This window comes from Apostichopus japonicus, chromosome 14, assembly GCF_037975245.1.
Source record: "Apostichopus japonicus isolate 1M-3 chromosome 14, ASM3797524v1, whole genome shotgun sequence".
In the NCBI taxonomy this organism is placed as follows: Eukaryota; Metazoa; Echinodermata; class Holothuroidea; order Aspidochirotida; family Stichopodidae; genus Apostichopus; species Apostichopus japonicus.
In genome coordinates, this window is record NC_092574.1 from 10,715,268 (window position 1) to 10,947,263 (window position 231,996).

The 231,996-nt window shown below is 37.7% G+C and overlaps 3 protein-coding genes and 3 long non-coding RNA genes across 14 annotated transcripts; 2 read left to right on the forward strand and 4 right to left on the reverse strand.

Moving 5' to 3' along the window:
* Positions 1-9,516: 9,516 nt before the first annotated feature.
* Positions 9,517-48,438, reverse strand: LOC139979957 (uncharacterized). 2 transcript variants are annotated; one of them, XM_071991227.1, is made up of 5 exons: positions 46,885-48,438; positions 11,916-12,203; positions 11,167-11,238; positions 10,945-11,037; positions 9,517-9,925 (listed from the first exon to the last, which is right to left on the reverse strand). In XM_071991227.1, the coding sequence occupies exons 2-5, from the start codon at positions 12,058-12,060 to the stop codon at positions 9,780-9,782; spliced, it is 456 nt and encodes a 151-aa protein (XP_071847328.1). In that variant the 5' UTR covers positions 12,061-12,203; positions 46,885-48,438; the 3' UTR covers positions 9,517-9,779. The 2 variants fall into 2 exon arrangements, with proteins under 2 accessions (XP_071847328.1, XP_071847329.1); XM_071991228.1 differs by lacking the exon at positions 46,885-48,438 and having other exon boundaries at positions 11,916-12,975.
* Positions 48,439-52,932: 4,494 nt separating this feature from the next.
* Positions 52,933-60,892, reverse strand: LOC139980392 (uncharacterized). Its single transcript, XR_011797558.1, has 3 exons — positions 60,717-60,892; positions 57,248-57,299; positions 52,933-56,175 (listed from the first exon to the last, which is right to left on the reverse strand). It is a non-coding gene; the product is annotated as an uncharacterized lncRNA (long non-coding RNA).
* A 3,296-nt stretch (positions 60,893-64,188) lies between these two features.
* LOC139980393 (uncharacterized) lies at positions 64,189-71,648 on the reverse strand. Its single transcript, XR_011797559.1, has 2 exons — positions 66,168-71,648; positions 64,189-64,974 (listed from the first exon to the last, which is right to left on the reverse strand). It is a non-coding gene; the product is annotated as an uncharacterized lncRNA (long non-coding RNA).
* A 1,484-nt stretch (positions 71,649-73,132) lies between these two features.
* On the reverse strand, positions 73,133-191,327 carry LOC139980366 (calcium uptake protein 3, mitochondrial-like). 7 transcript variants are annotated; one of them, XM_071991995.1, is made up of 15 exons: positions 190,925-191,327; positions 138,709-138,835; positions 99,437-99,547; positions 98,538-98,585; positions 95,908-95,990; positions 91,990-92,049; positions 89,727-89,741; positions 83,741-83,776; positions 80,678-80,763; positions 79,779-79,818; positions 79,173-79,310; positions 78,594-78,702; positions 77,994-78,083; positions 75,271-75,338; positions 73,133-74,337 (listed from the first exon to the last, which is right to left on the reverse strand). In XM_071991995.1, exons 1-15 carry the CDS (start codon positions 191,300-191,302, stop codon positions 74,263-74,265), a joined length of 1,464 nt encoding a protein of 487 aa, XP_071848096.1. In that variant the 5' UTR covers positions 191,303-191,327; the 3' UTR covers positions 73,133-74,262. The 7 variants fall into 7 exon arrangements, with proteins under 7 accessions (XP_071848096.1, XP_071848093.1, XP_071848098.1 ...); XM_071991992.1 differs by having other exon boundaries at positions 91,951-92,049; XM_071991997.1 differs by lacking the exon at positions 83,741-83,776.
* On the forward strand, positions 95,913-111,034 carry LOC139980368 (uncharacterized). The gene is made up of 2 exons (XR_011797549.1): positions 95,913-96,034; positions 107,784-111,034. It is a non-coding gene; the product is annotated as an uncharacterized lncRNA (long non-coding RNA).
* On the forward strand, positions 146,531-226,088 carry LOC139980367 (uncharacterized). Of its 2 annotated transcripts, XM_071992000.1 has the most exons (4): positions 146,531-146,876; positions 195,817-197,293; positions 219,358-219,464; positions 220,463-226,088. In XM_071992000.1, the coding sequence occupies exons 2-4, from the start codon at positions 196,561-196,563 to the stop codon at positions 220,676-220,678; spliced, it is 1,056 nt and encodes a 351-aa protein (XP_071848101.1). In that variant the 5' UTR covers positions 146,531-146,876; positions 195,817-196,560; the 3' UTR covers positions 220,679-226,088. The 2 variants fall into 2 exon arrangements, with proteins under 2 accessions (XP_071848101.1, XP_071848100.1); XM_071991999.1 differs by lacking the exon at positions 146,531-146,876 and having other exon boundaries at positions 195,614-197,293.
* The last annotated feature ends 5,908 nt before the right edge of the window (positions 226,089-231,996 follow it).

Genomic DNA, 231,996 nt, shown 5'->3' on the forward strand with positions numbered 1-231,996 from the left:
GACATTTTGGCGGGGCATAATTTCCACCCATTAAATTTGGCAAATTAGATCGTTGGGAATGGTTGTGTTTGTAATGCGGAATATGAAATCGAATATCCAGAAAATAATTACCTCAGCCCATGCTCCCCCCTCCTCCACCGGTGAATATTTTTTATCCAACTGTTGAAAGTGATTTTCCCTCAACCGACCAGTGTTGGGGCCAAGGCCTCACTGCCTCCTTTATAATCACAATCCCCATTTATTGGGCCACTTCTAATAGGGCTCCTGGTATCAGTGGTTCCAGAATTCACGTTTGGAAAAGACCAAAATGAAGTGATAGTGATCAGGTACTGGTAGAGGGGCATAGGGGCAGGAACCGCCCCCCCCCCCGAACTGTTTAAGAAATAATTTTCAGGGTTCCTACATGCAAACTGGTAATATGTTAAGTCCAAAATCAAAATTCTTTTTAAGTTATTTTGATTGCCCTCGGGAGGGCGGGGGTGGGGGGTATCTACCTGTGGTCCTGAAGAGGGGTCTCAGAGAAGGGGACAATCCTTCCCCCTTGGAAAGTTGCTGCATTTAAGAGAGTTTTGAATTTTCTATAAATTTGGTAGTTTTTTAGTATGCTAAGCCCCCTCGTGGCCCCCAGGATCCACCAGTATTAACAATTTCATCTGAAAGTAGCTATGGGAATAAATAGTGAGAGTTAATAACTAGAAATGTGCTTAAAAATTGCATGTAAAACAAGCCTATCAACAGTATCCACAGTGGTACTGGGGGTGATGAGTTCTTCACAACGATACTGCATTCTTCTTATTTCATGAATCCCCTGTTCTCATTTGTTTGCCCTGTACATGCTTACCAAGGAAGGACCAATCAGAGATCCTATAGAACTTATGGCATTCAAAAGCTTGAGCTGAAAGAGTCACAAAGTTACAATCAAATTTGTGGCTTAACTCAGTTTGTTGATATTGCACATATAGAAGGTAGCAATGTCCTCACATAAGGACACACAGCAATTAAAGCTGCCTTAGGGGAAGTAATTGACCCTTTCATGGTGGATTAGCTTTCTGCCAAGGTCTTTTATTAGTTGAAACACAAAGACTTCAGTCCTTTATTTCAGTAGGCAAGGGGATTCAAATTAACTACACATGGCCTACCTTGATTGGCAGAAGGGTGAGGGTGGGAGTAGGGAGCTGCTGTTAGAGTAGCAGCTCCCTAATGGGAGGGTATCATGTTTTACTTTATTAGGTATTACTGTGTGGCAGTGGACAGTACTTGTGTCAGGGAGCTGCTACTAGCAGCTCCCTGCTTGTGTCAAACAACTTTTCTCTGGGAATTAATTTTACTGAACAGTATTATCTATCTACATGCCTATCGTATTTCAATTCAGGCTTACAATTGGTAATATCAAATTAAAGTCCAATTCACAGTTTGCTTATGAATTTCTGAAAACAAACTTCCGAAGTAGATTCAATGTTTGTTAACCTAAATTCACTCTGACCAGGTGGGTATATGGAGAAAAGCTGTCACAATCGAAAGAAATATTTCTGTTGCCCTTATGGCGGTATCGATTTACCCTAATATCACTGCGACTGCCTATTTTAGTAAGGTTCATTACACAAATGTAAACAAAATAGTCTTCAATGCAGTCCCATTCGTATCGAACACTATTTAAAATTCCACGGAGGAAACGTCTGAAATCACCTGCGTATTCATTGCAATGGAAGCAAATTACACAATTTGCAAGCTACATCGGTAAAACCGATAGAAAGATACCTTTCAAGAGAAGGAACAGCTTAAACATGAAAGTGATAGTAAAGGCCTAGGTTTATAACGGTCATAAACAACACAGAGAGATTTGATTGGCGGGTGATCTGTTTGGCGGGACTTGCATATATTGATCGAAGTTTGTAGAATCTACACCCTCCTTAAAAATTATGGCAGCATTTATTCAGTTCAGCATTTTTAACGACAGATAACTCAATAAAGCTAATGACTATTGATATGAAAAATGCACAGAAATGTGTTATTTTCACTGACATTTCAGTGCAATAAACTGGGATGGTCAAAGTTTAAATTTGGCAAACCCTGAATGGGACTGTGAAACAATTTATGGAAACATAGTAGCAATTGCTGCAGATTCTCAATATTCTATAATACAAAATCACTGAACGTTATTTATCATCAGTCTCATGTTGTGCTGTAAATGTAATTGTCTTCTTGAAAAGCTTTGTTCACTTCAGTCTTGTTATCATTTATGAGACATTAAATTCCTGCAAATGTTTCTCCATTACTAGTTTGGACAGTATTTCAGAATGGGAAAGTTATTACACCTAATTATGTCTTGAACTTAAGTATTGTGTTGCCAATTTTAAAGAAACGAGGTCTAATTTTCTAACCATACTAGAAGATATGTAAACAAGCTTCTTTTCTTCTAAGACGTATTTCTGTGTGACTGATCAATTTTCAAAAAATTTTATGTGTATATAGGCTAATGAACAAGTGGATCAGTTGCTCATTAAGTAATTGCATATATGCAAGAAAAGAGTTCGGGCATTTCGTCAGCAGACAAATGTTCTTTGTGGGATTGCACAGCCAAATGTGGGAATTGCAAACACTGCATTGCCCTGATGAATTATTTAGGGGTTGGGGCAAAAAATATAAGCACACTTTTAAAAAATAGCCCATATGATGAAATGTTTCAATTTATACTGTCAGTCCACTTCGTTTTAACATTTTGTACACTAACTTGGTTGAAATATTACGAGGTTGAGCTTTGACACCGGTTGCATGATACAAATGCGTCAGCTATCCCAGAAAGCAATTTGAGGAATTCACAGATAATCCATGTGTACAGATTTCCTGTAGACATTTGTTTCAGTTGTTCATGTGATCTGATTGGGCAACTGAAGTCTAGCAGGTAAACATGTGTTTGAGTAACCATAGAAATGAAGTTACACATATTGTTCATGAAGACTGTGTTTGAGCCCGATTTGGGCCATTTGATCCCTAAAACCGTGTAAGAGTCATAGAAAAGAACAGATTTATCAACTCCAAATAGTAACTTCTTTTTGCTTCATCATAAATACATAGTACTAGTTTCAGAATAAAAGGTTCAGAAATGGAGCGGCTGCAAAATTGTTTTAGACTCAGAAAACCACACAGAAATAATAACAGTTAACTTTGTTACATTAAACACTTTTACAGTGTTGCAAACACAGTGTTGCAAAGTGAATCTTGAATTAGCATAAATAGCTTAGCAGCTCAACACATTTGAGAGATAGAAAGATGACAACAAAGCATTAAAGAAGTGGTAACTACTTTGCACACATGTTAAATATATTTCAATTATATATTCAATTATGTTCAATAAAAACCAAAATAACTGATAATAGCAAATACAAACAATTGATAACTAATAATAACCATAATAACAAATGTGAAAAACATTGTACTCTTTGTGTTACAGGGGAAAATGAAGCAAAATACAGCAATACCTGTGTTTTCTATAAGTGAAGCTGGCATTGCCAATGTAGGAAAATACTCTGGACTTTGTTATTTTGTACAAAAATAATGGAAAGCATATGCTTATGTTCAATGCCGAACTGTGTATTCTCCTATAATGCTCATTTCCCCCACCCCCCACCCCCACATCACCCATTATCAGACACGATTTTGATCTTTTCTGCCAAAAAATTGTAGCAGAAAGTGTACTCAGTGAATACCTAACTGTGTATTCTCGGATAATGCTAGTGAAGCTGGCATTGTCACTCTAGGAAACTACTTTGGACTTTGTTATTTTGTACAAAAATAATGGAAAGCATATATGCTTATGTTCAATACAGAACTGTGTATTTTCTATAATGCTCGTGTCCCCCACCCTCCTCCCCAAAGATAGTGGAATATGCTCAATGCAAAATTATAATCTCCAATAATGCAAATGCACAATGATGATGGAATGCATATAAGCTTAATGCATTACTGTATATTCTCCTATAATGATCGTGCCCCCACCTACGCACAATTAGATACACTTTTGGACTTTTTTTCCAAAAAAATTATATTCTCCAATAATGGTAGTGCAGCTGGCATTGTCACTCTAGAAAAATACTTTGGAATTTTGTCATTTTGTACAAAGATGGTGGAATATGCTCAATGCATAACTGTTTATTCTCCTATAATGATCGTGCCCCCACCTATGCACAATTAGATACACTTTTGGACTTTTTTTCCAAAAAAATTATATTCTCCAATAATGGTAGTGCAGCTGGCATTGTCACTCTAGAAAAATACTTTGGAATTTTGTCATTTTGTACAAAGATGGTGGAATATGCTCAATGCATAACTGTTTATTCTCCTATAATGCTCGTGCCCCCACCTACGCACAATTAGATACACTTTTGGACTTTTTTCCAAAAAAAATTATATTCTCCAATAATGGTAGTGCAGCTGGCATTGTCACTCTAGGAAAATACTTTGGAATTTTGTCATTTTGTACAAAGATGGTGAAATATGCTCAATGCATAACTGTTTATTCTCCTATAATGATCGTGCCCCCACCTACGCACAATTAGATACACTTTTGGACTTTTTTTCCAAAAAAAATTATATTCTCCAATAATGGTAGTGCAGCTGGCATTGTCACTCTAGGAAAATACTTTGGAATTTTGTCATTTTGTACAAAGATGGTGAAATATGCTCAATGCATAACTGTTTATTCTCCTATAATGATCGTGCCCCCACCTACGCACAATTAGATACACTTTTGGACTTTTTTTCCAAAAAAAATTATATTCTCCAATAATGGTAGTGCAGCTGGCATTGTCACTCTAGGAAAATACTTTGGAATTTTGTCATTTTGTACAAAGATGGTGGAATATGCTCAATGCATAACTGTTTATTCTCCTGTAATGCTCGTGCCCCCACCTACGCACAATTAGATACACTTTTGGACTTTTTTTCTGAATTAAAAATATATTCTCCATTATTGCCAGTGCAGCTGGAATTGCCACTCTAGGATTATACTCTGGGACTTTGTCATTTGGTACAAAGATGGTGGAATATGCTCAATGCATAACTGTTTATTCTCCTATACTGATCGTGCCCCCACCTACGCACAATTAGATACACTTTTGGACTTTTTTTCCAAAAAAATTATATTCTCCAATAATGGTAGTGCAGCTGGCATTGTCACTCTAGGAAAATACGTTGGAATTTTGTCATTTTGTACAAAGATGGTGGAATATGCTCAATGCATTACTGTTTATTCTCCTATAATGCTCGTGCCCCCACCTACGCACAATTAGATACACTTTTGGACTTTTTTTCTGAATTAAAATTATATTCTCCATTATTGCCAGTGCAATGGGTATTGCCACTCTAGGAAAATACTCTGGACTTTGTCATTTTGTACAAAGATGGTGGAATATGCTCAATGCATAACTGTTTATTCTCCTATAATGCTCGTGCCCCACCTACGCACAATTAGATACACTTTTGGACTTTTTTTCTGAATTAAAATTATATTCTCCATTATTGCCAGTGCAACTGGTATTGCCACTCTAGGAAAATACTCTGGGACTTTGTCATTTTGTACAAAGATGGTGAAATATGCTCAATGCATAACTGTTTATTCTCCTATAATGATCGTGCCCCCACCTACGCACAATTAGATACACTTTTGGACTTTTTTTCCAAAAAAAATTATATTCTCCAATAATGGTAGTGCAGCTGGCATTATCACTCTAGGAAAATACTTTGGAATTTTGTCATTTTGTACAAAGATGGTGGAATATGCTCAATGCATTACTGTTTATTCTCCTATAATGCTCGTGCCCCTACCTACGCACAATTAGATACACTTTTGGACTTTTTTTCTGAATTAAAATTATATTCTCCATTATTGCCAGTGCAATGGGTATTGCCACTCTAAGAAAATACTCTGGACTTTGTCATTTTGTACAAAGATGGTGGAATATGCTCAATGCATAACTGTTTATTCTCCTATAATGCACGTGCCCCCACCTACGCACAATTAGATACACTTTTGGACTTTTTTTCCAAAAAAAATTATATTCTCCAATAATGGTAGTGCAGCTGGCATTGTCACTCTAGGAAAATACTTTGGAATTTTGTACAAAGATGGTGGAATATGCTCAATGCATAACTGTTTATTCTCCTATAATGCTCGTGCCCCACCTACGCACAATTAGATACACTTTTGGACTTTTTTTCTGAATTAAAAATATATGCTCCATTATTGCCAGTGCAGCTGGCATTGTCACTCTAGGAAAATACTTTGGAATTTTGTCATTTTGTACAAAGATGGTGGAATATGCTCAATGCATAACTGTTTATTCTCCTATAATGCTCGTGCCCCACCTACGCACAATTAGATACACTTTTGGACTTTGTTTCTGAATTAAAATTATATTCTCCATTATTGCCAGTGCAGCTGGTATTGCCACTCTAGGAAAATACTCTGGGACTTTGTCATTTTGTACAAAGATGGTGAAATATGCTCAATGCATAACTGTTTATTCTCCTATAATGATCGTGCCCCCACCTACGCACAATTAGATACACTTTTGGACTTTTTTTCCAAAAAAAATTATATTCTCCAATAATGGTAGTGCAGCTGGCATTGTCACTCTAGGAATATACTTTGGAATTTTGTCATTTTGTACAAAGATGGTGGAATATGCTCAATGCATAACTGTTTATTCTCCTATAATGCTCGTGCCCCCACCTACGCACAATTAGATACACTTTTGGACTTTTTTTCTGAATTAAAATTATATTCTCCATTATTGCCAGTGCAGCTGGTATTGCCACTCTAGGAAAATACTCTGGACTTTGTCATTTTGTACAAAGATGGTGGAATATGCTCAATGCATAACTGTTTATTCTCCTATAATGCTCGTGCTCCCACCTACACACAATCAGATACACTTTTGGACTTTATTTCTGAAGAAATTTTTTTTTATAATATCCATTATTGCCAATGCACAATGATGATGGAATGCAAATAAGCTTAATGCATTACTGTATATTCTCCTATAATGATCGTGCCCCCACCTACGCACAATTAGATACACTTTTGGACTTTTTTTCCAAAAAAATTACATTCTCCAATAATGGTAGTGCAGCTGGCATTGTCACTCTAGGAAAATACTTTGGAATTTTGTCATTTTGTACAAAGATGGTGGAATATGCTCAATGCATAACTGTTTATTCTCCTATAATGCTCGTGCCCCACCTACGAACAATTAGATACACTTTTGGACTTTTTTTCTGAATTAAAATTATATTCTCCATTATTGCCAGTGCAGCTGGTATTGCCACTCTAGGAAAATACTCTGGGACTTTGTCATTTTGTACACAGATGGTGGAATATGCTCAATGCATAACTGTTTATTCTCCTATAATGCTCGAGCCCCCACCCACACACAATCACATACACTTTTGGACTTTGTTTCTGAAAAAAACTATATTCTCCAATAATGCCAATGCAGTTGGCATTGCCACTCTAGGAAAATACTCTGGACTTTATCATTTGTACAAAGATGGTGGAATATGCTCAATGCATAACTGTATATTCTCCTATAATGCTCGTGCCCCCACCTACGCACAATTAGATACACTTTTGGACTTTTATTCTGAAAACAAAAAATCATATTCTCCAATAATGGTAGTGCAGCTGGCATTGTCACTCTAGAAAAATACTTTGGAATTTTGTCATTTTGTACAAAGATGGTGGAATATGCTCAATGCATAACTGTTTATTCTCCTATAATGATTGTGCCCCCACCCACACACAATCAGATACAATTTTGGACTTTTTTTCCAAAAAAATTATATTCTCCAATAATGGTAATGCAGCTGGCATTGTCACTCTAGAAAAATACTCTGGACTTTATCATTTGTACAAAGATGGTGGAATATGCTCAATGCATAACTGTATATTCTCCTATAATGCTCGTGCCCCCACCTACGCACAATTAGATACACTTTTGGACTTTTATTCTGAAAACAAAAAATCATATTCTCCAATAATGGTAGTGCAGCTGGCATTGCCACTCTAGGAAAATACTTTGGAATTTTGTCATTTTGTACAAAGATGGTGGAATATGCTCAATGCATAACTGTTTATTCTCCTATCATAAAGTTAGTGCCCCCACCTACACACAATCAGATACACTTTTGGACTTTATTTCTGAGAAAAAAAAAATTATAATCTCCAATAATGCCAATGCACAATGATGATGGAATGCATATGGAATGTATTACTGGATATTCTCCTATAATGATCGTGCCCCCACCCACACACAATCAGATACACTTTTGGACTTTGTTTCTGAAAAAATTATATTCTCCAATAATGCCAATGCAGCTAGCATTGCCACTCCAGGAAAATACTTTAGACTTTGTCATTTGTACAAAAATAATGGAAAGCGTATATGCTCTTGTTTATGTTAAATAGTTTAGTTTAGAGACCCAAAGATGAAGAAGCCTGACATTAGCTTATTTGAGGCCATATATACGTGTTAGATCGTGGACGAACACCGGCTTATTTCAAGCCTTCTCTTTACGATAAGTGTTCAAAGGATAACGAGGCAGGTGTGTGATTTTGCTCCCATTCCTGCTACCGGGACCGCCATTTAATGTCCCCGTCCTACGGACTACAGTGTATACCCCAGCATCTGACCACTGTCTCAAATACTGAGGTAGGCAAAGGCACCCCATTTGACATCAATGCAGTGCAGCCATGACAAACAAAGTTGTTTCAAAACCAAATGCACAACTGTGTATTGTTCTATATAATGCTCATGACCCCCCCCCCCTCACTCCCCACAACCTGCTATCAGATACAATTCTGGCCATTTTTTCCCTGCAAAAACAAAAGTGCAGCAGAAAGTGTACTCAGTGAATACCTAACTGTGTATTCTCTAATGATTTATCAATCTATCAGACACACTTCTGGACTTTTTTTCTGAACAAAAAATTGTAGCAGAAAGTGTACTCAGAATATGCACTCAGTATTCTCTAATAATGCCAGTGCAGCTGGCATTGCCACTTTATGAAAATATGCTGGACTTTTGTCATTTTGTAAAATGATGGTGGAATGTGTATATGCCTAATGCATTAAACTGTATATTCTCCTATAATGCTTGTGTTTTCTATAAGTGAAGCTGGCATAGCCAGTCTAGGTACATACTTCAGATTAGACACACTTTTGGACTTTTTTTCTGCAGCAAAAAATGGAACAGAAAGTGTACTCAGTAAAAAACCTTACTGTGTATTCTATAATAATGCCAGAGAAGCTGGCATTGCCAATCTAGGAAATTACTCTGGACTTTGTCATTTTGTACAAATATGGTGGAATGTGTATATGCTTAATGCATAACTGTATATTCTCTGTACTCAGTATTCTCTAATAATGCCAGTGCAGCTGGCATTGCCACTTTATGAAAATACACTGGACTTTTGTCATTTTGTAATAATGCTTGTCCCCAATTTTGTATAATACTTGTCCCCAATGTCCCCGCCCCCCCCCCCTCCACAAACTCTCAGACACAATTCTGGACTATTTTCTCAACAGAAAAAATGTAGCAGAAAGATAGCAGATATTGTACTCAAAAAGTGTACTCAGTATTCTCTAATAAACCATTGCCACTCTAGGAAAATACTTATACTTTGGCATCTACACAAAGCCAAAAAATTAAAAAATGTCGCGTCTAAATGCTTGGCAGTTTTAATGATGACGAAATGTTTCTAATGCAATCCTTAATGTTTTTCTAGGTCCTTCCTGAAAAATTGGCTGGATAATTTTCCATGCATACTAAAATCTTATCCTTTCCAGGAAGGGTCCCTCTCTTGATGTATTTCTTGAAGTGTTTAGTTAAAATATCCTTGTCTTCTTCTGGCCACTTTCTTGGAATGCCTTTTAAAGAGAGAAATGCAAAAATACAGGAAAACTAAGTCACTTCATTTATCAATATAATTGTTATTTTCAAAATTAGACAGTGACTCAAGGTCGAAAATTTTTGTGGCATTGCAAAAAACATAAATGGATAACTTCTATCAGTCATGCAACATACCAAAATAAATTCCTTGACTCTTTGAGATATTAATATTTTCATACTGTATACTCATCAATTTCAGAAGGTGGAATTCATAGTTTATGACACATTCCTGTCAGAAACAACACATGAAGTGGCTAGGACGCATATGATAGACTATTCTCTTATCAAAGGACAAGATAACAATTTAAACTTAACAAGGACATGTCTTAGTAAGTATGCAGTATCTATATAATACTTGAAGACAAGAAATATATCAATATTTAGGTAATAGAAGTTTGCAACTTTCTGCATCCTTTTGTATGATTTTCACAACCTCATTGACCTCACAATGCCATAACGTCATACAAAAGAAGAAATCTAACTTCAAATGGTGAAATTAAAGGAAAAAAGTTAGAACTTTCAACATTGTCTCAAAGAAATTTTCTGAAAAAGAATTGCTGAATATCTTAGTTTGCTTTTTTGTGATTGATACATGTAGAAAACTTGATGGACATGTCACAAGGGTGGAAAATGGCGACAAAATGCAAAAAGCTGCTTAAAGTTTGCTACAAAGGAGCTAACCACTCTTCAAAAAGCAGGACATATATAGAAAAATAAATGTACTTAAAATAAGTTTGTTTCAATCGACTATCACCAACCATAGCAAATTTTATGCCTCAAGTTTAAGTATTTTGTTATGAAACTAGGCTTTGCTAGTGCTTCTCAATTTGTGTTTCCAAGATGAGCATTTGGAAAGTTAGTTAGTTATTCTCATTTTTTCTCCATCACCAGGTGAGAAAGAAATCCATAAACATACAAAGTACGCAGACAGTCCATCTGTCTACTCAGTAGCCTTCATCACTCAATATACATCAAAGCCACAACTAACATTTCTTACCGGAAGTGTTTTTTGGTTTCCTTTCTGTTTTTGAGGTACTTGGCTGAGCATCCTTAGCTCTATAACACATCTGTTCAGAATGTTCAGGAATTTCTGTAAAACAGAAATAAAATTATGCATTACATTTACAGCAGCACACATAAAACTAATACACATCAAAACTTTGATTCATTCAATGAAGTAGGTCTTTAGATCAAAGCCACAACAAGTGACATTTCTCACCTGAAGTCATTTTATCCATCTTTTCATTCTGCTCAATTGTTTCACCTTCCTCCTCCAAGACCTGAGTAAGTTCTGTAGAGGAAAAAGTTTTTTCTATGAAATTAGCTCAGCAACCTACATAACACTCAGAAAGTAACATGATTTCTCATAAAATGTAAGGATTGTTTTATACAAGATTTGGAAGACCCTAACTAATGTTATAAGAGTTGTTAAGTATGTCATACTTAGTAGACTAATTGGTTCACTGCCCTCATTCTTTAAAATTTACCCAGCTTTCATATTAGCAAACTTTGAATCCAGTAGTACATCAACAGTAATTGATCCAAACATAAATGTTAGGCAAACTTAAGATGCACTTATGAACATGCTTTTTTTTTATATATAAATTTTCCACACAAACAACAAATTCAACCCGCAGCTACCATCTATATTGCAGTTTAGTGACTTGAATCTAGAGAATGAAGGATATGTCTTTAAAAACTAATGACCCAAGGTACAGACTAGTATCAGAAATACATTCTTAAATAGGTGGTGTCATCTTCAAAGATCTGTAGTACAAAATGCCCCAGCATTGTCAGCAGACTTTGCATGATGTCACTTTTATTTCATTTTTTGTTTTAGTGCGTTTCATCTGCGAGTCAAAATCTACACATATACGATAGTTGTGCAGTAGTTCTGCTCTCCTACGTGCGGTGATTTATTTATACAGCCCAGCCATCTCATTGCAGTTTTAACTTCTGTAAACATACCTATTTCGTCCAACGAGATCTCGTCTAAGGTCCTCCCAACAAAATTTGAAGACTTGCCCGAGTCGACTGCCATGAGTAGTTTTGCTACTTTTGCCTTTTCTAGGGTGCTGCTTGGAAGCCTATAATGTTGATGGTGAACAGCCATAGAATGGCCCAAGTGCTCAGCAAGCCATTGAGCTTGGTGCTCCCCCAGGGCAAACACTTGTACCTCACTTCAAAGCCTTCCTTATCGCACTTTAGTTCAACATGATGGAAGCAGTCCTGTTGTGGGGTGATCCTTTTATGAAACTACACAAAAAGAGATAACATCACAAAACATATAACATCAAGAAAACACATGCAGTGACTTTGAAAGCAGTTAAAAGCAGAAGCAAAATGATGTTTTAGACATCCTAACCTGAAATAAACCTATACATACGTCACCCGATACTGGCTCCATGTAGTTCCAAGTAGCTAGCTCATCTTTTAAGTGAGAAGTACTGAAATAATGTAAGAAATGCCACTTCAACTAAAATTACAGAAATGTCCAATGGGCATTTCCATGAAAAAGTGGACATGGGCTCAAAATATAAAATCTGCAATCACATTTTGTCATTGGTTAAACGTTGTTGCAAACATATCCAAGTTTGTGGAATCAATATGATACCTTCCTAAATATTGATTGAATTTTAGAAATTTGCATATGAAGTGAAAGGATGCTGTAATGCAAATTTTGTGCACAAATTATTAACAGATTTGTTTTTGTTCTCCTAAGAAATTAAATGGTAATACTCAACTGATTTGTTTATTTATTGCTTACATAGTGCACTAACTTCAGATATCACTACCAACCTTTTGAATATATAATCAAAAATAATATATTTTTTGCTTTATTCAAACCTCTATGTACTGTAGCTGATGTAACATGAGTTATTGAAATTATTATTTTTTCCCCATACATCAAATATGACACTATTAAAAATCTCATAATTGGATTTTGGTTTCTACTCATCATCTCAAATGTGAAACAAGTAAAGAAATGTTGTGCACCCCACTATGTTTAAGTCGGGTAGGTGATGCAAATGGTAACGTGAGTTACCATGTTACGTAAGTTATCATACAGTATTATCATGCTTATAATGTCAGTGTAGTAGACAATTATGGAATAACAATTAGTTAAAAACCACTTGCGATTATTACTATTTTTTAGTTATCCCGTCTATAATCCATTAATAACATCTGGTAAATGTCAGTCTTTCCATTTATGAAATAAATGAATGAAAAAATAATAATTGTAAAAATTCTTTCAATTTCTTCCACATGGTAGCCTAACACCTCACTAAGTCAATCGGGTAATCTAGCCTAACCATCTGTTTATTTGCTGAAATTGTGACACAGTTATAAGATATCTATGGAATACTTATATTATTGCTATTATCTTTGACCACATGGTAGCCTAACACCACACTAAGTCAATGGGAAAATCTTGCATAACCATCGGTATGCAAAAAAAAATGTCACACTTTGCATAGGATTCGGGTAATAAGTTAGGAACCGGGTAGTATCACGACGGGTGGGTACCCGGATACCCCTTGCAAACACTAGTTAATGTGCGTGTAAATGTCTTACAATTTAACCCTTTCGTATGCTAAAAGGAATTTTGATTTTGGTACATTAAGCTAGGCCAGATATAAGAAACGGGGGCTGCTAATGCTGTTAGACAGTGTTAGACATAGTAACCCATAACCATATAGATACATCCAACATGAAATATTCCTCAATACTATCACAGGGCCTATTTAACCTCGCCACTTACAATTTAACAAACTTTATCATTGATGTCAATTGTTTTGGCCATTTCCTCCACTGTTCATTGGCTCTACTGTTGAATGATATGGAGCACTGCAGTGATTCCTACATAATATGAAACTGCAAATAAGTTAATAACAGTTACACCGTGTTACAAAGTGAACACAAGAAGTAATTTTATTAAAGCTTGAAACTGTTACATAAAAATTAGTAAGATTGAATTGTGTCAGCAACTTATTTTTTATTAACTGTTATGCGTGGACAAATTGTAACGTGAGTTACCGTGTCTTGCATCATTTTTATGCAACTGGACAATGATATAGGAATTTTTTGGCAACCTATATGTTTACTATAGTAGGTAAGGTATAACTACCAAATTTCACTTGTCTTAGAGTTCACTTAGTATGAGGACACTTTTTAAGTAAAATTTGTTTACCAGTTTTGGCGCTTTTAGATATGTACGTGAGTTACCGACTCAATTTTCCCTATACAATCTACATGAAGCAAATTTTTGATTTTTTTTTTTTTTTTTTACTTAGGTATGCCGTCAGCATTGTGGTAACTACTATAGAAGAAGTAATGTTGTGTTAGTAAAATATATGGTACAAAGAGAAGACGAAAAACATCAAAAATTAATGTGAGTTACCGTGGAAATGCAAAACTTGACAAAAAATGTTAGTTTATGACTAACTCAAAAAACAAGTAAGATAAAACAACAAGAGCAGCAATATCTCAAAGACAACGGTACTTAGCCGTGTGTTAAAGGTTAATAACCACTGTGGTTTCTCAAGTTCTGTAATAGTAATATGCATGATACCAAGTTTAATATAACCATCATGTAATGTACCTGTTAAAATCTAACTTAAATTTGCAGTTCTACAATTTGCATATTAACACATTTGACCCTGTGACCCTGTTAATAAATATGATATACAAGGAACCAAAACATTTAAGGTCTGATACAATGCTACCAGTGAAATAAACTTCTCTTCTTTAGACTGTACTGAGAGTTTCACATTTTAATCAGATAACTTGACTATCTATAAAGCAGACTGTATGTGCTAATACCATGGAAGCGCTACAGTAATACAATGTACCTGGCAGTTAACAAACCTTTGAAGTCAAAACTAAAAGAAACCCCCCCCCCAACATGACCCCCCAAAAAAGTAAATGGTTTATTCATAAAGTGCCCATTTGTTGTGAATAAAATGAGACTAATGGTCTAACCAGGGAGTTGTCCATAACAACTCCCTGGACAGAGCATGAATTTTCTCTATGCAGACTCTTTCCAAATGCATAAGCTTTATCACTGTGCAAATGGGTTACAGTACATGCTTGTAGTGATACCATATGCATTCCTCCTCTCTAGTGACTGTTCCCAGTAGCAAGACATATGATCCCATCCAGCTCTCACATAGGCCTATGGTCTTCTTGTAATGACTATACACAGTGAATTCATGAGAGTTCAATCTGGCTGTAAGGCATGTTTATAAATGAAATCTGATACATTCCTTTCGAAGTTGCAAAGAAAACAAGTGCACTATTTCAATGGTTTCTTCCTTATAAGATGGGAGTATACTGTTGTCTACATAATAACTACCAAATGGGAAAATTTCCTGTTCATCCTAGAATTGCCTTTCCCATGGATAGTTTGAATGCACCAAGTAACTTCACTGACACAAACTACTTGTAAGGCCTGTAATGATAAATATTTTCTGTAAGTTAAGTCCAATTATGCATTTTATTGTAAAATAACCTCACAAGGAAACCAAATTGTCTTTTATTTCTTTGCAATGTCACACCTTCACATTGATGAAATTTTGAAATAACAATTAAACCCAAATAGGCCAAAAGCCTGTCCCATATGATTTCACCCCATTTAGCCCAGAAGGTTTGACCCCTTAAAGTTACTTAGACCATCTAGGCCATTCACAAAAAAATTGTCAGCTCAACCCCAGTGGTCGGGTTCGGACCCCAGACCCCCTGAAAAAGACCCCCCGGGCGGGTTAATTTCACCCCATCTAGCCCATGGACCAAACTTTGTCAGAAGGAAGTAGTATGGTTGTACATTACAAAACAGGCAAAACTGACAAAATTCCTGGTCGGGAAGGGGTTGTCAGACCCCCCACTAAGTCACCCCCAGTCGGGTTGATTTCACCCCATCTAGCCCATGGACCAAACTTTGGCAAAAGGAAGTAGCATGGTAGTATGTTACAAAAATGGAAAAACTGACAAACTTGTTGATCGGGAAGGTGATGTCAGACCCCCACAAAGTTTACCCTGACCCACCCCCCAAAAGGCGGGTTGATTTCACCCCATCTAGCCCATGGACCAAACTTTGTCAGAAGGAAGTAGTATGGCTGTACATTACAAAAAAGGCAAAACTGACAAAATTCCTGGTTGGGAAAGGGTTGTCAGACCCCCCACTAAGTCACCCCCAGTCGGGTTAATTTCACCCTATCTAGCCCATGGACCAAACTTTGTCAGAAGGAAGTAGTATGGCTGTACATTACAAAAAAGGCAAAACTGACAAAATTCCTGGTCGGGAAGGGGTTGTCAGACCCCCCACTAGGTCACCCCAGTCGGGTTGATTTCACCCCATCTAGCCCATGGACCAAACTTTGGCAAAACCAAACTTTGTCAAAAGTTAGTAGTATGGATGTACATTACAAAAAGTAAAACTGACAAAATTCCCAGTCGGGGAGGTGTTGTCAGACCCCAACAAATGTCACCCTCACCCACTCCAAAAGGCGGGTTGATTTCACCCCATCTTAGCCCACAGACTTAACTTTGTCGAAAGGAATTAGTATGTCTGTACATTAAAATAAAGGAAAATCTGACAAAATTGCTGGTCGGGAAGGGGTTTTCGGACCCCCCAAAAGGTGCCCCCACCCAGCCAATTCAATTCACGCAATCTAATCATAGACCAGAATTTTGTTTAAAGAAAGTATTCAAGACATTGTATTATAAAACATGGAAAAACTTACCAAATGGTCTGAAAGCAAAGATGTACCCATTCTGGTCACATGGGCCACTTTTGTATTTGTGTAACATAATATATACCGTAAAAGCAAGAAATGGATACATGTACAACCAGGAACAAATGTTAAATATGAAAAGTTTTTACACTTGTAAAGCAGATTCCTTTGCATAAAAAATGTAGAAAATAACAACATGCTTTCAACAGGACCAGCCCCAGTTCATGTTGGTAGAATAAGTTTGCTTGTTCAACATGGTTGTTTGGACTGGAAATTACCATACTTGTGTCTTCAATATGACAAACAGTCATGGAAAACTATAATAATTATTATTTAACAAGATAATTTAATTTAGGAAATACCATCCACAAAAGAGGAAATAGTTACAGCTAGAACCCCACCAAACATTGCATTTGAACAAACATGGCGAATGTGGCCTCACTCAGTTTTAAGGCCCTTCTGTTATTGGGCACAATGCGATTTAAAGGTTTTAAAATACAAATGGTTATTCTTAAAAGTCTATGTCTTTTTGATTAGTTCCTATGATACAGTACGTCTCTGTCATTGTTCACCATCAGGTCACTTGCATAATTCTGTTGTGTCCATCTTATCAATCCACCTCTTCTGCAAATATTTTAAGTAAAGTGTGATTTGTAAACAAATTGCTAAGGTAAAGCTTACCAGTTACAGGATTTTCGACAGATAAACCGCAGATATGAAGCCCCGATCAAGATTGATTTGCCAAATTTGGGTTCAAAATGTGAAAATTATTAGATATAAAAATAAAGGGAAATCCAGATATCTGATTTTTCTGACAAGTAGTGTCTGCACGATTTGAATAATGCACTTATTTTCCAGCATTCTTGTCTGGAACACAACTTTTTTGGGGTGGTCTGAAAGGGGAAGGGTACACCCGCCACAACACCCCCTAAATCAGACACTAAATACAGATCAAATAGTTGAAATATGCTCTTGGTTTTTTTTTTTTTTTTTTTTTTGGGGGGGGGGGGAATACTGCCTTTTCACCTATGATGTAAATCAAATTAAACTTCCAGATTTTGTAAATATTCCTTGATTTCAACCAAATAATCTTTATACTGGCATATGTTACCAATTGTAGGTTTAAAAAGAAACAATATGAGTACTTAATTATTGGTTGCAATAGTACAATGTGAGCTACTATAGAAATCTAACCCATAGGATACATATATATTTAAGGAAATGCCAAAAATGAAATGAAAACAATTGCACAAGGAAAGTATGCATTCGTAACACAAAAACAGCTGAAGCAGGGGAGGGGGGCAGCTTCAATAATATAATTGAGTGGTCAAGCCTCCCCCCCCCAAATAAACTTCTTTGATTAACCAATTATATACCTGTCATATCTATAACTATTTGAAAGGCTTCAGAAATTAGAAGAATGTTCCAATAACGATATCTAATATGCCAAAGGGTCCCCAATATTTTTTGGTTCCACCTCTGCTGTAACACCATATATTATGGGACCAAGCAGATAACTGGGTTGCAGGCCATTAACTATAGCAGGTCTTATTTTTTACATGAATAAAACATGGGAATAGAGCAATTTGGTGAAAGTGGAGGACCAACTATGGTCACATAACAGGATGTGGGCAAGGTTGTACAGTAATACAGACATAAGACAAAGAGGGTCAATGTATTGTCTTATGAATTAAAACATTTCCAGCAAAAGGCAGGAGAAACTCCTCCCACAAGATTCTCATCTATATCAGTATGTTTATTAGGCCAGGGATGCCTACCCATAATTTTTACTTAGGTGCTATAGTAAAAAAAAATCAAAATGTTTTAAACTGACCAAAAACAGGAGCATCATTGTGTTTCAGTCACTTCCTTGCCTAGCAACTTTGGACCGCTTGTCACCAAAAAAGATGAAGCAATTAAGAAAGGCAAGCCATAATGGACATTGAAGGCTCTTTTGAATTACATAGAATATCTCCTCTCATAAATATAATCATTAAATATTTATTTTTGTAATAATTATGTTTATATTTTTATCATCTCAGTTCATGGGTAAAAGACACTGGGTAGGGGCTCTTTGTAGGGGTCTGACAACCCCTTCCGAACAGCAATTTTGTCAGATATTCCTTTTTTTTAACGTACAGACATACTACCTTCTTTTGACAAAATTTGGTCTATGGGCTAGAAGGGGTGAAATCAACTCGCCTTTTGGGGTTGGGTGAGGGTGACCTTTGTGGGGGTCTGACAACACCTTCCCAACTAGGAATTTTGCCAGTTTTACACTTTTTGTAATGTACATCAATACTACTTCCTTTTGACAAAGTTTGGTCCATGGGCTAGATGGGATGAAATCAACCCTACTGGGGGTGACTTAGTGAGGGGTCTGACAACCCCTTCCCGACCAGGAATTTTGTCAGTTTTACACTTTTTGTAATGTACATCCATACTACTACCTTTTGACAAAGTTTGGTATTGCAAAAGTTTGGTCCATGGGCTAGATGGGGTGAAATCAACCCGACTGGGGTGACCTAGTGGGGGGTCTGACAACCCTTTCCCGACCAGGAATTTTGTCAGTTTTGCCTTTTTTGTAATGTACAGCCATACTACTTCCTTCTGACAAAGTTTGGTCCATGGGCTAGATGGGGTGAAATCAACCCGACTGGGGGTGACTTAGTGGGGGGTCTGACAACCCCTTCCCAACCAGGAAATTTGTCAGTTTTGCCTTTTTTGTAATGTACAGCCATACTACTTCCTTCTGACAAAGTTTGGTCCATGGGCTAGATGGGGTGAAATTAACCCGTCCGGGGGGTTATTTTTCAGGGGGTCTGGGGTCCGAACCCGACCACTGGGGTTAAGCTGACAATTTTTTTGTGAATGACCTAGATGGTGTAAGTAACTTTAAGGGGTCAAACTTTCTGGGCTAAATGGGGTGAAATCATATGGGACAGGCTCTCAGACTAAGTGTAAGTACGTACAATCATACATATGATCCACATCGATATGGGTTCACTGGGTTTTCATTTGGCCTGTTTCCTACAAGACTTCTAACTGCAGGTGCGTAGCCAAGGGAGGGGGGGGGGATGAAGGGTGGAGACCGCCCTCCCCATGGAGCATATTTTTTTTTGATATTTTTAAGATATCGAAGTTTTATAGTAACAGTTATAAGAGGTTTTAATATTTGTACACCAATAATTTAACTGTGTCTGAATTTTCAAAAATTCCTTCACCAACATTCTTCATCATACTTCCCTCTACTCGTGCAATTGACCGGTCTATTAGGGGTTGAGGGGGGGTTTCTAAATTGGTTGTCCATAGATGAAATTTTGTGCAACATTATGGGTATGTTTTGAAGTAAAATTTATTATTCAAATTCTGAACAAATAATGGGCTTAAAACCTTGAAAAGTGGGGCGGACGGGTATTGTGAGGCGTTACATAGAATTACCTACAAAGGCAATGATCCACAGGAGATGCAATGACGTCGAACATGATGTGTGACTGGTGACAATCTTGAAAAAAAGGTTATGAATGAAAAAAAAAACCTATTAGGAAAACTTGGTTCTCAGGCAAAAGTGTACATCTGGTTGGTCATTTCCAAGCCCGAGAAGTGCCATTTCCGGTGATTTGGGGGGCTATCAAAACCAGAAATTTTCTTGTACGCTGCGCGCCAACCAATGGTGGTGCTCCGCTTTGATAGTAATTTGCCTGCATCCAAGCAAATGTCCCCCCCAATATTTGAAACAGATCGCCGCCCCTGTTCACAATGATTATTAAACAGTGAAAACCACCAATTCAATTTTGAGTTCTCAAATATTGACTCTGATAAAAACTAACTGAACTTCAATAACATATTTAGTTTTAAGCCATAATTCATTGTGAATGAATTATTGTCCATATCTCAACAACACCGTAGAAAACTTGAAATGACCATGTTCATTCACCACATTTGGTGCTTCAAGTTTGACTTAAGTTATACCTTGGTAGCATAATTGTCTACATTATAAGCATGATTATACTGTATGATAACTCACGTAACATGGTAACTCACGTTACCATTTGCATCACCTACCCTACTTAACATAGTGGGGTGCACATCATTTCTTTACTTGTTTCACATTTCGGGGTGATGAGTAGAAACCCAAATCCAATTATGAGATTTTTAGTAGTGTCATATTTGATGTATGGGGAAAAATATTAATTTTGGTTACTCACGTTACATCAGCTGATAGAGGTTTGAATAAAGCAAATATTGATTATTTTTGATTATATATTCAAAAGGTTGGTAGTGATATCTGAAGTTAGTGCACTATGTAAGCAATAAATAAACAAATCAGTTGAGTATTACCATTTAATTTCTTAGGAGAACAAAAACAAATCTTTTAATAATTTGTGCACAAAATTTGCATTACAGCATCCTTTCACTTCATATGCAAAATTCTACAACAAAAAAATCAATATTTAGGAAGGTATCATATTGATTCCACAAACTTGGATATGTTTACAACAACATTTAACCAATGACAAGATGTGATTGCAGAATTTATATTTTGAGCCCATGTCCACTTTTTCATGGAAATGCCCTCCTGCTTTAATTCTTTTTTTGAAGAGGGCAAATTTCATCTATTAAGCTCTGGCATCTGGTTCTATCAACGTTGCCTTCAAGTAAAGTGTACTGTATACACCTATACTGCGTTTGTTTTCCCTGAGTGTGGTTTTCACTGCGCTGTGGAGATTGCAACGATCACAGATTTTACCCTTCTGTGTTTTATAATTATTCAAGTGCTCAATAGTGTTATGCAATACTTACTTCCTGCTCATTGGCTGATTGAAATTCTAACGAATTACCAACTAGGCTGATGGACATTGTGTGGAAATTTACATATGAAAATGCTACAGAATTAGTAAATATGCATGAGAAACTGGACAAATAAGTATTTGCTGACAGAGTAGTGATCTAATGAATGCCAGGAATTGCCCTGATAGCATTAAACACTGAATCCTACTGTAATATACCGGAGCTTGCAGCAGATAACTGGAATTTTTCCTTATAATAGGGGTAGGAACCGGAAGGGACGAGGTGGCCCTTGCACTGTAGGTCCAAATCTGGGGCTCCACCTTAAGGTTTGGAGGACTACTTTGAAGGATTACTTGTGCCTAAACTTTCACTCGTCAGCTTAAAAAAAACAGTTTAACCCCACTTATGGGCCCGATAAAGGCAATCCCTGTTTTTTTATTTTTCAGTTGGTAAAGATTGCCCGATACCCCCCTTCCCCCACCCCTATGTATAATGCTCTGGCAACATCCCTGTGAACCAACTACCAAGTACTACTGTAAACAAAATAACACTATAGAGATCATTTGTTGGACAATAGCCTACTTATTGACTGGTCAAGCGGTAACGGAGGGACATTTGACTGTATTACTGACACATTTTGTTTCTCTCTGCATTAGCTTGGGTGATTATTTTGCAATTTCTTGTGTGGTTATCTAGACACATAGGCGTAGGAGGCGGGGGGGGGAAGGGGGCTGTAGCCCCCCAACCAAAATTTTTGGTGAAAATTCGGGCAAAACGCTGAGAATTTTCAGGCACCTACTGAAAAAAGAATAATTTGCAGTGTAATTTCATTTTTTGGGGTGAAAATTCGGCAATATGCTGAGGATTTTTCGGGCACCTACTGAAAGAAGCATATTTTGCAATGTGTTTTTCAATGGTTAAACTTATATTCTTATGATCATTGTTGTTGTAACAAATTCCCCAATAATTTTAACAAATATGGAAAGGTAATAAGATGAAAAATGAATGTATGTTATTGGCATGTGATGTTATAACCGATGAATGCCCATATGATATGCACAATAACATGTTGAACGTGCGGAGCGCACGAACATTTATTTTATTTTTTATTTTATTTTATTTTTCGGGCAAGTCTTTACAGCCCCCCAAATCGAATTAGGCTACTACGCCTATGTCTTGAACAGCTAGTAACTTGCTTCATACCCATATATTTAATTCTTGTGGCTGTTACTGTAGGAAAAATATGGCATGAAAAACATCACGGTAACGGAGGGACAGAAATGAATATGTGTTTCACACTTTCTTTTGAAGATGTCAAATTCACTGTTCTTAAGTTACACTGACAGTGGCGGAGCATCCATACAGTCAGAGGGGGCAGATCCCCCCCCCCCTCTTCCACCTGACGGACTCAAATGGACTGCTGGCGCCCTTTTCGGCTTTTTACCACTTTTTACTTATTCGTGATTATTGACTTTATTGCGCTCTCAAATACCAATCACAAGAAAAAAAATTTGTTGGTGGCGATGACACCTATTTATTCTTCGTTTATCTGCAAATTAGCAAGGCCCCCTGGGAAGGGTCAGTTCCGGCGATCTAGGGAGTATCTTTACTCAAAACATTTCTGTACGATCCGCGCCAACCTGTGGTAGCGCTCGCTTAGATAGTGCTGAAAGCACCCCTACAGACCATTCTCGCCCCCTGACCAATACCCCTAGCTTCGCCACTGTGCACTGACCATGTAACTGATATCTTGTGTTGGCTGGTGCATTGCTTCACATATACCAAGGGAAAATTAGATGAACAGGCATCAACTGTCAAATCTACATTTGATCTTCTACAGTAATGGAGGGACAATTCTGATGGTAACGAAGGGTCACAAAATATTCGGTGCTGTTTAGTGTGGTCTTTTGCCTGTTTTGCTGCTATAGATTCAATATTTTCATTGCTATTAGACTAACAGTTATATTACTTAGCGAAACAAGGATAAGAGTATTAAACCAATAGCTTTATTCACCAAACCATTAGCATATGTGGTTACTAAAAGATTTAAGAAAAAAGTAAAAAATAATAAGAAATTGGTTTAAAGGACAAGTTTAAGCAGAGCACTTTTCATCATTTAACACTCTCTAACTGCATTATGAGAAACTGAGGGGGGGGGGGGGCTTGTACAGTTCAAAACAAGTCAATTAATCACGTGTATTTACAGTAGACAGTTCACAGGTACTGCACTGTACCATGTTCACAAATTTGTTTCTGTTTCTTGCCAAGATGCCTACTGACTTCACATTCTGAGGAATCATTTTATGCAAGCCATCGTTCTCTTCACATAAACAGGAAGTCAAGGAATCTATTCAAAGAACACAACAATTAAGTAGCAACTTAACTCCCAGGAATCTGTGCACAAGAGCATGTGGTAAACAACTGTCCCTCTGTTACTGGTACGGAGGGACACTAGTTCACTTGTTCTTTACTCTAGCATAAAAATTAGCTAAATCCATGGTTTAACATTTCTTGACTGGTTAATTCTAAGAAAGTGTTTTATACAAATTATGAAATTTTCCCAACATTTAATGACTAGGAAATAATATAAAAAAATGTATTTTTTGGGTAACGGAGGGACATGTAACGGAGGGTCAAATCAGGTAATTAGCAATTACTGCTAATTGTCAAGTTATAAACATTGAAGGGGAATTATTCCTGTGGTACGCATAATAATGACCATGACAGATATTGTATATAGATTGTGTACTAGGAAAAATCTGGTTTTAAAAATATCCCTATAATTCAATAATGTGGGGCACAACACAAGTGAAATTGGCATGTATTATATATGTCTATAACTTTTTATTAAATTAGTATATTATTATTATATTTTTGTTATGCAAGCACAGTGGTAAAATATAATTCATTAACTATATTAACTATCTTAGCCATACCACATTTGACCAAGTTCTGTACATTTCAACCCAAATGTTACATTTCCCTTGACCCTGCCTAGCAGGCAATACAGAAAAGGTAAGAAAGAAAACCTAACGTTTAATTTTAATATTATGAGTTTTAATAGGCTGAGGAATGAAAGATAAAGGATAGTGGGGGTTTTAGTAACAAAAGGAGGCTGTATGAGCCTACTACTGGGCGGGATTGCTTGTCTCATAAGCTGGACATGCAGGGGGGACTCTTGCAGCTTGCTACATACAAGGCATTGGTAAACATAGTTCACCTCCTCCTGCACCTCACCAATAACTCATCCCGCCCTCCTATAAATACATTAATTAATACACTCCTTTCCAGTAATTGTAGGATTGCCTCCCCTGCAAATTAGGCAATAATGCCACCCCCTTACAAAACAAGTTCATTAAAAATTTGGTATCTACATGGAAAGAATTCAATTTCCTCATTTAGAGATTAATTTGTTAATGACGCCATTGATATTAACAAACCAATCCAGTTTTTGATTGATATAAACACTTAAATACTAGATCAACACGATCGACTCAACAGTTATTAATGTCCGGTGAGGGTCTTATGACGACGAAAGTCTAACAAAGTCCCAATAAAAATACACCTTATAATTAAGTACAAGAATTAGAGAAAAATATAGGGTGAAACAAGTATAAAATCTAACTTTCTTTTCATTTACTGAAATGACCAAGGAGGTGAAGATCTTTAGGGTGGTTTTGCAATATGCCCCATTCTCAAACAATGGAAACTTTGGTTTGGCATAGTCCCAGGCATCATGAATGGCTGCTGCCAGACATGTTAAGTGATGGGAATGCTCATCAGACTCGACCCCCAAATGCCCCCCATCTCCAAATATTTGGTCGGCTGGAAATATTTGGTCTGGCTGGAGAACCTACTGGAAAATGTTTGGCATACAGTTTAAAGTATGTTTATTGTCAACAAATTCCCAATTTCTGGTGGACTTTATTAATTCTGACAATAAATTCACTATATTTGGGTCAAATTTTCCTAACTAATTTGGAATAATTATGGCATTTTCTCAACTCCTGATAAGAGATAGGGTGACATATTTGAGTTGATTTCAACTGCAACTTTTTTTTGGGGGGTCTATTGATACTTTTTCATGGGGGGGGGGTAAAATGATGGTTTCAACACGATTATATTGTTTTGTGGGTGACCACCCCACTCCCCCTTGACACCTATGAATTGCATTGCTGAGATTGGTCACCCATTCATAGATGCTCTACCACTTCCTTAGATCTGACATGGTAGAGCTCAGTATACCTAACACATGTTAGGTCTCAAGTTGTTGTGTTTTGAAGTGAATCCTTGATCCTAAATGGTTCCATGAAAGACATCAGTTAACTCCGATTATGCATTAACTTCAACCGTAAACTGGCTTTAACATAAATAAAGATTAAAATGCATTTTAAATCTGTGCTCCGATGTTGCAGGCTTTTCAAGTGAACCTATGTGAAAAAGTGGGGTACAATTAAGATCCAAAGTCTCAATAAAACAGGACAGAAACTCAGTCCCTCTTCTTTAAATGCCTTTTTATAAGGTAAAAAATAATTTGTCAAAGGTATAAATATGGTCAACATGGATGTGTAGAGGCTTGAACTGGGGGCTTAAATGAACATAAATAAAGGATACCATTTTAGATGCCATACATACAGTCATGTAGCCTATGGAAGAGCGATAACAAGTGTTACCAAAACTGGATACGGTACTTGTGAAAAAAAATATCTTTCTATGCAGTTTCCATCCACATCATATATTATTGCCTCCTCCTTCATTGAAAACTGCCTCAAGTTTTAACTTTTTTTTTTAATCTTAGTAACAGAGCAATTAAGGTATGGATATGGGAGTTGGCCATTGTTTTCTAATCTTGATAATTTTAAAACTTGTGCCTGCAGCTCATGGGGGGAATTCCCCGAGACCGAAGGTCCGCGAGACCGAAATTAAAAAAAGGTCCGCGAGACCGAAATTAAAGAAAGGTCCGCGAGACCGAAATTTAAAAAAGGTCCGCGAGACCGAAATTAAAAAAAGGTCCGCGAGACCGAAGGTCCGCGAGACCGAAACTATTACTAATAATACTAATAATAATACACAGTTCTTATAAAGCGCAAATACACACTTAAGTCTCAGTGCGCTGATAATTATTAATCCCTGGTCATTGGTAACTTGTCACACCCACACACCAAAGTGTGCACAATTCAATCAATCTCTCCTGGGGCACCACAGTGCACCACAACCACGTGTCCCCCGGGAACTTCCCATAGGGTGCAGCCACAAACCGGCGCACGCAACTATATTTACAAGTTACCTCGCAGGTCCCCATTTATACACCTGGGTGAAGAGAGGCAATGGAGATAAAGCGCCTTGACCAAGGACACAAAGCAATGATCTGGCCAGGGCTCGAACCTGTAATCCTTAGATCACAAGTCCACTGCCTTAACCACTTGACCACACGGCCCTACTAGGCCCCACGACATCGTCGTAGCCAGAAATTTAAAGCGGGGCACATTTTGAGATTGATATGGGGGGGAGGGTCTCTGTTGAGATTTTTGTGAACAATTGAAGGTCCTTAGATGCGATCTGGTGCAATGTTTTTCCAGTTTCATCATTATCATATGATATCATATTATCAGCAGATTTTTTTCCTGTTTGAATTCTTTTACATGTTCTTTTACATATTATATCAGAAAGACAAACATAGTTGTCTTTATAATTTCTCCAGTAGGATGACTCTTGTTTATTGTCCAATGTCTGGACTTTAAAGCAGCATTTTGCGTCTTTTTTTTCTCTCAACCTCAATGAATCCACAATGATAACGACATACATAACTAGCTTATCTATTCAAATCTTACTTCAAATGGTGGCATTAAAGTCGAAAAATTTAAAACTTTCAACTGTTTTGTTTTTCTCGAAGATATTTTTTCGTTGGGATCCAAATAAACCTCGCCCATAATATGAATATTTAAAAGCTTCAAACGTCATTGGCCAATACGTAATACAACACTATGCTTGATTTGTGTATGATTGTCTATGGCAGTTGTTCCAGGGAGTTGTTAGAGTCCAGCTCGGTTGTACCAAGTTACCAACTCGACGTTCATTGCCAACAGCCTATTGTTGATAGTTGTTAACATTGGCGGCGATATCATCAACATTTTAGGGGGGACGAGCAAACCCATGTCTGATTAATATTCTCAACATGCGAAAAATGTTGATCGGCGTCCCGGGGAGAGTAGTGGTGTATACAGGGTCTTGAGACATGGTGGGGGTGGATGGGTAGGAGGGGGACTCATAAGCCTATGGAAGAATTTCACTTTAGGAAGGGGGGCATGACGTTCTTTGCCCAAAATTTCCAAAACCTTGCCCGAAAAATGGAAGCGTCACCATAGGTTGATGCTACGGGTATTTCTTGAAAAAAATACCTGTCACATTACCGAAAACCAGAAGCATTTTTGTGTGTTTGTGCTACAAAATGTACAAAAAGTTCGGAAGTTAAATTATTTTAAAATTTATTATGAGGAAATTGTGTCAAATGTTACGGGCTGGAGGTTAAAAGTTGACCCTAATTAACTTCGGTCTCGCGGAACTTCGGTCTAGCGGAACTTCTGTCTCGCGGAACTTCGGTCTCGCGGGCCTTTTTTTTAATTTCGGTCTCGCGGACCTTCGGTCTCGCGGACCTTTTTATTTTCGGTCTCGCGGACCTTCGGTCTTATGGGCTGTAATCAGCTCATGCACCTTCAAGTAGGAGTCATTGGAAGCCTGCTGCTGGTTACACCAATGGGTTTAGGAATATGTTTAGATCATATTTCAAATTACCATGTGTGAGCAATTCCTTACACGATACAATTGCTGAACTGATCAAATTTGACTGGCATTTGAAGAGAGTGAAGGACTCTTATAAATATTACACATCTGTAATTTTCTGGTATCGTAACATCACTTTAGGGTAACGTGAATTCATGTTTTGAGACTGTTCCCTTTTGACTTTGAATAACAACATAACCCCTCTTAAGGGTCAGAGAAAGAACTTGGAGAGGGGCAAAAAAGAAAGAAGGAGAGGAGGAGAGGAGACCACACATTTTATTCAAAAATTGATTTGAATCTAAACTATGATTCTCTGTCCCCGCCCCCCCCCCACCCCCTTTGTTTCTTTGAAATAAAATACTTAATTTTCCAATGTCAATGCAAATATGGAGACTGTAATTTCATTCACAATACAACACTCAATAAAGACCCATTGTATCCTACGCAAACACCTGTTTCTTGTGTTCATGAATGACAAAAAGTCTGTTCTCCTTTCCACTAAAAAACAACAGCTCTGGTGTTCTAGTATTTATGAATGGATGAACTAGAGCCTTGTTTCCATGAAACAGTTGCATTTTGTACAACATTCAAATTTATTTATTTTTTTATGATATACTTTCAGAAGTTTTCTGCTCAATCTTTCGAGATAGTTGAAACTGCCTTCAGCATTTACACTTATTTGTAACAATACATCCAGCTGGTTGAGTTGCACAAATTTTGGGGTAAAATTTTACGGATTGGGCGTGATTTAAAAGGGTTTAAGTTTATTATTGTCACCTTTTGGATTGGGCTAGTCACTGTCCATCTCTAGGGCCCCTTGTATGTTTTAGGGGCATCAGGCTCATGGGACCTCCTAAATTTATTTATTTTGTTATTTCGATCACTGCCTGTAGGGTAGTGTATAACAGTGAAAGCCAGTAGAAATAAAAAATAAAACAAACTAAATGCAAAATATGCCTTTAATTATTCAGTACACACCCAGTACCTATAAAAGTGATGATATTTACCCGTGTACCATTGCTGAATCTAGGTGTGGGGGTGAGAACCCTCACACGCCCCTCTATGTTTTTAATTTATTTATTATTTTTATTCATTCTTCCTTGGAGCCCCAACATTTCCACCCATGGTCAAATCTTGTAACAACTAGGTTTTTCTAACAGGAAGCTTTATTAAGGTTAAATAAAGTGTATTTGGATTGTTTTGGTCAATTTGGCCAGTTTAATTCTTCAGAAAAGTGTAACTGATGTAACCTTTGCAAATAATGTGTATGTGAGCATGGTAAGAAGGGTAAACTTGAAACAAATGTGTTGTATTGAAAGACCAGTAATGACCATGTAATTAACATGGTCCATCAGTGAAACTTCAGCTGATTGGATGAAATTAGACCATTTTAAGCCTTAAGGGGCAGCTAATCCATATAGCTTCCAGGGCCTGCAGGGGGTCCCTGGATCCCATAAAGTGTTCAAAGCGAAAGTAATAAAAACCTTAGGGCTTTTAAACATACTCACTAGTGTAAATAATAATAATACTCTGTACAAATGATTTATACCTTAACTTCCCATATGGCTTTTTCCCTAGGCAGTATGCTATGTACCCCCATCCTGCCCTAGTGTGCCTTATATGTCTGGTTATTGATGTAACAATTGTAACCAAAAGTAAAAAATATAAAAGCTTATTAAACTTTTATTTTATGGATGTCTAAATATTTAAAACATGAGATGATGTCAAAATACAGAGGGTTTAGCTGCAACTGACAATGCATGGGAAGTGCTGTTTCTGGCAGTCTGGAAGGCATTTTTGGCAAAATATTTCTTTGTTATATGCTAAAGGCCAACCGATGAAGGTGTTCCACTTAGTTAGTACCACAATGATGGTCAGGGCCTTTTTTGAGAAATTCTAAGTGGGGGGGGTGGCCATTTCACAAAAGGGACCATCTAAGCGAAGGGCCACAATCAGTTGGCGAATATAGTGTACCAAGAAAATCTATGCCAAAATGCCCTCAGGTGGTGACAGCCCGATATTCATTAGGTTCTATATCCATGAGGTTCATTGTTCATAAGGTTCGCTATTCATAATGAGCCAAAAGGTTCATTGTTCATAAGGTTTGTTATTCATAATGAAAAAAAAAGGTTCGTTGTTCACAATTGGTAAAAGGGTTCGATATACATAATGATTAAAAAAGGCTCGTTATTCATAATAGGACGAAGGGTTCGATATTCATAATAGAGCAAAGGGTTCGTAATCCATAAACAGATATATATAGATTCATAATGGAAGAAAGGGTCCGTTATTCATAATAGGCATAGCCGAAAAGGTTCAGTATCATTCACAATGAGGAAAAGGACCCCCTTTAGGAAACGTACAAGTTTATGCCGTTAATATGTCGAAAATGTAGGTTTTGCTGCAGGGGGTATAGGGTGAAGCATGGTCTTGATAGTGTGTGGCTCATATTCTCTGCAAAATTATGCATCCGCCCAGCATCTGATGGTGCCCCCCATAGGACAGTTGTGCCCCCTGCGTCCCCCCTCTATGAATAAAAAGTATGTTGAGGCCAGTGGTTGAACACTATAGGCGTCTGCGAAAATAGAGGACGTCTTTTGCACTTGTATGATGCACTTCTCTCCTATGATGAATAACGAATCTTTTTTCACATCATGAACCCTTTGTTCAATTATGAATATCGGACCCTTTCTCCTTTTATGAATAACGAACCTTTTTTCCCATTTTGAATAACGGACCCTTCGCTCCATTATGAATATCAGACCTTTCTTTCCATTATGAATAACGAAACCTTTTGTCTATTATGGATTACGAACCCTTTGTCCCATTATGAATAACGAACCTTTTTGCCCATTATGAATACTGGACCTTATGAATTATGATCCCTTTTTATTTTGAATAACGAACTTTATTTCCATTATGAATAGCGAACCTTTTTATAAAAATAATGCTTGTTATGAATAACGAACCTTATGAACAATGAACCTTATGAATAGCGGACCTTATGGATATAGGGCAGACCCCCTCCCCCCCCCCCAGGTTGCCTGTAATGGTGCTACATGGTACTTCCCAGGCATTGCAAATTGCATCAAAACTTTTTTTGAGATGACATGTTTTATGAGAATTTTTGGGATTTTAGAAAGCTCCTAGATGAAATGTGGTGCAATATTCATAGGATATTCCTTAGTACTATGGTTGTGTGTGGGGAGGGGTGTCCTCTGAGAAATTTTTTGATTTTAGAAACCTAGATGAAATATGGTGCAATATTTATAGGTAATTTCCCAGTATTTGTTGTGTGGAGAAAAGTTGGGGGAGGGGTGCAAGGGGATTAATGGGTGTCCCCCTCCCTCTTTGAGAATTTTTGGATTTTAGAAAGCTCCTAGATGAGATATGGTGCAATAAAATAGGTTATAAGACAGTACTGGTTAGGTGTAGGAAACGTGGGGAGGAGTATAAGGGGAGGGATTCCCCTTTAGCACCCCATTTTGAAAATGTTATTTACTAGTACACTATGGTTGTGTGTGGGGAGGGGTGTCTATTGAGAATTTTTTGGATTTTAGAAACCTCCTTGTATTTTGGTGCAATATGTATATGTTATTTCCCAGGCCAGTAGTACTTGTTTATTTGAAAATGCCGACTCAATTGTTAAAAAAAACATCAACTTACAATACTCGCATTTTTATAGTAGTAGTAAAAGCATGCTAGGCGGCCTAGTAATTTTTTTGTTGCGAAACTGAAGGTGGCACTGGAGTGTCATAGTATCATACCGATCTGGAGGTCGATGAGGTTTAGTCATTGTTATGGCAACAACGAAATATTAAAGTTTGCTATGGCATTCTGATGGTAGACATAGCTTATAAATGCCATAAGATGTCATGTGTAAATTAATTCTTAGGTTTGTGTTATCTTTTAAATTTTCTTTTAAATGCCGAAATAGGGACCTTTATTAGGGGTGGGGCCAAATGAGCTGACTGGGGGCCATGTAGGGGACTGGGGGGCCCTGATGATGGTCCCTTTTGTTAATATCTGAGTTTGTGGTGCATGGTAACTGGTTGTTTCCAAACCCCACCAGCTGTCATTAGCACGGGACCTCTTGCAGGAAAGCCCAACTTTAGTATTTTCTTCGTCTGCACTATACCCAGCAAATAATTTATCCAGTATCCCTTCTCATTTTGCTACACAATCTGGTCAAATTCCTACACCAATGGAAAAATTGTGTAGCAGTTTTTTGCATGCATAACCCTAGTGTTTTCAACTATTTTAAGCTAAAGAAATGAAAAACCTCAGAACTGCTACGCAAAATTTGAGCACTAAATTATTCCCTGGTACCCCCATTCTCCATGCTCTAAATATCAAAGCTGTAGTCTGGACCTGAGTCCTGACTCGGGTCCACTTTTGCTGGACTGGGACTCGGGGGGCCTTGGACTCAGCAGTCCACTAAATGAAATGCAAGTACTCAGATATAATTAATTAATTGTAACAATAATGTTATATCTGCACATCCCACATCAGCACTATAGTAAGCCTATCAGTTCTTCACCAAAGGTATATATAAGGATCTGCATCCATTTATATTACTACTGTTAATGAGGTTACATCTCTATGTTCTGACATCTCTATGTTCTGACATCTCTATGTTCTGACATCTCTATGTTCTGACATCTCTATGTTCCGACGTCTCTATGTTCCGACAATTTTTTTGGACTCAATTTTTTTTACCCAAATTTTTTAGGACTTAACTTTTTTTGGACCCAAATTTTTGACCAACATGTTTTGGGACCAACTTTTTTCGGACGAAAACAAACTCATAACAAACTTTGGGCCCTTCTTTTTCATGAAAAAAATTGTTGTGCGTCCAAAAAATTGTGTCCCCCAAAAAAAGGTAGGTCAGAAAAAATGTTGGTCCAAAAAAATTGAGTCCCCCAAAAAAAATTGGGTCCCCAAAAATTTGGGGCCCAAAAAATTAAGTCCACCCAAAAATTTGGTCCTAAAAATGGGGGACCAAAAAGATTGAGTCTCCCCCAAAAAATTGGGTCAGAAAAAATTTTGGTCAAAAAAAATTAAGAGTCCAAACAAATTGTTGGAACATAGAGACATCGGAACATAGAGACGTTGGAACATAGGGATGTCACCGTTAATGAGGATAAAATGAACATGCTATGAATTTATCTATGTTTTTCTAGCTCTGCACAGGTTCACTACACTCTTTTAAAAATTAATCACTATATACAATTGCTACCATGCAGTACCAGTTAATCTCTTTAAAAATAGGCCTCTGATTCCACTTAAGTCATATATGTACTGTAGTTAACAGAAAGTAATAGCAAGGAACTGAAAAGTCTGTATAGGCGCCAAAGTAAAGCACTCTATAATTGCTAGAAGTTTCCAAAGAGTACATTCCTGGAGGTCTTTACTTGCCAAATTGTTCTCAGATATTTGAAATGAACACATAAGAAGACTGAATGTCCCAGTGAGGTACATTTCCTCCAAGGTGGTAATAAAACAGTTTAAGAATTTTGATCAAATGTGACCATATTTGAATATCTGGCATATTTGGGGCCAATACAGCATAACATTAAGAATTTAGAAGATTGGGTTCTGAGAAGATTCTGTGCATCCCAAATGAACACTATAGTAAGCCTATCATTTCTCTGTAATAGGTATATGGATCTGTTTTCAGTGATATAAGTTGGGAAAAGTAAAACATTTCGACAAATATTTTCAAATTATAACACGTCTTAATTCTTCCAAATATTTTAGGCACCATAATACACGATTGTTTGCTTTGAATTTATCTACAGTAAAATCTAGCACTGTACACTATTTAACAAATTATACACTAAACACTTGCTAACATGCAGTACTAGTTAGTTTATCTCTTTAAATATAGGCTCTCACTTTAGTTTTATTGTTGACAGAAAGTTAGCCAGAACTTAAGAAGCTTAGCAGATTAGTTGTCTGTGAGCCACACTAAATTCAGTAGGGCTAACAGTGGGTTCTTTGTTATGCCTGAATAGTTTAGGACAGGCAATCAATGTACCTATCCATAGGAGCCAGATGAACCTGTAACAATGGAACTTGAACTAGTAAATGGTTGTGATTTACCAGGCTACTTAAAGGTAGTCTGTATAGTCCCCAATTATAGCACTCTACTTACTGTAGGGTGATCAATGTAGTAGTAATGTTGCTTTAAATGTTGCCTTTATTGCATAGGCGTACAGGACCATTTCAGTTTGGGGGTGGGGGGCAAAAATTGTTTTGCCCGAAAGTTATATATATATATATAAATATATATATATATATATATATAATATATAACGAAAATCCACGTTTACTCCAAAAGAAAATATTATTAGAGAAAACCAGAGAAATAAGATATGACTCATAATTGACAAATAAGGAGTAAGTTTTAGAAAATATATCGGAATTTTCGGTCCCCCTGGGACCTTCGTCAGCAATACTTGGCAGTCGAATGAGAAGTACAAAATGTGACACAATGAAAGTATGACGCTAGATAAGTGTAAGTTGCAATGATGGAATTAAAACCAAATAAACCATGACTATACAGGAAGCGGAGAATTTTTGTTAGATTCTCTTTAAGAGAATCCTACTCCACACACTTGAACATTAGAACCGAAACAGTACCTCTTACTCATCAATTTTTAGAGCAAACTTTAGGTAAATTGTTTTTTTTACCCCGCTTGACTATATATGAAAAATGCATCAGTAGGGTCCACGGCCCGCTGAGCCCCTAGCATCATCTATATAGACTTAACCTTTTATGAGAGCTTCTGCCGGGTCTCTTGACCCTTATTTGTATACATGCCTTTTCATTTATTTGAAAAGATATAATTAAAATTAGGCTTAATTGGTATTCCGCCTGGAACAAGGCAGACATTTTGGGATTATGACAATTACACATTTTATGCTCACCTAGTTCTAACAATATAGTTTGTAGAAGACACTTTCAAGGTCTGTATTCCTTTAGAATAATCTCTTTCATGTTTAAGAAGCATAGATGCAACATGGTGCTATTTTTGGCATCAAGGGCTGATTTTTCCCACTTATTGCTAATCATTTGAATATTGGTAAATGCATTTTGGGAAATGCATCTTGGGAATTCCCCCTCCCCCTCCCCCTTCCCCCACAAAATCAAACAAAAGGTACCACAAATGTTGTGATCTGATATTTAACTTTAATCAAAGGCATATTGTTTACTTAAAAATATCCTGGAACACAAAGATTTTGGCATTGGAAATTGCCACAGAAGCAATCTAATTTATAAAATCTAGGGCTTTGTGCCTTTGACACTCAATGTGATAATGACATTATGTCGCCAGCATAAGTCAAAACATTTTTTATTTAACCTTGGAAATGTGTTTGCCCCTGCCATGCAAGCTTTCTGCAGATGCCCATGGATATACCACCCTTTTAGTGAAAGGTTTTGCCTTGTGACAATCAAAAATTCTGTTTCCCCCTCCCTTCCCCCTCCCCCCCCTTCACAGCACAGAGAAGCACAGTACAGTACATGCCCACATAGCTGGAATCCATCTTTCAATGAGGTAGACACTCAGCTTGTATACACAGAGAAACATGCTTGGATTGTTTTAGTCTGGGAGCCTGTCCCATATGATTTCACCCCATTTAGCCCAGAAGGTTTGACCCCTTAAAGTTACTTAGACCATCTAGGTCATTCACAAAAAAATTGTCAGCTCAACCCCAGTGGTCGGGTTCGGACCCCAGACCCCCTGAAAAATAACCCCCCGGACGGGGTAATTTCACCCCATCTAGCCCATGGACCAAACTTTGTCAGAAGGAAGTAGTATGGCTGTACATTACAAAAAAGGCAAAACTGACAAATTTCCTGGTTGGGAAGGGGTTGTCAGACCCCCCACTAGGTCACCCCAGTCGGGTTGATTTCACCCCATCTAGCCCATGGACCAAACTTTGTCAAAAGGAAGTAGTATTGATGTACATTACAAAAAGTGTAAAACTGACAAAATTCCTGGTCGGGAAGGGGTTGTCAGACCCCCCCACTAAGTCACCCCCAGTAGGGTTGATTTCATCCCATCTAGCCCATGGACCAAACTTTGTCAAAAGGAAGTAGTATTGATGTACATTACAAAAAGTGTAAAACTGGCAAAATTCCTAGTCGGGAAGGTGTTGTCAGACCCCCACAAAGGTCACCCTCACCCAACCCCAAAAGGCGAGTTGATTTCACCCCTTCTAGCCCATAGACCAAATTTTGTCAAAAGAAGGTAATATGTCTGTACGTTAAAAAAAAGGAATATCTGACAAAATTGCTGTTCGGAAGGGGTTGTCAGACCCCTACAAAGAGCCCCTACCCAGTGTCTTTTACCCATGAACTGAGATGATAAAAATATAAACATAATTATTACAAAAATAAATATTTAATGATTATATTTATGAGAGGAGATATTCTATGTAATTCAAAAGAGCCTTCAATATGGCCTGCCTTTCTTAATTGCTTCATCTTTTTTGGTGACAAGCGGTCCAAAGTTGCTAGGCAAGGAAGTGACTGAAACACAATGATGCTCCTGTTTTTGGTCAGTTTAAAACATTTTGATTTTTTTTTACTATAGCACCTAAGTAAAAATTATGGGTAGGCATCCCTGGCCTAATAAACATACTGATATAGATGAGAATCTTGTGGGAGGAGTTTCTCCTGCCTTTTGCTGGAAATGTTTTAATTCATAAGACAATACATTGACCCTCTTTGTCTTATGTCTGTATTACTGTACAACCTTGCCCACATCCTGTTATGTGACCATAGTTGGTCCTCCACTTTCACCAAATTGCTCTATTCCCATGTTTTATTCATGTAAAAAATAAGACCTGCTATAGTTAATGGCCTGCAACCCAGTTATCTGCTTGGTCCCATAATATATGGTGTTACAGCAGAGGTGGAACAAAAAAATATTGGGGACCCTTTGGCATATTAGATATCGTTATTGGAACATTCTTCTAATTTCTGAAGCCCTTTTCAAATAGTTATAGATATGACAGGTATATAATTGGTTAATCAAAGAAGTTTATTTGGGGGGGGGGGGAGGCTTGACCACTCAATTATATTATCGAAGCTGCCCCCCCCCTTCCCCTGCTTCAGCTGTTTTTGTGTTACGAATGCATACTTTCCTTGTGCAATTGTTTTCATTTCATTTTTGGCATTTCCTTAAATATATATGTATCCTATGGGTTAGATTTCTATAGTAGCTCACATTGTACTATTGCAACCAATAATTAAGTACTCATATTGTTTCTTTTTAAACCTACAATTGGTAACATATGCCAGTATAAAGATTATTTGGTTGAAATCAAGGAATATTTACAAAATCTGGAAGTTTAATTTGATTTACATCATAGGTGAAAAGGCAGTATTCCCCCCCCCCCCCAAAAAAAAAAATAAAAAAAAACCAAGAGCATATTTCAACTATTTGATCTGTATTTAGTGTCTGATTTAGGGGGTGTTGTGGCGGGTGTACCCTTCCCCTTTCAGACCACCCCAAAAAAGTTGTGTTCCAGACAAGAATGCTGGAAAATAAGTGCATTATTCAAATCGTGCAGACACTACTTGTCTGAAAAATCAGATATCTGGATTTCCCTTTATTTTTATATCTAATAATTTTCACATTTTGAACCCAAATTTGGCAAATCAATCTTGATCGGGGCTTCATAACTGCGGTTTATCTGTCAAAAATCCTGTAACTGGTAAGCTTTACCTTAGCAATTTGTTTACAAATCACACTTTACTTAAAATATTTGCAGAAGAGGTGGATTGATAAGATGGACACAACAGAATTATGCAAGTGACCTGATGGTGAACAATGACAGAGACGTACTGTATCATAGGAACTAATCAAAAAGACATAGACTTTTAAGAATAACCATTTGTATTTTAAAACCTTTAAATCGCATTGTGCCCAATAACAGAAGGGCCTTAAAACTGAGTGAGGCCACATTCGCCATGTTTGTTCAAATGCAATGTTTGGTGGGGTTCTAGCTGTAACTATTTCCTCTTTTGTGGATGGTATTTCCTAAATTAAATTATCTTGTTAAATAATAATTATTATAGTTTTCCATGACTGTTTGTCATATTGAAGACACAAGTATGGTAATTTCCAGTCCAAACAACCATGTTGAACAAGCAAACTTATTCTACCAACATGAACTGGGACTGGTCCTGTTGAAAGCATGTTGTTATTTTCTACATTTTTCATGCAAAGGAATCTGCTTTACAAGTGTAAAAACTTTTCATATTTAACATTTGTTCCTGGTTCTACATGTATCCATTTCTTGCTTTTACGGTATATATTATGTTACACAAATACAAAAGTGGCCCATGTGACCAGAATGGGTACATCTTTGCTTTCAGACCATTTGGTAAGTTTTTCCATGTTTTATAATACAATGTCTTGAATACTTTCTTTAAACAAAATTCTGGTCTATGATTAGATTGCGTGAATTGAATTGGCTGGGTGGGGGCACCTTTTGGGGGGTCCAAAAACCCCTTCCCGACCAGCAATTTTGTCAGATTTTCCTTTATTTTAATGTACAGACATACTAATTCCTTTCGACAAAGTTAAGTCTGTGGGCTAAGATGGGGTGAAATCAACCCGCCTTTTGGAGTGGGTGAGGGTGACATTTGTTAGGGTCTGACAACACCTCCCCGACTGGGAATTTTGTCAGTTTTACTTTTTGTAATGTACATCCATACTACTAACTTTTGACAAAGTTTGGTTTTGCCAAAGTTTGGTCCATGGGCTAGATGGGGTGAAATCAACCCGACTGGGGGTGACCTAGTGGGGGGTCTGACAACCCCTTCCCGACCAGGAATTTTGTCAGTTTTGCCTTTTTTGTAATGTACAGCCATACTACTTCCTTCTGACAAAGTTTGGTCCATGGGCTAGATAGGGTGAAATTAACCCGACTGGGGGTGACTTAGTGGGGGGTCTGACAACCCTTTCCCAACCAGGAATTTTGTCAGTTTTGCCTTTTTTGTAATGTACAGCCATACTACTTCCTTCTGACAAAGTTTGGTCCATGGGCTAGATGGGGTGAAATCAAATCTTTTGGGGGGTGGGTCAGGATAAACTTTGTGGGGGTCTGACATCACCTTCCCGACCAACAAGTTTGTCAGTTTTTCCATTTTTGTAACATACTACCATGCTACTTCCTTTTGCCAAAGTTTGGTCCATGGGCTAGATGGGGTGAAATCAACCCGACTGGGGGTGACTTAGTGGGGGGTCTGACAACCCCTTCCCGACCAACAAGTTTGTCAGTTTTGCCTTTTTTGTAATGTACAACCATACTACTTCCTTCTGACAAAGTTTGGTCCATGGGCTAGATGGGGTGAAATTAACCCGCCCGGGGGGTCTTTTTCAGGGGGTCTGGGGTCCGAACCCGACCACTGGGGTTGAGCTGACAATTTTTTTGTGAATGACCTAGATGGTCTAAGTAACTTTAAGGGGTCAAACCTTCTGGGCTAAATGGGGTGAAATCATATGGGACAGGCTCTTGGCTTAACTCATACACAAGATGCAAACCAAATTTCATTACGGATGCAGTCCGTCTAGCTATTCATTTCGAGAGAAAAAAGTAAAAACTACTTTCGGTCATATATAGTAACAAATTGTGACATGGTTAGACAGGCGCCTTGCGACGAATTTGCCAAGGGAGGGGCAAAGCTTGTTCCCAAACTTTCTAATTGTAGCGCCACCATAAGTTGGCTCGAAGCGCAAAAGAAAATTTTGGCCGAAAATGCCCCCCAGATCGCTGGAAATGGCACTTCCAAGGCCTTGTAAGTTGCATCTAAGCATTTTCTATTCTGAAATTACTTCGATATCATAAAAAAATACAAAACATATGCTTAAAAAAAACTATGCCATCAAATATTGGGGGGGGTATTAGATACTATATCCCCCACCTAAAATATCGGGGGGACATGTCCCCCCCCGTCCCCCCCATGATCGCCGCCCATGATTGTTAATATTAGTGTTTACAAGGGTCCAAAAATCAGGAACCGAGTACCCGAGAGCTATTACCCATCGGGTATCTGGGTATCCGGGTACCCGGGGAAAAAATTACCCTTGTGTATCGCGATTTACAAGAAACTACATATTGGGTGCTATACTAAATGAATTATATTCTCCTCTGACAATGTTTTCATGTCCAAATAGGTGTAAGATAAGGTATGAAACCTTCCTCAACAATTTATATTTACTTTTGTTTCTGTCATTAACTTGTTAATAAATTAACATCACTACTAACATCGCAATGCAGCCGCTACTTATGCTTGCTCTCCCATATAAATATCCAATTTAGCTCTTAAACAGTTTGAAATACTACTATCTATTATGCAAGCCCAGGGTTTGCACAGTTAGCCACACAATTGCGTGATTCCCACAATATGATCACATTTGGAATAAACGTTTAGTTAAAAACCACTTGCAATTATTATTTTTTAGTTATCCTGTTTATACCCGTGCAAACACTATAAGGAGATATTGCCACACTGGCCAGAGTCCTTAGTACATAAGATGTTTGGCGATATTGCTTTGTATTCCCTCCTAATTTCAATTTGATTGAGTTGCACTATCGAGGACAATGCCTTTGGATAATGGTACTGGGGGGAAGTGGTGTTCTGGGTAGGCCTATAATTAATCCTACCCAGATGTGGCAGGGACTCTCTCTAGGAGGGCATATTGAGGGACACTTTACCATTACAGAAGGTATTGTGCCTGAGCGAAAAGAGACTCCAAAGTCTTTAAAGGAGCATTTTGTGTTGGTTTTCAATATTTGGTACTCCTTTTTTATCCCATAACAATGTTGCTTATTAGCTTGACTTGTCCTGTTTCAGGTCCAATAATATTACAACAAACATTGTCAATTTTACATTTTTGGAACTTTGACTTTGACCCAAATCACATCAAGTTTTCATATCAAATTCTTGCAATCTGTGCGATCCAATCCATTGCATGTATTGTTAGCACTTACTGTAAGGCTCAAAACCTAAGTACTTCGAACTATCATGATCGATCAACCAAAACTCATTAAAATATGTCCTCAAACTTTGCATGTTGCACTAAATAGATTAACATGTAACAAGACTCTAGTTTCTGGGTTCTTTCATTACAGCTCAAAGTCATATGGTGTTGCTTATTTGTGTTAATTAATTTTTAATAACAAATAACTAGTGCAAGGTATCCCAGGGATTCCATAGGGCTTGTAACTCAAAATGTAAATGAACTGTACAATAGAGAGGGCTATTTCCAGTTGTTATGTAATCATTTTAAAGATCAATAGCACAATTACATTATGCAAGGTTTACCATTAGTATGGTGAAATTTATATCTTCTAGTTCAATATAAGGGGAGGGAGGGAGGAATACCTTAAAAAATATATGTTTAATCTATGTTGCATATTTATAGCTGATTTGGAGGTATACTGTACAGAAAGTCCAAATGTATCTCTCAACTACCTATCCTCCTTTAAAGCTAAATTTAGGTCACAATGAGGCCACATGTTCTGTGAAAAAAACATAATACATGCAGGGGAGGGGGGGGGTATGCTCTGTGACAAAAAAACATAATACATGCAGGGGAGGGGGGAGGAGGATAATACATGGACAACTTTTATAAATGTTTAACATGTTGCTCTTGCAATTCAGGAGAGTACAAAAATAAAGGGTCACTGAAGGACAGTATACAGGAAAAATGAGGTAATGAGACCATAATTCCTTTATGTTAATTCTGTGACAACAGACAAAAACAGAATACTGCAGTGTTCTCTTTTTATGGTACTTTAGAATGTAGTCAGGGTTGAGGATCCAGACTTGGGGAAAGACCCATTTTTTCACTTGTTCTTTTGTAAATTAATTTACTTTCTTTGTAAAGCGCTTTGAGCAGTAACTTTTGTTTACTGATTTGGCGCTATATAAGTCTCATTATTATTATTATTACTAAAGGGGAGCTCATTAGAGCCTTAACATGAGAGCAGTGAAGGTTAATCAACAGTTGGGGTGATCAATACAAAACATGTTTGGAGATACTCTCACACTAGTGTCTCAATACATAAAATGTAAAGTGATATTGTCACACCGGTATGTGTCTCAATGAATTACTATTCATGATCACAATTTGGCCATGTTCTCAATACATGACTTGCATGAGGATATTGTACAAATTTAATGATCACACTGGCTTTTGTCTCTCTTTACTGTCAGTCTACAGAACATGTTTGAAGATACCGGGACAATGAACTGTGTTCAAAACATGAATAAAAATATTGTCACACTGGCCCGTGTCAATACATTTAACTTCAGTGTTGTCATTCTGGCCTTTGTCTTTAAGAACAACATGTGAGGAGATATCATCATAATGGTCATTGTCTAAATACATGGATGGAGATATTGTCACATTTGCCAATTCTCAACACTGGCATGTGTCTCAACACATTAAAATTATAATGACATTCTATTATCTCAATACACTCACATGTATCAGAGATAAATTGTCACAATGGTTTAATTGTCTCTATACACTAACATGCATATTGATACTGCCACACTGGCCAGTGTTTGAATACAACATGTATGGAGGTATTTTAACACTGACCTGTAACTCAATGCGCGTCTCTACAATACTGTCACAATGGCCATTGTATCTAACATGTATCCATCCTTGGGTATGTTGTCACACTGAGCTTTGTCTCTAAACATAACCTGTACAGAGGTGCTGTCACACCGGCCAGTGTCTCAACACATGCATAGCAGGTACAGCAATAGGACCATTATCACAAGTGTTGTTTTTTTGTTATTTCTCATTTCCTAATTTTTGTTAAGGTTGCTAGCTTTGTTAAACATTTATTATTTGTCTTTCTAGTACCCTGTGTATATATGCTTAATTATACTTAACTATGTATTTGTACTTGCATGCATACACAAAATAAATCAAATCAAATCAGTGCCTAAATAGGTAGAATGTAAGAAGATATTGCCACACTGGCCAGAGTCCTTAGTACATAAGATGTTTGGCGATATTGCTTTGTATTCCCTCCTAATTTCAATTTGATTGAATTGCACTATCAAGGAAAATGCATTCAGATAATGGTACTGGGGGAAGTGGTGTTCTGGGTAGGCCTATAATTTGTCCTACCCAGATGTGGCAGGGACTCTCTCTAGGAGGGCAGATTGAGGGACACTTTACCATTACAGAAGTATTGTGCCTGGAAAATTCTTGGTAATTTGACAATCAACCTCAAAAAGCTGCTTTAACATATTTCAGTGATGGACTTTGCTCCTTCACATGATATTTATGCAGTGTAAGAAAATGAAAAGTTGATGACCAGTGCAATGTACAAGTCCTAACAGAAATTGGAAAAGCAAATGTACTTAAATGCCTATTATTCTTAATTTTCTTGCAATGATAAAATATCTGGTAAAACTTCATTTGATTTCAAGAATTAACATGACATTTATTGGGAGGATTAACAGTAAAAGGACTGCTAAGCATTGACAAGTTATAATTAACCTTCATCTCAATTAAGTCTTAATCCATAGTAAACAAAGCAATAATGGAGGACCATTCAAGTTACTTCCTGTTTGATTCAGTCTTAGACAGCAGATTTACACCATATAGTTTAAAGTGGTCCATTGTAGTGTGAACTAATATCCCGCCACACCCACTCACCCCCTAGCTGGATCCGCCCTGATATAGTGACAATGTTTATGCATTAAATGGAAACTTAACAATTTCAGGCATTATACTGTATGCAACTGTCATTAGACATATATCAGAGACATGTAAATCAAGTCAAGGATCCTATACAACTGATAATTTGGTGAGGAACTGAATTTAGTAAACATACACATTAGCAAAGTGGCAGAAGATATACTTCAGTATGCTATAGGCCTCTACCAAATTTATTTCTTGCTTTCCCTATTGTTCAAGTGTTTATATTTTCAAGCACTCAAAAAAAATATGTTACAAACATTCAAATGCTAAAATCCACAAGTTAGACTAACAACTTACATTTAATGATTAGAATATCACATAGGTTTGCTATGTCTTGTTTTTTGCATAAAAGGCAAAAAATAACCAGTTAGCAGCTTTTAATGAAACCCTTCCATACAGTACTTGCAAATATAAAATATAGCTCAAAGCATTCCCTAAATTATCGGGGTACTAATTATGGCTAACCTCAAAGTAGAACTAAGTTTAAGCTGGGAGGCACTTTATTGCAAAACACAGAATGGAATATTTTAACCATACTGAAGTACATTTAAAGCGATTTGAAAGAACAAAATGTAAAACGTGGAAAGTTTCTTATATACTTATTCAGTTAATTTTCATTTATTTGCTTTTCATTGTTTTAATTGCTATTTTTATTTATTATTATTATTTTATTTATTTAATTAATTATTTGTTATTTATTTATTACTATTTTTTTTGGGGGGGGGGGCAGGTTGTCTGAACCCCAAGAATCCCCTGTTTGTACAGGTATGTTATGTACTGTCTCATGTAGTATTTTGAAACAACTGAATAATAACAATGATTAAACACTACTCCAATCCTTGAAGAAACTTTATCAATTAAGAAGGAATTGGATCAATGAATCAATTTGTTGTTGATACTACCTTTACCAAATCCTGCACCCATAGTTCTGAAGGTTATTTTTCCATTTTGAAGAAGATTACTGATAGCTTTACAAATGATTTGTAAATTATTAACTACAGGAAAAAAGTTAAAAACTCATACAGTTGTAATTCTTCCCTCCTATAAGGATAACACTATTGATACTGCTTTGCAGTTCACATAGACCCTGTATACTTTCCAACTGATTTAATCCAAAATACTGTGCCCCCCCCCCCCCCAAGGTCCACATCTCTGCAAATACTAAATTCAAATGATTCAATTAGCACTGGGAAATGACCAATAAACATTGCAACATCTTACATCAAGGGCCTTATAAAATCCAAAACATTCCAAAAGGGGAGGTGGACACCCTACCCCCCCCCCCCTTGGACCACTCCCCCAAGTTTCCCTACCTGCAGATATTAACTTCAAATATGCAATGACTTGTACTGAGAGAGAACCAGTAAATATTGCATCTAATTGCTACAAAAATTCCAAACATTTCTTAAAGGGGAAAGGGGGAACCCTTTGTCCACTACCCCCCCCCCCTGGCCCCACTCTCAGACACCAAATTTTACTACCAACAGCTTCCCAAATGACCCACTTAAGCAACAAAGACATCTCTTCAACCCTTTCCATGTAATTTACCATGAAGTTTTCCCATTTCTAGTTACTAAATCAACTGTAATTATAATTTTTCTACAGTAGGGTGTGATTATATAACTTCTCTGTATGTGTGGATATATTATGACTTTTACCTCTCCCTGACTTCTGTAGCTCTCACCTCCCCCATTTATTTTGGTTTCTAACTAGGCCATACACAACAGTCAGTCTCATCATCTATAGCGTCCCCCCCCCCCACCTGGAAAAATATGTACGCCCCAGTAGGAAAACTACATGAAAAAATTGTAAGCATTGCTTGACAGAGCTGGGAATTAAACTGATACCTCATTTTCTACTTCCCTTACCAATATTTTTAAATTCAGTTTGTCATACAATTTTGTTGCTATAAAATAATGTACAGATTTACTACATGCTAGTGAGTTCATTCTAAAATCCTGCATATTGGTGAAATGTGAAACCTATAACACCAACATCTATCTTGATCACATTTTCTATTGCATAAATATTTGTACTTTGTCAATCAATTTCAACATATCCACTCTGGGACATGTTGAAAAAGTGTAATTAAATTCTACAAGTTGCATATGAAATTGTGTGAGTAGATTAATAAATTGTAAAGGTCCATTCCCAAATGTTGTTTATGACAAATAGCACTCAGTTATTCAGCAGAATGTACTAAGACACTTTTAATTTTAAGCTGATGTTTTGCTTTGATATGTCACAATAATAGAGCATTTTTGTGCAATTCAGAATACTCAATCTTCTAGCCTTTATAGGTATGTTCATTTAAGCTATGCTCAATGTCATGAATGCATTTTTAATGAATTAAGTGCTGAAGTCAACTCCTCAGTGTAGTTCTCATTGGTAATGTTACCTTCTTTATTATAAACTTCTTTACACTGCCCAAAATCTTTTGCCTTCATATCAACACTAAATCAACCTAGTATTAAATGCAGCCTTTTTCCTTCACAGATTTTGTGTGACCTTGCAAACTGGAGGCAATACAGTCATATTATGAATTTTATTCAATTAGTCAATGTATAGATAAACTTAGACATCCAAAAGTTGAAAGCTTGAAAAATCCATAGATATGGTATGTATAGCTTTCTGAATATAGCACAATGTTACTTATGAGCAATTGTTTCAAAACCCATTTTACAAGGTGTTAAATGGTTGAGAAATGCACCTAAAATCTGAACACACAAAGTCCCTGTAACCTCCCGCAAAAGCCTTTCAAATGGTTTGACTATACACCACTCAAATGCCACCACTCTTGGCAAAACATTTTCAGGTGAATTCATGTCCATACTACTTGATTATTTGTGCATGCATCAATAACAATTAAAGGTGACTTACCAGAGTATATCTATAGCCAATTGTGGGTAGTCAGCCATTCATAATTGATGACCAATGGAATTCTCAGTTTGTAACAAATTTCTGCCACGGCTGTGTAATACAAACAAACATTTTTCAATGCAATATCCATAACTATATTCTCAGTGATGTACATACAAAATTATATTCCAATGATGCATACAGTTTTTGTAATAATGCAAGACCCCTAAATGTTAAGTCCTTTGCCTACTGTAACAAATTACTGAAGTATTATACTAAATAAACAATAATAGTTTGCTGTTACTGGCTTGGTGATCAATGGTTTTCCCTGCTCAATGAAACATACTTGAGTTAATAAAGCAAACTATTGTTTTATGCAATATTGTGCTCTGTACTTCTGCAAACAAAATATTCAAGTTAAGTAGCCAGACATATGAAAAAGAATTGGTAATTACTTGATGAAGAGATTCTTGGCCCCACAAAATTAACCATTTGGAGGTAAGAAAATATGAATTACTTAAAATGATAAATTGATGAATCTCTGCAAATCATTGGAGCTCCCTATTAATCAAAGTGCCTACTTCGCCAAAGTGTTCAATAGGCCTTATTACATACTTAATAAAGATAAGAGGAACACTCACCATCACAGATTCAAAATGATCCCATACTTTCTTGTATATTTTTCGTGGCAGTTCCATGCAATTAGTGTACAAATTACACTAATCTTTTCCTCAATTACCAGTGCCCGAGGTTTTCGAGTTACGATTTGTATTGAAGAACCGATGTATTTATAAATGCCTTAGTTAAAGCCTACATTCTGGAAATTTAATTGATTATATTTGCAAGCTATGTTACTAGTTACAAATAAATCATGACCAGTTGTATCATTGTTGAATGTGTATCATTCGTTTACCAACCTAAGCCAAGTGCAGACATGATGCAGGCCTATATATGGCGAGGACAAAAAAGTGTTGAAAATACCACACTAGTGTCTAGGATATACATCAAATGTAACATGTTACAGTAATGACATTACTTCTATCTCTTTACTGCACACCAATGCCAGTTCTCACCAATTACCGATTCAGGATAAACATTTTTTCTCTGCTGTATGGATCTATCAAACAATGACTTTTGGAAAGCACTTGATATAAAGTTGCTAAAGAAGTTATAACACTTTGCGTTGTAACTTGAAAATTTACCAGATCACTCTAGGCATGGTAGAGCATAGGTGCTAAGGTTGTGGGGAGACAGGTAAGCAAGGATGCAGAGTAAATACATCCTTTTCCCTCTGTCATTATTCCAACAGCACAATTTCTACACTGCATTGAAAGCAATAGTTTGGGGCAGATTAGAACTGCACAAGGCAAAATGGTGGCAGTAATTAAGAACCTGCCCAAGTTCAGTCAAGCGTGAAGGTCAATTGTATGGAGGTGTGTGAACAGGCATTAACAAAGAGGGGTTGTCAGAGAGATGTTTCAGCCTGATAGTTGCATTGAAAATGTACAGTGTCCTTACGGGGTACTGAATTTGTTCCCCGTAAGGAATGTGTACCCTGTAAGTAATGCTGATACTCGTATAGTACCCCATAAGGTATCAAACTTGAACACACCCATGCACACGCACACACACACGCCATCACCATCACATAGATTCCTTCGGCCTTTGGCAAGGAATCAATAAATTGTTAAATATCCTACCTGTAGTGAAGGATTTGTGTAATCTCTTCAATTGGTTTTCCCAAGACTCTGTATCAGATTCCATATCACTTTCACAGTCCTCCTCATATGGATCAACTGGAACAAAAAAAATTATAAATGCTATGAATGGTATCTGTTGCAGAATTAGGCATAAACCCAAGAGGTAATTGAATTGCCACTGGTAGTAGTTTTACTTAAGTGTAATCTTTTTTGGCAAACTGGTATTGAAAAATCCCAATCTGCTCTTCTCTAGCTATGGTGGTTCACACAATATAGCTATCTCTAGTTGATCTTAGCATCATATGACCAATTCTTCAGCATCAATTTAAGACACAGTACGGTACTTTACTGAGTATTTGCTAGTGTGACTACAACTATGACTTGAGCAGAAGGAAAAGAAACAGGTCTATGCAGTCATGCTTGTGTGTATGGATGTATATGTGTATAAGTAAGTGACATGCATGTGATGCCACTTGTAAACATAATAACTTGATACTTAAGGCAAACTTCAGTAGAGCTCATACTAGTTAGGTAGAATACCTTTTGTGAGTACATGGTCCCTATTGCTTTTGGTTGAGGTCAAAGTTCATCTGAGGTAATAAACTGTTAACCTTTAATCATCTTAATTTGAGACAAACTTCAATGAAATTCATGCTTGAAATGTAGATTATTCATAGTGAGTACATACTACATGGTCCCTATTATTTTTCTCAAAGGTCAACAGATGTCAAACACTGACAACCTTGTAAACACCTTATCTTGACAAGACACACTTCAATTGAGCTCATACTTAGTATGTGTATTCTTTCGAGTGTTTATATGACCCATATTGTTTTATATGGAGGTTAACAGAGGTCAAACATAGAAACCTTGTAAACAATATATATCTTAATGAGGTAAAATTCAATTGAGCTTATACAGTACTTGGTGGGTAGGTTACCCATAGTGAGAAGGTAGGTAGGTTTTCTTCTGTGCCAGATGGCTCATAAGGTTGGTGCTTAAACCTGGTTTCCATGATGCAAGTAAAATTAGAGTGAAACACTCCCCCAATCCATCAATCCCTTGCTAACTAGCCCCTAGCCGAAGCTAGCGCCCATTTTAGAGATGGGTGGACTGAAGCAAATGGAGTAAAGTGTCTTGCACAAGGATTCAACGTATTGACTATGCCACCTGTGGGACTCAGACTCACAACCTGTGTGTTAAATGCAAAAGGCACTAAGCCACCATGACCCATAGTGAGTGAATTATTTCTATTAGTTTTTTCGGCAGTCAAAGGTCATGTGCGGTCAACAGAGGTCCAGCAATGTGTGGGACTGTGTGCGTGCCATAATGCAAAAGTGGACCTTTTCCAGATTGGACTTTGTTTGGGGACCCCTGCATATGTCACTGGCTTAAGGATAACAATTTTCCTTACCAGGCAACAATGCTTTTTGCCTTGTTGGACAAACTCTCTTTGGGGTTGACCTGGAAGAACATGCTTGGTCAAGATTGCTACTTTCACTATCTTCATCCAGGGTACCTGCAAACCAAAATAAAAGAACCATGTACAATTTAATTAATTGTAAGTATGAAATTAATTCTTTCAACAAGAAATTGATAGGTAGATATTGATGGTTTGGCATATAAGAATTTCAGGTATCCTTTGACTCCATATTCAAGAACATCATATTCACTACAAATATTGTATTCTCATAATTAATTTACAACAGTGTGATTTCTTCTGACTAGTAGCCGTAATGGTAGACTTACATGGACTGTACTGTATGTTAATCAGTCCATGTACAATATTCAGCCCATAGTCATGTACTGTTGGACACCTCACTAAAGTATGTCATTCAACACATGTGTTGTTTAGAATGATTTAGTACTTAAGCACACTTTTATAACTACCCTTTATTTTTTGCAGTGGCATAGTGAGGGGAGCAAGGGAACTTTCCCCAAGGCACAGGGTATAGGCCCCCCTGCCCCTCGGTGCTGATAATGCTCACTATGCCACTGATCGTACTTGGAGTTTTTGCATGCAAGAAATAATCAAAATTTGCAATATATTGAAGAAAATACAGCAATTACAACAAAATGAATGTTGTACATATGACACCCAGCATGTAGCCATCCATGCATGTGCATACTGTAGTAGGACACTTGTCACTGGTCCATCTTATTCCAGGGAGTTCATAAAGTTATGGATTTACCACCAGAGAGAAGACATGTACATGAATAAATAGGAGGTGGTGCACATGTGATTTCCTCTATCTCAAACAATATTTTGTGTCACCTTTACATATAAGTAACATTGCCATATGAGTAACATATTTAATGAGTAACATTAGGATATTCAAAATTTCCAATACCTCAAAATGTTGAAATTATACAGATCAATGAATGGTAAGTAGGACAATCAGCATACAACCATTCACGCATGAGGGTGAGACACTTGTTACTGGTCCATCTTATTTCGGGAAATTATTAGGTAAAGATGATAAACCTGTCTACAGTAGCTCCTATTGAGGCACTACACTTGTAACCATTGAATGTTTTGTTACATCTTCCATACACTACTTCATATATAGACTAAAGCATTCCTGCTATATATAGAATGAACATAGACTTGTGTGTGTCATGAACACATGTGGCCTCCACTTCTGAATATTATAAATAGGAAACATTAGGGGGACATCTTAAATCCATATTCCTTATATGTTAAAGACATACAGCTAAATGAATACTGTAGTAGGTAGGCCATTCAGCAAGCAGCCATGTACTGTAAGACAAAGTTTGTTACTGGTCCATCTTTTGTCAGGGAATTTATAGTTGAGTATGCAAAACGTTTGCCTACATCACTGTAGCCTATATGCCCATGACCTTTGAATACATATTTCATACACTACATTCTTTACCCCACAATGTACAATGAACATGGATTTGTGTGTTTGGAAGGGGGGGGGCTACTAAGTAGGAGAGACCCATTGAAGACGAGTGTACTTGATTTAGGGATTTTCTTGTACACACATTGCTTTCCACCGTCTTATGTCAAATTAAACATTTTGTGTCAACTTCAACATAGGCAACATTAGGGGGACATATTCATATATGTTGAAGACATGTACAGCTAAATGAACAGTACAGTTAAGACAAAGTTTGTCATTGGACTAGTGTTCAAACGATTATGCATAACAGAAAATACCGATTACCGATTATTTTCTTCAAAATCGTACCGATTCCGATTCCATTTAATTTGAAAATGAGAAAATATCCCGTTTATACGAAATCGGCAGTAAAGTTTGTGATAGAAACAATTATTGTTGTGATTTTCCTCTGTTTCCTTTTGCTTCTTGTAATACAAGGCTCTTAGATATCCTTTTGTATGTACCAAGTAACCTCTGGAGTTTCTCGGAAAGAAAAAAAAAGATGCAATAATCGTACCGATTCCGATTAGGTTAATCGTTTGAACACTACATTGGACCATTTTATTTCAGGGAATGTATAGTTGAAGATGATAAATATTGGCCTAGCTGGCTCTCACTGTAGCCCTTCATGACCTTCGAATACATATTCCATACTACATACCTCACAATGTGCAATGGACATGGATTTGTGTGTGTGGAGGGAGAGGGGGCTACTAGGTAGGAAAGACCCATTGAAGACATGGGAACATGTTTTAAGGATTGCCATAAACACTATATGTGGCTTTAATGTCTTACAAATTAAATATTTTGTGTCAACTTACACATAGGCAACATTAGGGGACATATATTCATATGTTGAAGACGTGCTATTAGCCACTGTGCCCCTGCTTATCTTGAACCCTGGTCCATCTTATTTCAAGGAATTTATAGTTGAGGTTGCTAAACATTTGCCTAGCTCACTGTATCCCTACATGACCTTTGGATAAATATTCCATACTACTTAGCTCACAGTGTCCAATGGGCATATAAGTGGAGGGGGGGGGGGTACTAAGTAGGATAGACCTGCATTGGAATCATGTGTAACTAGGCTATACCAAAGTTCAAACACAAGCGTTAAAATGCCTCAGAACTCAATTTTTTTATAAGTAAATATTATATGTACTTGCCCAATGTTAAATGAATGGTGGTTATGACATTCAGCACACAGCCAAGTACAGTAACACAAAGTTTGTCACTGGACCTGTATTGGGGTACACTTCAATCCAAACATCACAAAAGACATTTTTTGTATATGTACGCAGTTGTCAAACTCATTATCAATCACTACATGAAATATCAAACCTTTCTTACCTGTCAAGGTTTTGTGTGTTGTTTCAGGAGATGACTACTGTCACAGGAGCTTGTTTCAGATTCTGTAAAATTTTCACAACTTTCCTCATCTTGTGGAACTGAAAGATATGTGCAAAAGGTCATGAAGAATTTGTAGCTACAGAGTATACAGTTCATAATTATTTAAGAATGAAACAGATTCAACAGTAAGCTAATGGGGTCTTACTTTACCAAGTGCTGTAACGTTAGCTAGGTGTTTTGGACTAGTCACTGACCATAACTGTGTGTTATGGTTTATCAAAGGTGGAAGCTGTTTAACCGATCGTCAGCCAAATATATACCCAGAATTTGTAGCAAAGTACTGTACCTGTAAAATATATTGTCATATTTTCCGAAAGTATTTTTAACTCATAGAGACAGATATTTTGACTATTTATTTCTTCAATGTTGTTTACATATTAGACTGTTGAACAGTGGCTTAATAAATTGGACAGATCATTAAATGTTTTGTTTAGTGTATTTTCAATAAAATACTGTTTTTTTGCGTGCTTTGGGCGCTGTTATTAGACCTCCTAATCAAAGGTTTATTCTATACTAATGAGGTTATATTAATTGTTGCGGTTGGATTAACTAAATCCTTTTGTCTCGATGATTTGTGTTTCAAGGGTTTTAAGTTTTGTTCTGCTTGAACCTTTTATTTATTTACCATTTTATTAAATAATTACTATACATAATAATTTATGTTTCATGGTGTTGCTTCATATTTCTTATTTGTGTCGATGGCCACCAATACTAATGAATGGGTGATCGTGATCTGGTAAATAAGTGAAGTTCCTTATCTGACCGAAATTCGGGTAAATATCCACGTTTACTAAAACCTCCACAACACAGTCACTGCTGTTTGCACGATTCTTACCCACTTTTACTAGTTTTAACAATAATTTTTTTCTTACTTAACTGTGTGTAGCACATCTTCATCATGGACAATATCTTGTGATTATATTGTAAAAATGAATTCAGTGATAAAAGACAACAAATTTTGCCAAAACTTTACACACACAATACGACAGGACAGACTTCTAAGTAACCATGCTGTTACCAGGACATTTGTACTCAACCCTCCGTATCAGCCAGTGAAAACAAACGATAGATACATTCACTAAGTACTATGGTCTAGGTTGATCGCCAGAGCTAAAATACTCTTATTCAGAAGTTTAAACTTCAAGTAATTTCAAATAATTGTGTAGTTGTTATTTGCTACTAAACACTAATCGTTCAAGTCAAGAAACCTTTTTTTTACTTAGCTATAGAGCCATTATCTGTATGTTATCTACACTATTCAAGAGTAGAACAACACATTGACATAAACATGATGCAGCTCAGATTTGCGACCCTTATAACGTCTCAGACCAAGATAAAAAAGAAAAAAATTCAAAGGAAGGCAGCACATTTTGTAACTCGTGATTTCCGTAGGCAATCCAGGGTCACTGAGATCTTAAAGACTTTGAAATGGGAACCCCTCATAGAAAGACAGAAAAGGGCCAGACTCATGCTTTTTTTATCAAATTATAAATGGCCTAGTTGCAGTCCCAAACGAGAATAATCCCTTCTTGAAACCAGGGAGACAAATTCCTTGCTTTTCATGATAGTTTCTATCCTAGGACTATTAAAGTCTGGAATACGCAATCCTTGGCCAATAAGGAGAGCCATATTCTTTGAGGTGCTTAAAACTAGATTGCCCACGTATGGTTGTTAGTGTTACTAGCACTGCTGCCCTGAGTAACAACATCCTCGTTGTGATGTACCCGAGAGGGGTTTTAACAAGTACGTAACAGAAACAGAAATACAATGTAGATTGGTGTGTGCTCACTGGCAAAAATCTGGTGACTGCTGAAAAGTGACTTCAGCCTGCGCTGCCCATAGACGTTAACTCTAATTAGGCAAGTCTGATGTAATTCACATATATACCTTAGGCCTAGCCTAATCGTGCATCGTTTTATTGTACATCAACCATGGACTCTAGTGTGGAGGTTTGCGAAAAGTTCCCATTTTCATGCAGAAGAGGTTATAGCTCTTACACAGGTTAAATCTCTGACCAAGGTGGCTAAATCCTGACTAGTCCAAAATCACAACGTTGCACCATGGTGCACACACACAGAAATATTTTCTGAGTTCTCCGTACGCATTGATTTTGCACAGGAATGAGATCTCAAAATAAAATATAGTTCGTTATATACAGTAGATACAGTCAACCATCTCCGTGAGGCGTTGCAAATGTTCAAAGCCCCCAGTCCCAAGCCCCCCACGGTATGGTACTCATACTTCATGAACACCTAGCTTGTACATACGAAATTTGGGTCAGGACTTAGTTTGGGTCAAATCCCTATTTTCCTTGGCGCACAGGGCCCGAATCACATGCCAGATATGCCAATTTTGTTTTTGACTTATAAAAAAAATGAAACAGCTCCCGTTGACTTTGTGTTAGCTCCGTGGGTGGGGTGTTGCAAATGTTCAAAGCCCCCAGTACCAAGCCCCCCACGGTATGGTACTCATACTTCATGAACACCTAGCTGGTACATACGAAATTTGGGTCAGGACTTAGTTTGGATCAAATCCCTATTTTCCTTGGCGCAGAGGGCCCGAATCACATGCCAGATATGCCAATTTTGTTTTTGACTTATAAAAAAAATGAAACAGCTCCCATTGACTTTGTGTTAGCTCCGTGCGTGGGGTGTTGCAAATGTTCAAAGCCCCCAGTCCCAAGCCCCCCACGGTATGGTACTCAAACTTCATGAACACCTAGCTGGTACATACGAAATTTGGGTCAGGACTTAGTTTGGGTCAAATCCCTATTTTCCTTGGCGCAGAGGGCCCGAATCACATGCCAGATATGGGAATTTTGTTTTTATCTACAGATGTCTGTACTAAGTAATAATGTAGCATGACAATGTTACTTTTTTGGTCATTGGAAAAGAGTAGACTTTGGAACACATATCATGAGTCACTAACATAGCAAATTCTTTAACTTTAAGACTCGCGCAAAACGAAACGTTAAATCTGACCTAGTTTCAAAAGAGGTGTAACAAAAGTCTTGGACACCATCATCAACCCAGAAAATACGCACACAGCTTGCTACTGTACCTTTGGTAATTAGAGACTAGTGTACAGTCAGTACATACAGCTGTGGTCAATACCTACAGCACAGTGTACAAACGATGCAGCGATGGACATATCTCAGGTCCAGCTAAAGATAACAAGGTATCACTTTCATTACTGTGTTCATTTTGTAGCTCAACAAGCAGAAAATTTCACTTGCAAGCAACAGAAAGTTTCCTTTTTTAGAGGGGCGAGTCTTCAATGCCTTTAATTGCCAAAATCTGATGATTAAATCAAAAGATATTTTAATCTCATATAAATACTACTAGACTGGATAAGAGGAGCTTAATTAGGCGTTAGGTGAGACATTTCTTCAGGTATTTAGGCTTCATTTTGTTTCCTTTAATACTGATGCTACAACAAAAATTGGGGGTTGGGGGCCGGGGGGGGGCAGAGTAAGACTCAAAACTTATTTTAGATTCAGAATCAATTTACCCCCTTGAGTATTTAAGTTGCAGAAAAGGCAGCTTTTCATCAATGGCATCAAAGGCAGCTTTACATTATGTCTCATGCTTTACTTATATCTAATGATTGCTGTGTAATGAGATCCCTTTTGCGAATATGATTTGAGGTAATTCTAAAAAATAAGTATGTGGAAGCTTGGGGTATAGGAGCACAAGGCCTAGTTTTACTAAGACAATGGTCTCCATACAGGAGAGCAGTGGCAAAATTGTATTCCACGTCATACATTATTTTGTCAATCTGGTTATATGTGAAATTTAAAGGTCTTGTTCATATGAAATCTTGAACAATAAAAATTGTAATCTTTGCAGTCATGCTGGCATGTGTACCTGGGTGTGTTTATGTGGTCATGCTTAGCAGCTTGTAAACACAATATCTCAAGAATGGAAACTTTGACAGTCCCCATGTTTGATATGTAGGTGGGCTACATTGAATAAAAGAACCTGATTGTCTTTAAAGATCAAGGTTTGGGGTCAAAGGATTTACAGAAATCCTTGTAAAAGCAATATCTCAAGAAGAAAAGCTTTCAGAGATTACAGGTTACCTGTGCTGATGTATTACACTGTTGTACTAAATAGAAGACTAAGACCGTTTTGGTCATCAATCACTCTTTGTAAATGTCTTTGTCTTTGTAAATATTCTTAATGCCACATCTCTTCCTCAATGCTTTTTGCTAAAATACTTAAATCAAGTGTGTTGTTCATCCTGGCTATAACTTTTTATAACATTGAAACCACAATGCAATTTTGCATTCTGGTTATACATCTTTCTTAGGACTGTTGTATATATTCCTGTTTCACATGCTGTTATGATGTTTAATTAAAGGTTCACCTTTATTGGTATCTTCAATTCCTGTGTCTCTTATCTGTGACAGTGTCGGATTCTGTAATTTAAAATTGTCCAAGAAAGCATGGAAAACGATATTCATAGAATTTGAAAATATAATAACCTGGTTCTGTTTTTATATGCATACTTCTACTGCATGTTTCAAAGGATTTGGTACTCACGTCACCCTAAGTGCATTTTGCACATTACATTGTTTTCAAGCACTAAGTATGACAAACTATAAAGTGTTATGCTCTCAGTACACTTGGTAAAGCATTTTACTACTATTACATGTAGGTCATCATTCAAACACTTGATATGAAATAATGTACTGAGTGTTCGCTATATATGCAGTGCAAATGTCCCTTTACCAAAAGACCCTGTTTAATAAAAAGAAATTGCTCTGCTGTGAATGGAACCCTAATTATAAACCTATTAGCTTAAACCTATAATCCGAAACCAAAATGTCTCCGCCTTGAAGCAGCCAAACAGGCACCATGAACAGCTTCGGCGCTGCAATGCAACATCAAACAAACAGTCAAAGCATTGTAGAAGAAAATATGTCAGTAAGACATCTCAAATTCTAGCAGGCCTATGTAGTTTTTCACAAAGGTAGTATGCTATTTTAATATTCTACAGCTCAGTTATTTTCTGTAGTATTTCACACCAAGATAGCAGTCCAAACACTAGGTTGAACTGGTTTTGCCCACCATGGTTATTCAGACACTTGATATTCCATTCTGGGTGTCACTTACCACATCAAAGACACAGTGGTTCAAACACTTGGTACAAAACACTGAGTGTTTCGTGTACCATCTTAACCAGACAGTGGGGTTGAGGCTAGTGTCAAGGTGTTTCGGCAACGCAGCTAGTTGAGACTAGTTTCAAGGTGTTTCGACAACGCCAGCTAGTTGAGACTAGTTTCAAGGTGTTTAGACAACAAAACTTGGTATTGCTTTCTGAGGGTTCAACTGAGATTAGAGTCAAGGTGTTTCTACACACAGCTAGTTGAGGCTAGTGTCAAGGTGTTTCGACAACAAGACTAATTGGTATTGCATTCTGAGGGTTTCACTGAGATTAGTGTCAAGGTGTTTCGACAACGCAGCTAGTTGAGGTTAGTTTCAAGGTGTTTCCACAACGCCAGCTAGTTGAGACTAGTTTCAAGGTGTTTCGACAACAAAACTTGGTATTGCTTTCTGAGGGTTCCACTGAGATTAGTGTCAAAGTGTTTCGACAACACAGCTAGTTGAGGCTAGTGTCAAGGTGTTTCGACAACAAGACTAATTGGTATTGCATTCTGAGGGTTTCACTGAGATTAGTGTCAAGGTGTTTCAACAACTCAGCTAGTTGAGGCTAGTTTCAAGGTGTTTTGACAACAAAACATGGTATTGCTTTTTGAGGGTTCCACTGAGATTAGTGTCACTTGAGGTGTTTTGACAACACAGCTAGTTGAGGCTAGTTTCAAGGTGTTTCGACAACAAAACTTGGTATTGCTTTCTGAGGGTTCAACTAAGATTAGAGTCAAGGTGTTTCGACACACAGCTAGTTGAGGCTAGTGTCAAGGTCTTTCGACAACAAGATTAATTGGTATTGCATTCTGAGGGTTTCACTGAGATTAGTGTCGAGGTGTTTCGACAACGCAGCTAGTTGAGGTTAGTTTCAAGGTGTTTCAACAACGCAGCTAGTTGAGGCTAGTTTCAAGGTGTTTTGACAACAAAACATGGTATTGCTTTTTGAGGGTTCCACTGAGATTAGTGTCACTTGAGGTGTTTTGACAACACAGCTAGTTGAGGCTAGTTTCAAGTTGTTTTGACAACAAGACTTATTGGTATTGCATTCTGAGGGTTTCACTGAGATTAGTGTCCAGGTGTTTCGACAACAAGCCTAATTGGTATTGCATTCTGAGGGTTTCCCTGAGATTAGTGTCAAGGTGTTTCGACAACACAGCTAGTTGAGGCTAGTGTCAAGGTGTTTCGACAACAAGACTAATTGGTATTGCATTCTGAGGGTTTCCCTGAGATTAGTGTCAAGGTGTTTCGACAACACCAGCTAGTTGAGACTTATTTCAAGGTGTTTTGACAACAAAACATGGTATTGCTTTCTGAGGGTTCCCCTGAGATTAGTGTCAAGTTGTTTCGACAACACAGCTAGTTGAGGCTAGTGTCAAGGTGTTTCGACAACAAGACTAATTGGTATTGCATTCTGAGGGTTTCACTGAGATTAGTGTCAAGGTGTTTCGACAACACAGCCAGTTGAGACTAGTTTCAAGGTGTTTCGACAACACAGCTATATAGTTAAGGCTAGTGTCAAGGTGTTTCGACTACAAGACTAATTGGTATTGCATTTTTGGGGTTTCACTGAGATAATTGTCACAGAGGTGTTTCGACAACGCAGCTAGTTGAGGCTATTTCCAAGGTGTTTCGACAACGCCAGCGAGACTAGTTTCAAGGTGTTTAGACAACAAAACTTGGTATTGCATTCTGAGGGTTCCACTGAGATAATATCAAGGTGTTTCGACAACACAGCTAGTTGAGGCTAGTGTCAAGGTGTTTCGACAACAAGACTTAGTATTGCATTCTGAGGTTTTCACTGAGATTAGTGTCAAGGTGTTCGACAACGCAGCTAGTTGAGGCTAGTTTCAAGGTGTTTCGACAACACCAGCTAGTTCAGACTAGTTTCAAGGTGTTTCGACAACAAAACTTGGTATTGCATTCTGAGGGTTCCACTGAGATATGTGTCAAGGTGTTTCGACAACACAGCTAGTTGAGGCTAATGTCAAGGTGTTTCGACAACAAAACTAATTGGTATTGCATTCTGAGGGTTTCACTTACTGTACCAGGGCAAAGTGATTCAAACACTTGGAATGCCATGCAGGGTGTTTCGATTACAAGACTTGGTATTGCTTTCTGAGGGTTCCACTGTGATAAGTGTCAAGGTGTTTCGACAACACAGCTAGTTGAGGCTAGTGTCAAGGTGTTTCGACAACAAAACTTGGTATTGCATTCTGAGGGTTTCACTGAGATTAGTGTCAAGGTTTTTCGACAACACAGCTAGTTGAGGCTAGTTTCAAGGTGTTTCGACAACAAAACTTGGTATTGCTTTCTGAGGGTTCTGCTGAGATTAGTGTCAAGGTGTTTCGACAACACAGCTAGTTTAGGCTAGTGTCAAGGTGTTTCGACAACAAAACTTGGTATTGCATTCTGAGGGTTTCACTGAGATTAGTGTCAAGGTGTTTCGACAACGCAGCTATACAGTAGTTGAGGCTAGTTTCAAGGTGTTTCGACAACAAAACTTGGTATTGCATTCTGAGGGTTCACTTACTGTATCAGGACAAAGTGATTCAAACACTTGGAATGCCATGCAGGGTGTTTCAATTACGGCATCACAGACACAGTGATTCAAACACCTGTTACAGCAAACTGAGTGTTTCGTGTACCAACTTTACCTAGGGCCTAGATCTGAGGGTTTCGCTTACCTTAGTGATGCAAACAGTTAGTACCGCAAACTCAGTGTTTCGTTTCCATCATTTCTTGACTTGATTTTATGCATTTCGATTTAACAATGCTCTAAAAGTAACTAACAACTTCATCTCTATCCCCAACGCATCCCAAAACTCCATAATACGATCAGCGAACTCTAAACGGAAGTGACGTTAGAGGTCAACTAGCTGTGTTGTCGAAACACCTTGGAACTAACCTCAGCCGGTAAAATAGGTCCACTTGAAAACTTTATAGCAGGCGACACGCATACTCACAGTGTATAGACTATCGTTTGTGTACACCAAAAAAGTACGAAATTATGAAAGAAATGGTGCTGGGGATGCTGCAATCGGTCAGAACATGGATATTGTTGTTTGATTTTCCGACTGACCATAAAAGAAGAGGATTTTTTTGGAAGTAGAAAGAACAAGATGGAGATCTAATGAAAAAAAGTCTGTGTAGCCTAGGCCCATACTAGGCCATAGGCCCTAGTGTAATGCGAGTAATGTACAAGCAATGCGAGAATTTTACGTTCAGACTGGTTTCTGTAATTACATGCATGGCTATTCTCTCTCGTTTTACGATCCACAAATTCGATTTCATTATGCCAGCTCTCCTAATCATAGGCATGGCAGTTTCAGTCGCACATAAAGTTATCCTAATTCCTAGTTATTGTATGCCTAGGCTATGCCTAGCCTAAAAAAGTATCACTTTTAGTTTAATGTAAAAGGGTGGGCTAGCCTCTAGGCATCACGTAATGCCCTAATCCTTAGTAAAGCCCGAAGCATAAGTTAAGCCTGGGCTTAGTTAGACCTGGACCATTCTTGCTATTACTACAACTGTTATAGCACATTACATAGTATGGCACAGTATAAGGCGGTCACACTAATTAGCGTCAACAGGCCGATTTCACGACAACTCACGACAACTCAAGACAACAAGTTTAAAATACCATCAAATACAATTGATGTTATCAGAGTATATCTGGAAACACGTTTAAAACTGACTGGAACCAGCGTGCATACATATTTTTCACGGGAAAAAATGTTTTTGTCGTAAAAATCGCCAACTTTTTCCTAACGTTGAATTGGACGACGTGATGCTATTGCGCTTGCGCAATGACATCGGACCGAACCGTTATAATATGGGTGGGTTTGTGCTAGGTTTGGGAACTGCCTTGTGTACAGTGTCGGTAAGGTGGGTTGACATAGTAATAAAGCACCAAAGTATGGTGAATGAACTCCAAATCAAATTATTTAATGTTTTAAAAGTAATGAATATTTCTTATTGTTTTTCCATTGTAATTTACATATGTGATTATCAACTTTACATATGTGATTATCAACTTTACAGAGTCTTGCTTACTATCATTTTGCCTGGTTTTATTATTCTCTCCGTCAAATCATTGAATGTTTTTAAAATAATGAATATTTCTTTTTGTTTTTCTATTGTAATTTACATATGTTATTATTAATTTTACAGTCTTGCTAACTATCATTTTGCCTGGTTTTATTATTCTCTTCGTCAAATCATTGAATGTTTTTAAAATAATGAATATTTCTTTTTGTTTTTCTATTGTAATTTACATATGTTATTATTAATTTTACAGTCTTGCTAACTATCATTTTGCCTGGTTTTATTATTCTCTTCGTCAAATCATTGAATGTTTTTAAAATAATGAATATTTCTTATTGTTTTTCCATTGTAATTTACATATGTTATTATCAACTTTACAGAGTCTTGCTAACTATTATTTTGTCTGGTTTTATGATTCTCTCTGTGTATTTTATTCTGTATAAGTGTTTGCTTATTTTACATTTGACGTCTTGTAAAGACATTGACACGAGTGTTTGAGCACCATTCTCGACTTAACAATTGCGCTTATCTGTAGTGTAATGGTGCGGTCCAATGTCATTGCGCAAGCGCACTAGCATCACGTCGTCCAATTCAACGTTAGGAAAAAGTTGGTGATTTTTACGACAAAAACATTTTTTTCCCGTGAAAAATATGTATGCACGCTGGTTCCAGTCAGTTTTAAACGTGTTTCCAGATATACTCTGATAACATCAATTGTATTTGATGGTATTTTTAACTTGTTGTCTTGAGTTGTCGTGAGTTGTCGTGAAATCGGCCTGTTGACGCTAATTAGTGTGACCCGTATAAGGCCCAATTAAACTAGGTCTAAGGAAAACAAAGTAGCCTAGGCCTAAACCAGTTAGGCTAGGTCTATACTCATTGGCAACTTGTGGGTTGTGTACACATACAGGCCTAATTATATAGACCCTTTTAGTATGCCATAAACAAGTGCCCAAATGTTTAAATGATCTTGGTTTGTGTTAATTGTCAGCATTGGCCTAGCCTTTTTAGGCTAACATGAATTCAGCCTAATTTTTTCTTCTTCAAAAGTATAGCCTAGGCCTTGGTTTAATTTGGATGCAGTCAACTATCATTTATCAAAGTTGCATCAGTACCTCTTTATTCCCTTAATTGACACCCACATTGACGATTGAAGTTAAAAAAAATCTTTTTAAATTATCTTTAGACATTAAATTTTAACTCCCTGAATTTCAGGACTTTTTTTACAAATCAAAGGTGGCATGTGCTCTGAAGAAAAACTCCTAACATAAAAAGCCACAGTTAGCAGACTGTGATAAAGACGAACCTGGTGAGTGACTACTAGACTGAAATCCAGTTCCTGCAACCACAGCAATAAAGTCTTTGTTTTAATCAATACACTTGTGTGTTTGAAACTTTCAAATGGACACTCAATGGCAGTTGGTTAAGATATAAGGTTTTACCTTCATCATGGAGAGTTGAAGGGAATCTGCCTCATCATCTGAATAATGGACTCAAGGATAGCAACAAATCATGATTGGATAATGATTTTGAGCAAGTAAATATCTGGCAATTGAAAGTTTGTATTATTTTTTTACATATTATTTAAGCTGTTTAGCTCACACACAAGCAAATGATCAAGTGACAACAACCGATGCAGTATATTTAAAGGTATTGAAGACTTGCCCTAAACCGCATGCCGCGCTCTGAAAAAGTTTACTTTCCGTTGCTTGCAAGTGGAGTTTTTTTTTGTGTCGCTACAAAATGCAGACAGTAATGAAACCTGATACCTTGTTATCTTTTATCTAGACCTGAGATGTCCACGCTGCTATGTGCACTGTGTTGTGGGTATTGACTGTGATGTTTGTATTGACTGTACACTAATGTCTATTTACAGATGGTAGCAAGCTGTGTGTGTATTTTCTGGGATCAATGGTGGTGTCTAACACTTCTGTTACACCGCATTCGAAACTAGGTCAGATAACCGGCATGAGACGTTTCTTTGTGCGGGAGTCTCCACACCCTTTAAGGAGAAGTATTTATATCCCATTAATAGAGAAAGAATTATGTTTCAATTGGTAGCATGCAACTTAAAATTTTGCAAACATTAGATACAATCAAACAATAACAAGGTTCATTTACAAGGTAATCTACTGCCCTTTATTTCACATTAGTCTGTCACATCAGAAGGTCACAGCTTTCAATAATTATACAAACAAATTCCCTTGATGGGTGCTTCGTTAGATTCCTGCAATTTTCAAGTTTATCAATGTAATAAGTTCTGAATGTGGCAATGTGGAGAAGCTTTGGGATAATCTGTGAATAAGACTGCCAGACTATCAACAAGATTCCACATCCATGCAACTCCAACTGCTTCCTTCACCTCCTTGCAAATGTACCACATGTCCAAAAAAAAGTCAGCATTGGTTAATGTAATTAAAATCTGGCTTCCTCCTGAGCTGGCAAATACACATGAATTGTCAAGTACAGAGGTCAGTGTGAAACCACTGAAAGATCTTCTCAGCTTTCAAGAAAACAAAGACTTGAAGCCAAATTGACAGAGGCCACACTGATACCATTCCACTCTCATAAGATGAAGGTATCACACACACTTCATTTTGCTTCTGCAATGCAGTGCCTGGTAGACTGTGAGGGTCACCCAATGGATGTTTTAACAACTGCCTGGTTTATAGAACTCTGCAACAGATAATTCATCCTAATGTCAAGTCGTCATCCTGTCATGGCCTTGAGCAAGTTGAACCCACTTCAACACAAAGCAGCTATTGAATTCTTGTCTAGGTACTGTCAAATCCACATCACCATCATTGCTGGTTCCAGCTACGGTGACCATGATAAAAGAGTACAATGAGGGTTTTTTAATTCACCCAACAGAGCTTGCATTCCAGTACCTTTGGGCAGCTGAAAAGATATTCAGAAATTGTTATATATGAGTGTGTTTGTAATGCATGCATATGTGTGATTTTCTTGCTTTACAGAACAGCTCCATTTTGATAAGCTATGTAACGTGGAAACCTGCCAATCATATGTTTGAAATAGGACAGGCTGAAACGATTCTTAAATGAAAAGCTTAACGACTTCTTGCATTTTTATACATCACTGTTCAGGTAAGGCCAGTAAGGGCAGTATGAAGAATAAGTAACAATTAATAATTATCATTATGGCCATTTGCTGTCTGCATAATAACAAACTGAATGATGTCATCAGCCCTGTGCTCAGTTGACAACACTGACAAGTAGGCACACTATGTCAGTGTGATCCATGAAACCTTATTAAGGACATGACCATATAGTATATATGGTAATGGAAAATACATAAGCTACAACATGCACCAGTATTCAGTTGTTGCAGGGTTTTTTTTTTCTCGACAGACCCATTCAATCTGTTGCAACTACTATAGCCTAGTACTACATTCCTGAGAAATTAACACCACAATATCAGTCTTAGGTTTGTCCACAGACTCCCAACTATTGCTACACTCAAGTATATAGTTTAGTTTAGTAGAAAAAAAGACCAGGAGAGACATTCAAGTCCCCATTAAGGACCCTAAGGCTATATGAGAGGAATAAAACTGAGGACATCAAATGTCATACCCAATTACAATGCTTAATGTACTCATCCAAAGTATTCTTAAACCCATTCACACTACTTGCAATTCAACCTTCTCAGGCAAACCATTCCATCCATTCACAACCCTTGTATAAGTTGTATTAGACTTTAGAGAAAAAGTTATGCCGAATATTAATCCTACTATGTAACTTCTGGAGTTAAATACAATGACCTCTGGTACAACTACTTTTTGGCAAACCTGAAAAGATCAGTGAAGCATAAATTGTCATTTTATGTGTAGGCCTACTTTATTTATGGATCGAAGGATCTATTAATGTAGGCCTGATGCTATAGTTGTGCGTCTGTAATCTAGCCTAGCCAGGACTGTGATGTGTGCTTTTCGTTTGTATGACTAAAGTAGGACTAGTAGTATGAGGCGTAAAATAAAACAAGTGTAATGACAGGTTTTCAGCTAGTTTTCTGTGCATTTCAGGTGTGAAGATAAACGTAAATGTCATTAACTAACGCATACTCTAATTCATTACCTGATATCCATTTTGTTCCTCGTATACCTGTCAAAATCTGACATTCTGAGTCGCTTCGTTTGTTCGCAACGAGCACAGTGTGCAAAGCTGCTATATATTGTGTGTGGTGTTTTTCGTGTTTCGCGCAACTGGTAACGACAACTGGACCTATTTTGATGCCCATGGTTTGCGTGTGACGTCACAAATCGCCAGTTGGCCAAACTCTCTCTATATACGGCTCTGCTATTTACCACTTTTTACTTCTTCGCGATTATTGACTTTTTTATTGCGCTCTCATCTACATATTGACATTTGTCACATTTTGTTGGCGATGACACCTATTTATTGTTCGTTTATCTGCAAATTAGCAAGGCCCGGAAAGGTTCATTTCCGGCGATCTAGGGAGTATCTTTACTCAAAAACATTCTGTACGCTACGCACCAACCTGTGGTGGCACTCCGCTTAGATAATATCGAAAGCGCCCATACAGACCAATCTCGCCCCCTCTGACCAATACCCCTAGCTCCGCCACTGCAAGAATAGGGTTCGTTAACACAACAACGTGAAGAATACCAGTCAGATATCATCACTGTCACAGTATACACCTCGTCTAAGGTTCAAACCCTAGAAGGTGAAATCTTAATATTCTGCCTTTCCTCCTTCCAATCTCCACCAGAGATATCATTTTGATTTTCTGCTCTTTTCCTTCCACTCCTTGAACAACACCCTGCGTTCCATTTTTGAAGAAAAACTTACCATTAAGACATTGAACACTACTATCGCTTAGCATGCAACTTCCGAGCAGTGGCGGAGATTTCTTGTCAGAAGTGGGGGGGTTGCAGGCCATTGATGAAATAAAAAGTCATAACTACTGGCTCACTATCTAAGTGGAGCGCCACCATAAGTTGGCGCAAAGTGCACAAGAATTTTTTGGCAAATATTGCCTCCCAGATTGCAGTAAATGGCACTGCCCAGGCCTTGAAAAGCTGCATTTAACCAGGGGCGTATGCAGGATTTTCTAACCCGGGGGCGCGTATTACTATCTAAGCGGAGCGCCACCATTGGTTGCAGCGCAGCGTACAAGCAAATTTCTGGTTTTGGTACCCCCAGATCACCGGAAATGGCACTTCTCGGGCTTGAAACTGACCAACCATATGTACACTTTTGCCTGAGAACCAAGTTTTTTCCAAAAACTTTTTTTTCTCATCTATAACCTTTTTGAAGATTGTCACCAGTCACACATCATGTTCGACTTCATCACATATCCTGTGGATCATTGCTTTTGTAGGTGATTCTTCATCGCGGCCCACAATATCCGTCAGCCCCACTGTTCAGAATTTGAAAATTCACAATTCTCGTGAATAAAATCACTTCAAAACATACCCATAATGTTGCACAAAATATCATCTATGGACAACCGATATAGATAAACCTCCTTCAAACCCTAACAGACGGGTCAAAATTGCACGAATATGAAGAAGTATGATGAAGAATGTTGGTTAGGGAATTTTCGAAAATTCAGACGGCTACTAAAAAAATTCGTTGAAGGAAATAAAAATATACCAGATATTTCCGAAACCGAACACTTCACACATGGACAGTTTTGAGCATGGGCGCAGATCAGTCTTGGATAATGGTGGGGACGTGTGTCTGTTCTATGACACTATCTAAGCGGAGCGCGACCATGGGTTCGCGAGTAGCGTACGATTTTTTGGGCAAATATACCTCCCAGATCGCCGGAAATAACACTTCCCAGACCTAATGATGCTCCTAAACCTCCTTAAGTTTTAGATCTCATGGCTTAGAAATTTAGTTTGGAGAAATTTATGGGCGTCTGCAGAAAGAAAATCAGGGGACAAATAATCCAAGTAGACTTTTGTATATACGATGGGTCTGGGGTCCTCTCCCAGAAAACAAATATAGACTGCACAAATGCGATTTCCGTCCTATATTTAACAACTGTGGATAAAATACAATAAAATGAGAACTGCTGCATGTCATTTGCACAATGCTGGATCAAACTGCGCCAAAGTTCAATACAGGGGAACTTGAAATGCGGCTATTGGTCAAGACAAATTGGTGGGGACACGGTATATCATGTCCCCACTACTGAAAAGGTTGGCGGGGACGCGTCCCGCTGTCCTCACCAGGATCTGCGCCCATGGTTTGGAGGCTGTTTATCGTGGAACGCCATTTTCATGCTCACTGATATGATGTGATATCTGCTGTATGCTTTACAAATTCGAATAATTTTGTCACTGTTCCTCTTTCTCTTCCTGTTTTCTTGCCGTATTTTCTACTCCATCCTTTTCTCTCTTTCTTCTTTTTCTTTTCCTTCCTTCAGCTCGTTGAAGTTGGCAAGTGTATACAGTTCCAAAGCTATTGTGGGGTGAAGTTAGCGCTATGAGCTACAAGTTCCAATGTGCAAGGTGGGAGAAAGGGGCTAGAAATAATGTGTGGGTCAATTCTAACTCGGTTTTCGGTCGTTAATTGTTGATGTAGCCTACCAGGTAAAAGGTTGAAATGACTTTAACAATTTCAAATTTAATAATTTGATTTATTATGCCATTTGGAGCACATAACATAGGCTATAACAGAACATTACTGGCAAAAACTAGGGGGGGTTGATTGTGTGGGCCAACCCCCCTCTTCAAAAAGTGGGGGGTTAAACCCCCCCCCCCAACCCCCCCCCCTGTTTCTCCGCCACTGCTTCCGAGGAACAACACAAAACCGGAAAACATGAATAACAAAGGTTTCATTTGACTGCTTTGAAATCACGTATCACTGGCAACATGCGTCGAGCGCCCTCTTTAATCGCTGCTATTGCTTGAAATACAACTTCCGAGGAACAATAGAGAGCGAAAAACTTTTTGGAAGATCAAAAGTTTGAGACTGCTTTGTTCTTCCAAAAAGTTTGCCAGTGATACGTGATTTCAAAACAGTCAAATCCGTAGCAATTACGTAGCACAGATTGTATCTTTCTTCACAGAAAGTATTGATGTTGTAGATCTGTACTATGGAGACTTCGACAGCAATCATAGTTCTAGTGGCGAGTGAAATTTGACTAGTAGATTTTTAGTCACGGTCGCCAAATAGCGAGTACTTTAATAAAATATTTGTAGCGGCATGAAAACCGCTAAGACATCATTTCTCATGGTAGAAAGCATGGATACTTTTTTTACATGGTATATGGAGTTGTCATATTGAGTACAAGAATCTGTTGCTTGTGAGGTCAAATCTCATTTGAGGTCACCAGAGGTCAAACTCTAAAACCCTTTACGCTTGGAATCGTGGATACTTCTCGTACTTGCTTTTGGTGGAGATGTGTATTGCCACGTACAGTATACTGACCTGTGTTTATCATGCCATTGTGTAATTGTACATCCAAATAGTGGTTCGGGCAATTTATATTGTAACAGCTACTTCTGGTTAACAAGCAGAAGTGTATTGCATTGAAGTCATCGAAACCTCAATACATTTTGCATTCTGTTTACTAGTAATTTCCATTCTTTATTTCACTATATTTTATGCATCAAATGGAGCTTAAAATTACAAAGAATTCCACTCTAAACTTGAGGAAGTCCACCATTGAGCCTTAGGAATCCTTATAAAGGGAGTTTCCCAAAATTTTATTTTCAGTCAAAATTCTACAATTTTGTCGGGGTATAGCCTGATGATTTTTCAAATTTTGGCCAAAAATCGTGACTTTTTTAGTTATCCTAAAAATGATGTAAATGGGGCAGACAGCTCTACCTTGTTTATATCAGACAAAATTATGTGCCAATTCACTCACATTTGAAAGAAAAGGCCATGTTTACTATTAATTTCTATTCTTTATTTTGACTATATTAATGCAGAAATATAACTTAAAATTACAAAGAATTCCACTCTAAACTTGAGGAAATCCACCATTGAGCCCTAGGAATTATTATTAAGTATCCTTAAAGAGTTACCGGAAATTTCATTTTCAGTCAAAATTTTACAATTTTGTAAGAGTATAGCCTTATGATTTTTCATATTCTGGCCAAAAATCGTGACTTTTTCAGTCATTCAATAAATGATGTAAATGGGGCAGACAGCTCTACCTTGTATATATCAGACAAAATTATGTGCTAATTAATTCACATTTGAAGGAAAAGGCCATGTTTACTATTAATTTCCATTCTTTATTTCACAAAATTTATGCATGAAATGGAGCTTAAAATTACAAGGAATCCACTTTAAGAAAATCCATTCTTGAGCTTCAGAAATCCATAACCAGCATCCTTACAGAGATCAAAAGAGATTTAAAAAAAAATGACAATATTGGTAAGCTAAGTATGAATCTTTGTATTACAGCTTCTGCTACACACAAGCATAAGTAGTTTTACTATTAGTTGGGACAATTTTCTAAACTGTCCTCCCATGTCATGCTTCAAAGCACTCGTACTGGCAGTATTCGACAGTTCCTAACCTTTATCTGAGTCTAATGCTACTACCTCTCTAAACTGTCCTCCCATATCATGCTTCAAAGCACTCGTGATAACAGTGTAAACAGTTTCTCACCTTAACTTGGTAGAAACATGATATTCATACTGCTCATACTGACAAATACATGATGTGCAAGTTTCCAGCAGGACATGGACAGTACAGAATAGAAATAAATTGTCTCACCTGTTTTAAGCAATTAACTGAATATTCATGACAAGTTAAAGAAACCTATTATATTGGAGACAGTTTGTCTCGCATGTGATTACAAGTATTAAAGCCACACATTAAAATGACTAGTCTACAATGAAACTTGAGTATGCTTAACCATAATTGAACACTAACTCTCTGATTATGCTTGATATGAATATGATAAGATAATATGAATATTCGTTTTGGCTAATGAATATGCAGTTTCCACACCTCATTTTTATACATATGACATTTTATACAGCGTAGCTCCTTTTAATTACAACTTATAATCTTACCGAATGTTCTCATATTTGCATATATTTAGCCTAACCTTGCATCTTCATAAGTGAAATACCAGAAGTGAAAAACAGTATTCACATACATGTTTATGATTCATTGACGTATATTGAATACTGTAATGTAATCCTGACACCTTGAGACTTGCCGTTGTCTCAGGGACTAAAGAAAGATCTTGATGGTACAAATGTGTCCCTTTAATACTAAAGTAACAAACAGTATACTTTAATTGTACATAAATTTCGATTCACGGTCACCGTCACTGCAACATAACCTTAAAATTTAAAAAGGTATTGTAATATATTATTATTCAATTGACATACATTAAGCTATACAGTTTTTGTCTCCCTCTGTTACAACTATAGTAATTAGTTTCCAAAGACTTGTTTTCTGCTTGCACCCACTCTCTACTTGCACCCACTCTCTACTTGCACCCACTCTCTACTTTCGCCCACTCTCTACTTTCGCCCACTCTCTACTTTCGCCCACTCTCTACTTTCGCCCACTCTCTACTTTCGCCCACTCTCTACTTTCGCCCACTCTCTACTTTCGCCCACTCTCTACTTTCGCCCACTCTCTACTTTCGCCCACTCTCTACTTTCGCCCACTCTCTACTTTCGCCCACTCTCTACTTTCGCCCACTCTCTACTTTCGCCCACTCTCTACTTTCGCCCACTCTCTACTTTCGCCCACTCTCTACTTTCGCCCACTCTCTACTTTCGCCCCCTCTCTACTTTTGCCCACTCTCTACTTTTGCCCACTCTCTACTTTCGCCCACTCTACTTTCGCCCACTCTCTACTTTCGCCCACTCTCTACTTTCGCCCACTCTCTACTTTCGCCCACTCTCTACTTTCGCCCACTCTCTACTTTTGCCCACTCTCTACTTTTGCCCACTCTCTACTTTCGCCCACTCTCTACTTTTGCCCACTCTCTACTTTCGCCCCCTCTACTTTCACCCACTCTCTACTTTCACCCACTCTCTACTTTCGCCCCCTCTACTTTCACCCACTCTCTACTTTCACCCACTCTCTACTTTTGCCCACTCTCTACTTTTGCCCACTCTCTACTTTTGCCCACTCTCTACTTTTGCCCACTCTCTACTTTCACCCCCTCTACTTTCACCCACTCTCTACTTTCACCCACTCTCTACTTTCACCCCCTCTCTACTTGCACACACTCTCTACTTTCACTCACTTTATACTTTCACGCACTCAGTTCTTTCGCCTCCTCCTTCAGGTGGGATCCAAACGGAACTGCAGAGATGATGTTCTCCCTTCAGCAAATTCAAAACCAAGGCTAAAAGAAAATGTCAACAGACCTCTACACAACTCCAACCAAGTGATCTTTATAGTGCAACATAAGCTGAAAACTAAAATACTGGACATGTGTCCAGTGCTATGATCGTTATTCCTTTAATGTAGCGTAGCATTACATGGTGTTCTGGGAACTGGGTAGCTTCAAATTAAAATTGGGACAGTGTCGTCACACTTATTTATCCATGTTCTTCAAAAAAAAATCACAAAAAAAATCCGCAACAATGGTTTATCATGTTTCTAAAAACACTCCAGTAATCTCTGAAACATTAAATCCTACAAGTAGAATATTCGCTCTTTTTGAAACATTAAATCCTACAAGTTGAATATTTGCTCTTTTTGAAAAAAATTTATATATATATTTTGAATAAAAAACAATTAACTTTTCAACTTAACCAATTTCACACTAAGCAGTAAAGATAAGAAGACAGAAGAAGAAGAAGAAAGGCTTTATACAAACACATATACATACTACATACGTACTGGACTGCTAATGTTTCACGTTGAATCCCATGTATGTATGCACATTCACCTATCTTTAGATATAAAACAAAGTACAAACTGTGGTACATTGATAGTCCTCTGGCAACAAACTAATTAACCATGGTAACGGAATCTCCTACCATCCATGCAATCCCCCCATCCCCAAATACTTCAAACTCCAATGCCTACCTAGAACCCTACCTCCAAACCACCAACTCCCTCCCCCCCCCCCCTCACCTCACCCTAAACTCCTAACCATTCCATTATCGTGATGCCATTCCCAAATTGATAAATTCTCTATCAAATTTGTCCTGAAGCACACAACATACTAATGTCAGCAAATTGTCACAAATAGCTTAGAGCATTTCCTCACCCCATAACTTAATTTTGGAAGTTCTTTCCCAGCATCCCATCCCATCCTCCCTCCCTCCCCCTCCAATCACTGACACATTTCTTCAGCTAGCTCCAACTATTGCAGGTACTTACTGCTCGGACACTAACATCCTTAGAAACATTGCATTATGAAAATTAAAAATAAATTTATCATATTAGAAATAACAGTTAAGAAAACACTTGGGGAGTATTTCACTTTTTTCTTTTACAAAGAAATCCTTCAAACTTGACAGGCAGCTTTTAAAAGTCCTGATTAGGAAGTAAAGTTGTTACCAAGACGGGCTCGAATATCTGACTCCCATGACATCGTTTAATGATTTCATTGTCTATTCACGTTTACGACACAGCTTATCACACACATGGTACGGATTCTATTTCTGAGATATAGTTGTTTGTTCTCTGTGCATGTACAACACCAAGACTGTGGTTCATGATGTAACCTCTTCTCATAATTTAAAATAAAAACTACCCATGGCATGATTCCTCCCACCATCCCCCCCCCCCCCCCTTGTTTGATCGAATAACAGATTTCCGTTTTCGGGTTGTTAGGTTCTTTTTTAGGATGATGGCTAAAAGTGGGGCGGACAACAATATTTGTGGAGTATCAAGACATTTTAAAATAGTACCTGCTAGTCACATACATAGACACATACATTTTTAATGTGAGGGCGGGGAAGAGGGATTCAAAATACTCATTCTGTCAGTTCTACACTAAACAATGTAAAACTCCCCCAACTGTTGTAGGGCAGGTAGGCCGTGTTTCCACCCCAATTACCCCAGGCCTGTCTGCGCTTGCCGCTGGTAGCAAATTAAACTTATTTTTTCTGAAGTCAACCTGTAGAGTTATTTAACGTGCAGCACCACCCCTCCACCACCCACCACCGTATGCTTGAGGGGGTGATTGGGTCGGTGGATGAAGAAAACACATTATCCAATCAGAACGAGTAGCTCCTCCTGCACTGTACCAGGTCTACTGAGACTGCTTGAGTTCGTGCTTGACACAGGTCTTGAATCCAGCCCAACCCACCGGCTGCTTCAGGTGTTCCTGAGTAATAAAAAAGACAAAGATTTTTATTAAAATTAAAATTTTAACCAAAATTAAAGCATCTGGTCCCCATGTCTGAGGTCCCCACCCCTCCCCCATCTCACCCACCCACTTCAGATAATTAATTCAGTTGTGCTTTACCAGTAACAATTGTAGCAATTGCCCCAAATCGAAAGTGACACCATTTTCAAGACAACGATTCCATGATGTATTTTCTTCAGTACAAGAATGACCTTTAGCCCAGATAAAGCTAGACCTAGGTGTTACAGTATCAGATAAATATGTCAGAAAACACAGCAGAATGAAAATACAGAATAGATAATATTTGCAAGCAGGTAACTTGATTCTTCATTTTGTTTCGCAGAGTGAAATAAACAAAATTCTGATGGGTTTCAAACATCTGTTGGTGATTCAACTATTAAATTTAACAAAATATACCATGTTAATCAATTAATTGATTGGTTGATGGATTGACATGCCTAGATATGTTGCAAGACCAACATATGTGACACAAACCAAACCGTTGGGTGAATTGTCTACCGTATGTTACTGGATTAATCGCTACAAATGTTTTTTTTGGGGGGTGTGGGGGACAGGGGGTGGGGACAGGACCTGGTGATAGACCCCTTCACTACAATTTGGGCAGTTTTGACAAAGTGAACCTGTGATATCACAACTATGCCCAAACTGTTTAACATTTTGGAGGATTTGGGGTATTTTCCAAATTTCCTTCTACCCAAAAGTCAGATGAATTTATGCTTGAATGTATTTGTATTCTAATTTTAGCCTTTCTTGATTTTAAATTTTCTGGTTATTAACAATAATAAAAAAAACGTCTGAAGCATTGCTTTAATAAATAAAAGAACCAACCATCTATGCACCCTACCCACCCACCCCCCTCCCCCACCCCTGCCCTAATTATGGCTACGTTACCCGGAATCCTCGGTGAGCTCTGTTTTTCATTGCACCCATAAACTCTCTCTGTAGTAATTTACCGTCACCTGAGTAGTAATAAAAGAAATCTCATTTCCTAACACATGGTTCTACATGCTCAGGCACACAAACAGACAGACTAACTATGAAATAATAAACACGTATATCTTATTCATCAAACATTGATGTCAAATAAAAGAGGTGCCTTTTTCTTTTTTTTTCTCTTTATTCTTGAAAAGGATAAATGGCAACTCCAAATTCTTACATGTAGAAGTCTGATGTTAGTCTGTGGTGTAGTATTTCCCACCAAGACACTTGTTTTGACATACACAGAGATACAGTTATTGCAATGACATCACTAGTTATCTTCTAGTCTGTATCATCTTCCCAAACCTAGAATCTCATAATTATAGCCACTTGCTCAACAACAAAAATGACAGTGCATAAAATATCTAACTTGCTAAAATCAAATTCAATCTTGCATTTTGACTTGAATTAATACCATCTTTTTGTCTATTGTGCAAACAATGAAATCTACAGCCATTTAGCCAGACAAATAAGTCTGAATTTCGAGGCCTGAATCTTCATCTAACATGATGAAGGGTAAGGTGGTTTAAGATAGCGTGTGGTGGGTAAGGGGAAAGAGACAATGAGGAGGGTTGAAGTGGGGTGAAAGTTAGAATTGTACATGAAGGGTTGTGTCAGACCTGTGCAGAGAGAGGTGGAAGTAAAGTGAGGTGCGGGTAGTAGAGAGAGGTAGCTGGTTAGTGGTATGTGTTTGAGTGGTATGTGTTTGAGTGGTGTGCAACGGGGACAAGACAGAACAGGGTGAATGTTTTCCAGCAAAGGGCAATGGTGGAAGTAGGTGCAGCAGTATGAGGTTGGTCAGCGATGTGGGGTGAAGTGGCTCTGAATAATAATCAAAGCAGCAAGTTGCAGGACGAGATAAGTTGACCACTTAGGCTGACATAAGTTGCAAATGTGGAGTGAGGTGGGTTTCAGAAGGATAAAGTGGTACTGTTGTTGTGTGAGGTGGGTTTGAGACACAGCATGAGATTAAGTGTTGTTTGAGGTGGGTTTGAGGCATGGAATGAGGTTGATCTTGAGTGAGGTGGGTTTGAGGCATGGAATGAGATGGATGTTCTGTGTGGTGTGTTTGAGGCATGGAATGTGATTGGTGTTGTGTGAGGTGGGTTTGAGACACGGCATGAGATTAAGTGTTGTGTGAGGTGGGTTGAGGCACAGAAAGAGATTGGTATTGTGTGAAGTGGGTTTGAGGCATGGAATGAGGTTGATCTTGTGTGTGGTGGTGGGTTTGAGGCATTGAACGAGGTTGATCTTATGTGAGGTGGGTTTGAGGCATGGAATAAGGCAGGCGCGGCGGAACGGAAAAATTATTGGGGGGGCTAATGTGTGGAGACTATCTAAGCGGAGCGCCACCATCGGTTGGCGCGGAGCGTACACGAAAAAAAATTTGGTTTTTTCAAACCCCCAGATGGCCGGAAACGGCACTTCCCGAGTGTTTTATGCTGCGAATACCTAGCCCTAAAATATGGGTCTCAAGCCTGCAATTTCTCAGATTGCACGTAAAAGTCTGTAAAAACATTGTAATTTGTATATTCGATGGTGTTTTAAGAGAGTAGCTATTACTCGTAGTGTACTCGCAAAGACGTTTTTGAGCGTAGTAAGGGCAGTGGCGGAGCTAGGGGTATTGGTCAGGGGGGGCAAGAATGGAGTCTGTAGGGGCGCTTTCGACACTATCTAAGCGGAGCGCCACCACAGGCTGGCGCGGAGCGTACAGAAAATTTTTGAGTAAAGTTACTCCCTAGATTGCAGGAAATGACCCTTTCCGGGCCTTGCTAATTTGCAGATAAACGGAGAATAAATAGGTGTCGTCGCCATTTTGTCGGAAAATTACACCAACAGAATATGACAAATGTCAATAGGTACTGTATATTAGAGCGCAATAAAATAGTCAATAATCGCGAATAAGTTAAAAGTAGTGAAAAGCTGAAAAGGGTGCCAGCAGTCCATTTGAGTCCGTCAGGAGGGGGGGGGGATCCGCCCCCTGACTGTATATATGGACGCTCCGCCACTAAGTAAGGGGATGTTGGAGAACTGGCTGAAATGAGGCAAGTCATTGGCCTAAGACGAAGTTGTGTTACGCTTACCGGTACTCACACTCACTGCTTCCACTTTTCACGGGGCGTGAAGACGCGGTTGGGGTGACAATGTGGTCTATAGCCAGGGGACGGGCTGAGGGACCAGGGTCCCCCAGCAATTACTAAAATTATTACACCTATAAAGTATATGTGTGCATCGGACAGATCGACAAGTATGCATTGAAAAATGGGCAGATGCACGTTTCGGAGCCTTGGTAAATATTGGGGGGGCTTATCATGCATTTGCCCCCTCAACTTTTTCATTGGGGGGGCTGAGCCCCCCCAAGCCCCCCCGGTTCCGCCGCCACTGGAATGAGGTTGATCTTGTCTGTGGTGGGTTTGAGGCATGGAATAAAATGGATGTTCTGTGAGGTGGGTTTGAGATATGTAGGGTTATAGATTTGAAGAAGGAATAGCCCATTGGTGACAACAGTCAGGATACAAGAGCAATGTGGGACAAAGCGGGCCTTAAAATATGGCAACAGAATACGAAAATATTCTTAAAATATTAATGTTAATGTCTAGGTTACCCAAACTGAGATTGAATAAAGTCTAACTTACCGTCTTGGTCAAAAATCTGAAAGACTGTGTGTACTACATGATCAGCAAGTTGATGGCCGGTAGTGACCAGAACAGCTCTCCTAAATTCATCTGTAAGATAAGAAAATTGAAAAACAAAAGTGGATTCATACATTGTAATCTGTTGTGATAGGTTTTCATTAATGTAGATGGAATTTATTACAGTACAGATGGAAGAAATAAAAAGAAGAATCATTATGAGACTGCATAGCATAGTTAGGAATAACAAACATTTGATATTAATACTGAATGAGAAAGAAATGTGTGAGAGTTTTCAGGTCCTTGGAAAGTTATATTCCAAATCAAAATTACTTCAGCCTACATATGATTTCATAGTGTGAATATTCATAACAAGTTGAGTCATTTACATACCTCCAGACAATGACTGGGTAGTATATTGCATACATCCTCAGAACATTTATTAAGAATTGATTTCATACTATGAATATTCATAACAAGTTGAGTCATTTACATACCCCCAGACAATGACTGGGTAGTATATTGCATACATCCTCAGACCATTTATTAAGAGTTAATTTCATACTATGAATATATTCATAACAAGTTTAGTCATTTACATACCCTCGGACATTGGTTGATCAGCAAACGAGTACATCCTCAGGACAATTTCAAAGTCATCCAAGTTGTTGACAAACTGGAAAAAGTCTTTGAACTGCTCAAACGTTATACCCTGCAGCAATAGTAAAGAAACAAAGAAAATATTGAAATCCATATTGAAAGAATATTACAAAGATTGCCATAACTCTTAAATATCTTTAAGATTCCTTTGCTTGTTTATGACTCAGGTTTTTAATACCAACTTTGTTCGAATCTTGCTCTGTGTCAATAATGCCATCATTAACACTGCCTATTAAGTCTGCAAAAGTGGCGGAGTATTTTAGCTCTTAACATCAGACAGTAAATTAGTCGGTGCATGACACTGACATCTTTAGCCCAGAGTATTCTATGCAAATAAAGCTAAGCCTAAAACTCATCAGTTTTTTGAAAAAACTTTTACGGACAGTTGTTATCTGTAGTATCTCATCACATTCGTGCCATTACCTGACACCAACTCTTTGGGCTCATATCTTGGAACTGTAAGAGTTGAGTAAAACTGAAAACATAAACCAAACTGGATGCTTTTGAAGGAGTATAACAAACCTTTTCTTCCTGGGTCCTCTCCCGCACCATGTCCAGGTAATCTTCTATCTCCTCGTCGTCCAGGTTGGTGTACTTGAAGATGGCCTTGGCAAACTCCACCTCGGAGATGGTCGGCATTCCTTTCGACTGTTCTTGAAAGTGCAGAAGTTGTTAATGGAATCAATATAATGACAGCATTTTGTATTTATAACTGAGCCAAAACCTGATCGATCGTGCTGAAAAAAATTTGGTGGCTGTTTAAATTATCAAACAATTGTTATTTTGTCAAAAAATTGAGCCCTCCTCTCAAAGCAATGGCTGCTTTGTTTGCTTTGTCCATTTCACTTATTAAGTAATAAAGCCGCCTACATTAATTACTACAGTAATTAAGTCCCATATCCTTTGAAATGAGCAGTGTACAATCACAGGAAGTGTTCCTCGGTAACTACCCTCTAGTATGCTTACAATCAACTCATAATTACCCCCCCCCCCCCAACCATCCTCATCACTCACATATGGAAACAATTTTCACCACTGAATCAAACATACAAGAACTTTCATCTTCAAAATTGTGCTCCAAATTTATGGTTAAAAAGTATTCAATTGATTTGGTATGAAAAAGGATATCTCCAACTCGAGAACTTCTGACTGCAGGTTATCCATAAAACTGAAAACAGAAAATAAACAATTAGAAAATGTTAGCACCAGCCCATGAATAATCCCCTACAACCCCCCCCCCCCATTCACCCAACCACCCATTCCTCCATACACCTATAAGAATGATGAGTATGATTATTACAAAACTCCTCCTTTCCTGCCCTCCCCACACCTTCCCTTCCCCTACACATTCCATATATATCCCTGAGTTGTAGGCATATAACATTTACACCAATAGCTCACAAGGTAATGTTTCTATTGCTTCAACAGTGAACTAATAGTCAACATGGAACACACTATGAGCTCATGGATATTTTGACTTTTTCCAAGATAAAATCTGTTTGCTCTGGAAATGCGGGAAAAGTGTAATGTACTGATTTAATTTTTAACTAACTTACAAGTACAGGATAATTTTAGCTAACGATACTGATTGATTAACAGACCAGCTTGCTTCAGCTGATTGGCCAGATCAATATTCCATTATTCTTAACGTTATAATATCACCAAGGCATACTTTGATACTCTCAATCAGACCAGATTATAAGTTTGCATCAGGCTATACTCTTACATGGTGCCTGGGACAGACCTCATACTACACACACGTACCCCCATAATACCCGCCCCTTCCATCACCCCAGAGTGATACTACAAACCTTGGAGACCAGGCTACACTTACATGCTGTCTCGGACCTCATCTTTGTCACATGTACCCCCATAATACCCCCTACCCCCTCCCCTCCACCACCCCAGAGTGGTACTACAAACCTTGGAGACCAGGCTACACTTACATGCTGTCTCGGACCTCATCTTTGTCACACGTACCCCCATAATACCCCCCTCTCCCATCACCTCAGAGTGATACTACAAACCTCGCAAACGTATCGTAGTCGAGAGTGTCCTTTCCTTTGGAGCCGAAGAAGTAACGCAGAAGGGTGGTTTCCTGAATGTGAAGTTCCTGTACTCATCATGCATACATTGAAGGAATAAAACAAAGATATGCAACGTTGAACAAAATGAAACCCATGTTACAAGATAGGGTGGTACACTTATATAATTCCCAGAGCAGAAACTAGCCAGTGTCAGTGAAACCCCCTCTCCTTCCATACCAACCACCCCCACCACCAATCAGGACCATTGTTACTGGTCATGCATCACAAGGGTTGCAATACGATCTTGTGTCATTCATATTGATCAGAATAATTGTTCTGGTTAGAACTGGTTTTGATCCTTAATCAGTTTGCTTTCTTTGTTTTTTCATTTGGTGCAAGCTACAGTCGGTATAAAGGGGGAACACGATGTGCAAGCTACATCTAATATGTCATTGTATGTTGAAGAAAGTCTTTAATATATAACTCATCTTGGGAGTGGGTCCATTGAGCTACACACATTTGGTATATATCACTGGTTACTCACCATGATATCGATAGTTAAAAATCAAATTCAGCCAGGTACAGAAATCAAATCGGTATTAAATCCCTACTTATACTTTAACAAATATAATCTAGTCTTTAAACAAACTTATAAACTCATAGAAAACCGAAACATTTTCTGGTTGCAGCATGTGACAGACTGTGTGACACACGTCACAGACTGTGTGACACACGTCACAGACAGTGTGACACAATTATTATACGTCAGATCATAGTTAGTACCACAGCAAGCATGTTGTTCACTTCACTGCAAATGGAAGGTGAGTCTTTTCATATGGAAGATAACTACTGAAAATGCACATTCTGCACTTGATTGTGATGGGTAAGAGAAATTAAAAACTGCAGGGTATATACTCTTTTCATATTGTTAGGAGTAAAGCAGGAGGGAAAAGGGGGTTCATATTCAAAAATTCTAATTCACAAAACTTATGTTGATGATTGTGGGTGCTATAGTCATATGTATGGTCCACAAAGTTAAAAACAAACTGAAGTGATTTTCACTGCTTCATGCATAAATGAACTGTTAAACACACATTAGACGTGTTTCTAGCACATACTATATAAATATCATGTGCTACCTTACTTTAGTTGAGTATAGCAGGATTAGAACGACAAACAAATTTCTACAGAATCTTCCTATTGATACACCATACTTTAAATTTTCCATTTTTTGCTAACTTCTTGTTTCTTACTCCCCTTCCAATCACCATTATACACTCAACACCCAGTCCACCCCCCCCCCCCAACCTCCCCTGACTTAAGCTGCATTGTGGGAATTGGTTGTTATTTGCCACTCAATTATGCCTCATCATGAAATGTTCACACATAATTGGACCACGCAACCCCTCCCCCCCCCCACCCCTCTCAATCTAACAATCTAAACTGAGAGATCTACATGGAGCTTACAACCAGTTGGCTGCGAAAAATAGTTGCACGGTGATCATTTCGGCACCTTATAGAAAAGGTTGTATCCCAGAAATTAAATGTTATTTCCAATCTTATGTTTTTGCATGATGTCATCATCATTCACGGTGGTTTTGGTGGACAGACTAACGTAAAAGATTCTGTCCTTGTGCATACTCATCTCTCCTGTGGTATGACATTAATAGCAAATACAGTCTTAACATGGGATCAGTGTTATTAAACGTGGTATGATATTAGCATATACAGTCTTAACATGGGATCAGTGTTATTAAACCCAATATGGCCATGAAGATATAGATTGTACAACTGAAATGTCAAACCTGCAAATCCCCAAACTTGGACATTTATATGCTGTTCAATCAAGTCTGAGAAAGACTATTAGGGGAGGGAGGGAGGGGAGGGAGGGGAGGGAGGGAGGGAGGGGAGGGAGGGGAGGGAGGGGAGGGGGGAGGGGGAGGGGGAGGGGGAGGGAGGGGGGAGGGAGGGGAGGGAGGGAGGGGAGGGAGGGGAGGAAGGGGAGGGGATTGTTACATGATTACAAAGGGAGGATCAAAGCATTATACCATTTCTTGCTGCCTTCTCTAGCTACAATATGAGCGATATCCATCAAAATGTGTTAATTATCGACTAACAAAACCAATATAACTGGATATATAATAGCTATACCTATAGCTAGCTATATTTGAGCTATAAGTATAGCTGGCTATACACCTGCTATATTATATAGGTGGCTACACATTAGCTATATATTGTTGAATATATGCACTAGCTATACCAATAGCTGGCCATATATTAAATAGCTATAAAGCTGGAGCCTATAATACACTTGCGACATGCATACTTGGCTACACACCAGCTACATCCATTGATAGCTATAATACACTAGCTATAAACAGTCACTTTGCACTAGCCATGATACCCATTATGGCCGGCTACACAATTGAGCGTACAACTCGATCCATTCTACCATTATAGATCCGTGGCAGACCAGATCATATTTGTCATATATCATTGTATGCTCAATATGGTTTAACTTCCACAAAAATTGAACATCTTTGCAGAAAGTTGATCTCTTTTATTCAAATTTGCATGATTTTTACTAATACTTTCTGAATGTGAGCTTCCATTACTGTTACTATATAAACACCAACTAATACAGAGTCCTTGATTGACCGAACTGTTAGAACCATCAGTATAATTGATGTCATAAGAGGAGCTATGCTAAATCTCTACATATGAGGAAGTATCAGTCGGTAGGATTTCAGTTGCAACTCCCCCCCCCACCCCACACCCTCCTCCACCATCCAAATAAAAAAAAAATCATCTTTTCACCTTCAAACTCACAGACTAATTGTTTTGTTTTAGTATGGTCATTCACCTGGTCAGCCATAACGTTTCCTGTTAATTTTTGCAGTGGTGAATTATTTAAAATGTGTTAATTGAGACCTGTCACTTATTATAAAGCTACAGTCTATAATCTGCAGAGGCTAAAAAGGATCTTTTCAGCTGCTTATACACCGGTGTGGCTGCGAAAGCGTGGATTATAAATATTTACCCAAAAGCAATTTTGCCAATTACCTCATCCACCTGCACAGCTTGGAAACGTTTCTTGGCCTGTTAGTATATATAATTAGGCATTTCAAAGAGGCCGTAAAATGGGAATTGTATCAAAATGGAATAATCATGGAATTTTTCTTTTAAAGAGTGAAAATCAGAGGAGATTAATTAATCTTACACCACACCATTTGCATGATAAAATAGATGATTATCTTGTAGATTTCCTGCAAATTTTAACAGGTATCAAATTCTCTCTGACCCACACACCTCCCTACCCCCCCAAAAGAAAACCCACCTTCACCCCATGGTAGATTTAATAATAATAATTATAGCTACATAAATGAAGTTATTATTTCAGGATAAATCTCATTGTTGTCCCTGTCCCATTTATATTATTCACCCAATCTCCTGCCAACTCCCCCCACACTCCCCCACCACCCCCCCCACCAACACCTGTGCTGTGGCCAGGTGGATAATAGGCAGTGGCATTTCAAGCAATGAGGCTTAGCAATCAGGAGGTTCCTGCTTCGACATCAGGCCGGGTCATAATAAGGCCGGTTTTCATCCAAGAGCAAATCTATGGTTTTCCCATCTGACATAGTTTTCCAATTTGCAAAGATGTCAAATTTGAGCTAAAACATTGAATTGGAAGCCACCCTACATGAAACCCATAAACCATTGTGAGCTTCTCCCACATACATGGTCGCTTCAGCATCATAAAAATAATGAATCACTCTCCATCCTTGAAGCCATGCCCCCTTTATGCAAGCTGACAAGCTGACAAAATCTCAGTTACCAACAAGACAATGCAGCTTTAACATTTGGATAGCAATTCTTATAGCAAACTTGGAGTATTTTACTCCAATAATACACCCTGTTAGATCTTCCATTTTTTTAGTAAGCAACTGAAGGCTATTATGAGCGAGCAAATCATCAATTTGCATTAATCCTCAATATTTCCTTGCCAATAACTGTATTTACAATTTATCACATTTTTTCTAAAGCAAAGAGAATTATGAAACTTTCAAGCTCTACAAAATTATTGCATATATTTGAAATCAGCGATCACTCTAATGACCTAGGTTATAAAAGCCAAAAAAACAAAATTGGGATTGTATTGGTTGTTTGGAATGATACAGCAAACGTTTTTCAATATCATACAAAAATTTACTTAAAAATTATCCAAATGAGTTGTTTCGTTGATAATTCTGTGGGATATCATAACTCGATTCTTCCAACATACCAATCTCGATCCAGAATTATGCAGGACAGTGGGTATCATTGAGAGAGTAGGATGCGAGCAGACTTTAATTTATTGGAAAGGAAGTTTGTTTCTGGATTTTTGAATTTGTTTTAACAATGTACCATGTTTATCTGATACTGGCAGTTAGGGTACATTGCATGTTTATTTTGAGTCCTGGAGTGGGGGAGGGGAGGGGAGGTTATCATTAATAGTCCCACTGTTGGACCTGCCACTGACAACTCTCATTTATAAATAGATTACACTATTTCGATCGGGGAGACCTGAGCACGACCCCTTTTTTCGAAAATGTCCGCAATACTACCCAAATCTAGAAAGGCAATTCAAATCTGTGGCTTCTTGGAAAAGTAGAATTGACAATAATTGTTTTCATATTCTATATAGAAACAATAGCTGACCTTTATTATTTGGTTAGTAGATGATATGAAGAAGAATGAGGTTAAAGTTAAGTTCAAGAATTATCAGTGGGAAACACCACACACACCAACAGTGGCAACTACTGATTTGTTGTGCACGAAATGCCAAAGACATTAAACTCGTTAACACACTTTACATTTCACACGATTGGGCGTACAGTAGGAAATGCATGAGGTCGATCTGTCTTGAAATTATGAAAACAACAACAAAACAAAAGTTATATCTTTCAGATCCTAGGTAACATTATGACATGTTAGATTTACAAAATGCCAGATACCACTTTTATAAGGCTAGAATAGTCCCCAAATGGAGCAAAAGCATTTTTTCTTAGCTGTTTTAGGGGAAGTTGTTCCTATCACAATGATATCTGTCATATATTATAAGCCAGAAATGATGGTTGGATTAATGTCACCTTTAATTTAGTTGCAGTACCTCAGTCACCATGAAATGTTATTGGTGTGAAGGGACCCGGGTATCATAGTGTTTCTATGAACCCAGTTTAGTTATAGACAATTGATAAAGTGTCAATTATCTATATTAATGTTATTGGTGTGTAGGGACACGGGTATTGTAGTGTTTCCATGAACCCAGTGTAGTCATAGATAATTGGTAAAGTGTCAATTATCTATAATTATATTATTGGTGTTTAGGTACCCGGGTGTCAAAGTGTTTCTATGAACCCAGTTTAGTCATAGACAATTGATAAAGGGTAAATTATCTATAATAATGTTATTGGTGTGAAGGTACCCGGGTATCAAAGTGTTTCTTTTAACCCAGTTTAGTCATAGACAATTGATAAAGTGTGAATTATCTATAATACAGTTATTAGTGTGAAGGTACCCGGGTATCATAGTGCTTCAATGAACCCAGTTTAGTAATAGACAATTGATAAAGTGTAAATTATCTATCATAATGTTATTGGTGTGAAGGTACCCGGGTATTGTAGTGTTTCTATGAACCCAGTTTAGTCATAGACAATTGATAAAGTGTCAATTATCTATCATAAAGTTATCCGGGTATTGTAGTGTTTCTATAACCCAGTTTAGTCATAGCCAGTTGATAAAGTGTCAATTATTTGGCACTTTTTTCACCTTCATTTTCAGTCCACCATTCTTCAATCTATCGTTTGATTTGACCTATATATATGTTTCTCTTTTATGTCTAAAGTGGATTCCATTTCTAGCAAACATAGATTTAACCCATTTTTTTTCTCTTTTGGTTTCCAAGGAGACTGAAAATAAGTGTCGTAGGTTGCGATATCTATGTAAGTTTCATTGTTATGTTAATGTCATGTGGTGTCGAGGGTTAAATGTGATAAAATATTCATCCAATCAGGTAGGCATATGTTAACAAGCTAGGTCGGCCTTTCAGCATTCAGTCAGATAATCTGATTTCTCAGCAATGGCCTCATTTCAAACAGGGCTCTTTCATTTATGTGACATTTCTAAAGATAATGAAAGAGAGACCCATTCATAAAGAATGAGATCTCATTTAATGGACCTGTAATACTAATGGAGGGTGCAAATAAAGCCAGAATTTAGACAAAATTACAAAGTCTAATTTTTTGTTTTGCTTTTTATGTTGAATTTTGGAATCATCCGTTGTGATATAAAAAGTAGAAAACCATATAAAGTTTCCTTTCAGTGAAAGAATAAAAAATTCACTTCAGAACAAAAAAATAAAAAAATTCACACCTCTCTAAAAACTTCCATTTTCATATGCAACAAAAGTTTCAAAATTTATGAATGCCTGTTATGCTTCAAAATCATTGCTAATTTCTACACGACTGTGTTTTAAAAGCAACATTGTCAATTTTTACTGTCATGCATAATTCTGTACGGCGTATGGAATTTTATTATCATCAAGTGTCTTGGTAATTTAGGTACCTTTAAGTAGTGACCCTGAGAATTTGTCATTAATTATCATCACATTTTATACAAATAAGACACATTTATAGCCACAACTTTGCACAATTTGATCGAACGTCCTAAGCTATTGACTACTTATTTAAATTTTTACCAGCTAAAAAAGATCACACCAGTTTTAATCCTGGTTCAAAACATTATTACAGACTTTATTTAACTGTTGTTTGCAGCCCTCCCCCCCCCCCCACAGCCCCTTTTGAATAATACCTGAAGTACATAAATTATTTTTAATTTAAAACTAAACATACACAAATATATATATATAGAAATGGACTTTATGAAAAAGCTTTGAAGCAGTACATGAAAGGAAAGAATTGAGAATTTTCACACAAAATGGAAGAATAAATTTCTAGGAAGCTAAGCAAGATTCACTTCATTTGGGGAATTTCAACCAAATTTTACTTGAAATTTGAATACCTTTTACCAAAATTTAGAGAAAAATAGGTAAGAAGAAAGATGTGTTTAACATGATATGTAAAGAACTTATCTGTAAGAAAAAATTTTAAAAAAAGTTTGTTTCGACATATGGAGGTGAATTCAATGTTTTCATGTATCTTTTAAGTGTGACTACGCATATGAAATTTTCAATATATGATACCGTGAAATGTTTTGTATGTTAAATCAAGCTGCCTTCATGGGCTTCATGTACATCTAGGGCCTGTGTTGAAGGATGAAAACTAAGGCGGATTGTTTTATGTTCATATGTCATCATTCAACCAACCTTAAAAATTTGAGTAATTAGTAATGGAACGATTACACTACTACCCAATTTCTCTACAAGGGTGGTTCTAAATGTTCTAATGTACACACATGCACACTATGGGTCAGTACACATTGTGATCCAGACTAGTGAATAAAATGCAAATGAACACCAGGGTCAGTTAATGTACATACTAGGACAGGAAGGGGCAGGAAAAAAAACAACCCACATTTAATGAGACGGAGAGGAAGCCTGTAAATATGAGAAACTACTCCCACCTCATCCTGTTCTGACATTCTTTCCCCTTCCCTCCCCTACCCCCCCCCCCCACCTCACTCACTCATTCTCTCCCTCTCCTTACCTCCCTTCATTGTCAAAAGTGACTGAAAGAATATATAGCTTGCCACGATCAGCTCTATGATGTTTTCTACAGACTACTAATAGTGATTGATTTTCTTCTGACAGATTTCGAGATAGTGAAATTCATCCGAAAATGTGGAAGGACCATTTAAAGGTGACAACTGATACGTTCTTATCTCTCTCCCTACATGTGATGAAATATCACTTCCTTATGACAACAATTCTATTTATTGTAAAACATCATTTTGGATTCATATAGATCAGTCATAACCAGATTTATCATATGCTGATTTACTTTTAATACATACAGATTATCCCTAATCGGATTACAGGTCCCTTAGCTGGGCTGACGGACTCAGAAACAGAGTCTGTCAGAGGCTCTATGTTGGTGGTCAGGGGTACATAATGTCAGTCAGAGGTTATGATAGCAGCCTGTCTGCTAGAATCTCATCAAATGTCATTTCATACAATCTAGGAACGTAGGCATAGAAAATTGAAGGATACTGCGACTGCCTCAACCGTAAGGTGGTAACGTGGGACTGTTCTAGTATTGAATAGCCGAGTTGGCATAGGGTGTGAGAATTTTTATCCTACGCTTTCCCTTTAAAGCCAGAAACATTCTTTTCTCTGCACAAGCTGTTTTCAATATCTCTGCAGTCAGACTCCTACATTAAGTTTCCTTGTACCTAAAGGTCTGCATGTGGGGCGTACCTGCAAATTTGAAGTCTTGGGAGATCAATTATTCCACAAGGCTGAATCAAAACCCTATCCAAATGTCCGTTTTTTCTTCCTGCCTTAATATCCATTCTATAATCGTCGATCTTAATTCCTATACACCCCGATGGCCTTTGTGGCAATGCGTTCTCTACAAACTTCATCATTTCACTCCATAAAAATTCAGATGTTAAAAAAAATGTAATGCCTTTTGGAATTTTTTGCATTATGACTGTCACCATCAAAGCTAACTTAACCAAAACCAAAAACAATAAAAATAAATAAGAAACCATATTGTATAACTTTCTACTTGAGGAAAAAGTATTCACCCATTGAAAGGGGCAACTTTACATCACTATTAAATTCTTCATCAAATTTATACCACATCAAAGGGGGGGATGGGAAGTGGGCTGGGGTGGGCCAAGGTGGGCAGGTGAGAGGCTTCCTCTCGTCTCTATCTCCTCCTCTCCATTAGACATGAGCGGTTGATGATGAAGTTTTGCAAGATGTAAGAAGCAGGTTTTACATTATCAGAAAAATCCTCTGGAACCAAAAGGGTCACGCATTAAAGTGCAACAAAATCTTATACGAGAAAAAAAAAAAAGAGTTAACAATAATAATTTTTTTTACCTCAGAGTTCCAGATCTAAGAAGGGGTGAAACAAAGGAATCAGTAACATTTGAGAAACATTTATGTGAAGAGGGTATAAAAGAATATTTACTACAAAAAAAAAATGGTAAATGACATGAAGAGGATAGTGGATGTTGGATCTACATGGGGTGTTTTTACCATCGCCAAGTCAACACATGTACACCATAGGTTTTTCTTCTTCTCGTTTTGCAACAATATCAGAAAAGTTGTTTTCAACTTTTCATATTGCTTTTGCAAGGTACCATAATTCCATATCTGTCTTTGATAATCATTTACTATTACTGACAAGAATTGATGGAAGGATTGGCCACAACATTTCTCTCGATTTGATCAATGTAACTCAAAAGATGAAGTCAATACCCATGACTCTCTCTCTCTGTCCAAATTTTGTTCAATGAGACCTTTCGCTCTAACAATACTTTTTTTCCCTTTAAATCCAACAGGCTCATTTCACTCACAGTAATAGCAAAGATTGCAATTTTTCAAGATATATTTTTCAACATACTGAAGATGAATATATTGAAAGATGGGCAGGAACTAAATCATATCACTAGCAATTTGCAGCAACACCCCACCCTCTCATACAAAACTGAAAAATAATTATTAACCATTAATCCAATGCAGAATACTCTGTTTTGAAATGTTTTCCACAAAATTTCATGTCATGTTTTATTGATTCATTTTCAAATCTTTGAGTGTGCCGGTTTGGTGCTTTAAATGAGAGGTGGGAATGAAATTGGCCAGACAGGACACAGAAACTTTATACTCGATCAATGTGTCGCAAAAACTTAAGGATGGCACTCCTGTGATATATTTTCTATCACAAGTAGGACCTTTATACAAACTCCCCCACAGTATCGCACATTTCATAGTTCTGCCACGTTACGACGTTCATTAACGGGGATGTGAACAGATCTTCATGCGGGCTACAGAAAAAGATTTGTTCACGGGATGCACTTTGCCCGACAATTATGTAACAAGTTTAGGTTATCAGGTCTTTTATCCTTCCTTTAACAGTATCCCTCCCTTCCCATCCTCCCTCCCCACTTCCCCAACTTTCCCCACTCCCCCACAAAATGGCAAATCCTTTTCAGAAAGCAATTCTTCTCTCCAGTGATGATGGGTGTTTTAATGTTGACTTGGCAACGGAAAATAACTAAACGACCACTAGATATGAGGAGTACGGAAAAACTATCTACTTTGACAAACAGATGGACGACACAAGAAAAAAAACCACAAGGATGTTCAAACAGACTCGGCTTTGACATGACAACATGAGCGAGAAACTATGGAGAAGGTTTTTTGGGTATAAGCAGGAAGAATGGAGGCTTGAAATTTCCTCTCATGCAGAGAGGGGCAACAAAAAAATGATCATTCTTTATGAAATGTTGTTGAAATTTCTGATCATTTAAGTTTTTAAAAAATTTGTTTAACAGTTAACCATTTAACAAACTATTTTTTCTTTCACTTCCTTCTTTAGTCTTGATATTTTTAAATTTCCAGCGGACAGACTAAAATCGCAATACACTCACTTTGGAAAAAGAAATATATTCAGCAATACTGAAAAGGTTATAAAACTTATAAATTTGACGGCAAAACACAGAAAAGGAAATAAGAGTTTTAAAGAGAGCCCAAAGCCACTGAGAGAGTATAAAATGAAAGAAAATAACAAGAACCAGTTCACAGCAGACTTTCATAGAACAAAACAAATCGATTAATAACCGATATTAACACATTTGGCAAAAATATTGCGTTTTTTTTTTTTTTTCCTCAACACAAATTAACAGCGAAATCAAGGCGAAAACTTTTCAAACAAACGAAGTACTAAAAAGTATCAAATGATAGAAAGGAGCACAAAAGGTAACAGTAGTTTTGGAAGAATTCAAGAATTGTGCGATCGAGCGAACGCAAAATGAAATTGGTATCGGCACTGTGTGCAAAATGTTGAACAGAAAAGGAAATATAGTTTTGCACCATTTTAAGGCAGCCTATACTCGACAACAGGAACTTCAAGTTTGACCAAAAACAAAACCAACAAGTTTTGCACTTAAGTTGCTGAAAATAGGAGGAGTGGTAGATATGAAAGCAAAATTAGAAAGAGGCAACACCAATGAACAGGAGGGGGTTCTTTTTCCAAAGTGAGAGTAATATTTGCAATTTTTGGTCCGTTCTGATCTGGTCTGTTGTCGGTTGCACTACGTACAGAGTCTGGAACATCATAGAACTTGCTCAGGAGACTCACAGAGTCATCTTCGTCTCCGCCTTTGCGGCTAAGAGACTTCTTGCGGAAAATTTCCTCCATCTGTCATAGCGAGAGAGAAAGAGAGAAACATTTACTGGAATATTAATTGGAACGTTATCAGAAAGAACTTTGTTTACTTTTACTAGTATTCTAGTATACAAGTATATACAAGTATAAACTAGTATACAAGTATACTACTGGGTATACATGCTCTACATAGGTATACATGTTTACTACTAGTAAACAAGTATACTAGTATACAAGTTTACAAGTATACAAGTATATACAAGTATAAACTAGTATACAAGTAGACTACTGGGTATACATGCTCTACATGGGTATACATGTATACTACTAGTAAACAAGTATACTAGTTTACAAGTATACAAGTATAAACCAGTATACAAGCTCTACATACTCTAAAGGGTATACCTGTAACTATACTAGTAAACAAGTATACTAGTATACAAGTATACAGGTATATACAAGTATAAACTAGTATACAAGTATACTACTGAGTATACATGCTCTACATACTCTACCTGTTCTTTCTCACAATGTTAGTGTTTTTATACAACATTCCAGATCAACTCTGAAATAATGATGACAGAGCTCACAATATCAAAGAAAGCTCTCACAAACAACAATTACAACATAGTAACACATCACAAATGCATAGGCAAACAGGAAGCAAGTTGGATTTTCTTTTGTTTTGTAAAGTCTAAATTTAAAAGCAGCATATATAGCCATTATTTCATAGGTACCCAGAAGATTTTCATTGCAAGTTCAAGGCAAAACTGGATTGTGTTAATTTCACAATTTCAGATATAAATGATAGAATTAAAAGCAGAATCTAGAAAGTGATCGACCACAACACCACAAACTCACTATAACCAGCTCTCCTGTAACATGTGAGCTTGGCTTAATATTTATTGAACAGTCCACCTCACTCTTGCTCAACTTCTCCCTCCTTCAACTCTTCCTCATTTGATCCCCCCCCCTCCCCCTCTCCTGGTCCATAAACATTACGCAATATCTACCTACCATCACACAAAGTCAATCAGACAAGTGTCTTGAAAAGTTGAAAAGTTCAAGAGGACTGTATATAGTCACAAATCTCTTTATTGGTTTGACCTCACAAGCTAAGCATTCCGCACACGACACTCTCCTCCCGATTCCAGGTGAGACTGGTGTATTCACCTGTGATCAGAAACTCTGCACACTGCCCTACACCCAATATCACACAGAGTATGTCAACCCACCCATCCATCTATACATCTCTCCAGCATACTTGATTCCAGGTAAGTCATGTGATCAAATTCCTAGATATAACATTTTTCACTCATCACTAATCCCTTACAAAACAAGTTCCAGACTTTCTGACACTTTTGACAACAAACTATTCAAATAGATCAGTCAATTGTGAATTTTTTTTTGTCTTTTCGAAACACCTCTGCTGAAAACAAAAAAAAACAGACGTGTTCCCAGAGTGGGAGAGTGAGTGAGAAATGTGAGGTGATAGCAGAGAGGAGAAATTCTATCTCTTAAAAGCCCATGGTGACAAAGGCTTACAATAGGATACCATACCATCATGTCCACATTACACCATCAACAGTCAGCATGGAGATTAAATCCGTCCCCCCCCCCTCATCCATAAGAGTTGAGAGTCGGAAGTAACATACCGAAATAAATCTGATACGTGTCGATTACTGCGACACAATTCAATCAACGGATCCATTACACCGGCAAAGAACTTATATCTACATTGACTCTGATGAGCCTACCCCCCTGTAGGTAACCTTTGTGTATGCATGCTAGAACAAGAAGAAGGAAGGAAGGAAGGTAGGGGAAAGAAAAATGGAAAGACAGAGTTTGAGAGCCTTGTGTATCAGACTGCAACGATTCTAAAAGTCCAACTAGAGTAAACAAATTGCAGTGGGTTCCGTGATGAGGAAATAAAAATGAAGAGGGGGTGTCTCCACGGATCATACTATGGTACGAAACAAGATTTAAGAACTGCCAATAATTTTTCTTCTTGGTGTTTTTTCTTCTTCGAGTGGGAACAATAAAACAAAGTTAAAGCATGCTATAACTAGGTAGAGCATGTGCACCCACAGTACATTGTTCTAACATTGTAATTCACTTATTCTTGTTTTAAATGGAAGCTAACAGAGTGATGGAAGGCATTTGGTGCATATTGCATGATAGTAAACGTTGCAGTCATCATACAAACGTTGCCGTCATCATATATATATACCTGTGGCTGTACAGTCAGTTTCATGAATACATCAGCAGCACACACAATTATATTCGGCCACGCACAACTATGGCTATGCAAGTTTCATAATTACATTAAAAAACGTGGACAATTACTTTGCGGTATCATATCAGAGTAGATGTGTAGCAGTGGACCGTTTTGGTCATCCTTGGATTTAATTTCAGTTTCATACAGTAACGCATCAGAAAGGCACTTGTAATTACTTTGAATTGTGATTGCTGTGCGGTCATCATTTTAGCCACTTATGGCTATATTTACAGTCACTTTCATGACAAAGCACCAGATACAGACGATTTCATCTGCAATATGACAGTCAACTGCCGGCATCGTTTTTAAAGCTATTTTTACGGTTTTGTACTTTCAATGTCACATAGCACCTTAGAATACAGACAATTAATCTGAACTATGATATCTGTGCGGTTATCATTTCAGCTGCCTCGGGTTAATTCACAGTCACCTCCAGACGATACCACTTACGGACAATCTATTCGCGGTACGGTCACAGACGGCATAAAACAGAATCAGGTGAACACATGAAGCAACCAGCGAGTCCCTTTTACCCTGAATGTTAACTCTTATTTGTCAGTAGCAAGTCTCGCTCTTTGGCTTCCATGTCATCAATCAATACTTCTACCGAACCACCGACGAGATCGGTCTTGCATGTTCGACTAGACACCGGCAGAGAAGACCTGACATGCTGACTTTTTTTTTATCTGCAGAGTGTCTGATAAAGATATTTAAGCAGTGTCAATCTAAACATAGCTTATCTCTGTTTGTGACATATTTGCTAGTTGTGCCTACCACGTTCTTGACTCATCCCATCGTTAAATAATATCCTTTTAATCCTTCTTTTTTTTTTCCTTCTTCTTCTTTTTCATTTTTTTTTAAAACTTGCTATTCCTGCTTTGTCGCGATGCTTGTGTCCTTGCCCTCTGTGCGAGATGTATGAAATCATTTGTTATTTTAAACGGCAATTTAAGGGAACCAATGTTCTCCCATAGATTCAGGCCTTTCAATTAAGGAGCATGTAATTCCCAAAGTAATAAAGCATTACTCTTGCTTGTGTGAATGATATTTGGCTGGCAACGTTCCTTTTCATTTAACATTGCCAAAAATTCTATATTTGTTCATGTTTTTAGGCCTTGAAATATACCATGAATGAAACAAACAGGGACAGTAATTTGTTCTTTCTCCATGATGCATCCTCCATTGATGCCCTTGCTCCTTGCTCCCACCCCTCACTCACCCCACCTTCTGTCACTAATTGCTTCTTTAAGCCCGGCATTATCTGATATCATCATCTCTAACACACTATTGCAACATCACCACATTTATTACGTAATAGACACGACAGAACTTAAATTTCCACCTAGCATTCCCACCCTACATTCACTCCCTTCCCTGGTGGCATGAATAGCCCGTCCCACCCCTTCCCTGCAACTGCTTGCCTGCCCCCCCCCCTCCCATCACCCTGCTTCCATCACTGGAATTCTGATAAGGTGGTCTCGACATGTACTGAAAATAGTAACAATGGATGTGATCTGTTTTCACATTGTGTTTGTTATTAAACAAAAGGGCCTCTACGTCTCGTGTTAGAGACGCATTCCAACCATTCAGATGTATAATTAATTTATTCTCACCAGCAGAAATTCCCTCCTGTCAATTCTCTTGTTCCCATCTCGATCAAACATCTTGAACGCAATCTCGTATCCAGCCTTGGGTTCTGTCCGAGGGAAGATGGAGAAGTGGAAAGAACATTTATTATAAGTAAGTATTATGGATAAAATAGGCATATACATTTGACCATGTACTAGCTGGAAAATATGCAACAGGTTGGTCATACTTGTTGTGAATTGCATGTGACTTTTAACCGGGGGGGGGGGGGGGTGGGAGGGAGGAAGAAGTGGAAAGAACATTTATTACATGTAGGTATTATGGATAAAATGGGCATATCCATAGCAAAACACTAGCTGGAAAATATTCAACAGGTTGGTCATACTCCTTTTAAATGTTTATATTAAATTGAAGGTGACTTTTGGCTGGGGAGGGAGGGAAAAGTGGAAAGAACATTTATTAAAAGTCAGTATTATGGATAAATGGGCATATACATAGCCATGTACTAGCTGGAAAATAGTCAACAGGTTGGTCATACTCTTTGTAAATGTTTATGTTACATTTTAGGTGACTTTTGGCCGGGGAGGGAAAGGTGGGATGGGAGCCCTGGAGAAGTGGAAACAACATTTATTACATGTAAGTATTATGGATAAAATGGGCATATACATAACCATGTACTAGCTGGAAAATACTCCACAGGTTGGTGATACTACTTGTAAAAGTTTAAATTACATTGAAGGTGACTATTGGCCATGGGGGGGGGGGGGGGGGGGGGATGGGTGGGATGGAGAAGGTGAAGGTATAGAGAAAGTGGAGGGAGGTAGTCTCGTTTGCTTGTGTTTTTTCCTATTATATTTTAGGGGGGGGATGGGGAGTGATGGCAAAAAGTTATCTTAGTTGTTTATTTTCCATCAGCTTTAAATGATCTGCATTTCGTGTTGTACTGCACACCTTTGCATCACTATGACCACAACCATCTTATCCTTGATACCCTTGTATCTAACTGAAGTGTGATGTATGTGGTTACAATCATGATTAAGTGAGTTACTGACAGTTTAATCCAATAACAGGATTATTCTTCTTCTTTTGGTCCCTTTATTAATTGGTTTTCCTCTCATTTTTTGGGCAAACCTTTGCAGCGTCTGGACAGCAATATCAGAACTTTTGTTCATGGTTTCAATCACTGTAGGCTAAAAAATTAATTTTGCCATGTACCTCATCGTATAATCCTTTACAATGTCTTGCAAAGTAACTGCAGACTGCAGCAAAGTTAACACATAATGCTGCTATATGACTAAACACCAACATGAAAAGAACCAGGGAAAACAAGCCATACGACTCTTTGCCTATAGATTGCTCTTTCAAGATTGTATGGTCAAAGGAAATGACACAGTTGGACTAAACAGAAGTGAGACAACATTCCTTCCATTGAGGAATTGTCCTTGTACAAAGTCTAGGTGAAGAAATCGATTGCGACAATATAAACTGTTCTGTAAAAGACCAGAACTAAAATTCCAACAAAATATCCATTGCATGGAATCTCTGTTGCGACTGATTACCCGGAGGGGGGGGGGGGGGAAGAGGTGGTTTATAACAGTGAAAATAGTTTACTACAGAGGTAACTGTTTGAGTCGACTATAGTCAACCTTGAACTTGATCAAGTCCTATCCCCTACATGGTAATTGTATCAAATTGCTCTCCCTCGACTCTTGCTGGGCTGGAAATTGCGACGGGGATGAGTCAATTAAAGACGTTATGTTTGATCTCCATCCAAAATAGAGCAGAGACGGATATTTCTTACGAGGGGTTAAGCATCTATGAAATACCCCCCACGAAATATTTTCATGTTGTCAAAATATTTTCATAAACCACTTTCCGCAAAATCAAAGGAACTTTATTCAGAAGGATAAGGGGACAAAAATCGAGAAAGAAAAAAACAACAAAGATTTGTATCGCAAGGAAAACTAGGCAACTGTGCTAAGTGGAACAGGAAGAGAATTTTGAAAGATTTCAAAGAAAAACTATTCCCTGATGTTTATTCCTTCAAATGAGGTTGGTTATACATTACTAAAAAGGATATGTATAAAGAGTCAACTTCCATAGAAGAAATGTACACAATTTTGTTCCAATATTTGTGTTGAAAGTTTTGACATTCTCAATCATGGCAAGAGTATGTCAGACACTCAAATTTATCACACACAAGTTGTCAAAAAGCAAATTATCACACACAAATTATCATACCATTACGGAGAAGACATCGTCTCAAATTCTATCCATATCGCTGCTTTGCACTTCTAGAAATCAGACAGTGTGAGACAATATTCAAGATAATGGAACAGCTTACTTAATAGCCTGAATTTGATGACCTCATGTCACCCCCCCCCCCTGAATAAGACAATGAAAGGGAGTAGAAAGACATAGTCTTTTTATATTTTATAAATCAGATTAAAGCTCACAATTACTATGTGACGCACGTTCGTAACGAACCGACGGTAGATCCTTGGGTACTTTGACTCTAAAAAGAAAAATTAAATGACTGAAAGTGGGATGCTAATCCAGCTCTCACAGGGCATACCAGACTGGTTTATTCCCTGGGATTTTTTGGTTCTGATTTTTTAGCATAATTGTCAACGAGGTTTAAAAACTGTGAACTCACTTGTCAAAATGCACAACAGGAATAAGTACTCTGTATATGAGAGGATACCTGAAAGAGAATAAAGAGAGCAAAATTTTGAATCAAAATGTGATATAAACCTTAACATCAAACCTTTAAAGCAGCCCCCATTTTTTATGAGTTGAGTGTGACAAATAACTTTCCTGCAATTTGATAATGAAAATGATCTCAATATAATATAGTTCATCAAGTATATTTTAACTTGTTTTTTGTGCATAATTAACACTGATATAAAAAATAGTGTCTGGGCAACAGAATTTTTCGAATTCCAGAATCACATTTGTGTAACATTGACTTAATTGATAACCAAATGAAGATGGTGTACTCTAATTCCAGTAAATGCAGTCATCTTTAGGGTACTTATACTTGGTACATTCCGTGACACTTCAGACCAACGACTGCATGACTCCTGACCCCCTGGCCATCTGGTCTCCGGTGGTGTCCAGGCCCTGTAACTCTCAAAAGTCGGTTCCCACAGTGGCGCAGCTAGGGTTATTGGTCAGGGGGGCGAGAATGGTCTGTAGGGGAGGAGCGCCACCACAGGTTGGCGCGGAGCGTACAGAAATTTTTTGAGTAAAGATACTCCCTAGATCGCCGGAAATGACCCTTTCCGGGCCTGGCTAATTTGCAGATAAACAAAGAATAAATAGGTGTCATCGCCAAATTACACAACAAAATGTGACAAATGTCAATAGGTAGATGAGAGCGCAATAGAAAAGTCAATAATCGCGAATAAGTAAAAAGTGGTAAAAAGCTGAAAAGAGCGCCAGCAGTCCATATGAGTCTGTCAGGGGGGGCATCTGCCCCCCTGACTGTATGGACGCTCCGCCACTGGTTTCCCAGGTTTAATGGCAAATCCTTTAACTAGGTTCCCTCCTTACCCTGATCCATAATGTCTCGAAACAAGTACTTGGTCTTTCTCCTTCTGCTCGGTGTGTTCGCCAGCTTCTTGTCCACCTGTGCCTTCGATAGTAAAAACCGTCCGATGCGAGCTGGAAAGAGAAAAACAAAAGTAGAAAGGATATCGAAGGTTCAAAACAAAACTAGAAAATATCCGGAACTGGAAGAGAGCAATTAAACTGTCATAATATTTATAGAGATTAATAAAAATAAGATGGATTTTTTTTTTTTTTTTTTTTTTGGCACCTACATTCCATTTTAAATCTGATGCCTCTCGTTGGCCCACGCAAAGTTACTCTTTCAAACTCTTCCACATACCCTTCCTTTGACAAAAAAAATATGTCGGATCAATGTAAACGAAGAAACAAATGAATGACAATAACCCATAGATCATTCGATTGTAGGAAGAATGTGAAGAACATTTGTTACAAGTGTCACCTAATAATGTGAATGTAATACTATTATTATTATTTTCTTCATTTTAACAATAAAAGTACTTTCAAAAAATGGAAAATAAAAGGGAGGCATGCAATTTATAAATACCTCACATCAAGAAACTGTGATTGATCGAAGTATAATTTAGACCCTCACGATTGTGAGCACTTTATATTTAGGGGGCCAGGCTATGTTTACTAGCTAATATAGGTATGATGATTCCACCAGGCTAAACTTACAGTGTTAATACATACAGTACATACCTCATACATTACTTTCAGGTGGGATCAGACACACATAAAATAAAGCTCTAACGAACACTTGCAACAAAGTTGCTCGCTCATGACACTTGAACAGCTGAACTCACAAGCTATGCTTTGCAAGGATGGGGGGGGGAGAAGGAAGGGGGGGCAGGAAGGGGGGACAGTGGTTACTTTCAGTTATAATTGGAAAAATGTGTCAGGATTCAAATGATAATGTTACCCAAATGCCACAACAGGTGCAAATTAATACCCACCTACGTTTGTATTTCGTAAACAATTTAAGTATAAACTTGAAATGCCAACGTCTATCGTTTAAAATTATCGTTCCCAATTTCACATGAAACTGATATGTCCAGAAGCCACCAAATGTCCGCTTGGTTCCGCGCAGATTACATAATCCAAGAGTGTAATAATTATTACTTGCTGTACCTCAACAGGCCATACCCAGGTATCACATGATCTGGCTAGCAGTCATCAGCATAGTGCCCATTTTAGCATGCTAAAAATTGCTAAAAACCATTCTGAAAAAGTATACCTTCCAGGAATTTCTCACGTTACCAATCATTCTCAAACGTTGATGAGGATTAGATTAATCAAATGAGAATAACTGCTAAGGACAAAACGTTTAATTGATCCACTGAAGAAGATGACAGAGAAAAGTGTTTTTGTGGAGTTTGGACATGATGAATGATCATTACTTGACATGGTGGCACATTTATACTGATGATCTTTAAATCCTAGGTACGTGTTGGCTAACAGGTCCCAGTCCTTTACCCCCTTCATTGAGCTACAGACTACAACCATGTGATTACGCCCAATCTGTTCTGTGACCTAAGTTTGTGTTAGTACCACAGTACAAGCCTAGGAATAGCTACAGGATTTATGGCTGTGCGAGCATCCAGTGGACACCTGAAATCCAACAAAGTTAAACGCTGCCTCTGATGTTTATAAACAGTAGTTTGAAGTAATGGAATGTTCTTGTATTTGTATTCAAAGGTGTCCTTGCTGGTTATACTCTCAGCCAGGCAGCTGTTTATAATTATTTGATCGCATTCGGTAGGAACGTGTGAAAGAACGCAGAACACCCCTTGTCGTAGGAGACTAATGTTAGAAAGAAGAAAATGATGAGATCAAATAACAAAAGTATATAAACAAATGCAAATAATGTTATGTGTCATTTAAGTAGAGAAGGCATGTTCTACAGCTCTTTGCACAGGAGTTATACGGGTCATAATTAATTGCTCAAATTGGTATGAGAAGAGTCAAATCCCTTTTGGATCTTACTATATATATAAAATCAAGCACATCCCAATCCCGAGTGCTTGATTTGAAGTTCTGATTAAGAAAGCCAAAGTGAAATGTTCAAAAACATTTCTATATACCATGGAAACATACTGCTATGATGCACCCAAAACAAAACTACTAAAGGAGTATGGATAGCTGACATTGTATTACTAATACAACCAAAACAATGTGCCTGAAAATTTCCTTCCATATGCAATTTGCGTATAAGCAGCCACGAATATTAGTATGTGATGCTACGTACTAAATTAAAACTACTCTGTTCATATTTACTCTATTTAAAAACCATAGAGCATTGAGATATAAAACCTTTGAAACAATTTTAAAAAACTCAAAAACTCCATATGTTTTAATCGTTACTTATAATGTCACATTATCTTCTCAACTGTTGGGAAGGGGCGGGTGGAAATTATGAATGGTTATACATATTAACGTCACAGCAAGATTGTATATATCTAGATTTAGCCATGCCATGCATCGCCGGTCAGTGGAAATGTACAATCTGAACGACAGACGCTCGGCATGGCATTCGCGACTGTATATGACGCATTTGTGACGACACAAATTGGAATATTCACACGATGACACTATGCAACTATACAGTTCATCGGATTTAAGGCCTAACAATTGCAAACCGGAGTTTCTAGTCACTTCACAGGAAACAGAAAATATCGTTACGATTCGGTCCGCCCCTCTTGGCCCGGGCATATGCCAGCTGCTTCCAACACAGAGCTAAAGAAGGGTCTGTACGTCGTCGATCGAAAAAACAAAAGAATTCGAGGAATGTTACGTCACAAAAGATGGCAAGTGTCTCTCTCTCTCTCTCTCTACAAAGGATGCTTGATTATTTACATTTGAAAGTGTTTCAAAAATTCGACAATCCCAAAAATTTCATGCCAGATCAATCGAGTGTTGACGTTGACAACATGATTGTTATGACGTTTGAAGAACATTCTTTGCGCTCAATCTGCAAATCATCAAATAAACTCGACACGAAATGAAATTGTCCATCACTTTAGCGAGCTTATCCATTTTAACTTCGCTTGTTTCATATCCCGGTTTACCCCTCTGATAGATCTCTCGGGGTGTTGAGTGATAAAGTGGTATCAATCACTGTTTAAACCACGCTCCGTGACACAAGGTTTACAGCATCATCTGCAGGGGTTTGGGGGGGGGGAAATGTTTTCCAATTCGCAGCTAGGGTGTCAATAATAGGCCCATCTGTAGTTTTCTTTGAGAGGCTTGGCCAAGGCTGGACAGGTGTTATAACTCCACACCAAACTGTATAGACAGTAAAAGGTTACAACTGAGATATGTCGCCAAATAACGTCATTCACCACCGATTGGGACGTATGGATATCAGAAGATGGCAATTTCAACACCAGTGAGCCATCCCCCTCCCTCTGTTACTGAAAATGTTAAGAATAAAAGTTCCATCTTCTAACTGGAATAATGAACAATTGAAAACTATATCAGACTTCAAATAACTTTCAACCAGTACACACCTGTACAGATGTTTTTGTCTTAAGGAATGTTTGAGACCAATGGAATGTGAAAGGAGGTGTGTTACGTACTGTAATAGCCCCCTCAATTAGCTGTATATATTTACTACTTGATCATGAGATGCAATATACAACCCAGATGAAAATTACTGACATTGTTTGTATTCAATACATTTCAACTTACAATCGGTAACCCATCATAGCATGAAATGTGACTTTTTCCTTCTTTTTGTGTATTGCCAGCCTCGATAATACAAATATTGTATTTTATAGTTTGACCACGCAGCTATAAGAAAATTCCTAGTTGGTAATACACCAATAGTAGGCTATGTATAGGCATCAAATAATATACCTATCATTTGCCCGCATTAGACTAAATAGCTAACTGCTAAAACACACGGCTCAGTTACACCTAGTAGTATAGGCATAGTACATCAACGAGCAAAGAGTGAAACAGACGGTTTGATTGGTTGATTTTAAGATATGAATAAGAAAGGGTGTGGTGTGCATGAATAATTGTTTGGGCCAATTAAATTGTCAGTTTCTTTTGAAGAAAAGGTTCATTACTCGTACATTAGGAATGGCCTAGTAAAAATTCTATCACACTAAACTCTCTTTCATCAATCGCAAGTTACTGATCTATGTAAGTGAATGTATGTGACAATGGACAAATGCTAAAAATTCTAGATGAATGCACAATATGGAACCTTTAAATCAATATAAATGTAGTTGTGGATGTATATAACTACAATTTACACATGATTGACAATCCCCATCTGTTTCCATGTCATTCATCGCACATCTCACCGTGGTCGACATTTCTGATATTCACTCTGAACCCATTCTTGGTTCATATTCGGGTTTTTAAGACATCTACACGTGAAGAAACTTTCACAATCATCCTGATTGATTTCTCATAGCCATGTATATATATATGTGAAGGTCTCTCTGTATGGTTACAACATTAATAAACATAATTTTACAGACGGGTCAAAAGTTCTCATTTTTAACGTCATAACAAATAAATAGATTCATAGCCCTGTCTGTCCTACCTGACAGATTTTCAACCGGTTTATATGAAACAAACTGGAGGTCTGTTGCAATTATCTAAAGAAAGAAAACTTTGGGATGTACATGGAGCTATTTAGGTGTAGGGGATGAAGCAATGATGAGAAAGACATATAAGTCAGAAACCTAGTGTACACAAGGGAACAATCACTTTAATAGTACCCATAAAATAAAACCTATTCTCGAATAAATCATATCGATTTTTACTTTCTTCTTGTTAACCTTATCACCATCTGAGACAGCGAAAAAAAACACTTTTCTAGAAATCAGCCAATCAAAATGAAATTGTTTAAGTCTGATTTATGAAAGAGAGGGCGCTATTTTTAGAATAAATGATTTGTATGTGTTGATTTCTGTCACAGATGACCTCACAAAGAGTATCTGAAAGTTGTGACATAAGTCACGCACACTCCTACATTGCAGTATAACACTGTGGATATAACATGAGGGGGATACCAGATTGTCTCCCTGACACAAACCATTAATACCACCTGGAAGTGCTACATTTAATCATACAACTGAATATGTATGGCAATGTGGATGTACCATGAGCCATACACACTGGTACATTGCAACCTGCAGCTAGGCTGATCAGCTGAAAGGACCTCTCTGAGCCAAGCACTAGCTGGTACATTGCAACCTGCAGCTAGGCTGATCAGCTGAAAGGGCCTCTCTGAGCCAAGCACTAGCTGGTACATTACTACCTGCAGCTAGGCTGATCAGCTGGAAGGGCCTCTCTGAGCCAAGCACTAGCTGGTACATTACTACCTGCAGCTAGGCTGATCAGCTGGAAGGGCCTCTCTGAGCCAAGCACTAGCTGGTACATTACTACCTGCAGCTAGGCTGATCAGCTGGAAGGACCTCTCTGAGCCAAGCACTAGCTGGTACATTGTTACCTGCAGCTAGGCTGATCAGCTGAAAGGGCCTCTCTGAGCCAAGCACTAGCTGGTACATTACTACCTGCAGCTAGGCTGATCAGCTGGAAGGGCCTCTCTGAGCCAAGCACTAGCTGGTACATTACTACCTGCAGCTAGGCTGATCAGCTGGAAGGACCTCTCTGAGCCAAGCACTAGCTGGTACATTGTTACCTGCAGCTAGGCTGATCAGCTGAAAGGGCCTCTCTGAGCCAAGCACTAGCTGGTACATTACTACCTGCAGCTAGGCTGATCAGCTGGAAGGGCCTCTCTGAGCCAAGCATTAGCTGGTACATTACTACCTGCAGCTAGGCTGATCAGCTGGAAGGACCTCTCTGAGCCAAGCACTAGCTGGTACATTGTTACCTGCAGCTAGGCTGATCAGCTGAAAGGGCCTCTCTGAGCCAAGCACTAGCTGGTACATTACTACCTGCAGCTAGGCTGATCAGCTGGAAGGACCTCTCTGAGCCAAGCACTAGCTGGTACATTGTTACCTGCAGCTAGGCTGATCAGCTGAAAGGGCCTCTTTGAGCCAAGCACTAGCTGGTACATTACTACCTGCAGCTAGGCTGATCAGCTGAAAGGACCTCTCTGAGCCAAGCACTAGCTGGTACATTACTACCTGCAGCTAGGCTGATCAGCTGAAAGGACCTCTCTGAGCCAAGCACTAGCTGGTACATTACTACCTGCAGCTAGGCTGATCAGCTGAAAGGACCTCTCTGAGCCAAGCACTAGCTGGTACATTACTACCTGCAGCTAGGCTGATCAGCTGAAAGGGCCTCTCTGAGCCAGGCACTAGCTGGTACATTACTACCTGCAGCTAGGCTGATCAGCTGAAAGGGCCTCTCTGAGCCAAGCACTAGCTGGTACATTGCAACCTGCAGCTAGGCTGATCAGCTGAAAGGACCTCTCTGAGCCAAGCACTAGCTGGTACATTGTTACCTGCAGCTAGGCTGATCAGCTGAAAGGGCCTCTCTGAGCCAGGCACTAGCTGGTACATTACTACCTGCAGCTAGGCTGATCAGCTGAAAGGGCCTCTCTGAGCCAAGCACTAGCTGGTACATTACTACCTGCAGCTAGGCTGATCAGCTGAAAGGACCTCTCTGAGCCAAGCACTAGCTGGTACATTACTACCTGCAGCTAGGCTGATCAGCTGAAAGGACCTCTCTGAGCCAAGCACTAGCTGGTACATTACTACCTGCAGCTAGGCTGATCAGCTGAAAGGACCTCTCTGAGCCAAGCACTAGCTGGTACATTGTTACCTGCAGCTAGGCTGATCAGCTGAAAGGGCCTCTCTGAGCCAGGCACTAGCTGGTACATTGCGTCCTGCAGCTAGGCTGATCAGCTGCAAGGGCCTCACTGAGCCAGACACTAGCTGCATTACTACCTGCAGCTAGGCTGATCAGCTGAAAGGACCTCTCTGAGCCAGGCACTAGCTGGTACATTGTTACCTGCAGCTAGGCTCATCAGCTGAAAGGACCTCTCTGAGCCAAGCACTACCTGGTACATTGTTACCTGCAGCTAGGCTCATCAGCTGAAAGGACCTCTCTGAGCCAAGCACTAGCTGGTACATTGTTACCTGCAGCTAGGCTCATCAGCTGAAAGGACCTCTCTGAGCCAAGCACTAGCTGGTACATTGCAACCTGCAGCTAGGCTGATCAGCTGAAAGGGCCTCTCTGAGCCAAGCACTAGCTGGTACATTGTTACCTGCAGCTAGGCTCATCAGCTGAAAGGACCTCTCTGAGCCAAGCACTAGCTGGTACATTGCGTCCTGCGGATAGGCTGATCAGCTGAAAGGGCCTCTCTGAGCCAGGCACTAGCTGGTACATTGCGTCCTGCAGCTAGGCTGAAAGGGCCTCTTTGAGCCAAGCACTAGCTGGTACATTGTTACCCTCAGCTAGGCTGGATTGCTCAGCTTAAAGTGCCACCTCGAAAGTAAAACCTTGATGGAATATATCTTTTCCTTTTAATTATCATTTATCTTCCAAGTGTCACTATGAATTCAATAGATATGCAACTATAGTGTTACACACTGATCTAATTCAGGGGGATTTATTTAAGTCAACAGGTGAATAATTATTCCACTTTGCATCCTTTGATCTTCAATCCACACTTTGAATTTTGTCAGATATGAACCAATTGACATTTACAAGTGACCCCTTTGCATCTTTACCATATAAACCAGGGTCACTGGCAGTTCACAGTAGGAACATAAATTTGCCCAGTGTTTTCCAGGCAATATGCAATTTGGGGGATGTTTAGGTTCCAGGGGCATACTTTTTGTATTTTATCACATATGGCAAGGATGATGCTTAGGTTTGCTTCTCCTTTAACTATCGCAGGTATTAAAGGTAAAATAAACAGAAACTATAGAGGTATGTACATGGTATTAAATTGTAGATTTTACTATGTACCCTTCATTTGCATGATTAACAGGCACAAATTTCCTCATGGCATGTTCTCTACGGTCTACGGCTGGCGCTGCCGGGAATGCTCACATGGAGCTGCAACAAGATAAATCAGTTAGCCCCCATAAGATTATTTACAGTCTGTGTACAGCTATCCAGCTCCCCAGAAATCAATAGTCAGAAGACCACGATGACCGGACGACGAAGTACCACTGCAGCAGACAAGGTTTAAGGTTTTTCACCTTTTTCCTTTAAAAATCTGTTGACAGACCAGTGACAGATCAGTATAAACATCCCAATTACCTCTGTCCGAGCTGTCTCTTGTGAGATCTCTACGAACCGAAGCTGGTCGTCCGAGAAGACAAGACATCCAAAGACGAGAGACCGAGAAGGGGTAAAAAAAAAAATTTAAAAAAAATCTATTTCTGATTTGTAGACTTTCCCTCTTGGTTTGCTGAGGCCTCTAGTGACAGAACCTTGGCTCCAGTCGAACTAGCGGTGATGAATAATTGCAGCACTTAAATGTTTGAAGAGTGTCCGGGCAACTCGATGAGGACGACTAATTTAGAGGCGGGCAGGCAGGGCGGCATGAAGGCAAGACATACGGCAGAGGAGTTCATGAAGAGAGAGGCTGGTTATGCCAATGGGCCATTTTCCTCTTTTCTTTTTATAGCCAGAGCCAGAAAATGGAAGAATGAGGTCAAAGTCACAGAAAAAGGTGTCTGTGGGGATGACTCCGTACATCATCGGTTCAGTGTTTGCGTCGTTTCCGAGCTCGGCGATGACATCGCTTATCGTCACGTGGTGAAGAGAGATATGGGGTTGTTAAAGTGCAATGACTATAAGTTATGTATGCCACCAGATGAGAAGGCAGCTAAAATTAGTGGTATTAAGCCAGTTGCTAGAATGCTGATGACATATGTATATGTTGGGTGTGCAGAAAGGTAAAGCTTTTGCCAAGATATAGAGGGGGAGGGGGGGGCCAGGGAAATGATATATAGGGAGAAGTAAAGAGAGAAATGTATTTTGAGAGATTAAAAGTATCATTAGTTGAATATAAGTACCTGTATGTTTCATTTCATATTTCGTTGATTTTTCTTCTTAATAAGTTCCTTGAATAGTTGACAGTTTGTTTTCATTGTTTAATCTTAATTAATAAATAACTTTGACGTAAAGAGATGGCATTTTTTTTTTTTTTAAATACACCTGTATATTTGTGTTTTTCTGGAGGATATGGATATTAACCAAGATGCATACAGTATCTAGGAGATAAGAACTTAACAATGTTAGGTAAAAAGTGCTACTTTTCACTATATGGCATAAATTTATGATTTATGATTTTGAAAACTACAAAACAGCAGAATTTTGTTAGTCTCACTATTCAATTCTGTCGTGACACTATAAGCATTCTTAGGATATGAAGCTACATAATTAGGTATTACCAAATATGTATTTGTGAAAGCTTGGGGGGGGGAGGAGGGATTACCACAGTGATATTTCACGGCATAGACTTAAATCAACTCAGGTTGCATTTTGTCTCTTACTCAATCTTGAACAATGCATTTAAAGTAATTAGTTTTACCGATAATTTTTACGTTAGCATTGCAGGACGTGAATGCTTATACAGTCAATAGGGCTATTAATAATGGCGATGGACTTGCCATAAAATGATCAGTCCTTGGGCAATTTATGTAGGCACTTAAAAACTTAAATTGACCATGTTCTCCCTTGGGTATTGTATATAATGGACAATGAGCCCCAGGAGACGCATAGAAATGTGGCACGCCTCTAGTGTCACAGAAGCGACAGTTTTTAGATGGAGCAGAAATTTAGCAGTATGGGGCACACGTGACAGCTGTGACAGAACTCTTTAGTGTTCAGCATCATCCAGATTTCATCACTATTGTAACTTATGTGAGAAGGCCTTGGTCTGGATTTAATTTAAAGACAACAAACTTTAGTACAGCTGGTTGAAGATTCCTTTGAAAAAACAAGGCAAAACATTCATATCCAGTACAACAACAAATGTGCAGTGCAAACAAGTTCTTTGCAATATGGTCGAGTAATGTTAAACGTCTCAAAGAAGATGTATTGCAATGTATTTACACAGGAACGTCAGTATATTATTAACGGACAATTTTAGCAAATGGCCTTCAATACTGCTACACAAAATTTGAACACTAAATAATTCCTTTAAGCTGACATGTATGATTGAACGCTGCACATATGTTACTAAAGGCCATCTCGATCCTGTTCACATTTAATTGGGTGAGACAAACATCACGTTAAATGGTCCGATGATGAAGGTTAAACTAAAATATTTAAATATTATTTCTTCACCAATTTCTGGGTCCTGATAAACGTAAGGTATGTGTCAAACTTGTTCTCCCTCTCATATATCTTCAATGTCTACAACTCCTCTCCTCCCCCCTCCCCTCTCACCCCTGTCCTATCCTTTTTGCATCCCCCCTTTATGCAAATGCATGCATGGATCCCCACCAATCTGGGACAACAACAACAAAAATTCTATTCTGTACTTTTGTGTCCTGCTTCAATGCACTCTTACTGACAGCATGAGCAATAATGATTATCATATTTTTTCTATCAGGAAAAGGTTGCGATTTTTTCTGTGTACTTTCATATATAATACCCTATGAAGCAATGAAGCAATCAATCGATCAAGCAAGCAATCAATACAGTATGAGACAACGGTACTTGTGGTGGTATTAGCATTAGAAAATGAATATCCCAACTGGCTGGGATCACTTCAAATTCTTGTGCTAAAGGTCTGCATCCTGTTGGCATTTTAATGGGTCTGATATTGAAACAATAAAAAGGTACTTAACTAAACCTCACTAAAAAAAAAACACCAAAAGTTGCAAATATCATTTAATTCCCAATAATTTCTAGGTACTTAACTAAACCTCAAGATGTAAAAATGCTCACTCTTATCTTCCTGTCTCATTAGCTTCCATTTTCCTCCAGTGACATTTCCATCCACCTTCCTCCCCCACCCCCTTCTCACGCCCCATACCCCTTTCATGATATACTGTGGGTGTCACTTATTCTGCTCTGGGTTAGCATATTGACAATCTTACCATGGAACTTATAACTCATGTTACTATATACTTGTATGATAAATTCTTATCCTGTGAGACACACTTAAAAACGCTACTTGGTATTCAACCAATGAAGGCTGTTCATATTGTTATCATACACAGTGCATCATCACTGATTTGTGGTTACCCTCATTACATCATCTCCATTCATGAATATGCATAGGTTCATTATTCAACTATATAAATTAAAAACTGCTCCAGGCACACTTCCTTCCTCAGTCCAAAGCAAGAACCTCATCCTGCAATACATTAAAAAACAAAAACAAACGCTAATTTATTCAATCGTGTTGACAACAAGCCCTGATCGATGTCATCCTGCCCGATTTCTAGGAACCGACCCTTCCCCCTTGTTGACAAATATCTATCACTGACAAATAAACAACCTCAACATGTAGTACATGTGCTTTTGTCAGGTTTATTTAAATACAATCAATGCATCAATTTACACAACACAATCCATTTCTTGGGAAAACTCATCCCAGTCTGGTTTTGGGATTCCCTTGACTACTTTCATCTATAATGAACAGTTGACAATAAATAAAGACAAGATTGTGCTTTAAAGATTGGCCTTTAACTGGCAAATAGAAAGAAAAAACAAACAAGAAAATGAACCAAAAAAGAGAAAGATTTACTCAAAAAGTTTGCTTGTGGTCTGTACTTATGCCGGATGGAACTCAGACACTTCAAATGGCACAAAACATCAAAGAAGGCTAATGGGATAAATCCTCCTCGGCTACAAATAATTGCTTCTGGCAAATTTGGCAAAATATACATTTTGATGGTATTGTTAATATCATTTGGTCGTGTCAATCAACATTGATCCACATGCATGGTTATAGAGACCACAATACAGTGACAAAAGGTTGAAAAATCTTTCAAGACATTCTTAAAAACCTTAAAAAAAATGTGAAAATTATCTATCTTCATCTGAACAATAAACTCCATAATTTTTTGATATTAGCATTTACACTGAATAGTTTTTTTTTTTATGGTGACATGATAATACTCACAAAGCTCTTCTTTAAATTGCTTCAATTTTCATAATGTCAGTCCATCCTCCCCCCCCCCCCCCCCTTTAAGGTTTGGAAACTTTCTCAAGATGAAAAACCTCCAAAACTGCTTAGTTTTTGGTTAATGACCAAACAAAAACAATTTTGGGTGGGAAAATAAATAATTGTATCGCTAGGAGTAAACTATATGACATTACATACATATTGAACAAAATGTCTGCTATGGTTTGCTTCTCCAATAAATTTAAATGAAGTGACCCAAAAACCTGACAGGCTATTCAACCACTGACACTGGAGGGCTACTCTGACAAGGTGTCCTTCAAGACTTGTAAACAAATGGACAGTTTCAATTCCTTTCCTTCTTTAACTATTACAGCAACACTTTACGATAATCAGTTGTTAAACATAAATTTGCATGGTAACTTTAAAAATGACCATGACACCATGCAGTAATTATTCCTACATATATAACTGGATATTCTGCAAACTAAGACATTTTTAAAGGTATCTATCTATATTACAAAAATTAAATGTATTTTCAAGTGAAAAGGTTCTTAAAGCATTAAAACTCATTTATAACAAAAAGAAAAAATTGCGTCCCAAAAGCTTCATATATTGCTCGATTGTTTCCTTTGCAAAGCCTTTGCAGTTTTTTAAATGCCAAATTTCATCTTTGCTGGCGAGATTATGGCAGTCTTAAAAAGTAAACAGACATGACATTTTCCTGTACCTTAATTTATTTATCTTTCCATACATGATTCAATATGATACCATCGACGCAGTGGATACTTCATCACTTCCATGCTCCTTCAAGCAAAGGTTTTACTTTGATGTAGCTAACTTTGTTTTGAGGTCTTCAATTTTTAAACTGCTAATTGATTAATACTTCCGGCTTCTCAACACCCTTTGAAGCATCAGTGTGCCATTTAAATTTCATCTTTGCTGACAAGACTTTGGTGGAGGGTCTCAAGCTAAAGGTGGAGACATCATGGTTTTAATGTACCATTAATTATCTTCTCATTGATGATTGAACATGTTACCATCAAAACAATGATGGAAAATTCATCAACTCCATCATGCTCCTTCAAGGAAAGGTTTTACTGTGTTTTAATGTAGTTATATATATTTTATTTCAGGTCGCCTATTTCAACTTAAGACCCGAACGGAATATTACCAGAAATAAGACTGCGACATCAACACGTTCCCTCCATTAATAGGGAATTTTATCAATTAATCAATAGAAATGATTAATTTACATCTTTCATTTTATTTAATTTTCCAATTACTTTTGTCTCCCAATTAGTATTTTGTATTAAATAAAAAGGACATGGTTGACATGAAAAATGCAAAAATTTTCTTTCTTTTTAAGTTTCAAACCTATACTTTCTTAGGAGTGATTATTTCATTGGTTTGAAAAACTAATTCCCAACTCTATGTGTTATTACTTTGAATTTTTTAATGATTAAAATTGTCAGACTTCATTATATCTGATTCAATTGTTTTTTGTTCAACCCTCCCCCCCCCCACCCCTTTTTTCTAATTTTGTGGCCTGAAATGGACGCTATGAATCAAAAAGCATTCAGAGTATGTATCAATGTACATGTCATGATATCATTCAATATGTATATCAAATAAAAACCCAATAAAACACATGAGGCGGTGGGGAGGTAAAGGAATGGTGAAAGAATTCCTGTGGGACTTTATTTGTAATTTTGGAAGAGCCGTCTCGATGACAAACGCTGAAGAAAAGCGAAGCAATCAAACTGAATTTACAGCAGTACCACATTAAAGATAGATAAAGAAGAAATGCGATCGCTTTTTGATTTTGATTATTACGACACAAAAACATAAGCAGTAGGATTGATAATTCTAGTGTTTGGTCACGCATACAGCTAAATAAATAGAAAGATTATTCTTCGGTAATTCAATTGAACAGATGGACTTGTCAAGATTCATCTAACGTGACATTCAGAGGCATATCTTTATTTCTCCTTTTTTTTTTAAAGGGGGGGGGGGGAAACTGCCTTAGGTTAAAGGAGATAATTTTGTGAAAAGGAGAAAAGAATATAATTTGGGGAAAAAATGTCACCCTGTGAAATAAAATGAAAAATTAAATTTGCTGTTTTCTTAAACAAAAATCAATTCATTTGTACTCCAGGCTGACGGGCCACAAATTTGATAAGAGGCAGAAACAGTCGACGGGGAATTTGTCAGCATTTTGGAATAAAGCTTTTGGAATAAAACATGTTTGCACACCCAAAAATGTTACCCATATCTGTTGCTTTTAAGAAAAGTACACTGACAAATATATATGGCTGATATTTCAAGCCAAAGTTAGTTATTAACGTTTTCCAGTAACGTACGTTAAGGCTTAAAGCAACGTTGTTTAGCTGATTGGCCAACAAATTGAGATGCGTAGCAATAGTCCAGGAAATATTTGATATTTGAATGGATGATGGCAATGAACCATTGTTGTCTTCAATATCTTTGGCTAATTATGTATGCCACCTTCAAATAGTTCATTAAGTTCCCTAACCTAATCGTTTCTTTTTTCTTTATAATAAGGTCCCTAAATCTCTGATCTGATTATCTCCTGCAGTCGACAATCAGTCGGCCCCGCCCAAATCAAACTCAAATCAATCTGACTGGGAGTAATATATACACATATATATATATATATATATATATATATCTCCAATAATATATTATATCTCCAATCTGACTGGGAGTAATATATATATATATCTCCAATAATATATATATATATTTTATCTCCAATAAAATATATTTATATATATTACACAGTTAGATGTGTCTCAAGTAATTCCCGACGAAAACTGTACAAACAGATTTTTAAGCTGCAAGATTATTTCAAACATCTGTGCAGAGAACTTAAAAAAGATTGGGAAGTGAACAATTTTGATCTATTAAAATACCATGAAACCCCAAATATGAAAGGTACAACGTTGGCCTAAAGAGGGTCACATGCAGTCAAGACACCAACCACAAATATGTCATACAAAATAGTTTAGAATAAAAGACTATAATCATCACCTTACAAACAAAGACTTTCTAGAAAAAGACCAGTTTGATAAGCTGACTGGGACAGGCGAGCAGGCTGGTGGGGTCACCACAAAGTAGGGAAGTTTGCGTAAACGGCATCGTTGTCGGCCACCAAATGGCCAGTTTATTTCACAATCACCGTGAATATCTCCCTAAGCCTGCTGAGTGTGGCTTAACTTAATATAATTGGGGAAATAAAATAGCCAATGACCCTTTAGGTTAAGTTCACCAACATATCGTTTCATATCATTTCCTTTTTGATCAGCTAAAATATACCCAAATGAGCCAAAAGTACAGTCAATTTTATAAGTCAAAGGTGGCAGGGGTTGATGACAAAAGTACAAATGTTTAATATATCAAACGAATATGAATAAGAATTTGTTCCTCTTTTGTTTGGTAAAAGCAAACTTTTCGTCTGAACTAACTTTACAAGTAGAATGAGTTGCAATATATGGTAATTTTCAGATTTCTTCTTTTTTTTGTGTTTCTTGCACTCAGTTACACTTTCATTGCCAATGGCTTCACTGCAGTTATGGGAATTTGCCTTAAATCGCAATATAGCGCCCTCAGCTTATGAAAAAAGTTAATCAGATTGTGGGCTGCTACACTCTTTAAGATGCGAGGCATACCCAGGAGCAGGAACTGGGAACCGCAACTACACCTGCTTCATTTTTCTACATATATATACTCATCTAATCTTCCTAATTTCACCACATCACTGTATCTCAACCAAAACCGAGTAACATTTCCTATCCCCTCCCCTCCCCAAACCATCTTCTGCTACAACTATAGCCTTTAAGAATAATTTCCATCAGGAAAACAACACCCATAAGCATTTCAAAGCACGTTCCATCTTTCATCTCTTCTGGCAGCGCTCTCACTTCAGTAGTCTCATTACCCTTGACAAATAATGAATAACGATGATAAGTCCCTGACATGAATATTTTAATATTTTAGAAACATGAAGATATTTACATGTATATCATGCTCGTAGTCTATTTAAATTAATACAATTAGGACAAACCACCAAATTTTTAATGAACAGGCTGAATATAATCAGCATGGAGGTAGGCAGTTACTTTACATTGCTGAGCAGCCAGTACAGGCGCCATGTGCTACAAGCTGAATGGCTTGTAACTTACACTGAATGATGGATGGTTATCCAATTTACAGTTTTAGCCCATTGTAGATTTTTTTTTAAAGGTTTGGAAGACAGTTTCAGATGAGAAAACTGTGAATTTCCCATTGAAGAAAACTCCCATCTTACATTGGCCTGCCAGGGATCGAACTCATGATGTACCCCCAGATCCTAGCCGTTGCATTTAAGCATATCATAAAAAGTTACTCTTATAACATCATAAATACGGATTCATGTTTCTAAATTGTTCTGCATGCCAGTTTATCCCTAATAGTGTTCATTAGTGACAAGCATGAATTCTGAGATACATACCCACCACATCTCCCCCCCACCCCCACCATTGAAAGTCCTTCTCATACAAAATGAAGAATACAAATTATTCAATATATCAGTAACTTTCTGAAGGTTTATTGGTCAAACGAAGGGCCTCCAGTATATATATTGTGTATTTCTTCAAAATTTGTCTTGGTTGCAAATTTAACTTTCTGGCCTTGGAATGCAGAATACATTGTGGTTCAATGATCAATGTGTGTATTTATGCTTCTAAGAATTCGTCCCAAGGCTGTGCTTTCACTGCAAATTGTAATTGGGTGAATTTTGTAACATTGGCATCCTTCTGACCATGACATGGGGGGGGGGGGGGGGGGGCTGCAGTATTAACTGGCACAGTGTCAAAAGTGACAAGAAATAGTCACTGAGGTAAGATGATGAAAGAGCATCAGTAGGGTGGAGACAGGTAAGAGGAATGAGGTAACTCTGAGAAGACACATGATTGGATAATCCCTCAAATTTAACGCTGCCACAAAGAAATAAACATATAAATAAAATTTGTGTTGTATTAAAACAGACTTTTAATGAATATCTCTGTTAATTAAGAGCAGTCAAATGTTTGGAAGTACACATTTATCTCGATGTCATCAATTCGTTAGAGTGGCTGGACTTCCTAGTCTAACACAATGAACAAATTAGGTCAGTTCCTAAGATGGAATGCAAAAGTCACCAGAAAACCCCAAAACATGTTTTATGGCTTTAAATCATTTGTTTACATTGCATTAGAAATTTGTCAAGGACATGTGATGTCGAATGTCATACAAGTGGTGCTGTGTTGTTTAAATATGAAGTTAAAAGAGAACACTTGTGAACTAATGTCAAAGCAAACAGGTATGATGTCATAGTTGGACACTGATTCTTTTCACTTTATTATTCTGACCTTCAACTGGGTTCAACTCTGGGGATATGCCATTATATCACCCTCCCCCTCCCCCACCCCCACCCCACTCACCAATGACTGAAGTACATTTGTTTATGCATCTCAATTCCAGAAATCCTAGAAGAAGAAAATTGGACATTCATAATAAAGAAATGAAATGACATGTAAAGAAAAACTGGAGAAAAATGTCAGTGCACATCTATGACATCACACCTGTTTGCTTCAAGTTCACTTTTGGTACACAGCTAATTGACAACTTTTTGACACGGTGTGATTTCGAAAACGAACGTACAGGAATAATGACTGCAGATTTCACCACCACGACGATGCTTAGAAAATTGTTCCTCTTTCAGGACAGTCGGTCCAGAATAAATTCTCCCCTGAAGTATCCTTTGAAAGGTTTATCAACGGTGGTCAATGGAACCCAAAAGAGTCCTTAATAGAATTTATCCTTCTATCTATTCTTGCAATGTTCGTAAACTTTTGCCCTTGCAGACCCATCTCGAAAGGACATTGAGTGAATTCCATAAATCATTCTTGAACAAGGAAGGTAACAGATTACAAAACCGAACCAATCTTTTTCTATTTTCTTTTCTGTTTTTTTATTTTTTATTTCCCCTTTTTTTATGTTTCTTGTGGCTTACTTCATTTTTTTTATTTTTTTTTATTTGTCATTCTTTCAGAGTAAAGAGTTTGTGGCAAAAATCCACTGGCATGACCACTAAAACGTTAAAGACAAAAATGCAGAGAGAAAAAAAACCCCTGAACAATAATAAAATTGGACAGAAAATGAAGGATTTATTTCTGCTGACTGTAAACAACTTCTAATTTGTCACTGGCTACTTCAAACATGACAGGTTCTCAAATCTCCTGGATTTTAAAGCAGACCTTAATACCTATGAACATTCTTGATGAAAGTAAAAAAAAATTGTCCAAAAACCTTCTCAAAGTAGCACTGAAATTGATCAATTTAAAACATGTAAATTCGGAGAAAATATTGTGCCATGTGAATGTTAACAAGGGAACAAGTTGATTGGTTAATTTAAAATTTTTCTAAACATTTCATCACCCAGATAACTTTTTCATTCAAGTATTTAATCACTTAAATAAAAAGAGAAGCAAAATTGGAAAAACTTCCAACATTTTCGACTTTTATCTGATTAATGCAAAAACAAAAGTTACATTACAAAAAAGGCAATTGCCTAAGTTTAACTCAATGAGTTGCATGTATGCAACCGTAGAGATCAGTGCTAAAATATATTTTGAAAATGACAACTGCACGAAGGATTTTTTTTTTTTTTCTAGGACAACAGAATTATGCATGGAACATGGTGTGATTATTATTGAGCTAATACAACTGAAGTAATATACTAAAACACCATAAATTATGTGCCTTTATCATGATATTAAATTGTGCAGAAAAGAAACCCTGGAAAGTGAACACAGTGTTCCTTTAAAATTTACAAATTACCTGAATAATCCAGCTAATTCCAAGGTTTAAATTTGAAGGACAATAATGACTGTTGAGGATATAAGGATTGATTGGGAAGTTATTGAACTTTCCACAGGTTAAGTACTGTATGCTAAACTCCATTATGTTACATAGTCAATGGAATCAACAGCTATTTGACCAGAATGTCAGTCACTGACACCCAGTCTGTGTGGATGGAGACTTGGAGATGGGCATTTTTATGAGCTGATCTGCATTTATAGAGATGTTAATAGAAACATATTTATTTGGGAAATATTCTGGTTGTCAATGAGTATTATTGAACTAGAAAGATGTTTAAACGTCTGCACTAGTAGGTATAAACCTGCATTAATAGGTATAAACCTGCACTGGTAGGTATAAACCTGCACTAGTAGGTGTAAACTCCTGCACTAGTAGGTGTAAACTTCTGCACTAGTAGGTATAAACCTGCACTAGTAGGTATAAACCTGCACTGGTAGGTATAAACCTGCACTGGTAGGTATAAACCTGCACTGGTAGGTATAAACCTGCACTGGTAGGTGTAAACTTCTGCACTTGTAGGTGTAAACTTCTGCACTAGTAGGTATAAACCTGCACTAGTAGGTGTAAACCCTGCATCCATAGGTGTAAACCTGCACTGGTAGGTATAAACCTGCACTAGTAGATGTATACTTCTGCACTAGGTATAAACCTGCACTGGTAGGTATAAACCTGCACTGTAAGGTATAAACCTGGACTAGTAGGTGTAAACCTGCACTAATAGGTGTAAACCTGCACTAGTAGATATAAACCTGCACTGGTAGGTATAAACCTGCACTAGTCGGTGTAAACCTGCACTGGTAGGTATAAACATGCACTAGTAGGTATAAACCTGCACAAGTAGGTGTGAACTTCTGCACTAGTAGGTGTAAACCCTGCACCTGTAGGTATAAACCTGCACTAGTAGGTATAAACCTACACTAGTAGGTATAAACCCTGCACAAGTAGGTGTAAACCTGGACTAGTAGGTATATATAAACCACATCCTGATAGCATGCTTATATCACAAATTGACTATTGTTTTGAAGTTTATTTCAACTTTCATGAATATTTATCTGGCAACAGCAGAGTGAGTTAATTCTCATGTTAAATGAGTTGAACTGTATTCCAGGATTGGATATTAAATACGAGAGACAAGCTTACGATTAACCTCAGCAATCTCTGTCTACCTTTCAAACACTCTAGTGCCCTCTATGTTAAAAGGTTACCGGTTGGCTATAGACACCCCAGAGCAAGAGTGCTTAGGTAAATTGCGAGGAGACAGGTAAGTGAGGGAGATAACTTGACGAAAACATATAAATCATTTATGCTCCAAAGGAAAATAACGTTTTTCCAAGAAAAAGCTTTGATTACGCTATTGACTTCACACAACATTGACAGCTAAGTAAACAAACATAAGCATCAAATATCAAAGACAAATCAACCGTGGCAAGATCATAGAAGAGAAGAATAGCTTTTAGGGACAATGTGCACCATGATGACATCACAGGCGACCAATAAAATTCTTACTATTTCCTGAAATGAGGAAGGGACGCAACCAGCCCTTAAAGAGAGTGACAACTGCCCCGCATGGTTTTACTGTCGCAATTACGCTAGCCCTGATATTAACATATATTTAGGGCGAGATATTGAGATGATATTTTAGTAACCTAACAAATGGCACAATAATTATGCCTCCCCTGGTGTAATATTCTTTATAATACTGTAATAACTCTTTTAATTGGGGAGAAGGAATTCCTTGACAAATTAGGGCATACAGCCGGGGGGGGGGGGGGGGTGTACCCATGCAGTGCTATTTGTACATGGGGTATTCTTAAGTGCCACTGCCCCCATTGGCGATACAATCTTAAAATGTACAAATCTGACAATTATTAACGTTTACTGAAAACCATACAACATAGGGTCACATCCTTTCTCAAAGCTTGAACTCTTTTGCTTTGAGGGGCAGGCAGGGCAGGTTGGGTGGAGGGGGGGGGGAGGGAATGGAGGAGGTTGGGGATTGCTTGTTATGTAAATTTATCTACCCTGTGGCTGTCTGTACATAAGTTTATGACTCACAATTTTCACCACACACCTCCCACGCATGCATTCATCTGAATGTTATTTCTGTCTTATTATGTAAACTTTTTTAAACTTTATCTAATGATTAAGACGATGATCTCATATTTATATCACACTCCCACTCATGTACTTTCAAGGATCATCTTTCAAAACAAAAGAATAGTTATTGTTTTTGCTTGTAATTGTAAATATTTCTGTCATAACAGTCCCTTAATCCACGGTTAATTTACCACGTTTATTTCTTTAATTACCCGATTCAATTAACGTCATAACTCCCACTCATCCAACCGAGTACAATCTTGTACATTAATACAAAAAATTAGAATTGACTAAAGTTACCACTACTGGAAGAAGTCTCTTGAGACGGGAATCTAACATCCCAACCAACAGGAAGCCCATCATGACAGTGCTGGTACTTGAAAGGAATGGATTTCCAAGAAAAAGAAGCCCACTTTATTAGTTTTCACTCGTTTTCTCTTTTTCAAAATAAACTGTGATTTGACAGACTGTGTCCTTCTCCTTTGGTTGTTAATTCTGATTTATGATTTATACGTCTTTTTGAGAAGTTTCGGGGTAGACAAGCTGTCTCAATCTCCATGAAATGGCAGAAAGACACCAAACAATCATATTATTTCAAGGAGAGGAAAGAGGGGGGGAGGGGGAAGGGTGAGTGGGTGGGAATAAGGATGACTAGATCTGAGTCAGCAAAACAATGGATGTCAAAGGACAAGCGAAGTTACTATGATGAATATGCATGAGCAGTAGCAGACAATGTGGTGTTCTACTAAGTCTGAGAAAGACAACTATTTATTGCCAGAGCTGGTGAAAAGTCAATCTGAATCTCTATAGGTTTAGTTATTTTAAGGTAATATTATACCTCCTTTTGATAAAACCTTAGATAAGCTGGGACTTCATTTCATCTTTTTTCTATAATAGTATATTAATATTTCTATGACTATCCGAGCATTTGACGGTCTAATGGCTTGTCTGCTAGTTATAGACTAGGGAAGACCAGCCACTTTGTTTGATTAGCCTCTGATGTATGTATATAAAAAGGGTATTATTTCTCACAAAACTGATAATGCCACTGAAAACCAAAAATCTAAATCAGGTTTGGGTAGTTGACAATACTTACCTGTCTCCTGTTACTAAATGCACTCTGATCAAACCAAAACTTCCAACAATTAGTAACGTTTTATAACCACCCCTCCCCCCCCCCTCCCACTTTCCTCATTTGCTGAGCCACCCCTTGAGATCATTCATTATCCAAACTAATAAGAGCCCAAAAAATATTCAACTTTGTTGTAGTATATAAATATATATATTTATATTAATTTGTGCCTACCAATTTCCTTTAATTTTATTTTATATAACCCTGTGGCCTAATGCACATACATGTCGGTCACACATTTACAGTAATTAATAATATGTTAACGGTGCATCCGGCCATCCTTCGTTAGTGTCTCCAGTCACATCTTCTCACCATGATGTTCCTCCAAAAAACAGACACGTAAAAACCATTATCCATTATCACCTCAAAGCGCATCCTGGAATATATGCTTTTTTTCCTCTCTGATCACATATTCCTCCTTCCCAATCTTTCCTAATATTTTCATCTCCATAATTGATATGTTCAGAGTAGTTCACTGAGAGGTCAGGGTAACAGAAGATGGCTAACCCAGTTTATCATCATGACCTAAAACTTGGAAACACCTCTATTGTTTAAAAGAAAAACATTTTATGCCAGATTAATTCTTTGGTATATATCTCAATCAAAAGAGTTAACCTCCAAAATGTGCTAGCAAGTTTGGTCTTATAGCACAACGATACTTATGTTACCTGTAGACAATATCTATTACCACTTGAGAGGGAAGAAACTGTTTTATATCTAAGCTAAAACGCTGGCAGGTGACATTTTATATGATGCCGATAGTCAGTATATAGATAACAGATGTTTTTGCACTTTTGGGGATATGTAGCTGGTGTTAAAGATCGGGGGGGGGGGGAAGGGGGTGGGTAGTCTATGAATGTAGTGCAGTTTAGATGTGAAGACATGTAAGTAAATGATGTGAGCTTAAAATTGGGTCCGGTTTAAAGCAGAACCATTCGATCATGGCTACTAAATCCACATTTTATATAAAAAATAGTTTTGATATACATCAACACTTTTAGTTTAAAAATATAGACCTACAGACCTAAGCTGCCCCTCATCACATCAAAGTACTAATGACTATATGTAGATCTATTGGTTGGGGCATACACCCCCCCCCCCTCCCCCCACTAGCCATGCCATATCCTGGAGCACCAAGTGAGCAAGGAAAGTACTCAGTTGTCAATCAGACATGCGTAATTTATCATGCATACTTGTCATATGAAGCAAGTTACTATGGTTCATCCAGTGAGGGATGGGAGAAAAAAGAAAGCGGGGGTGGGGGGGCAGGAGAGGGGAGTGTTAAAACAATTAGTAATATTTCAGCAAGGTTGCCCCTGTTAACCTAATAAAAACTCAGAGTGCATTGTTCATTGAACAAGTCAATTGTAAGTCAAGAAACAATTTGGTGACAAACACACTGTTTATATGTATAGGTGTCATATGATCACCACACATCGGCAACACATACAGTATGGGGGACAAACATAACGGTGACACGCATATATAGGTGACGGACACATGGGCAACACACATAATATAAACAACACACCGATATAGACGACACACATATAGGTAAGACACACATAGCTGACACACATACTGACATATAGGTGACATGTGATGTCCACACATCGGCGACACACAAGTGACAAAGATATAGGGGACAGACATAAAGGTGACACATATAGGTGACACATATAGGTGAGGAACACATGGACAACACATATGATATAGACTAGACATACCTATTGGTGAAACACATAGACCAATCCACCATTCTACCACATGGCCATTTACATGACATTCACATCACATCCAAGACCCACAGTGAAGACCAGCACAGTCAAGACATAATCATGTGCAGTCTAAACTGCAGATTAATTTACATCACATAGATACGTCTGTTGTCACCTTTTTGTATTTTTCTCTCTCTTTTTGAATATTTTCTAGCTGAACATGTCTGGGATATAATACTCTCCCTTTATTTGCAAACTCATACTTCTCCAAGTAAAAAGACAATCAGAAAGGTCATCGGAGGGTATACCCCTTTAACAGCCATTGATACCGAGGTTATCACAACTTACAGACTTTAGTGTTGAAACTAACATCCTCAGTTTAACACCTAAACAAGTAAAAAAAAGAATGAAACTTGAGTAAGTATATACAATCAATCATAGCTACAAAATACACCTCCCATATAATAACCTGATCTACACCTACACCAAAGGAGAAATGTACTCTCATTATAAGCAATAAAGAAACCATACCAGTACAAAATCATCCCAGAGGGATCCACAACTTCAAGTCTATGACTTTACTATCTTAGAGTTCATTTCCCCCCTTTTTAGGAATTGTTACCAATCAAAAATCTTGTTAAGCTCATATTTCCACCAGCAAATTAAAGGGATACATAAATAATTGAAATCGTAGTGAGTTGGAAAATCCAGAACAGTGATAAAACTTCCAGCCTCCATACATGTACACACACATATATATATCTATATATATATATATATATATATATATATATATATATATATATATATATATATATATATATATATACAGAACTTGTTAAGACTAGGTGTGGTAGAGAAAACAAACACACATGTGGTAAGAAATATGTCTTCAGATTCTTTTACAATAAAAAATATTCAATAAATAACACAAAACCACGAATGGGGTTATAATTCTGCCTAGATCGTGTCCGACCCAAAACCACCACTATCAATACAGAGAGGGAAATCATAATAATCCATTTAGGAGTAACAAAGGAACAAAAATTTGTTAACCTCTTTTCTAAGAATCCCAATGCATCTCTCCAGTTCCTCCTCAGACTGACAAGTTTGAGCTCACAAATCCACCGACTGAGAGCATAAAAGGTACAAATTGTCCAATTTGCAACCATTATGGGGATTCCGTGGGGACTTATAAAGCCTGTTATGACAAACTTGTAAGCCTAAGAAGAAGTCACCACAAATCTTTTCCCTTCCTGATATGGATCTCAGTAAATACTACAAGTGAGTTGCCCACAGGGTGAATTTGAAGCGATTGTATTAAGCAAGTGTAGAGCAAAAAACACTGTTATCGCCAAAACAGAGCTTTTAAAAGTTCTATTTTAAAAGGTTCTGAAAGTGGTGATTTCACACAAAAGATGAAACTAAAGCGAGACTCCCAAAATGTATTAGTTGTATAAAACAATAAAGAACTGTCCCAACAAAGGCAAAATTTGAAATCACTCAAACATATGTAACAGTTTGTGTTGGGTAGTTTTAACTTTGACCAAGCTGTGTAATATAATATATATCAATCTTAACCTGAAGATCTACTTGAATCAACCACTCCTTAGAAGATTTTACACTATTCTGTTCAATTCAGTAAAATTTTGTGTCCCACACTCGATGACCTGTCGGGTGGGAGGTACGGAAGGATCAGGTAGATACAGTGACCCGGGGTCAAGGGTCACTTAAGGGGCTCTGGGATTCATGAAGTAATCAATAATCTATCCTTTTTTTCATAATTTATACTTCCGTAAAAATTAAAGCCTTAAGAAGGAAAGGGGTGGGAGGGGGCATAGTAACATATTGTTCCCCAAAGGCCCAACCTATCTCTCAATGGTATTTATCATTGTATGAACAAATTTAATGCCTTATCTTTTACATTTTTTTGCTTTTACAAACCTTTGAATGTTTTTGCCCAAATTTATGTGTTCCTCGGGTGCCATTTTGGATTCAAGGATTAAACAAACAGATTCAGTTTTCAGATATCTCATATCTTTCCATTGATGATCAAGTATCTATCAATGTTAACCACAGAAAATTCAATGTGCTTCATTAATATGCGATCATCCTAAGATAATTCCCCCCCCCCCCTCCCCTCCTGCAGTGATTAATTATAAGTGTTTGTCTATAAAGTTGAATTGACCTTTTTGATATCTAGGGAATATAAATAGAAGACTAACTATCATCTGAAGGATCCACAACACTCACCTGGTTTTAGGAGTCTAGTAGCTCCGAAACTTACCTCCTATTTATTTACGCTTTACCCACTATCTGGAAAAGCTGCTGGCAACAGGGCGCTATCCGTATTGCTTTTTTACAGTCCTGAGCATTTTTTCTTTTTCTTGTAAAGGGGATACCGACACACAAGCTTTCTGTAGCTTCCTTGTGTAATCCCCTCAAGGATTTACCATGTTTTAAGTCTCTTGCCTGAACACATCACTGTAAATTCGTTGCACATTGTTGGTTGAAATAAAGTTGAATTGGACTGATAAAAAAAATCCCCATATTGATCTTGGGTGATTAATTTCAAGTCAGCTTGTAATAAAAACAGTTATAAGACGATATATGTTAATTAACAATCATTGAACTGAAATTTGTTCAATGTTCAAACTACAAAATTGTACATAGGTTCAGAGAAACATATTTAAGCATTGACCGAATTGATTGGACAATGATTGCTACCATCCTCTCCAAGCATCGGTCAAATTCAAAAGCAATTTGACTTGTGTTACTGATCCCACTCTCGGTGCCTAATCCCGTATATTTGAGTCAAGTTGACAAAATTGGAACTGAGTTTATAAAGAACAAATATTTGATAGATAACTCAGCTTCAAGTTTGCACACTTCACATCTAATTAATCTTCACCCAATTTTTACAACCTTTCCGTTTTGTTAAAACTTTTATCATCCCAATTCCCAGTGACAGGCTCAATTATTCATATCTGTCGCGGGAACGAAAAATCATGTTTTCCTGGCCTATCAGAAACACATTCCGATAATGTGGTACAGTGTATTTATTGAGGAGATATCAAAAGGAGGAAAATTGGCCATGTATAGTCCCAAACATGCAATCATCTCTAAGTCAACATGCCCCAAGAATAAACTTTAAACCACAGTTATTTAACAGAGACAGACTTTTAGCTCAGGTACTGCCTAGATCGGTCATGTTTACAGAGAAAAAAAAATAGATTAATATTTTCCTCACTGTTAAAAGTGATATTATCCTTAAAATGTCAAGTATAAGAGTCAAGTTTGGTATATTTAGTAAAAGACTTGGGTTTTATCTAAGAAAAACATTGCCCTAGGTCCTTGGCGGGATGCTGGTTGGATGCAGGCTGCATCATGAAAAAGCTTCCAGCCTCGGCTGGGAATGATAATAAACTTGGTCGACTGTCGGCACTTTTGTGGTCTAAGGGGGTGAGTTGAGAGTGTGAATGGGACATGCTGGCTGAACAAACATGATGTCACCGGCACATCCCCACAGCACAAAGCGTTCATGCTGATTGACAAACCAGTCTTTAGATTTCGGGGTCGGCACTCTCGAGGAGAGACGCTCCTCCTCCTCGTCTGCCAAAACCCATCAACCCACTTAAAAAATGTTGCAGGAAGTGGCTGTGATGAGCACGCACATTGACACATTTCATTAACGCCAATTTGCCGAACCCTCCGAGATGGACAGCGGGTATTAAAACAGCCAAATTCTGGATATCTTTGAAGTGACGCACTCTCTATTTATTCTGTTAAAGAGTGTGGTGAGAGTTTAGTCCCTTAAGATGTGTCCAATATCGTTTCAAGAATTTCCCTCTTTAATAGACTGAAATTTTGTCACTTTTAATTTTCACAGAGTGACATATTTTTTTTTTTTTTGAGTTCTGACACTTGTGGGTTCCATTCCACTCTTGTAAGCGCTACAAAAATTTGCTAAAATTCACTGTTGGGAGAAGATTGGAAATCATTCCTGAAAAAGATTGTCATTTGGTGGACACTCACAGAGCATGAATTCTATCTCTTAAGAATAAGTGTGTTAACATGCTCAGTGTATAAATGATTGGTTTTATACTAGTTTACATTTAAGGGAAACTGGAACAGACTAACAACAGCATCTTAATAACTATAAAGTACATGTTTCATTACTGCAAAAAAAAAATTCAGCTACTGAGATGGATGACCGTAATTACTATCTGCCATGAAAGAGATACTTGATACCGTATGCGCTATACAGTCTATAGGATGGAAGCGACTGCTAAAGGAGCTCTTAACATGGTAGAGCAAGAGTGCAGCCATTGTGGGGAGACAGGGAAGTGATATACAATTTAAATACATAACTATAAGGCATGGTTATAACTACTATGTGAAAACCTACATGGTATATGAACAGAGAAAAAAACATTGCTGGAAAAACTTAATTCGGACATTATACAATTCTGCCATATAATGGAAATTGTTGTGAGAAAATGATAAAATAGGATCATTATCTGATATATAGAGTGTCAGAGATAAATGGAGTAGCTGTATGTGTATAGGAACTATGTTATTATAGGAATATCTAGGAATAATGAGAAATACCTTACATAATAAAATAAACTGGATAATTATGGATAACACCTAGAACCTTTATGATTAAAAATTGCCTGTTTAAAAATTATGTTAACCATTTTTAAAACAACAGTAGCTTCTTCCAACCTGTAGTCCTCTCCCCACCCCCCCCCCCCTTACCCATCAGTGTTTATCTTGTTTTTTTCTTTCTTATTCTTTCTTTTGAATTGACTGTTGCCACTACAGGCAGGGGACAACTACTGCCCCATTTCTTTTAATTGAATTAATGCTACCATTCCATCCTCCCCAGATTATTTTCAATCCTTGCCCTTCCTTGCCCTCAATTAAAAGCAATAATTGCCAACCACATTCTTTCACTTAAAGTAATTCCTAAAAGTAAATGCTGCCAATGCCTGTACCTGCGCCACATGGAATTGTCACATCTATGAAAAGCTCCCATACCTTCCCCCCTCCCCCTTTCCCTTCCATTCCACCTCAACAATTAACACATTTATGATAATTTATTACTGTGTAATACAGCTGGGTATGTATACTTAAAATCATATTCAAAAATGTTTGAAGCTTTGAGAGAGTCTCCTATCCCGCTTCTCCCCCCTCCCCCACCATCACGATTCGACTTGCCCACTTGAAGATGCAAAATTTCTCAACATAATATACTAGTTGCAACCCTAGTATATTATATCGAGAACTACATATATATATAGATATTCATACACATATATAACAAAAAGATCATATAGTGAGACCTTTCATAAATTTTTGTCATTCTTTTGAAACTGCTCCAGATGTTTAAGTCATTTACCGATTTAAAGAAATCCAGCCTCCTAGTTAAGCCACATTCCATAGTTTTCAGACTGAGAGAACATGTAGTACATTGTATAGTGAGCTGCACCACCATCCTCAAAGAACAGCCGTATACCATCACTTAGCTAGAGTGAGCCGCAGGGAAAACAAGGATAGCAGGTAGTGAGAGAAATCAAAATCTGTGAACGCATTTAATCCCTACATCTTCTTTTCGTTTTCTTATTTTGCCCCCTTTTTTTTTTTGGCATCGATATAATATCTGGCCTACAGTACGGACATTCTTTTTTTTGGAAGAGATCATGCATGGAGAAGACATGGAGTAGACATGGAGTTCATATATGCTCCCAAGAGGCTCCCAAAGAGGCTCCTAGCTGTATTATTAAAAGCAGAGGAAGAATATTAACCAAAACAGCAGCAAATACACACGAGACGTACCATGCCGGCCATATGCATGTATCGTATCCATGCGGCCATAATATGATCCTCATAATGGTTGATTGCAATGTGTTCATAGCCCTAGAAATATTCAGACAGTGAATTACTAAAACAAATACCCCGAAATGTAAAAGGCCTACATTTTTCAATCTGCCCTGCGAGCTTGAAACCACAGTCTTTCTATATATCAACCAATTATCTTTCGGGCAGAGCATTTATCCCACGTTTTCCAGCAGGTTTCATCCAACTGACTCTCTGCAGTCGAATAAAATACTGAGGGATAAAAATGCCAGTTCCAATGGAGATCAGCCGAGGACGGTCTTGAGCCCAGGCCCCTACTGAGAAACTATCTCGCCAGCCCCCTCGTATACCCTCCAGCGATATCTTCTTTCCACTAAAACATTCAACCAGCAAATTAGCATCCCAGGGGCTGGTCTATTCCAGTCGAGATATTGAATATGACAGCTTAGTAGACCAGCCCAGACTGTGTTATAATACCAAATAGCTATACATCTATCCGTAGAAGTACACTGGTAGTGGCATATTATAGTTATAGGGTCAAGTGAACTTCACCAGCCGTGTGTAAACTGTGAAGATACGCCTCCAGAACAGTGCCTGCAACCGAGATTGGGCAGTAGCGTCGTCGTCGTCGTCGATTGATTCCGAGACTGGGAAAAACCGATGACGATGACGACGATGTCTTCTGATCTCTGTTGTTTGTACAATAGAATGAGGCAAATTGGTCGTCGAATGGATGCAATTACGGTAATCTATAATTATAGCACTTTACACACAGTCCTGCAAAGATGATCTACGGGGGGGGTTTGTAGATAGCTAATTCTACTGACCTTGTCACTGGGTGTTTTTAGTAAGAATATAAACCACCATCTTGTACTTTTTCACTCAGTTGTCAGATGGTTATTACCACAATTAAGAAATAAAGAAAATTACTATTGTGCTGTAACTAATAATTCTTGTTAAAAATAGCTTTTTTTTAGTTTAGTTTTTTTTTTATGATATCAATATTTTTGGTTGAAGTTTTACCAAAGTGAAATGCACAGATTAGTTCAGTTTAAGCATGCACTGAGTATTGAATTAGGACTTAAGGTTGAAAAGGCTTGAAGAATTTTTATTTTTTTGTATTGTTAAAGTTCTCATTACATTATTTTAAACAATTAATTAACTCATATTAATTAGATAATTTGGTGAACGCATCAGAAGAGCATAAAAGTAACATATCAATATATAACGACGGATCACACGCTAAAAAGTTTACTCGAAGCTTGTGACATATCTTTGAATCTGAATTTTCAGTGCAGATTGCATTTTAAGACCAATTTTCTGTTTACCAATGTTAGTGTGGAGGCCAGAGGAAAAATCTCAAGGATGTATGATGAAACCCGAGCACAACATTTTCTCATCTATGTTAGTGTGGAGGCCAGAGGAAAAAACAATTGGTTTAATTAATTGAGGATCATGAGTCATAATCAAAACCTCACTTAGACTGAGCTGTGTCCATGTAGGGTAGGCCAGAGGGATATTGAAGTCCAATATGCCTTAAAGGCCCATGAAATTACTGCGATATTATTTGGCATTGGAACTCTGTCTCTCAGGCATAATTTATAATGTGGAAAATACCAGGCCCTATCAAAAAGTTCATAAAGAAAAAAAAACAGTTAAATAAAATCAACAGGAAAACATAATACATGTTAAAACATACAGCGTGAGATTACTTTGGGCGTTCACAATTGTACTCACACATATATATCACTGATTTTTTACTGATTTATCACTGCTAATTAAAGTGAATGGGGAGGGGGCAGGGGGAGGGGGAGGGACCCAAATTATCAAAGCTATCTGAAATATACCATATACCATACCTGAGTGGTAAATTCATTTCCTTCCATCCTGTTTGGGGTAAAAACGAAAGGGAGAGAAAGAGGGAAGGGGAAATTAGGAGTGGGGAGAGAGGAGAGAGAGGGGAAGCCTGAGGGGAAAAGAATGGAGCAGAGGGAATGAGAGGGAACAGGGGGATGGGAGGGGAACAGAGGAGATGAGAGGGAGTATGAGAACAGGCATGTGAAGGGAACAGAGGGGATGAGAAAAAGGATGAGAGGACGAGAGGGAGTGAAGAGGGGGGAACAGCGGAAGAGAGGGGGAGAGAGTAGGGGTTGAGTGGGAAGATGGAGTAGAAGATGGGATAAGAGAGTTTGAAGAGTGGGGGAAGGTGGGGGAAGGTGGGGGAAGGTGGGGGAAGAGAGAGAAGATGAGAGGTGGAGATAGGGTGGATGAGTGGGGAAGAGATGGGAAGAGGCAGGAGGGGGAGGAAATCTTCCATCCCAGCTGGACAGACATTTGCACTACCATCTGAGCGCTTCATCCCAGCAAAGTTGGAATCAGTCCTGTAGTAGCTACCATAGTCAGATGCCACATGAACCATTCAAAGTTATAAGGTGATTAAGGTCAATGCTTGAAAGTTGGAACCCTTCATCACCTTTCCCTATCCAACAATCTACCCTGTGATATAACCCCATCCTATAACCCCATCCCATATCCCATTTTACTACCTTCTTCACTGACTCCAAAGGTAAGAAAAGTTCAAGTTAATGGCTGAAGGACAGAGCAAGGTCACTGCTGTTGCATTGAGAGGGAGACTTTTTCCCCAAATAAAGCCAAGACATGCAGAGCTCCCTCTACACATGTGTACATTCTTAAAGTGATTCTGTCCGTTTCGAATTAGGAAATACATGAAACTGTTCATTTTTTAAACATTTGAACTTAGTTTATGCTGCTTATCTGACAAACCATGAAAAATGAGGTTTCACCAAGCTAAGTTTGCATAAAACGTTTCATTAATTAAGAAATTAATGATCGAAAGTATCTGATGACGACAGATATCATTCACGTATTCTGTTACGCCATGCCTCTTGATTTAAACTAGCCAATGAGAGAACGCACTGTAATGCATATTCAGAACCAATGAAGGTCTCAGCTCTCCTTGCTCGAAGAACAGCTGATCGTTGATGCAACTAGCAGACTAGTGACAACAGTAATAAGTGTGATGAACGTAGTCTATGGTCACCCATTATATTACTACACTTGGTATCACAGACCGTCAATCATCTTCACAATCTATCTCTCCGACTAGGCCTAATAACGTAATTTTATTACAACTAGATCACTGACTAGGCTACTAATATTATACTAAGACCTAGGCCCTACCCTGACAGTAACAGTTAGCTCAAGTTCTAACTGACGTTCGATAAAGCTGATCGAAGGAACACTGACTTACCATCTTTATTGTATATTTAAATTCAGAGCTAATTTTACCATTTTTAAGCCGTTTCTGTTAGTTTTAACAACTATCACTATCATTTTCAGTCATCAAATGACATATTTCATACATGAACAACACCGGTGGTACATAATGAAAAATAATTAAAAACATACGATCAAACATCATCTTATCTATTTCCTTTTCAAAATGCATGTATTCGCTTTAAGTCATAAATAATTCGACTAAAATCTTGGTCAATTTTTTGGCAAGCTGCCATATATCTCCATCGTGCCGATGTTGCCTGCATGCTATTTGTGTGGTATATACTTTCACTAACTCCCTCCTGTGAAGCGTTGTGCATCTGAAGCAAATCTGGACGACACAATCAAATATATCTGTTTACCTTTTGCAATTCATCTAACTGAGACTATACCTGGAAACACTACATATATATTAAAACCATCGGTAGTGGGTGGACTGCGCGATCTTTATTTTATTCAGAGTTAGGTTGACAAGTATATTACATGGTTTGATATCAACGGTAGATTACAGTTAGTTTGTACGGTTGAGCAAAGGAACTGAGATCTTCAGCAACATAATTGTACCAATTAACAATGTCTTTTATAGAAGTATATGCTGCATAATATTTAACACTTAAAACACCTTAGTAATATCCCTCTATAATTTATTCGCTTTATAGGCTCTGATCCCCCTTCCAAGTTATTCCAAGAGATCGAGCGCTTGTTTATGACGTTAAACGATGCTAATTTTCTATGACAATCTCTTTAAAGATGATGATAAAAAAAAATTCTGGTTGAACATGTTCGATATATAAATGACCACTAGTTCTACTACTTAGCATACATATGGAGGCAATGAACTGGGAAATTCAAATGGGGAAGGAAAGAAATGGAGGATGATGGGAGAGAAAGGGGGCAGGGTGGCAAATTTTAAGAGCAGTGCAAACAGGTCTCCATTATTACAACTTGTAAGTACCCCTAATGCATATTCATAGACTCTCTGCATATGAATAATCTGGTTTTGTCTCCTCTAAAAGCTGCAGAAATATTTGCATTGTCTAAAAATAATCAAGAGACCGCCGGCTCTGTCACGTTCTAGACCTATTGTAAATCTCTCTATACAAAGGACCCCTACCGACGTTAGCCTGATGCCTGCTAATTTGGGAAATATTCCAGTCAAGATGCATGTTATCAATTGCTATTGGGTTGCATAGCAGGGGTGACAAATATGAAAATTTGTAACATCTGGCCACTTCCTTTTGTATTTCAGATCAAACTGTATATGTGGTCTGTCTATGATCATAGTTAAATGCCAAAACGGTGCCAAACACTGCCCCTTTAAACGTAACCACATTACTATGTTAGTAATAGATCAAGCAGATTTACCCACACCACTGTGTGTGTGAATATTATACAAAGCATCTAGTCAGAACATAATAGAGTTATTGCAATAAACCATATTGTGTAATTACACAGCAGTTTAAAGGGAATTTAATCCACTGACACACAATGTCAAATTTATGTTGAGAAAAGAGAAAAAAAATCTTCCACACTGTTAGTTGAAAATCTCAAATCTGTTTCTGTCCCTACAGTAACTCCTGCAGATATATAATGGATTAAATATCATAGTTCTTTCTGGCTAAACGCAGCTCCCTTACTCCTAGAATTTGCATAACAAAAGGAAGTCTGTGATGTCATCATCTTGACAGATCTAGCATTCTTCAAAAGCTTTATCTATCCTTTATTTTAGTCTTCCTGTTGATTAATCCTTGAATTGATATTTTCGATGATCTGTCAACGCTTTCCTCATTCAGAATTTCATCAAAATGTTCAAATATTTAAACGATTTAAATATATTACAAAGAAATATATATTACAAAATTGACTTTCTAAGCTCAGTTGCCATGACGACATCAATATGTCACTCTGCTGTTGCAAGATTTTTGCATTCACAAAACATCATCAAAGTTACATAAAAAATCCATGTAGCTTTGCAATGCCATATATGTGATGTATCATTTCCATCATAGTTGTTCAGCAATCAACTCCAGGCACCTTTATATCCCTTTAACCCCTGTAGAAAAAAAACCTTTTCCCAATCAAAAATGTGAGGAACCACACGTAACGATCTGATAAATTTTTGCCCTTCTATCAGGCCATGTTGCAAAGACATATTTTCTAAGACGAGGAAAGGACTTTTTGCAGGAGCATATATAGTTGAGAGTTTCCCCCCCCCCCCCACATATTTTCTCAGGCATATTTTGTTAGCTGATTGCAAACCCTTGCATTCTTTAGTATTCTACGAGGCATTTTTTGAACTGTTTTGATTAAAGATATATATTTCGGCTACAATTTCCCTGAGGTGCATGTAACCATCAATTAGCTCACAGCAGTAATGGGGAGCTTCTTCCTAAACCTTCTTTTCTAAACGCAGGCGAATATACCCTGACACTGAAAAATGAGGTAATGCAAACATCAATAGGGCCAAAAATATGATGAGTCACTGACCCCTTAACTGCAGTCCTCTATTAAAGTTAGCAGACTTCAATACAAATAGAAAAATACGCACTGGAGCCGAAAAGGGAGAAAGAATGAGTTTCATGTCCGCAAGGGAAACACATATCTCAAAGCAGTTTTAAATAAATTTGTGAGTGGGACATTTTAAAGCTTTATATAGTTCCTCCTAATTTACATAACATTAAATCTAGTTCAATTTAATTATGTAAATACCTGATAACTGTCCATTATATCAAAATTATCACAATATTTTACAGAATATTTTTTTCTATATTTGGTATTCATTATACTGATGGGACCAGTGCTCCAGAGACCACTGCCAATCAGATCTTGTGTTTAATATTAAAGTCAAATACAGTGTCACGAATCACTGGCATATACTGTATGCTAAACTTCTCTTTTTGGGGACCAGGGCCCAAAGCAAATACCAGGTGGACAGATAGGCTGTTTTAGGGGAGGGGGAGGTAAAAAGATTTAGGGGACCTTTTACAGGAAAAATTAGAACTATTCAAAACACAACAAATTGCCATTTATCACACACTTCTACGATATAGTTTTGAGATGTTTAAACATGATGCTCTTGAGACTACTGTGGGGAATTAAGGGGTTGGGAGAACATATTGAGGTATAAAAAGAATTCTTAACGCTTATAAAGTAACGTTAGCTTTAATTGGCAGCTGTCTATATGGCAGAAGGCAACTTTAGCCAATCATCACAGAAGCACTTTATAGTGTAGAACCACATATCAGACAGCAGTTTTTACAGCATAGCACGTACAGCAAAGCTATCATATACCTACATACAAGTGTCTATAAATCACAGTTTAACTTTGGAAACTTCTAACGACCTTTGACTCTGGGAAAACCATTTTAATTGTTCAAGGAACCCCCCAAAAAAACCGCAAAACGCTACGAATCAGGCTGGATGCGACTTTTCAGGGGAGCTTCAGTTAAGATAAACTTTCTCGTGAGTCTATCTATACCTCCTCCAATAAAGCGATCACACATATAGGCCTATATAAGATGGATTTGGTAGCCAGGGTTGATATTCAGGGGAAGACACTGATTTATGGGAAGCACCCTGCAGTCCTCTACCTTTGAAGATGGCATCCTTGTTTATCCTTCCTGCGAAAAGAGATCAATTTTATTAAAACAGCTTGCCAAGATTCCTGGGATTTGAACAGGGTTGACCTCTTCTCCAAGTGCTTGCTTGCTTGCTGCTGCTGCTATTGCAGTCTACGATAGAGAGAGAGACGCTGAGGCTAAATATCATCATTGTCGTCATTTCTCCTCCTAGTTGGAAAAGTGATGAGAAATGTTTACAGAACGGAAGGGATGAGAGGGGGAAATTTTACTCCGAGACTCTCGAAAATTGATTCTAGCTTGTAAATCAGTTGGGCATCTTTGTGAGCAAAGGAAATTACATGTGTACACCATGTATGTACTTTTATGTGTAATATATCTATATATTACACATAAAAGTACATACATGGTGGATACATGTAATTTCCTTCATATAATATATTTATATAGATATGTATAATTGACAATGACTGTACCATGATCTGTTTACCAGTATGTAGGTCATAAGGTAATTAGGCAAAAATTAATTGTTTTTCGTCTTATTGACATTTTCTATGTTTTTTTTTCATTTGGACTTTTTTTGCTTCCTTTTTGTTTAGAAAAATCCCCTTTTTGTTTTTATTGTTTTTTTTTTTAATCTGTTGCAAAAAAGAACATAAAGTAATTACAGTGTTCATGTAAGATCCACAATTTACTGATATTTAGTCACTGTGCTTCACGTTTCCATAGGAACCATACATACTATGAGTAATTACTTTGATTTGATTTCAAAGATACTCACTGAGCCTACATGTCTATCATGCAGGTAGCCAGCCATGCATCTCAACCCAGCAGTGCAGCCTGACAGCTGTGCCACATAGTTTCATTGAGAAATAGTCTGCTGCCACCAATTTATACAAAGTTGAATCCATATGATCATTCTAATGCTCACATTTATATATAGCTCAGTTACTGACATTTACAAATTTGGCTTTTCCATAAAATAATGGAAATGTGATGGTTCTGAGCCAAACACAGATTTTGCACATGTCTGTCTATGTGTGGAGCAATTTGCCCATTTTTGTGTCACATTCTGCTAAACCATGTGAGATTAAATTACTCCCTGCAAAACTTAAACGAAACAACAGCCTTAACAAATTTGCTATATATCCCATGTACTGGGGTGTATGAACGTTCTGTGCGTCTGTTCTAGGTTTGCCTACTGTTCAAAGTGTGCACCATCCCCTCCTACACACCCCCCCCCCCTCCCTCCTTCAATAGCATGCATGTTACTTTAAACATATTATTTTAACCAGAAAGAGGCCTTGCCGCATTGCAAACAATAACTTCATGTCTTGACCATTACAGACTACATGTGTTCAGCAATTAAGGTCTCCTACTACACTGTGGTTGACAGTTTTGAGCCTTTGACATTAGTTTTCCTCAAATGACCTTTGACCAGCCATAGAAACAATTTATCTAAAAGAGCTATGAAGTAAATCTTACCGCACCTCCAAATTATGAACCTTTGTTCAAGCTCTACTTCTGGAATTATTGAATAGAAAACTATTTGTAGAGCACATTGTCTCAACCTTCCAAGAAGAATCTCAGACCACTCTTGAAACTGCCCGAGGGGGGGGGGGGGGAGGAGGAGGGTGTGAATGGAAGGCAAAAGGGAACTAGGGTCCAACAGAAATGAAGATCTAGATCTGAACCACATAAAATATTATGCCGCAAATAAGTCGACTTTCCATCTCTTCATCTCACAGGTATACACACAGACATGCTGAGCATGTTCAAGAAGGACATTTCTGATTATCCTTAAACCTGGTTGGAGGGAGGAGGGGGAGGGGGTAGTGATGAGGAAAAACTTGGAAAGAGAAAGGGCTTGAGTCAATCTGAATCAAAGAACATAAAATGACTAGCCTTCCTCTATCTCAGAATATAACAAGGGCAAGGGGAATGAGATGGGGGAGGAAGGTGGGTTTAGGTGCAAATGAGTTTTCTGTTTCCTGAGAGAATTCATAAACCAAATAGATCATGTGACCAGTACCAGACTCATCTGCCCATTCTTAGAAATAAAATATTTATTTCCATGTCAGGGTAAAACTTTCTATAACATATATGCAAGGAAAAATGAACATGAAGCTTGCATGTTAAAAAAAAGTTTAATCTGATTACACTTGAAACTGATTTGGATGGTGAAGTGGGGATGGGGGAGGGCGGGGTGTGGACAGGTAATGGACACAATTTAGAGAGGAAAGAGAAAGGAACCTGCACAAATGAGTTACACTCAAGTCAATCTGAAGCAAAGAAAATCTGATGACTGAGCTCATTGAAACATCCTCATTCATAGCATGACACAAGAGGGGGAGGGGGGAGAATAAGGGGAGGGGAAAATAAGGTGAGGGATGGAGGGGAGATTTAAGTACATATGTACGCATTCATTTCCTGTTTCCTGAGAAAATCTCAACCAAAGAAAAAATATGGTTCATCACTCAAATCTCCTGATTCTTAGAATGTAATGTTTATTGTTCTTTTTTTGGTTTTGTGTAAATGTTGGGTAAACTTCCTGCCTCACACACGTGCGCATGCAGTGGAAGAAAATGGAGAATAATAATAAAGCCTTGATTTATCTGACTCACGTCTCGGATCTTCGTCTACGATGGACTCTAAGAAATCTTGCATTGTCATGTAGATCTGACCGTCATACTTCAGAGAAGCGAAGGAATTAAATCTCTCTTCTCTCGCTGTAAGCGGATACTCTTCAGGCTGACGAGAGAAATACGAAGAAACAAAATTACAAATTACAAAAGGTATAATTTTATACTTGAGTTTCAAGCTGTGTCATGGACTGAATTCTGCAAGATGGGGGGGGGGGGTAGGGGAGGGGTGTGGCAGTACTTTTTTTATTATACTATATATTTTCATAGAAGAGAAAGATAAAGGTATACGTTTTTAATTAACCAAAATTCCATAGTCCAACTGAAAATCATGAGATATTTGCAGCTATTATAGTATGAATTGAAGTTTGTCTTACATGGTATTAAAAGACATCGCCCTCCAGTCATAATGAATATTCCTTATTTACCTTCAGACACAATCTTGTACTTGTTTTTATTGTTCAGCAAACTTTAGTCTTCACATGCAACCAAATGGAATCGTGTGACCGGCTGTAATTTTGTCACCCTCCCCCCCCCCAAACCCCTTCCTATCAGGGGTGGCACGCATTGCCTTTGACAGAACAAATGAAACTTTCCAAATCCCAAACTCTAACGACTTTACTAGAATGGTAAAACTAAACTTTTACTAAAATACTTTGAAAAAGAAAAAATACAAACAACTGTGTTTCATACAAACTATCTAACATGTACCAAGATTCCATTGTTTAGCACTCTGCATGTACTTCAAACTTACGAATTAGGGGACAGTATTTCAATTGTCATCTTTACCGTCCCCAACACCGTCTATGTGAAGTATGGCCCCGATCCAATTGTACCTCTCTGTCCATGTACATACCTAAACCAACCAATCCCCTCCTCTCTTTCCTATCCCAGTCCCACAACCGGTACCGATGTAATTTCTGCTCCATGTGAAAGTGTACAATTGCAAACCACGCTGCTGTACAGCCGATAGAATTATGTTACTTTCGCCAAATTTTCAAAACCTAACAAACAAAACTCCCACAAACAATTCAACTCAAAACAATTTTACCACCAAATTAATTCAGAACTTTAATGACAAAGACAAGACAGCAATTAAAAAAATGTCTGTTAGACATTTTGCAACGAGAAGAATAAGATTCTTCATTAAATGTAAGAGTGAGATCTATCATGAATCAATAACTAAGCAAGTGTATATATGGGATGGATTGTAAGGTGGCACAAGGTGAAAAAAACAAAATCTTCAAAGAGTGTTGTTTAGATTTTGACCACCTGTTGACCTTTGACCTCTATATCACAAAATAACCAGGAACTTGCACACAGTAATTGCTTGATCCACATGCCATAAGTATGGAGTTCATCTAATCTTTGGGTTTGGAGGTTAACAAGTTGAAAAAGGTCTTCAGAGTTCCACATGTTTATGATGACCTCAAGTGACCTTTGAGCCTCAATGAAAATGACAGAGCATTATGACTCACTAAGTTGCAACCACTTCACAAATATGATGAAGTTTAGCCACCATGACCTTTTTTGGGGAGTTATATAAAAGTCAAGATTTTCACGTACATACACGCCACACACGCACACATCCGTACACGCATGCATGCCATCACCACCGCACAGATTCCTTCTTGCCTTCAGCGGCAAAGAATGTTCATTGCAGGCCGCATGATCTTGAGAAGACAAACAACATGCTTGAAAAACTTAATTACATGCACAATTTGTAAATTATGTTCACTCTGCATTTTAAGTGGACGCTTGCATGCACGTCAGATGATGAATACAAACAGTACTTGACATTTGTCCTCGCAATTGTTTTCACCTTTTCTCTTTCAACGAATTATTAGAAACCCAGATGATCTAAATTCAAAAGTTCTCCACAATACTGGTATGTAGATCAACCCCACTGTACATTTGTATGTATATATGTGTTCCATGTAAGTTATGCTGGCAACAACAACAGTGGCAAACTTGCAGGCGAGTTACGCACGGGCGAAATCCTCAAGTTCTCTCCCCGTTACTTCCCCCCCCCCACCCCATCCAACCCTTTATTTCTGATCTCTGATGGCCTGTATATATCAAGAAGAAACTTTGACAGTAGTAGCAATTCCCTCCAAACCATATCAGATTAAACATGTATGTAAACATCTTGTAGGACAACAAACTTGCTTGTAAGGAGTCAAAAACTTCTTCCCCCTGCCCATTCCCCTGCCCTGGAGTTCTGGCTCCCACCCCCAAGGGGAGCATAATAGACCCCAGGTAAAGAAAATGCTGCTTGTGACATTAATACAACAATTAGCAACTTTCTTTTACTTTCTTTCTTTTTTTCTTGTGGGGAGGGGAAGGGGGAGGGACAGGGGGATGATAGGGCGAAGAAGAGGTGATGGAAGCAGAATTAGGGTAAGAACACAAAACAAGGATACAGAATACAAGAGACCTGTCACCAAAGGAACATGTTATGCTCAGGGATCCTGACAACCCACAAAACTGTCCAGCAAGTCTTGATCCAATGCTTGGATGACCATAGCTACTTACCCCCCAAGCATCAGCACAAAAGCTCACAGACAGGCACAAGTGTTCTGCTGCACAAGCCACACTGATATACAATCAGTGCATTGTCCAGGGGAATACCCAGGCCCATGTTGACACCATAGAGTTTGCCATTGAAACCTTAAAGTGGTTTGTGCAAGCTGTGACATCATCTTTGGCATATAGCGAGACTAAGCGGATTTGCCCGGTCGCTTTTCAAGAGGCGAGTCACCGCCGGGCCGCTACAGACGATAGATAGCTCAGTCTTTTTTTCCTTTCATGTAGTCAAGCCATTATGATTTTCAGCCTATAATAGTTCTCAATTCCCTTTCTTTGGAATTAAAAGCTGGAACATTCCCACACAAGAGTCATACTATCCCAGGGGTGCGTTCAGTGAATTAAAGTTCAAATGGCTGGAAAATTTTTAAAAGGATTTAACTTTAAGTCAAATTGCTGATTTCATTAAGCTCTCTAAACTTTTAGGTTTTAATTTGCTTAGATGTCAGCAAAAAACCTTCTTCCTTTTATGCAAGAGACATCAAATCTGAAAATTGTTGCTTTTGAAGTTTTCTTTAACCACATACGACTCTTCAATAGTCTATATTTCTGTGCCCCTACCTATGAATAAAGATCGTTTGTGTCCCAAAAGCACACAGAAAAAGACAGCAAAGGAGAAAAGGAAGAAAAAGCAGAAAAGAGACTCATTGGGGAAAAAAACATTTTGGAGTGAGTCTCATGCAATGACTGCTGCCAGACTACAATCTACTTAAATATTATGCAAGAAGCATGTCACATTATTTTCAATTGCCTTTCTTCAAACCACTTGTGATTTTTTTTTTCAGGCTGACATACTTTAACATGCTTAACCTCCAATAACATCAAAAACACTAGTTGAGATTCTGCTTCTTACTAAAAGATGGTCGTCGCACGCACAATCATTCACAAATGATTGCAAAATTTATTCAACTCTTTATCACATGTACTGTTTATGAATTTCTTTTCCGATACAACAAAATGGAGTTTAATTCCAACGGTTGACTCCTTTCTGCTTTTAAATGCTGTGCAAGTGTGTTTTTAAAAAAAAAATATATATAATATATGTGGGCATTTTTAATTAAAAACTAGTTATTTTCCATTCGTTGGGCGCCATATCTATTCTTATGCTGCTTCTTAAATCATGTAAATTTGTAACAGTGTTTTGTAAATAGTGTTATAAACTATAAGGATGGTTCATTCTATTAGAATTGACCTATTTCCATCACTTTATAAATAATGGGTCTGGCAAACAAATTGACCGTACAGACATCTGTGCTCAAGAATGGACGTTCCACGTAATTACTTCGGAGGGTACACTCTTCGTTGGCGACGACAAGATGTATCGATCGCTGAACTCGATACCGTGTTTACGCATACCAATCAAGGGTTCTGCTTTAAAATGAAAGGGAAACAATGCACAAGTTCCGAGGTAATCCAGCCAGCTATCGGAAAATGAATTGGCCTTTTAACCTCAAGTGTTCTTTCCATACATGTATAGTACCATCTACTCTCATAGTCAAGCTGTATGGATTTATATTTAAATGTCCTTCTCCAACTTCTTTGGTGCGGAGTTGCAAATGGGGGGTGGCATGGGCAAGGGGTGGCATGGGAGTGAGGGAGAAGAAGGAAGTTAAAAGGAACGAGAGAGGAGAGGAGGGGAGAGGAGGGGAGAGGAGGGGAGAGGAGGGGAGAGGAGGGAAGAGGAGAGGAGAGGAGAGGAGAGGAGAGGAGAGGAGAGGAGAGGAGAGGAGAGGAGAGGAGAGGAGAGGAGAGGAGAGGAGAGGAGAGGAGAGGAGAGGAGAGGAGAGGAGAGGAGAGGAGAGGAGAGGAGAGGAGAGGAGAGGAGAGGAGAGGAGAGGAGAGGAGAGGAGAGGAGAGGAGAGGAGAGGAGAGGAGAGGAGAGGAGAGGAGAGGAGAGGAGAGGAGAGGAGAGGAGAGGAGAGGAGAGGAGAGGAGAGGAGAGGAGAGGAGAGGAGAGGAGAGGAGAGGAGAGGAGAGGAGAGGAGAGGAGAGGAGAGGAGAGGAGAGGAGAGGAGAGGAGAGGAGAGGAGAGGAGAGGAGAGGAGAGGAGAGGAGAGGAGAGGAGAGGAGAGGAGAGGAGAGGAGAGGAGAGGAGAGGAGAGGAGAGGAGAGGAGAGGAGAGGAGAGGAGAGGAGAGGAGAGGAGAGGAGAGGAGAGGAGAGGAGAGGAGAGGAGAGGAGAGGAGAGGAGAGGAGAGGAGAGGAGAGGAGAGGAGAGGAGAGGAGAGGAGAGGAGAGGAGAGGAGAGGAGAGGAGAGGAGAGGAGAGGAGAGGAGAGGAGAGGAGAGGAGAGGAGAGGGGAGAGGAGAGGGGAGAGTAGAGGATAGGAGAGGAGAGGAGAGGAGAATGGCCCACCCACTAAGGGAGAACAGCTGCAATTTACTCAAACTGCAACATATTGCTGTGACTGTGAGTAAAATGTGGAATTAAAGTTCACTCATCATAGATCTACATGACTACAGAGTCTTCATTGCTTAAGATTATTTCATCTTCCCATACCCGGCCCCCACCACCCCCCCTCTCCCTTTTGACTATTGAGTGGTAATACTTCAAAGACCCAGAAAGATTTAAGATTTTTGTCTCGAAGAAGTTACAGCTGTAATATGAGATATGAGTCATGTCACGCATGCATTATATACCAAACACGCATCTTACAAATTACTAACAATCTTGGGTAAGGTCTATTCTTGACAATGATGCTGACACACTCCCTTACCCTCTGTTTCTTTTTTCCCCATGTAAATGGGGTCTTCTTCGGATGTACGTTCAATCGATGACGTAACTCTTTTTTGCCACACCACTGGTTATGTCTTGTAATCCAATTACTCTGTGAATAACTCGTAAGCTGGTACGTGCGACAGAACACGAGATCCATCTCAAACCCCCGTCAGTGAGTGATGACTGACCCCATTTAGCGGGCGACGGGAACCAAATGGGTTTTCTGTGAAATGTTTACATCATGGATATTGAGCCTGGCCTTTTCTTGTTTTTCTTACAGAAGCTTAATATACCGAGCCCTACCTCCCCTGAACTAGAAATATGCAGGAACCCTGGCTAAATCTGCTTCAAAGCAAGAAAGAAATAAGTCAGACCAGTCTGGAAAGGTTAATGGTAAAAATTACACTCAACGAAGCGAAGCTGAAACGTGCATAACTGCGCAGTTGCTGACACCAATTGATCGACTAATGACCATAAACGAGCCAATTGGCTGGTCACACCCTGTCGTGAAAAGTCTTTAAATGTATTCTCGAGATCATGAGGTATGTAGCATAAATAATTACAAACATTAGCGGACGGTTGGGTGCGTATATATGGCTACAATATACCCAGACATCATTAAACATTATATTTTTCCGGAAAAAAAGGCAAATGAGTCAACTCTATTGTTATGATAAACTTATCTTTGTTAAATAGGAAAAAAGTTAATCTTGTTAATACAAAGTTATTGTCTGACTACATACTATATGTCTGGTCGCCATGAACTATTTCCAGGATTTTTTTTCCAACTATCCTCTTTTCCTTCTTACTTTTCAAGAAGATTGGCTTGGCAATTAAGCGATAGTGTTTGAGATGCTGCGTATCCCATTTGTGCATGTGGGCAATGCCAAAAAGAGCTTGTACCTTTAAGGACATGAAGTATCAGCTGCAAAAATGATAGAAGAACCAAATGAAATGTACTACAACATGGCCATCTTCTTAAGATGTACTTCAGATGATCACTGTACATAAAAAAAATTACAGAAGTAATAGTGGCAATAAAGTTGTCACACTAGACTATTGTTTCTGAAGCTTTTCTAAGACTGTTATACTTTGCACCCCTTTATAGAAGCAATCAAGATAGCTCTTGCGCCCACTGTACCAGCTGTGGTGGATGAAGGCAAATTTGCACATAAATGCATTATTTAGGCTGAAAACTACCCTAGTCCTAGCTGTCCCTCACTCCAGAGGGTGCATGCACCCAAAGTTGTGAGTATAAATGACGCTTAAGATTTCAAACAAGATACTTAGTGAAAAACTGTTCATTGTTTTTCAAGTATAGTCACCATTACCTTTCATCAATTTATCAAACCATCTTTCATTCTCTTTGTCAACTGTTTATATTTCCATGACGTATATTTACAATTTTTTTCATTTTTTTTTTTTTCATTATTGTCATCTTTAATGAGGGTAGTCCTGCTCAGTGCAGAAGCACTGCTTTCCTGAGGAGCCCTCAATTCCTGAGGAGATCTCAAAAACTGAATTCCTGGAAGAATTTGTCGTCGAGCCATACCTGCAAATAGTCTGTTTAATACTTTATTACTACACCAAAATGGTAATCAAAAGAACACAAAAGGGAAAAAGAAATTGCAAAGACAATGGGGGGACAGTGGGTTCAAGCCTTACAAATTACCTATTTCCCAGAAAGACCTTTCTGGTATGATTCAATAGGACAGAAGTATATATAGCTAATTGCTCCGACTACATCATTAGTTTACCAGAAGTTAGAATGTTAAAGGGTAAAGAGCTACTTGGACCTAAATACCATCCTAAGTGGGCAGATTGTGCTAACATTTCACTCTTGTTTTCTCTCCCTCTCCCCATCTCTCTCTCTCTCTCTCTCTCTTTCTCTGTTTATTTTATTTATTAATTATTTGTTTGTTTGCCCACAATAAATGAAGAAATTGTAGTTTCCATCAATTTGTAAACCGGATATGGGTGGACCAGCAATGTTTGACTTAGGTGGGAGGGAGGGAGGGAGGGAGGGAGGGGAGGGGGGATATAAATCATATTCAACAAAGACTGATTAAATTACAGATTAGGACCCAAGCATTCCCTCTAGATTTGTCCGAGTTTATTCTAGTACTGTATAGATACAGATACAGCTCAGTCAGTATGACCATCTCCAGATGGGATGATGTATTTTTTTTGGCGGATTTGAATGTTCAGGGCAGCTGCGGTACCTGTAATGATTCACTTTAAACCTGTCATACACCTTAACAACAGGATCTTTATCAAGATCAATTGCTTCCTCTGTGTCTCCATCATTCCATAAAGCAGGATTAGTGCAGACGATCCAGACCCCAACTTGGTATTATATCTATACAGTAGCATTGAGCAAAATCAAATTAATAAAACTTGTTCAATACACCAGGACTTTTAAACGGACAACACCAATGAAAAAAAAAAAAGTACGTCCGTTCATCTGCCTGCCAGTGGATATATGTGATTCTGGGTTTGCACTTTATAAATGGTTCAATGTCACAAAACGAGAGGAGTCCAAAACCCAGGAAGGCCAAATGCAAAGGCAAGTGTGGGAACGATTACAGCACGTGCGACAATAGGAAACATTATTTAGGCAATGCCCTGACGATATACGCAGACTGGCAGGCCATATATATATATATATATATATACTGTATATACTGCTACGGCAATACACACATACGTGTGTTGGTTCATCTCACAGGGTATCCATAACGACACTGTGAATCATTTCATGAGGATTTTATTTATTGTTTTATACAATCTTTATCGTCATGGAGAGATATTATTAAGTCTATAGAAAATCATATTCCATCATCTTGGGTGAGTTACTGATTGAATTTTTTTTCTTTTTGTGGGGGGGGGGCATTTTTTCATCAGATTACATAAATTTGCATATTTACATATTTTAATATACCATGGACACCAGTGGTCAGTATAATTTATTACACAAAGAAACCTGCTGGTCATTAAAAGATACCATACCTACATGTTCTATTTGACTTGCTGCATATATACCTAAAAAACAGAATTTTTCAACTAACCATGATTTTTTATTATTATTATATTTTTTTGTGATTTTGTGATTTTCTGGATGTTTAGACAATGCCCAGACTACGTAGTACAAAGGTCTATGTTAGCATTTAAATAAAATTTCTTCCAAACTTTAATCAAGCTAAAGAAGAAAATAGGGGTCTTAAATCAGCTAAACATTTCAAGATACAATGAATAACCTTTGACCTGCAGTGACAAGATGCCAGCATCTCTGTGCATGCAGGCAAACCAAATACTATATCCATAAACATGAAAAAAGTTGTTTAGATGGATGGATGTTGTTGACCAGTGCATGTATGACACTTGAGATTCTCAACACTGTAATTCCATAAACAGACAACTACTGCTTTATATTATTTATCACTATCAAAAATGATTTCACAACCAGAAAGGAACTTGATGAACAAAGTGACCACATCTTTGGAATTATGTGACCAACCGAAAGAGACACTTAATATGCCAAATAATGACACCTTCCTCTGAAAGTCTGTAAAGTGTTAGTCCAGTAGCAGCAATGTTACAAGAGCATTCCATTTGTGGCAGTACAGTAGGGAGACTAAAAGCTTGATGTGACGAATGTGCACAATGTATACATTCCGTATCAGTACTTGGTGAGGGGTTGTAAGTTTTTGTTGCACTATATGTGGCCAAGGCTAAATATATGCGCATAAATTTATACCCATCCCTTATATCTTTGTGATTCCTATACTATTTAATGATTTTATCAACCATTTATTCTTCCCATTCTTCCCATATGTACAGATAGAATAAGAGATACTGTTTTCACATACCTTGATCTTTCCTAATATTACCAGTCAGAGTAGAATCTATTTACTTTTATTATTATTAAAGATAGCAACTAAACAGTAGTAAATTGTAATGCTAAGCAGATAATATATAGTGACCTTGACAAAGGCTGGAGATGTGGGGAGGGGGAGGAGAGGGGAAGGGGAGGGAAGAAGAGGAGAGAGAGGAAGGAGAGAAGCCAGAGGATCCCTCTTTCAGCTTCTTTAGGTAACCTCTTCCCCATACAAATGATGTATTAGGCTAGATCTAAAAGGCAGGTGTCCCATAAAAAGAAAGAAATTGGAACTGTGACTAAATATTTAATTACAACAAAGGACAAATCACTTCGCAGGTTCAAGGATCGGATAAAATGGATTTTCCCCGAACAATTGAGCATCTTCCCTTATAATTTAGATGTAAAATTACCGGAATCGCTGTACCACTCGGTCGGTGCTGCTGAAATACTTCCTCTATCGAAGTCGTCGAAACATCCACTCAGACCTGCAGATATCCGTTGCATGTGTAGGAAACGCAATCCTGGGTCTCCGGAAAGGAAGTTGAGGGTTTATAACCAAAATCAATACCTTCCTTGTTTTGTCCCTAATGCTGTGTGTTTTCTCTCTGGGTTTCATTTGGCAATTCTGATTTTGAAATATGAAAATAATGGAAATATGGATATGTCCACACTACTCCCCTATATATATAAACAGGTGGTGAGGAACAACAAGAAAAGAAGGGGAAATAAAAGGGGGGGGGAAAATATTTTTTTGAATTTTGCCACACCAAGACTTTCTGGTTTGGGCATTTACCAGCGTCAATACGTGGGAGACAGGAAAGAGAAATGGTCACCATGCACACAGAACGTATTGATTGAACAAGAGAGACAAAGATTTTGTCAAGACATTTGGGGAAGTGTGAATGAGCGGGAGGCAGTGGACCGGGGCTGGCCGGTGCGGCCATGATAAAGAGGTCAACAGGTCAATGTTGATGCTGTAGACCATTTCAGTACTCTGTTTGTCAGTGATGAACATTGCTATAAATACCACATAACCTTTTATAATCATCTTTAATAATGAAACACAGATAAGACTCCCTCCCTCTCTCCCTGATGGAGGCCTGCCCTTGATTTATCATGTTAGTCCAGTCCAGTTCGTACACTCCTCCCCCCTGAGTAAGTGCTGTAACTTTAAAGAGACCATTAATCATGTAATTGTTCTTTAACCCCGACAAAAGGGACCCCTACGGTCTCAAGCTGTGCGAGCCGTTTGAGCGATCACTCTGCTGGAACCGGCCAGCAATGAGACTGTTACAGGACTTAACAACCTCAAAAGAAATCAACGAGCAGCGGGGCATGAGAAATAAGATTACCTCCACCGCAAACATTATCAACTCCATCTCAACTTGTTACCTGAAGAAAAAGAGGAATTCCTGTCACAAAACTTTGTCTGGATCTACATTTGGGTTCAGAGACCTAGAAAGGGCTCGAACAAAAAGTATCGTGACCCGATGGTCGAAGAAAAAAAAGGCATTCTTCACTGAGTCAACAAAAATGGGCCCTTTCTTTTCAAAAATTTATTTGTGTTGTTATTATGCCCACTGTGAATGCTGCTACACAATCTAACAGAAACTGAACACAATGCACAAAACTAAAGGAGGTACAACCCCAGATATCATCTTTAGCCTATATGACAGATCTTTTTGATCAACAACTACCCCCTCACCTATCCCCTTCTCCCCCTCCAAACAACCAACCCTCCTCCCCCACCCCCTCCCCCCGCTCACAAACAGCTAAGAAAAGTCTTTTTCTGTTTGTTTGGGAGATATCCTTGTTTAAAGTTCATGTCTGGGCGCTGTTATTTTGTAAATCTGTTTTGTAAATCATAATAACACTACAGTAGGAATCTGAAACCTGTTACCTTTCTCTTTGTTTGTTTGTTTGTTAAAGTGTTTACATGTGTTTAAATGCTATGATCGATAGATCATGTTAAGAGCATTCTTATTTAAAATTTCGCGATTGAGTAAACCCATCTCGATCATGTGCAGAGAAATAACTATTGTGACAAATAAAGAAAACATGGAAACTTGAAGAGGCACAAATGATGTTATATTTAGACTTGACCAACATTAAATCTGTGCTATCAGAAGCTGTCCAAATATGACAGTCAAATCTGAACCATTGTCATAGACCAAGGACGATGGTTGTGTTTGTCTCTCCTCTTAAGCACATTAATGTTTCACTTACTGAGAAGAAAGAATTCTCTCATGTAGGTCTATGGGTTAAAACGACTAAGAATGGTACCTAACCAAGGATTATGGCTGAGTAGGCCATCAAATCTTGTCCTTGAACGAATAATTCAGCTACTTATCGTCAACTTTATACTTTTGTTTCTCAACAACTTTGCCATTTGCAAAAGGGGATACTCTTGATAGTCCATCTCCTGACCTCTTGTTTATATTACAAAGAGTTCATTTCTGGGGTGGGGGAAGGGGGGTTCCACCAGAGAACCAGGTACGTAGACTCGCTGTGTGTGGATTCTCCTATATAACTGAGTTGGGCGATAAATTCTGATTAAGCTTCTTCGATGTTCACACTCCTGATGTATATACCTATGGTTGACAGGCAGCCTAAACAGTTCACATTGTATAAAGTGAGAGAGACAACTTCTCTCTAGAATTGCTAACAGTAACCATAAAAAAACTGCTTTCAGCCAATCTGGGTTGTTTATAAATATTCAAACATGTTTAGAGATCCTTCTTTTCCGCCTCTTGCTCTCTGACATTTAAATGTAGGTTGAGAAATCGAGATTCGGCAGATCAGTGGGATTAACCATTCTGTCCCTGCATTAGCAGATTAGTAGGTTAGTACTACTAGAGCCCTAGAGATTAGTGGATTATAGAGAGGACAGGGTAATACACACATAATATTTATTTACACATCTTGATGTGGAAAGAATGGAGGCAATATGCGGGGTTGAATGGAGTGAATATGTATCGCAAGAAAAATTATTATATGGACACCTTGCCCCATATTCAGTACATTTGTTGTGTGTTAATCTCATTCAAAATCTGTTGAATTTTTTTGAAAAGCTCTTTTTGTTGTCAAGATGTACACATTTGAAGCTTTCGATAAATCTGGGAAGCTCATTAAATATGTGCAATCTATGATGTGGAATTTTGTGCCCATAAAAATGTCTTATTTTAGCCCTTAATAAGTTAACCCCTAATTACTAGCCCCCATATATCATTTGAATAAAGTGATGTTCCTCTTTTCAAAGAAGACCATAAAATATTTCAAAATATTGCCTTAGACCACAAACCTGTGTTCAGTGTCCATAAAACAAAGGTATTAAAACAACGGAATAACATGACATAAAATTAAGCAGTGATTTCCTTTACATCGTGTGCATAATAGCTAATGTTTATTCATAAACATTTACAGAATTTGATTGTTGGTCTTCCATCATTGAATCACCCAGGCCCTTGTATATTAATCACCTTTGAAAAATGCTAAATTGGAAAATTGGATAAAAATATTTCAAAGTTAGACTTTCTTTGCAACATTACTTGAAATGAAAAACCTAACTAGCCAAGCTAATGACCTATATATATCATGATGTGAAAATCATTAAAGCCAATTGTTACAAAAGTGGCTCCAAAAAACATGTACATGGCTGTAAGCTATCGTTTAAATTCACTCTTACCGTATGGGAAGTGCTACTGTAGAAACCAAAATCACAGAATCAACAAAAAATCCAAACTCTGTGTTCAACTAAATACCAGTGTATAAAAGAGAATTTACATGAACCAACATAACACTACTCTAAAAATAAACAAACCTTAATTTCCACCCGTTTACAAAATAAAAAAAAAGGAATATTATAGGACAAAATGAACTCTGTGATACTTTGTGGTTCCTTTGAACGATCCTATCCTCAAGAGCCCATGGGGGCACGGGGGCCACCACAGCGTGATTCCAATCATACTAGGTCCAGACAAAGGCATAGCATCTCTGTAAAATGTCTGACCCTCTAGTCCTACTCAGCAGGTATACACATTCACTTGGCTGAGATCTTAGCCGAGCCTACGGGTACATTTAATACTACCTTTTTTGTAATATTTTCTATTACGAATTACGATACATCTATTCTATAGATTCCTGCATGTAGATGCTACATTACTCCATACCCTGAGCTGACTGTGGACAAAATATTATAGCAATGAAATACAGCATATGTATGAGCAGTTCATGGTATGCCTAGCTTCTGTGGTTCATGAACTGCTTGAGAATCGCTTCAAATCGTATCTCGTATATTCTTTCATTATATAATTTCTTCATTGTTGATCTACAAACTCTTTCTACGAAATGTCTCCACAGACCCACCATACTCAGTATCACTACAGTAGTTGGCTGTCTTTAAATTTAACATATATGATCCAATGGAAACTGCATTTCCAGGAACAAAAGAATGCAATTTCTCGCATTTACCCTCTCAAAAGCAAGAACATTTCCACATGGATATTTGCGAGGGAAGGTGTGGATAATAAAGCACTTGGGTGACATAATCTAGAATAACCTTACTTCATAATGGAAACTGCCATTTTTTGTTTTAAATTCTGTTATACTCTGTCTTTTATGTTAGAATGGTGTCCATTATGCAGATTAACACATGGTCTGGAAAACATAAAGGTCCCGTTTGTATACATACATACACTCATTCTGTGTGGTCACAAAATCCCCCCCCCTACCCTCCGTCCACCCCATCACACCCATCCCCTCCAATCATACCCCCACCCCACCTCCCACCCCCCTTAGACTCAAATGATGGAGATAAAACCCAAGTACAATTGACCCAAGATCACATGGGGCCCATGATTTACTGATCAAGTGACCGAGTGATAAATTGGAATGACCTTGGGTTCCCCCCCCCCCCCCCTATCTAAGAAAGGAGTTAAATGGTACATTGATAAAAGATTTGTTTCCAAGTGGAATCATTCCTTGTCTACCAAACTTAGCACAAAAAGTGGAGAGCAAATCCCAATTTACATTTTACCATCAATGGTGGGAGAGAGAGAGGTGCTTGACAGAGATAATCCTGTAATTGAGGCAACCAATTCCTTTACCCATATCGACGTATATAACGACATCGAAGTTAGATTGAGGTTGGCTGAATCTGCTATATTATACCTTATATCTATCTATATACTACATCTAGTCAACTGATCCCTTCAAGAAATTACAAGTAGAGCTTATGTGACCGTACCAGACGGCTTTTAAATTTGCTTAAATGGCTACCCTGCACTGCAATCAGGATTTCTTTATCAGGTTTGAATATGATTAAATCCCAAAGCTATCAGGCATTAGGGGTCTTAACATTTTTGGCTCGATGGAGGTACATTTATATTGATATGTACAGTAGCTTCAAACTGTGTAAGACTGTAAATTAATCAACCATTTTTGACAGGTTCCTAGTAATTTTAACCAGGGCCTACAAGCCATCCCAAAGTCTGTGTAGACATCTATGCTCCACCACTAATAAAAAATTTTAGATTACTTCTTTTTTTCTTTTTTGTTGTTGTAACATTTGGATTTCCAGGTGCTTATACACAAATTGTAATTGTTGTAACTAAATGTCACAAAAAAGATAAATAAAGGTGCCATTCTACTGTTTCTCAGCAAATGAACATTGGTTGAGTATATACGTCATTGGTTCAATTGTGAAAAAAAAGAGTAGTATTTTTCTCTGTTTTATAAATGTCAATTATAAATCGTATCCAAAAGATATTGGAAGTTAATTTTTAGTACTTTACTAATTTTAACTAGTGGACATTCTTTAATATAATTTACTTTAAAATCAAAAACAGGTCAAACTGACTGGGAAATTGTGATCATAACAGAAAACTTGAAAGATGTTGTTTCTTTTATATTTGAATTGAATAATTTTGTTGTATTTCCAATAACATCAAAGTACTCAAAGAATGGCACTAAAGCATGCATGGCTATATAGCCAGACGGTTTCCACAGTTTTATTACAGTATAGCATGGAAGGCTATAGAGTATAGCATGGAAGGCTATAGAGTATAGCATGGAAGGCTATAGAGTATAGCATGGAAGGCTATAGAGTATAGCATGGAAGGCTATAGAGCACAGAGTTTCCACTGTTCTAATAAAGTATAGCATGCATGGCTATATAGCAAGACAGTTTCCACTGTTCTAATACAGTATAGCATGGAAGGCTATAGAGTATAGCATGGAAGGCTATAGAGTATAGCATGGAAGGCTATAGAGTATAGCATGGAAGGCTATAGAGTATAGCATGGAAGGCTATAGAGTATAGCATGGAAGGCTATAGAGTATAGCATGGAAGGCTATAGAGTATAGCATGGAAGGCTATAGAGCACAGATTTTCCACTGTTCTAATAAAGTATAGCATGCATGGCTATATAGCCAGATGGTTTCCACTGTAGCAATACAGTACAGTATACAATGCATGGCTATATAGCACAGAGTTTTCCACTGTACTATTGTGTTTAACTGTGTTTTTACACACGTGTATCATCTGTGTTGGGACAAGTATCACCACAGTTTGCTTGTATAATTAAGGGAGCTGTTTTTTTTGTTTTCCTTCTGTGTAAGGGCAAAAGTCAGACCAGTATATTTCTATGTATGGCCGACGACATTTACTCATCAGGATACACACGCTGAGACTTGCAAGAACACTGGTAAAATAATTTTGTAATTCCAGTCAAAAGTACAGACATTTTAACGTTATTTTCTGTTCTTGGGTGACGTGTAAAAACAAACATGGTGGTAAAAGACCACTCCTGGTTGACTTTATTTTCGGGCAACACGTTTGAATCGGTAAAATATCTATTTATAGCAACATGTTCAAGGGCGGCAGAACCGGGGGGGCACAGGGGGCACGTGCCCCCCCACTTTTCCTCAGGTTAAAAATGTGCCCTTTTTCTACATAAAAATTGAGGTGTCTCAAGTTAGCAAGAGGCCAGGGAACCAGAATGAACACTCGGGAAGGGCCGTTTCCGGCCATCTGAGGGGTTTGTAAAACCAAAAATTTTCTTGTACGCTCCGCGCCAACCAATGGTGGCGCTCCGCTCAGATAGTCGTGCATACAACTTTGCAAATCCTGGCTACGCCCCTGACTTTTAATGAATTTCTGTGGGTCAAACGCAAGTTATTTCGAATGGAAAAAATTTGTTAAGATATTAACAAGAAATAAACTCGAATTCGGAAGATTCCTACATTAGCAACTAGCATGTTTTCACCTCATTTTGTCTCACAAGAAAACTTGTTCCTTGTTTCCCAATTTGCACATTGGATATTGCAGTGCTAGTATGCATATTTTCCTTGATGGGGGGGGGGGGCAGGACGTTGATGGAGTGATGTGTATACGCAAATAAGTTAGTATAATAAGAGTTATAAAGGGCTTTGCTACAGCATGTAGTCATTTACGGAGGCTTATTAGTAGATGGGATCAAAAGGATATATACTGATGCAGGCAAAAGTTTCCTGAAGGAGGAAATCAGCAAATTATTAAATACTGGTAAGAATTTTTGTTACTTTCAAAATTGTCCTTATTTTTTACTTCGCTTTAACTAGTTGTTTCTCACGATCCATTCTGTTCTTGAGTTCAGTAAACTCAGTATAAGTTCAGTAAAGCTGTTAAATTTACATTGTTTATTCCTTCCCCCCCCCCCCCCTTCTTCTCTCATTTTCCTAATTTTTTTTCCTCCAATTCGATCCAAAATAAAAAAAGATTCAACCTTAAATTTCATTTAGAGTGCTGTAATCACTCAAGATGAAACTAAAACATTTTCGGACCTTCAGGTCTAGATGACAAAATAGTATCCACTGAAAAATCGTCAGAAAGAAGACAAAACAAATTAAACAAATAAATAAATAAAAATTAGACAAATTAGAAAAAATTTCCCTCAATTCTCGGGGCCGCACACACGGATCAAGAGACAATTAAGGGGGGCAGGCGAGAGCATTTGAAAATAGCTGGCAGTAATCGCATCAATCTGCATTCCAACACACGTTTCTTGACGTGATATTAATAGACCCATTAACGAAATTGGGAACCATTTAAAAAAAAAGAGAGAAAAAAAAAGGCATCTTGTTGAGAAAAAGACGGCTGGAGATGTCACCGGGATCAGGTCACTGTCACCGCACCTGACAACTGGTAGTGATTTGTTGAACCCATTAAGAGAGCGACTTGTGAAAACATCAATTTGTCCAGTTGTTGTGCCCTCGGGCTAGGTTTCTCCTAATACTACTTACAGTGTGTATATATACCCAGTGCTCCAAACACTGCGATAGACAGTGGTAAAGTTGTGGAGTACAGATCACTTTGCAGAGGGTAGATAGAGGAAGAAGGCATAGTAATTAAGCATTAACGATAGATGTCTCTCTCGATCGCAATGACCCTGCATGAGAAGGAAAGGTGTGTCGATACCAGCTTGTTCAGAAGACCAGACAACAGCACAACTGCCGATGGGCCTGTTTTAATATATCAGTGGTTTTTTCTTCAGCATTTTAGAACCATTTATTTCACTAGCCATGGCTACTGCAGAGTTCATAATGGATTTGGTTCTTATACTCAGAAAGCCGGTAGTGCAGAATTATTTATTATTCTCAATCTTTCAGGTGTGAGAATGTTTAGTTGAACTTTTCCACCCTCCTACCACCCCCCCCCCCACAAAAAAAAATTAAGAATTTGAAGTTTATTTTTCAGGTATACTCCATAAATCACAGGTGTGCAGTCCATCTGGACATGGGGACCATAAGACTTCACCCCAAATTTCCTGTGGCCCCACAATGTTTTCATAACGATTTTCACGGTGGCACTAGAAACCTTAACGATATGAAGCAATGTCTTTTCTCATGATCACGTAAATCACTGAAATAAAGGAATTTCACTGAATGAACAAATTAAAAAATATGCATACTTTGGAGAGGGTGGATAAAGGGTTTAACCTGTTATATAGATTATAATCAACAAAACAGAGAATGCCAATGAAGAACTTCTCTTTCATGTTGGCGATGATGGTCAGCACAAAATTTAAGTGTTGTAGAGGTCACCAGAGCTTCACTATGGGGAAGACCTGCTTTAAATTAATGATTACATGTACATTGAAACTTCCCGTTCATTTCATTTTCTTTTCTTTTTAGTTTTCATTTTCATCTTCACTTTCTTCATTCTTGTTTTCTCGCTCTCTCTCTCTCTCTTTTTTTCTACTTTTATTTATCTCTTTCTCATTTTCTCATTTTAGGGGCCTATCGTTTCTTCTGATTTTCTTGCTCTTTGTCTTAATTGCTTAGTTAATTCCCTATTGTTTTGTTTTGACTCAGAACCCTGTGTGTGTGCGTGCGTGCGGGTATGGTGGTGAGTGTGCCTCACTTACCTGTGTCCTCACAACAATTGTACTCTTGCTTTCTGTGTCTCTAGAGAGATAACTAAGTAGTCAATGCTTTGTACAGTATATATATCTTCTCATCCTGTGTTTTGTGTAGTCCTGTTATGTACACCCTGACAATTTCCTAACTTAAACAGTGTAGCATTTGGCCTAAGTTAACTCTGTTCTGTGCTCTTACTAAAATTTGTACAATTTCCAGAGCTAATAAACTAAAGTACAGTTGTAACTGTGATGAGGGTATAATACCCATGATCCATACATGTATCATGTACACTACAGGGCTAGCATGTCACAATTTTAGCCTCTTGCTAAAAGAAGCCAACTGGTACTTAAAAAAATTTACTGATTAAACTCCCACGGTTGGCATCAATTACAATACACATCAGTTATTGCACCCAGCTTGGAGAGTAGCCCAATAATATTTGCTGATAATAAGCAGTTATACAGAACTTATATGATAGGTATGGGAACCTTGCAAATTTCTTGGACTGATCGTTAACCAACTTACCATGTGTTCTAAGAGTTCTTAAAATAATCGCTACTGGCAGAAAACTACCAGTGTCCATTTTTTTCTACTGGCAAACAGGCAAACAGGCAAAAGCCATAGGAATTTAGTAAAACCAGAAAAAAAAGTAGCCCGTATTCCAAGGCTGGAAGGTAAACAGACTGTTGAAGAGATTACCTTTAGGCATGATAGTGTGAAATTATGTGCTGATGTAGTGAGGAGACATGTAAGCAAGTTAGCCAAGTAAATACAAAACAACTTGTGTAGTTTAAAGTTAAGGCTAAATTAGACAAAACAAGGTGGTAAAACAAGACCATTACACACAGACACAAGATTGTATCCATAGTTATATACTTAATAGTGACTGAATTGACAAAACGGCTCTTTCAATATCACCTTTGAAAAAGATTTGAAAGCAAACGTCCCCTGAAAGTGCTCGACGACCAGACGCAAAATAGTGCGTTCACCAAAAAAATTCCCTACAACACTGAACAGTTTTGCACTTTGCCGCAATTTGGAAGTAAATCTGTAGTAAAAGTGTCACACTGGTGCTTTGTATTGAGTTACAAACCATTCATCCACGTGCCTCTGTTTGGGATACTCCACACATGCAAACCACATGGAACGGGCGAGTTACCCCGACCGACCGACTCGGTCGCTTCTCCTCAAAGGAACCTTCAGACACCCCTGTTGGGGCTCTGGGAGTCATTATAGAGTTGTAATGTGAAATTGAACCAAAAATACAAGTCAAGAATGAAGTTACAGTTTATATTTAAATCCTCTAAGTGATCTTGGCCGATCCTGAAAGGGATATTTTTAACTCCAGTATTTTTGAAGAACATCGGTTTGTGTCAGAAACGTCTTCTTAGTCTGTTTTTTCATTGTGAGTGAAATACTGAAGTTTAATGCTTTTGGTAAGTATGGGAGAGAACGAGATGGACTGAGGGGGGCAACAGAGAGAAAATCGAAAAGGGACAGAGGAAAACCCTAGAGAGGACTGTAGCGAAGAAGCATAGGAAGGACAGACCTTTTTGAAGTTCCTAATTTATAGCAGCTTCTCGGGTATAATGATTTAGATCATTCAATTCAAAGTTTTTATTACAAAGAAATTTTCCAAAATTTTTTGCGTCTTACATGTGAATAACTTGAAAAAGTGTCAGAGCAGTGAAAGTTTAAGATCGACTCAAATTCTTTGTTTACTACTCCCTCGTTTAAGATTCCTTAGGTGAATAAACTTTCTACAAGATTGTAGTTGTACACTACAACTACAATCTTAGCTGTTGAAATGCTTGCGAAGTTGCCAAAACTTACCCACCAAACTGAAAAATGGGCTAGAAAGAAGTTTGGAATTGTGAAAACTCCTTGAAACTACTTGAAATGAAAGAATGAGACAGGGGGTAAGTAACCAGCAATGACAAGTTGCTAGGGTGTACAGTGTTATTAGGGGACCAGTTCCCTCTTAAGACACCGTAATGCAATAGTGTTAAGGTTGTGAGGAGACAGGTAAGCGAGAAACCGAGTAATTATTCCTAATCTGTTTACACAATTAATTCCTGTAAGTGTATCTGCACATTATTCTGGGAAAACTTTTAAATTGAAACCAACTTTTTTATTTAGTTTTTTAAAAAAGCTGCCATTGCATAAAACATCTACTAGCTGAAATCATATTCCTACAGTTGGCATTTCTCTTATATTGGCATTTTTAATTATAACAAAAGCAACAAGTTTCTACTGGCAGATAAAATGAACTCATGCCTTCTTTTTATCCCACTGGCAAATGGAGAATGTCATCAGCATTTAGCCATGCAGTCAATTAGCATGAATTCTGAAAGTCACTCCCCATAGTTCTTTGTAAATTGGCTTAATTGGAAATGAAAATGCAGCTAAATCAAAACTTGAAATTTACTCCATTTTGAATTATCACGAATGGAGAGGACGCCATTTTTACAGAATTTACAGACTTACGGTCTGGGGAATGTAAGCCAGTTCTTGTTTCTATGAAAGTGTGGCAATTAGGACAGAAGAGTAACAAAGCCTGAAAAATATTTACCTCAGAAATTATTTATCAAATATTTATTAGGGATATGGTTGGCAGGAGGGGAGAGAGGGGGAGAGGAGAGAGGGAAGAGGGAAGGGCATGGGTCAATATGCCTCGACTACAAATATTGGAGCGAAGGCGTCTGTATGATGAGCCTGGTAATTTGAATAACGAAAACTTTTGGTTGTGTATATAATTTAAGATTTGCACCGTGGAAGGCAAATGTTTGGCCAGAAATGACAGTCGTCCATATCAAACAGAAGGAATTTCGGGAATGGCATTAGTAGAAGTGTTCCTTTTGTACACAACTTGTTGAGTATTTCAATTAGTAGCTCAAGTCTAAATGAGCTCCCAGTCCTTGCCAAGTGGTTTCATAAGTGCCCTTCTTCTGCTGCCCAGACACCATTCGTTTCTTCTTCTTCTTTTTTTTTAAGTCTGTTCGTTAAGTAAGCCAAACACAACAGCTCTCTCTATCTATCTCTCTGTTTATGACCACTGATAAAGGGTCCAGATGTGAAGGTGTAGAAATACTGTGCAAAATGCAACACCAGGCAACAGCTAAAAAGAACAGGAAAAAAAGGTGGGATATAGCCACTGGACAGGAGGCAGAGACTAGATAGAACAGTAGCTCGGCCAATCTCTGCCCCTGGCAATGAAGTGAGGAGGGTTTTAAGCAGGTGCAAAGATTCCCTGTTAATAGCTAATCCCTGTGTCCCTCTCCTTTCACTTTTGGGTCTTTCCATTCATGCCTTTTATTCCAAGAGGTGTTAAATCACTCCACAACATGCTGCAGGTGGCATGACAGAGCTCTTCAAGGAGGGGGTCCGTTACAAGGGGGGCCGAGGCATAAAGGGAACAATAGGGCTCAACGTGTTTTATTTTCGGTGGTGAACAAACTTTCAATTTGCGACTGCATGCTCCAGGAGATCCGTTGGTAAGAGCAAAAAAGGAAAGAAAAATATGTGGAGAAACTTTTTTGAAGAAAAGGACATCTAAAAGATAGGCCAGCTTTAGCATCCCCCCTTGAGGGTGTTTATTTCTGGTTTGGCTAAGAGATTATCACCTATGAGAGGGGTGTTTACAGGCTAGTCCCTGGCTCTAACGCCTTTCCACCTTGGCAGCATATAATGACCAAGGCCTAAATGGGAAAGGGTGTAGTACATCTTGTTTACTTGTTAAGGTTTTTCTAGCCTCTTTTTTTTTTTTTCTTTTTTTTTCCCAGGGTCTAACAAACCACTGACATTATGACTCATTCGATTGACAAACCATGCAAATGGAAGGTGACACACAAACTTCTTAACCAAATTAGGCTTTTAAGTCCATTATGTTTACATGTAGTCCTCATTATCAAGGAGGAGGGTGGGTCCCTGGGAATTTTAGTTTTCCTGAAAGTTGTAAAATCAGACAAGATAACTAAAAGGAGAGCAGAGACTGTTGAACCAGTCTCCTGGTTCTGTGCTCGGATATATATCGAACTGAACGGTTCTTGAAAACCTTTTAATGTTTTGCCTGATCTCATGTTCTCGTGCAACAGAGCACTCAAAATTGATAATACAGCATAAATGTTGAAGCATACAACGGATATGGAATGATGATAATGTGAACAGGTCTTTTGAATTGTTGATTACTTTTTTCATCACCTCTTAAATTGGAATTAAAATACTTTTTACACTTTATAAATTTCAAAACTTCTAAAAATTATCCCCCCAATAAAACTTTCAACTCATAGTCTCCTCCTGAGCCCAGTTCCAGCATAATCCAATCTACTGCCCTCTCTGTCTTTCATAGTTCTGCAAATGAAACCTGAAATTATAAATATCTACATTTAGCTTAGTCTCTTTTTAAATATATTGACAAATTTAAATGCTATACTGTATATATACGACAAAGCTATAAACCTGCTCACTTTGAACACAACTTATGAACCGTTTAACTTTTCTAATTTTTATTTAAAATATGAGGAGAATAACTGGTATTATCTAATGCAAAAGAGCATACATCTGCCGGTAAATAATGCATCAGTAGAAGTAAGAAGGCAAGGTTGGTGTGTCCATCTCAGCAGAACCTTCTAAAGAGATAACTACACTGAACACATAGGAAAGAATCTTACAGCTAGGTTTGTCTCAAAAGATCCTAGAACTGTTTAAATTTTTCAGTTTAGTTCATTTAAAACCAGCTGAATGTGTTGCTTTTAATGGTCCCCAGTTTTCCAGTGACTTTGCAAAACCCACTTGTGAGGTAATTCTCAAATTCAGATTGCTAATTTTGACCAAACTGACAGGTCTTGATATGTTTATTACCTTGAAAACTGGATATTAATATAGCAAGTAATCAAGTTTTTCCAATATTCTATGAAAGTATGATAAACCAAAAAGAATAGTAACAGAATTTTGTTTTAATGTTATTTCAATTCGCATTTAAGCGGTTTATTACATTATGTTAAGCTCACTGGGTAGTACATTGTTTATATGGGATTTTTTTATAAAAATTCTCACAAAAAGCAGAAGTTTTAGCAATCTCCCACTCCCTCTCGTCTGCACCCCCTCTCACGACCCCCTCAAACCCCACCCCTAGGACATTCATTTGCCAAGACATTGCCAGGTTCAACTCAAGGCATTTCTTTCAAATCACTCGTACACAGAGTAAGGATGGAGAATTAACCCTTTAAAGCTGTATTTTGCATTGAAATTGCATTCAAAAATTTGCATCATGAGGAATAACACTTTCATTCAACTCAAGCGAAGATTGCACGAGGAAAACTTAATTTACCATTTATACTCTCAATTTATTGTTTTATTGGATGTAAAACTATTTCAATGTTACCCACTTAGCACACCCAACTGGTTGGTTACAAGCAAATATCACCTTCTGTTTTCATTCAATGGTATTCAAATAATTTAATTTTAATAATACATGGCTTCGTTTAAGAATGATCTTGTAAAGGTTCAACCCAAATAAGATCTTCAAAGAGCAAATATACTAAGATATCATTGAGCATTATAAAAAACAGGGAAGATTAAAATCCCATTACACATCTTGAAATAACTTTGTCATATCTGACCAGCGAGAAACTATCATGATAATTAACGGTATTTGACCTCGTCAGGTTTTCTCATTAAACTGGACACGTATGCACTGTATTTAGCTTCTTCTCTGAATAATGGTCAATTTCAAATGTCAAATTTCTTTTTTTTAAAACAGGGAGCCCCAAAAAAATAGCAAATAATTACGTAGAAAACCACAACTATTGAGAAATCAGCATGAATCATCGTAACTATTTTAAAAAGAAAGTTCGCCTAAACGGGAAACGGTGGATTAAAATTGACTGCGTAATTGGAGTTTTATGAGGGGCGGTAGCTAAAAATACGACCAGTGTCCAGATTTCCTCGAAAGGGAACCCTTTCCCCGGTCTAAATCTGAAGAACGGGTCAGAGTTACATGCTGGTCGTCGGGTAAGCATTCCTTAAGATTACTGGCAGGAGCAGAAATAGTCAGAACACTGGAAAGGGAGAGAATAAACAATAAATGGACAAAACCATAGTGGCACTAGAAACTCAGTTGGAATTCAAATTATCCAGCAGTTTTGCCAGTTGTGGCCACGTCTCGAATGTCATCAAAACAAAAGCTAAAAATTTTACAATCTTTTCAACGGAAGAAGAAAAAGGGAAAAAATGGAATTAGGGGAACATGACGTAACAGGTGGTAGTAAAAGATACAGGGGGATCTAAATAAATGAAAAAAAAAACTTCCATGACAGTTGTTTATATGTTAAAGACAGCCCTGACATATGAAAGTACTACTGTGAAGTACCATATAGACCTGTTAGAATACATACTAACACTGGGTAGGCTTGGGTAGGCCACCTGTTAGAATACATACTAACACTGGGTAGGCCTATGTGTTGATCCCTTCTGTGCATGTGTCTGTGTGTTTACCTGTATGTCAGTATGTCAAAGCTAACAGCTAGTTTGGGTTGCATTTTATCTCAAAATTAAAGCTGAATAGCTTATATATGTTAGTATAGCCTACATTAGCCTACATTAGCCATAGAAGGGACAGTTAAATGTCATCTCCTTCACAAATTATAAACCAATGAGATATTTTATGCCCAGGGTAAACTATATTACCTTAAATAATTATTTAAAGTGACAACGGCATTTAAGATTAATTCTGTCAAGTAAGATTGTTTCTCATAAATATGATATTAAATTCTAAACTCTCACCCAGGGCTACCTCACCTTGTTGCACCCTTCTGCACAGTTCATCTTCCGTATAGTCTCTACATCTCCTATTGCCTCTCCATCTCTGGAGACAGTTCAGTCTATATACTTTCTATTTCTCTATTCATTGTTCATTTAGTTGTCTGTCCATCTGTCTAATTTAAATGTGTCCTTAATCTGTTCTTCGTTTCGGTTTGCGTTTCGAGAGACATCTGATCCCAACCGCCCCCCCCCCCCGCTCTCATTTTCCTTCGGCTTGTTTTCAGTACCCTAGATCTATTTAGCAGTTTGTTTATACACTCTCTCTGATCTCTCTGATCTCTTTGATATATTAAATTCTAAATAAAAAATGGCCGGCCTCCACAAACACAATTGAACAAATCTTTTCCAAACGACCCTTCTTACATTCAATCATGAGATGCAATGGAGTGGAAATTTTACACAGATTTGGGCAAAAGAGCTACGATAACAAGTTTCATGGGGGCTTTTTTTCACTAATTATACCGGTCACAGTCGGTCGTGTCCTCAAAGTTAAGGACAACAGAAGAAGGATCTGAATGACTAACAAATTATTCCCTCATTTCTCAAGGTAAGGTATTCCGGAAAAAAATTGCTTGGAACAATTGCAGGTATTTTGAGAATTTACTCTGTAAAAGTCGGTTGCAAAGATTCTGTTGTCTAACTCTCCATTTACCAATGTCCCTCTTTACTCAAAAAGAAAAAGGGAGTGGGGGGGGGAGATAGAAAATAACAATCAACAATATTTTGTAAAGTTTCTTTTTCAAGGAGACAAACGATTCATTGAGACTTTGATTAAATCAGTACAGATTACACTTTGTGTAACCTCATCTGAGCGGAACAAAAGAAAGCCACTAACAAGGACATGGCGACTCGATATTTAACACCATTTTGCACTTTTACTATTGGCGGTGGTGTTTTGACACAGCTCAGATCTTTGTTTGAAAACGATGTTTCTGTAACCCGGACTTGAGTGAATCAGTTACACTCCGTGGTTACGTACGTGTACCGGGTTAGAGTACATTATAAGCTGGAACATTTGAACTGTATGTGATATATTTCAGGAATGTTCTACTACTCATGCAGGCAATGAGGGTTATAATATAAGTTACAATCAAACAGGAATATATTTCAATGGGACGACTGAGGTTCAAAAAGTGACATCTTTTATAAGGTAAGTTACAAACAAACAACAAACAAAATATTTTGATTGGTGGCATTCATTGAATTACAGCCATGACCTAATTCTCATGTTTAGAATCCAGCTCTGTGTTAAAAGCAATGTACAGTAAACGTTCAAAATTGAAAACATAGCAGGGTCACAGCACTGGCAAAACTATGTAACTCAGCATGTATATTAACTAGTGTATGTGGGCTGCTGTCATACAAATAAGGTATTTATAGAGCGACATTGTTGCTTGTATATAATTAATATTAGACAGGCATTGATAATGATTGCCACTGCATGTTGTTCCACCTAGTGTAATAGAAACACATGTACTGGATACATACCAACTACAACACAGTTTAGCTATTTTCAGTACTAATTAATATCACAAATTGTTACTGTACATTCCATCAGTTGGCCTAAAATATGGCAATCCTTTGATGAAACTTGCTTCCTGATCGAAAGAAAAATATTTCCTCAAAAAATTATTCCTTGCTTATGAATTGCCTCCACATTGTTGCAATGCTGAAAATTGCTGAAAGCTTTTGTTCTGAATGCATTCCCACCCCAACCCCAACCCCGGGCACCCCCCCACCCTACTCTCCTGCCTCCCATTAAAGCTTTTGTTTTGAATACATTCCCACCCCAACCCCGGGCCCACCCCACCACACCCCTACTCTCCCGCCTCCCATTAGGTTAATTCTCACTTAACTTACAAAATAATTCACAGATAATGAAAATAAAACAGTGAAAAATCTCTTTGAAGCTGGTAATAAAATGAATTTTATAAGTTAAAGGATGAGCGGCCATTATTTGATTTTCTAGCATTTTTCCGGGTAACACTGATCGGTGCAATGCAATGCTAGAGTACATTGCTTGTATATTCAATTGGATTGTTACCAAATATGACACTTATATTTATATTATGTCTGGTCCCATTTTTTTTTAAATTTAGTCAAATTTAAGATTCCATCCCCCCCCCCCAAAAAAAGCAACATCTACTATGCATGTACTTATACATACCATATATCACATAGATCTAATAGCCTTATGAGGATATCCAGAGAACTGAGACAACTGCCATATACTTCCCATCTCCTACAAATGATTTGACCTTTGACCCCAAACCTGTAAACATTTAGATCATCTTCCCCAGCAAATTTAAGTGAGTTGAAACACCTGTCCCATTTAAAACCAATCGCCTAACCTTGACAGAGGGGTGGGGGAAGAGGTGAATATAACTGACAACTCCACAATTTTGGACAATCCATCACATTAGTATGGAAATGTTTAGGTGACGCCAAAATCTTCCAGAAAACTAAAATTCCTTCATAGCCATTTTTGCCACCCACCCTTGACCAAATTCAATTTGGTAACTTGAGCAAAGTTTTCATCTAAGATGTGCATAGGTATAAACTGTTCTTCTTTTGTACATTTTGCAAAATATTAAATTTACCAGTAGTATGTACATATATACTGTAATCTTTAATCAATTGATGACAATATCCCCCCCCCCTCTCCTTCGCCTCCCCTTTGGCCCTATTATTCTTTTGTGATAATTAAAAGTAGACTAGGTCAGTTACTTTTGCTATAAATGTGTGACTCAGGCAGGTCTTGCAAATGTTGCAAATGTACAGGCTTTCTCATCGTTTTTTAAGCATAAAACCTTGAACTGTTCAAGATAATATATGTATATGTTTGCTTCTGACTTCCATTTGCTACAGTACATTCAGCATACAGTGAAACACTCTGAATTCTTCATTTTATGACCACATTATAGTTTTTAATTTTATTAGTATTCCCTTGTTCGACTGTTACAGATCATTTGGGGCGTTATGTTCGTTTGGCATGTTAAATGAGGCATGTTTCCCCTTGATCCTACCTCAGCTATGTATTAAGACAGAGGTGAACTCAATTGATCTCGATATAAGAACAAGATTCACACCGAATGCTTCGATATGTGTGGACAAAATCTCAGGCTGTTCCCTATCATCAAAAAACAACTATACCTTGGCTATATTGTACTCTTTGCTTTGATTTGGGGTGAGGGGAGAGAGACGGAAGGGGGATGGGGAGGGGGAGGGGGAAGAGTTCATTTACAACTGTTCTCATCCATTAAAGATCATTTAAGATCCTCTTGTCAAAGTATGACTGATGTTTGAAATGTCATGTAGAAGGACAAATAAAGAAGGATTATAATTTGAGTACAAGAAAGTGTTTACCACCAGAGCAGCGACAAATTCCAAGATATTACACCTTTTAAGATATGCTAAATGTCTGGAATTTCTCCTCCAAGGCTAATTCAATAATCTATGATGTTATTCCTCAAGTCGAGATAATTATTGTTTCCAGCTCAGTTTCATGTTAATCCATTAATCTACTATGTAAAATCTAAGGATAAAACAATCAAACGACAAAAGCAACACACTTTAGGCTCATGTAAATAACAGAGCACGGTCCATGAATGACACACGTCCAACATTATTATTTTTAGTAGATAATTCTGGTATAGAAATTGGTATTTAAATACCAAATCAACTCAAATATCTTTTAATACACATACTTAGTTTATGTTTCCTTTTTTTTTTCTTCATCCCTTCCCTGTTATATCAGTTGATACATCTCATGTCATTATTATCTATTGTTTGTTTTTTTTGTATACTTTTTACCCAAGCAAACCTTTTGTCTATTAAATTAAGACATGCAGCCTGGTGAATCAGTAATTATCTTTCAATAACGGCTACTTAAACTAGATGACCTCCACGCATGCTGAAGTTAAGTCTCCGTTAATTTAAAGTCAGTCTATGGCAGTCTAGGACATAGATACCTTTTCTCTCTCTCCCTCTCTCTGTCTATCTGTCTGTCTGTCTGTCTATCTATCTATCTCACTTGCATGGACTGGAATATTCTGACTGGAATTTCCTTTAAAAACAGCTCAAAGACAATAGCCTTTTTCAGAATAAACAAGCAGTGATCAAAGGAGGCCTCATAACAGTGTCAGTCACATGGTGGACCATTGTTGTTTCCAGCTATCAAGGCACTTTTAAAATATTGTAAAAAGGTCAAGGCATAAATCTGGAATGGTTGACAATTCTATACGGTACAAATCACTTAATGTGGCTGTAAAGGCTCAAGTAATCATGTGGTGCCAGTAAAGGCTATATTGTCCATGTGATTGCAAGCAACTTGTTTATATGCGGTGGGAAGCTGGTGAAAAACCAACAGGCCCAGAAGATACTCAGTGACAGTTAAACTAAAAGAAGGTACAGCTGGACTTACATGTACAGTTTGGTCATTATAACAAAAGGTTATACAACTACATGTGGACAGTGACTGCAACACCAACTGTGATATATATACAGTACAGTATATATATATATATACACATAGTACAGTACTACGCACAGGAAGGTAAGTCACTCAAACACAATTTGGTGATTTCTGTTAAGTTGTCAAATATTAAAGCTGTATTTTACATTAAAATAATGCGCTAGTCTGGTTGTAATGATGATAATAATGATAATAATAATAATAATAATTGTACAGTATATATATGGCCATTTGGAGGTCATAAGTAATGTGCACATAATATGCTAGAAAGTCTAAGAGACTTCAAGAAACATTTTCGTGCCACTCTCAGAGCAATTTCTTCTCACTGAGGCATTTGAATGTCTCTCTGAAGTAACGCTTCTCAGTGAATGAAATAATTAAGAGAGTCAGATCCTCGGGGAAGGAAGTACTTTGAAAATGCTTGTTAGCAAATTTTTAGCGAGCTTAAACTTTGATGACCTTTTCAGAAAGACCACGTAACTGAAAAAGTAACCTGTTACTTATTTAGTCTTCCACCAAAATTTACATCGCGAACCAAGAATTGAGGATATCTATAAAGATTTGCAACAAAAAGAGTAAATTTATAGGATAAAATTTTTTAATGTATTGAGTTAAAAATACGTTCATTAGTTTTTTCTGTAGTTGGGGAGATTTAAATCAATTGTTTGTCACCCAAATAAACCTGTCAGAATATAAGAGTCATTCCAGTGTATAAACTTGGTCAGAGTGAAAACAAACTTACAATACCCATCTTAAACTGCAATCTGATCAAATGGCTTCGCTCGCTTTCTATTTAGTGAGAGAGGTTTTTGGAAAAGTACAACATTTATAAATTTATTGCTAAAAGTAAGTGAACACTGTACTGTACATTAATTAGAATAAAATGTTCTGGTACTCAGCCTTCATTTTGCAATATAAATGTGTTTTTCAAAAACTAAATTGTGATTAATAACTATATAAGAGATTCATGAGGCTTTCCTAGCTGAGAGGGCCGTCCCAGAGCTCCCAACCGTTTCAATGTTTGACGTGTGAAGAACCCTTCATCCCTTTGACAACTTTCAAGGTCTGCTGAAGTTTTTCTGATGAATTTAGAGTAGAAAGGTTTTAAAAGGGAATTTGTCCAAATTAATCATGACGAATTCTCGAACACAATCATGCATGTCAGGCCTGTTAAAGAGAAAGGATCTCAGGGCGGCAGGCTGTAAAGACAGCATGTACGTGGTACAACTTGGGATGGCTTTAGTAATGGGAGGAGGATTTGAAGCTTGGCGGATTAGAGGGGCGATTCTGAATAGATGTTTAGACGATGAATATTACGGAAGACTTAACGTAAAGTTAGGAGTGGAATTCTATAGCCCCGATTCGGTCTGACACAAGTCAGACATTCACTGTGTAGCAGGCTATGACCAGGGCCCTGGTGATCACCACACATGACGATGTTCTTGGGAGGAGGGGTGGTCATTGGTCAAGGAGATTAACTTCCCTCTCAGGTCTTCAAACTGTCTGTAAAAATTGTAACTAAATCTGGATAAACCTCTGGCCGATTGAAAGTCTGAGGACACAAGGGGGGAGCAGCCGATTCTTACCCAGGCTGAATGATTCGGTATTGTGTTTAAGTTAGGGATATGTCTCTAAGGCACAAAATTAAGGTTTGAATGTTTTGTAGACCGTTCAAAGCGTGAAGGATGACATTATGCTCAACATTTAAATGTTTGGTAAGTTTGTACAGACTGGACTGGTCATTAAAGAAGACTGGAATCAATTTCAGGTTGTACTATTCCTTCCCAATAATTATTAATTTCTTAGAAGTGACCCTTTCAACACCAAGATGCATCACTAAAAGTGGCTGGACTACTTAGTCTATTACACACAGACCATATTAGAGTAGTTCTTCAGATACAACAATAATGGGGAATATATAGGTCTTTTATGGACTCAAAATGACATGTTTACAATACATCACAATTTCGTCGATGTTGAATGTCATTTGAAGGAGCTCAGTTGCTTGATATGAAGTTAACAGAAAACCGATATTTTTTACATGTCTTTGCGTTCCACGTTATTCGCGAGAAGATTCACTCTGTCTGAAAAATCGTAATTGTTGAAAATCAGCTCTGCAATATCCTCCAACTAGAGCGCACTCGACTGCCAGAGGTTTTATTCTTTCGCCGTTGCCTTCAAGAAATATTCCTTATTTGGATTACTCATGTTAGCAGACAGACTGCTACCACTCGTCCTCCCCTTCACGTAACGATCGAGTCGAGTTTTGCCCAAATTTTACGAGCTAGACCAAATCACATCCCTCATCTCTGAATGGACCTCCAATTTGGTACCAACAAGGTCTTAAACTGTGTTTTATCTTGTTCTAATAGGCCACTCAAAGTGGAATACTAGCAACAACAAGCTCGTTCGTGTCACCGGGGGCCGCGACATGGCCGATAAGGTTATCAATAATGTGAGACAATTTACGGCTGCAGAATTGCTCTGCTCTTTGTGACCGTACTTGAAATATATATGCTACGATAATCCATGATGGGCTTTACGTATAAAAGTCTGACCTCGCCCCCAGGCACTCTGAAATGTCACTAACTTATCGATGTGAACCATGCAGCCACTCGATGCAATGTAGCTATATCTGGACATTCCATACAATAAAACACTTAACAGCCGAAATGAAAGGAGTGTAATAGTCCTGGAGTGATCAGACTTATTATAACTCATACTGTACACGAACATACATACTTTAAAGTAGAATTATCTAAAAAATAAAATATATCATGTTTCTTGTTGTTCGAGAAGAATTATCGTTTTTGCCCTCTTACAGAAAACTACACATCGAACTCACTTAGTAGTTGTTAACTATGAATGATGTGAGCTATGACAATTGATGAGGAATTAAGTATAGCAGCTAAGCTCTGGTATTTTGTGAATTTAAAATTAAAAATAACATTTGTGGTCCCTTTAAGCTTCGTAAAATAACTGCCTGATTATTCTTTTTAATACTAAAGACTCAAAAAGAAAAACTGTGAAATTGTATATTCATTTAAGGAAGGTGATGAAGGTACTCCCCTATCTTCCCAATAATACCACCCTTCAATATTCCCCTAGACCACCCCCCCCCCTACATCCGCCCATGCAACTTCACTCTGCCCCATTTTACTGTACTTTCAACTCAACCTATCTCAAACACATTCCACCCCGACCCCCTACCAACCCCCTACCAACTCCCTACCAACTCCCTACCAACCCCCTACCAACTCCCTACCAACTCCCTACCAACCCCCTACCAACTCCCTACCAACTCCCTACCAACGCCCTACCAACTACGTCAGCTCAATGAAAACCTAAGAGTGAGGAATCGTGGAATGTCACTGCATAGTTAACTTGACTTTAATAGACAAGCATTTCCATCCAGTCAGGAAGGTGTCTACTGAGACAAAGCCTCATTATACAGAGAATGTAAACAAAGCTTAATCAAAGGACAGTTTGAAGATCCTGAAATTCCCATTTGAATGACAAAGGGGGATATGGACTGAACCTATTTGAAATTAGCAACACAGACACTCTAATCATGTTTACCTTTATCACACAAGGAGTCATGTCCACCCACTGTAATCCAGCTTTTGCTTAAAATAATAGCCGTTATCACTGTTGAAACACAATTAGCATTCCTCATTCAAGCCTCAATGTGTTCTGAAAGTCTTTATGTCCACACAGAGCTGTGAATCAAACCAGGATTTTCACAACCCCAAAAAAGAAACAGGAAAAAAGAGAAAAAAAGAGAATTATGTTAGCAATGAGATCTTGGTTTAAGCTCTGCTTGTACAAGTACCCACAAATCTGAATGAGTTTATTTATACCTAAACAAGTAACTGTGTGATTTCAATGGTGTGAACAGTTATACATACATGTGTGTGTCAAATGATGTAAAAAAAGAGATTTCTCTCAGGTCATTCATAGCCTCCCTTCCTTCCCCTCCCCCCCCCCCTCACCAACAAGAAAAGTCTCATCATTAATTTCATCAACATAGGATGATGATATCATATAATTTAACATAAAACTTGTTGCTTCACTACAATTAAAGATCTTGTTTGAGATATTATTAACTGCATTTACAGATCTAGTAGTTGGATATTGTTCTAAGATGATCATAAGTTATTTGTTATATCCTAAAACATGTAACCCCCTCCTTCCCCCACCCCCCCCCTCCCCATTTCCTTTCTATTAGTCTCTCAAAGAAATATTTTACTTCTGCTAAATTCTAAGTGAACAATACTTTATAAAAGAGCAGAACTTTAGGTAAATATTGTACATACATACACATACTATACATACACATACATACACACACTGTATGTCAAACAACTGAGCTGCCTATCAGACAAAATTTTCCAAATATTTGGACATGAAATTCTTGTTTTCTGATGGCCTGCTTGGACAAAGGGAAGCAAAACTGATGTGAGATTGTTCGCTGCATCTAATTGCTGTGAGATCGGTCGCCCCAGTTGGAAACTCTCTAGTAAGGGGGGAATATTTGACAAGAATGAAAAACAGTGGTAAACCACAGGAAGTGGTTCACAGTAATTCTGCCTGCAGTTACCTCTAATAAGATTGAGAAATATTAGCTCCCAGGAACTAATCCTCACCAATTTGTCTTGCTTAATCAGAGACATCAAACGTAGAGGGGAAGCCATCTGACTTATTTTAGTTTTTCTACTTCTCGAAGGTTAATCGGAGGTGTGAGCTCCAAAAGTCTGAGGGGACCGAATTTGAGGACAAATTCTCTGAATTTCAACTTTTTATATTTATACTTTTTTGATTGATGGAGGTTTGGAAGATCCATGAAAACCAGATTTTGAAGTTTTGAAGATATTATTCTGAAAGTAACTTTGTTGTATTTTAATTTGAAACTATCTTTTGATTTAGCAAGGAGGGTTGGGATGACAGTTATGTGGAAGGATAGGTTGGAGAGGGGTAATCGGGGTGTGCACATGGGCCTGTTGTATTTTATATGCCAAGGCAAAATACATGAAGAGATTGGTCTACAATCGCAATTTAATTGACCTCGAAGGAAAAAATTGCACTTTGAGTATTAAAATGCTGAAATGATCATGCCATCCAAACGACCTCGGAGAAAGCGTTGAGATACAGAACTTTGTAATGGGGGTCATCAATGTTTCTATCGAGGGAGCTGTTGCATCAGTCCGAACGTGCAATGTCTATACTGTTGACATGATTAAAACAACAGGTTTTGGGCTGTGACCCAAAAGAGGTTCAATTTATATGAGTTCAGTGCTGGAAAATGTATATCAATAATTTTTTTAAGGTAAGTAAGATTATTATGTATCGTCTTCACTTAGAAACCCCAACACTTAATAGCTAGAAGAGAGCAATCAAGTATGTACAATGCACAATGTGCAGTAACATATTGGCCCTCCCACCTTCTCCTCCCAATCCCCCCTTCCCCTCCCCATCCCCTATCCCCCAACCCAAGCAGTTCAAATAAAAGGTTTGCACACCTGTAGGTTAAAGTCTGTAGGTCATAATGACTCGTTCATAATATATCGAACGGTTTGATATATCTAGAGGGCGCCAGGGCGATAAATTACAATGACACAATCATGAGTCGCATCCAGTACAAACACTTGAGATCACACTGTACAGCAGTACTATTACGACTCATTCAAGTTTGATGACTTCTCTCATCACCTTTGGATTGATATCTTCTCTAAATTCATCCTTCACCGTCCACCTAGGAATCTAAAGTAAACCTATTCTCTGCTGTACCCGTCATTACATCGTCCATTCAAGAAAATTAATACAGCCTTCAAGTGAAAGTCTGGTTCTTTTTGTATGTGTGAGTTAGTGAGTGTGTGTGTTTGTTTTGCTTCTTCTTTTATTATATAGATATACACAACAAACAACAAAAGCAATAGCCTCAATTAGTCACAAAAGTGCGGGAAGGAAATTGATCCCACTCGACTCTGTCACTGTCAGAAAATGGAGAGTCCGCTGAGTTCTTCTATCCAAAAGGGTCTTCTTTCGGTCATTTTGGACCTCAAGAGGGAGTCCTCAAGTGTCTATGACTCACAATGAAGAAACAAGTACTTAAATTCCTACCATAAAAAAAAACCCATTCTGTTTGAGAATAAACAAAACAGTTGCGTCAGGGGTATTTTTTTTTTTAACCATCCTTACAAAAGGTCACACAAGCATAGTCACAAGCTTGTTACAGCTTGAATGTAGCTGAAACTGGTAGATAGAGCAATTATAGTGTCAAGTATATCCCAAAGTCTGTTCACGTTACTACTAATTATCCCATCCATCCAGACTTGTGATCCCTACTACTGTATGAGGGCTTACATATGTGTTACCTGCTACATGTAGCTATCATAATACAAAACAATGACACGTAGTCTTTATACAAGGAAGAAAATTTCTTTGTCACATACCACAAATTATTTTCTCATAACGTCATCTAACGTCTAAATGGCATCCACAAACCTAAAGTTTATTTTCCTTGTTTTTTTTATTCTTCTGCTCTTTCTTCTTCTTCTTCTTCTTCTTCTTCTTTCTGAAAGAAACTTCAGAGATGGTCTTACAACGCAACCCGGGTGTTAATTTCCTTGATTCAACATAGGCTATTCTATTCTATTTAACCTTGTAATCTATAAACTTGTTCATCAGAGGGCCAAATCTCCCCCTCTCTCTTTTGGGGTACATCCAAAGCAACCAAAAAAACCAACAAAAAAAAAAGTTTAAGTTGTCCCTTTGAACACAAGATATCAGGAAAGAAGATGTCTTACTCTTAAGCCCTTGACAAACCCACCTCTCAAAGGGCTTTGGTGTTTGCTCCGAAACAAAACGCAGATAATTAAAAGCGTAAACCTCTCGATGCACAAAGACGCTGAGGCCGCATGTCTGGCAAATCCTTATCCCATTCTCGAGTTAGATTTGCTCAAAGTATGTATCTTTTATGTCCGACCACTCTCGGCTGATGCCACGGCAAATTGACACAGTGGGTGGTAATACCGTGTGCCTTTACGGTACCCTTTCAACCATGCCGGTACCATTTGCTACTGTATGTTAGCCCAGGAATTCTTGTTCTTATATACAATCTGAGCGGCATGCCGTCAAAAGTACATAACTCGCCCGCGTGATTATCATTCCAAGAGATCAACCTATTGTCTTTGAGTAAACTTTTCTTATCTAGTTTTTTTTTAATCCTCTTTCTTTTTCTTTTTTCTTCTTCTTCTTCTTCTTCATCTTCATCTTCTTCCCTGCTTTTTTTTTTCGTATGTGTGTGTGTGTGTGTGTCTCGTTACATTTCACCTGCGTCCAAAAATCGTCATGACTACCAGGGATGACATAATCAATACACACTAACACACGCCTGCATAAGAAGCTGCTGCTAGGTACCCGCCCGACATACAGTCCGCATTACAGGATTTATTCCAACGGACGTATTTGGTTTGCTTGTGAATTTTGTCAAGTAGTTAACTGGAGACAGAAACATTCTTTCTAGTCTAGCGTCTCTACATTATCCTCACCGTGACTCACTGACGGACAATGAATATAGGTCGGTATTTACTCATCCCCCCCCCCCTTCTGAGTTGTACCTGATCATAAAACAATAAATAATCATCACTGGTTAAGTTTCAATGATTTAATCACACTAAAATCGGTGAAAACTGTGATGCTCATAACACCATATATCATTGTACAACTGTGATGCTCATAACACCATATATCATTGTACAACTGTGGTGCTCATAACACCATATATCATCGTACAAACCATGGTGCACATAACACCATATATTATCGTACAAACCGTGGTGCTCATAACACCATGGATTATCATCATAGACTGCATAATGCAACCTTTGCCATCATTGTCCTCCATCGAAATATTTGAACGTCCTATTTCCATCACTTTTATGAAAGATGCAGATCTGTTTTAGAGAGGTGACTTGAGGCACAAAAGTTTGAAAATGATGAAGATCAATAGTAAACATTGCTATAATCAGTCCAGGTTGTATTACTGATTGCCTTTATAAATAATTGTAGAAATTTAGAAGAAAATATGAAGAACTTCAGGGTCATCAATCAAAGTGGCTGAACTAACTAGTCTAATCCACTCACCATTAATCAGTTTAACTCAGATGCAGTACAAAACTCTGTTAAAAAGTTTATAATGTACTGCCAAAAAAATGATCATGATCATTATAAAAGTATTAATCATAATGAAAGTGTGTTCCAGGAAAATTACTAGTACTTCAGAATAAAAGTTTGTCATTGATACTTTGCTGTACAACAAGATACTCAATGAAATAACACCGACTTTTTTTATCATCTACTGAAATTCATATTAAAGAGAGTAACTTTCAGGGTTATGTGGCAACCTCAGTGTCTAAATTTCTCTTGAATATTTTTTCTGTTTTAATTAACGATAAATTTGTGAATATTATGGAGCCTGAGGGACTGTTAAATGATTGTAAACATGACCGTATATATCATTTTTGTACATCTTACGTGTGCCTTCATTTCTTATTCAATGCACAAATATCGTTTATGACGCACCACATGCAAAGATTTCAAACAAAAGACATTTGATTGAAATTTATACAGCAATCCTTGCCGGTCTTGAAAATCACCATTTTATAGATGCACAGAAAAGCTGAATTAAAGAAAAGAACAGGAAGAAAGAAAAAATCTCATCCCAATGAGTTTCATAGTGTATTGACTAACTTGAAGGTTAAATTGATCAATGAGCCATAAATGCGGAGAGGATCAAGGCCAGTGTCAAGAATTTAACAATGTATCATTTTGGTGAATGCATACCAGACTTAAGTGGGGGGTACTGTCTGAACCTCTACCACAAATTATGCAAAGAACTTGAAGAGAAACATTAACCTCTCTCCCTAAGCCATAGCATGTGTATCTTTTGTTCTCCAACCCGATATAATTTTCGGCAGTGGATTAAACCACAAAAAGTATAAATCATAAACGGTGTGGATATGTCCGACCAATGCCATAACTGTAGAAACGTTATGCCCAGATATGTGCACTCAGATGATGTATGTAGATGAGTGAGCGTTACCTACTAAACATGAGCCAGAATGTTACAAAAGAAAAAATTTATGACATTATAAAGTATAAGTGAGAATGATGAAGTAATGGCGACACTTTCCAGTTTCCCAAGGATATTTTAGAAAATGTAGCTTCTTTCAAAGGGTTGTGCATGAATGGAATAACTTGTCAGAATGGGTTGTTAGTTCTGATTCTGTGCTGTCTTATAAGAAAAAAATTGATATTTTCTTTACTAAGAGTGGTCATATGTAATAGGTTTAAGGGTGCACTTTTTAGGCTATTTATTTATTTTTATATATTTTTATTTTATGTATTATAACTTTATTATTATTTTTTCTAAATTAGATATATATACCACACTTTTCAAGTTTCATTCTAGCTGTTTATAGATCACTGCTTTACATGATACAGATTACTCAAGTCAATAATTCTGTTTACCTCATTCTGGTTTTGATCAACTGGGGAGCTTCTTTTTTTTTCTTCTCACCAGTTCTAACTACTTTTCATTTATTCAAGAAAGGTTTTGTTGAAGAGTTAAGCAAGCTGGAATCCCCAATAATGACTCAGTGGGAAAGTATGCACTCAACAGTGCTTGTAACTATCTATTGATAAAAGATTCCACCATAAGGTTTCACATCAATCCTGTTTTCATGATCTTTGAGAATTGACAAAATATTTAAAGAGAAGTCGTCTTTCTTAAAACACAATTTGTTTTTTTTCTCTCCCTTTCTCTCTCTTTCTCTTCTTTTCTTAATTTCTTCTTTTTTTGGTTCTTTCCTGGACTTAGCATTAACTGAAAATACACACATAACTTTGTCCTTAAGATAATATAAAAGGTCCCATGGGTTTAACAAAAGTGTATATACCTTGGAGTCCTAAGTGATTTGGAATCTGTATAAGTGCTCAGTAAATTAATCCCCTGTGACACCTTTACCTCTATTTACCAGGTTAGGATATATATATATATATATATATATATATATATATATATATATATATATATATATATATATATATATATATATATATATATATATTATTCAGAGTTTCACACGTTGAGCGATCATCAGACATATTTCGGTGGCCAAACCTTCAAGTCGTTTTAAAACTCTTGTTGAGGGGGAAATGCTCAGGATGTACACAAGATTGATTGGACAGACGGATTATTACTGATAACTGTACATGTTATTAAGTGCTATAACTGGAGGGCACATGTATAATTGTCTTCCCTTATATACCTCGCTGATTACTTGTAATTATTTTTTCAGTTCAGTCTTTGATTGCAAGAAGGCATAGATCCCTATTGCCCTTGACCTGAAATCTATAGACAAGGACACCGACTGGTTTTCGGAAGGAGCTACGATTATTTTCAGTTTACTTGTAATTAGGCTCGAGCAAGAAATATGAGTATGAAGTCCATTAAATGATTTGTCAATGTCGTGCCTTCCAGTTGATATGTAACTTTATTTTTTTTTTCCGTCACATTTAATGGTATAGTTAATCCAGCTGTCGGTTATGACCGTGAGGTATCTCTCTTGTCCATTTGAAAGGGAACAGATCATCCTACTGTACCTACACATTGATTTTTGGCTGAAGGTTAGTGTCAGCCAGATACTGTTAGCTGTGTGTGTGTGTATTTTGAAAAATCAACAGATATATGTTCTTAGGTTCTTTAATAGCCAAGAAAGCCAGGAAGCTCAGTATGTTTGACTTGGGAAACAGTTTAAGTTTTGGTACACTGTAATAAATACACAAAACTAGTGAGCTTGATTGGAGAGATTTACAAACAGACAAGAAGTCTGAGACAAAGGCTGTCACTACAATGGTGGTGCATTGTATCTCCTCTTGTTGTTTCTTTAACGTCCTTACTTTTTATTAGTAAGCACTGGAATGCATTTCCCTCTCTTGTCATGGGGTGGCACAGAAGAGGGGCACTGTAAGAGTACTTGAGATAAGAAAAGGAATCAGAGGAGTAGGATATTATCTGCTCCTGCATTCATTATGTCACACTCCTACTTTCAAGACTACAATAGCACCCAGATAACAATAGGTTCTTCATGACAATGGAGGTTACAGTTACTCTTTATTCCCCCCAACAGAATTACTCTTTTCAAAGGGGGTCATTATCATGCTTTTCAGTACCTCTACTAAAACCTGTCAATTGGCCAGATTTTGATTTGTCAGGGGGTGGGATTTTCGACACCTTACCTGCTTATGAATACAACTGAGGATATTCAAACAAGCCAGTGATCTACAATAGGCAAGTGTCAGACAACTTGTCTCCAGTGTAAGTTGGCTGAAGTAGATGTCATAGACGAGGATAGGTAGAGGAGGACAATTGCTCTTGAATGACTGTGTGTTTGTTAGTACAGTGACCAGTGACAATGGACAATTGCTGAGGTGGTGCTACAACATGCAGGTAGGGTAGGCAGTTGAATAGATGAGATAATTAATGTAACTTTACCACATTGGTAGAACAATTAGTCATGATTAGCTCATGTAGAAAACATGGTACTTACAGTGCCAGACTTGCCTTTACTCAATGAGTCCTTACTCATACATACTCAATGAGTCCTTACTCGTACATACTCAATAAGTCCTTACTCGTACAAACTCAATAAGTTCTTACTCGTACATACTCAATGAGTCCTTACTCGTACATACTCAATGAGTACTTACTCGTACATACTCAATGAGTCCTTACTCCTACATACTCAATGAGTCCTTACTCCTACATACTCAATGAGTCCTTACTCATACATACTCATCAGTCCTTTCTCATACATAGTGATGAGTCCTTACTCGTACATACTCATGAGTTCTTACTCATACATACTCTATGAGTTCACACTCATGCACACTCATCAGTTCTTACTCGTACATACTCATCAGTGCTTTCTCATTCATACTGATGAGTCCGTACTCGTACATACTCATGAGTCCTTACTCATACATATTCCATGAGTACTTACTCGTACATACTCAATGAGTTCTTACTCATACATACTCAATGAGTCCTTACTCATACATACTCATGAGTCCTTACTCATACATACTCAATGAGTACTAACTCATACATACTCAACAAGTCCTTACTCGTACATACTCAATGAGTCCTTACTATACTCAATGAGTCCTTACTCCTACATTCTCAATGAGTACTTACTTGTACATACTCAATGAGTCCTTACTCGTACATACTCAGTGAGTCCTTACTCACACAAACTCAATTATTCCTTACTCATACATACTCATGAGTCCTTACTCATACATACTCTATGAGTTCACACTCGTACACTATACTCAACGAGACCTTACTCGTACATACTCAATGAGTCCTTACTCGTACATACTCAATGAGTCATTACTCGTACATACTCAATGAGTCCTTACTCGTACATACTCAATGAGTCATTACTCGTACATACTCATGACTACTTAGTTCTCTCTAGAGACACAAAAGCTAGCTCTAGTACTATTGTTGTGAGGAGACAGGTAAGTTAGGCAAGCAAGGAATTAATATTCATAGGCACACAAAATTATTCACACAAGCATACACACATCTACTGCAAAGTTGAACCGAAAAAACATTACAAGGTTTGATGAACATTCAGTCACACAAATGCATCGCCCTTTACCCCCTCTCACCCTAATTTTGTCGACCTGCGGCACTCTCTCTCTCTAGCATGATTCTAGACAAGATGTCTGATTGAACTGGTGGCTCGACAGGGCACGCATGCAACCATGAAAGTGAACCCATGTTAACAACGACGACACTTATTAAATAGACTATGAATAGCCACTGTCTGTCAGGATTCGGTAATTGGGTCCCACTTTGAATTATTGTCTTGATTGAGAGAGCCTTAAAGGAGGTCAACAAGCCCGTCTATGCTGAGGGAGTTATATTATCCTAGAGGAGTTACTTCTCCCAGTTGGAACAAAGAGAGAGGATTTAGATTTAGATTTTTAAAACACCCAAGTTTCTGACAATGATTTTCCCCAGTCATATCTTGCACGCTTTATAAGCAGTTTTCTTGTATTGGTCGTGTTCTGGAAAATGTTTAACACCAGATTTTCGAGTTACCGATCCCATGATACTAATCAACATTCCCCCCCCCCCCCTTTCGCCTCAAATTGCTCCGTTCAAACATCAATCGCCGCTACCCATGAGAAAAAACTCACACAAGGGTGAATGGAATCCCTTTAAACAAACTTAGTTTTCCTATTTGACAGTTGTTTACTGCCGGACAAATTCCGTGCATGAATTACATTTCATACCAAACTGCCTCATATTTTTGTCGTCATCGTCCACAAATATAAATGGACGGTAAGCTGAATAGTTCACTGTGGTAAGTCCCTGGCTCAGGGTGTCCCCTTTCTGGATCCTATCGTGAATTGCAAATCTCCAAATGAAACTGTTTGAGTCGCGGTCTTGGTGGGTGGTGATAAGACCATACCACAGAATGTAAGCTCATGACCGTATAAACCATTAAGCTATCAAAACAGCTCTGAAACCAACTTCCTAATACTGCATGTAACATCCATTTGGTTTTTGTTTCTTCTTTTTAGATCTTCTTGCACACTGTCTTCCTTTTGCAGTCCAGGAGTTAAAAAAAAGTTCTTGTCTCAACCAAAACAATGTCACTTGTTTCTATACTGTATCTTTGTTAATAAGAATTGATGGGCTATTTCTAGTTTTTTCTTACAAGATCAAATTTATGTGAAACTTGACAGGCTTAAGGAGCATCAGAAATGTTCTCATGTGGAGATTTACAAAACAGATCCATCAAATTAAACTGACACAGAAATTTATAAACCAGCCATGTCAAAACTATTCAACAGGAGGGGTGACACACTACAAGGTATTTTGCCTTTATTATCAAAGCCAAGGAGAATAGAGAGAGATGTGACAGGGAAAAAAAAAGATGGCATTGTAACAGATTCGTGTTACTATGTGACCTAGTTTGGTGCTTCGATTGAGTGACACTGGATACTTCTACTCATGGTTAGACTAGCGATGGCCTGGTGCCTCCAAAACTGAAAACATTTTGAATTTATGAGTTTTAATAGGATGGCACTTAAGTACCTACTGTAAGCAAGAAGTCCTTTTAAGGAACTTTGCCACATACATTGCTGTATGTGACACAGTGTGCCATATACATTGCTGTATGTGACACAGTATGCCACATACATTGCTGTATGTGACACAGTGTGCCACATACATTGCTGTATGTGACACAGTATGCCACATACATTGCTGTATGTGACACAGTATGCCACATACATTGCTGTGTGTGACACAGTTTGCCACATACATTGCTGTATGTGACAAACAAACAAATTCATGCCAATCTACCTAGACCCCCCTCTGAAAATTGTTAATTCCATGCCAGGGGTACGCTTGCACCAACCCACTTCCTCTGGGTCAATACTCACCTCTTCCTTCTAAATCTACCACTCTGCTGAAAATCTAATATATACCTGTTACTTTTCTCCAGATTTATATTGTCTAAAGCTCTCATCAATGATCGTTATTTGTTTCTTCGGGACATTTTTCCGTACATGCACACAAATGCATACCGCTTTAACTCATGAGGCCACATTAAACAAATTAGGTCTCTTAATTTACCAGACTCTAATCATTTTGACATCTATATTATTAAAAATTGTCTCTATTTAAAACTCTCATCAATGAAGATCTCATCACGGTACGACGTGTGATTGACCTTGCAAATTGCAGACCTCTATTATTTCATTTATAATATGTCTTTTTTTTCAATTGGGGGAATTTCTGCCACGCATACAATGGTAATAATGTACTATGGTATACTTGAATGTTAGAATCCCGGCTGTATCCAACACCTAGATGCATCATGCAAGCTCCCAACAATCTGGAAGTAATTTTGGAGGCAGGATTTTTGGGAGAATCCAAGATTCAGCATACATGTACAGGGATGTGCCCATGCTGGGCGGCACTGGGCAGCCCCGCCCAGCACTAAAAATTACCGCCCAGCACTGTCTTAAAAATCCCGCCCAGCACTATTTTCATCTAAAATTCTGACATTCCTAACAATATATTTCACCAAAAAAAATTTCAAATGTAAATTGTTAGCAAAACTAGTGTATGTGCTTAAAAAGCTACACAAGTGCCAGCATTTGGCATCTGAGCACCTTCAAAAATCGAAAAAAATTCTCAAAGGGGAGGGGGACACCTCCTCCCCCTTAGACCCCTCCCCCAGGACGGTGATCAGTATACCCGGCACTCAGGAAATCCTGGGCACATCCCTGCATGTGCATACAGTATGTACATATATAAACATATTCTACACCACCTAATAGTTCATCAGCAATATCAACCATACAAAGTCTACAGTAGCTAGACCACGTGCAGGGATTAATTTTGAGTGCCCAATTCATTTTCCATAGCTCACTAAATGAAGGCTATGAACTTTTGCCTCATTTATAAAGTACTATCGTTCTGTGCTACAAAAATATCTGATAGCCATCTTTGCACCTGTACGTATATATCTATTTGCTCATTTTGCAATATAGCAGTTTGCGCATGCGATTCCGGAAGAACTACGTATTGACTGCAGCAGGGGAAGGAAATGAAAGTTCAAACTTGCTTTCGTGGGAATAAACGTCACACTCAAGGAAACTCTGCACGGTTGCTACATGTTGTAATATTTAATTCTGTTTTTTTGGACTCCCAAACGAGTGAACTTAGACAATGGGAAGGCACAAGCAGTTGGTACATTGATCCGTTATCTTTCCTCGAGTGACTCAACCAACAGTACCTCGCCTTCCTGTTGTTGTTTATACACCAAGGCAAACTTTCTCCATAGGTGGAAATGGTGATGGAAATCGCATGCATTGTTTTCAGAGTTTCGGCGATTGTTCAAATTGTGTGCACGAGGAAAAAGGTTTGACAAGGACGTTTCAGAGTTCGGACGTCAGTCATTTGCAGAATGGGAGAGAGAGGGAAAAATGGTAACAAATAGAAAGAGAAAAAGACAAACATGTGAGAGAAAGATAAAAAAACATTCCAAATTTTCCAATTGAGATAAGTGCTACCCCACAGGCAAAGCAATCACTCTAAAGAAAACGTGCTCTTAAAACTTTGTTTTCCCGATAAAACAAGAAAGTGTCCCCCTAAAAATATCACAGCATCCAAAGAAATGGTAAATTTGAATAAAAATAAAAAAAAGGTAAGTACCTCTTAAAGCAGTTGATTTCAGTTTGAAAGATGTTATAATTTCACAAATATACGGCACACAATCTTGCCTCATTGCAGCTTCATGTCAAGAATAAGCAAATTTCTTCTATCAAAATCATTATTTCATTAATGCAAAAAGTCATTCTTGCATTTTTGTCTTGCACAAAAAAATTGAGCTCTCAAAACCAGCTTTGTCGGACAACCATCTACTGCAGAAAACTACTTCGCTAGAATACTCTTCAATCACATACTGTAATATGTAAAGAATCGAGGCACCATATATGGTACAGTATAAATAACAAGACTTTAGACGAAATCGGTTTGAATATTCACGAGTGACAGGCTTACCTGTCTCTTCACAAACCTTATTATAACTGAAGATACTACTGCTCGAGTAGATACCTTGCCTGGAGCAATCAGAGAACGTTGTGGTATCACTGTTCACCCTTAAGTAACTAACTGGCCACTTCTGATCGCCCAGGCACCATCTTATTTCTTATATCTACAGTATATCTATTTATATATATTATGATTATTTATTACTATTTAAGCAACCATTTTGCCAAGGTCCTATCAAATAGGTAGCACGTTAACATCACACACTGTTGCCTTAGACTAAAGAATTGGTACAAATGCAGGACATGAATACTATGAGAGCAAAACTGCGGCTGCTTTAAGTACAGCTTTGAGCTTTACCCTTCTTTAGGCTAAGTAACGTTTGCATCTCGGGAGGAAGACAAAAACTGTTCCATTTGGAGAAGGGAAAAAAAAAGAAATTTGAAACTTCCAATCACAAATTATGCAATCCATGATAAAATATAGAAATATTTTGAAAGTAGAAATGTCCAGATTATCCTGACTTTGTGTCCCAAGGGGATAACCACCACTGAATGACTGCGAGTCATATCAGTATTCCTTGACAAGTTGTGGGGCATTTAGTCTTGACTTCTGACAAGAATTATGATATATGTCTTATGTACTACTCGATGTTGATCCTAAAGTATGCCTACTGTAGCTGTTTACTATTCAAGAAAACTGTTGACAGCCAGGGGAGAAATACGTATTTCTATGTATTTCTATGTATGTCTATGTATTTCTATATGTTTTTCTATATATGTATGTATTGTAGGAAGTGCATACGGTACAGGGTTAAGGCATACAATATAGGTCTGGCTGTCACTCTTCACGAAGATGCTTACAAAAGTCTTGAGAAAGTGTCAATCATGTATCACATGGACCACAGCAAATATTGTATAACGTCTCATAGTTCTAGACTTTAAAGTCCTTTCTTTTATCTAAATAACTTGATACTTAAAGGTTGTATAATTTGTATGATAAAATTTGCTCAAATAAAAAAGATTAGACAAAAAGAAACACACAGCAAATCTTGCATGGTAAAGTCATAATGCGACAACTTCAAAGTTATACCCAAGTAGGCCTTCGTTCACTGAACTACTTGGGAGATGGTCATATCAATTTATCAAACGCAAAATGTCTGGAGACCAGATATATGAAATACTACACAGATCAGTAGGTATAAAAAATTTATATGAAAACTAAACTGTAGAAGTGTTATCATACACAATAGCCTGGGTATCCCTCTTCATTGTTTACTTGAGCTATGAATGCTCAATGGATCTACAGCAAAGCTCAGGCAGATAACAAAATGCAGTACCTAGTTAAAAATCACAAAAAGTCCAAATACACCAATGCTATATCAGTTTTTACATGTTTATTTTCTGTAGATTCCAGTACGGTACGGTGAAGAGCCTCGCAATTGAGAGATTTATTTTGTTTTCCAAATGAATCTAGAGTACACTCACAGTTCAACAGAATCTTTGTTTTGTTAACTCACATTTTAATGGCTCCATGAATTATGCCAGTTCCGACCAAAAAGACAAAAACAATATTGTGTTATGAGCTACATCAGTCTACATAATGACACATGTATACTTGCATCCTTAAAAATGTTTGCAAGGGTGTGGGTTAAAACTTAGAACACCCTGTCTAAATAAATTTATACTCCCCAAAAAACTTTCCACAATTTGACTCGACAAACCCTATTCTGAGGCTGGACAACCCACACATCATATGATGCAGACAGCTAATGGTTCAGGGCAATGCCAGGTTTATATTTATGTACCTGACTATATTATTTTATTATCTAAATTCACTTGTTAATGGGCAATGAATAGCGTACTCAAGAAGAGCAAATATTACTATCATAATCTTACCGCTTCCTGAATCTTTTATTTCCAGGGCTCAACAAAAATAAGAAGTGTATATTACGAAATCTACTTTCTTACCTACGTAGGCTTTAAACAAACTCAGAAGTGGAGCTGGTACTAATAACCTCCCCGTTTTGTACTTTTCCGTACCACCTTGTGACTAGAGGGAAAAAATCAGGAGACCCAAGACAAAAGTTGATCATTTTCCTTTTTGATCCTGAAGGCAAAATTAAGTAAAAAAAGAATGGTAAATTTATACTAAATGTTTCTCTAGCCCAATTGACACAAATCTGTAAAGTGAAATACGATCAAAACAAAGTTCGCATTGCCACTTTCCGCCCAGACCAACGTACCAACCTGTGTATTTTCATACATCACCTACACTGTGGTAAAAAAGTAAGGTTACAGTACAAAATATGTCAAATACAGCAGATACTTAATGTGTACAGTATATACTGTGTGTACGGATACTAGGACAATGCAGGCTTAACCAAGCCAAGAACTAAGGTACAGCAGGCCTCCTGCATCTCATGTAAATGGACAACCTGTGTGCACTATTACAAATTTATGTAAGATCGTCTGTCTCAGATAGCCAGCTCTTAGATTTGCTATTAATTTGAAACCTGTCATACATAGATCTTCAGATGATTTGATTGTCTGATACGGTCCGGGATTAAACCGTCTGCGAACATTCTTACATGTATGCCTCTGTACTCGATGATTACCAACTTCACAAAGTTTGTTCCTTTAGATTCACCTGCCAGTAATTATGTTACCTTTTACTATGTAAAGAATAAAGATAGCAAATTGTTTTGTGCTACAGGTCTGTACAGTATGTTATCAAAAACACATTATGCTACTACATTATTATACATGAAAAGGGAAACTTACAATTCATTCAATCAATAGCTAAGAAAATTCTACTTTGGAAACTTATAATCTAACTCTTTGCATGGTCCTCCTGACAACCGAATGTGGTTCAGTTTATTTTTCTATGCAAAAGTTGTATGTAAATCATTCATATGGCCTGACACTGTACATGTATTTGTATTGTACATGTCATTGAAACAACACTTACTGATTCTGCAAAAGAACTTTACACCATGGGGAAAAGGGTCAGAACAGACCTGGGTGAGGGTGACTTGCCCAACGGATGATGAAAAGGCAATGACATTCATCTTCAGAGGAACTAGCCAAAACTATGGATAAGCTAATCAGCAGTTTTGGTCTCCTGTCATGAAAGTGCTGATCCCTCAAATTTCCTATACATGTGCAACATTATACAAGGCTAAAATTACATAATAAATGCTTCAAACTAAATATGTATTTTGCCACTATGGTGTTTGTCTATCTATAGATTTCACCTCTATATGGACTTCCGACATGCAGTCATAGTGCTAGAATATATACAGTACCATACTTACAAAATAAGTCGTGGGGCTGATGTAGGACAGTCCTACATAAATACAGTATATGTCATCCATGCATAGTTCTGAATGTTTCATAACTACTTTATGGCAACAATTCCAGCCTCCCCGTCATAATTTGACAGTCACTTTGATACTTGGTCTTATTTAACTTTACATGATGCACATCATTCTTTTCTACCCATTATGCTAACATTCTATACCACCCGACTCGACACCAAGCTGCACTTGTGCACAAGCTTGTGCACAAGGTTGTGCACAAGTACATATGTGCGTGTGAAGATAAATTTGTCAATGTGCAGAGTGCTTTGTGTGTTCTTGCATACCGAATATTAAAATGCAAATTCATTTGCCCGACTACAAGGATGCATGTTGGTCTTTGCTTAACAGGTACAAAGATAAACCCTTGCTTCAAGTTTAAAATCCTAAAAAGAAATCTATTGCAATTCATGCTTTATTGGCATTGAAGCTTCCTCTTGTAATAGAATACAGTCGCTGGAGAACCTCAGTATCAACTGTGCAGTAATAGATATTGCATATTTAGTGACACTTGGAAGCATACATATAAAGGAATTACCATCATCACTGTCAGCAATAAGTTTATCAAAATTGAAGTAGGTACATGTAAGTATCACATTGAAGCTAGATTGAAATGAACTAAGTCTTTCAGGTCATGATTAATTTAGCAAAAAGTTCATGGTGCTAACTAAGGATAGTACTATACAACCCCGGTCCCACCCCCACCACCCCCATATGCTCTTCACTTTTTCCAAAATTGTTAAATCAAGCAGTCTGTGAGGTAGTTTGGTAGATACCATAGTAGCTAAGTGATTTGAAACAGTTGTGGGAAAGTCTGCAATGGGTACCGTTATTCACGGTACTTTTCGCTGACAAAAAATGGTGCTTTCTGCACATCAAATTTATCAGCGGAAACAACGTTTTGTCAGCGGAAATACCAGGTTTTTTGGGAGGAGCAGAATGACTTACCGAACTGATTAAGTACATTGAAATGATTTAGGAGGGTAGAGAAGGATAGAGTTTGACTGGAGCAGGATAGAACTTGGCTCAGAGACTGTAGATTCTCAGGATAGTTAGTATTTAGTACAATTCACGGTGATAATTCATTTTAGTTAAATAGCGTCACCCTATTTGGCTTTAGTTATCAATATAGCATGAAAAAGGTGAATTCTAGCTGCCGTATGAAACAATTTGGTCTCGCTAAGTTTCATCAAGTAATTTTTAAGCGGACAGCAGTTTAATACTTTACTTATTCCATGATTATGCGGGCCTTCTTTTGCCTTTTACGCTGACCGCGACAGCCTTGTGTTCTTTATGTAATCCCTGATTATACACACCCATCCCTTGTGAGCCTCAACTTGAAGAAAAACAGTGTGTACATGTATATGTGAATAAAAAGTTGGTTTTTTGCATACAGTATAGTCAGTATTGCGAAGTTCGGCATACTGCGAAGTTCGGGCACCCTAAGAAATACACGATTTTCACCATGAAAACCTACAGGAAGAGCCAAATTTCACCAAAAAGTACGAAGCTACAGTTATTTTCTCTCCAAAATGACCCGTGTGCAAGAAATTACTTACATATTTGTCAACAAAATGACGAAGATCTATGAAGTCTGTTATATTACTGAAAAAGCAACTGCGCCACCAATTTTATCACCAGCGCCACACTGTGGGTTGCGCGTCCGAACTTCGCAATACTCTAGCAAGAAATACCAGTTCCACAATCACGAAGAATCTTCTTGGAAAACAACGTGAAAACAGTTTGCAGGAAAGAAAGTTTGGCCGTGTATCGTGCTATAACACAATTCTCCCACCATATGAAGTATATTTTCAAATGATTTATACCAGAAGATTTAGTTTTGGGGTGTTTTAAGTCTTAAGTGGCCGAACTTCGAAGTCACCATCCTACCATAACAGAAACCTGCAATAACCGCTACTCCAACTTTATAACCACTAACTTTATCATATAAGATATTTAGCCTACTTGGAAAAGACTCACAGATGCTAGTATTGGCCTAGGCTAGTATAACTAGCCTGTGCCTAGAAGTAGAAGCCTAGGGTATAGACTAACTTCGATATGCAAGTGTTTTTATTGGACAAGGATATGCTGGGCTCGTCCATGCCTACCTGTCAGTCAATGAATTTACTATTGTAATCAGGAAGGCCGAAGGCTAGCTAACCTTAGTAGCCTAGTAGCAGTATTACTAGTAGTAGTACTACTACAGTACTACTGGGTACCAACCATCTTGCCCTCTAGGCTCTAGCCTACTTCCAAACTGCTGAATACTTTAGAAACCATGTATTACAATCGAAACTTCACTGCAGGAAACACCTACCTTGTTATCTTTCCCTTCACGTGCCTGGACAATTTGTCCAATTGCAAATCTTCCCACACTAGTAGTACTACCACTTGTGGCAGCAGTACTCTTGCATGCTACCTTTCTGTGTTGTTGTGTAGGCTCCCAAAGCATAGGCGTAGGCCTATGTTTAACGTTAGAGATAAGGCTAGCAACATCGGAACGACTCCCTGTGACTTTTTTGTTGTATAACAGGAGAAAAGATCCTCCTCCGACCGCTGTTGCACCTGATAAGACTCCTATCGTCCACAATTTTCGACTCGCACCATTATTAACACTTGTGTAAGTTCGAACCAGCTGCAAATTGCCATTATACATACGAGGACATCTCAGTAAAAGTTTTGGTGCGGCCGCCATATTGAATACCGCCCTCGAATTGAAGGTGTCACGGTAGAAAAATCCCTTCCTTCAGAGCGAACTTAACTTTCGTTTGCTGTAAGCGCTTTCATATTTAATGAGCTAAACAAGGAGTGTGGGAAGGCATGATTTTGAAGGAACAAATGGCTCCAGCACAGTTGTAATGACTTATTTTTATGTTTATCAACTTTAGAATTTTAGCCATTACCAAAATACGAGAACTTAAATGACACTTTGCGCCGATGCACTCATGCTACTTCTAAACTATTCATATTTATTCACTTTTATAGACAGGCCTAATGTAGAAGGAAATGATAAGTCTTGTCTTTTACATTGCTTGTAGTTTAAGGTAAATGTCACAACACTCGCATGGCGCTTCATTGGGCCAACACTAGTAATCTGAAAACATTTTTAAAAGATCTATAGGCGACAGGCACTTGCCGAGGGGACTGAGGGGGGGGGGGGCTGACAAGTTGTGCATGAATAAGTAGATGTCAAGATATCAGTGACATAAATAATTTGAGAACGCATAACTCCCTCCGAATCCCTCCCTTGTGGCTCGCCATGCACTTGATTGGACAAAATATGTCCTGTGTCTTTCCATGCAGCTGAACAAGAAAGCAACTAAGAAATGGAACATTAAATTTGAAGTTCCTTATAAAATTTGTATTGTTACAACATCCGATCATCACATCACCAAGTTGGTTGGTAAACTTTACGAGCTCTATCTAAATTAAACGTTATCAGTACTAGCTCCAAATATTCTAAAAAGTGAAAAAACGGTCTCACTCTTTCCAAATTCTACAAGCATTTGACTACCACCATCAGTGCATTTTTTTTTCTCTTATCTCAAACATGAAAATAACTCCTATCAATGTCTTGAAGTAATTTTGGAGGTTCAAAGATTCGCCAAGAAAAGACCTTTTGAAAACATTTTCAGCAATTTATAGCACGCTAAAATTAGGGCCCAATATTGATGACCATTTATAATACGTTTGCGTGCATGTAGGTAGGATTACGAATTAGCTTCATTGTCACTTTGGCGGTGCGAATTAATGAGAAATTGAAAAGACCAGAATAGAGAAAGGCATGTCAATCAAAATTAACAACTCCAATGGTTTTACTAAATCTTTTAATTCCTATGATCGACAGAGTTGGGTTTGTGTAACGTTCCACATTCATTTACCTTGGTATGCATGCATATTGAAAATATATTGAACAGTACCCTTGTTGTTAAATTTTTATCCTCTGTTAATGATACCGTAATTTCATTACAATCTATGTAAGAAACCAGACTAAATAGGCCCATATTGATAAGTGTTACTAATTGAGATAATTTTACGAACGTCCAGCCCACCCACCCCCTCCCTTTCCGTTTTACTACTTCCTTCCCAACTGTTCAACAAGTATAAATGTGAGTTCTCTGGGGTGGGGGAGACCCTTAGTTAAGGAACCATGGTGGCTAGAATGCTTGTGAGTTAAGCCCGTCCAGTAACCGAAGTCGGTATAGTCACTCGTACTTGGTTTTTTTGCATAGATGAGAAGTACCAGGTCTGCACGACCACCCTCCCCCTCACAACTGGAGTCAAGCACCCCCCCTCCCACCCCAACACACAACAACAGCCTCACTTCGTTCTCCTGGTTCGTGTTTGCTTTTGCGCCTATTCCTGTTTCCATCTGTACATATAAATCCACCTATATGTGTCGTATACTTAATATACATTCTCAGTCATATTTTTGTAATCGGCTTCCAAGATTGCACCTCTCCTGTAGAGCTGTAATCCGCGCAGTTCGAACGGTTACGTGTATCTCTACACACACCTGCAGGGTACGTATACCTCTACACACACCTAAAGGGTACGTATATCTCTACACACGCCTAAAGGGTACGTGTACCTCTACACACACCTGCAGGGTACGTATACCTATACACACACCTGCAGGGTACGTGGACCTCTACACACACCTGCAGGGTACCTATACCTCTACACACACCTGCAGGGTACCTATACCTCTGCACACACCTGCAGGGTACGTGTACCTCTACACACACCTAAATGGTACGTATATCTCCACACACACCTGAAGGGAACGTATACCTCTACATGCACCTGAAGGGTACTTATACATCTACACACACATGCAGGGTACGTGTACCTCTACACACACTTGCAGGGTACGTGTACCTCTACACACACCTGAACACTTACCAAAAAATAAACGAGTACAATGAGAAATACAAACAAGAAAACCCTCATGTTTCTTATACTCATGTTTTCCTGGGTCAGATTTCACGAGGGGTGGATTTTAGTAATGTCATATCACTGAAATAATTTACAATTGGATAAACATACTAGTACCTTTTGTTATCGACACCGGTATTTCTTTGTTTTTAAACAATATGTTGAAGGGTTTTGTCAATTGTCACGTAAGATTTGTGAATTATGTATCATATCCAAGAATGACACCAAACGTTTTTGATATGAAATATTAACCACGAGGGCATGATATTAGACAATGGCACGAATTTTCCCAAGAACCAATCAAAAACTGTTACATTACCAATAATGGTAATAATTGTATAATTTTTTGATAGGAACGAAAGTTGGTAACAATAAAACTCTTTGAATGTTTAAAAAGTACATCAGTGACCGAAAACAATTGAAATGATTCTCATTTCTTCGAAAGACAGCCAGATATCATATTTCATAATAACTCATTATTTCCGCCACGTAGGCCCACAACACAATCACAGCGAGCCATAATAAGGTAATCAACAAATCGTTATATTGGTATCTATAGGCAGTTCAGTATTATTTTTTTTTAAAGCGATTAGGAATTGCTCAGTCAGTTCTCGTCAGCTAAAATATCAACATATGAATAACGCGTTGACTTACATTAGCATTTAACTTGTTTTTCTTTCCTATCTTTCTCCTCTTCCTTACACCCACTCGCCCCCTTTTTCTGTAAGTTACTCCAGTTCTTCTTCTTGGTAAAACTGGGCACATAATTTTAAACTTGATCACCAGACACTTTTAAACACAGGGGTCGTCCTCAGTAAAACCAATTTATTGATATTAATAGCAGCCCATTATAAGTCTTACTATTTAAGTTATTCCATATCTTGCATAACCAACTTTGCTGTTCGGGCAATCAGCAAACACTTGCCACAATGCTCTCCACCCTACATCTATAAACTTCAAATCAGAATCTGCCCTGTAGAGCCAATAACACAGAAAGGAAATCATGCAATTTTGTAAATAAGCAGTCAATTTATTCCCCTCTTCTCCTACAAGGTTCACCCTCCCCCCTTCTTACCCATCCATCGCACTGTCCTACCCCCCCCCCTTCCCCGACCTGCATCTAGCACGACACTCCCAGTACGCCGAATGCAATTTATTTGATCGTTTATGTTTTACCGCCGCCAATAGGCAAAAAAGTGAGGGCTCAACAGTTTTCTATTCATTTCCGTACATTGTTATTTTAAGGTCTTTCAAATGTATTTATGTTGAAAACAGGAGGTAAACAATATCATGATACCAAATATGTGGCACCCTCTTAGTGAATCGGTTGATAAGAAAACAATGAGTTTCAAATGAGAATTCAACGCCTGAACTATATGACTCATACTTTGCAAATCAACTACACCTTTCCGTCCCTTTCTTTTGAAATAAAATTAAAGTTTTTGAAAAACAAAAGGAAGACGTTTTGGGACGTAGAATTCCATTTAATTTTGATCCACTCAATCATCTTATATCTGTCACGACTTTCGGGGATTGCATGGGCCCTTATAACCCCTCATAGTTCACTCCCTTACCCCTAGAGTATGCACCACTGCTAGTTAGGGGGCACTCGTGTATCGAACAATCATATATCCCATGGCCCCCCTGACTACAAAATGTTGACAAAAGCTCCTCTTTCCAATTGGGCAAATTTAGCAATTACTTATCCAATCGAGTTCACTGATTGATTTAAATACAAACACAACTAATTCTACCTTCTATGTTGTGATTCGTTCAAAACAGTCCCTTCATTTTTCTGTCATATAGTTTTTAGTAATGAAGTTTGTTTTTTTGGAAATGTGTAGAAAGTAAGGCTTTAGAAAATACAAGTTGTCTCGCTGCTTCAACTGATGTTTCCTCTGTCAAACTTAACCTCTGTCTTCGACTCAGACAGCGCAGTGACTTTTTTTCTTCTTCTCATCACTAATGGCGGCGAAATTCGTGCCTACCTATGCGCATGCGCATGTCATCCTCGCATCCCATTGGCTGTTAGCTATGTTACCTATATACAGTTTGCGAGAGTGGATGATAAGGCCAGTCTTGATTCAGCACACTGATAAAGCACCAAGGGAATAAAGACGCGTTTCGTGAATCAATGCTGACTCTTTATTTAAAGAATTAAAGAGGTTTTATGGAAAGTATGTTCACAGGTTAAAAATTGAGGCGTTTCATAAAACACACAATCAAATATATCGCTCTCTCTTCTCTCTTCTCTCCCTCTCTGTGTGACAGGAATACGAGTTTCACTACAGGACCAGGTTTGTTACTTGAGAAGAGCTCATAAACCAAAATGGTTCAACCGTCTGCTGATGTCCTATGCGAATAAACAACGCAGCCCGTTATGTGCAAGCAAGCTCATGTGGATATTTAATTTGATTTCATTTCGCTGCTGTTTCTTTTGAGAATACCAAGTTCACCTTTTTTTTTCGGGTGGGAATTGTGAAGAAATCGACAAAAGGTGGTGTATACATCATTTTGTTGAATCATTTGTTTATCCGGATTCGGTTCAGTGGAAATAACAACCGAAAACCAAAAAAGAAAGTTATGTAGAACGCCGGACGTCATCATCAAGTTCCGCTTTTGACATTTTTGGTGTATTTTGTTTTTAATTATTATTATAATTACTTTTTTTTGCAGTTATTTTGTTAATATAAGTCGACGGAACAAAACTCAAAATGTTCATTACAATTTTACTCTTTGGTAGCTCACAACTTCAACACGTGGTGGTATGGCCCACACACATGCGAAGCAGTGGATAATAGCCCATATAGAAAACATATTGTTTTATTGTGTCGTGTGGATTATATTATCATATGTGACTGGATGATAAACGGTACCAATTAGAACAAGAAATCGTCAACCTCTAGCGAAGGATTTTAGTTCAAGTTTTTACCTTTTTTTTATTAAATTTATTGGGACTTTTACAGATTTCGTCTTCGGGTTTTTTTAAAACCTGAAATATTGCCAAGGAACATTATGTTGAACACTCGGTTGGACCATGCATTCAGAAACCCTCAGCCTGTGTTAGTGGTCATCAGTTGTCTCTGCCTTTGCTTAGGGTCTTGTTTTCCCTCTAGTGAACCACTCAATAGGATACCGGCTACGCAGTCAAAGACCCAGATAGAGACGTCGTCGGGAGGTCAAACAGTACAGACTACCGCCGCAACGGTTACTGCCGCAACGGCGTCAAATAAAGTATTCAGTTTAAACTCAGATCCACGTTTTAGAAATATGGATACTGTCGTCCAAGATAGGTTAGATTCTGTGGGACAAGTGTCCTTATCAACAACCAGTGCTACATTATTGGTTAACAGTACTCGAGGAACAAGTGACTCATTGCCGAGCGCCTCCTCATCCTCCTCCTCGACCGCCTCGCCGCCGTCGTCGTCAAAGAATGACAGGCAGAGGCAGAGGCCCAATTTAAAGCAAAAGAAGAACAAATCTACGAGGGAAAGATCCCAAAAATCTAAATCTAAAAAAAGGAGATTATCTTCCGAAAGGAAAGGCAAAACGCGGCAACAGGAGCAGCAACAGCTGGGCCTGGACGCGAGGGCCGGTAGGAGAAATCGAAGAATGAAGAGGATTGATTGCGCAAGGCTGGCGCAACGCAGCAAGAGGATCCGACAGCTCGAGAACTCGATATCTTTCTTTTTAGCAGTTTATCCTGATGGAACTATCAATGGTACTCATAACAGAAGTGATCGACACAGTAAGTATAGTTATTGTAATTATTATTATTATCTTTATTTTTGGTTTAAATTAAGTACCTATGTTTGTTTAAGGATGAGTACCGACCTTTCTGTTCCACGGTGTAACCAGGGAGTTGCCATGACAACTCCCTGGTGTAACTATGTCACTGAGCAACCGCTGGCGGTGCCAGTCGTGGTCACACTAGTCTGTAGTTTGTATCAGTAAAGCAGTATGACTGCGCGAGTACCATATCCCGAGTACGAAAAACGAGGAAAGGAGTACAAAATCATGTTTTCAACTAAGTTTATTGTTAGCTCATTTAGACCAGCTATATAATACATGTACATACAGCATGTCGCATCGTGACATTGTTCTGTCCGAAGCCTACACATCTTTAACAGTGATTGCCGTACTGGTTCATCGACCTAAACCGTTTAAGACTCGTAAAATTACCGCGGAATTGGTTCGCAATTCAACAAGAACCGATTGCAGCATTGTCAATTCAACGGCACTCACGCAATACGTACCGTTATGATGGTGCTGTGTAGTTTTGCAAGAACTAACAGCCCCACGTGCGTGGGTAGTTGCTATAAAATTGACTTTTCAAGAAGGTCTATCAAGGAGTTTTCGGTTTGTTTTTGGTTTTCCAATACCTTTCTAGAATTATCTCTCTCTCTCCCACACACACACCTTTATTAACATTCAGTTTATCGTTTGTCAATGATTGTCATCTACTGCGTATAAACCAATACACGTCTATGTTGATTGTACAAAGCGTATACCTCTTAATGAGCCATGCATGACTTTAATAGTTCGTTTATGTTTTAATAAAGTTTATCTCTAAGCAGTGTACGTCTTTAATGTGACTGTCATAAAGAGCTTTCCTCGTGCGTACGGCACGCCGTGTATGCCATTTCTCACCAGTGTTTGGACAGTATACTCTCTATATACACTGTTGCTGTGTTTAAAAGAAAAAGGTTGTTAATTTAGATTTTCCTGTATAGTTTATATAGCATTACATATAATCTTTGATAATAGATACATCGTTCATCGGTTAAATTCGTCCGCTGTAACCCGATAATTACAAACACCTGAGTAAATTACTCGGTCTTAAAATAAGTATTCAAGGCGCCGGTTTAAAGGGCTCCCGTCTTTTTCCCCCATATGCTTCCAACATTGTTCCGAGGCTATCAATCACGTGCCCACGATATAAAAATACATCGTATATAAAATCGTATTTTGTAAAGATGTAGCAGTTCTTTCAGTTGTGAATGAGCAGTTTGATTTATTTATTTAAAATGAATCAGAATTGATTTACTTATACTTATCTTATTAACACTGTGTTAATTTTTTTTAAATATATTTATTTAAATAATACGCCACGAATGGTTTCGAAAAATGGCGCAAGCGGGGTTAGGATTGAGGTGGGGGGGGGGTAACAGTCGCGTTGATGGAAGGAATTTTGTTGTAAAGTACAAATGGATAGATAACCGACATTTCGGTCCTATATATTAATAACAATCTTAATTTTAGATTCTTTTAAAGAACTTTCAACAGAAGGTCTTCAAAAATGAGTAGCACATTTACATATCGAATACCGAATAGCCTAACAGGAAACGATTTGAAGCTACGCGAATTTACAAGACAAAGCTAAATGAAAATGGAAAATGAAAGAGGGAACCAAATAATAAACTGTAAATATTGGCAATATTCGCGTGTTGTTGTTTCTTTGACAAGAACTGTTGCAGCCTACCTATAGACTCTCCTATAGGCCTACAAGTTACCTGAGCAATGTGTCACGTGTGCTAACGTCCAGCCAGTATATATATATATATATATATATATATATATATATATATATATATATATATATATATATATATATATATATATATATATATATATATATATATATATATATATGTATATATATATAAATAGTAGTTGTTTTCGCAATAGGTTTAACTACTCTCTGTTGTAAGATTATCAAAACATGTAAACGTGCCCCCAAAGACTTCTAGTTTCTGGCATCGTTCATCTGTTTTCCATATATATTTCATTCTAAAACATTTACCCGTTTTATGGCAACGTGTGACACACTCACACGGTAATCAATTACTCGGCTTGCTTGTATATAGAAGACACTAGAAACGTATGGACGGACAATCTCTAGGTAGCAACAATTCCATAAGCCGGTCGTGACTGATAACAAATTGTTAGATTTTTCTTTGTAAATTGCGACCTGTTTTACTAGATAGCCCAGTGTAAGTATGTCGCACGTTCAGAAGTTATCAATCATAGTTCGTGCTTCCTTCCAACAGAGACCCAATTCTCGGCGATGTATACAACGGGATTAAAGCAGGTGGCTTGGTTACTAAATTATACAACCATTTCCGTCTTCGGTAGGAATGAAACTCGTGTTAAGTTTACCTCAACGGGTTATAATATATATAGGGGATATATATATATATATATAGGGGACATATATATATATATATGTAGGTATATATATATATATAAAGGGATATATATATATATATAAAGGGATATATATATAGTGATATATCCCTCTATATAAACATATATATATATATATATATATACATATATATATATATATATATATATATATATATATATATATATATATATATATATATATATATTATATGCTGTCCATGCTCCCTGGCAGGTACATCCCTGCCATGAAGGAAGTGTGTGTATATGCTCTATTTATTTATAAGCGTACAGGCTGCGTGCACACAACTTGCATAAGCAAAGAGCAGAGAACTTTGCTTCTCTCTCACTGTTACTGTTAGATTGAATATGTTGTTAGAATCCCCAGGTCCCGTCACGGTAGTCTTGCTCGATAAATACATACAATATATACACAGCTTCTGTCTTGTTACCTTTTTTTTCTCTTCTTTCTTTCAACAAAAAAAGAAAGTGCCCATTCTTCTTAAAGCGAGGCAGGCCCCTCAATTCGAATTAGTCTGGATTATTCACGCTAAGCAACTGAATGTGCTCACGACGTGACCAAGGCTCGTGTTTTTTCATCTTCTTTTACTTCTTCTTCTTCTTCTCCCCCCCCCCCCCCCCCTTCGTTCTTATACTTCTTTTTATTGAATAAGTGACTAAACTTAATTCAACCACGGATAACAGAAAAAACGAAATTAGCCCCTTTGCACCATGTTGTGATAAACAAGGATTAGCAGAATCCTCTTGTAAAGGTCTATAAGCTCTATGCCAATAAGACTGCTATACAAATGACATATATCCCGTAAGATGTTAACTCATCCCAAGTCAAGCTCTTCTACGAAATTGAGCCACGAATCGAAAAATCAATTGCTTCTGAAAATAGGCGGGTGATTCCTTATTTTTTTCTTTTTGTATTTGTTTATCTTTTTTGATTTGGAGATTTCAGTATGTCCATCTTGACAAATGTTGGGAAAGAGACCAGAAGAGTTGACAGTAAGGGTTGAGGTTAGTGGGGGGGGGGGTGCAGGGGGTGGGAGGGGGAAAGGGGATGAAACAAGGTCATTTTAAGGTAAGATTAAGCAAACCGGTTTCTTAAAAGATGAGCTTGCAAGTATGACAAACAAATTAAGGAAGATCAATATAGGTAACCAATTGTCTTAAAATCACCCTAGCTGTATCTTTACGCGTTTTGACACAGGCCACGTTCAGTCGGTGATCCTGTCGCGTCCAAAGTTCACGCTTTCGCTCCGGTAAACCCTACGTCCTACCTTAGGCCTATACCCTAATTCCGTGCACAACAGTCATTTGCCAAATAGTATCTATACAGACTGTGAGCAGGGCCCGGGAGGGATAGGGACCCACTCGGAAGAGTCGTAGCTTTAAGATGTAAAGGGCGTACGGAAGTAACACGAAATAGAACCATATGTCTGGATTTGCAAAGTTAAGCAGTTTTGACATTGGATTGGTGGTCTAGATATACTCTACAGAACATCTCTCGAGATACAAATAGGCTACTACTTATAACTTCCGAGACGACTTTAGTAAGTCTAACATACCTTAGTTCTAACCTCATAACCCACTTTTGGTATACAAGAACAAAATCAGGGTGCCATCTATTTGATAATTATATATATTACTAACTCAAATGGTTAAAGGAAAGCAAGCCTCATCGTAAGTTTAGTATGTAGTATATGTACACGGCGGTGGTAATACAGCTTAACTGCAGACTTATGATGCATTCAATACTGCACAATCCCCGTTTGCCTATACTATAGCCTCTGGCGTAACTATCATCTCGTCTCCCAAGAGGCTGTCGTGTTTTCTCACCATTCCCTTGACTAAATATGAAACTAAAACACGGATGTTTTCCATTAGAGGGTCATGCTTTTTCGCATTTCATATATATGTGTGTGTGTGTTGTGCATATCATATACCCGAAAGGTGAAGTTCAAAACGACGATTTATCAAGTCCCCTAGTCTGATTAAATGTCCTCCATCTAACGTCTTTCTTAAACCAAAATTTCGCGTGTAAATTCCTTTATAATCGTTAGGAATGTCAAATTTTTATGTGAGATCCCAAACGGCTTAACATGTGCAGGGAGGATCAACCTACTACGATAAATAACACTATACGAGTAGCAAACGACAAAAGTTATCTATGGAGCGCCAAATAGTTCACTAAATTAGATCGAATAATTATACTGACATAAATGTTCCGAAGTATAAGTTCAAGACATTAATTGATATTTATTAAGGTAAACCAATAAGCTGTTGCCGTTTAATAGCATGTGCAGTGCAAAATGACACGATATTTACGTAGACTGTATATATGGATATTACAACACTTTATCTGTCACAAACGTTATCTTATTTGGCTCATGCCTTTAGGCGTTCTCGGGGGATTCATAAAGAAAACCTAAAAATAAAACGATGATATCGGTTCTACTGTGTATAGTCTAGACCTGATTTGTAAATAAAACCTTTTTTATCGTGTTTTTTTTTAAAGCGTTTAAAGTACATTTACATGTCATATTTTTTACACATACATCGTTGTTACGGTATATATATATATATATATATATGGTACAAGTATAACATACAGGCCTTCACGGTTGAGCATAATCGGTTCGTCTATATATAGATATATAGCTTAACCTATATGTGGGGCTATAAGTTAACAACAACAATTCTTATCTTTAAAGTAAAACAGGAAACTAACCAATTTTGCATCAGATCCGGGCTTTTCAATTGAATTACGTAACAGGAAAGAAAGACAGAAGAATTTACTTCTAGTAAAAGTGTGCGTACGGTCTAACGGGAAACAGGTTGTAGACTATTTCTCGGGACTCCGCTCGGCCCCATTGTTATCTCCTGTCTGTGTGATAGGCTACAGGTATAGGCTATGACCTTGTATAGATTATTATATAATGTTGATCTGTAATCACAATAGCCCGTTGATAAACATAATAAAGCTGTAGTCCCTGACATCGTCATCCGGTGAGGTGTGAGCATAATAGCCGGGATAAAGAAAAAAATGAGAATGTCAGTCGAAAAATGTCTTTGCGATCCTTTGTGAATGGAAACTGATAGATATTTTACAATCTGATTTTTCAATATTGGGGTTACAGAAATGTACCATACACACTGCGATGCACGCCATATAGAGCTATACGTACACACCGGAGACCATGATTCCGGCATTATGGGACACAAAATAGTGAACAGGTTGCAACTATGAAACATGTTGCATTGCAGCATACCAAAACATGTTCCTACAATTCTCACTGTAATCAGAACGTTAACCAATCACCATGTAAGAGAGTGATTCAACAGTCTTCCATATTGTATATATAAGATACAGTATAGCAGCGCTGTTGATTAACAATCATTTCGTGGCAAAAATGAGAAACAGATAGGTGACATAAAGCATGATATCATATGGGAATAATGGTCAATCTTCCACATTTATGGCAAATCACAGAAAACCATGCCTGTCATTCACATAGACAAGGTGACAAACTGCATGGAAGTTGCCGTTAGTGGAAAATCAGCCGGGTGAACAGATAAGCTTTTGATTTTGTGTTGATAGCCTCGTCATGGGGCTTTTAGTGTTTGTAGTGCATGACAAGAGCTGCTGATTTAAGAGAGAAGCAGTTAACTTTCTCTTCCGTATACGATCTCGCAACACACACCCACATATATATAGATCGATTTGGTTGTGTACAGCGAGGTTTGTCGATTAAAAAAAAATAACTAAAAAAGGAAGAAAATGAAAAGAAAGTTGATTTAATTTACGATGAAGACAATGGCGATATAGGAGTTTTACGGCAGGAAGGAAGACGTAGGATGTTAAATGCTTCCCTTTCCTATTTAGTTACTCGTCACAGATCGGTTTCCGTTGGACAACAACATGTTGTTTACGAAACAAGTGGTAGAATGGTCAAATTAAAATGAAAAACAAAAATCGCCCACTCAGCAGTGACAATAAACCAAAGAGGATATCCATTAAGTTCTTCAATGGGATTTTGGTTTTACAGGTGACCATACCATTATTTCATTACACACGCAGACACAGACACCCCCCCCCCCCCAACTCCATCCCCTTCTGTTACCTCTTTTTCTTTGTTTCAAACTTTCCTATCTCCCTTTTTGCTTTTTCATTTTCTTTGTATCACTTATTACGTCATCAGTCCTTATCAGAACAAATACAATGCATTATTACTGAATATGCAGTTTTGAAAATCTTAAAACCTCTGTATATACCGTAATTTTAAGATACATACATACAGAGAAGACACGAGAATAAAACAAAACCATGAACTACAGTATAGAAGAGAATGAATAATTCATTGGAAAAGTTAAGAAAGGTTAAGGTTTTTTCATTCTTTTTACATTCTGTTTGTTACTTTCGAAATCGAGTAAAAATCTTGTTTGAGACGGAAGGGAACCCCAAGGTCAGCATAATAGCAGATGACTAAGAAGTACCTGGATTATTTGTCTTTTGTTACCGAGTAACTTGAAAGTTATATTGACCCTCTCAACAATCTACTTTGCAAACATGTTGATTATATCCCCCAATTCAAGGGTATACAGTACGAGAAGAAAGAAGGGAAAAAAAAGAGTTCTTGACTTAACAAGTTGAATGCCGGGCATAAAATAGTCGAAGATGCACGTCGCTTACGATGTTTTGCTAAAGATTACCGAAAACGTTTTAAGGCAAGCCGACATTAAAGAACACCGAACACGGTGAACCATCAGTTTATATGAAAGTCTGTTTTAAGTTTCTTCAAACTGCTTGTATGGTTAAGTGTCAATGGGGTATTTAACACAAGCCTGGCGGTGTACAACGATAAGTGAAAAAACGTCTCATTTATCGATGGCAACGAATGTTAAATTCATCAAAAAAACGTGATAGCCGGAAGATACGCTTTGAGCCCTGCATGGACGTCAGTAATATTACCATTCGGTTACATTCAGTATAGCGGGGGGGGGGGGGGTGAAGATATAAAAGTATGTCACTTATGTAGGGATCATAAAAATGAGTATTAATAGATCAACCTTAACGGTTCGAGGATTGTTACATAAACGTTCTTTCAAAGGATAAACTGACCCGCTAATATCGACCAAGACTGGCTGCTTGGTGTTTGTCTGTCTGTATGTGTGAGGTGGGAGATGGGGTGGGGTGGGGAGTTGATGGTGTTTATGATGTCCATGGCTACTTTTAAGAAGCTGTTTTCCGGTGTTACGAAATTTCAAAGAGTGGTTACATTTTCCCTGAAGTGTGCTGATATACACGTGACTTGAACGGGAGCAGGATAGATGGTTACTAATTGCTCTCCCCCCCCCCCCCCCACATTTTCTATTATAGATCCCTGATATATGCCTGTATACTGATGTGTGTATGCGCGTCTATATTTATATGTGTGCATACGTACCATATTGCCTATTGCTTCCGTACACTGAAGGCCGCGTCCAATAGTTTACTGTTGATTATATTATTAACTCTACCGTGAGATCACTGCTCTGAGCTCGATATAGTACAGGGCTTATGTGAACGGTGTACAATATACCGTGGAATATTTGCAACGATGGGGTTGCTGTCATACGAACGGTAACAAATCTTTTTCGGGACTATAAACCATATCAGCGGGCCACTCATGGTGAACATTAAAGAAATAGGAAACGTTCATTTATTAACTCTCAACATGTACCAATAAAATCTCGGAGTTCGCCTCTTTCCCAAACACGCACTTATGATGAGAAAGGTATTTTGGTTCGCCATGATATAGTTAGATATTATATAGGATACAGATCTGTTGCGTGATACTATACAACACATAATGAAAGGATGCTTGTGTACAGGCTTTATGGATTACATACGTAGACATCTATAATGATATGATTGTCTATTTTTATCATGGCCACATGACCTAATTCTTCCACGCTATATGCAGATTTATGGGATGTGATTCCACATCGAGATTGCCGAGAGTATAGTTGTGCTAAATACCCGGGGGTCTAAAATAGAACTATAGAGGACGCTATGCGGGGATAAGGCTGACTAATTTTGTTATTATGTTTCGTTGTTGTTTTTTTATAGGCAATGGCATTTCGTCTGTTCCCTCTGTAATAGTTTTTTGCATACACAAATTCCATGTTGCGGTTTTGGGAGTCTCACATAGTTGAATGTATATATGGTTTGAAATCAGACATCAGCTCTCGACCAATAGAAGACACTCACATGGTTACAGTTTCACATAGCGTGCAGTCGCGCCATAGCCTGTCACGCTCGCTTTGCATATTACAATCAGGGCTATAGTGGTATAGCATAATGTGATTAACTGGTATAACCGCCATTTGGTGAGTGTGTGTTTGGGGGTGGGGGAGGGGGTGGGGTGTTGAAGAGACGGGAAGAATAATTCATAGCGATTGCATTATGTTGCTTTATACTAACGTGAATCTGGGTTGTGCAAGTGGGCGACATATACGTTTAGCCCTTATAGCTAGCATACATATATATAATAGCCTACTTAAAAGAAACACCGCCAGTGTTAATCGGCATATGGTGCCATATAGAACGCAATGCACGGGTAACTTATAATATCTAACCGAGGACATATTATTATGATTTCTTTCTCCCCCCCCTCCTTTTTTTCCCTCTTTTTAGCTAAAGGGCTACAAATCCTTTCCAGATAATTTACATGAAAGCTTTGAAGGTTTCTTTACTTTGTTTACTCTCACCGTCTATGAACTTCCGTTTGATTTATATGTGCATCGTGCAAAGCCGAGCGTCTGTACTCTGTTACTTTGGTGCTCGAATGGTTATATTGGTGCTTTCCGAACCTCTACGTCGTCAATTTTGGCGTCAAAGTTTATTCGAGGCATTACCCCGAAAGTGGTTCAATTAGTTTTCACTTCGAAGTAGGTTGTTTATCTTCAAAGAGGTTATATGGTAAACCTAAGGGGTTAGATGGTCATCGAATGTTCTCTTAAGACAATAAAGCTCCTTGCCTTAAAATAAACTTGTCTGTTTAAAATTAGTAGCACGCGGTTGGTAACCGGTGCATGTATATATAGGTTTAGCAACAGGAAGACTTCGACACATACCGTACTCAAAGAAATAACCAAATGTTCGGGTGTTTTTCTTCTTCTCTCTCTTAAATTATATCGTTTATTTTACTTTGAAACACGGATACAAAATACACATTCTACTTGTGTTCTTTAGTGATTTCAGGCATACAATCTCACTTTATTTATTAACAAGGAGCTAGTTTTACTTGCACATCCGTCACGACGTTGAAATGACATCTTTACAAATTCCAAGGTCAGCCTACATATTTCTTACATAAATAATTTTCGACTTTCTGCAAAAGGTTATGCAGCTACGGTCGTAAGAAAGATGAAGAATTCTGGAATATATCCATCCAGATTTTCAACGTTCAAAAGTCACTGTTATTATTATGATCATTATCATTATTCCTGTTATTGTTATTGTTAGTCATGATGATGCTACATTTGTTTACCAATAATTTGCCTGTAAAATGCATTCACCCTACAAATATCTCAAATAAGAAAAGTTTTTAAAAATTGTCCAACTGTAGGGAAATTTAAGCCATGCATTTAGTAAAATATGATCAACTTGGTTACAAATGTTTTCAAATCATCCGGCGCAAGTCGAAATAAATTTGGGATTCGTGAACGATTAGTTCTTTGTAGAATGTCCAAGTTCGCTACTACTTGGCTAGAGCAGCTAAAATATATATACGTGATCGTGTAACGTACAGTCTTCATAATGGACATCCTGTTGCCCCCCCCGAACCAAACCCGCCCCCTCCAACCACCCCTTTCCGAAGTGATTATCAAATAAATATAAAATGCTGCATAACAGCAGATAAATAACAACATCTATCCCGCATGACATATATATATATATATATATATATATATATATATATATATATATATAAATTACAAGTTGCCCATTTATCGATAACTAATTTATGTGCATATGGACTGATAGATGCACACACATGTCTGTAAACACATTCTCCTACGTATTATATGCTTTACTCATACATACATACGGTAAAAACATCCATATAGATACATACTCATGCATACTCATGCATACACATTCATACTCAAACATACTCGTGGATACACTTTCATTCTAACACATACTCACATATACACGCATAGGCTGCATACATATATATTCATACCCATACAGTCAGACACACTGATAATCATGCGCACATAATAAATGTCACACACATGCAAGTATAGTGACATGGTTAACATTATTCCGGTTATTAGCTTTATTTTCGGCAAACACCGACGATTGCCCACCGTTTGTTTATAATGGTATCTCTTGAAAGAATTTCCTCATTACAAACGCTGTCAACATCTTGTTTCTAATCGACAGGGATTGTTGTCCGGGGCACACACCTTTTAACCCCGGGTCATATACAGAGATATCCGCGCGCAAATTGTTCCTTTCAAATGTGTCAAGGAAAAGGTGTGTCAAAATAATTTCGTCCTTTTTTTGCTAGCCGCCATGGAGCCAATCATGAGAATACGGTTTCGCTAGCGTTTGTAGTGATAACGTTACCCCTTGTTCACTGCATTCCCACAACATAAATTTTCTTTGATAATGCTTTACTGTATTCCCCGCATAGTATCTCGCCAAGCCGTCTGTTTAGACCAGCGGTATACCTGGGGCGACGTGGTGGGAATTTAAAATTGAAGGGTAATTGCCCCGAAAAAAAAGTACAAATATAAATATATATTTTTTTTTAAAGGCAGAAAAAATGGTTTTCCACGCCATGTCTTACAGGATTTTTTTGGGGGGTCATTTTGCACAAATTTCATAAAACGTATACATACATATATATATATATATATATATATATATATATATATATATATATATATATATATATATATATATATATATGTATATATATGTATATATGCATGTATATATATATATATATATATATATATATATATACATATATATTGTTATTCTTAGGAAGCCCACGTGATCTGCGCGCTCCAGTCAAAATATTTGATTACAACTCGCTGGGCAAAAGAGGAATGTGCGTGTTCTTAGGAACGGTTGGAATGGAGACAAAGTCTGATGACGGTTATTGAAAGTAGCATGATGAAGATGGCGGCTCATCTTTATTCTGTCTCTACTGATTCCATTTCTCAGTTGACTCGATGGAAACCGTGCAGTTTAGAGATATTGGTCGGTGTAACATTGTAAAATACCCCCCCCCCCCACCCCTCGGGTATTCTATCCGAGGGGATGTTCAACACTATAGTGTTGAGTCTCCGCGCGCATGCTTTCACACTATAAGTTTGACAATTAACTGCGCAGCATTTCAATGGATCGATTATTAAAAAAAAATTACGTCAATTTTGGGAGGCTAGTTTATTGACGTTAACAGTATACAGTTCCGGGATGCAGTTGTTTTTTGACAAATGACAGAAACGCGTATATTTAAATACCCTGGGGTAAACGTGTGTTCCAATCCTATACAAGGTACCGTTTGTGCGGTATTGATTAAGTTGAAATTCTCACATGTTTATACACTGAGTAACTTTAGTTGCATACAGCAGAGAAACAAACTGATTTGTTTCCTGTGTGTTTTCAGCCATGACACATGTGGAAATGGACATTTCGCTATTTTACCAGAAAATGTGTTCTTTGTTTTCTATTTAATTTGATTTCGTTTCTAATTGTGATTCATCTTGATGTTGGAATAGAAAATTAGACACAAATGTTGAAGTAAATCAACAACTTCAAACAGCTGTGTCTATGAAATCTGTCTTTTTAACGTGTAATTAGGCTAATAGTAGTAAAATGATCATCATAACACGGAAATATCTATAATTGGATAAACGGTAATCATTAATTACTAGCTAATTAACGTTCCTTTTGGGGGAAAACCTGTACAGGATGCCTTATTTGATCATTTGATATTTATGTCTGTTAGTAATATAGTCGCTGGTATGCTCAAATTCAGAGATTTTAATAAGAACCTTGGATATTGTAAATAAATTGTACTTTGATTAAATAAAAAAACATCATTTGCAGGGCTACTTATAGACATTTTCCCCTGACCCCGCATACCCTCGCATCCGTGATCAGGTGATCTGAAGAAGAGCTTGTTTTGCTCCAAAGAACCGCAAAAATCCATCCATTGGCTAGATAGATCGATAAAATAAGTAATTTTCATGGCTTTATACCAGTTACACATTCCTACCTATAAACTCAGGGTTAAACAGTAATGTAGCAATAAACCCCGTTAGTACAATGCTGTGGTGTATATATATATATATATATATATATATATATATATATATTATATATATGTTGTTTTTTCGTGATTGGCGCCGTCCTCATAATCAAGTTTGCACGTTATTCCTTATCAACTATAATTAACGAATTTGGTGGTCATTAGTGCCTAAGTGAAATCTTTTCTGAGCAGCCGTTAACGGTCCATTACTCTAATAGAATGCTGTTACTTTTCATTACCGCACGGGGCCATACGGTGAACATTCGTGAATTATAGGGCAAGAGAAAACAACTCTCCAAATTCATTATGGTGTGACGGTTGCACGTATATTGCACGCTAAGCCGACACACACACGGGAATTCCCCCTCAGAATATTCATTTTAGGAAGTAAAGTATAGATTAAATTATTTTGCTCCCAAACTTCCGTTGAAGATAATGGAGGGTGAAAGTGGCGAGAAAGAATGGACTTGGCTAGCAAATTTACAGACAAGACAGAAAATATTTCACGAATACTTTAATTTACTTTATGATAGGCCTATAGTTTTAATTATAGTAATTGGCTAACGTTTGAGAAATCCTTATATCGCCAGGCTAAGTTAAACCAGGAACTCTGTTCTAAGTATATAACGTCTATTGACGCAGAAGGAAACAATAACTACACTGTTAGGCCTACATACATCTTTCCAATACAACGCGTATGTATAGCGAGACATCACCGCGGCTTACTAAATTGTTTCATATTTCAAAGAAATAGGGTCACACTGGAACAACCCGAACGCTTTAAGTTGATTATACCAAGCCATTCTTTCACAGCAGTTGTCAACACTGGTATCCGTTATTGTTTTATAAAACCATTTGAATCCTTGGTAGCCTTTGATAAATAGCTCCCCTCTGATCTGGTGAAACTGCATGTATCAAAATAGAAACTGTCTAGTACTTTATCTGAACTGCTTGTATTTCACCTTAGCAACAACTTAACAAGGTATATTACTGTACGGCAGCACATTTGACAACAGCCTACCACGTTGACGCACGTCTTTATATACAGATAGGCCTATATACCATTTCTCTTGTCAGTGTCTTTATCTGGTTCATTATAGTAGGTTATATATGGTTTCATTCATTTTGGGACAGCCGACAGTGTTTATATCGTATTATCTTAACATCTATGTTCTAACTAAAGATGGTAGCAATTCGCAAGGCTTAATCTTTAGCCAATTCGCATAGTAACAACCAGGCTGCCTGCGCATTATAGGTAGTCTTTGGAAAACGACTCCTAAGCTAAGCCTACTTACCCAGATACTATATAGCACGTCATTATCAAGAAATGGCACGACGCATGTTTCGGTATGATTTTGTAAAGGTCTGTATAGGCCTAGCCTATATGTTAAGGAAAACTTGACAAGTTACTTTCAGACCGTGCAAGCTGTAGCCTATCATAACAGTTGACAAAAATTAAAACAAATCACATGGAATAATTGGTACAATGGCGTATGGGAAAGGAGGGTGTTGGTGATTGAGACAGAGGAGTTTCCGACAGGTGTCTGGCTTTCCCCACTTTTGTAGGTATATTCCTGTTGGTCATGAAGGTAAGCGAAAATTACAACCACTGGTTTAGAATGTTAAATTTCCCCTTCCCCGATCTACCTCCCTATCATGCATATCCCAATAACAGACCGAATCACCAAACACATTATTCACTACCGTACCCCCATTCTCGTAGCCCGACTGGGGGACGGGGATGTGCCTAATACATCACTCCTTAAATGGTTGTTGCCCCACTCTGAAATCTCCCCCCCCCCCTTTCTAGGCTCCTCCTCTTCTCCCTACCACGTCCTCTTACATTTGAGAACTTTCGTTAGCAGTACGACTCTACAATCTGATACAAACCAGACAAGAAGAACTGTTATGATTCTCTCTGTATTGTATAGTACTGTTTCTGCGCACTTTATTTCTGATCGATGTTTGCGGTTATCAGAAGGAAAAAAAAGGGTTAGCGTTACGAATAAGTTTAGATAAAACCTGTGTGTTTCTCATTGAATTATAGCAATAAATTCCTTAGGCCCATGACATACATTCTCAATCAATTAGTTTGGGGAAGGGAAGTAAAAAATATGTAACAGGTGAAAGCATACTTTCAGGCTGCAGTTAAAGCGACGTAGTGGATTGAAATTTTTACCTCAATTAAATTGATGAGGAGAAATATAACCTTGAAATAGTTCAAGTTGCTCAATGGATAGAGTAGAGTATAACCAGTAAACCAGGAAGAAAATTAATATATATATAAATATATATATATATATATATATATAAATGAAAATCGTAAATATATATATATATATATAAGCTATACATTCAAGCGTAGGCTGTTATAATAGCCTTGTTATAAATAATAATTATTCCATTAATTCTTCAGTGTAGTGGATTAATACGTTGGTTGATATATTTATTGATTGGTTTCTTCCCAAGTCATGAAAGTGATCCGTTCATACTAACTATAGGCCTATACCAACAAAAGAAAAAAAGAAATCTGTTGAAATCCACTTTTACATATAAAATATGCAATACACACGATTTACATGCAATATATACACTGATTGCCCTATCCAGTTCTGTCCGGTTGCAAAAAGGCCAGTTGAGTTGCAGTGCTATACGGTTAAACCTTTCGTCGCCCGAAGGGAAGAGAGCGACTTCGGTGACGAATATTGATCTTGACTTGAACGTCGCGACAGTAGCGTGCCTTCGATTCCCGAAAGCACGAGAGGAAAAGTGATAGGACTGAAGCCTTGTCCCTATATTAGGTCAAATTAGATATTACACCCCTGGGAACAATTTACGAGCCATTGGTTACAGATGACAAGGGGTCGGTCAGAAACTAGCCTGCGTTTGAAAAGGCAACAAGCTGCAGAATGATTTAGCGGTGTGCCATCGATGATTTTTGTTTTTAGGGGGTTAGTCTAGTCTGTATATACACTGCGAAATCAGACTATGCATGTTTAGTTAGTCGCATAGCATATAAACCTTCCGTTTCGCTTGTCTTGTTAGACATAAAGATGAAACTTTTATATCACGTCAGGGGAGAATTTTGCCGCGTCTGAAACAGTGCACGCGTGATGACGATTTGATAACCGTGTCCATTATAGGTCTAAGAATGCCGAGGCACCGATAACAACAAAAAAACACACATGTGGATGAGTGGTATTAGTCGTGTAACGGCCTCAAACTATCGATTTAACAGATACTTTACTTAATACTAAATGTTAACGCATTAGCAACTTGCTACGCTTGAGCTACGAAATTTGACAGATTCCATTCTCTGCCAAGTATCTAATATTTTCCCTCTGTCCTGTTATTAAACGTTCTCTGTATACCTAGAAGTCATTTTTCTTCTGTACAAACGTTTTCATCAGTCGCTTCTAGGGTTTGGTATATGCTTAGTCAAACCGCGCTATATATAACGTGTTAGACGACCTTGTATCACGCATCGTCTCGTCCACACTGTCTCTCGCGAAGCTACAGTTCTTGGCGGAGGAGCTATATGTATATGCCCTTGATGTATTGTAGATGCGTCGTGATTTCCTTAAGTAGGCCTTCCGCACTTTCAGCCGCCTTGAACTTTGAAAGAATTTTGTCTATCTATCTCTCTCTCGCTTTTTTTCCTTCTGTTTTATATTGTTGTTAAGTCTTTCAATGTATCTACTGAACTAACTTTGGACGCATATAAAAGGGTTGTAGATTTATACAAGAGAGTACATGGGATCTATATAGCGGGTTTCGTTTAAGTGAACAATTTTGAAAATTTGAACAATTGTGTATATATTTGAAATTTCAAAACATCCTCTTTCCGTGCACCCGTGTCAATAATATATCATAAACATTAATGTGATATATATATATATATATATATATATATATATATATATATAAATATATATATATATATATATATATATATATATATATATATATATATATATATATATAACATAATGTATGAATACCTATCTGAATTAACAATATCCGTTCTTTCAAAACGCGGCGTCGTTTAAGGCTGTACGTAAACTGGTAATTTGTTTAAATCTAAACTGTGTCTAGAAAGAGAGTGAAAGAGAAAAATAGAAAAACAAAAGAAGGAAAATGTGTGGGCGTCGAGGTTAATTATAGTACTTTTTCATAAGTTGTGTAAATGTCACACACACACACACACACACTTGACTTAAATTGTCCGTCTTCTATAAGACGAGTAATTTATAAAACTGTGTTGTTCTGTCTCTTCCTCATGTTTATTATCTTAACAACATTTACTCGAAAAGTAAAGAAGACTAATAAGGGGGAAAAAAACGAAAAGCAAATTCAATAAAGAGGACTATATTGTATCAGTATATATACTGTAGTCTTCTGTTACGTCATAGTTAAATGTGACGTCACACTAAACATACAAAGCGGTCCCTTCAAACTATATGATTTCTATAGATTTTTTTTTCTTTCTCTATGTGTAACGTATAAGATCGTATGACGTCAAACTATCGTCCGGGAATGTTTCTGCCTTCGATGTCATTCGCGAAATTCCGTGGTTGCCCAAGTCGCAGTCGCCATACTGTCAACAAACTTGTATCAACGTATAGTAACTAACATATCTAATTGCTCCGATAAAGCTACGCCCTATATTTTCTTTAACGAGCTAAAGTAAACAGTGTGTAGGAGGGGCAGAAAAAGCAGGTTTGTGTAAAACACAAAAATTTACGCAACTGGAGTACATCCGATCGATCAGGCATTTACTTTAGTTGTGAAAACAGTCGTAAAAGCAAGGAAGATACGACACATCCAAATATAGACAGGCTAAATTGGTATTAACAGGCTTATCTCTCAGTAAGCTAATTACAATCTTTGCTGGTCTATCACACGGAACAACGGTGTATGCAGCACTGCGATAAACACCCTCTTAACCTTAAACAGGGATTCCCTTAACGACCCCCTCCCCTCATCCCCATCCTATCCCATTCCAGTAATCATATTGATTTGGGCAAGTTATATGTACCGACTGTTTCATTGTGTATTAATTATGTAAACAAAGTCTAATTTTATCAGAAAGGAATGTACTTTTTGCATCGATTCAACGGTATTGTTACAAATCTTGCACAGAAATCATTTATAGATCAAATTCATTTTGATGAAAAGGCTCGACATGTTTGATAAGGCTAGGAGGATCCTAACCTTTTGCTTACCAAACTACTGTATAGTTGCAAATATGATGCAATTGATATTACTTTGTTAATGTAGGGCATCAATGATAAAGCTGTTATGATTCAATTAGCGAGTACCGAGTAGCAATTCCAATCAAATTTGTCTTCTATTGACCATTCAGCCTTTCCATCACCGGACCTCAAAACTCAAAGCGAGTACACATTCGAACAGCAACACATTTTGTAAGTGACATTTGACATGAAAGAGTGACCGTTTTCAGCTATAAGAGCCTGCATTGTTAAAGTATCTAATGCATTGTTAAGATCTTGTTATAAATGTAGCAATGTTGAAATAATAATACAAGAAATGTCAGATTTGAACAATTATAATGTTGCATGTAACATTTCATATAGAAAAGCATCATGGAATCCAAAAGAGTACGTTGCGAGATTTTTTCACTCTAAGAAAAGTATTCAATTTCCGTTTCCATTTGTTAAATGCAAGTTTTAAATCACACGAGGGGCTTAGCCTTTAAACATACATTGTCAAATGGGAGAACCTGTATTGTCGTTCGTGCTACAGATACTTGAAAATCTCGCTTCTAGTGACGTAATAGCGTTGTGCAAATTACGTTCGAGTGGCTTGCCAAACATGGACTATGTTATTACATTATAGAGAAGAGTTGTTTCCACCGATGGATCCATTCATTCGAAATCACTGCCTTTGTTAGGAAAAAGAATCGTTGAGGACTATTGGTAATAAAAGAGACAAGATGGGACAGAAAAAGCATTTCGCGTTCCATGAAACCTATGCCTTTCATAAGAATTACCAACTGTTTACAGTCTTTCATTTTTGAAGGAAAAAAAAAAACATTACAGGTTAATAAAAATTGCATGTTTAAGGCATTTTGTTTGTTTGAATACCAGCCATTAGTAACATTAATTAGGTGTCATAATATATCGATGATCGATAAGTAAACAAGTTCGTTGGGTAGGAGGAACTTATTAAGGTAATGTGGATTGGTTTGATGACAAAACTCATCGAAGTCTTATGCATATTAACAAGCATACAGGTCACATGATTGGCGGATTGGACATGTATTGCCATGATATGTTTGTTTCAATTAACTATATGTATATTACCTGCTAACGGCGTAAAATTGTGTTCGATTTGATTGCTTGTTTGATTTTTCTATTGAGCAACTGGAAGGTAGGCTATGCTGAAAAGGGAAGCAAAATGAAAACCATATTGATGTTACAATATCCTTACAATTTCAGTGATTAGTATAACGTAACTCATTTTGTTGTTGTCATCATCATAATGCTACGAACATACCCAAAAAAATGTGGGGCGGGGGGGGGGGAGGGGGTTGTAAAATAAGTGAATACTTTTCAAACAGAAAACAATCTGTTGACCTATATTTTGTTTTGGACCATTTGAAGATTTCTAGCAAATCTTATGTCAGTATGTTTAAGACCACCTTGTACACACAGTAACGTTCCATATTGTAGAGAAAACGAGGTTCCTATACCTCAAAATCAGCACGGATCTATCTATATACCGAGTGCCTCAGCACACTCAACATGTCACTAGAATGATGAAGCTACCAACTGCGCCTATATGGTTGTAAACGCTACAGTGGCCTACATGCAGACAATCACACACAATCATAGACTAGTATACACAATACACCTCCCCAGACATGGTTTTACTTCTTAACAACCATAACAAAATGCTTAGAATATATATACACTTGTAAGGCTGTCCCAGTAAGTAAATAAACCAAGTGCGAAGAGAAAACAGAAAATGGTTGATCATCGCCGAAGACCAAAAGAGGAATATATATATATATATATATATATATATTTATATATATAGCCTATGTATATATGTATATATATATATTTATATATATATCCTATATATATAGCCTATGTATATATGTATGTATGTATATATATATATATATGTATATATATATATATATATATACGCACATATATATCTGGTAAACTGGAAAGTATTCATGTTGAATACTTACAACATATATGTTTACCGGTCACAAAGGGTTGGGGAACCCCTCAGCTCTTTCACCCACCCCTCAGCTGCGACGACTTGTTATCTTGTTTTCAGATAAAATATGGTAAACTTGAAAGTAGGCATCGTTGTGAATTATGTAACGCCAACAATTGTTCGGCACTGTAGCTATGCGTATACTGAAGAGTCCTTTGTTCAACTCAAGCACTATCTATACTTCTGTTGCATCCCACTAACGTGTGTGCCCACCACCGAACTTAACGTGCAGTAGTGGGGCTGCAGCATTGTGTGACAAACACGTGCAACAAACGTACATTTAGCTACCATGATACTGTTTTAGTACACATATGTATACTGTAACGTTTGTGGTGACATTCTCCAATTATAAATAGCAGGCCGATAGTCTGTTGCTATATATAATGCACGTGCGACGTACATACGTCACACGAAATGATTCTGCAGGTATATAGCCCACTATATTCGCATCTCAAGGTAGCAGTCGCGTTTGTTGGACTATCTAAAGCCACTCACTACTTCCCTGGCGTGCGTATCATAACCTAGTGACATTCATTGCGTGTCTATATTTCTTGGTTGGGATTCCCTCGCGAAGAGCTCCCTGCGTGGTTTCCATTTTATACCGTGAAGACATCAACAATTGACTGTCGTAAACTGACAAAGGTCAAAAGCTCGACTTGGGTCGAACTTCGAGGAGGGTAACAACTACTTTTTCGACTTGGTGTGATCCTAGAGATACCCATCCATCATCAGAGCTCCTAAAACAAAACTAGGTTTCACAAACTTTTGTGCAGTCTTCTTTTACATCTGGAATTCTTCTCCCTCGTGTGCGTCATTGTGTGTATGTATGTGTCTGTGTGTACTATTCTGTCATTAAAAAAAAAATGTACGGCCGTTCCTCTCTTTTTACTATTCCTCCTCTGATCATTCACGCGTATCGGTTGCGCAGAGAATGGGAAAGAGGCAAAAAACAAGTACACGTGACCCGCGCAGAGGATGAACTTGGCTATCTCGTCCGTATCATGCATGACAAACACGTTGAATTCTCCGATCATGGTTGCTTTATAGAGCTTATCTATATTAAATGAGCTATACCAATATGTATAACATTAACTCGTGTGATGTGTTGTAACTCGTGTGTCATTTAAAATATGGATAATAAAGACCGCAGACACCCGAATATGATCATGGACGAGGTCTTACGATGAACAAAACAATTTTTTTTAAAGGTGAAGAAAAACTGAATGGAAATAAAAAAATCTATAATTGCATTAAATGAAGCCGATCCTTTGTTGCCAGATGGAGTACGTAGGGCTAAATCATTTTAAATTAAAGTTAGAAGAATGTGGGAATATAATGTTGATGCGCGCCGTGCAGGGAGACAATATCTAACTTCCACGCCACATCTGCTTCATTGTGTTTACATGTATCATGAAAATACAGAATGGATGTATGCTTCCGTTGAAAGATGATTACTTAATAACGAACCTATACTGCGTCTCCATACTCATTAACTCGGAGTATGTCTCAGATGATGCAGAATTGATGCATACTTTCTTTGGAGATGAATACTTCACTAACATACTGAATGTTTCACGATGCAAGTGAAAGTATTGTTAGACGTTACAGAATTGGTGCATACTTTCTTTGGAGATGAATACTTCACTAACATACTGAATGTTTCACGATGCAAGTGAAAGTATTGTTAGACGTTACAGAATTGGTGCATACTTTCTTTGGAGATGAATACTTCACTAACATACTGAATGTTTCACGATGCAAGTGAAAGTATTGTTAGACGTTACAGAATTGGTGCATACTTTCTTTGGAGATGAATACTTCACTAACATACTGAATGTTTCACGATGCAAGTGAGAGTATTGTTAAACGTTGCAGAATTGATACATAACTAGGGATGAATAGCTAAAATATGTCTTTGAGTTCTCATAAATGTTCAGTATACGAGTATTTATCAGATGATGCATTTAACATTTTCAGAAAACAATTGAACCTTTTCCTTTATCTTTTAAAGATATTTAACGTTTTCTCTCTTTCATCACAGCTCTGTTGTCGTTTGTTGCTTACCGACGGGGTTTCATTCGGATTTATGGAGAAATCGCGGGACGATTCATCTGTATGAATAACCAAACGGGAGAAGTTTATTCAGCTGTACGTATTTACATAATATATTTAGTTATGAGTAAAGCAGTGTATGAGGCATATACATCATGAATATTTATAGTTGCATTTCATCAATATTTCAAGCTTCATTCATATTCTGAAAGCCGTCTATGCAGAGTTGATTTTAGTGTTCTCACTTTATAATATTAATGTCGTTTTGTTTGCGCTCTCTTTTCGCGGAAAGATTGACATCAATTTAAATCTCAGGGCATGAAACTACGACATAATGGGTTTTCGTTTATTTCTTTGTTAGTGATTTTCTAGGGAAAAGATGTTTACGATGGTTATAAATAATAGTAATGGTGGGCCACAAACATAAGTAAGGAATATAGAGTGATCACCTATCAGAATAACTATACCGCTTAACATATTGTATTGTGTGTTGTAAATGTGTAAATAACTTACACTGTGAATGGTTCAATTTTTCTTATTGACATACACTGTTATTAATTAGTAGTCCAGTCCATAATGCGTGAAAGCAAGTTTTTATCAATCATGTCGGACCAAGACGTATTTAATATTTCCTAAATGTTTGACTGTTGCACTGCGATGGCAAAGTTTTCCTCCAAAAAATATGGTTAATTTAATTTAAACACAATATTCACATTTTTGTGATTGGTTTTGGAATTGTTGCTACACTGTAATCCTTTTCTTTGGTTTTGTACATTACTTGTCAATTTTAATGTAATCGTTGGACATGATAAGCTGGGCTTAGCCATTAGAGATGTAAATGAATGCTTAGTTGATGTCATTTTCAAAGAGCAAGGCAGACTTTATTTTAGGCTTTGTCTGATAGAATTTGGGTATAATTTATAATCATATTTTTTCTTTGGTTATTTGCTTTCATGTACATAGGCATAATAGTTTAAAGCTGTTAAATGCATTGAGTCAAGTTATCGCTTGTACCACTAACATTTCAGATCGTGAATTGATTTTCCCTTCATTAATGTGGCAATGTTCTTTTTTCTCTTTTCATCTTCTTATAGGAACATTCAAATAAAGAATGTATTTTCCACGAGAAGGCACAACCTCTTAACCTGATGTATACTTACTCACTGATTCACTCGCCGAATATCCCATCAGTCGAATGGTACCTTGGTATTTCAAAGAAAGGCGAGGTTAAGAATGGACGGCGTGTCAGGAGTGTCTTAAAGATTGCACACTTTCTGCCTGCATATCCACCAGAGGAGATTGTCTGCTGACGAAGAAAACGGATGAAATGGAGACTAGTAAGCAACATAATCACTCGGGCACACAACTGTGTCTATGCTTGATTGCTAATCACACCAAAGATGTCAAGAGCACGAGGAGCAGTTAAATATCACATCGCACTCACTTTCCCTTTCCCTGAGATCTCTTTCACTCTCTCTCTCCCTTCCTATCTTTCTCTATCCCCCTCCCATCCCCCACTCCACCTCTCACTCCCACTTTCTACCCCCCTCTCACTCCCACTTTCTATCTCTCTCCCTCACTCTTGAATGCTCGTCGATTATATATCTTTTGACAAAATCAACAACTCAACAACAGTTTTATTATGAAAGGAGACATCAGAGGGAAGAAAAAAGGAGACGATTTTCAACAGCATCGTGAGCGGAGCGAAAACCAGACACAACATGGAAAACTTTCAAAGTCAGGAAGCAGTTGATTCTTTTTTTTTTTTTTCTTATCTATTTGATATCGTCAGCACTTGAAGCTTCTCGTTGTGCTATTGTTATTTGCATAATTGTGCATATATTTGGCGATTACAAAAAAAAAAATAGCTCTATATTTTGCAAATGTTTTCTTCGTTTTAAAACTTAAAGTCATTCGACTTTTGTTGTCGAAGAATATCAGTCAATAAAGCTCAGCAACAGTAACCAAGTTGTTACAATGTATATTGTAAAATCATAAAACTTTCTTGAGCAATCGTCTTCAATCAAAATCAGTTTAAAAGAGAGGTCATTATGAAGAGAGAAAGAAAAAGCTGAGTCATTTAAGAACTTAACTTTGATCAGCAAACGAAGCTTATATTATATTTTATGGGAACATGAACAAAATTGTTTCATTGAGTTTTGTCAAAAAGAAAAAGAAGTTTCTAATTAGAAATGTACACAACAGTAATTTTTTTTGCATCACATTGTAATTTTGAAACTACGTATTCACGATCTAACTTAAGTTTCCATTACTGCCTATATATCTTTATGGTGCTGAAAAAGCAGAGGATCGAAAGTTACGTATATTGCATTCGGTGATGAAACTTTCGCTGATCATACGAAAGCGCGATCCTCAACAAAAATAGTGCATCGATACTGTTTCTTTCATAAAAATGACATGTGAAAAAAACAATACATTGACAGCGGAAGTGCGTAGAAACAAGTTCTAAATGTGGCAATTTTGTACAATGTGTAATAGCTGGCCACGAATGGGGACACTTCACATCGTCTGTGCATAATAGCGCTGCCAATTCGGTCCTAACAGTGCCGCCGTAGATACGGTTCTGGTCGTCCTAATGCGCGTTACAGATCTCCAAAGATTTTGTAAAAGTGTCGTACACATGTTACAATCTATTTGCTAGTTGTGATAATATATTTTGAACGATTTCGATCTCGATAATAAAAAGAAGATTAGCAGGTATATTATCCAGTATATAACCAGTCTAGCGAACGTGATTGAAAATACCCCAAAGAAGCTTTCTGAATGGTTGACAGCCAGACGTGTGTAAAGTTGCCAAACGAACAGTGGGCAACATGTTTTTCGTTGCTAAAATGTGATAGATATGAGTGGTAAAACCCACATGTTAGCTCTCGAGTATGTGCAGGTATTTCCCGTCAGAGATTTCTCAAAGGATTCTTCAATGATATCAGAGGGTGCCTTTTGTCAAAAAGATATGACAACGCCCTCTGTTGATTTAGGGCGTGGCTGGAGATTGCCATTGTGAGATATAGAGCGCAAGGATAAATTTCTGATTGTCAAAATTTCACAAAATCATAAAACCACAAGCATAATGGCATCTATAATGTAATAAATTTGTTGAAAACCTTGTTGAAAATATACGATATGTGTCTGTAATAATATTCATATACTATAATGAAACAATTTAAACTGTAGCCGAATTTCAAACAGAAAACATATAACACACAAAAAAAAAACGTTATGTGCGTCAACATCGCAATTCAGAATTCAGGAAAATAATCATAATAATTAAGAATATAAACTGGTAAGTGAATTTCCTAGTGCCATAGGCATTAACATCATGAGACCAACAAGGCGATAATGGGTTATACCGTACGGAAATATCGTAAATTTAACCGTAGAAGGGGACAGTTTGGAAGAATATAAAGGGATTAAACAAATTTAAGATCAAGTTTTATATAATCGAATTACACCTGAGTTTAACGGAATAAGTTTACATGGTGTTGTTTTTCTTCTTTTTCTTTATTTGTAGTAACAGAGTTTGGCAATTTGTATTCAAAGAATGGGCACTAAGTGGGTGGGGCGGGATGGGAGGGAAGTTCACGTGCCGGGAAAGTGGGAGGAGTAGGGTAATATGTTTAATGATCGATAATTCTGTTCAACTTTGGTCAGATCAATTTAGCGTACACAGGAGTTTCTCGTTTGATCGAAATGAGTAGTTTTAGAAGTATATAAACAGCTAAATTAAATATAATACAAATGTACTACCCCAAACAGTCGATGTTAGAGCACGATTTTGCCATTTTCGTTAGATTGTTTGTTGATTAATTCAACGATAGTTGTTTCAAAGTTAAATTTATCGATCTTATTGGCAACAAGGAATCTTTTTTTGAGTGACTTTGTACTCTAATTCGTCAATATAAGAAAAGTACGTTATTTCACACGCATGGTCATGAGGTTTCAATCAATGTAAAAGTTTCTTTTCCAATTGTCGTTGGGTTAAAAGAAAGCAAACGGTAGTACTTCTTTGATGAGGCTGAATGTGTTTAGTAAGGTCCACGTAAAAGAGGGGAAGGAGAAGGAAATAACATGAGGAAGAGATCTGGCAAACGGATGGAAAATTTCCATGTTTACTTTATTCTAATTGAAAGACATGAACGCGCGCAGTACTTATACGAGAAGAGAAGGTAGTTTAATACCTTTTCAATGTATTCATATTTGTATTACAAATCATGAGATAGTAATACATTAACAGTAAATGTATTGTTGAGAGCACAAGAATAGGTGGTGGACGTGGTAATCCTCACATAAACGTCTTCCAGTTGTGCTGTAGAAAGGCATACATTTTTCATAATTGGAACAGTTTTATTTCCTCTTTTGCAGTCAACATTAAGAGAAAAAAAAAGCTATATTGCTCTAGAGACATATTCGTTATCCGATTATTTATATTCGAAAGTTTACCGAGTAAAGAGAAAGAAGGGAGGGGGAGGGTGGGATCTCCCATTAATAGCAAGTGGAATCTAATGGAAAAGTAATTTACTTATAGGATATATATAGAGAGAGAGAAATCCAGAGAAATAAGATATGACTCATAATTGACAAATGAGGAGTAATGTTTCAGAAATTTGTCAATTATGAGTCATATCTTATTTCTCTGGTTTTCACTAATAATATTTTCTGTTGAAGTAAACGTGGATTTTCTTTATAATATATAGATATATATCCTGGTTCTATCATGGTTGTATGGTTCAAAGAGGAACTTTTGTGCTTTAACAAAGTAGTTTCATATGGTTTGAATGTTTTAGTTACAAAGCATCAAGAATTTCGAATAAAGGTTCCGTAACGTTAGCTAAAGTTTGAGAAGCTGCTTCAAAAATTTACAGATTTGCTTCTACTCAGTAAAACCCGCTGATCACAACAAATTGAAGACGTTGTGAATCAAAAAATGAAGAAAAGGAAAAATACTGTGCACTTAAATGGCGATAAATTGAATTTATGTTCAGGGAATTTATGTTCAGTTATAATGTTGCAACTGCGACGTAATCATTCGCATATATTTGAATTGCTTTTTCGGATAAGCAAATTTTTCCAGAATTTAAAAATTGAGAGCAACAAAATTACGTAGGCTGCATTGAAAGAGTTATCTTTTATCGATCTAATTTAAGAAATTATTTTTGAGATTTTTTAAAAGTATGACAAAGAACGTGTGCTAACCTGTCAGTATTTATTTATCATATATATTTATAAAATAATGCTCTTTTTTCTTTAATTTCTTTCTAAATTTGTCAATTTTCATGCCAACAGTGGCATTGTTATCACCAGTGAATAGGTATCGGTCGATCACTGGCACAATATTGGCGTAAGATAATGGTTCTCTACAATAATATTCACTGCCGAGCCTTTACATATAGCGTCTTGGTAGATCTTATGATTTACTAATGTGTTAAGTATATGTGTATTTGGAGGCCTAGTGTTAAGATTTACTGTGTCGAGCATTGAAGACACATCTTACTCTTACCTATATAAACATTCTCCAGACAAATGTTTTACTTTAAAGGGGGAACGCCGTTTTCGGAAAGCCTTTTTGTGTGTATAAAATAAGTGGTTTATTTATTGTAATAGTTTAAGGGTGAGGGTGCTAGAATGCATCTTTTTTCTTTTGCTACTTCAAAACAAGGAAAAGGTGTTATTTGTCACAATCAGTTGTGTTGCTCGAGTATAAGTTAGTGTTGAAGTGAGATATTTGGTGTAACCTAACATGAATGTGATAGTTCACATGTAAAATGTCATTTAATGTCATTTTGCAGTCTTTATGAAGACCTTTTGGCCATCCAATTCTCGCTTCTTTATTCTCTCCTTTTGTCAGAGTTACTCTAAGCAGGTATTTAAGGTGCAATGTCGTTTCTATAACCTAGAAGAAATCTTCTCTAGGGTTTGTAACACCAAATTGTTTCTAAAAACAAAGATTTTTTTTGTGATAAGTGAAATCTGGTTAGAGTAATGGCATGTATTTGGGCCAACGTCGGTGTGGACGTGAGTAAGGTCCGAATCAAACTGTCCTGAAAAATAAAAAATAAAGCAGTTCACTAAATGTTACTAACGAAACTCTTGTAAATTTATTGCAGGAATTGTAGTAATCTGCAAAATACTGTGTTGATTTATTTGTTGTTGTTGAAAGGTTCCCTATTATATCTACTACACGATCGGTGATGTTGTTACATATTTTACTTGTAATAAAATATCTTTCAGCGCATTTTCAACAATGCATGGGATTAAAACAAATTGTGAGACCAAAATAACTTAAGTATTCAAACTCTCTGACTAATACTCTAGGAAATCAAACTTTCTTTACATTACATTTCTACTTGTTGTCACATCTCTTCAAATATCTTGACAAACTCTTCTTTGAGGTAGCAGTTTCCCCATCACACCACTTCACCTATAAAAAACAAACGACCTAGTATACCTTTTATGGCATACGAATATATCATATTTATAAGAACGTGTTATGTGTTATATGTAAACTTATACGTATCATATGAAGATTTTAATATTATCATATTCGTATTTATGTATACATCTTCGAAATGCAAAAACAAGATAAAAAAAAAGAAAAAATGAATTTATGTATATATGAATATGTAGAGAGACAACTGTTCTCTCGTTTAAATAACATGTGATCCAAATGCGTCAATAAAACTTAAAATATACGATAGCTTACGTTCACTTCAAGTAAACTAGAGTACCTTTTTTCCTTGTCTCTTGCGTCATAATGATGTCCATCTTCATCGCTTGGATTCCTCTTATGCCAGCTCTATACATTAGAGCATAAAACGATCTTTAAGGAAAAGCCAACCCATCCATCATCTCTGCTCTACGTCAACGATATATTTATAGGTATACTTGTAATGAACAACTTTCCCAAGCAGCTAGGAAAAATCATATTCTATTTAGGAGACATCACAAATTGTCATGTTCACATCTTCATATATACGAGACGATATACCTGAGAAAGTCTAAATATGATATCATCAAGACACATATGCTTTCATTTTTGTAACGTTTACAAACATTTTTTTCTAACAATTTTGTTGATTTGCTTTTAATTGAGAGCAATACTTTTCTTAGCAAGTTTGGGGGGTTTGTTCATCACACAGATCTCTATCACATCAAAACAAATATGAAATAGGTTTGTTTTCCTTTAATGAGGAGACACTAATACCCGGTTGAAGTATATGGTAGACAGAAAAAAAGCAAACGTTACAAAATTTCTCTTCATACATATATATATATATCTATATATTTTACGAATCCGATCAAACAAAATGGAATTCAGTATCACGAACGTTTGAAATTAATGCTAAAGAGTTAAGAGGGGGTGGGGGGGGGGTCTGAATCAGTGAGCTTCCCTCATACACAGACGATGACGTATTACATAAAAGGCTGAAAACATTGCCCCAAGTTTTATCCTGTTACTACAAAGGTATCAAAATAGTACCACTCCCGCAAATTAGTCTGTATAGTGTTAATTCGCAATGTTATACGTGACAGTGGAATGAACTGACTCGAGGCTGGCAGTACGATATTTTCGTTTTAACAAGAGTGTTCCTCGTTTGCCTTCTTATAAATACAGTTGGATCGGCACTGATGACTTTTGAAAGCAGGTGCGGTTGCACACAATCCATAATGTCCCACAATCCATTGAGTTCGCCGGATGAAGCATGACGTCATAGCGGAATGACCCTTTCGTCACATTTTAGTTAGATCGATGACATAGATCATATATATATTTAAGCTCGTTTACTGAGACGTATAGTCCGGGGATTATAACTCCAGTATTATATAACACAGCTGTGTTATCATGTGGTCAAACGGATACGAAATAGACGATACGGTATAGGCCGATACTCCACATTAAACCATGCATCGAATAGACCATACATTTATGCACAAAGGGCAGTGACTAGGCCCGGAACTCACCCCGCCCCTCCCTCCCCTTCCATCATCTCCTCTTCTCCCTGATACGTCGCAGATTATACCCTAAACAATAGTATGAAAAAAAAACATTTCTTGTGACGCGTCGTTTACCTTTATCCATTATTGAAGAAGCAAAGTATCACACTTAAGTAACAACAATTGTTGTTTAGACAGTAATGGGTGGCTAACTGTACAGATGTAATTGAATAACATATAGTTATGGTCAGTTTGGTTACCAACAATTCTACTAACTTGCGGTACGGCACCCCCCCCCCCCCCCCCTTACGAATCCACCTAGTTTGAAAATTATATGATTCTACACCCCAATCACAAGACCCCTATAGCAACGTCTCTGTGTAACAATATAGGAAACAGATGACGTGAGGTTTAGATCTGACCATAGGGATATTTGTAAAGGATAAAACTGACGTTCATTTGGACACCAAGAAAACGAGAGTGAATCATAATAGGTATATTAAAACATAAATGGACACTTAGGTAAGACAATCAAAAGGCATATTGTTTGCACAACATCTTGCTGATGAAGGGAGCAACTTCACCAGAAAATACAAAGAAATACAAAGTGTATGTAACTCAAATATAGTAGAAATAGAAAACCTTTCACATTTTTTTAGCGAATTACACAATGTTGCCATTTATTAAAGCGTGTGGGTAGACGGGTGGCGAGGGGGTTTAACATTGGTGGGTTTAACATTGAGTTCGGTGATAGTTCTTTCGACAGAGGAGTTTTAGTGTTAATTAGGAAGCACATTTCCCTGAGATGTTTCTTTAAATGATCACTTGCATATGACCACACAGAAACCTGTAAACAAAATGATGATCCACGGCAACAACAAAAAATATGGGGAGGAGGAGGGGAGGAGCCTGGCGGAGACATGACAACCCCCTTAAAGGACCCGACCCATGAATAAATTTAAACATAGAAACCTCCAATCCTCTTGCAGTATACATAAAGTAACCGTCTTAAGGGCATTTTTATTATCACGGACATTGTTTGAACCGACTCGGGCAAGTTATTAAGCGCATTCATGAGCCTCTGAGAAAAGTTCGTTCAAACATTTCATCTACAACAAACTTCCTGTAAACTAACGACAAAGTCTCCTAGTTTTACTACCAATCGAGAGCCTTTAGAAATTTCCTTAATGATAACTTAGACAAACCGTGGACAAGCCAGCAAACCTGAACCAAATCCCCCTCGTAAAGGAGTAAATAGTTAAAGTGCCTAACGTGTTGATCCGAGTATAGGACCTTAATACAAAATCACATTCAGAAAATGGAAGACATGGGAAGGATTTCGAAAGTTTTCTCCGATCGTAAAAAAAAAGAACCGGTGTTGACTGGTTAATCATGAGGAACGATATTTGCAGACATACATAGTTATGAGAACCAAACGAGATCAAAATGTTCCTTAAAGCAATCTACAGTCAGTTTACCTTTGCAACTTTTACTGTACAGACTTACATTACACATTGATTCATACAAATGAATTTGTCTGAAACATGTGTGTAGGCAATATATATTGACGTAGCCTATTGTATAAATCACATGATGTGAAACGCACATTAAAGGCTTGAACCGTTCGTTACACCCCACTACAAACATAGAAAATACCCGCGGGGTGTTAAAGGAAGTCACATTTTCATAGCATGTTATTCTCAGACTATGAACCACAACTTACTATACCTACGAAATATCAACAAACATCCATCTATATAATCCATATAACTCAATATAACTCATGACACGCACTCCCAACTTTAAAAGGTTTTAGATGGACGGTCTCGTCCTGTAAATGTGGCTTTTGGCGCGGTCTGGGTGCAGGGAAGAGGGAGAGACAAAGGGGGGGGGGGGGTAAAATCTCACATAGATTTGTCCTATATATAAACTTGCAATGAATTAACCTGAATATGGACGACCGTATGCTCCTTCTGTGACTATGCTGCAAAGCCGATATCAAGATTTGTGCCATTTTAGTCATGGAAAAAGCAACCAGTATAGCTTTAACCGTGATGCAGACGATAAATCTAACACGAAACGACCCTATATTGTTTCCAGCACGGGTATAAATGGTACATACTTGTACCTGTAAACAACACACGATATATATAAGACCCCTCGATGTACCTGTTGTCTATACCAGCGATGATGGATTACCAGACATATAAATATAGTATAACTCGAATTTCTTATCTAAGCTTGATTTGGTTCGGTATTTGAGAATGCTTTGATGATGAAAACGGAGAATTTTTCCTGGAAGGGAGGGGGAGGGGGAGCGCGGTCGGACGCGAATCGACGGGGGGTAGAGTGGGGTTTTGGAGGGAATAATTATTGTGATTGTTTTAATGTACCTTTTAGTTACCATAGCAACCGGTGATTAGTGAATAGTTGATCATGTTAATTAAAATTTGAGCTAATTAACCGCCAAAATATTCATTGACATTTAAGAAGAACGTTGAGATAACAAAACTCGATAAATTTTGGGATTTAAAAAGATTTTTTTTGCTTTGGGTGGATGAAGTAGGTTAAGGGGATGGTGGGGACGATATGGAGTGAGTGAGGTATAGTTGGACAATGGCAAAGGGGTGCAGGAGGATAAGGTGAGGACGGCTGTATGGGGGAGGGGGCTGGAAGGATTGGAAATGTGGTGAGGATGGCAAACATATAGGTTGGGTTACATTTTCTGGGCGGGCAGGCCGGTGAAAACTGCAGGAAGTGGAAACTTAACCAAATTGATGGTTTGCATTGTTTCCAGATGACACTGTCAAGTCAAGTCAAGCAAAGGTCAGCTTGCATGGACATCTCTTCCAATTGGTCAAGAACCTTTGTAATCAAGTTACGAATAACTTATGCGGGCAGTAACTTGAAAGAATAATACCCAAGGGTCTATTTTTCTCCAACAACACTACTCATTAGAATATTTAATTTAAAAAAAATGTTTTGCAACGCTTTCAGGTTTCTCCACATAACGAATTATCATACGATTGGTAGTATACGTAACGTTACTTTCGACACACATTAGCCAACAGTCACTGTAAGCACACATTCAAGTGACGTGCATGTAATTCGTTTGAAGTGCACCATATGCACCTGTTATCTTGGTACTGAACTTAAACAACCAGCTACCTAATTAACAACGTGGAGTAATACGGCTGTATGGCACGCGAGCGGGGTCAAAATGTGTGGACTGTTATACGTGCTCGAGATATGCAACTATAGTCAACGAAGCGTTTAAACTCAGCTTTTTGTTGAACTGTTCTGCGACGCTTCGTCGGAGTGTGATAACGCGTGACAAAATCAAACTGTTTGACGAGGCGTACCAAAATTAATAAGAACGCATTTATACCTACAAAATCCGAGAATTCGTGTAGGCTGACACATAGATTAAAAGAGAAACGTTAACAGTGAGAAGTTTGAATTACCGTTATACCTGTCTTCAGAGAATGATGTAACTCCTAGCAATTTATGAGAACCGTTTTATGGAAGGACTTGTTCGAAATACAAAGTAAAAACCACCAACAACATAAAAGACCAAGTATAATGCGATTATCACACTTTTTAAAAACAACAAAAATGACCAACTTGAAACTTTTCATTTTTTTTCTTTGTATCATGCTTGTAAACATATACCATCATAATTACCCCCCATTATTTTCAAATCATTTTCGTTTGAGGTAAATCAAATCGCATGCTGGGACGATGGTCCACTTGTGTGATAAACATTTCGGCTAAAGTTTTCTTGTCCATTTTTTCGATTACCCTCTGCAAGGAATGGTATCTCCCGTCACAGTGAACCAGCCCTTTTGTGAGGGAAGATGCTGTTATTATATGCTAGGTTTTGTGTTAAAGTTCTTCATCATTATATCATGTTATAAAAACAAACGAAGTTATCGACAAGGGTTCTGGAACCTCGCCAAACAAAATAAAAACTACATGGGAAAAATCCAAGTTTAGCCAAGAACTTGACGTAAGTATTCAGTTACCTTTACTGTCTGTCTGTCTGTAAATAGTAAATCCTCGAAACAGAGTTTGCTTGAAACAGAATTACAAAATATATACAAACCTTTTAAGGTCTACTTTCTCTTTTCTTTGAGATCTATAGAAACGTCGAACTTGATAGAAAAGCAATGGACAGTTCTTTCGCTACAGATCTGGCATTTACTGGGGAAAGCTAAACAATTATTTTGTAGAGGCTCCATTTGTCCATGTTATCTGTGGACTCTGTTGAGCTAATTTTTTTTTTTTTAATATGTACTTTTCTGTATAGGACTACCGAAACAATGAAATGAAATATACATCTTGAAATACCATGAGAAATGGAGGGGGAAAAAACGTTGCCTTCAGATTGTGTCGGAAGTTGGCTAAAGTAAACTTTATGAACATTAAACGTTGAAAGTTCCCTTCAAATAACGAATAATCGTTATGAAGTCTAATATGTGACCATATGCATAATGTTTGTGTTTATTTTATTTTGATGAAGCAATAGGGATGGAAGGGGGAGGGGAGGGGAAGGGGAGGAGAAGGGTAGCGGATGGATAGTACATCTAACTGTACCCGCGTAAACACACGGGTTAGTGACGCGTTAAGCAAAGAGTACTTCTTCTGTTGAAAGCAAAATGTCGAATATGACGGA

Bases quoted from the DNA above. Each gene is read 5' to 3' on its own strand.
- LOC139980367 (XM_071992000.1), top strand. From the start codon at position 196,561: ATGTTGAACACTCGGTTGGACCATGCATTCAGAAACCCTCAGCCTGTG. The intron at 197,294-219,357 runs GTAAGTATAGTT...CTTTCATCACAG, and splicing joins TAACAGAAGTGATCGACACA to CTCTGTTGTCGTTTGTTGCT. The intron at 219,465-220,462 runs GTACGTATTTAC...ATCTTCTTATAG, and splicing joins CGGGAGAAGTTTATTCAGCT to GAACATTCAAATAAAGAATG.
- LOC139980366 (XM_071991992.1), bottom strand. From the start codon at position 191,302: ATGGCGGCCGCACCAAAACTTTTACTGAGATGTCCTCGTATGTATAAT. The intron at 79,311-79,778 runs ATATCCTTTTTC...CAACTTCTGCAC, and splicing joins CAGAAGTTCTCGAGTTGGAG to TTTCAAGAACAGTCGAAAGG. The intron at 75,339-77,993 runs GTAAGTTAGACT...ATTACTACTCAG, and splicing joins TCAGATTTTTGACCAAGACG to GTGACGGTAAATTACTACAG.
- LOC139979957 (XM_071991227.1), bottom strand. From the start codon at position 12,060: ATGGCTGTTCACCATCAACATTATAGGCTTCCAAGCAGCACCCTAGAA. The intron at 11,038-11,166 runs GTGAGAAATGTC...TCTGTTTTACAG, and splicing joins GATGGATAAAATGACTTCAG to AAATTCCTGAACATTCTGAA. The intron at 9,926-10,944 runs GTAAGAAATGTT...TCTCTTTAAAAG, and splicing joins GAAACCAAAAAACACTTCCG to GCATTCCAAGAAAGTGGCCA.